This window comes from Anastrepha ludens, chromosome 5 (genome assembly GCF_028408465.1).
Source record: "Anastrepha ludens isolate Willacy chromosome 5, idAnaLude1.1, whole genome shotgun sequence".
Lineage (NCBI taxonomy): Eukaryota > Metazoa > Arthropoda > Insecta > Diptera > Tephritidae > Anastrepha > Anastrepha ludens.
In genome coordinates, this window is record NC_071501.1 from 57,922,766 (window position 1) to 58,186,514 (window position 263,749).

Below are 263,749 nucleotides of genomic sequence, written 5' to 3' on the forward strand. Positions count from 1 at the left end.
GTACGAGTACAACATTGTGGTTTGAACTAGTAACAAAAGGTTCCAATTTCGAAGTAGTACTACACGATACCGAGCGCCTCAATCCAAAAAACCAATGATTTCGAACAGTTTTACTCTATCACGAATTCTGCGATACGCGCCCCAACTAATATATTAAAATTTACATTATAAGAACTGCCTAGTTCTAATGAACAAAGTCTATAGCAAATAAAATGAACGAGAATTTTTCAACTTACATTAATTTTTAAGCTTATCGCATGAAAATAAAATATTTATTCAAATTAAAATATAAAAGTGGTCGAGCAACTCTATACAAATTCTCTCATCCAATATAAAAACTCCGTTCAATAATATTAACAAAATTTGTTTTTTGGAAATGTTTAGGTTTATTTACAATATATACATATAGCTGTTTAAATTTTAAAATTTCTAAAATACATATTTAGGTATGCAAAGCCTATTTATTTGTAATATAATAATAACTCATAAATAAATATGTATTATAATAGGTGATTAACAAACATACACTTAACTATTTGTTATATAAAACTTCTTTACACATTCAAGTAAAGTTTATAAATATGTAAATGGAACTATGAATAGTTAACGTTTTTCAAACATTTGAACTTGTAATAAATTATATATATGTATGTGTATATACAAAACTACTACTCTTAAATATTCCATTTCCCATCTTCAACATTATTCACTTCCCTCAGAAATCCACTTGCGAATGTTATACGTTTACTGAAATCACAGGTGGTAGTAATGTGTGGTAAATATACGTATGTATGTGTGCATATATGCATATATGTTGACATATTTACAAAGATATAAGTATGCATGTATATTTAACCATAAATATTATATTATTTTTTTCTAAACTAATATCTAAACATAAATAACATATACATAATTTGTGTTTAACAAGAACTAAAGTGTACTTGCCGTAAGCTATTTTATATACATATAATTTTTTTATAATAGTTTGTTGGTTTTTCTCAGAAATCAATTCAAATACATACATATTTTAAAATAGGCATCTTTTTGTTTTTCTTGTAATACATTGGTATTTATAATACAGATGCTGTAAACAAAAATATCAGGTGGCAAGCTATCCAGAAAACTATATATTTAGGCAATAAAAACCAGGGCTCTATGTATCTTATGGAGATCTTAGCGAAAAGAACTTAATCATTTGAGTTCAGTTTCCCACCAAAAACTATACATCGTCAAATAAAAAAATCACTTTTCAACATTCTTGCTTCATGCACATACAAAACATTAGTTGTTAGACGCAATCCTAGCTAGGTTTCATCTTTGAATTTAATTGCCTTTCAGAAGAAGTTACTATTACTCAAAATCATATAGTATTGATAAGCAATTATGATCACATTAAAGAGCGTCAGAAAATTAATATATTTTTTCGTTAAACAGACGCACAACGAAGAAAACGGCTGACATGATGTTTTGTAATGCCCGTTTACTTTCAGTAAATTTAAACTATTTTATTTATACAGCGCTATCCTTCATACACATTTATTATAACATACTTGTAGGTGCATGCACAAGTGGGTACTAGTATTAAATATACATACACCTATAAATGTCTATATCCCTATCAGAAGGGAATTGATTTCACTATTATGAGTTTTGACTTAATTGCCCATTAACGCGAAGTGTTGTTCAACTTCTTGTAAAATTTTCAATTTATTTTTCTTACAAAAGGTCACTGTTGCAATCAGCTTGAAACAAATCATTTGCTTCATAGGTATGCATTGTACACCAATTTTACCATACATACGCTTCACATTTCGCATAAGTTCCGTAAGTATTAGTGAGAAAATTGAGTTCAAATTAAATTCATTCTAAGTAGTATAAAAATAAATACTTGGTGCGTAATTATATTTAATAAAGATTGTTTAGATAAATTATTCACACTCGCATTTCTACCTAACGCAATCCACACAAATACATATTTAAAAGGTTATTGTGTCTCTGCTCTCTCTCCATTCATGTACAAACATTTATGTCTTACAGCGGCGTTCAAGATGATTATGGAGCTCCCATTCTACTCATCTCAAATTTTCAAATCTGCTGGTGTACTTATTTGGTCTACTGAAAGAATCATCATATTTTTAATATTTGCTACCTCCGATTCTAGCCGCGCCAAATGAGATTTAAGTATGTGTTCGCGTTCCGAGGGTGACACACCCACTATTGAAGTGCTGCCACAATTCGCTGTATCAACTTTTCGTTGAAATTGTGAAGTCCACTCAGTGCTGCCGATCGAGATACCAGAATCGCGTTCATCGCTCGAGTTGTCCCCGTTATCGACCCAAGCGGGAGGCGAAGCCCGATTACTCACCGGTTCCTGTTTGATATGCTGAAGTGCCAGCAAAGCTGTGGCAGCGGCGTCTTTGTCCCCTAAATGGGACTTGTGCCTTAACTTGAGCGGTAGACAATTATTGGAATCGGTACTGCTGGGACTGGTAGTACTAATGTTTACTACATTATTATGTTCTATATCTTCGGTGCCATCCGGTTCGTGTTCGTCGTCGCCAGAGACGACTCCCGACGAAGAGGCCGAGGACAGCGAGGATGATGTGGATGATAGTATATGTTCATATGCAGGTGAGCAGGCGCGACGTGATAAATTTAGAACGCTACTGCCACTGTTCGCGTTTCCATTGGTGACAGAGGATGAGGAAACGGCATCCACTGCACTTGAACTAACATGGTTGGCCTCAGTTGATTTTGCCTTAAAGCCGCTTTCCATATTTTGGCTGGATGCTGATACTTGCTCCTTTGTGCTATATGCATAGATACTGGTCGGATGTGGTGGCACATAGAGAGGTGCCGTTATCGGTGCATTATACAACGGAGGTTCAGTAGGTTCCGTTGTGACATTTGTATTTATAGCAGCGCCCACTACAGCCACAACTTTACGTAAATTGTCGAGATCATCGCAATTGACATTGCGATTAAGGGCTTGCAAAACATGTAAATTCTGCAAATTGGACGGTGGGGACTGCTGGGGCGGCTCTGATGTCGACATATGCCGAACATTCTCTAGATGTGATGTCGTGTTTGCACTTGGATTTATGTTATTTAGCATATTAGAGTTGTTTGGTCTAGACATTTCAGTATGTGGATAGTTGTTGTTAATTGGCAGGGGTGGTGGCTGATAGTGTTCAGCATTGAGATGTACTGGGGAGGTGGATAATTGCATGTGAGCCAGTGATGACATCGCATGTGGATGAGACAGTGTTGGAGATATATTTGGATGATTAACATTTTTGATGCTCTGTTGCAGCGACTGTTGGGTAGTTTTGCATATCAAACTACTGTCTCCATTCAGTGCATTGCTGGGATCATTGCTGGAAACCTGATTTAGGTTATTTGATTTCTGTGGTGTAAGTATTCCACTCGACGATGGGTTTTGTGCAATGGATGTGGAGGTCGGAGGACATCCTGAACCATTTGTGGATGTATGCGCAGGCACGCCATAAACAATAGATGTGGGTACGCCAGTTGTGGAAGCATTGAAACCGCTATTCATTGTCATCTTGGCGCGTTTGGTTATACTCAAGACTTGTTCACTTGTTGGCAACGAGGCCAATATTTGTTCAACGCTCACCAAATTTTCACCAGAGATGTTAAATTTGTCTTTGATGGCATCTAATTGTGCCTTTAATACGTGATTCTCCTTTGTTAACTCAACAACTCTTTGTTCCAAGACCATGTCATTATAGCGACGTTTTTCGCGACTACGTTTGGCCGCTTCGTTATTACGTCGGCGACGATCCCAATAGCTGTCATCCTTTTTGCTATCTGGCGTAAACTCACGCTGCTTTCGCTGCGTGAACAACTCTTTGTGCGATTGTGACTGTTGTGATGATTTGGACATGTTATGAGAGTCGAATGAACTATTTGAGCCGCTGAAGCTGTTGCGGTATTTTGTACCATTTACATGCGAAATGTTATCTGGTAAACTATGGCCACTATCACTGGACTGTGGGCTTATTGGGCCGTACATGGAGTAGGGGTGAACTGGAAAAACAAAAGAAAAAGAGGCAAATATAACCTATAGTTTATACATTTCCTTTACATGTAAATATATTATACATATGTACTTATATATTATATATGTATGCATGCATAGAGTGACTGGTAACTGAATCCGTTAGACTCACCATTATTTGCATCATTAGAACTGCCATTCAATGAAAGTGTTGGCGAAATGGACGGTAAGCGTACGTTGTGCATTGTGGATGTTTTTGTGGTCAAACCTGCTACTGAGGAACTATTGTTGTTGGCGCTCTTGTGATGATTATTGTTTAAAGCAGCAACGCTAAGGATCTCCGGCATATCAGCAACGAAATTTCCACTATTTAAGGCCTCAGTACTAGCTGAGGAGGCGGTATCATGGGGGAGCTGCTGTTGACGAGCGATCAGTTCCACAACGGAATTGCGTTTATTATATTGTTGTTGTAAGAGCTCTAATTGTTGCTGGTTTAGATTATTACTGCTATTGTTGTTATTGTAGATATCAGTAATTTTGTTCGCATCTAAAAAGAAGCGAATGAAAACATGTTAATATAAATATTCATATATGTATACATATACAAACATATGTTTATATTATAATCCCTGCAGTTAAATCTTCTAGTTATGTACTTTCTTACTACAATGCTAGCACCTGGAATCTTCCACTTGGCGTTATCCTACGAAATTGTCGACCTATGCATCAGCATTACACCATTTAACGAACTAGTAAGCCTATGCATCAGTGTTATGCCAGTTAAATGAAAATAGGCACATGCTTGATTTGCAATATTTACAATCCTCATTTTGTGCATCTTAACGATTAACGTATAAATAATTTTTATATTTTTATTTATATATTTTTGCTCACACCCTTAATAGGGCTCTTTGTAACTGGTACAATTCAGGTTACTTTGTAACTTGTATGAGTTCTTCTTTCAAGTACCACCCGTTCATGAACAGGAATATTTACTGAGAAATTTGACTTTTCAGAGGAGGGACAAAAATATAGAATATAAAATAAGCTCATTGTTATTTTTATACAAGACCTTGGTTTCAAAAGTATCTATGTTAAGTTCGAGCTCGTGGCAAAGACGTCTTCTTGCGCCCTTCAGCTCCAAAGTTGAAAATATTATATTGAAAAAAGAAATGGAGTAGCTTATAGGTATAAGATTCTAGCCGAGCTCCTCCTCGTATTTGTGGTGTGCGTCTTCACGTTGTTCCACAAATGGAGCGACCTACAGTTTAAATCCGGCTCCAAACGGGAAAATGGTTTTTTATGACAAGATAAGCAAGTAAATTTCAGACGCTTAGGACCAGGCTTTGACTTTTTAGTATAAATCTAACCCGACTTTCCTGCCTTACCTGCGTTACAACTGAGATGATTCAAACTCACGACTATCTTGCATTTTTTTGTATAGAACAATATATGGTTTATAGTTCTCAAAAACAATCAAAATAAAATGCTTTGATTTTCCCAATTAAGTCACGCAATAGGCGGGAAAAATGACGCCGTCATGGCTTATTTCATAAAAACCAACTGGCGTAGAACTTCTATATACTTATTAATTGTTTAAATACCCGCATAATGTAGAAGACATTTAAACAACTAGCCAATCTAAACAAAGTGCTACTTCAGCACTACCCTTTAAAAACACATGCATTTGCATGTATGTACCTAAGTATGTGTGTACTTGAAAATTGTTTCACTCTATATTTTCACTAACGTACTTTTATCCTTCATATAATTGTTATTGTTGTAACTTTTAAAAGCATTCACTGCTGCCCTGCTAGATGATGTTGCTGCAGTGGACTTTGTCACATTATTATTTTTCAAAACAAGCATATTTTTGGCAGCTGAGTTTTTGAATAAATTCACTTTTGGCTCCAAAGTGCAAACAATAGACATTTTTGAAATTTGAGCAACTTCACTTTATATTTGTTTTAAGTTTGTTTAGGAATTTTTTTATTTAATTTTTTTGCCAAAGTTTTATTTTTTTCTATTGCTCAGGAAATATTTTAAACATTCACGTTTACATAGCACAGCATTTTTATTTATCCGTTGAAATCGGCAAAATCCAATATTAGTAATATATTATTAAATTATTTTTATTTTAGAACTGTATTTATTTTTGATCGCCAAACACAATATAGCGCGCAACGCAGTTAAACAGTTACGTATACGTACATATGTACAAATATCACAAGCCAAGACGAATTCACTGCGCGCTCATTGTGTTATATTCATGACTTGATTTGGAGATTCTTTCAAATGCTATCGGTTTTATTTAGTGCGTTCCATTTATTAATTCAGCTGTTTAGCTAGGTACTGTTGTCTTTTCAGTCAGAATATTGCATTAGCGAAGCTGCAACTCGTACAACCGTTAACCACGACTGTTAAAACACAATTGAAATAGAAAAGCTTTCACAAGTAAACCTCTTTCACTGTTCGTAAATGACAAATGGCAAACCCGGCTACAGCAGCTGAGTTGGCTAGTGCTGGTTGTTATGATGTGCTGGATAATGGCATTTCGAGCAGGCTTCTCTGTGTTTTGCTATTGAAAATACGGTCACGTTGCAGCAACACACGTTAATTAAGTCTCGACTCAAACATGTTGCAACCCACATATTTCATAATGAAACTGGTATTGACAGCTGTGGCACATTACCTCTTCCATTGCCAATCCAACTGCTGCCACCGTCGCTACACTAGTGTTGTAGTTCTATGTTGCTTCTACCGCCTCTCTCTTGGGGTTTATTGGCAGTTGGTTATTTGTTCGTTGTCGAAGTGTGTAAAAGTGAAATTTCACCTCAAAACATGTTGCTCATCTAACTTAGCTTCAAGCCATTCTATGTACATAACCCACGGTTCGCATGCAGCGCCTTGTGAGTAGTGAGTTAACTAAGCGAGCTGGCAAACAGTAAACTGTCTGCTCGCCCTCTAGCTGGCAGATCATATTGCCCATGTTCGGTTGTATTAAGTAATAAAATAATCCAACTACATACAGTAGTGGTGATTGGGGTGGGGACGCGATGCTTGCTGTTCAAGCATAGTCACGCGTCATGGCCGCACTCTCACTCAGCATGGGTCCATTGCTTAATCGAAGCTGCGCGAAAGCAACGTGAGTGCATGATATACAGAATCAAAATCGAACCGTTATTTGTCTCTCAGCGAATTTGAAGGAATCAGGAAATAAGAGATATGACAGGGCTTTGTTTATAACAGAGGTCGGCAAGAACTGAGAGTTTTTTGTCCATATACATGAGAAAAAATCAACGCAGTCATTTCTCATCTTACTCCGTTGCTGTCGGAACAACGACTGTACGCATATGAAATGAAAGGGTACAATTGCACTGTCAAGTCCCCTATGACGTAGCAGCTAAAGTTACTTTCACAATTTTACTTCGGATGGTTTGAGTGCCATTAGCATTAGAGAGCAAAGAGATACAGACCTGGGATTCGAACGAAAACATGATGTGTGGTCAAGAATGATACAGTGTCGGTAATAATGACTTTGTGATCTTTCTGTGGAGGTCTGTGGAAATAAAAAACCTGAACATGGAAAAAGTGGTGAGGTATAATGATATGGAGCTGTTTTTTATTCCATGGTGTTTTATTATTGTATCAGATCGATGGCATAATGAATTGGACAGGAGGAGCCGATAATTTGGGGCTTTCAAAAGGATAATGATCTAATGCAGCAGCCGCGCTGCAACAAAAAAATGGCTGGGTGATGAGGGTATTCACGTGCCGGAGGACCCTCTTATTGCCCTCAAATCAAAAGCGGGAACTCTTAAAAATATCAAAACTCATTTTTTCGGCATTAAGTTGTGTTGCAACTGCTAAGCTCTATGTGGACGTGTATTTTTTCTTTGGACATCAAAATGTAAGTGATTTTCAACCACAAAAATATTCAATATAATTACGTACCTCTGGTTGTCAACGCAATGTTCTTAAGTATTTTTCAACGGCTGTACGTACAAGTGAATGAATATACGAACGTGTATATATAAGTACATATGTATGCATACTCGTACATGAATACTCACTCTAGTATGCAATTTGTAAGCCCGCGAGTCAAAGTAGCCGGCAATAAGAACATTCTAATATACCAGTTTAACGATTCTCAAAATGTACTGCCCCACTTAAGAAAAAAAGAGTGGGTTACACACATAGGCTTAATGGATGGTAACTACTTTTATTGCCAACTTCTTCTTTCTGCTGAGTAGCTTAATGGGAGAGTACTAAGCGGAGCTAACATTTCTAATGATAGTGCGATATTTTTTATTTGTACAGCCCTCAATAAATAAGAGCTAACAGTGGATTGTTAAAATAATAGAATGAATGTTCACATTTTTTCGAGTAAAAATGTATTACTGGGCCAAATGTGAATTGGTGATTATTCCTACATACATACATATGTACAAGTATATATGTACATATGTTACAAATCATATTTAGCCTTTTATTGAAGCTTTTGTATGCTTTATAGTAAAATTTAGCCTAATAGCCAATATATGTACCATACATAGGCACACATATATATATTCGAACCACCAATTTTTTCAAAACGCACTGCAACTTATTTGATCGCCATAGATCATACACTAGCTAAATAGAATGTTTCGTTAAAATTAATGTGCACATACTTTTGTAAGTAGCTTCTTGTGGCAAACGTAGTTAAATATAAGTATAATACTTCTATGAAGAGTTTATTTGGTCTAACTCAAAGTTATACTGGAGAAAAATTTTATGTTAGTAAATGTGCTATTAGTAAATGCTCCATGGATACGCAAAAGCAAAATTAAATATGTAGACCTAAATTAAAAAGAAACAAGTAAAATAGTTTAAAACTTGGCCGGTTATTTTACTATTTTAGTATTACTTAGCCAATGGCAGTTAAAGTTTATAACATCGGAAGCACGTACGGAAATTTAGTCTTAGCATAAAGAAAGTTGGTTCTTGTCTAATCTTAATAATATTTATGCCGGCATTTACTCGAAAGTGGTAAATTTCTTCTGTATTTCTTTTTTTGGCTTCATCATTTATACCAAATGTGAGTACATTTGCTATATTTATAATATATTATGGATCAGTTTTTTTTTTTAATTTTTTTCAAACTTTTCTTATACTGGAAGTGGCAGTGGTTATTGACCGATTTTCCCATTTTCAGTACTATATTGAGCGAAGAGTAATATGTGTACCAATTTCTGCTCGAGTTATCGTGCGCACGGATGGACGGACGGACATGACTTAATCGACTCTTATCATCATTCTGAGAATTATAGTATATATGTATACGTATACTTATGTCTATCCCGACTCTCTTAGGCTCTTACATACAACTGTAAAATGATATATCTCCTGACTTAGTGGTCCTGTATCCATACAAATGGATTCATAATTGTTGTTTAAAATACGTGGCAAGGAAGATTCGCTTGTTTCGACTCCCCTACGGTCTGATCCCTCTATACTACGGAACAACAACTGCAACTAGTAACTTTCCAGTAACAAGGACATATAAATGATGTTTTTTTGTAAACGTGGTTGTGGAACAAATATGGTGCTAGAGCTTTTAAATTTTACATTGAAAAATACATCGAACAGTCAGTGGGACAAGTTCTAAATTTCATTTCGAGTAGTGAATAAAACAAAAACATCTAACATTGCATCTTTGAAAGTATTTATTGTGATCAAAGAAACGTAAACGAGCTAAAATACATCTGACAATATTTTATAATATATATATATATATGACAATATTTTATAATATATATATATGTACACCCTTTTTTGGGTGTTTGGCCGAGCTCCTCCTCCTATTTGTGGCGTGCGTCTTGATGTTGTTCCACAAATGGATTGACCTACAGTTTTAAGGCGACTCCGAACATCAGATATTTTTTATGAGAAGCTTTTTCAAAAATACACTCACAGGTTTTGCCATTGCCTGCCGAGGGGTGACCGCTATTACAAAAAAATTTTTCTTCAATTTCCTCAGGTTCCAACCTACGTTCTCTCTGAACTCCGAATGGTACTCACGCACCAAATCATTCGGCTACGGCGGCCGCCGTATAATATACCAACTTACAATAAGTTGGAGAATACGCATAATTCGTAAAATATCGCCACTTGCACTTGAAAGCACTGGCCAAAGCATGTCGCTTGTGAGCTAAGCGGTTGAAAACAAATTTGCTTGCATATCGATAGACTTTTATTGCTTTCACATACAAATTTTTTGCCTGGCGAGCAGCAGAATTCTCTAGTGAGCAGAGAAGTGCGAAGTAGAGACTCGAAAGCAGCTACTAGGTGGCGTAATTTTTCGCCATCATATTTGACAGCTGCAGTATACAAACAGACCAACAATGGAGCGCGCAAAGGTCAATAGAGATTTCCGTCACTGAAAACCATTTTTTTATTTAGTAAGAAATTATTCAAAAACAAAATTGGATTATTAATTTTGCGCCACCTTGTACTTCTTAATTGAAAGTTAGTGAATCGATTCTTGTAGGCATTCGAACATCAAACATCAAACAATCATTATTAGCTAAACATTGAACCGCTGTGCTCTGAATATAAAAAGTTACAAACTTGTGTGAATTTAGTAATACCTACATAACTTCAAAGACGTTATACTATAATCTACTAATTTTCTTCAACTTTGCTTCGAACGCAGCAAATTATTTTATAGACACAATTGCAATAAAATATTTTTTTCTGTAGTATTCTCTCACGTTGCAAACTAGTTATATACAAGTACATACATAAGCTATATTAGTAAATATGTAACCATACACGTTGTTCATACAATTCTCCAACGTTTTGCTTGGCGAGCTGTTACGAAACACCTCTGCTTATAAAAACGTAATAGCAAAAACACATTCTTCTGCAGCTGTTGATATCATGTCGGCTGATGTGGTTGCTGTTGCTGTTGGCTTGGTTTTTGTTGTTGTTCCTGCTGTTATAAGTTAGAATCAGCGCTATTTATATATCAGAGCACGGGGCGGCAAGCTACGCTGCCACTGTCAGCCAACTAAGGAACAACGTGTGTCACGTGTAGGGAAATGTGCACTGCGTTGTTATGAACAATACCAGTGCAACGCTCCCTCAACTCACATGTTCTAGACACTCATTTCGCTGTTGCGGCGATCAGTAGTGCAATAGTAACAGAAATTGTGATAGCAACAAAAACACTGAAGCAAATAATAACATGCATACGTATTTTTCAATATAAATCGATGCTACAACAGTCGATAGTCAACTGCACTGCAGGGAGCTTGTGGGAGGCAGGAGAGCAATGTAAATGGGATCGAATTAAGTAGAAGTTAACGCGAATGTGATTGAATTGAATGCAGTGAATATATATTTGATGATAATACAGCGATTATGCAAAATGTTGTATTTAAATTAAAAGCAAATTTTGTTTTTTCTCCTTGTTATTTTTCATATTTGTTACGCAAAAGGAAAACAGCTTGCAAGTGAGAAATTCTACGGCATGCGAATTGCTGAGACGTTATTAAGAAAGTAAAGTTATTTAGTTTAATTTTGATGAATGACCTTATGCATGCATTTATTCTGTACCATGGTCGTGAAGTCGTAGTGCTGGTGTGAATTTTTGGGCTCAGAAGGGCAACAAGATCAATTTTTTTCAGGACGGTTAGAAGTTAAAGCCTGATAGTCTGAGGCAGTTTTTATAAGCGCGTAGCAAATGTCTTATAAACCTGATGGGAATTTTAGAAAGAGATAAACGAGAGTGGACATCATCTCAAAAAGATTGCATTGCAACAGATTGAATATCGACTAGACAGCTAAAATCTTTTTTATCATTTAATGAATTTTTAATTAGTAAAAATGAACTATCGAAAAGCATAAGCTAAATAAAAAACAAACATTTCTTTGAAAGTTATAACCAAAAATGAAATCTAAGTTTTTGGATTCCGGAGGATTTTAGAAAAAAAAAAATATTTTGAATAGAATTTCATAAAAATGATAGATAAATTATGCAACCCTATAACTTAAACTTTTGAAAAATAATTATAATTTATATGATCATAACCATTTACCACATTAATTAACGATTTGTTGCTAATTTCCTAAAAACTGTGGAGATCTGCACGCGAAAACATGCTCCCGTGGATTCGATTTAATAGCATTGTAAACATAGTATGCATTATATACCCATATTTCCATTATTATTAAAACTAGTTTCTTCTAAAAAACCTTATTCATACATAAGCATCTGCATATGGTATCCATGATATATTGTAGAAGGTGCTATACGTAAGCAGCTCAGGACATTAGAAGGAAAAGGTTAAAGTTCAGAAAAACTGTGAGAATTACTGTTTTAAACGGATTGATTTGTATATTTTTAAGACAATACACACCAGCAAGGTTTTCGATGGAATTTGATGTAACGGCAGCAAGCCAAATAATAAATAGTTATGCACAGCCTCGTGTTGGTTGCGGCGCCAATCGGCCACGTTGTTTCAAACATTCTCGGCAGCGACTTGATGAATGTCAATCACACGTGAGAGTGAATTGTGCAAATGCGCAAACGTGACTCAACGTGATGATGATAATCGCCTTCGCTCCCGACAGCACACCACACCACCCATGTAAATACATACATACATACACTTCATAATGGAAATATTATTGCAAATTAATTTCTATTTTTGCTGGTCGTGTTTTTATTACAAGTATGCATACATACATATGTAAGTACGAAGCTCGGTGCTGGGCTATACACGAGTAGTACGGTTTCTTTTTCAATGTAGATCCATGGAGAGTATTAAGAGGTATACTAAAAACTGCATTTACATGCATATATCTGTATTAGGCCGGGTCGATTTGTGGAGAGGCAAAAAAATCGCCCATTGCTCTGTGAAAATCATATTCTAGGGATCAAAATAAGAAACTTTGCCGAAGGAACCATACCCCTAAAACGAATTCTGATGTCCCCCAATTTGGGTCGAACTTTTTAGTTTCTTTTCTCTTGTAAAGGCCAAAAATGGTGATATTTTGAAATGATTGTATGGTGAACCCCCCAGGGGAGTTCCAGGGGGTGTGGCACTGGCATGGGTGGATCGGCCGTCCAAAGTTAGTGGGGGTCGGTCATACATTTGGACTCGATTGGAGCACTCTAAATGGGTCAAAGTGGGATTTTTCGTTCGACCCAAATTGGGGGACATCAGATTTCGTTTTAGAGGTATGGTTCCTTCGGCAAAGTTTCTTATTTTGATCCCTAGAATACGATTTTCACAGAGCAATGAGCGATTTTTAAATCGACCCGCCCTAATCTGTATCGAATATACAATTTTCTGAGTTGAATTAAACTTATCATAACTTGAGTCGATAAGAAGGTATGCAAACATGTTGAAACAGAAATAAACAAGTTGAGAAGTGGTAAGTTAGAGTTTATATATCCGCCCAAATCTTAATAAAATTTAATTTGGGATGATTAGATTAGGTTAGATTAGATTTGTGGGGGGTTGGACAAGTCCAAGCACTCAATCACGAAGACCATTGTACTACACCCGAATAGATTACACTGGAAGGAATAGAGAAACAGGATAGATACAGTATGGGTGGTAAGACGAGCAAATTGGTCACTCTTCCGCGAATCTCTTGGAAGAGTTTAAACTTTATCGATGCTCAGGACATCGCCCTCCAATAACCTAAGTCTGATTCTAGAGAACGCCGAACAGCTGCCGAGAAAGTGCTCTCTAGTGCCCTCGTTTTCACGGCAAGCCAGGCATATTGGGTCGTCGATGATTCCCATGGTAGCCATATGCTGACCACAGGCGTTGTGCCCTGTGATAACACCTACCAGTGCTTTCTGGTCCTTTCTGCTAAGTTTTAGGAGAAAGGTCGCTAATTTCCTGTTTGGTTCTTTCACAAAGCAGGGATAGCTATGTATTAATTTTTTGAATCAAATGAATAGCTTGTAAAATCAGACAGACGGGCGGATATTTGGTCATAGCATAAAAAAGTGGCTATGGTTTTTATCTAATCTCAATAATATTTATATCGAATCTTGCCATTGCGGGTTTCGAACGTGAGCACTGCCGAATGGTAGTCACGCACAAATCCAATCGGTTACGCTTATATCTTAGAAAAAAATTATTGAGATAAAGAATTGTAATCTTTATTTAATTTTTTCGTAATAGGTACCTTCGCTGACGTATATATGTATATAAACCATCAAGTTCTAGTAAAATTGAATTTATAAATACTTCTACAGAGTTTATGGAAGAGCTGTTAGATAATAGTCAAAAGGATTATTATTGGAGGAGATATCAATATCGATTGGTTGAAAAAAGGTGATTACTGTACTAGAACACTAAGAGCTCTAACACAACGGGTATGAAACAATTTATATCAAATGCTACTAAGGTGAACAAGGGAGTTTCACTGCCACTGATAAATCTTCTGGTAATAGAAATATGAAATGCTCAGTGCTTCATACTCCAAGGTTATTGCATCATTTAATAATTCACATTAAGTTTGGAGAGTTATCAAGCAGTACTTCAAGTGAAGGAGAAAAGTTTCTGATGAAGGGGATAGATAAATTACACGTGTTATTTGATTTCAACGTGTATATATATATATATATATATATGGCCGAGCTCCTCTTCCTGATTGTGGCGTGCGTCTTGATGTTGTTCCACAAATGGAAGGACCTACAGTTTTAAGCCGAAACTTATGAAAACAGTATATACAACTGAATCAAAACAAATTAAGCAGTAAATAGATTAAATCAGTTTTTTGACAGCAATATAGACTCTATAGTCGAAAATATATGTAACGCAAATGACTACCAAATGCACAGTAGTATTGAAAGTGGCTGTTCAAGCGAGTTTACTGAAGTAATTAAGTAGTAGGTTCTTGGAAGAATAGACAAAAATCTTATAAATACTAATGGCTCCGATGAGATGAGTTCTGAAATTCTAAAAAAAAATTGCCAAAGTTGGTGACGCAGAAATTGATATTGCAATTACAATCACTTGCACAAAGATTGATGCAAAATCCCTAAAAACGCCTGTAATTGTTCCTATGACTAAATTAAGATAAGTTATATGATCTTAGTTATTCTCTTTTTACATCCAACCTGCAAAAAAACACCAGCAAATTTTGCGAATTACGTTGAAAGTAATAACTCGTAATATTCATACAGATTGTTAGTTGTAGTTAAGATTTTCAAAGAACAATAGATAGCGAAGACAGGGCTATTAGCAGATTTTCTGGAGGACTACGAAAGAGCTTTTGGAACATTGAATATATAGCTGTTGTTAAAAAGACTAGGGGAAATGTAGGTATAGCATTATTGGTTTTGTTTATGAACCAGAAGACCTAGAGCCGTATATTACCGTTCTTTCACCTTCAATTTAAGCAGACCAAAACATAGGAAAATCTTATTTTTTACCCGCTTACAATTTATAAGCTTTATAAAGATGCAGTTATAAATTTGGGGCTTTTTCCTGGAAATTTTCGACTTACATATGTATAAGTAAGTATGAAAGTTAGAAATGTAACTGGGCTTAAACTTTTATGTAACGAATCAAATCTTCTTTGACTTTTGATTTTTTGTAAGTATGTACACTCGAAACAAGCAAAAGCGAAAAAAGTTATAAAAAATCATTGCTCCGCTGTCAGTTTGGTGAATAACTGTAAATAACACGAGATTTCATTTTACAGAATGAACGCAACTAAACTAAAGTGTTCTACATATAAATTCAAAAGAAATAAAATGAGACCAAAATGCTAATGAACTTTTGTAACAGCGACGAATGCGACGAAGCGGTGGGTGGCTACAGAGGTAAAATGCTTTATCGACAAACAAACAAGAGAAACAAATTGCGTGGACGCAAAACAATTCAGTAATAATAACTTTCACGCGTTGCCTTACGTGAGGTTGAACAATCACTGTATATGATAAGTAAAAACCACGCACACACATATTTACATATATTTATTAATTTCATTGCACATATTATATTTATCACATTTGCTACATATCTATAACGTTACTTATCTCATTACAATTAAAACACTTCTATGGAGCACATAGTGGCTGAACAGATATTAGGGTTAATTGGAGAAAATTACTGAATAATCGGAGTTTTGTATTTTTGAATTACGGCATCTTAGATGCTAAATACCAGTAAAACATCACTTCAGAGTTAATCTTCTAGCCAAGACATGCATTCATAAAATTACAAACCTTTTCTTCTCGAATAAAAGTTTTTCTCTCTTATCTCTCTCTCGTATTGCTTTTTTGACATTAGAGTCCATTACAAAAGAGCCGAACTGAGTTGTCAGTCACATCTTGTTTAATATACCTTGGTTGCGCTGGATTTCGCTTTATTTTGACAGCTGAGATGATATAAATCTTTAGGGCAATTTTAAAATTTTAGTGTGCGTTGAAATAAATAAGTAAAATTCGTTGGAGAACTGTAAATTCGAGTATAAATTTACAATTATTACAATTAATGTTTTTAAATTACATATTTTTTATTATAATTTATATTATTGTATTATTTTATTACAACGTTCAAGCGTTCAACAACGCAGTTAGAAATTCCGCTCCTCTCCTTCGGTGAACTAAGTATTACTTCAGGGGAGGAAACCTTTGCTTGTCAATGTGTGGTGTCTATTATGTACATCTAAAAGTTTTTAAAAACTCAGTTTATGTGATATGTATATCATATGAACACTTAAAATAAAAATAAACTCTTTTCCATAGAAAATGTAATACAATTTCGATGCAATCCTGTGTTCTGACCGAACTTTATACACCCGCACTCGTATATGGTGTTTTCTTTTCTCGCAGTGATGTCGCAATTTTTCTCTCTTTGCCAGAGCTCTCAGATATTCATTTTCGCAGCATATTCATAGGGTAGCGTTTTCTTTTCTCAAGTTGGTTTACTTGCACCAGGCGAATGGGTGGCATTTTTATGACATGTGAATAAAAATTAATATTTGTACGAAGTTTCATCGAAATATAATATATTAATTTTTCCTTGCGTTAACATGCGTACTGATAGACCGACGGATGAACAGAATGGCTAAATCGACTCCTCTCACCATTCTCAGCTTTTTGTGCTATTGTAGGCACATACAACCGTTATATGAACAAAATTACAATACCCTTATAAATTATATTACCCTTCACAACAATAAATTAAGACTCAGGTACATAATAGTTTATCGAAAACTGTTTGTGCATGTCAGCCTTAAAAATATTCTGTGCTTCCTGTATAATTTGCACTGTATGTATAAAAAACTTGCCAACGGAATATGTTAATGGGAATATTATCTCATACACAGCATCTATGCGGAATAATATGAGGATAATTTCCAGAAATTTGAGCCTTTTTTGTCACTTTCAGCAGACTACAACTAAGTGAACAATATAAAGCTATTAGTTATACAATTTCAGATCATACCTCTTTATGAACTTACAATATATACTCGTCTCACAATTTATCTATATAGTGTCACAATTTTGCTTCGGATAGCGAACCCTTTTAATCTATTAGGTGCGCAACTAAGTTCTCGCTATTTTTTTTTGATGAAAATACAACTTTATTCTGAAAAAATGGTTACAAGTGAATCATTGAAAGTATTGCCCATCACTGGCTACTACTTTTCCCATCTTTCTGGTAGATCTCGTATACCGTCGCGATAAAACTGTTCATATTTTAAGGCTATCCACGGATCAAACTATTTTTTGATGTCTTCATATGAATGGAACTGCTGGTCACCTAGACCATGCGCCATTGATCGGAATAGGTGATAATCGGACGGAGCAATATCTAGAGAATATGGCGGGTGGGGAAGGATTTCCCATTTCAGTGTTTCCAGGTAGGTTTTAACGGGTTTGGCAACGTGAGGCCGAGCGTTGTCATGCTGTAGAGACTCTTTTTCATGCCTCGCCGCGTATTGCGATACCGATCCCCAGTGATGGTTTCGCTTCATAGTTCATAATAAATAACACCAACATGGTCCCACCAAATACATAGCATAACCTTTGCAGCGTGAGTATTCGGCCGAGGCAACGACGTAGAAGTATGACCGGGCAGTCCCCATGACTTTCTTTTCTTTGGATTGCTGTAATGACTCCATTTTTCACGATGTCACGTGCGCCACGATGCGATGAAGAAAACTCTTCCTTTTTTGCCGCTGGAGCAGTTGTTCACAGACGAAAAAACAACGTTCAACATCCCTTGGTTTTAACTCATAAAGAACCTAAGTCCCCTGTTTCTGAATCATTCCCAAAGCATGCAATCGCTTGGTAATGGATTAGCGAGTAATTCCTAATACTGCAGCAAGCTCTTCTTGCGTTTGTCACTGATCCTCATTGAGCAATGCCTCCAATTCAGCGTCTTCGAAGGTTTTTGGCCTTCTTTCACGCGGACGGTCGACAACATTAAAATCACCGTCTTTGAAGCGACGGAACCAATCTCGATGCGTCTCAGCCGCCGCTTTTTTCGAATGAAAGAGGAAAATCAACACTTCCCGCAAATGACGATTATTCGGCACGAAATCAGACATTTTCACAAAATCAAAAGTATATAGTATATATAATACCAAAACAAAACCACTAATGTGTCGAAACAGTTTGTTTACCATATGCCTAAGCTTGTTTTATGACGTTTAGGTTATGTTAGAATGGACTAGCACTCACTGCTGGCGGCATCTATTGACACACAGCGAGAACTTAGTTGCGCACCTAATATCATTCTTGTTTATGCGTGAGGTTTGAAAATAGTAAATAAAACTACATGTTTATGGCTATAGTGTCCTAAATTTCACTACCTTATTTATATAATAGAAAAGCACGCAACATATTCATTGTTTTTCATTGTCGAGTAGGTTACCAGTTGCAACTAGTCGTTTTCCCTGCAGGGTATGTAAGTATGTATGTATGAATATAATTACGAAACTTTCTCGCTTGCAATTGTTTTTGTACATATGTATATTATTCTTTACAACCACCTTCCTAATTTTCTACGTCTGCACGCCACTGAAGTTTTACTTTTTCTTCTGTTAACGGGTATCTTTTTATCATAAACTCATATGTATAAGCATACATACATATTCACGACATGTAATCAATGTTAATATTCTTCCATACTCGTTTGCTTTCTTTCTTCACAGTTTTTAGCTTTATTTGTTGTTAGTTTTTTTCTTTTCAATTTAGAATTGGGTCACATAACGGATTTCTTGTTCGTTATATCAAACAAGCTCAGTTTAACAACAACAAAAACCTCAGCCATACCGTATGAAAATGTAATGAAGCTCAAACAGCAAGAGCAATAACAAAAATTTAATGTAAATGCAGGAGAAAAAGAAGCGGCAAATAAAAAACTTAAAAAGTTGCACACGAGAGCACATAATTGAAATTTAGAGTTCAGATTCAAACGAACCGGTTTACCTTCTGTTTGATCCACTAACATTTCGCCTCGAGATGCCACTACTTCGGCCAATAACACTCTCTCAAAGCTGATAAAAAGAAAATTTGCAGCTCTCAACTATTGAATAAAGAAAGGTACGAGAGCGAAAGAATTGAGAATAGTTAGAAAGTGTGGAGTAATATGCAAGGGGATCGGGTGGTGGGGGTGTTTTGGGCTGCTTGAGTGTTACATATGGTTGTGAATGTAAGCCCAAGTTCCACTTTTAAGTTTTTATTGAATGCTCGTTTATAAGCATCTCATTCATACTTAAATATACACATATGTATATATATAGGTGTATATATACACAACCCGCATTCTAGGTTTATGCCGTGAAAGTGGGACGGTCGTTCTTGAAAGTGGAACTGTTAGTGCCTTGCATGTACGAGTATAAGCGATCGTGCGGCGCGAATACTAAAAAAAAGGCAGCAGATAAACCGGCACAAGAAATAATTCAAAATGAATGTGGCAAGCAGTAAAACACCAGTGACACTTCCCCACAAAGATTGGAACCGTGAAACAAAAAGCGGCTCTCGAATGTACGGTTAGTAAGAGAAAGTGTTACGTTAAAGTTGCTTGACTGACTAGATGGCATGCGTACAGAATGGAATTGAATAAAAATACTTGAGCGGCTGCGTAAATGGCTAAGTGACGGCCTGCATATACATATACCCATACACATGTGTACAAGTATAAATATACATATAACCAACTTATCAAAAGTATGAAGTCGTTGTACCTTCAACGTTCGCTGTACTTTCAATGCACTGGATAAAGAGTATGTATGATATATAAATACATACATACAAAGTTGTCGTTGGCGATATCAAGTGCCAGTCCCGTACTGAGGCGCATTGGCATGCCGCGCTGCATCTGCGCATTGGTTGGCCATTAGATCGACATAAAAAGCTATTTGGAGAAATTGAATGTTATTATTCACACAAATACTTAAGAGCAGTACTTATTCGAGCATTAGTCTGTAGAATATTACTACTACTTATATTACTTTCGACGGTATTCCGTAAACAAGCGAAATAAGAAAAAAGAAATTTTTAAGCGCGATGACGTTAACTCTCGTATTATGTTGAAGTGAAAACAGATATAAAAATGTATTTATCATAAAAACGTATGAATATACATATGTATGTATGTGTGCATGCACATTATATCTATGTATTTCGATGCATCTCTGCGTAGGCATCATTTACTCTAAATTAATAACGTAAATCACTCTGTCAGTTCTTTCTGTGGAGGTCCGTGAGCACAAAAAACGGTGGAACACGGCGGTGGAAGAATAATGGTTTAGGCGTTGTTTTTCATACGATGGCATAATGAATTCCACAAATTACATCGATATTTAGAAACATTTCTTGTTACTTTATACTATAGAGGATTTTGGCGCTTGTAATAATGATCCTAAACAATTGGCTACTGCAAGAATACAAAAAAAAAAAACAATAATAGTTGCGTAATGAATGTGTTCACGTGCTGGAATGGTCTTCTAAGAGCTCAGATGTCAATTCTATTGACAATTTCTGGAGCTCTCTAAAACACCAATGTCTCCCAAAAAATAGGTTTATTGGCAATATATCTCGAAGGAGCGATGTGAACGACTGATGAAATCGATGACTCGAAATGCGTCGCTATTATTCAAGTCAAAATATTAACAATTATTATTTTTAATCTTTTTTTGATTAAATTGTCTTTATTTGAGCACTTTAAGTGTATTGATAGTGGTTTCTTTTATTTTTTTATCGGAAAGCTAAATGTTGTCTTGTTGCTGAGAACACGAGATCAGTACAAGAAAACCTGTACACAACACTTCCATACTGGGAATATGAAGGATTGAATGCTTTCAAAGGCTAAGAGTCTATTTTTTCTTTTGCCACCGGGGTGTATGTATACTTAAATATATATATGTGGTAGTGCCTCGATCAGAATGTTTTACACAAATCGCTTAGATAGAGTAATTGAATTACAAATCCTTAAAAAGAATAAATTTCTTTTAAAATCGAATACCGATATACAGAAAAACATCAGGCTCTGATCGTCATTCAGTTCATTTCTAGAGATTTTTTTGTGAAGCCATATTGCATTATTACTTCTATTGTGATAAAGCAATTTTAGAAAAAAATACAGCACCACTCCCATTTTTTGTAGCAATTAAAATTTCCGCACAACTATTTCGACGAACTTGTGTGCACAGATAATTTAAAATCAGCAGCACAACGCTACCCTCCACTGTATGTAGAGGGTAGAAAATGCTGCACTTTCAACTGTTCAGAGTGTAATAGTTGAGAAAAGACCGCGTAACCCTGTAAGTATGCTGAGAAAAGAATACTAAAATTTTACAGCCCTGGGGCAGGACAGAATAAATACAACATTATTAAGAGAAAATAAAGCCCCATTAGTTTGCTAATTAGTTTTGAAAGCGTGCATTATGGACAGCATGGGCAGGATGTTTTAATGTGACCATAAATCTTTTATAAATAAAACAACATAATTTGTCGAAAGGATTCTTTATATCAACCGATTTTTTAGTCTATGGCGTTAATGAATGAAGCACAATATCCGTTAAATAAGGATGCGCATAAAGGGTGTTTCATGTTGTGTAAAAGTGATGCCGAATCGTCAATGTATAAGTGTTATTATTTTATGGAAGAGCTTTAGAGCAAACCTGCCGACTAAAGATTCCTTTGTAAATAAAAGATTTTTATTCAGTTAGGGCAAATGATTGCCTTCCAACTATCAGGTTGAGACTGAGCTGCCTTCTGATAGAATGGCTTTATTTTTATACTTTCTTTTTGCCTTGTCATCAATAAAATATACATAATTACAATCAAAAATTGTTACAAGTAAAAATCAATAACAAAATTGTAAACACTTAAAAATACTATACAAATGAAATTGTGCTTAGGTTGACTTAAATTTTGTTCAGGTTAACTTACTTCACAGTGAGCTATGGCTTTGCTTTGGAGTGGGGTATCATATGACAAAAAAATGTATTTGGTGTGTGCCATGTGTTTACTTATGTTTCGGGTTTCAAAAAAAAGGAAAAGAACTTTTGTCATTGAAATTGAAATGAAAAGAATTATGTCATTAAAGTAGAGTAAGTTGAAATGAAAAGAATTATGCCATTGAAATTGAAGAGTAGAGTGAATCGAAATGGTTTACATAATTTGAGTTTGAGTATTAAAAATATATTTAAAGAATTCGAAAGAAGTTTGAAAGTGAAGTGGAGGTACTCTACAGTTGTTTTAGCGTACTTCGTACTGTATATCATTTATAATGCGTATGATCTCGTTCCTCAGCACTGGAATCGTCGCGGCCTTATTGGCATAGACGCTACTTTCACGTAGCCCAGATAAAGAAGTCTAATGGTGTCAAACCCCAAGTTCTCGCCGGCCGTTTGACTACGTCGTTTCGTGAGACAATGCGTACTGGGAGCTTCGTTTGCCATACGAAACCTGTTGAAATTACATATAGTCCAAGTCCACATCATCTAATTCAGGCCATAAAAAGCTTTTTCGCCATAACAGTGGTTTTGCTAGGACAAAAACCGCACCAATTAGTGGCTTGTTGCCGGTGCATAAGTTTTTCTTGAAAGACATGTGGATTTTCAGTACCCCCAAATGCGGTAGTTTTGCTCCCCATCTCATACGTTTCGGTAAAAAAGTGGTATATCGGTTATCATGCAGTGCGTGAAATGCACTTCTTACAGAACGACCATTTTCATTAAATGTTTGGATCACTTTTGCACGTTATCTGATTATGTATACTTCGCACAAGTTCGCATAAATTCTAAACAGACAAATAAAAATCTGTTTAATGCACCGTGACTAATTTTGCCAATTTAGTGCCAATTGTGCGAAAAAATATTAACGTATCATAAATAATCGCTGGCATAGATCTGCATCACCCTTGAGTCACCCTATACGTACACCTACGTGCATTAAAATATATCTGTGCATGTAAATAATTCCTGATAGCACAATTCTAAAAATGGAAGCTAAATTTCATTTGCTTGTATACATACATATAAGCAATATACATACTTATATATGTACATATATGCAAATACGCTTGCATAAGGAATACCGAGAATAAGAAAAATCACAGGGGGATGTAATATGTGTATTTAATTTTCGCTGATTACTCAAGAATATTATATAAGCCGGCGATTTCGCAATAACTCGACAATAACCGCTGCCTGCCAATGGGCTCGATCTGCATACATACACAGATACATCCAAATGAGAACGCCATTGCTCTGAGACGTAGTATAATTATGTATGTGTACATATGTACAGTTACAGAATATATGCATGAGCGTGTTGTGAAGTAGCTGTATAATTTAATGTTTTTTTTATTAAATTACACATATGTAGATATAAATAATATAAATAAATGTTAAGTCATTTAATATACATAAGTACATATATTACCTGCACATGCATACACAAACATATATGTAGATGGGTTATGTGTTCTATACATTACCACGGACAATATGCACATATTTAATATGTAATATGTATTTATCGATGACACACTGCGCTTATGAGTTACGATATCCCTTTTCAAGCAACTAAATTGCCTGTCGAGGAAAAGGGAGGTTGTCGAGAAGACGAGCAAGTTAACCCCTAGGCTCTACTACATACATATCATCTCCCATGCTTTCAAACAGTATTTATATATGTATGTATGCATAATATATTGTGCCTTGTAAAGCCACAGTCAAAGCAACTAGAATTAAAGGCTGAGAAAGAGGAAGGCTGTATGTGGTAAAATTCTTTCATAGTGCTAAATTTAGAACAGAGTCTATCATGTAGGTTGATTGGTCACCAATAAACAACAACTGTACCATCTCGCTGTTAAGCGTGGTGGGGAAGACGCGAAATCGCAAAAATTCTGCGCAATTGCTCAGCTTGTTTTAGTGCTACTGCGCTGCAGATTACATTCAATCTTTTAGCGCTTGCTCCTCTTCATTCCTGGCGTTGATTGTCCCCCCATCTCATACAAAAGAGGGAGAAAAAGCAAGTGGCAAAACGAGCACGTTACGATCGACTTCAGTGTGATACTGCTTTAACCGACAGTGTTTCGGTCTTACCGACTACAGGCACTTATAGTACATCTACCTATTTTTTATACCTATCTTGAGTAAAGGGTATTATAATTTTGCTTACATAACGGTTGCTTCACAAAAAAAAAAAAAAAAATGGAAATACCTGGTATAAATTAATCATATTTTTTTAGAAATAGTGAAGACAAAAAAGTAAATACGACGCAAACAAAATGCTCAAAAATAAGCGGAGCCAAACCAACTTTAGAGTAAGTCTAAGTATCTCGATAATGACTTAATACAACTCCCCCGAACTTGGTACACATATAGCTCCACACTTTAGTTAGATCTGACATGTGTAAATATAATTGAAATCGGTTCAAAATTGTTTCCACTTTTTAAATGTTAAGACTGAAACAACGATTTCTAAGATCGAATTGAGCCGTAACGAACTTCGGCAAATTCGGTCGAAGCCAAACTACATATATTAAATGTTTTCAAGGGCTTCACCCTACAAACGGAACATTGTATCTACTTATATATAGAGCCGACCTGCAGTACTGAATAATTGCTTAGTGAGCTCCACTCGATGGAGGAGCAGATAGATATTTCAAAGCAATTTTTCCCCACAGAAGATATGGGTTTTGGTATCAATATTAAAATACAAAAAGTGATGGTTTACAAAATGTTTGAAATGTTCGGCCAAAATTCACCTTTGTTTTGCCGCAGCTGAACTGAATTTTTGTGGCCAAAACTGACGCCGAAGGTTACTCCTTCTCTAGATATTTTTGCGAAACTTAGCAAGGACACTTCCCTTTATACGAGCAGAAGATGAGTTTATATTCAAAATGAGCGCAGCCAGTCAATAACCACACCCACCTCTATAAGCGATAATTTTTGGCCCAAGCTTAGACGGAATCAAACTTTATGTACCCATTCACATTTAAAATGTAATTTGAACTGGCTGTTAATTATGATAATCGCTGCAAATTAAGTTTTACCAAAATGTGTGGCGGTATAAAAAGTTCAGTCTGGACGGAACTCAGCATGTTCTGGCTTGCTGTATCTAATCTGCACTCCCTGACAAGATTTTGTCAACATTTTTCTAAATATTTAAACTGACTTTTTAGTTTTGGATTTGATTCAACCGTATGTATGTGTAACGTAGTATACATATAAATGTATACCCTGTACTCATATATGTAGTTGGTAGTTTTCACATATGTAAGGAGGTGTGACATAACCAAGTAACTCCGACTGACATATGGTCAGATATATATGTAATAAATTCTGTACTGATAACTTAAGGTTTTAATTTTCAATATGTGTTCTGAATAGTGTCTTACGTCGAAAGACTCTTCGAAGTTCTGATAATCCAATGGAAATCACTTATAAGTTTTGGAGTATATTCATGAAGTCGGTACAGAAATTTAGTAAGTCCCTAAACTCGTTGAGCAAAGATTGCAAGGCTTTTACATAAATACTGAATACCCAGTGTTGCGCAAAATATAAGCAATCTGTCTATGCATGATGCAAACGTAATCAAATCCATTTCTTTTTTCAAGCTTGAGAGTTTTAAACATATTGGCACATTTTTGCTTTGAATTTTTTAAAAGAAAGATTACGAGTATATAAAATCTTACTCCTCTATTTCAAAATTCAAGAATTGTAACTAACCGATGTCTAAAACTCGCGCTTTAATTTTTTAATAATTTTGTTTTTATTTGTTTTAATTTTAAAACAAATTTCTAACAAAAAAATTATTTGTATATGCATTTACTTTCGCTTGTAGAAAGTACCCCATACCAATAATCCCAATATTAATTATTAAAATGAAGGTAGAACTAATGTTTGGCTATAGAAAAACAGTTCCTTAATTATGCCGGTACGGTCGGTTCGATATGACAAAATATTAAATAAAATATCATTCGATCAAAGCTGTTCAAATATTACAAATCTCATCTTTGAATTTAGTCTTCGAAAATTCTTTATTAATGGACGTATTCATACATACATTTTTATGTGGTATATGAAGAAAAATGTTTCAAAACATTGGGTATTCACTTAAATTTCGTAAACTTTCAGTAAAATCCAAGTTGTTTCTTTGGAAACATTTTGAACATTATAATTTTTATCCGATTAATCATTATTATATCATGCGCTTATATTATTTGTGCTGTTTTCTACATATGGGTTGTTGATTATTCTTTTCATGTTTTTATTTTGTACATTTCTTAAGTCGCATTTCTCTAATCGTTTGCGATGCATGCTTTCTTTTGCAATAGCTTTCATTTGTTTATTTATACACGCATACATACGTAGGTTGGTATGCACATACATCTGTTTATTGGCTTTAGAGCCATTTGGTTTTGCTTTCGTTGGCTTCATTGTTTTGTGTTTGAATTTGTATTTACTCTTAGCGCATGGCAAATATTCTTGCTGTCTAACCACGGCAATGACCTTCTTTATTGCACTGTTGTTGTTATTCAGCTCTCCCCTTCTAGCCTTGGAATTTTATCTAAGGGCATTCCCTTTCCGATCCCTTACTCTGCTCACGGCTCGCGCTTATTTATGCTTACATTAAAGGCAGACCATTAGTACTGTCTCAAGCACACATACATATGTTACATATAAGTATGTCTACAAACTTCCCTTCGTGTAGAAAAGTGAATCGGCCAAATATTTATCGCCTCCCCACCCTCATATTTCGAGTGTTCAGTTGACTAAATAAGCCGTCTGACGAAGAGTTTGCTGCTTGCGGCGCAGCGCCACTACTCATGGAAGTTTAAGGAACTTTTGCAAACCCGTGCATCTCCACCTCCTCAACAACAGCTTTATACATTGCGTTGTACGGTCGATCCTCTTGCAATTGCGTACACTAGTGTCGAGAGGATAAAATGTACATATGAATGAACGAATGTTAGTGGCTGTATACATGTAAAAATTTTGCACGTTCGTGTTAATGTGCATATAAACAGGCATGTATGTACCTATATATACAGTGCACGCGCAGTAATGTGAACAGCGTATAATGAGGATGCTTTATTTTTCATTGACTACTCCAATGATTGAGCAGGGCTTAAAATATCTAAAAGATTTACAATATGTGATACATTTAAATGCATACTTACATATTGAAAATACATAATACATACATACATACATGCAATTTTCGAATTACTGAGTTTGGGAAATCCCATATCATTGCGAAATGTGCTTACTTTGCTCACAAACTCAGGCGCATTTAAGTCATACGAACTTAGTACGGGGATAGGACGGTTTGATTTTTGGTATGTGCTCCAAAAAGTTTTTGCGATTAAAAATAGACTCAAATATAAAGTGCCCATCCAAAAAATGATTGAGTCCTTTGAATAGGTGATTTTCATTCTTGTTAATGTAAGATGAATTTTAGTTTGAATGCGTTAATCTGTTTTAATAAGTACATTTCTTTATTTATATTCTATTATGTATAAATGCTGATATATTTTGGTTCAAGGTTTGACATTATTAAAAGTCAACAAATTAGCAAATATGAACCCGCTTGGTTTTAAATAGTTCAGATTATCAAGCGTGCACTGTTTTACAAAAAAATCGACTTGATTGTCGTTTTCTGTTGTCTCGTTCAGTTTTGGTGCCTTGCTTATTGCTGACGATGCGGTATGGTCACTATTTTTGCTGCTTTTGTAATACGGCTGTTGTGTTTTTTTATCATGGCTGTCTTTACTGCTCCGTCTGGTTTCATATAATGAGACAATAGTACCCTAAAGAATTGTTGCACCGCTGTAGTTATTGTTGCTCATTTTTCAGCAACGACTTAATACCGATAATGCCGGTCTTACTTATATAGTCATAAAAGCACGTACATATGTATGTAAACAACTACGCACGCATTTATACTAACCCCATCATTAACACTATTTAGCATCAGTGGCTCTGAGGTCTGAACAGAGCATAAAAGAACAAAGATTCGCACTTGCTCTAAAGAACCTGCTGCACTTGAAAATTGGGAATGTCGTGGGGCACAAAAACACCGAAATACAATACGTATGTATGTATGCATGTATATAGATAATAATTGAGAAACATTTGTTTTCATATTTGCTTTATTCTAAATTTACTCACTGTTGCAAAAAATGATCACATTCAATATGAGAACAAAAATAATTGCAAAAAACATGAAAATGCTTCAGCAACTGAGACCGAGACTGTCAACAAAACAAAGCCAACATCCAACCGCACGACAGCGAACGCAATGATGACGGCGAGGGCTGATTTGCTCAGCCTTGAACTTCTGTTAGAGTGCATTAACTTTAAACTGCACTACACTCGATTAGCGGCAGGGGCTTTACGTCATGCGAATGTATTCGTGATACCTCTGGCTTTGTGTGAACGCGAGCTTATGTGTGAGTCAAATAATACATGTATGCGCATATGTTTGTAGGTATGTATGCATGGCTGTATATATATAACAGAATGAAATCACTTCATCGAGGTTGGGTCGCTTTGTTATTGCAAGTGCAAATACATATGTATGTATTTTACATTCTATGGAATGTGTGTACGATAAAACTTTTGATTGCACATGGTATGCGTGACTTACGCATGTACATACATACATACGTACATATGTGCTGCAAGTGGATGGCGGTCGGTCGCTTGTCGGTCGATTGCTTAAATATAATTTTTTTTTTGCTACTGGTGCATTTATAGAGATTGCGTACATTATTGTACGATTAGCTTAGCAACGAGTCAGTCCACACCTCCTCTCAACTCTGCACGTAGCGTTTAAATACAAAAGTACAATATGGTGTATGCATAAAGAGAATATTATTTATATTGAATTTTTGTGTTTTAATCGGACATTTTCATTTATGAGAATTATAAAAACCGAAGAAATTGGTTAAAAACATAAATTTTGTAAGTGAAATTACGTTCAATCGACTGAACTATAAACCTTTCTAGCCGAAAAGAAAAAAGTGCAACACCGAACTATTTCCCACATACAAAAAAAAAATAGATCTGCACACTGGCTAGCACGTGGTCACTGTTAGAAATTCAGCGTGAGAGTAAGTGGGAGAGTGTTAATCACTCGCTTACTACAAAAAGTTCAAGAATAAATTGCTATATTTTGCAAAGAATGAAAGTGAAATTCCTTAAAGCGAAAAAGAGATGAGTCATTCATTCACTGCAAACATATGTATGTACCTACATACATACATATGAACTTGTGTATGCACAATATATGCGCAGAAAAGGTTACAAAGCAGACATTTTCCACAATTGTGGATGTATTGCCTTGCTAGTTACAAAGTAGACGCAAATTCCAGAACTTACCCATGGTGGAAGTGCAACTATTGCTGCTGCTGTAGAGTTTGATCAACATATAGCATTCTTTTATTTACACATAAATTTGTATAGTACCTTTGTATTTTCTCCTAGATTTTTTCTGATTCTTGATGGGGAGAATAACTCAAGTTCAATAACGAGCTGTTGATCAATCCTATTGATTCAAGGAATTTTGAATGGATATTTCCACTATTGCATCTATTGGCTTTAGGAGTGTGTGATGATATTTCATCTTGACCTAATTAAAAACTGTTGTTGCTTTGTATCTCCCATTCTCGCTATCTCTATGCTCTATGCGTAGCAGCAACTAAACTCTTTGATTTCAATTGTGACACAGTTGTTTGTTATTTGTTTTGCTCTTCTATACGCGTTCAAAGTTTTTTATACTCATATTCTCTTAAAGCTTGCAAGTTTGTCTGCAAGTGCCGCCACGCACAGCTAACGCAAATGTCGAAAGCCGAAAGCCGAATGAGTGAATGGCGCAATTTCTCTAACAATGCTTTTAGCCCGATTGAGGACCGTACTTTTCGAGTATTCTAATTGCGCGTCGTCGATTTACGTACTTGTTTTCTGCTGTGCTAACAATACATACCTTTGTGTTGTATTTTTCTTATAAATTATTTGTTTGTATTTACTTGATAAAGTCCAGTTTTGATTGGATTTTATTATTTTAGGTTTGTAATACATTCATACATATCAACACATACGCAAGTACTTACATATACGCATTTTTATACGTTATATATTGTTTATGTTCTTTATAAAAAACTCACCGAAACAGTAAATTTGTAACATTCGGTGGATATCCCTAAAATTCTTCGTTTCACTTTTAATATTGGCTTTAGAACATGGAATCGCCTGTCTTTTTGTTTTTAATTGCATACATATGTATGCACATATATTGTTCTTGAGATTGTTTTGATTGTTGCCTATTTAAGAATTAGGTATTGTAAGGCTAAATCCGAATCGCATTATACACTCCACAATTGTCTCTTCCAAATACAAAAACAAAACACAAGAGCCCGCACTTTTCTATTTTATTATTAATTTATAATAGTTATTAATATCTTGACACTTTCCGTGGCATAAATAATTGCTTGAAAATGCGATCAGATCATTTAAACTGAACGTATCTAATGTTTAATACAATGACATCTAGCTGTGTCTCTAGCTATGCTCCTCAACGTTTGCCGTAAGAATTATGACTGATTTGTTGTTTTGAATTGCATTGGCGTTCGTGCTGGCTGTTGCTGATGTTGCTCCGACTAATGTGGCCGTAATGGTATTTGTATGGATGTGTATATGTATGCATGCCAATGAGCTTTGGCTATGACTATGCGGCTGGCGCTGGCATGGTGTGCTTGTGTGGTTATACGCTGTCGCTCTTCTAAAAAAAGGCAGAAGAAACTAAAAACATTGAAATGCAGAGAGCGAAGATAATTTGTTTGGTTCTCGCCGATCAAAACAAAAGGAAAGAAATGGCTAACATAAAAGAGGGCATGGGTGGCTGCAAAAAAGTTGCATATACACTAGAACAGAATATCAGTGGCTAACGACCAAATTAACGGCGTCCAACGCCGATATTAATGATCTATCCTCCTCTCTCGACTGTTTGTCTTCCTACAGCAACGACTCCGTTCAAATTCTTTATTTACCTTACTTTAGCTTTCGTCGGCTTGTGGTGTTGCGCTTCAGTTATGTAAAAATGAGGCCAATCCCACGGAACTTGCAAGCCACTCTTTACGAGGATATATACATGTATTTAAGTTTGTATTATCAAGAACGGGGCGGAGGATGAAACTCCATTGGAATGCGAGTATAGAAATCGTTGGAAAAAATAGAACATGAGATCCGAGAGAGAATACAAAATAAATCCCGTTTAAGCTGGCTTTCGCTCAGTAAATGTATAATATGTATGCTCTCTTTGGCTGATATTAATAAATGTACTATACATACAAATGTATAGTTGATATGTGGGGCGTTGGTTAACCGCTAGTGGTTTCTTTTTCCAAACATATGCTTAGGATGATCCTTCAAAGTGAAAGTTTCTGTTAATGTAATCGCACACCTAATATTACTTAAGCGTGAGAGTAATCGCCGCTCTGACCTCATAAATTAAATAATTTTTAACAAATGCATACAAAAGAATCTATAAGCGTAATAAATCAAATATGAAAGTACATTTACGTATGAATCGGTGTATACGCATATACATGTATGCTTATCTGTTCGAATGTTAAAACCCACACGCAGGCGTTTATTTAGCCCTCAATGCACTTATGTAAAATATAGGATAAGTTTTGATCGCTTGTAAAACAGACTTCAAAGAACCTTATCAGACAGGGGATATATAGGCCACATTTAGATTAGAACAAAATTCGGGAGAGTAAAACTTCGTTTTTTTAACATGTGCATCAAATCAAAGATATTTAAGAAAACTTTAATCGCACTTAAAGGGATACAGGGTATATTAGAATTACACGAATCAATTGCACAGTTGCAGTGAAAGTTAAGGTACATATGTAAAATTTTGTTTAAATGACCGAAAGTGGCAAAGCAAAGTCTTTTTACATGGCAAGAAGAATATACTCGTATAAAATTTCATCTCATAGCTATCAACATATCTGCAAAACTACGCTTGTATTAAATTTCATTTAACTCAGTTGCTGTAATAGAAAAGCGTACAATCCAATCCAAATACAATAGGCCAGAAAGTGATTTATTTTAATAAGGAATTAATAATTTTAATAAGTAGATACTTTAGGTATAAAAAACTCATGTCATCCCATGTCTCATATCTTTATGAAATTTTGCCAGCGCTTCAAAGCCATATACTCGATCAGCTGCGAGTAGGAGAAAAAATGGCGCGAAATTTTGTGAGCTTGGAAATTGTTTAAGTGTGAACAATAAATGAAAGCTACTAATGGTAAATTAATGGAATGGAATAGAAATTAATGAAATTTTTTATGTTTTAAAAAGAATTTGTTGAAATTCGTTTATATATTTTCGTATTTACTGTTTCTTTAGTCCAAAATTCGAGAAAACTTGCGCAACGTGCCCGGGTATTGTGGAGTGAAAATTAACTTTCTGTGAATTTCCGCACACTACCGCAAAAGAGTAATTATGTAAAATTAATGTGGAAAGTATATATTTATTTATAATATAATATATAGTACATTTGTAGTTTTTGCATATTTTAGTTTGTAGGTAAGGTTGAGTTCTGTCATGCAACGCAGCTCAATATTTGGATTTATAACATTGTAATAACACTTCGACAATTATCATTCGGATTCCGAAATTGAAGATCAGACATAGAATTAGACATAGATAGTGATATTTAAGAGCTTATTGTATTTTAAGTAAGACCTTTTCAATATGGGTTTCTTTGAATTTTTTATATAAAATTAGTGAAAATGAGGGAAATATGAAGATAAGCATTTTCTTATAAAATAATAACGCTTTAAAATAATAACGCCATTAATAATGTATCAGTTGAAAAAACTAAACAAAATTTGAACCTTAGTGGGCGGTAGTATTGGGCTTAGTCGAACCAATCTAAAATGTATCTCAGTTCTTAAATATGTACATACGACATTATAATCAACTGTACCAAATTTCAGTCGAATTTATGCCAAACATTTCGCCTTCTGACCCATTGTGCAGTGACAAAATGTGTACTGCATTTACATTTTTTATTTTTTATCTTTTATTTGGTATATGCAAATGTATACCAGGTAGTATTTTAACTTGTTAAGTAATTATGTAAGCTCACTTTTTATATTAGAAATTAGGTGGCAACGCTTCTAAAAAATTCTTAATTAAAGTTGGACGAGTATATGATTTAGGATAAGAGACAACCTTATACCGATATTCTCAAGTGTAACACCTATTTAAAAACAAAAATATTAAACATTTATTTTATTCTGATTTTCAGCCCGATTATATAAACACAGTCAATAACTGTATTCTTTGCATCTGACTTGGATAAGAGCGCTCAGAATCTATTAAATTATATTTTACACCGATGTCATCTGTCAAAATATATGGTTCGTTTGTAAATTTTTTCAGAAATTTTTTATCTTTGGTAAATATATTTTTTTAAATCTAAATAAAATATTTGGTAAATATATTTATTATACTCTGAAACACAAATCATATTTCTATCGATATGTTTATAAACGAACTATGTAATTTATTTATGTTTCCAGCAGTTTGACGTTTCACTGAAGATTCCCAAGCACTTTCCAGGGGTCAATTTGTACAACAACAGTTGCAAAATGATTAAATCCCACCTGTAAGTATGCACTAAGCCTTCGTTTATCATTTAATTTGTTGAACACATCTCTCAAAGTGCTCATGAAATGGTAAATTTAGAGCATAAATTGCGTGCTACTAAATGCACGCATCAAGGCATCGCATAAAGAAGCTCTTCGCAGTAAGATCAACCCTTTCCAAGAGTCCCTCAAGCTACAAGGCTCAATACTTTATCAAAAGATATTTAACCGCACTACACTGGTGTGCGCCAACAAGCCTTACTATCTATCAAGTTCGAATAAATAAACAGTAAAGGAGATCACCCAAAAGCTCATGGAACACTCCTGCTGTTCTCGGTTCCCCCATGATTCATTTATTAGAGGTTTGCTCACTAGTGACATTCGATTTGCGAAACTCCCTTACAAAGGGTTGTATTTAAGAAGGTGAATAATGTGGAACAAATTAAATCATTTTTGGTAAAAAAGGTAGCAAAAAAGTACTTTCTTACTTAAATGGAAACAAACTCCGAACGGGTTAAAAAATTAATTTTTATTAATATTGGAATGTAAATAATGGTACAAATAGAAGTTATTAGCGGAAATTACTAAGTCTAATATTAAAGCAAGAAATTATTTCATTTAATCCAAGATTTTATTTTGTGAATTAATTATTAAATTTAAAACCGACCGCGATAATTGGCACGTACAATTCTGTTAGTTGTTTGGCCGAGATCCTCCTCTTATTTGTAGTGCGCGTCTTGATGTTGTTCCACAAATGGAAAGACCTAAAGTTTTAAGCCGATTCTGGCAGATGGTTTTTTATGAGGAGCTTTTTCATGCTGGTACTGTGCTTTGTTAAGCCTCCTCTGGACACTTCATTCATCCAGGGTAAGGTGGGCTCATTGGAAACAAATTCCGTCAGTCCCAACTTTTTTATAATGAGATATGCAATGCTATCGGTCGCGTCGGGACTATCCAATTATTCTCCTTGTCGTAACTCTTTGGGAAATGCTAGCTCTTTGCAAAGCATGAAATCGTTCTAAGTCAACACATCACAAGAAATAAAGCTTTGTAAATTCTCCACTCATAGATCTTGGATTACGGCAAATACTCTATCATGTCCTGACTTAAGAGGTGTGTATTCCACGCCATACTACCGTAGTCCTGAACATACCGATGAAAACTCTTGAGCGAGTTGTTGCTCGTAAGCAGACCATTTTGAAAATTGAATGTTTTGACTACAAATTTTAATTTTCCTCCACTTTTACTCAAAATTTCTAGAGCTAGCAACCCAGTGTCTTGCTAAGGAAGCCGATTTGTCAAAAGAGACACGTGGTTGCACCAACATGAATTTAGTGAGGAATGTTATGTACGGCGCTGTCTTCCCATTCTGCTGAATTATACCGTTTTTTCACTGCACATCTATTAAAAAAGGTCCATCTTCTTCTTATGAGGCTGGCAAGCATTTTTAAAGGAGGTTTTGATCTATTGACGTAGTCTAGTTTTGGAAAGTTATAAAGCGATGCTGACTACCACTAGTTCACGTTTTAGCTAAAATTTCATCACCATATACATATGTAAGTGTCACTCAGTTCATTCGGAATTTGAACTAAAATGAACTTGAAATAGGACTATTCAAAAGATCTTGATCGTACCCAATATATGATACCTATGTACATACATACAAATGATATACTTCTATATTTGCAGTAAGCTATATTATCAGCGAACAAAAATTCTCAAATCAAAGCTAGACAGTCCAGTACCGTTTTTACGTATGGATTGTGTACGGCATATTCTTATTTTGATTTGGTGTTGTCTGAACACAGAACGTCACCGCGATTCCACAATAAATACTCGTAATTAGTCTCTCTTAATCAATGAAATATGTAAACAATAATTTTTACAAGAATAAAGTTTGTTTTACAATATGTAAATATGTATAACATACATTCATATCTAGTCTTTTATAACACACGCAAGAAGCTCTCCACATTGCCTTCTTTTGCATATTCGTACATACATACATATGTAGATAACCATGTGTGAAAGTAGTAAACTTAAAAAGAAAATTCAATTTCAATTCTAAACCACTTATCGTAGAATTTTTTTTTTCATTACAGACTGTTTTATGTCACTTTTGAAATAATTATACTCGTATAAGCTGCCTCGCTCTAAAAACAATACAGTATTACATACTCGTATGTATGTATGATTAAAGTACATATGCTCTGAATGCAAGCCAAATCGGACCATAAATAAGATTTTTCGAAATATTTCGATGCCAGCCTCACAGGGAGAGTAGTATATATTTTCAGAATATCGATAAAAGTCGCGGCTTCCCTATTTCAAATAGACTGACTGAGGCTATGAAAATGGTCTCAAATGTACTGTTATACGTCCTACATCATCCATAATTATTTTTGTTTTTTTTTATTATAGTAAAATCTGTGCGAGTAAAATATAAATGGCTGTATCGTCCAATATAAGGGTTTAATTAATTCCACTGGTTCACAAAAAAGTTGCAATTTTTGTATTTACAATACAATGCTGAAATATTTATATTTAGAATGTAAAAAGGCAATCGCCGTATCGTATTTTTTATATTGTTTACTAAATAGGTGAGCATTCTAAATGAATTCACACCACTTTCATAATGATCAATTATCAAACAAAAAATTAATATATTTAAAGAGTATAAGCATGATATTAAAAGGAAGTTAAGGGATTTATTAATTTTTTTAAGCATAGTCACCATTTTCAAAGTTAACGGTCCATACATATGCCTAACATTTTCTGTTGTTTATGAGGTGAAATAAGTTCGTTATTGTTTTTACATGATCTTGGACGAAATTAAACCTTTAGTTGGCACCCCTCAGGTGAGAAGTCACTCGCTACTTTATATGAGAAATATTTTAAACCATATCATATAATATTATATTTTACTTGTTGTATGCATCTACAATCAAGCAATAATAACTAGCTCCACTTCTACAATTACTAATACAACAAGGCACCGACCTAACCTGTAACTGTATGTAGAAGTGGTTGACCTACTTTCTGTCGCTAAAGCGTTTTAATAAAGAAAAGAAAAATGTATTATTTTATTGTGTTATTTTCTTTGTTTGCTTTCTTATTACTCATGCTGGTGGTGCGTCGTGTTCTTATGCGAGTATGCGCGCGATCGCTTTCTCTTTTCTCAACCGTAATTCAGCGTTAACTTAACTGTGTGGTTCTGGGTAGACGCAACATGTTACCACCATTCATACATAAGATTTGTATGTGTGCATGTATAGCCAGAAATTATCTTATATGCTATCATTACATATCGCTCCAATGGGAGCTTATATACTATGTACATCTTAGATTTTTACAAGTATGCATCATATATACAGATTTTAAATTATTATTTTATGTTATAATTGTAATTACTACTACATAGAAAGTAGAATAAAAGAAAAAAATGTAAATGATATTTTCTATTTCAATTCAGCAACTCGTTTTAGTTCTCAAACAAACAGTCTTCTAAGGCCTCAAAGGTACAAACTTCATAGCAAATACATATGTACGTAAGCCTGAATACTATGTGTGAATACTTATTTCTTAATCTTCATACCTTGAGATTAAATGGGACTGACACATACCACAACCCAAAAATACAAAAATAACTAATTGTGCAGTTGTACCTCTTTGGAGTATTAGAAACGTACATTTGGAAATACTTTTTTAAAATTTGCTCACGGTTTATTCAGAAAATAAAATAGCCATCCAAACGGAAAAGTGTGCGAGAGTTGTAATAATTATATATTTTTCACATATATGATTTACACCGATTACTACAAGTAGGTATATTATCAATAGGCGAAATTGTGGGATGGCCAAAATAAGGGAATCTTCGATAAATATTTTGAATATATCTTAACTAAAGTATCATTTTTCATTGCGTTAAAATATCAAGCATCAAAAACAAAAAAACAAAAAACAAATTGAAATCTCTCACGAAAATGATGGTCATGTTTATATTTTTTATTACCCGGATGTGGGGCACTTCGAAAGAGTGAGGGAGAGTGAATAAGAAATTAACACCATGAAGCGTTTGCGCGAGTATATGAATTAAAAATTACCATATTTTTATTTTGATTTCCATTATAAATTACAATTTGTTAATATTAACCATTGGTGTTGGGGTTTGGAATTAAAATGCCCCGTCCCTTTGGAAGAGAAATTTATTATCTTTGGTGGTATTTAGTTACAATTTCACTAACACAACATAGTTTTCGGAGGATGGTTCCATGTGTAGAAGTCCACGCAAGTGGGGAAAGTTACTGATCGCCATTCACTTGGGAGTGGCCAGGACGATTCTTCTACATATGGTTCAAGCAGCTCACAACGTCCGGGATTAGCCCACGTATCCTCTGGTTAGCTTCCGAACACCCGTTCGGGAGTGAGCTAACGTGAGAAGGCGAAGCATCCCAGCATAGCTGGTTGTGCGCTGGGTTTGGGACCCGCCACTTAAAAAGCCCCCCCAATGAAAACAGCAACAAAGCCTCGGATGAGAACTTCCAACACTGATGACGACCCCTGCAAACGAAATAAGGAATACGATTTGAGAACATGCACCTGGAATGTCCGGTCCCTTAATGGGGAAGGTGCCTCTGCCCGGCTGGTTGATGTCCTCGTGAGAGTAAAGGCTGACATCACTGCCATCCAAGAGATGCGATGGACGGGGCAAGGTAAGAAAAACCTAGGACCTTGCGACGTCTACTACAGCTGCCATGTAAAGGAGCGCAAATTCGGTGTCGGATTTGTTGTGGGAGAGAGACTTCGTCGCCAAGTACTGTCGTTCACTCCGGTGGACGAGCGTCTCGCAATAATCCGCATCAAAGCGCGATTTTTTAACATCTCGCTAATTTGCGCCCACGCCCCGACGGAAGAGAAGGACGATGCGACCAAGGATTCCTTCTATGAGCGCTTGGAACGTTCCTATGAGCGCTGCCCCCGCCACGACATAAAAATCTTGCTTGGCGACTTCAACGCCAGGGTGGGCAAGGAGGGAATTTTTGGTCCCACAGTCGGAAAATTCAGCCTGCACAACGAAACATCCGGCAACGGACAGAGGCTGATCGACTTCGCCGGGGCCCGAAACATGGTAGTCTGCAGCACCAGATTCCAGCATAAAAAGATACACCAAGCTACCTGGCTGTCCCCTGATCGAAAAACGCGAAACCAGATCGATCATGTTGTGATAGATGGAAGACACGCTTCTAGTGTATTAGATGTACGTACGATCCGAGGAGCCAACATCGACTCGGATCATTACCTTGTTGCAGCCAAATTGCGCACACGCCTCTGTGCAGCAAAAAACGTACATCTACCTACGCAAAGAATGTTCGACATCGAAAAGCTGCAATCACAACAGACAGCCAGAAGATTCGCCACTCGACTCTCACTCCTGCTCTCGGAGAGCACTGCCCAACACACCGGCATGCGCGAGCAATGGAGCAACATTTCTCGTTCCCTACGTACCGCCGCCGAAGAAGAAATCGGATTCCGGCGAGCCCGAAAAAACAATTGGTACGACGAGGAATGTCATGCTGCCGCCGAAAGAAAAGATGCCGCCTATAGAGCCACGCTGCGATCGGGCGCAACGCGAGCCATGTGGGATCGCTACAGAGAGCTGAAAAAGGAAGAGAGACGTATTATCCGACAGAAGAAACGTGAGGCCGAAATACGTGAGTGCGAGGAGCTTGAGATGCTGGCCAATAGGAACAACGTCCGAAAATTCTACCAGAAAGTTCGGCGGCTTACAGAAGGTTTTAAGACCGGGGCGTTTTCCTGTAAGAACAAAGACGGTGATCTGGTGACTGACGTACAGAGCAATCTTAAATTATGGAGGGAACACTTCTCGAACCTGTTAAACAGTGACAGCTGCGCATGTCATAGAGAATGTGAAGATCCCGATACCCCAATCGTTGACGACGGAATTATCGTTCCGTTACCCGACCATGACGAGGTGAGAATAGCAATATCACGGCTAAAGAACAACAAAGCCGCGGGCGCCGACGGACTGCCGGCTGAGCTATTCAAACAAGGCGGCGAGGAGCTGGTAAGGTGCATGCATCAGCTCCTATGCAAAATATGGTCGGATGAAAGCATGCCTGCCGATTGGAATTTAAGTGTGCTCTGCCCAATCCATAAGAAGGGCGATCCTGCAATTTGTGCCAATTACCGCGGGATTAGTCTTCTAAATATCGCCTATAAGGTTCTAGCGAGCGTATTGTGTGAAAGGCTGAAGCCCACCGTCAACCAACTGATTGGACCTTATCAGTGTGGCTTCAGACCTGGAAAGTCTACCATCGACCAAATATTCACAATACGCCAAATCTTGGAAAAGACTTATGAAAGGAGAATCGACATACACCATCTTTTCGTCGACTTCAAAGCTGCATTCGACAGTACGGAAAGGAGTTACCTGTATGCCGCTATGTCTGAATTTGGTATCCCCGCAAAACTAATACGGCTATGTAAGATGACGTTGCTCAACACCAGCAGCGCCGTCAGAATTGGGAAGGACCTCTCCGAGCCGTTTGATACCAAACGAGGTTTCAGACAGGGTGACTCGCTGTCGTGTGACTTCTTTAACCTGATGTTGGAGAGCATCGTACGAGCCGCAGAACTTAATCGCTCAGGCACAATATTTTATAAGAGCGTACAATTGTTGGCGTATGCCGATGATATTGATATCATTGGCCTTAACAACCGCGCTGTTAGTTCTGCCTTCTCCAAACTGGATAAAGAGGCAAAGCGAATGGGTTTGGTGGTGAACGAGGACAAAACGAAGTACCTCCTGTCTTCAAACAAACAGTCGGCGCACTCGCGTATCGGCACTCACGTCACTATAGACAGTTATAATTTCGAGGTTGTAAAAGACTTCGTTTATTTAGGAACCAGCGTTAACACCGATAACAATGTCAGCCTTGAAATCCAACGTAGAATCTCTCTTGCCAACAAGTGCTACTTTGGACTAAGTAGGCAACTGAGCAGTAAAGTCCTCTCTCGACGAACAAAACTAACACTCTACAAGACTCTCATCATGCCCGTCCTAACGTATGGCGCAGAAGCGTGGACGATGACAACATCCGATGAAGCGACGCTTGGAGTGTTCGAGAGAAAGATTCTGCGTAAGATTTTTGGACCTTTGCACGTTGGCAACGGCGAATATCGCAGGCGATGGAACGATGAGCTGTATGAGCTTTACGGCGACATAGACATAGCGCAGCGAATAAAGATCCAGCGGCTTCGTTGGCTGGGTCATGTCGTCCGAATGGATACAAACGCTTCGGCTTTGAAAGTATTCGATGCGGTACCAGCTGGTGGTAGCAGAGGAAGAGGAAGGCCTCCTCTGCGTTGGAAAGATCAGGTGGAGAAGGACTTGGCTTCACTTGGTGTGTCCAACTGGCGCCGGTTAGCACGAGAAAGAAACGACTGGCGCGCTTTGTTAAGCTCGGCCAAAATCGCGTAAGCGGTTATCGCGCCAATTAAGAAGAAGAAGAACATAGTTTTCTATAATTTTATTTATATTACAGAACGAGCTAGATCTGTGGGTGCTTTACGCTTTAGTCTTCTTGGTTGAAGTTCCATTTTCGGTATCGGTCTCATTTCATAGTTTTTGTGCTCTAATAATCGCAAGATGTGCTTACTGCTGCTTCTTTTTACTGTTTTAGTGACGGTGTCTGTGCCGAGGTCGCGGTGAATATCGTCATTTCTTATGTACCAATTTGCATTTGTGATTGCCCTTAGCATCTTAGATTGTTTCTTTGTATAATTTGTAGGTTTGATTTACTGGCAGTCCCCCAAATTTCTAGTCCGTAGGTCCATGTCGGCCTAATTATTGATTTATATATCATTTGTTTATTAAATAAGCTTAGAGTTGATTGTTTTCCTGGTAGCCAGTACAGTTGTCGGAATTTGTTTTTCATCGCGTTTCTCTTGTTCAGTATGTATTGTTTCCATGTGAGTTTTGAGTCAATCGATATTTGTGGAAGAAATCCATTGTGATTAATCTATTAACCAATCTATTTAGTTAATTTATAATGATGTATATATTCATGTGTGTAATTGATCAAGGAATTTACGGGAATACCTCAATGAGCTATGAAAATTATAGGGTGGGCCATGTAAAATTTGCTTTTTGAATCGGCTATAAAAAAAAAAACTAATCAATATTTTTTCAAACTTTGTTTGTATTTTGAAGATTGAACAGTGCCATTTAGGAATGAAAAATAATATCGTTCAATTGACTGCCACGACTGGCTTTACAGTAGGCCATTCGATCAACCCAATTTTTAAGCACATTTTCGATTGTTTGGGCTCCAATTTCATGAATGGCAACTTCGATTTCGTGTTTTAAAGCATCAATCGTCTCTGGATGGTTCGCATAGCATTTGTCCTTAACAAAAAATAGTCCAACGGGCTTAAATCACAGCTCCGAGGCGGTCAATTGATATCGGAATTTCGGCTGATTATTCGGTTTTCAAAAACGGCAGCCAAAAGTTCGAGTGTAACTTTGGCAGTGTGACAAGTTGCACCGTCCTGTTGAAACCAAATGTCGTCCATGTCATCCTCTGCAATTTTTGGAAACAACTCGTTGAGCATGTCACGGTAACGCTCGCCATTTACTGTAACCGCGGCTCCTTGCTCATTTTCGAAAAAAATGGCCCGATGATGCCGCCAGACCAAAAACCGCACCAAACAGTGACTCGTTGTGGATGCATTTGCTTCTCTACAGTAACGTGTGGATTTTCTGAGCCCCAAATCCGACAATTTTGCTTATTGACGTAGCCACCGATGTGAAAATCAGAAAAGAAGAAGAAGACCCACCACTTTGGAAATAGGTTTTCAATATTTCCCAATTTTGTTTAAGTAAATTATGAACACATTTGACATGTCATTTGTGTTACCATTCTCAAAAAAATATGTGGTTCAAAAAGCAAACGCTATATGGCCCACCCTGTACATTACATGTATGTAAGTGCGTATGGTATCGCATGAAAATATAATGTGATATTTCACAAATGTATTTAAACATTATTGGGTTAATGGTACAATTGAAATTAAATAAACGTCTATTGTGTAACCAGAGGTGTCAGAATTATTTTATATGTACCTCATTCCTATATCGGGGCGTAGCCATTCCTAAAAGATCTTATCTTCTAGTATTTATCTAAGAGTGATCCTAACTTAGTTTTTCTATATTCATTGAACAGACAATACTAAACAAAATAATTTTTCCCATATTCAAGCAGGGTAATCCAAATTTGGACAGTAACTACAGAGGAGTATCACACGGAATATCACACTTACACCAAAAATGGAATTCGGAAAACATTGGAAAACAACGCAGCCAAGGCAAACATTAATTGCACCTGGAAAGGCTTTCTGCTAAATCGCTAAAAAATAGATGGCAACTTTTTCAAGCTGTGTGTAGATCCAGTTTTATGCTGCCCAAGTATGGGGTTATTCATTATCGGCAATCTATGCCAGTTTGCTGGAAACATCAGGTGAAGAAAACCACTTTTTTACATTGGGTCCTCACATGAAATATATTTTTTAAACTTTATCTATATATATATTATAAAAATGAAATTATGTTCGTTTGTACGCATTTTTTTGGGCCGATACGAGGCCAATTTCATTCGTTCTTTTTTCATGTTATAGGGATCCACTAGGGGAAGGTTTTCAGCAAAAAAAATTTTTTTTTAATATTTTCTTCATATAAAAAAACGAAAAAATGAAAATATTGTACAAATTATGTTTTTAGTGAAAATTCATTTTCTGCGTACAACTTTTTTTGAATAAATATACGAATTTTTCGTTATTGTGAAACGATTTGTGTCGTGTTGCTAAGTTGCAAATTTTTTTCGACGGAGAGTAAACATAAACACAGAGATTTGTACGCTCTTTATGAAGAGAAATGCTTCAGTACACATACACGAACGCCGAACTACTGATTTGTGTTTTGTGTGCAGTTCATTTGTAAGAGCAACATGTGTGTTGACCAAGGATAATAGATTTACCAAGGTTTGCCAGACAAGAAACAGTTATTCTGCTCTCAGAGAATTTGACAGAAGTTGTTTTTGGGTTTACGTCAAACGAGATATACATTTTGTAAGAACAAAGGAAGTGTTCAAACGGTTTGTTTCCGAATACCGCACACCAGAGCACACCACTTTATACCTTTCCCCATGTGATGTGGCAGAAAAAATTTGTTTTTTCAGTTTTCTTTGGGTATTCACATCGATAAGATTACAATAGAATACATTGTTCCCGGATTGGTACGAATTGAAAAAAATAACATTACATTTTCGGAATGGCAGATTTAAATAAAGTTGTGAATTTATTTACCGAAGAGGATGAACACATGAATACACAAAATTCAGATAACTCCAACGATATGAGCGTGTTTGAAGACATGGGAATTCAGATCGATGAGGACAATGTGATTGTTGTTTCAGATGAAAATTCAACGAACAACGAGTCAAAGACGGAAATTGTTCATCACGAAACGAAAACACAATCCAAAGTTCTCAATCGAGAACTGGAGCGTGAATACCATTATGATTGTAATGAACTAAACACATTTGTAACATCAAATATAAAGAAATTGAATGACCAACAGCAACATGTTTATGATACAATCATGAATAATGTTAGCCATGGAACTGGTGGATTGTTTTTCTTGGATGCTCCTGGGGGAACAGGAAAGACCTTTTTGATATCATTGATATTAACAACAATTCGATCAGATAATAACGTTGCATTGGCACTCGCTTCTTCCGGAATTGCGGCTACATTACTGGAAGGCGGTCCCACAGCACATTCTGCATTAAAGTTGCCTTTGAATATGCAGGTAAATGAAACACCAACATGTAATATTTCGAAAACATCTGGAATGGCAAAAGTTTTTAAAGTATGTAAGCTCATCGTATAGGGCGAGTGTACTATGGCACACAAGAAACCATTGGAAGCACTTGATAGAACTTTGAAAGATCTACGAGGAAGCCAAAAAGTCTTTGGAGGTGCCATGATTTTATTGGCTGGAGACTTCAGGCAAACATTCTAAACACACTTACACTTGCTACAAACGTACGTTTCAACTACAGAACGATCCGTCAGCAGCTGAATTTTCACTCCAATTACTGAAAATCGGAAATGGCCAAATGTCTGTCGATCCAACAGGAATGATTACATTGCCTAACAATTTATGCACTTTTGCACAGTCTAAAGAGGCATTGATGCAGAGTGTATTTCCAAACATAGTCCAACATTACAAAAACCATGATGGGCTCAGCGAAAGAGAATACCCAATTTTTTCTCATGGACAATTGTATGTAGCTTGCTCACGAGTAGGCAAACCATCGTCATTATTCACGCGAAAGATGAAAAAACCAAAAACGTTGTCTACCAAAAAGTGTTACAATAAACTTCGAATGAAATTGTATCAAAGAATTTGCTTTGTTTCGTATTAATTTTATTCTCTTTCAGCAAATCATTGAATTTATCGTCTAGCGAAGCGGGCGAGGGTACGCTAGTATGAGTATAAAGAAAACAGACTTCTGCATAAATTGTCGCAGCATGTGATACGAAAAAAAACATTTTATGGTATAAACATCTAAATAAAATGAGCTCGGAACTCGGATTAACTTTCGACAAATGCATCAATAGTAAGCAGTGGCACAGCCTTTGCATACAGTTGCTGACAGAACGAAAGACCCAACAGACTAGAGAACATAGCGAAAAGGTACTTGCAGGCGCATTACGCATATATTGTACAAATACTTAGACCAAACAAAGGTTCAACCCACAGACAAGAAGGCATGCGAAGAAGATATCTCAATGATTTTCAAAGCACGATGTGGCATTTTATTGGAAGATGTCCTGTACTAGCTAAGTTTTGAAATATTTATTTAGGAAAATCAGAATTAGCAGAAAAAGAAATTATAAGTGCATTATTAAATGGAGAAAAATTGTATGTTTTTATATTCTGCTTTACGCTATAGAAATTATTTGATAGCGAAGTTTCACTAATTGTTTATTTTATTTATATTTCTATGACCTTCCTTATGAACATATACATACATATTTATATTATATTATACTTTTTCTATCTCTATATTTGTCTCTATCTTGTTGTTTATCTTTGTTTGTTTTGCTTTGTTTGTATCTTTATCCCCACTTTATTCAATTCCGATTTTTCAACGAATTATCGCCTGTCGAAAAATTGTCTATCGCCGTATAAGAGCAACTTAAATCTAAATTTTAAAGCATTTAGGAGGCATATATACATACGAGTAGATACATACAGGATCAGGTATTCGAAGTGTAACTAACTTCAGACCGCTCGCGGTCTAAATGACAGTCCAGAGTATTGTTTATAAGCGCGCGGAAGCATTTTGCCAAGAGTAAATGCGAAAAAAGAAAATCTGTAAAGGATTTCAAGCGTAACAGTGTGATTACATTATATTTGGCTGGAAAATCACAACCAGCGATTGTTCGTGAGCTCGAGCACCTTAAAGTAAATAAAGTTTTTGTTTCACGCACCATTACTCGTTACAATGATACAGGTAGCATTGCGAAACGTCATGGAGGTGGTCATCAAAAGACTTCAACGTCACGTGAAATGGTCCAAAAAGTGAAGAAAGGACTTGAGCGAAATCCCCGACGAAGTACCAATCAAATGGCGAAAGAGCTGAAAATATCTGACCGTAGAATCCACCGCATACTGAAAAATGATCTCAAAGTCAAGCCTTACAAGACCCAAAAGGCGCATGATCTCACACCAAAGCTGCAACAAGTCAGACTGAGAGAGCGAAGGAGTTGCTTCGCTTGGCCGAAAGCGGTCAATTTCCAAACATTGTGGTTTCTGACGAGAAAATTTTTCGAATTGAGCTATTCGTAAGTTCCCAAAACGATACGGTTTATTTGACCGACCGTTCGGGAATTGGAATCATTGATTGGCCACCAGAAGGCAGCACTCCCAACAGGTATGGTTTGGGCCACTGTAACCGCAGATGGGCGCTGTTCCATGGTTTTCATCGAACCTAGCGTCAAGGTAAATGCGAAATATTATCGGGAAAGTATTCTGGAGGTTGCCTTGAATCAGTGAGCAGACAAAAATTTCGGTGGCAGACCATGGACGTTTCAAGAGGACTCGCCCCGTCTGTCGAAGCTCGAGTTAACCAAGAATGGTTAAAAAACAACGTTGCAAACTTCATAACGTCCACACAATAGCTCTTAAATTCACCAGACGTGAATCCGATGGATTATTCTTTTTGGGCAATTGGGCCATTTAGGATCGTCTCAAGGCTGCAGTCAAGGCAAGAAGTGGTCAAATCGAGCAAAAGTAGATTGATTCTTAATTTTGTATTATTTTCGCACATTTTTACTTTGAATTGAATAAAAGTAATTTTACAAACTAAATGTAAGGTCTTTTTAATTGGTTACACTTCGAGGCCTGTATAGCGGCATTTTCGAATTGATTTCTTCGCTGTTTATTTTGAAATTTGATTAATTTGCTTCCGCATCAAAATGCATTTCGAATGATAGCATATAATTTCTTATATTTATTTTTAAAATGTTTATAAGAGCTTGCTTATAGCAAATATATCCTCGAACTTATTGTAAAAACTTTCTGTCAGAAGTCGGGTAGCACTAATTGGCGTATTGTCAGAAATGAAAAAGATTATGTACACATGCACAAAGAAACTTCTTAGAATCTTTAATAAAGAAAGTATGAAATTAGCATAAACGGCACAAATCGCTAAAAATCTAATTGTGTATTAATATCTTCATTCCTTCATTTGTGGAACAACATCAAGAAGCACGCCACAAATAGGAGGAGGAATAAGCGCCAATTATATATTTATTTTTAAGAGATACATGCGAATATTTGGTCTGTTCATGTAAAAATTATCCCGTAACTTGCCGGTAACTTAATTTCCGGGAACTCGCCCTCAAAGAGAAAATATTGTATAAAAAAAAAATTCATGAACGCAAAAACCCACTTGCAAGTTTTACGAACAACTAATTAAATGGTTGGAGGGAAAAATAACGAAAAGTACACATTTTTTCAGTTAAGCTTCCTCGTATTAAATTTAAAAAAAATTAAGCAAATAAAATGCACAGTTTTTCAGTTAAGCTTCTTCGTATTAAATTAAAAAAAATTAAGCAAATAAAATGCACATTTTTTCAGTTAGCTTCCTCGTATTAAATTTTAAAAAATTAAGCAAATAAAATGCAAAATAACGAGATTTTATTTTTTCTACAATAAATCGATTCATTTCATCATCACTGTCAGATGAAGAGCATTCCATTAGCAATTGTATGTGTTTTGTTGTGACAATCACAGCTTTTCTCATATTCTCCTTGCTTCCGTCTATGCATATATGTATATATATATATAAGTAGTATATAGTAAATTAGGTAAAAACCAAAAAGTACAAGCACAAAGCACAAAAGATACCTTCAATATTTAATACCTATATAACTTCAAATAAACGTTTTAGGTTTTCTCTAAATTATTTACTTACTTACTTAAATATAAAAATCACCTTTTTTCATGGTACAACTTTGACTCAATTCGCAAATTTGAATTCGTGTTTGTTTTTACATTGCGATCAGCTGTTTTTCTCACTTGCAAAATCTTACAAGAAAAAATTCATCCCATAAAAACTTGCAACTTCCCCTCAAAATGAAATGTCATTTTGCTCTCTCACTTTCCCCTACTTTGCAAGTTTTTTGTGTACATGAACACCAAAACTTGATAGTTTGTAACAATTGTTACAAATTATTTGCTTCATGAACAGACCAATTGACACCTCGTATCTGTCTCGATTGTCATACGTTTGGACCACGTAATTGAAATTTAAAATATGTGACAGTGTTTTGACTTACAGTAATGTTTTAACCTACAACAATGTAGGCAGTTACAGGAGTATATGGAAATGTTTTATCATCGATATATTGTATGTATTATTGTGAGATTGCCAGTTGTTATCCTTTCTGATTAAGTTTATAATGAAGGTAATTTTTTCATTGAAAACACAACATAAATTTACAAAAAATACAGATTTCTTGTCTTTAGAGAATTTTGAAAATATAGAGTTTTGCCTGTTTAGAATTTGATTAACATTTTTCCCAGAATTTGTACCCAAAAAATATTGTAGTACAGGATTTAGGACCGCACCCTAAAAAGAGACCCTTCCCACTTCTGGCCAAGCGAATGGCATATAATGTAATTTTACATAGCTGTGAAAGATTTCACAGTATCAAACTAAAAATGTAGGTAATACGTTTTCTAGCAGTCTGAAGCAGCTTTGAAATAGACAAAGGGAGGGCGCGTGTTAATTACTTACTTTTTTCCATGATTTAGGTTTTATTAGATTTTGATTCCGTAATTTCCTATCTATGTTTTTATTTGTTGCTAATGCTATCGCTATGATTTTATTTTGATTATTTAATAATTGCTTTATGAAAATGTAATTCATTCTGAAAAAACAAAAAAATCAAATTTGCTAATGATAGAAAACTTATGAAACTCTGGGCCATTGTGTTCTTAACATAGGCTTAAAAATCAGTAATTAGTCTTTGGAAAGCTGTATCGGAACTTGAGTTTTATAAATAACTGTAATTTATATAAAATTCTACCAATATTTATTCATCAAAGAAACGACTTTAACAATATTGTAAAAGGAAGATGACAAAAAGAGCGTACACCAGTACGTGTACGAGTATAATTCTGAAAAAACTCATTTTGAATATCAGTTTCAATCAATAAATAACAGTATTTTAGACAAATACGCGCAACCAATTATTTTGATTTTACATAATTATAAACCGGCAAGTTTTCAATTTGTGGTGAAGTAAAATGCCAACCTTAACTGTTTGTTCAAAAAGTTTCAACCACATTTGAAGGAGTTGGGGGAAATGTCTATGACCGTAATGTCGGGTCATGCAGCTAATTAAGTTCGTCTGCACTCAGTCTCGCGACAAAAGCAAATCGAAATATTTGGCAAGATTACTAACATCAACATGTAGTACATAGTATGTATGTGCAATGCGTGTATTGGTCTTAAGGTTACCGCGTGGAAAAAACGACTGCATTGGCGAGCGCCAATCAAAAACACCATTGCAGAAAATCGGCAACATAGGCATATCGTAAGCGGTAGTAGTTATTTTATTTTTCCATGTAAACTATATTGGGGGTGTATATGTATGAGTAGAGCGATTATAATAACAGAATAAAAGAATCGCTTAATTTGAAAATATAGTTTATTTCAACATAATTTATTACACTAATAGTAATAATTGCAGTGAACGCGTGTGCGCCCTTTCACGCGCCATCTCAGAAGGAAGCCCATAAGTTTACTATAGCATTGCTTGACCTATAAACAACTAAATGTCGAGACTCGAAACCGGTAGATCTAACGGGGGTTTATTTTTACCGACAATGTGGTTGCTGGAAATACTGAGATAGACTTCGACTCCCTATGTTATAAAGTAGTGGCGGGCCTGCCAATCATCAATCTGAAGTCTAAGACTTGACTAAGAGCCCCGTAGAGAATACTACGGAGTAGTGCTACATAATGAGATTTCAAAATGAGTGGATGTTTAAAATTTTCAGTGTTTCTTTTTAGAAACCCAAACTTTAATTATTGCTCACATTTCCCCTGGACCTAACGGGAATTCCCTTTCATTGATGGAGAGTAATAGCTACAAGGTTATTGCATTTCTCTTGTACGGTTGTACGTAATAACATAAAGGAATCGAGAAAAATATAGACGTACACCTACAAGTTCTAAATATTGATAGGAGTCAATATAATCAAGTCTGTTCGTCCGTCCGTCGACAACTTCGTGCGCACTATTCGAGCAAAAAGTAATATATTTCAATTAGACTTGAATGTTACAAGCTCTAACTCTCATTGTATATGAGCTTGTTTGATTTAAAAAATTAATAGCCAGCTACATAAATGTGCCATACTAAAATATGCAATTCAGAATTCAAAGGATCTCGATTTGTTCTTTAATACATTTTTGTATTTCCTTTTTTCATCTATCAAGGCCGATTTGAATTTTACTTTAAAATCCACATTGGGCATTCACTCCGAATTTCAATATAACTTGTTTAATTTGTGGTTCAAAAGTGTCCATCTATGCAACGCGCCACGCGGCCTTGCGAAAAATTATCCCCATTTATCTTATTAAAAGTATTTATAATTTACAAATCCAATGTGGCGTGATTTATGTATGGTTGTACCATAAAATAATGACTCACTACAAATTTCGAGTCTATCTGGCAATGCCTCGTGCCTAAGCCCACTTTTATGTTATCCTACGGTAGAACCGGATTAGCGAATCGAGATTAAATCCTGGTTTCGCGATATCGTAACTCTTCTGAGTGTTTTATAATATTACCCAATTCCAAGCCGAGGCATATCTTCCTGATACTATGACGCTTTGAAGGAGGTGTCAATGTAATTCGAAAGATTTCTTCGTACACCCGGTCACTCTAACGAATATAGCACATGTATATACCCACACATACAGGCATATAAAGTTATGTACAAAGCTATGTATAAAAGAACAATGGCCTTTCACTTTCATTCAAAATGAAGAAGCAACAAAAAGTGTGTTGCAAGTGCACCAGGAAATATGTATATATTATATGTAGGTACATATGTATATATGTATACATGCTTACGTATTTACGAGTATAATGACATGACCAGCAGCGAGAAATGAAATTTGTCCCAGCTGAATTGTGTAGAATCAATTCAAAATAATAAAAAATCGTTCTATTTGACTCTCTCATGTACTGAACGAGATAAAACTTGCAGCATAAAATTTAGAAGTAGTTGCTTAAAGGCATTGGGTTCTCGCATCAATCTCCGTTATGAACCCTTATGTAAGCATTGTTGCATGTGACAAGAGGCATGCGCGAATTTGTGAAATTGTATTTTGAATGAACATGCCCTGTAGAGAAAGCGGCAAGTAGCCAAAATAGTATTAATAATAATAATAGTTATAATAATAATAATTGCTGAGCTCACATGTCGACCAAAAATTGTCGCACTTATGGCTTACCAACAGGTCGATATTTGCCGAAACGGAGGGTACCATTTTCGCCATACAAGATGGTGTGATTCCAACTAGAAATTACATTAAATATGTAATGCGATCTCCAAATGCCGCTGCAAGCAGATGTCGAAGATGCAATAGTTGGAGTGAGACATTAGACCACGTGCTAGCGGGATGCACCACACTGGCAAACTCTGTGTACCTGAAGAGACACAGTGACATCGCGAAATTAATCCATCTAAAACTGACGCAGATGTACAACTTCAATCCAAGCAAAGTTCCGTACTTCAGATACACCCCAGAACCTGTTCAAGAAGACTCGAACTAGCTTCTATATTATGACCGAGCAATTTTAACAAATGCTACAAGAGACCACAATAGGCCAGATATTTTCCTGATAAATCTCAAACGACTGGTTATATAGTTGATATTGCTGTTCCTCTAAAAAAACATGCAAAAAACATATGCGGAAAAAATATCTAAATATTCTTACATAGGCATTGATGTCAAACGCCAGTGGAAGCTAAGGAAAGTGGACATATTACTAATTATCATCTCAACCCACGGACTAGTGCATAAGAACTTAGCAGACAATGTGAAAACTCTTCAACTCCCAGAATATTTAATTTTCGACATGCAGAAAGCAGCTTTACTCAATTCTTGTCATATAGTCCGAAACTTTTTACAGTAAACGTTTTTCTTGTTTGTAAAATTGTTAACTATTTTATTTAATATTTATAGACATTTATTTAATTGTAATCTTTGTACCTGTTATGAATTATTGGCTTGCAGCAAAGCTGTCGCCAATTAATGTAAATCACTTCTTTCTAGGGATGCAATAGAAAAAAAAAATAATAATAATAATTGATGCTTACACACTTTGCTGGGTATTTGGTTGAGCTCCTCCTCCAATTTGTGGTGCGCGTCTTAATGTTTTTCCACAAATGGCAGATAGTTTTCTATGACGAAGTTTTTTTATTGCAGAAAAATACTCGGTGTCCTGGTTTGAAACCCCGCTACTAGAAAATACTGTTTCTTTTACTTGGTGTTTCATGCTCGGGGGTTTCATGCTATTCCGTAACCATTTATAGAGAGTTTCGTTCTATTTTATCTTAAAAGTATTTGCGGTCTGTACTAAATCTAGGAGCCGAGCTCTTTCTCCTATTTGTGGTGTGCGTTTTTATGGAGGGAGCTACAGTTTTAAGTCGATTCCGAACGGCAATATTCTTATGAGGAGCTTTTCATGACAGAAAAATGATAGCCACGCACCAACCCAATCGGCCACGCAGCCGTATACTTATATTTAAATATAAATATGTTGTATTAAACAAAAGAATAACAATATATTTTTGCATTTATATCATCGACCATCAAAAATAGGTTAAGCTTGATGTTAAAAAAAAGAGGTTGGCTGTAAACTCGGTTTACTGACGATAGTTTAACGTGACAACGTCATAAGAAAATACTAATGGAATGGTTGCATTTTTCAAAAGAAAATTTAATTTTAATGTTTGATAGATATTTTGTACGGATATAGAGAAGGAGGTAAATGGAATCGCAATGGAATTGATCAAGTTACATTTACACAAACGTGAAAAATTACGAAACATTTAACAAATTCATGAAAGATATGTTCAATTTCGATTGTACATCAGACGTTAATAAGTCAACAACACTCAGAGGCCCCATCATCGATTTGACTTCTTCAAGATACATTACACTCGAAACACTCCCTTTCATTTCCTACTTTTCCTATCAATCATCGTCCTATTCTCAACAGAGAAATGGTTCATTACCATGCACACAGAAAGAAGGCATATGCAAATACAAGTAAGTGAATTTATGCTCACTCAAGTAGGAGAGAGCCAGATGTCGAACGTTGCCGAACGCGGGGGCCGATTGTGCCCCTTTGTCGTTCATTCCGCGCTCTCGCTTCCAGTTCAAGCAAGGTACATTAGCTTACATTTGCTTGCGTACAGAATAGATTCCTACATTTGATATGTTCATATGATTTGTGTGCATCTTTACACATAGATTTGTTCTTTTTGTTTGAAAATTGCGCGAAATTGTATATATGCATGTTTATATTTATGTATTGGCATAGGTCATATTTATATTAGACTATGAAAATTGCACCAAAGTATATGTATGTATGTATTCATGTTTATATACATACATATATATTAGTTAATTAATAAAATTATTTTTCCCGCACCTGAAAGTTCACGTTTCAGTCCGATTCTTATGCAAGGTGACGCTAGCTTATTGGAGATTGGATATTTGACACATGTGAACTAGACAGCTGCAGTAAACAAACAGACAAACAATGCTGCGCGTAAAAGTCAAAGTAATTTTTTAGTTAATAAAAATGTTATTTAAAAACAAAACTTAATTTCGACAACGTCAAACGAAATCACAGACGTGAATAACCAAAAACATTGCGAACTATTTGGCTGGAGCGCTCGCCTTTAACGCGAACGTTAGCTCCATCTTCATATAAACTAAATATTGCCTTATAAAGGAACTGTCGCAATGTGTAAAATAAATCATTTATTTTTGACTGTATGGCATATATCTAAACGATCTTATAAAATTAGACTAAAGCAACCCAAATATCTCTCACATAGCACATCATTAACAGGATAAAAATGAGAAAAAATAAACAGGAAAAAATTTTAGTAATTTTCTTGATCGCCTTCGGCATTTTGACTTATTATTTTTGACAGTGAACAGCTGAGCAATACAAATTCCACAAACTTTCCTCGGATGTTTTCGTATAACAGTGTGCTTAAAATTTATTAAACTGTCTTTGATAAAATTAAATATAAATAAGGTATTAACCGATTTGGTATATACATTTAGCCGAATGGATCTCAATTCATCAGTAAACAATCTTTCGTTTACCGAAATATCATTAATTACGAATTGAAAGTATTTTAGTATAAGTTTTTCTCGCATGGTACTTAAGTATTACTCGTATGGTGAATTTTCTGAGCTGCAATGGGTAACATATGATTTTACAAAACTTATTTTTATTCTTCAAAATGCAATTAAGCGAATTGTTGCGCATTGGGCTCCATATATGTATGCATATTTTTTATATGAATACAAACAAACATACATTTTTGTTTTAGTTGTTGTACATACCAACATATGCAAGTGTGTGTGACTTCTTCTCCACAGGTTTCTGGTGCACTAAAACTGCCGAAAGCCAAAGTGGTAAGGACGAAAATTGAAAGTAGAATGAAGATGAGAAGGAAACGGGCCATGTGAACGAACTGTTAATGACATTGTGCGGCGCGTTAAGGTATGACGAACTCAACCTTGAAATTTAGAACCAAAACGTACATACGAAAGGACATCGACTCTGGCAAACACAGTCAACGTCTTCGTCATCATTAAATTTGATATCATTATTATGTTTACTGAATGTAGTGTTTGCTGAATGTGAGTATATATGTACGTGGATAAAGGCATTCAGTGGCTTAAGTGAATAATTTAGTGAGAAAAGTATAAGGGAAAACACTCTAAAGCTGATAGGAATTGGTAATTGCCATAGTTTTAAGTTCATAGTTTTAACCTCACGCCAGGAAACAGATACTTTATATTAGTTTGAATATGAAATAAATGTCTCCATGTTAAAAAATCCTTACCCAATTAGCATACATTAAATTTCTCGCGGTTCTGGAATATAATTCAAAATGATAGATATCACAATTTCGTGTATTTTAAAAAATTCAAAACAAAAATAGCGGGTATTTGATTTAAACAGAAAATACTATGTAGTTTTCGGTAGCTCAGCACATATGTATTTAACGTACATGGTGGCGCAAAATTAATCATCATTTTGCTTTCGAATGTCTTATTATTAAGTAAAAATAATAATTTTGAGTGATAAAAATCTTTATTTTGGCAAAGGTCAAAGCGCTCCACCGCTTGGCTGTTCTCAGCTGTCTAATTCGCAAGTGTCAAATATGATTGACGTACAGCGCCATTTGCAAAAATTATATTTTATGATAGGCTGATTAATTTTATGCCACCTTGTACAAATATGTACATAAGAGGATTCCATTGGCAAAGTCATTGCCATTACATTTTGGGTCATAACCTTTGCATATATAAGTACATACATTTATGGAATAGCAAAATGTTTAGACGCGAGCTGTCATATAGCTCTTGGGATGCATAAATAGGTGTGCTTACATATATAGCAGTTTTCAGTGGACCTTCATTGCCAAGGCCGAGTACGTTCATAAAGAAATGCGTGCAAGGGTATATATATATTAGGCCGGGTCGATTTGTGGGGAGGCAAAAAAATCGCCCATTGCTCTGTGAAAATCATATTCTAGGGATCAAAATAAGAAACTTTGCCGAAGGAACCATACCTCTAAAACGAATTCTGATGGCCGACCGCTATTAGAAAAATGTTTTTCTTAATTTTGGTGATTCACCGAGATTCGAACCTATGTTCTCTCTGTGAATTCCGAATGGTAGTCACGCACCAACCCATTGCTGATTTCATCCGTTCTGGTAACATGGACATCAAAGATAAATGCTATAGTGGGCCAACCGTATAAAGTATTGTGCCTGAGAACTGAAGATTAGCGAACAATTAATTAATGGCGCAAAACCTGGCAGCGAAATCCGCGAGGAGGTTAGAAGCTGCTGGAGTATTCACCTGCAGAAGGGTGGGTGAGAAGGTTTCGCACTACAATTAAAGAGGAGGGATGGCACAAAGGCATGAAGCCTGGCCATAGAACTTTTCACGTCTATACAGACGACTCTAAAACTTTAGACGGAGTGGAAGCGGGTATTTCCTGCTCAAAACTAGGGATAAGGCAGCTTACCAAGCTGCCAGACCACAGCAGTATTTTCCAAGCGGAAGTTTTTGCTCTGGGGAAAGCCGCGGAGCTAGCCTACACCAGAACAAGAAAGAACTGAACAATTAATATATACGTGGACAGTCAAGCAGCAATTAAAACAATAAGCTCATATTGTAGGGAGGCCATAGAAAGGCTAGTCGCAAACAGTAGGTTGCATCTCTACTGGGTACCTGGTCACCAAGGCATTATGGGGAACGAAATACTAGATGAGATAGCAAAAAGTGCTGTTAGACTTCCTTTTGAACAAGAGAACGACATACCAAAACCGCTAAATACAATATACAATGAAAAGGACGACTACATAACCTAACCTAATATATAAATAGGCTAATCCATTTAAATAATGCGAAAATACGGTGAGAACTTTTTACCAGGGATGGAAAGTAATAATATTTTTTCTTAATTTTAAACAAAAAATCAGCATGTCATAAAACAATTTAACTAAACTTAGAAATTTGTTTTCGTACGTCCTACTGTAATCTACAAGGATTTTTATTTTTCGAATTTTACCAATAAAAATTACAAATAATATTTAAAATTTGAATTTTGCTCAAGAGTAAATAGTAAAATTTGCTTTGTATATTGCCGCTCATTGAAATTGATTTCATTTCGATTTAATTTTTGTTTTCACTTAAGAATAATACGCAGCTTTTGCATTTGCAACATAAGTTGGAACCCCCCTAAATCTGAGGGTCTGCGCACGGGCCTGTTGACTACCATTCGGAATTGAAAGTACGTTGGTTCGAATCTCGGTGAAAGACAAAATGAAGAAAAAGGTTTTTCTAATAGCGCGTTTGTCAACCGTAGGTATGTTGTTATTTTTTACGGCTCGTACCTTGTAGATGTGCCTTGCTGTATTCATAAGTTCCCTCTTCGTTTACCTATAACGATAAAAGTAAAATTATTTAAGAATAAAAATATTTTTTTATTTATCAAGAATCAAATATCTTGACAGTCCGACAAAAAATATTTATGACGCACTATACCGAAATCCATTTGTGGAACAACATCAAGGCGCACGCTTTTCTTGCTGTTGTTGATTTGTCTACTGTCACTACTGTAGTTGGAGTTTAGTAAGCTGCTGTTGTTGTTATTGATTTTAATATTAAATAGTTGATATTTACCGTCTTTAGAACTCAGCTAGTTCTTGCCATTTGTGGCCTTTTCGGCGGCCTTGGTAACCTAACCACCGAAGGCATCCTTAAAGTTCACACTCTTGATGACACCGACAGTGACAGTCTGTCTCATATCACATTCAGCGAAACAACCCAATGGAGGGAATTCCTGAATTCTGCGCTCTGTGAAGAGTGTTCATCTTATTTGGGCTAAGAAGCAGCCCGAAGCCATTCAAGAATAGCTATTATATCCATTGAAAACAACCATTTGGTGCGGCCTATGGGCTGGACGAGTCATCGGTTAATATTTTTTTCAAATACGAGGCTGGCGCCAATGTAACAGTGAATGACGAAGGCTATCGCGCCATGATAAACAACTTTTTGATGCCGTTAATTGAAATCTGTGATCTCCACAACATTTGGTTCCACAAAGACGGTGATACTTGCCCCACAGCTCTTGAAACAATGGATTTACTGCGTCGTCGTTTCGGTGAGCAAATTCTCTCTCGGCTCGCAATGGGTTGGACCAAGATCATACCTTTCGACTTTTATTTGTGGTTGTATGTAAAGTCTAAATGCTCTGTGACATTGGAAGTCAACATTACTAAAGTTGTTCACGAGATACCAACCGAAGCCCTTCAGCGAGTCATTCAAAATTGGTGTTTACGGATGGCCGAATTACGCCACAGTTGCAGTCAATATTTGGAAGGGATTATCTTTAAAAAATAAATGTCATGAATGATTTCATCATACACAAAACTAATAAGTTGAATGTTTGTTGTTTTATTTCAGTTTAAAAACCGATAAATCTAAATTTATCAGACTTTACAATACAGTTTCTAGAATTATAAGAATTAAAACGGCATTAAATTTAGTATTTAACCAAAAATTCCTCAAACAAGGAATACCGTAATATTTAATATCACGGTGGAGAGAATACAAAAGGTGTGGCCAAAATAAAACTGTTAATTGGCTCTCAGCGATTTCGAAAGAATGAGCTGTTTTATTGTTGTAGGCCAACCCCCATTTCAAACCCATTTTGCTATTTAAAACCTACACACCTTCAGCTCCGATGCTTGGGATCGTTGTCTTCTTGTAAAATCCAAGGCACGCTAGTTCTTCCAAATATCTTCGCTGCTGACGGTAATAATGCGTTTTGGTAGATTTTTTTAATCCAAACAGCATTAAATTTGTAAAACAGCATGCACTTTTTAAATTTCTAATATAACAAAACTAACGTGTATTGCGAAAAGCACTTACTTTTTTTTTTTAGCGGAACTTTAAGTTTAAGTTTTGCCGTTACGCTTCTATTAGACAGGCATATGTACAAACATATGTATGTTATTTATATTCGTTTATGAAATAAGTGCCAATGTTTTTTGACATACTTTTCTAACAATGAAATATGGTATGAGTTTGTTTTTCTTTTAATTTGTTGTACTTTTAATAAATTAATAAAATGTGCTATCATCATCATCATTGTTGGCTGGACAACCCTGATCGGGTCTTCGCCTGCTGTAGCATATGCCTCCAATTGTCTCTGTTTCGTGCCTGTGCCCACCATGCGCCCGAAATCCCAATAAACCTGCGTCTTCTTCTACACCGTCAATCTAAGCATGGGGCGGCCACTTCTTCTCTGTTTGTGGCAAGAGTAGTTGTGCAGGTGGGTGCTCCGGGTTAGCCCGCAATATGTGACCTGCCCATCTCAATCTTTTGATCATGATTGTGGTTATCACAGATAGATGCACATATAGTTTTTCGAGATCATGATTGTAGCGTTTCCGCCACTCGCCTTTATCACATATCGAGCCAAGAATTTTTCGTAGAACTCTCCTTTCGAAAATCAGCAGCTTCTGTTTATCCGCATCTCCGAGTGTCAACGTTTCACTACCGTATAGCGAGATGGAAACAATAATTAAGCGATACAGTGAAATCTTTGTTTTTCTGTCTAGGAGGCGATTCTTTAGATGTTGACACAGCGAAAAAATTTGCTATAAATTTTAAAATTTCGTATTTTAATATTTGCATGCAAATCTATTACACTGTTTTGGAATCCACCACTATTTTTAAGGCTAGTCTAACACTAGAAAAATGTTTACTGTCCGCACATTGATTGGAGGACTGATTATATTCAGCTAACCTCACTTTGCATATTTTCTTTTCATTTCATTCGCCTCTCTCTCCCTGTCAAATTCCTTATGAAGCAACTCTCACAACTTTGCTTCGGATGGCCAAAACTTGTAGTCTGTCATTATTGGTTTAATATCGTGAAGTTAATTAACAATGTGGATTTAAATTTCCAATTAATTAATTTAATATAAAAATTAATGAAATTCCTAATAACACGACACGATAAACGAATATACTCCTTTAAGTACTCGTTTCCTAATTTTTACCAATTTTCAATTAAGTAACGCTAGTCGCGTTTTCGTACAATATGGGTCAAGCGAAAAACGCCTCTCTACTATTACAGGTCACATAATGCGCTTCATATTGGAAAACCAAATGGAAAATCTGGCATCTTATGCTATTGTTGCTCCTAAGATGTAATGCAACTTTCAACATCTACTGCAGCCACTTTCTATTATTGAAATGATCGCAACGCTATTGTTTCTCATTTTCGAAAGAGTTACTATACAAACTTACACATGTACATATATGCCTAGAAAGAGAGACATTTTTGCAACTGCAGTAACTTCTTCGCCCACCCCGCGGTTTTACATTTCCTAAACGGATATAACAATATTGCCTATTGTACGGGCACTCGTACTTTTGTAGGTATGCATGTGAACATAGCTAGGTTTCCATACGTATACGTGGGTAGCAAGCGGTCCATCCACTGTCTTAATGCTGCCTCCACCAGTCCACCCAAGCCACCTTTCCACTTTACCGTTCTGCCGCTCCCCCTCCTTGATGAATGTGGTTAAATGCAATTATTCAACCGCTTTTCCTATTTTCGTTTTTCAAGAGGAAAAGTTGGTCATGACAATCAAAGTTGAAATGGATGACGGAACGACGCGAGTCGTTGCAACTCGCGGTGCATGCAGCGGGAAAACAACAGCCATTGTCAAAGCGACTGAAATTCGTAGCCATATCGCTGGCAATGGCAGTGGCACAGTGGCAGTGGCATAGTGGCAGTGGCACACTAACAGTGTTAGTGATAGTTGCAGTGGTGGTAGTGGTAATAATTTGCTTTTCTGTTAGCGAAAATCACGATCGGTGTCACAGCGCAGTCGATAGTAGTTTAAAAGTGTGTAGCTGGTTTCCTAACGATCTCTCCGTGATGCGCTGCATTGCATTTGGGAAATGTGTGCGATAATACATATACACTGCTAGAAATGAAACGGCTTACTGTTGTGAAACACCTTAAATAAATTATTAATACTACCATTAAAATACGAGGATATCTAATTATGGTGTGCGCCTTGCTTCTGATATTTTCCTATGGATGGAAGCACCAAGAGTTGTATGTATGAGAAGATGGTTTTAGAAGAAATGCACTGCCTGTCTTAAGGCGGCCGCCAAACAAACTAGAATTCCACTATGCGTACTACAACGCCGCATTACTCCGCCCCTCTTTTAATACCATACAATTTTGTAAAATTTACCAAAATAATAAATATTTTTTATCAGCACAATAATTCAAAAAAAATATTTCATTCGCGAGCTTTTAAAGTACTTCCCCTATTAAGGGGTTATACGCAGTTATGAAGCAAATAAAAGACGAGTTGTCAAGGATTTATCCTGAAGAAACTTCAGAATATTTTAATTTGAAAATTTTTGGCGGTTATAAAAGCATCCTTCAAGAACGTATATTAACAAAATTTTTTATTTATGAAAATGTTAATTATAGAGCGCGCTGCAGGCGATTTCTGGAACCTCCTTTAAAAAAAGACGATTTACGGTGTACATCGTAACTCAGGATTGGATTATCTGAAATCAAAAAACCAAACAAATTTTGTTAATATATTAGATTATCTAGTAATTAATCGTTCGGCTAATCAAAATAGTGAATTTTCACAAAATGGCAGCTTTTAAAAGAAATGATTTCGATTTTTACGTTAAAATTTGGCCGTAAATTGATTATAAAATGGAAAATAAGTATCAGATTTACAAAAGGAACGATTAATTACTAGAAAATGTATCTTTAAAGATTGAGTTAAAACGGTTGACCGATCAAACAAGCCGTTTTCGAGATATCGTGTACACCGACTTGAAAAATGCCGTTTTGAAAAAAAACACGTTTAAAGTTTCAATACCGGTTGAACGTGCCTTAAAACGTGCCGAGGCATCTCTACATATTTAGGTATAACTCCGAAAGTATTGCTTAGATCTACTTCAAATTTCGTGCGTATACTTTTGAATATATGTACATTACAAAAATGCAATAAAAAAATCGATTTTTTTGAAAGTCATAACTGCGTATAACCCCTTAATTCTAATTGAGACGTTCATATTTAAAGGGTGATCAGTTTAGAGGCATCGGATTTTAAATGGAAATAAAACAACGAACCGTCAAATTGATTGGATAATCTTTATTATTTTTGTATAGAACTATTCATGATATTTATTTTTTAAAATTAGTCCCTTTCAAATGTTGGCCGCAACTACGCCGTAATTTGGCCATCTGCAAACACCAATTTTGAATGACTCACTGGAGGACTTCGGTCGGGATCTCGTTCAATGTCCACAAGACATTTGGACTTTGCATACTCCACAAATAACGTTGACGTGGCCATTAAGCCAAAAACATTAAGCGATGAACACTTCTCATAGAGCGTCGATTTTCGTAACAAAAATAAATAAATAACTGCCGCGTACACTTCTGTTAGATGTTTAGGCAAATTCCATGTTTCATGTACGGAGATTCGAACTTACGTACTCGTATTTTCGTAATACAATTGTACGATTTGTAAACATTGTTGAAACATGATGAAATCTCAATGAATACTGAATAGAATTATGTATTTACTTTGGCAGTAGTCATGCGTGATCAATACAAAAAAATCTTACTGGAAAAAGTAATCTTGAAGTAATCTGTAATTTGATCACCCCTTAGTGCATCTCGCTCATTTGCTGCAAGAGTGTGAAAATACAAAATCATGAAAAAAATAAATTAAAAAAGTATGCAGAAATGTCTATAAGCTGATGATGTGTAAAAAATGCATGGCGATATCAATTAACAGTACTTTATTTGATGAGAATATATATTTTTTTTTTACTTAGGGTGGCATAGGAAGTTTTAATTTTGAAGCCGTTTTTCTGGACATTTTGGGGTTTTATAATATTATGACGCTCTTGCGAAAAATGAGCGATATATTTTTATCAAAAATAAGTCAAAGTCAATTCGACTCTAATTTTTCTTCGAGTGTCTCTACAAAAAAGAAAGTTTGTGGGTTTTCAATGTTGCATGCAATTTTCTCTTTGCTATTTGTTATTGTGAATATTGTGAAATAAGTACAAATACAATACATATACATTTAGATATTGTGTAAAAGTTGCATTTGCAGTCGCAACCAACTTTCAAGTCGAAGTGCAAAATTGGGGTGGAGACGACGGAGCAATTGCGACGGCAGAAGCAGCGAAGCGTTTATTTTGACTGTTCGACTATGTTAAGGTATCTCGGTTACTGGATGCAATAATAATTGCATTTGTCCCACTTTACTTTCACTAGATCGAGAAAAAACCGGCGAATAGAGATTGTGTGATTTTACCAGTCCGATGCTATGTGTTACTATAGCTAATGTTGTTATTGCATTGCGCTGCATTATTTTTGCAATGTGCAATCAGCAATGTGGCGATTGCTTTCAACGTAGAGTTTTCATTTTTTCTTTTTTTCAGTTCGCTTACTTTTTTGCACTTTTCCACCATAGCAATGAAAATCAACTACGGACGGCATATTACGGGAAATTGGGTCAATCATAACACCATAATATCTGTTAGTAATTTCAGTTTTCTCTTTGTTCAATTAACTAGATTTAAGGCATTAAAGCATGCTTGATTACGATCACTTACATTTCTCTACATACATGCATGTGTATGCGCATGCGCACATAAACTGAAGAACTCAAGTTTCAGTAACCGATTATATTTACAATATTAATATTTATATAAAATAAAGGGCATTTGTTTTAAAGTAAATCATGTCAAAATTTAAGTGATTTCAAGTTCCACTATTTTTATTCAAAATACGGCTCTTAACAATTATATGTGAAAAATTGCATTATTTAAATGTCATGTATGCTTAACAATCTTTGAATTGTCGACTCATTCAAACCATTATTTCCACACCAAAAACGTCACGATATCGCACCCTAAATACAAAAGAGGCACAACTCAAAATTTTCCACACTCGAGCTTGACTTGTTTACAGTAGCACAGAAAACAAACTATGTGACATATCACGCTGAAATTTGCCATGTAAGCTTATAACAGTTCTACTAAAAAACAAAAAATTTATTTTTGCCATATGTCATCCGCGGACTGTTTTATTGATAACGTCTCGTTCATATTTGAGCAGAAGTACATTTTGAGTTGTGACCCTTTTGTATTTAGGGTGCGATATGTTGTTCTTAAAGTTCGACCATTTTCATAAGTTTCAGTAATTTTCACGCGTTGTTCTCTAATCTAAAATTGTAGTAGACATGGCAAATGTCAAAAACGACATAAAAAAATGTACCGTCTAGAAATTATGCACTACTGACATCTAGGCGTTACTTTTGAAAAACCCTTTATATACCTCATATTTTATCATGTCGAAATTTAACCGTCTCCTATTTTCTAAAAAGCTGAAGAGTTTATTATTATATTGTATTAACAATTTCAAATTTTTGTTATCCATGCAACATGCCCTGACAAAAGAGATGGACAACGACCATGAACCTCTTGGAAAGTGATATGATAATAACACCTTACTTGACTATGACAGCGTCAGTGTGGGCAGAGGTTAGTATTTGATCGAAAAGTCGATATTTGGCGGTAAAATTCTGTTGGTCTCCATTTTATATAAAAATATAAACGTATTAAATAAAACTTATCATAGCTTGAGAGTTCAAAACTCATGGAATTGTTACTCTGCATACCGCACTCATCGACCTCAGTGTCAATAAATTTAGTATTTAAATAGAAAACGGGGCAGTCGCGGAAAAAAATTTAAAGTGTACAATTGCGAACGGAACCTAACTTTGTATGTATACTATTATTATTAGCTTTTATTTATAAAACAAATATTACAGATAAGCTTATAACCGAGAAACTAACAACAAAGAGACCTGTTGTATACGAAATGTTGGATGAATATTATTATATAACAACTATAAACGCCCAGCACACGTTATCCTGCCTATATTTATCTATTAATCACCTTTGCATATGTATAAGGTGGGCTATGTAAAATTTGCTTTTTGAATCGGCTATAAAAAAAAACTAACCAATATTTTTTCAAACTTTTTTTTTTATTTTGAATATTGAACATTGTCATTTATGAATGAAAAATTATATCGGTCAAATGACTGCCTGGACTGGCTTTACAGTAGGGCATTCGATCAACCCAATTTTTAAGCACATTTTCGATTGTTTGGGCTCCAATTTCATGAATGGCAACTTCGATTTCGTGTTTTATAGCATCAATCGTCTCTGGATGGTTCGCATAGCATTTGTCCTTAACGGCTCCCCTCAAAAAATAGCCCAACGGGCTTAAATCACAGCTCCGAGGCTTCCAATTGATTTCGGCATTTCGGTTGATTATTCGGTTTTCAAAGTGTAACTTTGGCAGTGTGACAAGTTGCACCGTCCTGTTGAAACCAAATGTCGTCCATGTCATCCTCTTCAATTTTTGGAAACAACTCGTTGAGCATGTCACGGTAACGCTCGCCATTTACTGTAACCGCGGCTCCTCGCTCATTTTCGAAAAAAATGGCCCGATCATGCCGCCAGACCAAAAACCGCACCAAACAGTGACTCGTTGAGGATGTATTTGCTTCTCTACAGTAACGTGTGGATTTTCTAAGCCCCAAATCCGACAATTTTGGTTATTGACGTAGCCACCGATGTGAATATCAGAAAAGAAGAAGAAGACTCACCACTTTGGAAATAGGTTTTCAATATTTCCCAATTTTGTTCAAGCGTATAGCGTCCCATTTCGTAAATGTCAAACCTTTAAGTAAATTATTTTTGACATTTGACATGTCATTTATGTTACCATTCTCAAAAAAATAGGTGGTTCAAAAAGCAAACGCTATATGGCTCACCCTGTATGTAGTCAAAATGATATACTTGCTTTCTATAAATCCATTTCTTTAATTAATGCGACAAAGATGGCGACCGCCATTCGGAAGTAACCGGCTAACATGAAAGACCAAGTTATAGAAAAGACTTTTTCCAGCAACGGCTGCCCCTCGCCAGGCAAAGGCAAACTTTCGAGTATATTTCTGCCATGAAAAAGCTCCTCAAAAAAAAAAAAACATCTCACACAAATACCCAATAAAGGCAAAAAAATACCCAAAGGAAAAGCAAAGAAAAATACTTAATTTAACACATGTTCTGAAAAATCCCGGGCCTAATAGAGAAAAAACGTTTTTTTTTTAATTTGCTTTATTCATCAACGTAATTTGCATCAAGAACAACGCAATTCCAGCGCTGCGAACAGCCAGTAGTCACTGGGAGCCAAATTTGGCGAATACGTTAAAGAAAATGTCGATAATAACGAAAGTGTCGGTAAAATCTCAGAAATATTCGAAACTGACCGGCATGTTAGTAGTCGTAGCATCGCCCTGAAGCTCAAGATCGATCATAAAGCAGTGATAAACAAGAAAAGTGATGCATTGTTCAGCAAACCAACTCAAAGTGCGACGCATTACCTTGCTGAAAAACAAGATTTTCGCCAGAATGCACATTGAGAAATGGCAGCAATTAGTCCGAAAGTAAGCCTATGTACATACACATATATATAATTGGCGCTTACACCCTTTTTTGGATATTTTGCCGAGCTTAATTTTTTCACAAATGGAGAGCCTACAGTTTTAAGCCGACCCCGAATAGCAGTTTGGAGGTGGCTTCGTTTTAGAGAACTTAGTACTGAATACTGTCTGTTTTCATTATCTATTTATTTGCAGCTCCATAATTTTCTTCATTTCTTTAATTTCGCAATGACTCTTTTTCGGAAGCAAAAGCTAAAATTTTACCTATTTCCATTTCTATTAGTTTTGTATCACGTGAAATTTTTATGTATTATAAAATGGCAAATCACCTTCAAATTTCCACAATTCTTAATAATATTATAATTTTGCAACAGAGCTATTTGTATAATACAAATGACGTTGCTTTTGTTGTTCGTTATGTGAACTTTTTATTCTTAACACACTTGTGCAAACAGTGCATGTAGAAATATTTTCTCTAAAACACAATAAGAAAATATGAGTGAAATTATTGTGCGCTTGTTATTATGCAATGGAGCTGACATTTCTGCACTAAAGGAAATTATTTACTTAGAATCGGTGCATTGAAATCGGGCGAACGGTATATTTAAAAAAGGGGTTTTAATATTTTAGTGTGGCATATTTAATAATGTTAACATTACGGTCTTGTTATCTGTCTACCCATTATCGTCTCGATCTATAAACCTGCCGATTGTAAATTTGCGAATCACCGCGCATTCCAAAAGATTATCCCTGCTGTTACAGTTCATTTCATACCTGCTGGACAACTCACAGAAATCAGTTCAAAGTCAGCAGAAGTGGCCGTTGTAGCAGACGAGCGTGACTGCCTTGCTGTTGTAGCAGCTTAAACATTCCCCATTTATGTACAAGGAATGCTGCTGAAGTGACAGTCCTTGGCCGGTTATAAACCCGAGTCGATCCGGTTACATAGAACCGACTGTCGTGGGATTCTCGTATAAGGGATATCAATTTGGAGATTCGGCAACTGAAAGCAGACAAAATGGATAGAACATCTGAATACCTGTATCTTCCCCTGCGGTGTAAGTAGGCTCTGATCACCGTAAGGTCTTTGCCCAACCAGACAAATCACAGTGAAAGGATGACAATCACATTCGGTGATTATGTGTTACGAGATGGTTGCACAACCTGCCAAATAACTTTGCAGCACTTGCTTTCACCAGCTATGAGGGCCAGGTGGTCATCAGGAGGCAATAATTTCATCATGTTGATATCGAAAAACATAGGTACAACGTGACTAGTGTACATCAAAATGGTAGTCAACCTTCTTTCCCTATCTTTAATAATCATCTAGCCCCAGCTAAATATCAAAATTGCTCCCGTAAAGCACATAGCACCTCCAAAGTACTTAATGCCATGAACACGAGGGTAAATCGCAGGCAGTACTAGTAGCGTTCGATCTGTCTACGGCATTCGCCTCAGTCACGCTACGTCACTAGCTAGCATCGAACAATCTGCTCTCCCACAGGGGCTAGTGAGATAGTCTGGAAATTACCTTTGTAGTCGATACGATACTCGTCAACAACTCTTCGAAATCAAATATCTAAACGGAGACTGGCAAAGTAAAGTAAATCGAAGCTTCCTCAACCGTTAGGAAGCATAGTACTACAATATGTTCAGCAAGTAGCTTCTGCTGGGGTGTTACCCTAGACAATTCAAGGGTATCTGCATGACTTGACTGGACCACAATCGACAACCACTGGACCTCTTAGCATACAAACAGGCCATTAACATCAATAATCGAGAGTGTCATCACCATCTCTATGAACTCCAGCTCCCCGAATGTTGTAATCGGAGTCCAAGATAATGCGTGTTGCTGTTGTTGTTATTGTAACAGCATAAACATACATGTACGAGAAATGCTGCTGGAGTGACAGTCCTTAGCCGGATATATTATAAATCCGAGTCGTACCGGCAACGTGGAACCGACTGCCGTGGGAATGATAGGGTCTCGCGAGACAGTTGAAGTTCTTCGCCTAGTGCCAGCGGTGATTGGACGCCGGTAACGGCATTCGGGGAAGGAGAGTTCATAAAGGTAGGGAGGTACTCCTAGTGAATGCCGTTGATAACCTGCCTGTACTTATGTATCATAAGAGCCAGTGGTTTTTGTGCATACATCCTGAATTCACGTGGCAGCCGATCAAGTGCTGCCGCCTCAGTAAATTAACTTTATTTAATGCAGTGTATTGATTGCTGCTATTTCAGTCGATGTAACCGTTTTTAAAAATTTAACTTTAATTTTTTTTTATTTCTTATTTAGATTTTTCTCATACAGTGGGTTATACTAGTATGGTGGCCGTCTTTAGATAAGTTCCATATTAAATAAATCATGGTACATGTACAAAGAATGGCCAGTCTTTGCATCTGCGGTGCCCTTAGGACTACACCCATAGATGCACTAAATATTATGCTGATAAAGCAGCTCTCAGATTAAGAGAAATCGGTCTATTCAGACACTCTTCAATTTTAGAAAAATTCCCCTGCATTCCTAGTACAACGAATTTCTGTAATTCCAAGAATATCAACTTAAATAAATTCTTCGGCACAGTATTTCATTCCAAAAAGGAATGAGATAACGGGCTTATTGTTAAGAAAAATACATCTATACAGATGGTTCAAAACTAGACAACAGAGTAGGTGGAGGGGTTTACTCCGATAAACTCGGAGTCAGCAAATCATTTCACCTAGCTGATCTCTTGATGTTGTTTCACAAATGGGGAGACCTACAGTTTCAAGCCGACGGCAGATATTTTTTTATGAGGAGCTTTTTTCATGGCAGAAATACACTCGGAGGTTTGCCATTGCCTGCCGAGTGACGACTCTATTCTTTGCGTTCGAGCGCTGGGAGAGGTATAGTTACGTATTCAAACTTTAGACGCGAGGAAACAGTCAGACACCTTTTATGTGAGTGTGATACGGCATTTTTAACTGATGTAGCGGACATAGCGCATCTAAAACTAACGAAGCTTTGCTCGTTTATTAAAGCTACCTAATGGTTTGAAAAGGAACCCTGTTGGCACCTTTATAGTTACATTATGCACTTATCTCATCTACCTTCCAAATGGGGATAAGAACTGAAACTCATCAAAGAGATATTAATTTTATCCGACAACTTTTACGATTATTGGCTCTTAAAAGACAATTTTCCAAAATGTTTCATGATCATGGATGATTCCGCAGGCCTCACAATTTAGATTGGTACATCAAAACCCCCGAAGCACTCCGCTATGTCAACCTTAAACCGTAAATATCAAGATATCTTCTTCTTCTTTTATATATAAAAATGAATGTTTGTCTGTATGTGCTCGATTACTACTGGACCGATTATTATAAAAATTGATATATATATGTATATTTCCACGGAGAAGGTTTGTAGAATATGCTCATTGTTACCACTCGCCACCAGGTGGCGCTGCAGAGTAGCATTCTGCCCCGTCCAACCGATTTTTTTCGAAATAATCAAAATCAATAAAATGGTTTAGAATTAATTGAATATTTGTGTACTGATTTTTCTTTAAAGTTATTTTACATTTAATTTAGTTGTTGGCGTAGCAACGCGCGCCGGGTACAGCTAGTTGGTTATAAAACATTCTCTATCTAATTTTTTGTGAGTTCTGTCGAAGTCATTAACTTTGACCTGATATAAAGCCAGACCCTCCCAATAACGCAGAACCGACTGTCTTCGTTCCATTTAATAAAGCGTTATATTTGAATGTCGAAAAAATTGCAACCAATTTATTTAATTTTCATTTATACTCGTATATTTTACGTAATTTTCTTTCTCAATCCAATTACTTCTTGAAATCAGTATTTTACATTTACCGTTTTATATACAGAATATTGTAATTTCATGGTTTATTATACACATATATTTATTTTAACTGCTTACATCTTTTTTCAAAACCTTATCCGATTTTCTATTCGCAAAGTTGCCAGCATTTGTATGCAGAAAATTATTATTTGCAAACAAAATATATGTAAGAGCTTGTGGCTATTCAACAATTACGGTACAGTAACCAGGACATTGACCAAAGCGATGATTTCAACATATTAAGCTAAGGCATAGAAGACCTTTACTGGCAGTACACTTATTTTTTAGCGGATTTAATAATAAAATGACTTAAAACAAAAAAAAAATGAAATAAACTGCAAACTATTATTAATGCATAAAACTAAATTTTCTTTATGTTACCAATTGCAAACCAACTAAATCAAAAATTCTCAAATGTTTTCCACTCAGGACAAAGTTCGAGCATCAGCGAGCTAATACAAAGTTAAAATAAATGTAAATAATAGTTAAGTGGAAGGTAACGATTGTTTGCAATTGCCTTATATTTAAATATATCCCCATGGTTATCGCCGATGCAAAATATTAGATAGCGTTCGTATTTGACTCTGCAATTCTGAATCCATGCGTGCCGCTTCCTGATCAAAGGTGTGACGCATTTCATTTAAATCTGGCAATTTTGTGCTTTTAATGTTAAGCATGTCATTAAAGAACTTTGCCCAAACATGCTTCTTCAGATAACGCGGTAACTTCTGCTTAATGTCCCATACACTGGAGCGCTTTTGCAGTTGCATGTATTCGCCCAATAACATAACATGTACTGTGCCAGCAATGCAAAAAAGGTCTGTTTCGTATGACCATGGACGGCCCTCCTGCATTTCTATGCATGTGAAACCATCTGTTTGAATAACTTTACGGAACTTCGTCTTATCCGGTTCAGGGAAGAGCGTCATATCGATCGCGCAACCAAAATCTATTAAACGTAGTGATGGATAATGGTAGTCGGTACTAGGTATACGCATTAGTAAGAAGTTATCAGGTTTTATATCTGCATGGATTATTTTATTCATGTGAAGGTGGTTTATAATGTTGCATATCTGCGCGGAGAAATGCATTACCAAAGACTCGTGCATCACTTTTGTAGTAGCTTGGCGAATTTTATTATTTATGTCAAGCAGAGAACCGAACGGCGAGAATTCTGTGGCGATAATGCTAGCATTCGGAGCAATTACTGCAACGGAAATATCCATGAGCCCGGGCAGAATATTTGTCGTCTTGATTCGTTTTAGGACCTACAAATTTAAAAAAGCGCGGTAGTAAAGATAAGAAATAAAGTCATGAATATGTGTTTAACATACTTGATCGCAAATATATATTTCCCAGGTGTTTGGAGGCTTCTGAAATTTCAACGCCACCACGTTACCACTGTTAGAATCTGTAGCCTTGTACACTGAACCATATGAACCACGTCCTACTTCTTTATCAATATTGAATTGCACACCATCGGGTAAGTTTAGTGTACGCGTATTCGCTATTTTTGGCAATGGGGTTTGTACGATTTTATAGTTGGTACAACTATCGTCCGAGCCTGGGAAGTCTAGTTTTGTAAGGAATGCTCGGCAGAGTTCACTGCTAAAAGGATCAATTGCTTCCTTATCCAAGTGATGCTCAATGATTTCATGAGCTTTTCGCAGGCGAAGCTCTTTTGCTTCTGTATCGTGTTGAGTCGCGAAATATGAATTTTCTTGGTAAGTAGAAATATCTGCAACAGTGCTTGTATTATATGCTGAAGTCGAATCCCGAAAATTGAGCCTGCCAACGGCGGATGTCAATGAGCAGTGAGAGTTCTCCAGAGCCACTGCGCTTGAAAACGAATAATTTGCATTATCATTAAATGTAGCATTCTGTAACACTTCGTCTCCATTTTTAATAGATTTTATGTGTTCAATAGCGATTGCGTTGCTATTTCCATTAGTAGTTCCACCATTTTCAGCTGAGGAGGAGTTGCTACTACTACCAGTTCCTATTGGAATTTTGTTTATTCTTTTTAATTTTGCTTTATAGCGCTTTGAGCTGGATTTTGGCGTTGATGTATTATCTATGCTATAAGGGTGAAAACTATGACCATTTTTAACTCTTCCATATTCAGGTGTTGACGGCGTCACCGCGGAAACCTAAAATAGCCACGTAACGAAAGATAAAGTGTTCACATATATTCGAGGTTTGCATAAACATACATATATTTTTGTGAAAATATTTAGAAAGTAGACTTAAGGGGTTAGGGGTAGTCAGAATTTTCAAAAAATCGAGTTTTTTTTTTTGCATTTTCTTAAAGTATAATGTTTTAAAAATATGGTGTAAAAATTTGAAGTGAATCCGACAAATACTTTTCAAGTTATTCAACAATTAACAAAGGGCGCTCGGCCGCTCCGGAGCCGATAGCAAAACTTTAAATGCGTTTTTCTCAAAACTATGTTTTTCAAACTGGTGAACACTGTAACTTAAAAACCGCTACGTAGATTTCAATAAAATTTATACAGCTTTTGAAAAACATAAAAAACTTGTGCCTGATCGAAGGATTTTTTTTTTTTTCAAAAATTTCGATTTTTTTTTAACAATTAACTGTTGGTTTTTTCCCGAAAATCTGAAAAATATTTCCTGAGTCCGCCATTTTGTTCATTTTGAAAAAAAAAAAAAGCTTCGATCCGGCTCGAGATTATCTATCAATAAAAATAATTTTTCTCATCCGATTGGTTTTAGATGAATCTGCAAGGACTTGTGATGTTCACCGCAAAGGACTTCTGGAGAAACGGGCTTCACACAAACAGCGATAACTTTTGCAATTATTAATTTTTTTTTTTTGAAATTTTGGTGAAGTCAAGTTAAAACATGATGTTTTTATGCTATGTTTTTATTTTTGTTAAATAAATTAATTAAGTAGCAAAAAAAAATTCGTGAAAATCATCATTTTTTCGGGCCTCTGACTACCCCTAACCCCTTAATACATGCGGAAATAAAATTAGTAGAAAAAAGAACTGTACTGCCAACACAAATTACGGTATATCTCACCTCTTGTTGATAGATTCCTTCAATCACATAATTGTTTCCTTTTAACGTATGCCCATGTTGCTGGGGCTCTTTTTTAAATTTAATTTTAATAGTTTTGTTTTCGCCCAAACGAATCGTGGAGGCTTCAATTTGATCTTCTAAGTCATCCAAAGTATTTCCGATTTCGTTCATTTCTTTTTGACCTTCATGAAGCATTTGTTGTGGGTTCTCATTTTGATGATTGCTCTGAATGTGACGTTCGAGATGATTATGCTGTTGAATGCGCGGCTGTGTGTAGATAATTGTGTTATGGAAATTGTGGCCGATTGGTTCAACACCATTCACCCCAATGTGCTCATTTGTACATACTCGATGTTTATGGCTAAGAGTGTGCTGTCTTTCGACATTAGAAACACTTGCATCCCTGTCCTGATGCTGTTGTTGCTTTTGTACAGCACCAATTTCTTGTAACTCTTGCGGTATATGATCCCCTTCAGCTTTAGCTTTCTCTTCTGTATTGATCTGAGCTGCCACTTGTTTTATATTATTTACTACAGGTGCACGAGTAATGTACATTTTAGCTCGCAACTCCTCGGGACTATATTCCACACCTGTTCCAGGGTAGACTAATTGCTTGGCATAGTGACAACGACGATTTGGATCTTCAGGTTCTTCTAGAAACAAAGCTGGTTTCCAAGTCTCATAATTGTTATGACAATAAGCAGCAAATTTTCGCGGCAATTTACAAGCGCCTACGGGTGTGAGAGCTGGAGCCATCGCCTTTTTATTTAAAGCTGCCGCTTTTACCTCTGCTTCTTCCATTTGAGTTGAAGAACGTGTCGCTTTTTCATACTCTATGCACCCATATCCTTTGGCAGGCCGATCTTCTGCCGTTTCAGATGCATTTTCTAAATTACTATGGTACACGGTGATCGTGGATCCATTAAACTGTAAAATAATATATTTTTTAGAAAAACTATGATTACAAAAAAGGTATAAAAACAAACCTGGTTTGCAATAGCCGGTGGATCAGTTTCATTTCGGTAATTTGCTGCATCATTTTGATAAACTTGCTGTTGATACAATTGTTCCTGCTGTACTTGTATGTTGTTTTGCGCATGGGGCTGATAATAGGAATTGGAGGCTGCCGCAGTAGATGTTTGTTGCCTATGGTAGTTTTCCAGTTGCGGTGAATGTAACTGCGAATGCATTTGTGGAGATTGTTGTGGTTCCGCTTGAGGCTGTTGTTGCATTGGCGGCTGTGAATGTTGCGAAAGATTTTGTGATTGACATTGTCCTGCCTGCTGATAATGCATTTGTTGGGATTGGTGATGTTGTGTTAACTGTTGCCCAGTTAAATGCGGCTGATGCTGTTGTTGTTGATGATGTAGCGCCATTTGTGCAGCAGCAGTCTGCATGTATAAGAACTTATTATGCGCATGGTGAAGTTCTTCACAGGACTGTGCCTTTTCCTGAAATGCCAGGTTATACACCGATTCTGCTTCTTTAATTGCGTTAATGGACTGATAGTAACCTGCCCAACCTATATAGAATGCCGCTACTTGTCTACCAACGCCCCGTTGATATAAAACTTGATAGAAATGGAGCGGATGTGTTTGCATTTCAATATATTTTAACCATAGGCGTACCATTCGCAAATCTTGCTTATAGAATTCACTGTGCTCAAAAAGCGCAAGACAACGCTCGAGTGTTTCGCGGAATTTATTCTCTAGATCTCCTCTCAAATGATTTTCATACCAGCAAATATAATTGTACCAATGATCCAATGGATCAGGTCCTTGATACATGGAGATAGCATTCTCCCAGGCTTGTTTGTCTCTTAGGAAGCCGTGCATTAAGTCCGTGGGTAAAAGCACTGGCAAACAAGAATTCATCATTGTCAGTTACACCACAAGTGAGGCAATATCCCACACCTTTCACAAATAGTGATATTCAATTTCCGCAAATTTTAACAACTTTTATCTCTGCTTTTACTATGAAATAAGTAACAATAAAAAACTGATTCAACTTTGATGCAAACTTCGGCAGCAGAAGGTGCAAGAATTCACCTTGACGTATATCTCAGGGTTGCTTTAACATTTTAATTGTGTATCGACAATAAACTACGAAATATTTAGGAAACTTTATTTAAAATTTTCACCACAAATAAAAAAATTAAAATTTTTTCCTTTACCCTGCCTTTATACAGTTTGTTTGTCTATCGAAGAGATGCGAAAATTTCCAAAATAATACATTTGGATGTTTGAAACCAATTCAACCCTGAAAACTTACCACCACTTGAAAATGGCTGACACAGGGTTACTTTTATCGTATTACTAAAAAACAAAAATGGGGGAACCGAAAGTTTGAAAATATGTGTTGCAATCACGCGCTCAAGATCATTACTTAAATTTTTCACCCATGAAAATAATTATACATGATCCTGAACAAATATATAAAGAGATCACCCAAAACAAGGACCAACAACTACTGTACTAAAAGCGGTGGCATGTTAAAATCAATTGACTCTTTTAACCTAACCTTTTTGAACCTATTGGTTTTAAGCGTTGTGAATGTCGTTCGCCAGTTTTAATACTAAAGTACCACCTCCTATACTCTGAGTGACATCAGAGCATAAAATAAACTAAACTTTGTATGCAAATGTAAGCAGGACAGATATATGTGTACAATATTTATTCTATATTATTGGCTTTCCGCTCACTTTCGCTTATTCTTCTTCTTCATTTTGTTGTTTTACTTTCCGTACTGACGTCATGGCACTCGAGCGGGCGTAATTATTCTTGAAATTTGCTTAAGACTTCTCCATAGCTATATAATATATATATATAATTGGCACGTACACCCTTTTTGGCTGCGAGATCCTTCTGGCCACGGGTAGATCGGGGACCCTCGAGGGAACTCCTAAGGCTAACAAAGCCACAGCTCTCGAATTTAGTGGTTATCCTTGCCGGACATTGTCCGTTAGATGTTCATGCGGTGAGACTTGGGATAGCCTCAAGTCCGTTCTGCAGAAGCTGTCTTGAGGACGAGGTGAAATCATCTCAACACCTTCTTCTCAGCTGCCTTGCTCTCGTCTGGCAAAGATTTAGACATCTGAGCTCTAATTTTTTCGCTACGCCTGCGGATATAGCTGGTCTAAATATTACAAATTTGGTGAAGTTCATCAATAGCTTGTTGCGGCTAATTACGAACGCAAATCAGCCACCGTCGGCGTCTTCGTAAAATGCATGGTCATCTTCGTCTCTAATCCCAAGGCTCCTTCTTCCTTCCCTTCTCCTTTCTCCTCTCCCCTGCATGTTATCACAAGGGACGAATTTTCAATATTTGTCAAAGTGTGCCCTAAGCCAGGGCTTTGAGGCCATAGCCTCAATGTCATCTAGTTTGCTTCGGAATTCTTCGATATTATCGCTGGGCGTTAGATAGCAACTGATAAGTGTGGTTTGATGAATGCGCGCCCACACAAAGCCGTTTCCACTTCCGTTTTCTGTTGTGTTTACCACACTTCTTGGCGGGAGCCAGTGTCGCAGTAGCACTTTTCCTCTATCGAAGTTTTCTCTCGTAATATTCAGCAGCGCTATCGGGTCAAGCATCACTTCCATCGCGGCTGTAGGGGAGGTCCGCATCGCCCCCGTGATGCACACGCATGCTAAGCGCTGCCCGCGCTATCGAGAGAGTGACTCTCGATGCCTAAACGACCGCTCCATATGTTGGCCTTATTATCATGATGTAGATTTATCTAATATTTTCCTGCTAGACGTTTGCAGATCATGAGAACCTTTGTTGCTTTGGACAAGGTTGCGTCAGCATGCCTATTCCAGCTAAGCTTGGCATCCAGAGCAGAGTAAAGGCACTCTGGATTTCCATGAACGGATACAGCGCAGTGTCCGTAGACCTTCTTGCGTCAAGAATGACGTCTACAGGACAGAAGTCCCAAATGGATCTGCTAATGGCAAACTTCAGATTTGTGTCCAAGTATGCTTAAACAAATCGAGCGTTTGCACTGGTAGTGTGGTACTGAGCGTCAGAAGATAACCAAAGTGCAAAGTGCTTCTAGAATTCACAGATTGTAGTGTTAAATTCAATTCAAGTAAATTCGATTCTACATGTAACGGAGTGTGGGGAGAAAAATAGCAAATACGACATTTAACAGAGGGCAAACATTTGTTAACAAAATGAGACTTACTTAACGAATTAAGACGCAATTTTTTGTTTCGCACAATTGATCTCCTGGCAATAACATCAAGAGTTCTAAATTTTTAGCAATGAGTTAGGGTATGTACTCCTGCACTCTGCGTTACGCAGACCGTAAAACGGCTCACCGCGAATTAAAATAATCAGCTGATTGCCTGACATAACCGGGGTCATGCCAGCGATTTGTTTACGAAAAACTGAGAATGTAGGCCTCTTCTTTTCGCCATTTTTCCGCTCGCTATCTCTGTTTTAGCTTGATGAAAAATTTGTATGCGAAAGCAACAACAAATCGAGTAAGATTCGCCGCTAACAAGTAGGGCTATAGCCAAGGCGAATTTATTACAGGTGACAGCAAACACATATAAGTAAAACCCTACATGTATTTGTTGTTGCGTTTGGTGCAAGCATCATGTCAAAATCAGCAAGCAAATGTAAACATACGAATGTAAACATACCAATACATACAAACAAAGCATATCATTTTGACGTAAGCCATACCTACGGCGAAAAATTCAGCTGGGTGAATGCTGTCACCTTATTAAATCCACCTTGGCTATAGCTCATTAGACTGGTATAGCGCACTGCTTTACCAGCACATGTAATTTAAGACAAATCTCTTCCTCCTGCGTTGCCAACATATCTTCATGTATACAAGTCAGAGAACGTTAAATATAGAGAATTCTCACGAGCTAGGAATAGTGTGAATTGTCAAAAATGAAGTCTAACCGCCGCCGGGGTGTGGTGAAACTTTTAACAGAGATGTTTTACAGCGATTTCTCCTTTAGCATATTGGCCCTGCACAGTTTTTGGCCTCTGTAGGAAATCAAATTGACGAATAGCCGACGGCATTTTGCAAAGTATTTGCTTGTGCATTTTTATGTTCCCTTGATAAACGAAAATTTATTCAATTTGTATTTTCAGACAAAGGTGATGAAGAAAAAATGATTGAATATTTATTATATGCGCCAACATTTCAAATCAAAGTAACTTTAATATTTTGATTTAATTTAAAAAAAAATACATTATAAAACGACCTCTCACATTTTGGTATGTGCGTTTTAGTAAATTTAAAACTAAGCAAATTTGATGAAAATTTTTACTAATAATTTGAGTCGAAATTAATTCATAGCATACAAGTGTTTTGGTATATCGACATATGTATTTACATTTGAATATGCATTTATTTGTTCCTTTGGCAAACCAAAGTTTTTTCAATTTACATTTTTTTACAGGGAATAATAATATACATACATTTGTATGTATGCATTTTGTAGATAGTATGAAACTTTAAAATAAATAAAGGAAAACTTCAATGAAACGTATTTGCATATATGGGACAACTAAGTTCAATTGCATCTTTATTAAATATAGTGTTGCACGCATATGTGTGCACTGAAGCAACATGACCTACCTCACGAGCATCGCTTTATATTTCATGTAAATAACCTAATGATCAAATTCCTGCCTCACAAATGCTAAAACAAATTTCTTTTGAATATTCATGTACATATTTGTATGTGCGTATGTACACTTGGTGCCCATATCCCTTCAAACCAATCAAAAAATTCTGTATACAAAACGCTTCACAGAGAATGTTAGGTGGTTACACCCGCGCATTACGCGAAGTTAAGGCCGTGTGTGTTAAATGCGCCTGATGGCGGGAGCAACATGTGGCCGCAAACCACTCCTATGTGTCTTAAGGCTCGAGCAGCTCTTAAGATTGCCCCAACTGTTGCACTAATTACATCTAATCGAAGTGGAGTTTGGGAGAGCCATCTTTAGCAAGCGTGATAGAAATAAACTTCGGGTCCCGATTTAGGCTTAATACCAGCTCTAAGGAGAAGTATTGGCAGCAGTCTTGCTGCATGGAGTTGTTCTAGTGATAATAGACGAAGGGTGAGGATCAGCGCACTAGGCAGGGCTAGCTTACAGGGGCGGGGACTATTTGTCGGGAAAAAGCCGAGTCGTATGTAGAACTGTGGCGTCTTCCCAAAACAGTTTACAAGTCTGTCGCCAGTCTCCTTTCTAATACAAAACAGACAAAATGAAGGAAACTTGCATGCTTGTAAAATTCAGTGAAGTGTATGGTGATATTCTGATGCAGTTTTTTTACGTTTTTATGTTTTTTCTTTTGTTTGTTTATTTATGGAGCCTGACGAATTTACAGCGAATTCGGAAGGCGTAACTTTATATTCTATCATCCTTGTATTGCATTGTATAAACAATACCCAATTAATACTTCTTTTGGTCTGACATAACTGACCAAAGTCATAAAAACAATTCACATTTTGACACCACTCGCAGGAAAAAAGATTTTCGCTAAGAATACTATAAACTTTACTGTCTTGTTAGAATATATTTCCAACCGGATACTTTCTCTATTTAGTTTTTCACCAACACAGCACCAACATATATATTACAGCTGGCAATACCACATTTGCTTCCCATAAGTGCAAAATACTAGTGAAAAGAAATTTTTTATTAATTTTCGTTTTTAGTTTTTACGTACGACAAATTTACGACTTTTAAAAAAATCGTATATGCAAGTGATGCAATGGAGCTTTCTTCAGATCCTTATGAACTAAAATTGTATCAGATGTTCCAAAGTTGTGACAAAGAGCAATGTGGTTTGCTGAATGAAGAATCATTGTATCGTTTGTGTGGCCTCCTGGAACTTCAGGATAAAGGCGCTGTTCTTATTGCAGCTTTATCTGGCAATGGTCGTGTTTCTTTTGATCGTTTTAAAGAAGCATTGTTGAGTTTTCTCGGCGCAGAGCTTGGGTTGGATACCGAAGAACAACATTCACATTCGGAAGCACATATACGCAGTAGCAATGTGATCTCAGCAGCGACGATCATTAATACTAGTAATAGTAGTGGCTGTTTGGATGATACTAAAGGTAAATATATAACCATCACCATGGCACATTATAGCGGCCTTTTGTAAAAGCCATCTGGTGATTAAGGGAGCACTTTTAAAGGCTTGCTAAACGCAGTTGTTTTTCACCGACACTGTGAAATCTGGTATAGTACATAAGCTGAAAATCTTTGAAGTACATAAACTGACCACTTTAAGTAATATTTGAAATAAGCGAATCTCATTATTATAGGCAATCAAGAGTTTTATATATTTATGTATATGTGTATGTATGTTGTAATTTTCGCCTTTCGCAGGTAGCGATAGGATATTCTTTTCTTTCATAAATATGTTGTTCGCATGACCTTGGTTAAAGATTATGTCGTGGACAGCGGTAAAGACATGTGCAAAAATGGCCTTCGAAATTATTCGTTTATCTTGTACTGCATCTTATCTCTTGTATGCATTAATAGGAGTGTTTCTTGAAATTTCAGAATAGTTTTCGGATTGTAGTCTACTGCTCAACTAAATGCAGGCAATATACATGCATACATAAGAAAACTTACCTGTAGGTAGCTAGACTGAGTAGTTATAAATATCTCAATGCTTTTCGGAATTATTCAGTTAGTGCCTGTAATTCGTCAAAACTACAAGTATATTTATAATTTAAGACTGGAAGTGATCTTATAATAGCTAGGAAAGGAAGTGATCTTGTAATAGCTAGGAAAGGAAGTGTAATCTATATGTACCATGGGAACAAATTTCTTTTACAAGCAAAAAATATATTTCGACCAATCCAGTGTCGAAGCTCTAGCAACCGTTTTAGGTAGAATCTGTTTTTAAATTGAAGAACAAATATGTATGTTGTGTACATGAGTAATAATTATTTTTCCTTAATAGAGCGAACTCTAGTTATATGTGATGAAACTGCAGGAAGTAAATCGTTAGATAGTGATCATACCACGTCAGACCGGGAAGTCTCACCAAAACTTGTGATGGGATCTAAAAAATATGGTAGACGTTCCCGACCAGCAGTACAAAATGAAAATAACGTACCGCTGACAGATTCCGATGATGATGTTAATGAACACAATCATAGACTATGCGATATGAATTTACACCACAGCATATCTTCAGTAAGTATATACAACAACTTGCAAATATGCATTTTTTCTACAAGGTATTTTTTTAATTTACAGGTGCAGCGCTCGTCTTCGCAAACTGACATTCCCAATAAAGGAAGGCGTCGCTTGCCTACAGCAAATGATGGTGGCAAACTTAAACGTTGTTCTTCTTTGCCTACACATCGAAACTTGCTACACAAAATGGCTCCTAAATCACTTACTTCAAATGTGCAAAAACCACAAATTGAAAAGGATGTGAAACTGTCATCGATTTGGAATAAGCATCAACAAAAACAGGCACTGAATAGTAGTGTGGAATCATTAGGTAAAATAATGAATATATGTAATATAATACATATTCGCTAATTGCTTATTTTCCATAACATTTAATTTAGATTCACCAACATTAGCTGAGCCTGAAATACTGCCTGTACATAGAATATTAGATATATTCGAGCGGGCACATCTCGCAAATGGTAAGGGAATTTTGCTCGCTCTCGGATTTGATGATGAAGAAGTTAACGTAGGCCAGTTGAACAAAGTTTTGGAAGAGGAATTACGTAGTTTTGAAGATGATACGCAGCTAGCACTAGTTCGTGCTTACATGGCTTTGCAGATGGCAGAACTAACAACCTTACGCCAAACAGTTCGCCAATTATACGGTGAAAATAAAAAACTGCATGCCAGCAATAAAGACGCAAATCAGCGGTTGTCATTACTAGCAGCTGAGATTGATGAACGGCACGCATCTTTGGAAGATTCTTCAAAAAAAGAGGTAGCATTTATATAAAATCATATTGTATTCTATTACCTCATTTATGCCCGTATTTTTTTAAGATACGTATGCTGGAGCAACGACATGCTACTTTGGTACGTGAGTTGTCAACAAGGATGGCAAACGATCGTGAAAATTGGAGCAGTTTTACATCTCGTCTTGAAGCAAAAGTCAAGCAACTTGAGCAGGAAGAAATCAAGTTTAAAACGGAGTTGGAACTTGTTCGAAGAGAAAATTGCGATTTAGAAAATGAGCAACACAAAATGCAGAAACAAGTCACTGATTTACTTGAAAAAAATGTCCAACTAAATCTGCAGTTAGCAGACTTAAATAAGGACGCTACTAATGATATACGGGATAATAAAAATGGCAAGAGAATAGATGAAGACGAAAATGTAGCAGGATTGGTAGACAAAATATCCGAATTGAAAATAGAAAATAAAAATTTACGAGATAAGACTGATGAGCTAGTAGCTGAAATAGAGCGTTTGAATTTGGAGCTATTGCGTATAAAATCGAAGAATAAAAAAATTCCGCCGTCAATCAACACTAACACAACCACAGAATTAGATGCACCCATTGCTGTTTTGGATGATTCCGAATTAGGAGTCAATTTAACTGCCACGAAGCGTCGGGGTGACTCGCCCAGTAAATCTCATATAACAGAAGAAAGTCCCCGGTTGGGTAAACTACGGAAATGCACAGATGGGACAGGTAGTGAGACCAGTGACACCAGCGGGGAGTGGATGGCTCTCAACTCGGAGTTACGTGAGTCAGAGTCAGATCGAAATATAGCAACAGATTGTGCTCAAGAATACTTGGAGCAAATTTCCTGCCTTAAGCAGAAAATAGCTGAACTAGAAACACCTAAAAGTAATTCTGCTACTAGTGAAGGTGTTTATACTGATGAACGTTGTAAAGAATTAGAAGCCAGTTTGGAACAAATGCAACGTGCTTACGAAGACTGCGAAGATTATTGGCAATCTAAATTAGCTGAAGAACGGCAATTATTTGAAAAGGAACGGCAAATCTACGAAGAAGAACAACAAGAGAGTGATAAAAAATTTACTGAGCTGATGGAAAAAGTGCGCGAATATGAAGAACAATTCAGTCGAGATGGCAGACTATCACCCATAGAAGAGAAAGATGCGCTGGAGCAGCAATATGCTGATCTAGAAGCGGAGGCTAACGAATTACGAGAGACGGCAAGAAAAATGTTCGACGAAAAGTGCAACGAAATCGAAAGCTTACAACGAGAAATAGAGGATTTGCGTACGAGGTTAGGCGAAAGTGTGGAAATACTTACCGGTGCATGCGAGTTGAATAATGAAGCTCTGGCAGTGAGTGCTTTACACATTAATCCAGATAAGCAGAGTCCGGCTAGTTCTCCGATTAGTTATCTATGGCATCAGAGTACCATACAAGAACCAGTTAAAAACTACAATACAACATTCCCTGAGTCACCTTCTCGACATCCTAATCGGTAAGTTGTTTTCTTTGCTCTAGATATTTAAGTCAGTATATTGTCCACGGAAACTTTTTTATGTTAAACAAAGTTTATTATTTGCCTCTACATTTATCCTTTTTAGCAGATTTTCCTTTCTAGTGCCCATGGAATATAAAGGCCTAGACCTACACGAATCGATTAAATAAAATGATATACACTAGCACACATACTTATACTTCTATACTAATTATATAATTTGAAGTCGCATTTTTAGTAATAGGGTAAAGGACAAACGGACTTTTTAAAGTGCTATAGACACACTTATGGTCATCTAACACACGCTCATTTAAAGGAATTAGTCAAACGAAACACAAATATATAAAACCACTTTCCTTGCTGTGAGGTCTGTTTTTGTTTCTAATTCATTCAGATTCGCACACACACAAGCATTGCTTAGATATAAACATATTCATAAGAGCGCCTTCCTCTCTTTGCTGTAGTGGTATTTCTTTTACTTCGGAATTTATATTTGTAATTCTTGCGTTCACAAGGCACAGCACAAGCACAATGAAATAATAATAAAACATTGTAGTGTTCGGTTTTCAAAATCAAATATAAATGGAACCTCAATTCCACTGTAATTTGTTACTCCTCGATCTGCTCGATGTGCTCTTTAGATGCATTAATAATAAAGCTTTTCTCTTCATGCGTCAAATTTTTTTCGTTTTGGTTATTTGTAAATATGTATATGTATATATATAGTATATATATAATTGGCGCGTACATGTATATACCGGGTGTTTTTTAGCTGCATGAGAACAATCGATAGCGATAACTATGGTTTGACAGGTTGATGGTAATCAAAGGTTTAGCAAGTCTTCATGAATCGTTTAACACCAGAACAACGATTCCAAATTGTGGAGATTTACTTTGAAAAAAAAAAAAATAAATAAATCGGTTCACGAATCTCATAGAGCACTTGCGACATCATCGGCCCGTATCTCTGTCGAAATGAGGTCCTTCCTTTACAACAATGAATAGCAACGCTGACTGAATTTTCGTTTCCTAAAATTAATCAGCTAAACATCGACGCCATTTGGTTCCAATAAGACGGCGCATCTTAACAATTTATTGCAGTATTCAAACCAGCATTGGCGCTGTACGGCCAGATTTATTGAAAAAAAAAAACTGTCGAAAATTGGACTGACCCAATGGACCATGCACTGGTAGCTGTATCGGATATATGCCGGATATCATATTTAAAAAAATGCAATGCAACTTTCTACCAGATTATAATAAAAAAATCAATTCAATAATATTTCTGTTATGTATTATCATTTTAAGTTCTCAAGCTCTTAAGAAACACCCGATATTTCAAACTAAACCTATGTAAAACTACTTAATAGGATTTCTTATTCCATGCAAGCCAAATCCTGCCAAGTACAGTAGATTCTGTTTTTATGCGGTATATACGTTCCGCAAGAAACAGCATAAAAAAACACAGCATAAAAAAAGCTACCAGCTCTATAGTAAAACTATAGATACGTTTCAAAAGTGCTAAGAACCGCATAAATCTGAAATAGTGTAATAAAATCGCATAAAAAAGGGTACTAGTCCCATATTATAACTATAGGTACGTTCCATAGTCCGCATGAATCTGAAATAATTAAATAAAATCGCATAAGCAAAAAATTGTATTTTTGAAAATTATATCTTTATTTAAGAAACGTCAGAGTCGAAAAATAAATTTACATCGTCAGAAATAGAATCAGACAATACCCGCATGTTGCGCATTCTGAGGAAATGTACACGTCTGATCTGGATGGTGATACAGGCGGTTCCATACTTGTAGGATTAGCATATTTGATATAATCTGTGATGAGTTTTTGCTTAGCTGGTTTAGAATCTTGTTTATATGTACAATTCCCGATAGGTCGACATGCATTTTTTATTTAAAAAAAAACCGCACTATTTCAAAACCGCATAAAAACAGAATATACTGTATTACCATATTTTGCACAAATTTTTTGTTTTTTGTTTTTTGGTTTGTTCTAATATTTTCTTGCATTCTTGGATCGCACCCATTATACTAGACAACACTCGGAAATACAAGACTTTATTTCAAATAATCAATGACGAATAACGAATGAAATAGTTGAAAGAAATTGTATATATCGCACCCTAAATACAAAAGGGTCACAACTCAAAATTTTCCACACTCGAGCTTGACTTGTTTACAGTAGCACAGAAAACAAACTATGTGACATATCACGCTGAAATTTGCCACGTAAGCTTATAACAGTCCTACCAAAAAACAAAAAAATTATTTTTGCCATATGTCATCCGCGGACTGTTTTTTTTTGATAACGTCTCGTTCATATTTGAGCAGAAGATACATTTTGAGTTGTGACCCTTTTGTATTTAGGGTGCGATATATATATATGATTGGCGCGTCACCCTGTTTGGGTGTTTCGCCGAGCTCCTCCTCCTATTTGTGGTGTGCGTCTTGATGTTGTTCCACAAATCGAGGGTCCTACAGTTTCAAGCCGACTTTTTTTTTATTAGGAGCTTTTTCATGGCAGAAATACACTCGGAGGTTTGCCATTGTCTGCCGAGGGGCGACCGCTATTAGAAGAAACTTTCCAAGGCTGAAATTGCCAAATATGTTGCAAATTGAAACATCAGAAAGGTTAAATTTTGAGTTTCAAACACAGTTTAAGAAACAACGTTTTAAATGCAACTGATTATATACCCTGATCCCTCCAACCCATATTGATGTTGTTGTTGTTGTAGCAGTAACCCTATTATCGGTCGTTTTCGTCTAGTTCATCTAACGGCAATCCCAGGAAACTTGCTGTTTCGACAGGTTAGGTCCAGAGGTCCAGGAAACTAGAGCTGTCTAGGGCACCGTAGCTTACCCATAATGATCATATCGGACGGTATAAGATTTCTGCGGTTTAATTAAATACTATTAGGCGACAGCAACAAAAATGCTTAAAACCTTGAGCATAAGGTTATACTTCCTTCGATATTTACTAGATCATCTAAATGTATGCACGCAAGAAAAAACTCAATGCTATGATTTATGTGCAAATTGCGGTCGAGCGGACTAGCAAACCGACTGGCGTGAAATTAAAAAAAAATTATAACGAGCTTTTTGATGAGCAACAGTTTTACGATCGTCATGTAATTGCAAGAGTTTTTCGTCTTAAAATGAAAAGACTTAGGCGCATAATTATAAAAAAAAAACACTTTTGGATTTTTGGATATTCTTCGCTGAATAACAGACAAAGTTCAACCCCAACCACACTAAAATTATCAGTTGGTCTACCAAAAACAGGGCTTGTCAAAAATCAAGAAGATTATAAGACAAAACCAAAATGTATTTCTCGAAGTACTCTGAAATACATATCTAATAAAAAAGTATATTTTGTTTTATCTGTGCAAGAAATATAGATAATTTTTTTCAATAATGCATACTTTAAAGGAAATGCGCACAGTGTCGCTTACGGGCACGCTATTTATAAGGCACTGTATGTAATAAGTAAGACAGACAACACCCTACGCTATTGGTATTTCACTACTTAATAAAAGAAAAGGTTGACAATGATTCAATGGTAACAAATTGTCTAATTTTTTACTCCATGCTCTTCTAAGTATATGTTTGTTGCTGCAGGAATATGGGCACTAATTAAAAACCTTGTAGCTTTTAGTAACCTTTTAGCTTTCGTTAAATTAATATTGCATATATTCCTTTAACATCTTCCGCGTCTTCCCGCTTATGTTGGTTATGTTATGCCCGGTAAACGAAAAAGTAACTAGCCGATTGAGTTTCAAGTCACAGGATAAGTTTGGTTTCAAGCTTAGTTTGTTTAAGCGCACAGAGGAAATGTTTCCAGATTTCCGATGCAATAACATTGACCGAACAAATAATTAGTTTAAACCAAAACAATGTACCCAAATAATGTCGCCGATATTAAAAAAAGTATTTAATATTAAGGATTTATTCAAAAGTGACTAGTGCTACTGTAAGTGTAAACCAAAATTGCTCAAGTCCATTCCGGCAAACCGTGTTGCGTTTTGCTACTGCACACTTATCTAATAGGATTATCGGCCATAAAATAAAGATAGCAAATGAGTATTAAAAGATATCACAAAACAAGAAGCACATGTGAAATTGTTAGTATTTTCGTATTCACAATCAATAGCTAACAAGTCCGCTCATCTTGTTGTTTATGACTTGGTAGTCACCACAAGGTCTACATTACATTTAAGTGCAAAATAATAACAACGCCCAAGAAATAATTGACACCTATTTTCATGCCGCTATTATATCGCAAGTTATAAACAAACAAACAAAAAAAAACTATGATAGTTTGTTTTCCTACGTTTTACGGAGTTCAGTACTCCGCATTACACCAGGTCGAATGTTAATGAACTGAATGGAAACTTGTACATTTGCCGATAATAATAACACATGTCGTGAAAGGTATAGTGAGTGCATGTATGGTACGATGCCTGATTTTTGTTTTAAATGTGAAGTCCGTACTTAGTGTCAAATCCAATGCTATAGGTCTGGACGGTATTCATCCTCAATTCGTTGAATACATACTACTAGAAATTCAACCGGATGTTACTTATGCCTTAAATACCATTTTGACCACGTCTATCTTTTCCATTTTTTCCCAATGGAGATTATAGACCTTTCGCAATTTTTACCTTTTCTGTCAAAAGTGCTCAAGCGGATAACATTCTCAGATAAACGATCTAAAAGGAGCTGCACTACAGCGCTTATTAACATTGATAACAACCTCGTAATTTTTTTAACGCTTCTGGACTATTCGTAAGCTTTCGACACTATTGATCACGGACACTTGACGTGAAACTTGAAGTCAACTTCAACTTTTCAGCGCCAGCATTGAGTTTAATAAAACTCGCACGCAAGCCCTATGAGCCAATCACAGCTTATCCAGCTATTTGCCTATAACTAAGAGTGTTCCCCAGTGTTCGATTCTTGGCCCTCTTTTAAATGTGGCCCGCATATGAAGTGACACTACAAAGAAACTAGGAATAACTTTGAATAGAAATCTGACTTGGAATAACCACATCTATAGTGCAATAGGCAAAGTTTATGGTATGGTACGGTCATTATGGAATACTCAACACTTTACCCTAATGAAAATTCGACTGCTCACAAAAACGTTCTTGATGCCAACGTTACATTGTGGGTGTGAACTGTATGCCGATTGTGATAGTCTATGTCGTAGTTAGCTAAATGTCCTTTACAACAATATTGTGAGATACGTTTATTGTATAAAACGCGACGAGCACATATCCGCTTTCTATAAAGTAATATTTTCCATACGATTTAATGACTTGCTAAAGTTAAAATGTTTAACACTGAATAACTTTGCTAGCTGCATATATTATACATACATTACCTTTATGTGTACTTACACATATTGTTATGTACTATTATTATTATATATGTATTATTATGTATTCATAAGTTTAAACACTGCAAAATTGGTTGATAAACAAAGAAATAAATGAATAAATAAATGAAGCAAATCGCTGGAATATTTATCAAAACCGGTGTACAGGCAGCTAAAAAGCGCAGCGGGAACAGAAGGCTGAGAAAATTGTAAACGGTTTTTTACAGGAAGAAATTTTAAGTATTGTCTAGTTTTGGGTTTTCTTGGCATTTGCAATAATTTTAATATATTAATAGTTGTGTTCGATTAGAAAATCAGCCATCAGCAGTCATCAATCAGAATCAGGAGCGTAAGCGTTCCCACGACAATCGGTTCTATATTACATTACCAGAACGACCCGGATTTATATCCGGCCAAGTACTGTTTATGCTGCCAAGGAATGTTTATGCTGCTACAACAACAACAGGAGCGTAAGCGAAAATCCTCTCTGAAAGAGAAGAGAGAGTTCACGAACCGAAAATTTTGCAATCATCTGCAAAAATCGGTAGAAGATGTAAAAGTTCAAGTTGCTTAAATTTTTGCTATCTCCAACCAAATTACAAAAACTATACTTTACATACATACAAACGTTTTTCGTTGATACAAATTCGCAAATTTTATTTCGTGTTTATTTTTACTCTGCTTAGAGAAGCACTTGATATACTGGTGAAAATTCTACGAATGGGTATTCATTCTCTTTACAAATTAGGTGGTGAGGATGAGATATAATTCTACTCTCATGAGAACTATTCTCGTCGTTTACAAGATCAAAACAAATTGACACTTTTTGAATGGGGTATATGTAGATTTTTCTGTTGATCGAAACTCGCTCCTACAAATGAATAATTTGTTAGACTTTGCTTTTGTTCACTAAGATAGACTTATACAGTAGAATCCGTTTATTATGACTCCGCTTATATTGACCAACCGCCTATTATGACGTAACTACACTACGAACTTTTGTTTTCCTATAAAATTCTTTATAAAAAAAGTCGGTTATAATGACTTCTCTTGTAGTGACATGTCGCTTATTATGACCCATTTTTAATAAAGTATGTCCGGTTATAATGACATACATAGTACTTTACATTGCAAAGTACATATCATGTTTACACCTTCGGCAATGTTCGTTGATTCCTGACGACGTTCGGCACGTGGCTCGTTTTTGTTTTGAATCTCAGTGAGTATTTGACGCTTGAAAGTCACGCATTATTTTTCGTTTGTCGTTTGTGTTAATACTGTGAAAAGAGTGTCATTTCAACGCCGTAAAGCATTTACGATTGAGGGGAAAGGTGCAATAATATGCAGATTAGAAAATGGAGAATCGAACTCATCCCTCGCAAAGGAATTTGGCGTTGGTCATTCGATAATCTCAATGATTTTTTAAAACAAGAACCGCATTAAGCAATCGTTCAATTCAAATGTTTTGAAACCGAAGAGGTTTCAAAAATCGCGACAAGAAAATGTTGATGAAGCATTAATTCAGTGGTTTAAAACCATGAGAAACAAAAGAATACCTATCAGCGGCCCTATGCTACAAGAAAAGGCAAACGTTTTTGTCGCGCGTTTTGGTATTCTCGATTTCAATTGTTCTGCTAGCTGGATCAGTCGTTTTAAAGTTCGACATAACATTGTGACGGGAAAAATTGTCGGCGAATCTTCGTCTGTTGATCAAAGTTCAACAACAAACTGGTTAACAACTGTGTGGCCTAATCATGGAGGACAGTTTTCTGATGATGGGATATTTAATGCTGATGAAACTGGACTGTTTTACAAATTAATGCCGGACAAAACATTAAAATTTAAAGGTGAGAATTGTAGAGGAGGCAAATAATATGAGTGGCACAAAAAAAAAGAAATTGCTCATTATTGGAAAGTCACAAAAACGCAGATGGTTTAAAGGGATTTAATCATTACCTGTCGATTATGCTAAGAATCGTAAAGCTTGGATGAAATCAGAACTTTTTGAAAAACGGCTTCGAGATTGGGATCGTGATCTGATGAGAAGAAGAAAAATAGTTTATTGCTGATTGATAATTGCCCGGCACATCCAAATGTTAGATACTGATTTAAAGTCTATAACATTGCTTTCCTTCCGCCGAATACAACATCACTACTACAGTCTATGGATCAGGGAATAATACGAGCACTCAAAAAGAATTTTAGAAAAAAACTTGTGCTCAAAATGATTAATAGTCTTGCTGCTAATGACAACAACCCTTCTACAAAAATAACGATGCTAGATGCAATTCTGATGGTTAATGATCCCTGCAATAAAACGTCACAAAGTACCATTCACAACTGTTTCAGACATGCAGGATTCATTGAAGGACACGAAGGTTTACCTAATCAAATATCAGAACATGAATTTGATGAATGATATGATAATGATGATGTCCCTTTATCTTTGTGGTCACGAAATCTAAATTCAGATTCTTTAGCAGCACCAGCAATGTGGAAAGATTATGTTGACATCGATAGCGCTCTCCTCACATCCGAAGAACCCACCGATAACAATATCGTACAGAACATTAATGCTAAGGAACAACTTGAAAGTGACGGCGAAGAGGAAGTCGAGGAAGAACCATTACCTACCGCAGAAGAGGCATTAAAAGCTGCAGAATTATTATTCCGATTTGTTAACAGCAATATTGAAAACGATAATTTGACTATGGCGATGTCTTCTATACACAATAGTATTAGATACTATTTTTACAGTAAAATGAAAAACCAAAAGCAGAAAAAAATTAAAGATTATATTCACTATTGATGTGTATAATGTGTACGTAATAAACGTGCAATTTTGATTTCATTAATTACATACTATATTTTTTCTATTAAAATACATACACACATGTTTATGCAAAAATGTTTTTTTTTTCACGAAATGCTTTGTATGACGTCCGCTTATTATGACGTGATTGTCGATTGACCTTCGATGTCATTATAAACGGATTCCACTGTATTTCTTTTTATTTCCCTTTTCTTTGAAGCAAGGCCATTCAACCTCTGGCATTCAATAGGTTGCTTTAAAAATTGTTTGCTTGCAATGTTACATTTTTCACATCCAGCCTATTTGCATTTTTGGGCACAATGAAAGCCAATATGGAAATATGTATTGAAAATATCTGGTGTCTTTTTTGTGTCGTATTTCGTAATACCTTTACTTTTTGAAATTTCTATTTTACACACACCTTTCTATAGGGACCAGAACAGATTCCTTTGCAAACAAAAACAAGTGAGGGGCCAATTGTTATTTAAAAATAAGAAAAATCCAATTTTTACGAATATTTTATATGAAACTAATTATATTACCTCTATTGGAAAAAGCTCCATAATATACAACTAATATATAGAACTAAGGATACCACATAAGTATGTAATAAATTAATATTGTGTAAAAAATGTGTAAAGTTTTATTAAATTTTGTTCAAAATAAAACGTAATTAGTTTTACTCTCAAATTGTCCTCGAATGCCGGATCCCGTATATTAAACAAGTGAAAATATTAGTTGTATGATATATTTAATACAAAACTTAAAATAAATTTACCATTATTTCTTCTGTTTCCTCATCTATTAAATTTTTTCTCGCAAGTGACCAAGTAATTCTCCTTGACAAGTAACTCGTTTTTGTTTTTAATAATTTTGTTTGTTTTGATTATTTACATTTTTTTATCGAAAGACCGTTTAACCAAAGATACAACGCGGCTGGCGCTGTGACGAATTTTCCGAAATAAAACGTGGTTCAGCGAAGCACCTTCAAGTTGCACGGGCAAAGTTTGTGTAATTTCCGAACTTTTGTTTTCTCTTTACCAGTACAATTTCTGAAACTTACTGGCGGCCAGCACGTTGTGGATACTTGCAATTTCAGTGTACACCAAAGGAATCGCATTTCTTTCCAAATATTGTATATTTTGCCAAGCTCATTATTCTTCGACTTTTACTCATTTTGTTTGGAATGGTTGCTGCAGATTCTCATATTTTTAACTACATACTTCGTTGGGCATCGCGCCACACGCGTGCATCCAATGTTTACAAATGGTTCTCACTTTTGCAAATCTATGCAAAACAAATCCGTTAAAGATGGTTCTGATAGAAATGCATCCATAACCAAACACTTACGCATGTAAATCTGTGTTATACTTCTCTTCTCTCTACTCTACTCTTCTTTTTTCGCATAAAAAGCATCTGTAATTATTTTGAAAATTCCATAAAATATTTCATAATTAAAAATTTTCTATAATTTTAACGTACCGCCACTGCGATTTGTTTTGAATTCATATGCCATTTCATATGTCACACTCGGTTTTCTTTTCTGTTTTTATATACAGGTATCCCTCGTATAACGCGTTATGTAATTCCGCGTTATCTAAAACATAGTTTTCATATAAATTTGGGGGTTATTTTTTAAATAAAATACATACAAACTAACAGATGCACATATATTTCAACTCAATACTAAAGATCAGACTTTCTTATACAATTAAAAACACAAGATATGAATAATAATACATATGTACATACATACATATTTCAAAATTCAAAAAACAAAATTTAAATAATTATGTGCACATTAAAAAATTTAAAAACAAACTAAAACAAATTAAAGGTTTATTAAACATTTTATTGTTATTCTTCAAACTTCTTATGGTAATTAATCTGTTTCATTGTCTTCAAAGATCTTTGCACGTGGGCGTTTTGGGGGAGCAATAGCTTCATCAGAAGATATTTCTTCCACATAGTTTTCGCTATTGGATAAGAAACTAGTTGTGGGACCTTGTGGTTCTTCTACTGGTTTTATAATTGCAAAATCTTTTATCAGTTTTTGGTGGGTGGTTTTTTTAAGCTCCTTTTCTGGTATACTCACACATGTTGTCAAGGCAAAAAAGGGTAATTCCCGGTTTACATTAAAAATACATTACATATTATATATATGTGGTACGCAAATTAGTGTTACCAGATTTTATAATTATGTATTTTCCCCTTCGCGTTATATAAGCCTAAATTTCGCGTTGTACTGAAACCTACATTTTCCAAATCGCGTTATATCGAAACCGCGTTGTATAAGACCGCGTTATACAAGGTATACCTGTATATGTAAAGTTTGCTGACTTCGCTTGTCGATATTTGTATGTAATTACTAGTTTTAATTTAAATTGTTATGAAAGACACTGGGAATAGAAGAAACAATATCAATTTAACTTTACTTTTTTAAATTGTCCACTTTACACACAACCCATATTCGTTTTTATAGTTTGCAATATACTTTAATGAACTACACTAAAATGCTTTAATAAAGTAAAATAAAACAAAGAAATAAAATGCTTGCTGTCTTTTTTGCCTTTACTTTTTTAACTCTTTTTATTAGCATGTTTCGTTATGATGCATTTGTAAAAATGGATGAATTTTCTGTGTTGTGTGCTCATTCATTGGGTCTACATTTTTTTCAAGTATGACAGGAAAGTTAGAAATTAAGTTGAACAGTTGTCTGAAAGTACATATGAGAAAGAATAAATATTAGCGTCACGACCTACGGGAAGGCACAAACTTGTATTATTGTATACCATTCTTGACCAATACAAATGTATTACATATACAGGTATGGAACTTTATTGTTTCTCCCAAGAAAAGTGTCAGCTTTGCTTTCTTCTTCTTTGATATTGTTGTTAAAGCGAACTGGAGTGTGCTGTTATGAATTAATACTTTATTGAATACAAAGTGGTGCAAAATTAATCACCCCACCGGAAGATTTATAATTTTTGCATATGGAGTGGTACGTCAACCATATTGGAAACTTGCGTACTAGACAGTTGCGCGTAAAGATCAAAATAAAGATTCCCATCACTCAAAATAATTTTTGTATTTAGCAAAACAGCTCTTTAAATTTTATAATTAATTTTGCGCCATCTTATATGTTCGTTTATTGTTGATTCCAACGTGAAATATAGGATAGTTAATCTTGGGCGCGATAGGTGGCGCTGTTATCGTGAATTTTTATTTTTTTTGACAAAAGTTTTTGTGTGCTACTTTCTTTAGATTCCCTATCTAAAACTACACGCATAATAGACTTTTATGCCAGATATGTAACGCCATTGTCGAGATCTAATTCAATTGAAACGAAATTTTGTTTCGCTAATTTTTTAAAACTGCCTAGCCGATTCCAACGGAATTTTGTTGGTTACTTCTTGAAAGATAGAATAGTTTTAGATCCGATTGGTGATGTTGTTGTTCCCGGGATTTCAAAAGATTGTGGCAGGCGAAGAATGATAGATCTACGAGCGAAATCCGACAGACTTGTTTCACACACGAAGTAGTTCGAACCAAGTGGTTGCTTGTTTTTCGCAATAATTTGATATGTGGAAATTGTGTACCAGAAATGTTTGCCAGAAGTGTTCCTAACGATTTTTTATTCCTGCAAATATAATATGTTTATACTTTTTACAGAAAAATCTGTCGTTTAGATAACTTAGTTATTGTTATTATGTTTGTCACTTTATAGAATAGCTCTGCATTATTTTATATTTTTAGTTTGAACGCTTATAATGCCCTCTCTATGTTTTATATTACTTTTTTTAGCAACAATCTGACAACATCTGAAACTACGATATTCAGTACCACTCCAGTCGACACTATTGCGCCTATTCAAAAGCCAGTAGGATCGAAGCAGTCTGAGTCGGAAACTGATGATGTTTCTTCCACAGCCTCGGGCAAAAGTTCTGAGGGTCACAGTCCTGCGTCCACAAATAGCGCAAGTCAATCACAAACACAGCAACAAATAAAAACGTCGCCCAGTACCGAAAATAGCATATCTAGTCTAAGTATGAAGGAAGAGTTGAAGCGGTTGAAATTCTTCGAGATATCATTACGGGAGCAAGTAAAGAATTTGTCTTTACAAAGAGATGGGCTAGTTATGGAACTGCAACAGTTGCAAGAGGCACGTCCTGTGCTTGAAAAGGCCTATGCTGTAAGAAAATAGTATGGCTACTTTTTAGCCATTCAATTAACTTAGTATTTCTTTCAGCGCACCCTACATCCGAATATTATACAGCGTGTTAACCAACTGGAATTGCGAAATCGTCATTTGCAAAACGCTATCAAGCAACAGCAACAACAAACGGAATCCTTAATGCAGCGTTAGTACACTGGTGCACTTCAATAGAAAATAGAATAATTCTAAGTCTAAAAAATCTAAATTTTTACAGGCTCGTGGCAGCAACACCAAATAGAGCTTGCCGAGTTGCATAATAGAATCGAAACACAAGGATCGTTGATTGCAGAACAAGTACAGCGCTTGCAAAATGGCGATTTGCTGGTCAAAGATTTGTACGTCGAGAATGCTCATTTAGCCGCCACTGTACAGCGGTTGGAGCAGCATCGTGTACGCATGAACATGATGCATCAACAACGACAGGGCTTAAATGGATTGCCTGGAATGCCTTAAACATTTTATTATGCCATGTTACCCAAAGATTTGGATATAATTGCATTAGTAGATGTTTTCTTTGTTTTACCGAGTAGTTAATATTAATTGTTCACAAGCCTTTATGTCCACAAGAAGATGTTGTTAACACAAAGAATCAAATTTCGCACAAGAACTCGTGTTTGGCACCTCAAACTAACACTAAATATTATCAATAGGAATAGTATTCATATTGGGAGAAGCATGATGTATTACGATATTAGAAGATAGGTAGAAAAATGTGAGGGACTTGCATATCCATGGGACATGTTGATCAAGATTAGTATTTTTAGGAACATATGCTCTTATATATTTGTAATATAATACGAGTATTAAATATTGTCCTCATTTTTACTTTTACTCAAAAACCAAATCAACTGACTGTACCTTTCGAGGAATTTTGTTAATTCAATCTTACGTACACATTTTTATTTTTTCATTACTGTGAAAAAATATAATCGTTTTGTATACAGTTTATGTTATGTGCGTTTAAAAGCTAAATTTTTAAGGATATAAAGTTTCTACATAAATCCTAAATATGTAGATTGGTGTTAAATATACAATTTCGTTTGGATTAAAATTTTAATTGTCTGCATATATTAAGTGAAGAAAAAAGTTCTGATCATCTGATCTCATTAGATGTTTTTATTGAGCCATATACTAATATGGTGATTGGAAGGTAACATTACGCTTCAAAAAAAGGTCTTTGGCAGTTTTTTGATTAGTCTTTCCGCAATAGAGGTTAAAAGTCGCAGCAAACAAATTTGTTCTGTTTATGGACCCAAACACAGTATCGAATGCAATGGCAAAGAGTGTGCTTTTGTGATTTCGCGCTGATAATATGTGCGTCGAAAATGGGGTGCGCTCTAACACCGATTTAAACCAGTTGCATAAGGCTGGTCCTAAAAAAAGCTTAATATATGGATGGCAGAAAATGTTACACAAAAATGTTGGACGCATTGACGCCTGCCCTTGTTTGCCGAAATATACAGGCACAATCGAGGCATTTTTGAAGCGGATGGTAACTATCGAACTGGCGTTGAAGAATGGGTTACATATCCCATGATTCCATCAGGCCAAGTAATCAATTCAGGCCTCTATTAGGAACAACTGACCAGATTGATGGAGGCGAATGATCAGAAGCGGTCAGAATTTGTCAATAAGCCAAACCACACAGATCTTCAACGACGCTCCAGATGCTTGGAGAGCTTGTATGGAAGATTCTATCGCATTCCCCTCTTTGAAACATTTGTATAATTTTCTTAATGGAGTTATCAAATTGTTATAATATAATCCTAATTATGTTAATATCATCGAAATTCTCAGAACTTTTTACTTGACCTAATTTACACTTTTGTGATTAATATTAGTTTGTCAAACTGATTTAAATCTTTAAAGTCGAAATATGTCTACCAAACTTTACTAACTGTTGACCTAGCGAATAAAGTTTTAATTTCGTTCCCTAGCGTATTTACTTACATTAATTCCTATATGCCATATGCCTAAGACCACAAAGAAATACACCGAAATTTGTTGTTGTTTGTTAAAAGGAAAAACTGCGTATTTGAAGTTTTTTTTTAGAAAATTTTGCGATCTAAGACAGTTGGTGTAAGTTAATAAAATCATGTCACAGTTTTAAATTATAAAAGTCGGTTAAAATGTTAAATTTATATAAATTTTATTTAATTACTATTTTTAAGTTGAACTGTTTATTACAAAAGACACAAGGAGTAGAAGAAACGAGATCAATTTTACTCGCTTTCTTTTTAAATTATCCACTTTATACAAAACTCCATATGTATTCGTTTTTATAGTTTGCAATATACTTTGATGAACTACACTAAAATGTTGAAATAAAACAAAGAAATATAATAAAATGCTTGGTGTCTCTTTGTCTTTACTTTTTTTGCTCTTTTATTATAATGTTTCGTTTACATGCTTTTTTAAAAATGGATGAATTTTCTGTGCTCATTCATGGCGGGCATCCTTTTCAAGTATGAAAGGAAAGTTAGAAATGATGTTGAACAGTTTTTTTCTGGAAATACATATAAAGAAAGAACAAGCGTGAGTAAGTAAAATGGCTATTCAATTCTGAAGGAGTTTTTTTGATGTATGTACATATGTATGTGCATAAAGATACTTATCGTACGAATTCAAGTTAATTATCATGTGGAGACGACTTGTTTACATTTTTCACTGAAACCTGTTTCTGGCTACCGGGTATAAGTCGATTCTTGACGAAGCGATAGCTGATTTTGAAATGTTGTTAGACGTTGTTGCTTACCATTTCAAAAAAGCATCCATTCCTGCGCAACTACCATATAATTGGTGGAGCAGTTGATACTCGTCGTTCGGGTTCAAATCATGATGCAAGGGTTCAAAAGGTGATACAAATTACAAAATTTTTGCTGTCCCATACATAATATTTGGAAACATTATAAAGTATAAGAGTTTGTTGAAGCTGACTATAGAGGATAAAAGAAATGGCAAGCGGAACTTCTAATCTTGATAGAGAGGCTATATTGATAAGTGAGTATAGCGCAAAGCAACTCCACTCAAATTCATTAGAAATTAATCCAAGTAATAAAAATTTAATTAATTACTGTAATAAAAAGAGGAATTCTTTTAATTTTAGAATAAAAAAAAAAGCAAATTCTCTTAAATTTTGAGGGTCCGGCACTAGAAGTGTAACCAATTAAAAAGGCCATATATTTAGTTAGGAAAATTACTTTTATTCAATTCATAGTAAAAAATGTGTGAAAATAATACAAAATTAAGAATCAATTTACTTTTGCTCGATATGACCACCTTTTGCCTTGACTATGGCCTTCAGACGGTCCAGAAACGAATCGCAAGCTGCCCGAATATGACTTGCAGATATTTTTGCCAACTCGCGGACAATGGCTTTTTTCAGCGCCTCGAGACTGGTGAATCTTTTAGTTCGGACCTTGCTATCCAAAATGGCCCAAAGATAATAATCCATCAGATTCGCGGAATTTTAGAACTATTGTGTGGACGTTATGAAGTTCGGAACGTTGTTTTTAACCATTCTTGGTTCCCTCGAGTTTTGTGAGACGTGGCCGAGTCCTCTTGAAACGACCATGGTCTGCTACCGAAATGTTCGTCTGCCCACGGCTTCAAGGCAACTTCCAGAATACTTTCCCGATAATATTTCGCATTTACCTTGACGCAAGGTTCGATGAAAACGATTGGAGAGCGCCCATCCGTGGTTACAGTGGCCCAAACCATTACCTGTGGCGGGTGCTGCCTCCTGGTGGTCAATCGATGACTCGAATTCTCGTATGAACGGTTGGTCAAATAAACCCTATCGTTTTGGGAGTTAACGAATTGCTCAATTTCAAAATTTTTCTCGTCAGAAAACACAATGTTCGGAAGTTGACCATTTTCGGCCAAGCCAACAACTCCTTCGCTCTCTCAAGTCTGACTTGTTGCTGCTTTGGTGTGAGATTATGCGCCTTTTGGATCTTCTATGGCTTGACTTTGAGATTATTCTTTCAGTATGTGGCTACGGTCAGATATTTTCAGTTCTTTCGCCATTTGATTGGTACTTCGTCGGGTATTTCGCTCAATTCACTTCTTCACTTTTTGAACCATTTCACGGGACGTTGCAGTCTTTTGATTACCACGTCCTTGACGTTTCGCGATGCTACCTGTATCATTGTAACGAGTAAAAAACTTTATTTACTTTAAGGTGTTTTTCATAATTTTTTTTTTGATGTTCCACCGAGATTCGAACCAACGTTCTCTCTGTGAATTCCGAATAGTAGTAACGCACCAACCCATTCGGCTACGGTGGCTTTATTTACTCCGGTTTATTTTTCGCGTGAATAAGGTCCAAAACAATATTTCTTCTACACCGTTCTGTAGACCTATCAAACTTAATTTCACAAAGGAGACTACGAAGCTATCAAAACAAGAGGTCAACTGGACACAACGTATACAACTTTTATGTCGAAATTTATATAAATAAGTTTTTCACTATGAAAAAGTTTCGCATAAAAAATCATCTACGGATGGGAAGCGCCATAAAACTGTAGATCTCTCCATTTGTGGAACAATCTAAAGACGCACACAACAAATTGGAAAAGGACCCCGGTCAAACACCCAACAACGAATGTATGTACATAATAGGACTATGAATAAGTTCGTGCGGTTTTTTTTCGAAATTTGAAACTTTATTGACGTAAAATGGTTACAAATTTAATATTCAAAATATTGTCCATCGCTTACTACTACTTTTTCCCATCTTTCTGGCAATTCACGGATTCCCTTTGTGAAAAATTCGGTCGGTTTTGCCGCAATCCACGAATCGATCCATTTTTTGACTTCATCGTAATTACGGAAGTGCTGGTCAGCCAGGCCATGTTGCATCGATCGGAAGAGATAGTAATAGGATGGCGCAAGGTCTGGACTATACGGCGGGTGGGGTAGGACATCCCATTTGAGCGTTTCTAAGTATGTTTTGACCACTTGTGCAACATGTGGCCGAGCATTGTCATGTTGCAAAATAACTTTGTCGTGTCTATCGGCGTATTGCGGCCGTTTTTCTCGCAGTGCTCGGCTCAAACGCATCAATTGTCGTCGGTAGACATCCCCCGTAATCGTTTCATTCGGTTTCAGTAGCTCATAATACACAACACCCAGCTGGTCCCACCAGATACACAGCATAACCTTCAGGCCATGAATATTCTGCGCCGACGTCGATGTTGAAGCATGGCCAGGGTATCCATACGTTGCCCGACGTTTTGGATTGTCGTAATGGACCCACTTTTCATCGCCAGTCACAATTCGATGCAAAAAACCCTTTCTTTTGTGCCGTTGAAGCAGTTGTTCGCATGCCATAAAACGGCGTTCAACGTCTCTTGGCTTCAATTCATACGGCACCCAATGGCCTACCTTTCGGATCATTCCCATGGCTTTTAAACGTTTGGAAATGGTTGATTGATCAACTCCCAAAGTTTTTGCAACCTCTTCTTGCGTTTGAGCCGGATCTTGATCGAGCAATTCCTCCAATTCGGTATCCATGAACTTTGGCGGCGAACCCTCGCGTTCTTCGTCTTCCAAGCCAAAATCACCACTTTTAAAGCGTGCAAACCACTTCTGGCACGTTCGCTCAGATAGAGCATGCTCACCATAAACTTCCACCAAGATACGATGACTTTCGGCTGCTTTTTTCTTTCTGAAGAAGAATTCCCCGCAAAAACACATTATTTGGCACGAAATTCGACATTTTCAAGTGTGGTAAAAATATTGTTGTTTACGCTTCAAATAAAAAACTTATACTGACGTTTGTGCCTTACGACAGTAGCTCTCCAATGAATGTTTGGAAATGTGGATCGATGGAATAATAATCAAGTTACGCCATCTGTTGTAAAACCGCACGAACTTATTCATAGTCCTATTACATATTCTCGCATGCTTCACATTTCCCAAAGGTTTGGCATACAAGTTTGGCCAGCTAGAGGGTTGCAAAATAATATATAGTCCAGACCGTGACAATGCAAATTAAAAGTGAGTACAAAAAGAGAAGGGGTTTATGTGTGTAGCCGCCTAATCAGCAGGCCGGAAATACTAATGACGGCAGACGCTAGACGTTTTTTCTAAAATCTGATATAACCGAAGCTAATTCGGAACTGATACACTGAAGTCATATAAGTTTAGAAACGCCTTTAACCGGGTTTATAAATGATTCGATTACTTTCGATATTTATGCATGAGATACAAGGGAACTGCATCTTAAAGAATATTACTGCCACAGTTGTATCATATATCGCGCGTTGATACCAACATAAGATATCTAAATGGACGGTAAAAACGATCTGACTCCTCATAGCAACTTTAAGTTGTCGTCCGAGAGGAAATAAAATTCAAAAAGAGTCCGCAATCTTTACCATACTGCCCTTGCCCACAACAACGAAATAGTATAAATTTGAATTTATTTTACGCATTACCTCTTAGCTAAATAACTAAAATAAACTACGATGCATATATTGTGGTATACTATAGGAATAATAATTATTTCAAACCAATTCATGAGTTCCATACCAGAAGGATTAAATGCCTGGAGATTGTGAATGTTTTACAAGATACGGCATCCCGATTATGCAGCTGGTATTATTGTAGTACTACTCAAAGTTAAAGTGTTTCTAGCGAAACACCATACAAGTGGCAATTTTGACCGAAACTGCAGCAGACGGGCGAATTTTTATACTCGTACCTTGACTGCCGCTCATTTCTTATTGTTTATCTTCGTGTTTTCATAAGTAATTTAACCGTAGTTTACGGCAATAACCAGACTTTATTTCAGAAAAACGTGATATCTTAATTTAACTTTCAACTCAATTCATGACTGGACTTAAATTAATTAAAAATTCTAAACTTCTAACTGCAGTTCTGAATTACTGAACCACTGAATTGGCCTGATGATGATCTATACGAGTGTATTTATATAACGGCAGTCTCATACGAAATGCAATTTTGATTTATTCCATTTGTTCACAAGGACGTGAACGATTTTCATTTACAATGTACAAACTTTGAAAACACAAACTTCCCTGCACTGTTTCATTTTTATTAAAGTGGTGAACATTTTAAATGCAAGCAAGAAATTCTGCGCTATTATCCAACAAAAATGCTTAACCTTAGCACACACTAAGTCAATATAATGGCAAAATCAACCGAGCACCCATATATGAGCATACATACATAGCAAGGACACGAGTGGTTTTATCCAAAGGCTAATAAGCGCCGAGGCAGTCTTGGAGCTTGACCACATCAAAAGCATTAAAATACTTACAAAAACGACGCTGATCGTTTGTTGCGACAATTTCCTGTTAAATCTAGGTACTGATTTGTTCGGCATTGTCGAAAGTGGTGTTTGGTTGGCTTCTTATTTTGCTGCATCCTAAATTTGAACACTCCGGATTCATTGTAGTGTAACAATTTTGTTGGAAAAACTGTTATACCAGTTTTGTCTTCACTTCTCTGAATTTTCTGCTTTTCATGATGTACTAATCCTGGTGGTGAGGAAAGGATTGCAATTAATGTTGGTGATGCTGTTGCTGGCGACATTATTTTGGAATTCAGTTTCATTTCACCGGCCGGCATAAATTTGGGAGCAGGCATGTATTCGGATCGGGGTTCAAGCAAAATTTGAGTTGGTTTGTGCGATGAGAGTGGATTCGCGTACATGTTGGTAGTTTCTTGTATTGTAATCTCCTCTGCTCCTTCTGATGTTTGAGTACTAGACAAGATATTAATATTGTGCATTGGTTGGACCGTGGTTGTTGCCATTGGTGTTGGCCGCGGTTGTGAGAGCTCTGGTGAGACTGTTGGCTTTGATGTTGCTTGGATTGGCGTTGATATTAAAGGTTGCAAGAATGTTGGAAAAGGCGTTGTGAGCTTCAATGGTTTAACCGTCAAATCATCTTCATCATAATAATAATCTTCCTCGCTAGAATCTTCCTGCATATTACAGTTAAAAATATAATATATCTTCTATTAATAGAAGTGTACGTAAATAAATAATTTTATTTGATATTTGAATACTTGCCTCACCAAAGCCATTGTTATCCATTTCTATAATAGCCACATCCTTAATATTGATACGTATATTGTATTTACCACTTTGCCGCTGATCATAAATCATTTTGGAGTCATCATTGTTTACTGGCTCATCATTAACCGGTTGCCCACTGATTATAGTTAGCAGTAACAACAAAGCTAAACAAAATCGTCCAGCAACTAGCCGCTGAACCAGTTCTGAAATTTTCATTTCGTTTGTACATTTGTAGTACATTTTTTAGTATTTTAGACACAGGTGATGCCGCCAATGTCTAATGTGTACGTCGTTGGCGTTTGCCGGCTGAAGACTGAATATCAGAATTCAAAAGGAGTTGAGTGCTCGCCTAAAAAGGTTTTGGTTTCGAAAGAGCGCGTATCACTAACTAGCGCATAAAGAACTAAATGCAGAAAGATACTTCTGAACTTCGCCTATTACAGTCTTTTGTTTTTAATAGTAATGGGTGGTAGACGCTCTTTCAGTATTTTTGTACAGCTATGGAGAAGAAAGTAGCACTCTTATAATCAATACACTAAACCGCAGTATGTTTCACATTTTTACAACAATAAATGGTAGAAATGGAAGAAAGTAGCACTCTTATAATCAATACACTAAACCGCAGTATGTTTCACATTTTTACAACAATAAATGGTAGTTTAGTTGATAATCGTCGTGGAATGAAGCTCGGATTTTTAAATAGTTTTATTGTTAAGTTCGGATATTGTTATTTCCCCCTCAAATATCCGTATTCTATGGCATGAATGTATAGGCTGAAAATTGTGTTAAATGAAAGAAAATAAGACCAACAAGTAATTAGCGATTTCAACGAGGCAAGCACTGATTTGAAGGAAATAACTTTCTTTAGTGCAGAAATGTTAGCCGTGATATATAGGGGGTGTGGCATCTGACAAATATTATATACCAAAATGTGGAAACGAATATATTATATATCTAAAACTAATTAAGCTAGGCGAAAATTGGCACGAATGCACAAATTGAATATATCGTTAGTTACGATGACAAAAGGTAGGTATGGCGAAATACATAAAATAAAATAAAAATCTTAGTTAAATCTTGCATCTTCGAACTGTACACTTTTATACCCGCGCGCACTTATAAACTATCATCCTTACATTTGAAGTACACATTACCCAAGAAGGATAGGATGAAAGAATGCTATTTTATGCGTGGAATTATCGTAAAATAAAACCTAAATGTTCCTGTTTTTATTAAATGTTACATATTTATATAAAAGTAAAAACTATTTCATTTGTAATACCACAGGTTTATAAAGTAATGATAATCTTCTATACTATAAAGGTGAATGTCTGTGCGTTGTCCGCGCATCACTACGAAACGACAACACCAAATGACGTAAACATTTTTATACATTCATAGGTATTTTCACCCAATGAAGGTTATAGGCATGCTTTTATGATGGAACTCCCTTCCCATAGCCCCCAGGCCGCGCCACCACTCTCATTCGTCACTAATAATCGAATATTTGCTTAAATTTAATCTAAAAAATCTCAGTTTTTCCTATTTCCCACTATTTATAGCACACTCTAGACTTCATAATCCGCATAAGCTGTTCAACTATGACCCAAATGCAAAGTTCAAAAACGGTTTGAGATAGAAAATTAATAAAATTAATTTTACTTGATATTTTTCTGATTGGTTGTTTTGATTTTATTCAACGAGACATAGCAACGGATGCCGGGTATTGTAATGTTATGGTTATTAATAAAAAAATATTTTCTATGAAATTATTGTTTGTAATTCTTTTATATACATTTCCTAAATCCCTCAAAACTACTCCTACGCGAGCGCGGCCGCGGGTTAAAGCTAGTATTTGATAAAAATGTAAAAATAAAAGCTTTAAGTACACGATAAGACAAACAAACAAACAAACGGACGACGCTGATCAAATTGGAATTTAGTACAGAAAATCTTAACGGGCGAGGTCGCTCATTTTCATTCAAGAGGTTAGTAAAAGCGAAATGGTTTTGCGTGTTTTCTTTCCATTTTTGATGACACTGTCAAACTTAAACTTAAAAGATAGCAAAAAGTTAAAGGCGTTGACTTACCAAAACACTACTCGCACAAGATTTATTTATATGTAGATAGAGTGTATACTGTAAAAGTGTTCAATAATTAGAGTGGATGATAGGAAGATCCAAACAAAAAAAAAGGAGGTGGAGGGTGAAAAAGGGTGAATATAAACCGTTGGCAAGTTACGGTTGGATAAAATAATTTTCAGTACTTTTAGAAACAAAACATCTCTCTTAAACGTTAAGTTCTTGTAAAAAATTTTTTAATAAGCTTTTAAAGGCAAGAAACCGTTAAAATGTTTTCTCAAACTACATGTTTAAATTGGTTTGCCTTGAACCGCCTCTCACGCTCTTAAAGTATTGCAAACTGTTACCGCACAGCCTTTGTTTTATATTTCGGATTTAGATTATTATTTGTTTGAAATTAGATATTTCGAATACAAAATTCATAGTCCGCGAAGATAATTTAGAAGCTACTAAATTCCCAAATATTTCGCTAATGAATGCCAAAGAAAGTGCTGCCAAAAAACCAAAACTATAATTGGAAAATTATTCTAGAGACGAAATAATTTTGGTCAAAAATAGTTTTTTGAATCTTAACAGCAAAATAAGAAAAACGTTGATTGAAATCTATAGAAAAAAAGAATCGGAAATGGATTGAAGGGACCTCTCTTGCGATTATTTCGGAACTTGGTCTTTCTGTATTTATTAATCGAGTTGAAGTTGATACCGATTTTTCGAAACCTTTTGACTTTTAAGGTCTAAACTAGCTGATCTTGGCTTTCATTTTAGCTTTTCGGCGAAAGTGCGTTTCGTTGTTGTTATGGGTTGTAGTTGCTCACGATCTTTTACTATGTCATCGGATGTTCTGCGAGGTAGCGTCTTCAGACTCTTTTGTTTGTCATTTTTATTACTGACATATAACATTGCTTGGATATTCTAATTTTGTGATGACTTACACATGTACAAAACCGTCACGGGTCTTTCTAATTCTATCAAACTTCAAACGGATTTTGATAATGTAACAGCTTTGTATATGGTAAAAATCGTTTGAATCTAAATATTAAAAAATGCTTTAGATTAGCATTTTCTAAATATTGATCTCCAATCCATACTAGGTATTATATTGGTGACTATTTGCTGAGTTCGGTTCACGAGATATCCGGTTTTGGAATAGTTGTTGATGCCATTATTCGCATCAGCTCGCACAGAGTATGGAATACATAGGAAAACTTTTCACTTCCTTCCAACAAGTCTCAAGTCATCCGAGTGGGAAATCGGGTTTGATCATGGTGCAAGGGTGGCGAAGCTCAACAAATGGTCGCAAAGCCATCCCAGTTTATTTAGGGATTTAATAATTCCTCACGGAAGGGCGTCATTAAAACCCTCTTGGATCTCGACAAAAATGCCCAATACGAAACCGTACAGCGTTGGAGACTCCTTTATATGCGTATATGAACTTACATGTCGCAATAAGTAGGTTTTCGCATATGTGCTGATTAATAAAGAAATGATTTTTTAACAATTTTGCAGCTAAGGCTATAACCAAATGTAAACCAAAGCTTCGGGAAGTTTATTAAATGCCCAGGTGGGCATATTTGTGAACATTCAAGTTATTTAAATTATGTTGACAGCTTAGGCATTAGTGAAAAGCAAGTAATGGGTTATTCAATAGGTGCGCTTCAACTTTTTTCCGAAAGGGAGGGCGAACGACGCAATATTTTTTATTTTTCGCTTGTCATTTGTAAACTTCATTAGTATACATTTCATCATGGAACGCTACACACTTGAGCAACGATTGCAAATCGTGCAAATTTTTTATGAAAATAATCGTTCTGTTGCTGCTACTTTAAGAGCATTACGGCCATTTTACGGTCCATTTAACAAGCCGTCCCGTTTTGGGGTTATGTGAAGTCATTGGTCTACAGTAACAAGCCGGCGACGATTTGTGAGCTCAGAGCCAATATTGAAAGCGAAATTGCTGGAATTTCGGCCGATTTATGCAAAAGAGTGGTCGAAAATTGGGTTCAACGATTGGACTTCGTAAAACGTGCACGCGGTGGTCATGCAAAAGAAATCGAATTTCATACTTAAATGTATATGTTCAAACTCGATAATAAAAAAAAATTAGTTAAAAAAGTCTAACCGTTTGTGTTTTATTCAAAAAAGTTCAAAAGTTGAAGCGCTCTTACTGAAAAACCCTATAGATACAATTTTGTCCCATAAAAACAAAAACAAATTAGTCTATAACTATGTTTAATTGCATATTTATTTCATTTTTATGGTGGAATTCTATAAGCGTTGAATTTTATAGAGGTTGTAAGCACAAGTTTAGAAATGGTTTCAATTGTTTGGTGGTTATATATTTTGGAAACAGCTTCCACCTATGTATATTGCAGAATATCGTGACCAAATTGAAAGCTACGCGCGGCCCAATTAAATATTAAATGACAACTCGACTCAATAAAGTAGACGCCCCTTATGTCTGATTTGTGCACGCTTTGAATTCTGGCATCTGCTCATCGCTATATGTGCTGACAAAATGGCCGATTGACACTAATTACTTCATATTTGCCAGAACTAAATATGCATATTAAGAAGAATAATGCTAGATTCACTTGCAAGTTTGAAAGCAGAGCAATGTTTGAATAAATAAAAATTAAAACAAAAACAACCACATACATAGGATAACAATTCGGTGCCGATGTGAGTGTGAATGGAGAAACGAGAAAGAAATTTTATTTTTATTTTGGCATACAAAAAAATTTGTTTTCATTCTTTTAATTGCTATTATATTAATTTCCGACCTACCACAAGTTTTAATGAATTGAAGGTATAGAGTAATACTTTGATGAGTCTGTATGTTAATGGAGCACACTAAAAATAGTCTCTAAAAAGAGAGCAAGTGCCATTAAATATTTCCGAGACTGAATCGTGATAAAAATACGTTTCGTTAGTGTGCTGCTAATTTTAGATTTCGTAACGAAGTTGTATATGTAAATAGAAAAAAATGCCGTGACACAAATATATTTTCATCAGCAGTGTTGCACTTTATTTTGACAACGAAATAAGAAAACTATTTTTTCAGTTTGGTAAAGAAGAACTTTTAAACTACAACATGCGTGTTTATAAGATAGTCCTCCACAAGTGTAGATGTGAGTGAAGTGATTAGACGAAACTGGACTTTATACATTTTATTTTATTTCATTATTACAGTAAATATAATAAACAACAGTTGTTACTTTTCATCTCACTTTTATTAACAGCTGGAATTGAATTCTAGACTCAAAAAGTTCCGATGGAAAACGACCTTGTACAGTTTTTAAAATTAAAGAAAATTAAAATTAGTCACGCAAATGTTTTCACTTTGGTAGAATAAGTCAGCGTACTGACTAGCCGAAAGAGGTTTACGGATTTTGTAGCTTTAAATATTCAGAGATCTTACAAACTAAAGGCTTAAATATTAAAAGAAAGGAAGCATTACAAATCAGATGTTTAATTTTCATAGCTACCAAAAAACCTTCACTAATTGGTAACCTCCTGTGAAGGAAAAATCGATTGCGACTCCACTCTAGAATCTAACAGTTTTTGGAAATTATCAATTTTAGAGATTCTATTCCAAATTTGAATACCTACATACTATATTTCAACGATGGCAACAAAATATGTACCAATAGTAGTCATATCAATACCATGTAGCGATTGTTTTCTCACTCTTGGCTTATTGCAAATGGGACAGTTGACTCGCCTTTACTCTTAGAGCGCATTCATTTTCACGTACGTCGAAAAAACTTCAGAGTAATGATTTATTCTTCCTAGAGCGTGTTAGAACTGTTTATGCTTCGAAAGCACCTATGATTAGAATATTGAATGAGTTCAACGATATTTCAAGTTCTTTGGCTTTTGATTTATCGCTATCTACATTTAAGTTTAAATTATCACTTAGTGATTTCTTTAAATAGTATCGAAGCATGTATGTACATGTACCTATATAATTCTTACAAATACCCTTAGTTCTATGTAGTCTGTAAGAAACCTTGACTTACTAAATGAATAAATGAATAAAAATCGACGACGAAGTAGAATAGCTCCTGAATATTTGAATATAGTCTGCCACAGGAAGTTTTAGTTCTCGTAATATTTTTATTCATTTGAATATATCCAAGGTGCCGCAAAATTAATGATCAATTTACTTGTTAAATTGTTACAATTAATAATTTAATTAACAATTTACAGTTAAAAAATGATTTTGAGTAACGGAAATATTTATTCTGACTTTTACGCGGTCAATTGCTGCCTGTTTTTATACAGCAGTTTTCTAGTTTAAGTGTCAAATATGATTGACGTACGATGCCATTTGCAAAAATTATAAAAAAAGTTGTAAAAAAGGAAATCAAAGGAAAAAAATAAAAATACATTGAACATAAATTTTTGCCCTTTATTTTTAAGGTATAATTTTCACTAACAATTTTAATTTCTAACCTGATTCTAACCGATTGTTTTTTGCAAACGAAAATTAGTGAAGAAGCATAAACACACTAATACCAAACATCTTCTTCTTAATTGGCGCGATAACCGCTTACGCGATTTTGGCCGAGTTTAACAAAGCGCGCCAGTCGTTTCTTTCTCGTGCTAACCGGCGCCAATTGGACACACCAAGTGAAGCCAAGTCCTTATCCACCTGATCTTTCCAACGCAGAGGAGGCCTTCCCCTTCCTCCGCTACCATTAGCTGGTACCGCATCGAATACTTTCAAAGCCGGAGCGTTTGTATCCATTCGGACGACATATCCCAGCCAACGTAACCGCTAGATCTTTATTCGCTGCCATATGTCTACAGGGTTTCATTGAAAAGTAATCAGCCTTCCCGCACGGAGCGTCTGCCAAGCGATTAACCGAATCGGCTGGAGGGGGAAAATGATCGTTGGACCTTCCCCTTCCACTAGGAACCGGTGCCAGTTCGCTGGCAACAGCGGTGCAGTCAACATCGCTCCGCGTGTGGAAGCTGTTTTAAAAGTGTGTTAGGATTTTGCAGTGGCGAAAATGGAGCGATCGTTGGAGCAACGTTACTCGATCAAATTTTGCGTAAAGCTAAATAAAACGAGTACCGAAACCATTGGGCTACTCAAGGAAGCTTACGGGGACCAATCTCTGTCCAGTGCCCAGGTAAAACGGTGGCACAAGTCGGAGTGGCACGCGAGCCAGTCACCACGACCCAACAAGGCGCACATGTCGAAATCCAAGGTTAAATCAATATTTTTAACACTAAGGGCCTCTTCTTTTCGCCAAGAGTTAGCAAGTGGCGAATAGATGAAGCATCTGGTAGAAATGAACATATGTTGGCAACGTGGTTAGTACGCTGGCATTAATGAAATATACATAGTAGCTGGATTATGAGTTCTACAAATAACTTCTAAGATATGTTAACGTTAAATCGCCAGTTAATTACAAGGAGAGTAGATTAGCGCGGGACTAGTGACGAACTACGAACGTTAGTGAAATCGCTAGTTCCGAACTATCTACGTTTACTGCAGGGTAGAAACATACATATATACGTGTGCATGTATGCAGCTAAGCATCCGAACTGGTGTATCTACTCTGAAATGTACACTGATATTTGTATAGTAAGAAGTAGAAGTTGAAAAATAAAAGTGTAAGAACGGTACATGTGTAATTATGTGTAACCAAATGTTGGATTTAGTTTTTTGTGGCGGTGCTTGGAATTTAATATAATTTTCAGTTCATAATTTTCGAGTAATTCAAACTCGCATTCCTATAAAGAACTTGTAATTGTTTTTAAGTAAATAAACAAACATAGTATGTTAACATACATGTGTGCTTATGCATACAATAACATATGTTATTTATGCATGTATTTCATTCTCACATTTGAAGAGCAATACTCAGCCGCGAGAAGTTTGCGTACCTATAACATGGTTTGTTGACGATGCACTGCGCAAGGTGTTTTTTTTACAGTGCAACGAGCTGAAGTCACTTTGCTTTGTTGGTTTTGTATGCTATTTTTGTTTTTGTTTATGTTTTGGTTTTAAGCAATCGTGACTCTCTTATTGCCTGTAGAAGGTGTGTATTGCCGCACACATACATATGTATGTTGCTAAAGTGCAAATTTGGATGGGCTTAGAGAGGTATGTTTATAGTGATTTCACTAAAAATCCGTAAGTCTTTCGAATTCTCCCATAACCAACTATAAGTTCTTCATATGTTGTATTAAAAGCAATATACATATTGTACATATATAGTAATTTGAGCAAACTGACGAATACATAGAACCGGCCGTCGTGGGATCGAAGTCTAGATCTGAACATTATTGGAAATCTATGGTATGATACAATAGGAAAATGATATAATTCGAAGACAAAAATGCTTCAATTCGAATCAATAAAACGGCCTGGACTGAAATTTCATAATGCTATCTGGAGAATTTGTACAAATCCATTCATCAACACATTCACGAAGTAATATATGTATTAGAAAGGTTGCAGCACAAACTATTGAGTTTTAAATAATAAATGTAAAAAAAAAATTAAATGTATTTATTATTATTTTTTCTTGTTCGGTTAATGCCTCTATTCAAGTGAACCAATAATTCAAGCACAATAATACAACCGCTGACGTTTTACTGCTGCAAAATACCGTTATATTTCGATGAATGTTTATTTTCTTTAAATATCTTTCCCCGTTCATTAGTGCTATAGAATTGTATAGTTCCATAAGTAAAAACACTATCAGCTGGTTGTCAACAAATTCGAACAGCTCACATTAACTGATTTTAAAAGCTCCTTGCTATTACATGGTAGCATTAAAAAAAAGTCGTACAAATTTAAACATTTCTCAATAAAAAAATTATTATAAGTGAGAAAATATCTATTATTGGGAACTTTGGGTTGAGTAAGAAAGTACAACATTCTGTATTACAAATTCTGGGTGTGAATAATACTTTATGAAATTCTTTATTGCGAAATGAAGAATTTATATAAACATTTTTCTTTGTAAAATTCTGTAGAGAAGTTTATATTAAGACAATATTATTAAAATAACTAGGGCTAATCTCAGAAACGGATTAAATTGCTAAAAATTTCATTGATTGTTAATCTATCTTGTATCTTATAACTACATTTGTTCATGTACCTACATATCAATATTCAAACATTGACCCTCGTATCTACCTCGATTGCCATACATTAGCACAGCATAATTACAATATAAAATACATGTATATGTACATATATGTTTTAACATCAAGTTGAGTTACCGGTTCTTTTTAATTATTTTTGAGTTAAAAAAAAATTATTTTTTGATCGAAAAGGCAACATACTCGTACAAGTGTTTGTTCTGTGGTTAAGAAAAGAAACTCTTCTTACCAAAAATAAATTTGAAAAGTTTTCACTGATTAATGCATATGTACATAAATACATACTTACATATATATATATTACTTATATATATAATTCGCGCTAATTAAGTTTTTTCATGGCAGAAATACACTTGGAGTATTTGTTATGTACGTAATTGAATTTGTTATTTATTATTATAGTTATGAAACAACTCGCGTTTTAGTTAAAATGCCAAAACAAATTACTAAAACAGTAAAAATTTAAAAATATTGTAATATCACACGCCTGTTAGAAAATGTGGTAATAAGAGTTGCATACGTTAGTTATAGAGCTGTGCAAGAATAATCGAATACAAGATTTCGCCATCTCAGGTACGAGAGGTCAGCACTGAGAATAAATAAATGAAAAGTAGAAGAATAAGCGAAAGTAAGTGGAAAGCCTATAATGACGGAATACATTGTCGTGGAAAGTAAGAAAAAATCTGCTTTTCGAAATTTCATATTCATTTATGCTTTAACAATTCCACACGAGCCACTCCATTGTCATTATTTTGTTTAATTTAAAAATCAAAATATCCACAAACAAGCAACTTTTCACTCAAACGTTAAATTCGACAAGAATAAAGTATCGGCTTGGGCATGGCACCACCTTTATATTCTCTACATCGCGGAGTTGTACTGTGTCCAATAGCAACCACCGCATTGATTGCGCTTACAAATGTTGCTAAGTGAGAATGATTCATTGCAGGCATGGCAACATTTGTAACACATTCTCTGTGCAGCTCGCGCGCATGATTTGTGTTCGTGATGTTGCGAAAGCGTGTTGCTAACGTGTTGCCGATGCTCACCGTCGACTTTTGTTGACTGCACTGCCGAATGGTGGTTTTGTTCAAATCAGAATCAGTTATTACTGCGGCATAAAACCTTTCGTGTGTTTTCGTTTTGTGAGCGGATTGTAAGAGTAGTGTAAATTATTACAACAGTGTTTCTGTTATTTCTTATTGAAGTTTTTATATTTATTTTTTATGTACATACATTTAAAAAGTTACACTAAACAGTACACTAACCGAGAAGCAAACGGATGCTTTGACGGCGCGCCCTCAGCGGCATGTGTATGTAAATAAATGCAAATACATATGCGTATCTGTCCTTATTTTTTTTTGCAAGCTGATGGTAAACATAGTGGTTGAGCAAACACAACAATTTATAAATTTTTGTGAATGAAATTTGGCACAAAGCGCATCGGAAAGAAGGCATCTCCATCTTCACGGCTGTTCGTGGGCATAGCTTGATCTTATCGCAGCGCCCACGAAAAATCAAATTTTAATACAGCTCAACAAATTGTTTTAGCTTAAATAAGCAATAAATGCAAAGGTGTTGTGCTAGTATGATAAGTTTGGCAAAGGTGAGACTTTCTGTCTATTTTGCTGCGGTCTGTCTCGCCTACTCGCCCAGGAAGATGGTGTAGTGACGATTGCGGTTGCAAAGTGAAGTCAGAACAACCACAGAGCATACAACCATCGATAGTGTTTAGTTTTTTGTCTACGATTTTCTTAATGTTGATGCAGTCCATGATTCACGAATACATTGAAATAAAAGTGAAGGCTTCAAATATAGTTGTGAATTACAATAAGTGAAATAATAACCAAGGTATGTACTTGAGTACACCCTTATTGTGTAAACATATGTATGTATTTAAGTATTTATATGAAAAACCTACGCACATATTGCATTTATTTGTAAGTGCGTACAAATGTGCATATGTACATATGCATGTATGAGTAAATCTGTATGTATATACATATATTACTTATAGAGTGAAGTGCTTGGTGTGTTTGATTTTTTTTAAATCACCAGATTAACAGGGAGTTGGAGAAGAAATATCCTAACCAATAAATATGCAAAAATAAAGCTACAAAAATCTGAAAAGCCAAGAATATACGTAAAGTAGATAAATTGGCAATATATCAAAAAAGTTATTAATTTAGCGATGGTGTGGTACGATATATAAATATTGTTATTGTAATATTTTTATTGGAGAACAGCAACAATAGAAAAAAAGCAAATAATGTACCATACGACAAAGCTGTGCTGCTGCGCGGAGCTGCAATAACAGTAATATACAACAACTAAAAACCAAAACAATAAGAAAAACAATAATCCACATTAGCAATAAATAGCAGCGGCGGGCAATAGAAATATCTAAGTTTTCCACAACTATAAAAGCGCATTTTGCCAATATGGCGCGCAATAACGTCACCGTGAAAAACATCACAGGCATCTACACAGTTCAACGATGGTTTGAGTATTGCCGCATCCTAGCACTATTTGTAGCGCTGCACTGCAATGCTTCACTGCCATTAGTAGTCTCTGCTGTTGGCAACCGCGTTGACAGCAGCACTGAGACTGTTGCTGAAGGTGTTGGCTTACCCGCAGTCGGTGGTGTTAATGGCATTCCTGAGAGGTCTGCGTATATTTTACCGCCGTCTCATGTATTCCGGCATCAGGAGCATTATTCGCAGCGTACTGAACAGAACGTGAATGACTTCAAGCGAGCGCAATTGTACAAGCAACTTAGTGAAAATTATAGTAACTCTATCCCTAAAACAGTCAATAGCAGCGACAATAGCGGCAACAAGTATATTCATTTACTGTCGCAATCGGAGCCTCAGATATCAGAACATTTGCACCGTCACAGTCACAGACATTCATCGAGCCCGGCCTCCGTATGGGAACGTTATGTTCTCCCACCTCTTCGACATCAACGACATCAGCAACTACAACAACACCACCATCGTCAGGAAGCCGCAGCAGCCAAGCCAGTAGTGGTAACATCTTCACCATCAATACACCTGATAGTGCCCACAGCAACAGAGGCAGCTGTCGGAGGAGTTGTCGTCGCTACAACTAATGAGGACGTCAAAATAGCATCATCTATTATTTCCACAACCAACAGCAGCAGCGAAGCACAGCATATGAAACCACATCGTTACTTTGATCGCGATGGGCTCTACCAATCGCCTTATCTGTGGACAACAAAAGGCCCAAAAGTGCGTGGTGATAAAAATGGTTGGTTAGAAAAAGATTTCGCCGGCATGCGCTTTTACAATAGAAGGCAAACTGACAGCCAAAGAATTTCGCTAAATTTAAACGCCGGCTCGGATGACGGATCACCCACACGAAAAGATAGTGCTTATAAAAAAGTAGAGGATACCGATTCCAGTGAAACAAAGAGTAACGCCAATACGGGGACATTTGTTGGCGAAAACTACGGCAGTCAAGTAGCTGAGGATGAAGTAGATAATAGCAGTGAATATGATGATTATTCGTACGGTGATTCAGTAGAGGAAAGTGTGAGTGCGAACGAGTTTCCCGATGCTAGCGACATGCAAGACGGGGAACATCGAGCAACCGTCAAACGTTTTACGAATCCATTTAAAGACTTTCGTGTGCCACAAAAGGAACGCGACTATCCACACTCATATTCTGCAATGCGCCGGCGCATAGCCAGAGATCGAGACGGTGATGATAGCAAAACAAACTCTAACTTTGGTGCCGATTCTGATAATAATAGTGATGCAGACTTTTCTAGCGAAAAGTGGCAACGCATCGAGCAAGAGCACCATCGCAAACAACAAGAACACCAGCAAAAAATGTTGGCGTTGCGTTCACGTCACGACGACTATTACAGATTCACAGAGGCAGCTGCGACAACAGAGTCAGCGACTGTGTCTGTCGCGGCAGCAGCACCCAAGGAACAGCGTTATATTGATGATGTAAGTGCAGTTTTTTTAAATTAAATTTATTGTATTTTGCGATATTATTGATGCTCTTTACAACTATTTACTTAGATACACGCACATGCATATAGGTATATGTAAATATACAAAAAAACATATACACATTACGTTCTAGGCCGCTGGACTGATAACCCTAAAGCGAATTTGGTTTGCCTGATTTCAGCGGCTATCAGCTGCTGTAATTATGCCAATATGATGTAAATATAATATGTCTGTAGATTTCAGGGGATGGGTGATTGGTGTAATAGGACTATGAATAAGTTCGTGCGGTTTTTTTTCGAAATTTGAAACTTTATTGACGTAAAATGGTTACAAATTTAATATTCAAAATATTGTCCATCGCTTACTACTACTTTTTCCCATCTTTCTGGCAATTCACGGATTCCCTTTGTGAAAAATTCGGTCGGTTTTGCCGCAATCCACGAATCGATCCATTTTTTGACTTCATCGTAATTACGGAAGTGCTGGTCAGCCAGGCCATGTTGCATCGATCGGAAGAGATAGTAATCGGATGGCGCAAGGTCTGGACTATACGGCGGGTGGGGTAGGACATCCCATTTGAGCGTTTCTAAGTATGTTTTGACCACTTGTGCAACATGTGGCCGAGCATTGTCATGTTGCAAAATAACTTTGTCGTGTCTATCGGCGTATTGCGGCCGTTTTTCTCGCAGTGCTCGGCTCAAACGCATCAATTGTCGTCGGTAGACATCCCCCGTAATCGTTTCATTCGGTTTCAGTAGCTCATAATACACAACACCCAGCTGGTCCCACCAGATACACAGCATAACCTTCAGGCCATGAATATTCTGCGCCGACGTCGATGTTGAAGCATGGCCAGGGTATCCATACGTTGCCCGACGTTTTGGATTGTCGTAATGGACCCACTTTTCATCGCCAGTCACAATTCGATGCAAAAAACCCTTTCTTTTGTGCCGTTGAAGCAGTTGTTCGCATGCCATAAAACGGCGTTCAACGTCTCTTGGCTTCAATTCATACGGCACCCAATGGCCTACCTTTCGGATCATTCCCATGGCTTTTAAACGTTTGGAAATGGTTGATTGATCAACTCCCAAAGTTTTTGCAACCTCTTCTTGCGTTTGAGCCGGATCTTGATCGAGCAATTCCTCCAATTCGGTATCCATGAACTTTGGCGGCGCACCCTCGCGTTCTTCGTCTTCCAAGCCAAAATCACCACTTTTAAAGCGTGCAAACCACTTCTGGCACGTTCGCTCAGATAGAGCATGCTCACCATAAACTTCCACCAAGATACGATGACTTTCGGCTGCTTTTTTCTTCATATTAAAATAATGAAGAAGAATTCCCCGCAAAAACACATTATTTGGCACGAAATTCGACATTTTCAAGTGTGGTAAAAATATTGTTGTTTACGCTTCAAATAAAAAACTTATACTGACGTTTGTGCCTTACGACAGTAGCTCTCCAATGAATGTTTGGAAATGTGGATCGATGGAATAATAATCAAGTTACGCCATCTGTTGTAAAACCGCACGAACTTATTCATAGTCCTATTATAATATACTGCTGCGTTAATGAATAATTAGCATTGACCGCTTTTTAGACACAGTAAAGACACTTTAGTTCTTTCAATGACTCATTGCCATCAACTGCGTATTGCATTATTCTAAAGACAATTGGAAATTAATAGGAAACACATGCCAATAAATTAGTGAACCCAGAAATATAATTAAATATGTATTTTAAGAAGAAAGAAAAAAATGAATAAACAACTAGCAAAGTATGATAAAAAAATGTAAGTCATCGTTAACTATTGTTTTGAGATTGGAATTATATAAGATCCTCATAATAATTGCGAGCGGAGAAAAATTTATGTGATGAAAAGCTCTTATTTTGAATTATAAAAGCCTTTTTAAAATAATTATGAGAGAGATACATTTTTTACGTCTTCAAATACTTATTTTGCGACAAAAAGTCTTTAGATAATAATTGTAAGTATAAAAAAGTCCAAGTGTTCGATAACTATTATTTTTAGGCTCAAGGGTTAAATTGGAGTAGCCACACCATAACGCGATAACCATAACCGTGGCCTTAACCGTAACGATACTTACTGTCTTCCCTTAATGGTCACATAACCGTAAACAGCTGATATTTACATACATTCGTAGCCATTTAATTGCTCCTTTCAAAACGCAGAAAGTAAAGAAAACCTACTAACATGAGCGTTAAATGCCAAAAGGCGGAAATTGAAGCGCAGAAGACGATCGCGTGCCAATCCCATTAAAATGGATTGGCTTGTCATACACACACGAGCAGCTTCGCAACAAGTCATATCTAAAAATGTTCGAAATAAATAAAAACCATGAACATGAAAGGAAGCGCGGGTGAAAATTGCAAATTAAAACTCACCGAAAAAGTGAAGTGAACGCGAAAAGTAAAATCACAATAAATGCAACGAATCGGCTGTTTATGGATATGGCGAAAATCCAAAATTAAAGTGATATCTATAGTTCCGGTTATAGTTATGGCATTGTGGTATGGAACCACTACGATCATTAAACAATTCTCAACCTTCATTCAATGGGATTTACTGAAAAATTGGGAGCCTGATTGCCTCACAAGCTCAACTAAATATACAAAGAAAGTCGCCTTCAAATTGCTTCTCAGCATCTCGCCCGCCATCGACCAACACGCGGTCATAAACAGCGATTTTTGTACCGAATCGTCCCGAGAGATGAGAAACGGTGCCTATATGTACATCAATATAAAGCAAAGAAAGGAGTGCGTGGCTCCAGGAGATACGCCAAGCCGAGAGTCAAGCCGGATCTTCATCCAAAGAAGATCATGATATGTGCTTGGTGGGAGTGGAAGGACATGGTGCACTGAGAGATGCTCGAATAGAATGCCACGGTCAACAAGGAGCTCTACATTGCCTGGCTACATCACGTGAGTGAGGCTATTCGACTGAAGAGACCTGATCAAACCATACTCCGTCATGACAACGCCAGGTCCCATGTTGCACAAGTCGTCAAATCCGTACTCCGCCGTATTCTCCGGATCTACCAAATCATATGAAGGGCGTTACCTTCGATAAAAAAGAGGTCCTTAAAAACTGGTCCAAATTGGTAGAGAGGTGAGAAGAGGTTGTGAACACCGGCGAATATATATTTGATTAACTTATTATATAATTATTGTTTTTTTGTTTTAATAAAAGTCTTCGGTAAAAATCTCTGACCTTAAATTATACAAATTATTTACCAAAACTCAAAAATTGTTTGCATTTTACTGTATTATGTTGTTTAAAAATTTGATTCAAAGTCTAAAATGACTTAAGTCATCGAAGTCAGCTTTCGTATGCCCCAACTACTTCCTTATTCTGAAAAACATCAAGTGATTACTTTTTAGAAAATTCAAAATGCTTCATATCAGTTTGTGGCTTGGCGTTATCCCACTTAGCATAAATCCAACTGTAAAAACGATAAATATGGATCTCAATTAAAATTTGTCTGGACTTAAATAATGCTATGTCGATAACTTCCCATAAAAGAACAATTTGGATAAAATCAATTATGACATCTAAAAATTTCCGACGTAGTACGTACGCTACTAAAATAGCAAACAGTGTTGATAATTCAAATATTATTGTTAGGAAAATTTTGTATGTTTATGATTTTTGCCTTCAGTCTTTTTGGTAGTTAACCATGTGCTACCTTCCGCTCTCAAGCATCTGCATAGCACAGTAGCATAAATTATCTGAACCGAAAATGCACTTACAAAGTATTAAACACAGGCAGTGTGATTTTTTTATTTTTCATTTTTCGTTTCAAAATAGCAACTTGTAATTGCTGCACTTAAAATGCGATTAATAATGCATTAGACAACATTTGCTAATTTGCTAAGTGCGAACTCGGTGTGTACTGCATATGAATGCTTCTGGCACCGGACGCATGTACAGAATCACAAATCGTAAACACCAAGTAAAGTTGGCAATCAAAACCGCAGCGAAAATGCACGCAGAAGGAAAATGAAGTTAACTTTTTCAAGTCATTAGAATATAATAGAATGGAACAGTAGTACCATCTAGGTGAGCAAACCTATAAATATGCAATTCCCATGCACATAACATATGCACATAAATGTATGTTATCTAAGGTGGTCAGCATACGAACAATTAAGCATGGTGATTTGTGTAGCATTTTAAAGCATAGCATATTGGATTAACTGTATACAGGGTGATCCATAAATGAATGTTTTACGCTTCAACAACTTTGGGAAATATCGCGCAATTATTTTGAAAGTGAATATTGAGTAGCTCACACTTATTGAAAATGAGTGAAAATCAACTCAGCGGCTATGTTGACCAACAAAACATCCATGTGTTCGTCGGGAAGTCTATTCATCCTCAGAGACTGGCGACTTATGGCTGAAGGTGGCAACGTCATTTTGGTCAACGGCGAGCACTATAGAGGCGTAAACGTTTTTTGGTGGTTGGAGCTAAGTTCAGTGATCAGAGCTATCAACCAGCTTGGCAATGTCAATTGACCTCCTCGGAGCGATGTGACGTATTCAGACTTTTTGTGGGGCACTGTGAACGATCGACGTTGTGAAACAATTCAGTAACGATTCATACCCTTAAGGTGAATATCGAGCAAGCCACTCATAAGATTGGGCCAGAAGCCGTTAATTTTTTTTTTTGGTTTGGAAAACTGGGTTAAAAAGTTGCGCTACTGCCAGCCGGGGCAGCCACCTGAATGAAATCGTGCTATATAAATGATAGGAAAGCTTGCTCCTTCAAACAGGTAAATTATATACTGACACTGAATATTTTTTAATACTTTTTTTTAATTGTTAATGGTAGCCACTATATGTACCACCCTGTATATATACCCACATTTACCAATCCATCCCTGTAGGAATTCCGCTTGTTCTGTTACTATGCACTTTTGTCAAACTTTGTGTTCTAAATACAGGTTTTTGAATGATGCTATTTTGACACTAACAGCTTCTCGTTCATCAGTTTATGTGACAGAAAATGTCATGAATAACTTCGCATTTGAACATCCAAAACCTTGCTTCTTTTCATCTGTATGGTATCATAGCGGACGAATTTGATTTTTTATTCAAGTGACAAGTGGCTCTTGCACGGGCAGCCATTTAACCTAACATGAGAAATATTACGCCATCCCAAAGGCCGCGACGTCAGTACAGAAAATAAACAAATGACAAGACGAAGAAGAGTGAGCAAAAGGCCAAGCATGATTTTGTATTCTCTACATAGTGGCATTTGGATATTCGAAAACTATTATTCTTATGATTAGATCTTGAAGTCGCAGCATCATTGACATAGCTTTAAACACCATTTAGGTTACGGTGTCATGATTACCAATTTTTGGTGGCTGGAATTGAAGATATGAACTTGGACGATTTTCGATTTTAGTAGTAATGAGTTCGATCAACAGCTGGAAGCTTGGGCTGATAGGACAGCCAAATAAATAAAGACGGGTTTCAATAATAGTGTGAATGTTTATTCCTTTTAATGAATCAATAAAATATTGAAAGAAAATGATATGATGAAAAATAATTTTGTTCAATTTATAAAAATATACTTATATTTGGATGAACCTGTCTGCTCTGCATCGAAACTTTGTTGCTTGTTTATTTCACGAAGGTGTGTATATTTAAAATGCAAGATTGATCAAAAGATAAAATGATTAGCCTTACAGATATGGGTCCTTGAAGTCTATGTCTATATATAAACAAATATAAGAATTGTTATTTCTGTGCATTCAAAGTAACATAGGCCTACTTAGCAAACTTTATAGTAGAATGGTTTAAACTATTATTAATCAATTGTTATTATATTAAATGCCTGCAATATCGTTTATTATCGATTTAGAACCTCAATAAAAATACAATTTTTTTGTCTATATAGTCCGTTGTGGTCAAAAATATATATGGCGTCCCTTAATAGTAGAAATAAAAAATACATTTTAGGCTATAATTGAATGCGTCAACTACTGGTTGCTACTAGCAAAGTGGTTCGCATTTGACGAACTACTTGTGGTATTGAACCAGAAATTGGTTTCATTAGTTTAGGATTTTCCTACAGGGTATACACAACGTTAAGGAATTACAATTCAGAGCACAATACGCATCAATTGATGCAAATTCATTGCACAGTATAATTGCTGGAAGTTAGTAGAAATTAACTGTATGCACAAATACTAAAGGTAATGCTTGGCAACAAATACATATTAGTTTAGCTTCGAAATGAACACCAGTACCAAGCAGTACGCCGGTTAAAAATAGCAAAGTTGGTTATTTATTTTTCTTCACAGGCATCTTAGTTATTTGGTCACTACATTTCTAGAATGGTCCCTTTTGGCGAAACTTCACAAAAATGCATAGTTGGAATGGTTTGACTAAATTATAAAATTGGACATTTTCATTTCACACTTTGGCAACATCTTTGTACTGGGAATTGCATCGTATGTATTGCCAACACTACAAATTTCGTATCGAATGGTTGGCAGAAGTGAATTGGCAGGGTGAATTAACACAAGATGACTTCAGAAGGGCAACTACAAAATTGATATGCATTTTGTTTTTGCAAAATTGTGACGTGAAAATTTCGATGAGAATGTGAACAAACAAACAAGGCAAAAACAAGGAAGCAAAAGCACTTTAACATTCGAAGTACCAATTTGCAAGAAAACAAAAAACCAGCTGCTATACCGATGGGAACTCACTTTGTGAATGGCAATTACTTCTGCATCTGTGAAAATAAATGGCCGCAGAGTTTTTGGAGAAAATATTTCGACATGCCAAAGAACGAAGAATAGCTTGTGGTGATTTCTGCATACGCATCTCACAAATTTTAATTACTTGCGTAATAATGTTGAGTCTCAAAGTTTACCATAAAACCTAAATGGGCGCTAGTCTCAATTTCTACAATTCAAAATAGAACACTTATATATATATATAATTGGCGCGTACACTCTTTTTGGGTGTTTGGCCGAGCTCCTCCTCCTATTTGTGGCGTGCGTCTTGATGTTGTTCCATGAGAGCCCTACAGTTTCAAGCCAACTCCGAATGGTAGATATTTTTATGAGGAGCTTTTTCATGGCAGAAATACACTCGGAGGTTTGCCATTGCGTGCCGAGGGGCGACCGCTATTAGAAAAATGTTTTTCTTAATTTTGGTGTTTCACCGAGACTCGAACCTACGTTCTCTCTGTGAATACCGAATGGTAGTCACGCACCAACCCATTCGCCTACGGCGGCCGCCGCACACTTAACTATTTTAAATAAGTTCAAAAATGCTGGATTAAACACAAAATTTTATTTAAGACATAAGAGAATTGAAATAATTATTTAAAATATTGCATCTTCAATAATTCTTCATAAACGTTACAAAAATGGAGGGAACTGCATGATGGCGTATTCCTATATTCCATATAACATTATGAATAAAAAATATTAATAAAAATATAATCACAAAATAATAAATTTAATACTAAATTTGACATTAAATCTTAATTTTCATTACTGGTTCGTTTCCATTCCTGAAACTGTTAAGGCTGCGATAAATAGGGTCAACTACGGAAAGGTAGTACATAATTATTGCATGATGGATGTGATTTCAATTAAAGTGTTCTCTTTTACCTATTTTTGTTCCTTTTCCTTCATATTTATCTTCGTTTTTTCTTTGTTTTTTGTTTAGTTTTGTACTAAACCTAATTTCATTCCTGTTAATATCTATTACAATAATTAGTTTTAATTTTAAAATTAGCTATTTCGATTTAAATTTACCGTAACTATTTGTTTTACGTTAGATATGAGAACTTGATTTTTAATTTGATGATGTAATATACCACAAAAGACTGAATCCTACAGATACAACCATATTTATCAAAAATAAAAAGCAAAAACAAAATGTTCGTATCTACATATATGCATATATGTGCGTTAATACCCGTACTTACTCTGCGAGTGGAAAAGTGGGATGCATCACCGAAAGATCTGAATTAAATTAAAAAACCTAGATTTATCAGTTTAGATCATCCGTTCCCCATAAAACCTATGCGCGATTCAGAAACTAAAATTATTGACACAAAAGAAAAGTGTTTGACATACGGAAATAAGTTCACAGCATTTGCCTTTAATTTAATTTCAACTGCCCTAGTTAGTCAAATCGCCTTTGTTTTGAGAGAATATTAGCGAACACTTTTATACTAAATTCAAAGTTCTTCGTTCCTCGATTGTGGATAAGGTTATTTACAAAGAAATCACAGCATTGAATCTTCAAAATGTATCAGAAATTGACTTTCGGCAATTCAATCCAAACAAGTCAAGGTTGTAGGCATAATCCAATGATTTTATAAATCAGAAAGCAAAAATGTATTTTTCGTCTCAGCTTTGCCTGCTCAATGCCGCTTAGTGGAGTTTTAAAAAATATTCGTTTTGCTTCAAAAATTTTAGTAGGTATTTAATTATTTCTAAGGCATTGTTGCAAAAAACTGCACTTCAATCGGTTGAGTAATTTTTGATTAGATGTGATTTTTGATAACGCTTAAAGTTTGGAAAAATTATACACACACATAGATATGATGTTAATAAATTCATGTTGTTCATGGAACATTTTCTCCCGATTGCACACACTTAGCATGAATCAAAGTACAGCCTTGCATAAATACATACATATGTACATACATATGTGATTTGTATGTATATCCAAAGTACATGCATGCTGATTTTGATTGATATTCGCAACTTTTAGGTATCAAACAAGTGCACGAAGAAACCAATATGTAAACTATCGTTCTCCTATCTCATTTCGAATCATATATCTTGACTGTGAATTACTTCATTGGGCTGTATTCGTTCCTCTGGGGCTCCATGCGCCTATATGCCGGGCTCATCACCACGTTTGAGCTCATTTCTCATGTATGAACTATTTTTGATATCCCGCCTACAATACATTTGTAAATGCATACACACACATACATATGTATGTAGGCTTGTACTATGCAAACAGTACTGCTATTCAATCGACCGATCAGTGTGTATACTTTATTAAACATGAGCAATGCTACTGCTGCAATCGTTATAATGTAATGAGGGGAGGAAAGTTGGCGGCAAAAGGGTGAAGCATATGGCAGTGCAAAGTTTTTAGTGAGTTTTTGTTCTACGCTTTGCATCTGTGTGACTTTTATTTACTTTCGCTCACTTCATTTGTTCACCAAATGGGTAAATAGCTGCCAATTTGAGCCCGCCCCCTTAGAGCCCGAGTCGTGCAAGAGATGTTGTCACTCTACCAAGTTTTTGTACTTTTGGATTTGACTTTTGCCTTTAACAGCAATTATTCCTTAATTAAAATGAATCGGGGAGAAAACTAGTTCTGCATTTGGCTTCGTCCAAACAAGAATTTGGCGTCTAACTTTAAACATAAAAATTACTAATGTTAAAATTATTAATTATATTACAATACTATTTGAAGCTTTTCAACAGATGTTGGAACGAGCTATTTTAATTTCCCGCACTTGCTCCGCATTTAAAATTTAGCACCGCTTTGTCGTAATTAATATAAAATGCGTGTGCATCATTTTGATTGAGACTACGAGCTAGCTTTTGTTACGTATACTTTTTTTTTCTAAAATACATAAATATATGAAATTAGCAATATTTAAACTTAATTCATCCATAAATTATTGCTGCATCATTTTGGCTGTGAGCTACTGTATACATACTTATGTATATATATGTATGTGCCATTAGGAAATTGTTGTCATTTTATGGGAATCTTTTCTTTAAACGGGTGCTTTTTCTAAGGTCTGGCAACTGTAATGTATCAGAATAGTTGCCATATTAGGTGGAAAAGTGGTTCATTTTTTAAGTGTATTAATTAATGTACTTAAAATTTTATTCTAAATATGGAAATATTTGAACTTATATATACATATGTACATATAATCATATTTATGTAAGGAAGTGCAGAGAAAATTCAATTACTTCTATAAAACTTAGAAACATAATTCCATTTATTACATAAGAGAGAACTAAAAAGTTGTGGGTTATTAAAGCGTCACATAAATGTTGTTTTTTTATTTTGGTTTCCAAAATGTTCTCCCATTCTGGTCACACACACATTAAATTCGCTCAAAATTTCTGTTCCTACCCCCGGAAAAATTATCTTCCTCATCTAGCATATTTTGTCTGCATTGTAAGGCAAATTTAAAGGGAAATATGTATTATATAATATAAGCTATGAATATCTTTTATTTGGCAACGTAAAAAACAAAACATTTTAAATAAAAGTTATGAGCAACCACGATGAACTATTCCTAGGAGAATTTTGCTTCACTTCAAATTTCGTGCTCCCTTATTTTCATTGTGACACAGCTCAGTGTTGTCTTTTTTACTTTAAGTTTTTCTTTGCTTACAGGACTCGTTTTATTTGGATTAAAATTTTGAACTTAAGGGTTTTTTGCGCTTGATATATGTGAATGTGCGATTTTTAAAGTTTTAAAATGCAAATGTACACAAACAAATGCATTGCATACAAAGATGAATTTAATGTTAATACCACGTATGTATATGTATGCATGTACCACGTTCCAAAAAAATAAAATAAAATAAAAAAAAATTATGAAGACAAGTGATGACCAATTTTGCGAAACAGCCAAAGTGCTTCAACTTCATTTTGACAAACTGTATTTTGCAGAGTTAAATCCAGTGCGGAAGCGTTTAGTCCGGGAGTCAGGGGTCATTTTGACCTCATCTTTAATGCCGACTGGTTTTAGTACTGAAGGCAGACGCCATCCAATGAATGACGAAACCAACCGTCAGCTGGTCCAGTAGCGGTGGGTACGTGCGTCGGATGCTGCGAAACGTGTCGAAAAAATTTTTTAACAACTCATTTAATACCGGCTGAAAGCAAGAATGTATCATTGCGTTCATACATTTCGGCGGCGCGCGGAATTTTCAAAGCTTCGGCTGACGGTCTTCCCACCGCTATAAACGCAGCTGACCATCATTATTATTATAAATTCATATGTGTCCAAAATTTTGTAAAAAAATTTCAATCGGCATAAAGTAGATTTACTTTTTAATTTATTTTACAAGTTCAGCTGACGTGTTTTCCCTCTCTTCCGCGCAGCTGCTACTTTTTTTTATTCTACTAAATGTCAACAATACATGAAAAAAATTTCAGCCGGTATAAAATGAGTTGGTAGAAATTTTTTTTCGACACGTTTCGTACCCTCCCACAATCACACCCGCCGCGGGTGCGCCAGCTGACTATGGTCAAGAATTTAACGGTATAAAAACGCCGCCCAAAATCGACCCCTGGCTCCCGGACTATATGCGGTTTATGGATATTCTGATATTGGTTATGAGGCCACCGAAACTCAGTATGTAATATCGAGTCGAGTTCAGTGTAATGCCGCATGAGCAATTTTAGGCAAAGTATAGTGATTTATTCAGTGACTGTTTTATGGTCGATTTTTAACTCTTGGGCGATGGTACTACTACTACACAATTATTTCTGTGATTCTATCGATATTTTCTTTAACAATAAAAATGCCAGAAAGGAATCGACGAAATCAAAATTGCATGTAATTAGCTGTTACAGTATCGGTATCATAAACACCGTTCAATATTTCAGCGGTCTGGCTTGCATTTTTGCCTTTATCAAAGAATAAACGTAAAATGTACCCAATTTTCTCTTTGCTAACTTCCATTGTTAACACCCCATTTTTAAGTTTGGTGTATGTTTTTTTTCAAAGCTATGTAAGCAAATGTAAGTTAAAAAAACTTTATTGATTCTTATAAAATTTGATATTTTGAAAGTGCAAATTTAATTTTTTGTTCCTTTTAAGGTTATGCAAGAATATTAAATCTTCTTCTCTCAACTCTTCTTAAGATTGAAAACCTTTTCACAGATTTTAAAAAGCGTTTGAATTTATTGAATGCGAATTAAAACCGTAGAGGTGTAATCGTTTCTTCCGGTCATCAATCCTTAGTGGGACATAGGGCATTAAGAGGTGTATTCATAGTAAAAATAAGCAAAAAAATACCAGAAAATACTGAAAAAACCATAATGACATTTTTACAAAAAGAGTATCCTATCTAGTACATAACCTCAAAAATAGCAAAAAAGTCGTTCCATTAAGAAAAGAACAAAAAAATCTCAGAAAGTAAATTGCACATAACCATAGCACATTTATTTAAAAAAACGCACATTTTAAAGACAATTTGTCACGCATACAAAGCACTTTAAGTAATTCAATAAAAAGTTGGTGTTTTATTTTCTTTAAATGGGCATTTTAGTGCGTTTTTATATCCAAAGCTAGGCAACACTGCAGTAGCGAGAGAGATTTGACTGAAAGCAGAAGAACACCAATAACAACTGCAATCGCGGGCAATGCTATCAGATGTTAAAAAGGGTAAAGCTAAATAGATCTGAGTGAATTATTGAACTAATTTTAAAAAAATGTATATTTTAGAAAATATAAACGACAAACGACGGTAGTTTGAAAAGTTCTTAGATAGTCAGAGAGATGGCACTACTGGCGCGTATCGAGGTTATGCTTAGTTAGTAGCATCTCTTGGATGAACACATACCAAGTTTCAGCCAAATCGGTATATTTCTTTGTGTTGGGCATTCATTAGAATCGAGGAGGTCGAGTGATTTTCCTTTTCCATCACGACAACGCATCAGCTCACGCCGAGAAGAAATGGCGAGCGAAAAAAATTTGTATTCAACCGAGGAACTCATTGCAGAAACTAATGGCTATTTTCCAGACTTGGACATGTCCTATTAATCGGAAGGGATCAACAAACTAGAACAGTGTTGGACGAAGGCTTACCCCAAACATTTAAGTAGTTTTTATTTTTGCTCGGACTTTTCAAACAACTCTCGTATTTTCGAATCCAATATGTATATTAGTTTAGAGAAAAATAAATACATTATTTTCTCAGTAAAGTATCTAGATGATCCATTTTACTTAAAAATAAATTTTACTTTAAGAAAAATTTTGAACCGCTTTTAATGACAATTTGGATAGTGGTGCCAATGAGGGAATGAGGGCTGGATTTGTCAAGACATGGCATGGGTAAATGTGTGTATTTTGTTTGTGTATTGCGAATAATTGGCATTACCATTTACAATGCAATGGAACCTGACCGCTTGTGCTGCTATTATTTTTGAGGTTTAGTTTAGAAAAGCTTTTATATTTTTCATTATTTTTTTTAAATTCCTTTTCTAAAAGATATGTACAACTGTATGAAGTATTTACGAGTGACTATACACGTATGTATGTGTACTATATACATGAATACATACATATGTATGTATGTATATGCATGTACACATCTGCATTTAAATTCACAATGTAAGTTTTAAGTATTTTTGTATGTTTTGTTGCTGTAGATAATTCGATAGCGTTGCGTTCGCACTCGGACTTTTGCTCAGTTTACTTAAAAGTCAAAAAGTTTTGTTTGTTTTGGCCTTTATGCAGCCTTAAGGAGACCAAAATTCCAATTGCCTTGATCAGAATTTTGTTAAATGTAAACAAAAACTTCTTACGACAGCGCTTCTGGTAAAACAATATTTACTTGGGTGCATATCTCTACATCCAATGCATTTGTTGCTTTTGTACACTTGTTTTTGTGGTTCTTGGGAGGAGTTGTATAGTAATTGTTACGATTCGCAGCAGCGGCTCCCTCTCAAAAAATGTGAAAAACGAAAATAAATCTTCGCAACAAAGCCTTTATGCCTCGGAAGCAAATGCACATCCCAGTCAACATTCTAAAGAATGTTCGGTGATAAATGACTGTGTGGGTAATTCTTGTTCTTCAAAATGGTCAAGATAAAGTATCGGTAGTATAAGAAGAAGACCAAATTAAATAGTTAAAGAAGCAATTGAGGTTTTCATAAGCAGCCAGTAATTTGTATTTAAAATGGGTGGATTCTATGAGTCAAATGAGTTACAAAATGGCAGGAAATGCCCTATGTTCCACACTGGAACTCTAGGAATTTATCTAGAAATACCAAATCCTAAAGTAAAATATGCAATAGTATGAGAACACCAATTAGAATTGTAGGGAATCTTAAAAGAAAGAACAACAATACACAGCTAGCACATAGTCGTAACTGTCTGCCCACACTTCGTTGGTGAAAATTTCATGGATCGGGTATAGCAATGTTTTTTGCAGGTATAGGGAATATATTCTTGCACGTGTTTTCCATTTCATTCGCTTATACTTGAAAGTTCTGGCTAGGTTTAGTACAGATGGATAATACGAGTATGCAGGTGCAAGAGTGTGTGCATGTATGAACATCTCCTGCATGCTCCAGAGTTTAGAGGGATTTTCTAATTTCCAGTCTAGTTGTTTACATATTTTGTAAACTTATAGTATTATGAGCACTGGGGAAAGGGCTTAAAAGTACCAACAATCTTTTATCTCTGTGGCACAAAGCCATTTTCATATGCCTACAACACTTTAAAATTTCTTTTGGTTTTCTATTTTCGTTGCCACTATAAAAGGCAAATTATGATTAATGTATTTGCCGGCCACTAATTTATACCTCACACCCTTCAAAGTGTCTGAAGTTTTTATATTTAACTGTTTGTTAAATAATATCCCACCAATAACAATTATTTGAATTTTTCTTTCGATTTGGTAAGCACTCGCCTTCAGCACTTCATACGAAAGCTTTATTTATAGGAGGCTCCCATTTGCCATTCGGTAATAAGTTTTTAATTTTTGTACATTACCCTTTTTCTACAACAAATTTTCGACGCTATCAGTATGCAGTGCGGGGTTTTTTGGCATTGCGAAATGTGCTCAAACAAAAACGTCTAAAATAAAATTTTCAATGAGTAATAAAATAATCTATGAATACTAGAATTTTTTTTTAAGACAAGCCATTTTTGTTTGAATTTTAGGAACTTCCCTGGTATCCTATAATATCAGGGCTTTTAAGAAATATACAGGGTGGCAGATGCCGAAACCAGCAAACATAAACTAATAGGTAAAGCGATTGAAATTCCACCGTATGGAATCCGTCTCCGATACTAAAAGCAACTCTTCTCGCAAAGCGCCCGTTTGCCGATTTTCGTTGTCTTTAGAAAATGTTCCTAGTATGCCACAGAATCACACCCACAAGAAAATCCGAGGAAGTGTTCATATTTCTCGTTCAATTCTCTTATGAAATACGTAAAATGTTCAAAGGGCGTTTGGTAATATTTTCGCGATGTCGGCATACAATGAGGTGACATTTATTTTGAGAAAAGAAAACACCCCCTTTAAAACACATCCTTATAAAACGTGTTTAGCGTTTTTCGGTAAAATGCCTGCCTAAACGATAAACATTTTACAGCAAGCCTGAATGTAGACTTGAATGCATTCAACGGAAATTTCTTCGTTTTGAACTCAGATCTTTGAACCTCACTGATCCGATTTCTTCATATAATACAAGGTGCGCACTACTAAATTTAAAATCGTTACAAAGTAGAAGAAGCATATTTTCACTCTGCTTTGTTTTCGATATTATAAATGGAACAGTTGACTTGCCTTTATTCTTGGAGCGCTTTCATTTTTACCTCACCTCACCTCACTTCAAAAGAGTCTAATTTGACATATTCTTCTCAGAGCCGGTTAGAACTGTTTATGCCTCGAAAGCACCTTTGATTAGAACGTTCAATGAGTTTAACCAGATTTCAAGTTCTTTGGCTTTTGATTTATCTCTAACTAAATATAAGTTTATATTATCACTTAATGATTTTTTTAAATAGTAACGAAACAAGTAGATACATATAAATAATTCTTATGTATTCTGTAAGAAACATGACATTTCTAGATTTACGAAATGAATAAATAAATGAATATCTGTGAACATAGAGAATTTGTGTTTCTTCTGTCAAGGACGTCAGTTTTTGTGCTCGATTTTCGACATTTGAGAAGAGGTTTGATTTTTTGTTTTCGTTCGAAGAAAACTGCGACTGACGCTCATTATGAGTACTCGTATCTCGTATATCGGGTTTATTTCCTAGTCAATCGATGGTGTTTTCCACGTTTTATGGAAGACATTCTTTTTTTTTGTACTTGTCGGACATTGTTGGCATACGTAAGATTTTGGATTGTTGTCGTTGAATTTTGTTTACGTGAGTTTCCCACACCTGAAGTGCGTGCGTCCCAATTGGCTTAATGACCGCCTTATTTAGTCTTATTTAGGAATAGCTTGCTGGAAATGCAGAGCTTCGAATTTCTGCCTACTAGCCAATGCAATTGGCGAAATTTTTCCTTCATTTGTTTTATTTTCTGTTTGATGTTATACTTCGAAGATAATTTTTAGTCCCGATGGATTTCCAAATATTTATAAAGATTCATATAAAATAGTGTCGTCTGCAAATGTTGGTATATTTGAGTTAGTTTCGTCTGGGAGTGGTACGCCACAGGTAAATAAGACTTATAGCATTAATGCAGTGGTCCTAGAACTCTGTCTTGAGGAACTGCTGCTGCTATTGGATGTAGATGTGAATATTTACCATTGTATTTATTTAATGTAGAAGCAACGATCAGTAATGTAGTTCTTGATAATTAAATAATATTTCAGTGGTAATATTGTCCTGAATTTATGTAAGAGACCTTTGTGACAAACTTTGTCAAATGCTATCCGTTTATTTTCCATATCTGAAGTTATTTTTTTCTATAACTCTATGTATTTGTTGGATAGTTGAACATTTTCGAAAACCGAAGTGATGATGTTGAGACTGTAATTAGTGAAAAAATGTGTCTTAAGTGGTATGAAAATTTCAAAACCGTGAATTCAAAGATCGGGATAGTTTATGCTTTTTGTTTGATAGGACCACCTCAATGTGATATATTAGAAAATACTAAAACAAGTGCCGTCATTAAAGGTGCGCGTTATCGAAAGTAATTAATGCGCTTGAGTCGAGCAATGAGAGGTAAACGGTTACAATATCAAGATAGACATGACAAAGCTATCCTCCAGCACAATAGCGCACCGCAATATATCGCAAAAGCAATATACTTAGAAACACTGAAATCGGAGCGTATTTTACCCGCTGTGGTCTCCTGACGTTGCTCCATCAGACTATCATTTGTTTCGAGCGATGGCTATGCTCTGGCTGTTCAGCACTTCAGCACTCAAAAATGTATCATAGATCGTCTCAAAAGTAGTGGAGTTCTTCTGGTTTGTAATTTGTGCGTTACTCGAAAAATACATAAAAGTAGTGGTAAACGGCGGATAATACTTCGAGATGCAAATATGTAATAATTTTTTAAAAATAACTCCTTAAATCTAGAGGGAAAACAGCTGCAGTAAAGTTGTACCTATCAAAAAACCAGTTAAAGCTGAATTAAAATTGCAAACATTATATTTTTCCTGAAGGTCACACTTTATTGGACGATACAAAATAAGCATATACAACATAACTCATTTAATTTTATTTCAGAATTAGAAACAAATTCTCGTACATAATACTTATACAAACGACTGGTCTCAATTTAAAATTTTCCACATGTAAAACACCAAGTAACTGGGTGCTTATACAGTATGCTCGTATAATTTTTTAACTATTCGTGACAGAAATTTATGAAGGCATCGCAGTAAAGCTTGAATAAAAATATGAATATTATAACTTACATATAAGTATACCTTCCATAGGTGCACGTTAATACCGTTATTTGAAAATTAGGTTTTTAGTACTAAGATTATGTGGTCAGTCCAAATTGTTTAGGCAAAATAAGTAACATAATTATAAATAACGCTTGAAATAAAAGATTAAACTGAAATTACCTGCAGAATGAAGCAGTTAAACACTGCCAAAACTACAATAATTTCTCCATAGAGGCTCAGAATTTTGCGAACATTTTGTGAAATCAAACAAACATTGATATCAATTATCACGAGTTATCTCTGGCATACATACATACATGCATATATGTAATTTCACACCCCAACGTTTAAGGATATATGAATAGGCCTTTCTCTTCGAGTACCATTCCTTGCATTTTTAATAAAGTCCAGCTAGCTGCTTTGCTGCACAATAGCACTTGCTATCAATATTTTTTGTTTAGAAATTCAAAATTTTCTGCCATAACTACTATTTGAGAGTTCGTGAAGGAAAACCTACATATGTACAGTAAATCATCATCCGATAAAAGCGTTCAAATATTGGAATGGCTTGTTTAAGGGAATCCATAATTTATATAGACGAATAGTTAGAAAAAATAAATTATTGATTATAACCCATCTCAACAATTATTTTTTTAAAATGTTCCTTGAAGTCCAAGGATGTTTTCTACGGCGAGAAAAAATCGAATAATTTCCGGAAACTCCCTAAAACAGCCCTTTTCTTTTTCCCATACAAATATTGCGCGTTCGTGTGTGTGCGTGTTTGCGTTGGATGATCTAATGCGTTCACACAAAAGTGATAATATCGTGAACCCGACCAAATTGAAAAGTCAAAAAATGTAAGAGTTATAGATTTTATTGGCCTCGCAATATTTTTTCTTTTGTTTTAGTTTCAGAACGAGTTAAGGGGGGGGGGGTAGGGTTAATTTCACTAAAAATATGCACTTATTTATGAATTTTTTTTGGAAAGATGATTCATGTAAATTTATTTATCCAATTAGTATACTGTAAACTCATATTTAAAAAATATTTTCAAACATTTTTACAAGAAAATATACAAAATTGAGCCGTTGACAGCAGATCTACGCAGACGTCTCGAAAAAAAGGCAATTTGCCGTGGACAGTTTTTCTCAGCATTGGATCATCTGAAATCAAAAAATCAAAGAGCTTTCATTAGGTAATCAGTTGTCCGAGGTAACCCTGTCGAGTTTTTATTAAAAAAAATTTTTTTTTCAATTTTTTTTAACATTTGAAGTAGAAGTGCGATTTTTAGACGATAAATCGCATAATATTTTTTATTGTAAAATAAATAAAAATTGAAAAAAAAAACAAAAAGCTCCCAGGGTTACCTCGGTAATTATGTAGAGAAAGTGTGTACAAAATTTCAGGAAGATCGGTCGAGTAGATTCAGAGAAAAAGTGTCCACCGACTTGAAAAACGTCGTTTTCCAGAAAATCGATTTAAAGTTCGACCATAGCAGGTAGCCGAGTCGGAGCGGCCAACGGTTATAATGCTCTAACTTTGTGAGTTTTGCACCGATTGACTTAAAATTTGGACACAACATTCTTGAGATTATGTACATTCATTTTCTCACATAAACCAAAATCGATTTTTTTTTACCCTAAAAACCCTACCCCCCCTTAAGGAATGATTTCATTCACAAATAATAAATAAAAATAGTTAAGTAAATTCTAAGAATAATCATGCAGGGCTGAACATCTAAACATATTTTAAGAATACCAAAAGATAAACATTATTAATTAATCTAGAAAACCCATGTTTCTCACACGGTCAATTGTATGTTGCCTGTTCCAGTGTTGGAAAACCATCAGATGTGTTTGTATATTCACCAGGTAATCAAACAAAAAACATTGTATATCATAAAGCACTACAATAAAAATACAACAGATTTTTGTTAATAATTATGATTCATTTGATTTACAATAAAGCGATTACTGAAAATACTTATATACGTTTTATTTCATTATTCTTTATTATATCGGTTATTAACCCTATGTTAATAATAATAATAATAAATAATTAATTATTTCTAGGTTTTGTCATTGAAACACCCACTTTGTAAATATTTGTAACCTTTAGGTTCCCACTATCCCTTTAGAATATTTTTTAATCAGGTTTGAACCTTAAGTTCACCTCTTAGCTTGAAGCCCTCTGGCAAACATCCCAGTCGGGGTTTTTAGTGGGTCCCAAAAGAGTGGCTAAAGTCGTGGAAGCGAAGATACTTAGGTCACCCGAGCTGACCCTTTTTTTTAATTTCCTGAACAGACCCGTCTCCATGATTATAGGGCGGTGTGTCAGGGTCAGCAGAGTAAAAACGTCTTAAGGTTGAAATATAAACTGCCACATTCAAAATCTACGAAGTCTGTCGGGTCAGCTAGTTAATAATAATAATTAGGCAATACAAAAATTAAATATTCCCTTACCAGTTGTCGTTACCAGCTGGTGGTCAAATACTCATATTAGTATCAAGGGTAAGAACCCAAAATACTGGCGAATTCCATTTGCTCAGCATTTCCTTATGTAAGCTTGAAGCGTCGAAATGCACACTATTATAAAGCTTCTAGGTGGGAGAAACTCTGAAATATAAATCTTAAAAATCTTAGGCACTAAGGTAAATTAATTTTTAAATGCTCTGCCATTTAGTAACCGCATTCGGTTTATTATGCTTTCTCCAAGAGGCAGCTTGTTGGAATATGCACTTATTTCATATTCGATGCGCAACTAACTGAAAACGTTATTCGTTGGCTTCCAATCTTTCAACTGAACTATTTTGCAATTTCGCTTCGAGGCTCAGTCTGGTATATGGCATTAGGGGGAAACAGTATTATTGCTTTGCTCACTGATTCCACTTCGTTTGTGAGAACAATAATGAATAAAGTTAATCCATTTCCGAGTAACTGCAATATACTAGTCAACACCACGTAGATGGAGGTGCATTCAACCGTAATTGCCGTGGTATGTATATACATACAAACATATGTAAGCACACATGTCAATTCACACATTTATAAGATTGCAGTTGCTGCTCGCATGCACATCCAATAAAATATGAAAGAAATGTGCGTTGTGTGCTTTTATTCTAACTGTTCTGTAGCAGCGGTAATAGCATCTGTGATACTGTATGTTGCTCCACGCATTTATAACTTTACACATTTAATTCCCCCCAATAGCATTCCAGGCGCTCACGCTTGGCGCTCTGTGTGTTCATGTATGTATGCATGCATATGTTCTTTCATTTTCAGTCGGTATGTAGGAGTGATGCGTCTATATAACAGCTACCATACCCCTCATTTTTACTCTTTACCACACATATGCATGCACTAATGGTGCGTTTTTTTTTGTATACATGTACGTATGGGTGGAATATACATGCTATATGTGCCTACATACATACATATGTATCTTGCGAATAGATTCAAAGCCTGGCCGACAAACCGAATTAGCCAATATCATTCTGTAATGCTCGCCCAACATTTGGCTTCAATTACCGGCAATACAGCATTACCGCTGATGGTACTTATATGGTACATTCCTCCTAGAAATGTACAATACTCACATATATGGGGTAAATAGAGCAGTTAAAAAGATAAGTACACATGATTTACAATTGCTGAGCTACATTAAAGAATTGATGCCAGAAGTGCCATCACCAGGGGTGTTAAGTATTTTAAATGCGAGTATTTACACATATCATAAAGGGTATTTATGCTTTGCATTTGAAAACACTTCTTGTATTCTTCACTTATTTTTTTGCTATACTAATTAATAAACCCTATTGCGTCATTTCGTACCTCAATCATACATGCAAAGTTTATATTCAATAACGGCAGCACAAAAATGTAATAGGGTGCAATATTTTGTATTTCAATACATGACCGTGAAAAGGATAAGATAAAATATAAAAAAGAGTTTTTAAAAACAAAGGAATGGCTTAAAGACAAAGAATGACCCCAGCGACAAGTACTCAATATTGATGCAAGTCAGTGCATCAACAATAGTTTGAAGCTGCATTTCCAGGAATAGTGTTAATCCGTCAATATACATACACGGTATTAGTATTTCTCCATCTTGCAACAAAATTTGGCAGCTGTAGTTGGAAAAATGGGTATCGGAAAACGCGCATGTGCTCGTCGGGAAGCCAATGCATCTTCATTGTCCCATTTTCCTTAAAAAATGCTACTGGAAACGCCATTTCGAGATATTTTGCTGTCGGAAATTGACAATATGGACCTGAACAATCCTTACTTTTAGCAATCTTTAGCCCGTGTCGCAAACGATATTTCGCTCACCAAGTACGGTAATCGTGTTCTCCACCGCCTTGGGGAGATCTGAAATGGCCTCCACAATCAATATTTGAACGCCAATTTTTTGTTTTCGCTATTCGTCTTTGGAACAGTCTCCCACACAAGTTGTGTGTTTGATTGATAACTAATTGAAACTTTGTGGAGCCACATAAAGTTACAGCTTTCTAAGTATCAGAGTTCGTCCAATGGAGTGAACGAGTTGTGCGCCCGAAGGGTGTGTGGAAGACTTTGTGCAGAAACTATACTAGATTTGTATTACTAATCACTGAAAATCGAAACTCTAAGAGGTGAAAGGGTTGTGGGCATTAATAATTAATAATTATTTTTATTGTGGTGAAAAATGTTAAAACATCAATAAAAATACGCAAGACTTGCTCCGTTATTTTGCCAAAACCGGCTATATTTTACATTTACTTGCAGTTGCTCCATTTTGTTACATTTTATTTGTGTATACAGCAGTTGGATGTTTCGTTTTATTCAAGGTGAATCTGTGCAAGGTGATACTATAGTACGACAAAAAAAAGTGTAAGCTTTCTTTGTTCCACGTACTTTATTTTTGCAATTCGGTTATTCCACTCCTATCACAAGGGCGATAGAATACAGGGTTGCGCCTTCCGTATTCGCTGTTTTTTCAGCCTCCATGAATAAACAAACAAAGCGAAGCAGTAGAAATTACCAAACATAAGAAATTATACATATACGCACACATTCTTGCCACGGTGTCATCCGCATAAAGACGCAACAAACTGCATCTAGAGACTTTATATTCATTTGTGCTTTCATAATTTAACACATGGCCCTTTGTTTTCATTGGTTTAATTAGTTTAAATCTCACAAATCACAATATTACCAAGCCATTTGCTGAATACAGTCCAATCGTGATAGTCCGACACATACGGGACCGACTCGTTGTCGGATTATCAAATATTCCGGACTACCGAAGGTTCCACTCCGTAGATCCCACTTAGGTGAAGAGGTGTTTCACCACGCTCGTATCGCTGAATTATGGCCCATTTATCATTCAGCGTAAGTGTTGTATGTTTACGTTTGTTTGACGTCGATGCCATCACTAAGTAAAACCAAATCAGAAAATAACGACACGAAAAGACAGAAAAAAATCACATCAACACCGTCAGAATTCGCGAGAGAACCGGCGTCGTTCAAATTTAATGACAAATACGTTGTGGCCGGGAAACAAAACACAATTCCCCTCTGCTGCTCTGCTACGACTGATCAAAATAAAATAATGCCAATTGCATCCATAGACGTTATAAGGTTGTCGGATTACGTGTCGGATTAAGAAATGTCGGACTATCACGATTGTACTGTATTCATAAACGTGTCTCCTCCTTTTGTTTGTTTTGCTCGTTTGCTTTGTATTGGAATGAAGCCTGACGTCAGACTAATCAAAATCGCGAAAAATAAAGTCACTTTTTTGGGAAGATGCCACCTTTAGTATTCAAATTGCATTGTGCGTCTCCAACAGTTTGACGTTTAGCTGGAATTTCTGAAGTAATTTCTAGGGGCCCATTCACAATAGTCTCATTTGTTTACTTTACAATACTATTAATCAGGTCGCATATAATTATGCAATTCAACCCGGTTGTATCAACTCAAATAGGATATTTTGTGTTGTTGCTGCCCACGTAATTCGTAAAATTTTCTAGTGTTCAATTACAGGTCGGATGAAAATTAATATATTGATTCTACTGTAACATGTGTCATATGTACGTACGAGTACGTATAAAAATTGATGTCACTGGGATTTTTAATTTTTAGATTAAAACCAAATCATTTTTGTTTATTCATTTTGTTTATTTGAATTAAAGGAATTAAAAGAAAGTTACAATATTCATCTGGATGCAGATTCTATAGTAACAGAAAAAGCCAAATGCCTGAAATGTGTTAATGTCATTAAGTGGAGCTGTATTCTTTTTTGTATCAATGCTCGCAAAGAGTCGAAATAAAATTTTTCTTTTTTTTAAGAGACTAAATGTCTTGACTCGTTCTGTGGTGATTTAGATGTGGTTTATTTTCATTAAAAAATATTTTTTTTTAGAACATTGAACGTGCTTTTTACTTCCTGTTATGTGCTATGTACCGGCATTCCTTTGGTAATTTCGCTTACTGAAACTCAACTCACACGATTAGCCCCAATCATTCGGCGTTAGCGATAGAAATAAATCTATCTTTATGAAGTACTACAGGGAAAATTTCGCCTTATGACTTGGCTGTATTCAATAGCATATCCAATAGTTTCGGCTTATCCACGTAGTTGCAAATACATTACATGAAATAGTTAATGAATATTCTTATCCATTTCATACGAAAGAATGAGTAATAGAGTTTTAATGCACTGTTTTGAAATTATTTTCGGGAAATACGTTAATATAAAATTTCGTAAAAACTGAACGTTATTTAAATTATTTTAAAAGTAGTGGAAATCAGTAGAATTAAATCTTCTGAACATCGAAAATTTCATATATTTTCAAAGTGTTGAGCGATTGCCAAGGCAATTTATTAAAAAATGTACAGGTGTTGCATATTTCTTATTGCTTTATAAATCAAATATAATAAAAACAGCGAGGCTTATTTTCGGGTCCTTATACGAGTAAAAGTTACATTTCAACTTCACCTCAGCGTAAAACTCCATGTATATCTCTATTGTATTTTACCACAGCATTAATCTAATGCGGAAGATGCGGATGATCGTTCTATTGTGAAAAAAGGTGTTAAAATAAGCGTTTCGAGATTTCAGGCTTCAATAAATACCACATCACCACTTAATTACAACATTCACTTAGCTGTAAGTATGCAACGTTTCTTATATTTTGCACAACAAAACTTTTGTGAGTAGGGGAATGGTAAATGCAAGTTGCTGGCGTGAAAGTAAGTTTCATCTCTGCGTTGCCGGGCACTGCAGCTTAAACGTAATGCTTTGCATAGTACGTTATTGTCATCTATGGCACCGAAACAGGGTGTTTCAAGACGAGCTCAATAAACAAAAGTTGTTCGCGTAGGAAGCACTTCAAATGATCGCCTATTTTTTTGTTAAAATTTGGTCATGTTGCAACTGTACCGCTAGAAAAACTTAAAACAGTCCATCCTTCAGCAAGAGAATGCGAGCTCTCACATGTCGGCGAACACAAGAAAGTTGTTGAGCACGCAAAAGATCGAATTAATGGACATCCGCCTTACAGCTCTGATTTGATATCTAATTATTTCGTTTTGTTCCCGAATGTAAAAAATGAAATGCGACGTCAACGTTTGTGAACGATTGAAGAAGCTGTTGTTTTTATACAGTTCGTTTCAGAGGTATCAAATTCGGAGTGGCAAAGGTGTACCTCATTATACCTCTAAAACCTCATGCAATGATTTGATGATGTTCTGATTGTCATCTTCCTGTAAAAAAATAGGGTGTTTTACTTATGAGTCATATCAAAATTTTTAATGTTCTTCAGCTAATTTTTTGTGTATTGTGTTTAAGTTTTTTTATTTTATTGTATAAAAATATCAAATAAATCCACATTCCAAACTTTGTATAAAAATTATAGCGGTTAAATTGGGCAGTGTGTTCAAAAAGTATCACGAATTTGGAATTTTCGCAGGTTACGTATATTCGAATTCCGATTTTTTTGTGGCGATATGTTGGTACTCATGTCTCTCACTCATGCCAACGAGTTCGGCCATTTAGAATGTTCAGTTAAATGTTGACAGCTGCTTTGCTTGCACGTGTTTCGGCTCGTCTTCGATTTTTACCTATTCAAAAAGATGGATCACCTGTATAAAATTTAGTGTGAATAATGAAATTAAGTGCTCGGATGCATTCCGAATGTTGACTGTGTCATACGGAGAAGCTATTTTGAACCAAAGCAACGTTTATCGGTTGTACAAAAGGAGGCCGAGAAGATGTGAACGACGAAAAGCGTGCCGGACGCCCGAGCACTTCAACAACACTTCAACAGACGAAAAAATTGATGAAGTGAAGAAAATGGTATTGTTACTGAGGACCTAGACATAGCGATTGGCTCGTCCCATTCGATTTTTTCAATGATTTGGGCATAAGACGGGTCGCCGCAAAATTCGTACCAAAACTGCTCAATTTCTACCAAAAGCAGCATCGCATGAACATTGCTAATGAGATGTTAGACTTTGTCCGCAACAACCCAAATTTGCTCCAATGGGTCATAACTGGTGAAAAATCCTGGGTTTATGGTTATGACGTGAAAACCAAAGCTCGATCATCTCAATGGAAGTTGCCGCACGAACCAAAACCGAAAAAAGCGCGCCAAGTTCGGTCGAATGTAAAAGTTTTGCTAACCGGTTTCTTCGATTGTAGGGGCATTGTGCATCATGAGTTCTTGGCACAGGGTAAAACGGTCAATAAGGAATATTACCTGCAAGTTATGCGCAATTTGCGCGAAGCAATCCGACAGAAACGCCCGGATTTGTGTAAGAAAAAAAAATTGGCTCTTTCATCACGATAACGCCCCTGCTCACACATCGTTGCTTGTGCGCGACTTTTTGGACAAAAACAATACACTAATGATGCCACAGCCACCGTATTCCCCAAATCTCGCCCCGTGTGACTTTTTCTTGTTTCCGAAACTGAAGAGGCCCATGAAAGGATGACGCTACGCTCCGATTGACGAGATAAAGACGGGACAGAAGGAGGAGCTGAACAAGATAAAAAAAAAATGATTTTTTGAAGTGCTTCGAAGATTGGAAAAAACGTTGGCACAAGTGCATAATATTTCATGGGAATTACTTTGAAAGGGACAAAATAGATATTAATGAATAAATAAATAATTGTTGAAAAAACACAAAAATCGCGATACTTTTTGAACACACCTCGTATATCCAACTGGCACTTTATTATATCAGAACTAAATAGGCTAGAAAACTCCATACCCAAAAATTTTCGAAAAATTATATATAATAAAAAGTGTGAAATTAGATGAAAATTGGGTGAATGTTTACAAATTTTGCTGTCTGTCCGTCCGTGCGCAGGCTAACTTGAGAAGAAATTAATATAATTCAATGAAACTTTGTGCACATATTAGTCTGTGTCTAAACTAGTTTGGTATTGAAAATTGCCGAAATTGGTCAAGAACCACGTTCAACTCCCATATAACGGTCATTTTCAAAAATAAACAAAAACTTGAAACATCTCCTATAAATAAAGCAAAATGACTCATATTTGGTGCAAATGATGACGCAAAAAAAAAATGAGTCCCGACCCAAGTACATTTCTGAAAAATGGGTAATGTGTGTATCTACAACGGCTTAATAAAACTCGACCAGATTTGGGACAAGTACTGTTTTCAGCCTCTTTTAGAGAATATAAATATTAAAGAGATCGGATGAAACCACGATCAGTTTTTATATGTTGAAAGCAAATTTTCGTCCGTCCGGTTGTGAGTTGCGTGCGTATGAAAAGTTCGGTCTGTACCCAATTTAGCACTTCGTTACTTTTAAAAGCATATTTTTTAATTTTCAGTGCATTTTTTGTATACATATATTTTTTATTTTTGAGTGCATATATTTCCACGCCCTATTTCCCAACTCTCATTGGAAAACTCAACTCTTACTTAAGACAACGATGCTGCTCTCTCTATTTTCGTCTTTTCCTCTTAAAAATGTTCCGCTAACCATTTGAAGTTTTCTTTCTGAAAACTTTATAAAAAATATAAATAGTCTCCTTTTTCTCATAAGAGAGGAATATAAAGTTTATATGAAAACAAACGATAACATATTTTTTAAAGAATAAATCAGCAAAACAAAATTTCCGGCACCCCAACCACATCGAAGTATAAGTGTTTTTAAGAATTCGCTGGTTTTCAATCACACCTTTTTTAAGCCAATGCTGTTTTTCTAGTTTCTATTAATCAACAAAAAACATTAGATTTAATTTTTAATTTTTACTCACTTCGAAGCTTGTTTAACCCTTTCAATACTAACGGGACACATACGTCCCAATGAGTGTTTTCGTTTTCTAAATGCCAAATATTTCTTTGCATCGCTGTGTATTTTCTTCCCATCAGTTTTTTACGAGATATACCATCAATTATTCTCCGTATGGCCCGTTATACTTTGTATTTTTCTCTACACATGTTTTGCAGTTGTAGTTAAATCGTAGCACGTGCTAGGTCAGTAAGTGGAAAAACGACAATTATAGATCTACTGAGTGTTCATTACGGGTGGGACAATGTTTTCCCAGGACATTTTCTCAATTCCTAGAAATAATTTCTTTATTTATACAAGAGGACATACTATTTAGATCACTAGTAATAACTTTTCATGGTTCAATATTTTTTCCCCTTAAAAAAATCCGTATTGAAAGGGTTAAACTGCTCTTTTGTATACATGGCTCAATATGTACAAAAAAAGGCATTCTTTGTTTTCAACGACCCTAAACGCTGCAAGGAAAGTGTCTTTTCTATCACATTTACGCTCTAAAATTGTTGGCACCGATAAATCAAATATATTTCGAGCATTCAAAAATATGAAGCGATTTATTATTCGGAACGGAATCGGAATTAAAAGTGAAAGCTTCACGTAAATACATATTTATGCACAGCCACTGCCGATTTTTACGACTCAAAGTCGATAGTTTGGTGAAATCTTATAAAAAAACACAGCATGAATACACCTATGGTAAAAACAATCGACAATTGTAGTTGTCATATTTGGCTGAAGCGTAAGTAGAGGTAAAACCAAATATACAAATTAGAATGCAAAAACTCATAAAAGCTCTTACTAAGCGAAAACTACCGTTGCGATTACCAACGCCTTTGCTGTAACCTTGGGTGGGGCACCTGTAAGTGTACCTTCTATATAAAAAATTGAAATTTGTATGTTCGAGAAAGAAGTTTAGCTGCTATCAGACTTGCTGATTAACAGCGACAAATAGGGCCAACAATTGCTAGTCGTTTGCATGACAGAATTACACGCGACTTAACAAAGAGCAGAATGCATAAAAATCGTACGGTACACATGCAACGAAAATCAAATATAAATACCATATGAGTATGTGTGTAATATGTACGTATGAATGTATGACAGAACGTGGTGGAATTCTCTCAGTATATGCACTAAGGGCAGGTAGTTTCGATATGGCACATCAAAATTTAAAATAATATTTATAGTTAATCGACGGAGGCCCTTTTATACTCAGATATGTACATACAAATGTACGAGGTGCTAACATATGTACAAAATTTTAGGTGTGTTACGAGTGACGCCATTACTCAAAATTTTGGTGCCAAAAGCAAGCATTTTAATACCAAATAAATCATGCAATAAATGTATGTATGTATGTATGCTATTAGTAGGTGTAAACATGCACATAAATATGCATTTAATACAGGGTGGGACATATAGCGCTTGCTTTTTGAACCACTTATTTTTTTTACAGCGGCCGCTGTAGCCGAATGGGTTGGTGCGTGATTACCATTCGGAATTCAGAGAGAGAATCTCGGTCGGTCGTCGGTTCGAATCTCGGTGAAACACCAAAATTAAGAAAAACATTTTTCTAACAGCGGTCGCCACTCGGCAGGCAATGGCAAACCTCCGAGTGTATTTCTGCCATGAAAAATCTTCTCATAAAAGTATCTGCCGTTCGGAGTCGGCTTGAAACTGTAGGTCCCTCCATTTGTGGAACAACATTAAGACGCACACCACAAATAGGAGGAGGAGCTCGGCCAAATATCCAAAAAAGGGTGTACGCGCCAATTATATATATAATATAAATGGCATGTCAAATGTGTTCAAAATTTACTTAAAGGTTCGACATTTACGAAATGGGACGCTATACGCTTGAACAAAATTGGGAAATATTGAAAACCTATTTCCAAAGTTGTGAGTCTTCTTCTTCTTTTCTACTGAGGCTCATTTTCACATCGGTGGCTACGTCAATAAGCAAAATTGTCGGGGCTCAGAAAATCCACACGTTACTGTAGAGAAGCAAATGCATCCACAACGAGTCACTGTTTGGTGCGGTTTTTGGTCTGTCCGCATCATTGGGCCAGTAAATGGCGTTACCGTGACATGCTCAACGAGTTGTTTCCAAAAATTAAAGATGATGACATGGACGACATTTGGATTCAACAGGACGGTGCAACTTGTCACACTGCCAAAGTTACACTCGAACTTTTGGCTATCGGTTTTGAAAACCGAATAATCAGTCGAAATTCCGATATCAATTGGCAGCCTCGGAGCTGTGATTTAAGCCCGTTGGACTATTTTTTGTGGGGAGCCGTTAAGGACAAATGCTATGCGAACCATCCAGAGACGATTGTTGCTTTAAAACACGAAATCGTGGTTGCCATTCATGAAATTGGAGCCCAAACAATCGAAAATGTGCTTAAAAATTGGGTTGATCGAATGGCCTACAGTCGTGGCAGTCATTTGATCGATATTATTCTTCATTCATTAATGACAATGTTCAATCTTCAGAATACAAAAAAGTTTGAAAAAATATTGATTAGTTTTTTTTATAGCCGATTCAAAAATCAAATTTTACATGGCCCACCCAGTAGTAATGTTAGATTTTAATTTAGATGCATATGTGCAAATTAATGATTTAAAGTATTTTGATGCCTTTAACAGATTGTAATGTAAAGTACAGACCGCGATAGAAATATAGCACCTCCATTTTTTTTACCAGTTTTAACTATTTTTGTTCTTTTTTCATGTTTCCTTTTTTTTAAGTAAAGCCCATTGTCTAACAAAAAACCATATAAATCCAAAATTCAAAATTACAAAAATTAGAAAAACTGGACAGTCTTACACGTACAGTGGTATAGAGCTCTCTTTTTGCACGAAAAAATTCGTATATACCATGAACTGTGACCGATTATTCCCAATAGAAACCCGATAATTTGCATCAGAAGGAACTTATTTCAAACTATGTTTTGTTTTGATACCTCTACTAGTAGTGTAATTATAGCCTCAGGTACTTGCTAGAATTAAGAGCATTATTACGTTATTTCTATACTTTTTTCAATAAAGCTTCTTTTTCTTTTCAGAAAAAAAGTGTTTAGTTTACAAACAAGAAATTAGATACGCTTATTCTCTTCTCATTAGGAAAGTATACAAATTTTTCGGAAGTTTTATAGCTTAACGTGTTAGCGTATAGTGTTGGCTTAACGCGTTTGAAAGTTTTTAACTATTTTGAACTTTAGTGTAGTATGGAGTAAATGAGATAGCTTATAATTCTTATATTTTTAAGGATTTAAGGCTCTAAACACATCAGCTTTAGATTCTGTTGGAGGGCTCAGAAAAAAAAGTAAGGAGCATAGAAGTAAAAAGAGTTCAGAGCACCTAGTATCGCTTTTCGACCTACTTCTTAATGTGATGAAGTACTTTACTCAATTAGACTCAGAAACAATTTTTTTTAAGTTGTCTAGTTGTTTTTATTGTCCATTATCCCTGCACCATACACCAACATGGGCTACATGAGCGAAATTTCCTTAAATTAGGGTAAATAATTAATTTATTTCGCGTTAATCCATTTATAAGTTTTTAAACTGATGCTTTCAGAAATCGGTGAATCTAGAAGACTCTGGTTATATTTAAATTTCATCTTTTAATCACCTGCTTCTTCAATTCTGGGCATGAAACGTATTTTTTTTTCGTCTACTTGCTTTTATTATTTTTTTTCTTTTTTCTTAAAGTAAAAATGTTCCGTTTATCTAATTTGTGAGTTTTTAACCAATAATCAAGATATCCAATTCTCATGCAAAATCGGCACTAAATCCGGAAACCCAAATCTTTTTCTGTTATGTACTTATAGCATTCGAGTTACCGCTAAATAACGGTTTAGGACTAACGAAAAAAGTAGGTCATACAAAATTCTAATATACAGTAGGTTCTGTTTTTATGCGGTAGATACGTTCCGCAAGAAACAGCATAAAAAAAACAGCATACAAAAAGATACTAGTTCTATAGTAAAACTATAGATACGTTTCAAATGCTAAAACCGCATAAATCTGAAATAATGTAATAAAATCGCATAAAAAAGGGTACTAGTCCCATATTATAACTATAGATACGTTCCATAGACCGCATGAATCTGAAATAATTAAATAAAATCGCATACACAAAATATTGTATTTTTGAAAATTATATCTTTATTTAAGAAACGTCAGAATCGAAAAACAAATTTAAGTCAGAAATAGAATCAGACAATACCCACATGTTGCGCATTCGTTTACACGGTTTGCTTTTTTGGTTTTAAATGGACGAAAATTGTACCTCAAATTTTTTTGTTGATTATAATAAAGTATGAAATTTGATGAATTTTCAGCCCAAAAAAAAGAAATTCTTAGAGCGCTTTTTGAAAAAAGTGAAAAAAAACGAAAAAATCGAATAATATAAAATATCCATATAATTAACGTTACATAAAATAAAAATATTGTATTGTGAAAATATTGACTATATTTTTTCATGTAATAATTGATAATATTTTAATATCTATTGAAAATATTGACAATTATATGCAAAAGAAAATATATATCTACGAAAAACAATAATTAAAAGATTGTTTAACTGATCATCTTTCAAAACTTTATACATCTTGCTTATGATTTAGAACTTAATACTTATTCCTAATAACTTTCCTAATAACTTATTCTTATCCTAAAGATTTAAAAAGTTTATATATAAGACATCATGCTCTTTGTTTACTTTCAAAATTCTGCATATGATTGTGATGCGCGTGGAAGCAAAACAATGCAATGCGCTGTTGACACCCGGTCGGTATCTTTAATGTTGTTGAGTGAACCTTCCTTGCATAAGATATTTTATTCTTTTAAGCAGTAAAATTTTATTTTGTTTTTTGCTATGGTGAAAAATACATGTCCTTTAAGTTTTGCAATATTCTTCGTTTGTTAAAAAAGTTGACATTCTTTATTTTATAATGGCGCGGTTATCGTATAAGAAGGCTGGAACTCACGAACAAAATCGTTATAGATTATGTTTAATTTGTTTGAAAAAGGCTCAAGTACTTATTGAAGTTAAAGGAGTGCTAAAAACAAAAATGCGAATGTCGTTTATGTGAATTAGTGAGAATGCCAACAATTGTCGCAAATTTTCACAAAAATAATACTCTAAAAACAATAAAATCGACAAATAATAACAAAAAATGTGAAAACTGCCTAGGTTATTTACGATCAGGACATAAGTGTACTCCTAGTATTTTAATCGCTAATGTCAAAGAGAAAATTGAAAATAATTGTAATGTAACAGAAAAAGAACAGTTAATTAGTTCATTGTTGAAGAGTGTTATAAATGAGAAAAATACCAGCACTAAAAAGAAGACGGAAGATAAAAATCTGGTTGTATTGTCACAAACTCGCGGTAAGCCGTTAATTTTGGATGTTAAACCAAAAATGACAAAAAATTCAAAAATTTCTAATGATGAGCTATATAAATTACAGAGTGATTTAAATTGCAGCAATAATACGATCTATAAGATAGCAAAAGCAGTTCGTAAAGGATCAAACAGTAATCGAATTATTGAACCACATTTGAGAAACAAAATTGTCGAAAAGAATCACAAACTAGATTCATTCTTTGAAGAACGCGATTTTCCATTTATACGTGAGAAGGCTAAAAATGTAACTCTGGAACCAGAGCGAGTTATAATTTGTAAAGATACAAAAGGTTTCATAAATTTCGTATGTGGAGAGCGTGAGCAAAACGCAGATGAACTACATTTTAAATTTGGCATCGATGGAGGAGGTGGATTCTTAAAAATATGTGTCTCATTACAGATTAAAGAAGAATCAAAAACAATGAAAATTCAAAATTCTACGAAAAAATTTAAATCTTCTGGTGTCAAAAAAGTTTTACTTCTATGTGCTGCACCTAACGTCCAAAGAATTTTACAAATGATAAACTCATTTGGTCAGTTTTGGACATAAATGATCTTCTCGGCACCGTTGCAACTGATCTTAAATTAGCAAACATCATCACTGGATTAATGACTCATACTAGTACACATCCATGCACATGGTGCGACGCTCAGAGTGGTAAATTAAATCTTTGTGGTAACTCTAGAAGTATTGGAAACTGTGTAAGAAATTATGAATGCTGGATTCACGAAGGTAAAAACTATAAAAAAGCCAAAAATTACAAAAATTGTGTTAATCTTCCAGTTTTTTCATCGCTTGATTCACGAAAAGAAATTTTAGACATTATTCCGCCTCCCGAGTTGCATTTGATGATTGGAGCAGTAAACACTATATTCAATGACATGATGATAAAATTTGAAGAAGTAAGTTTACTGTGGGCCAAAAATTGTCACGTTGAAAGGTCGCTAACTTACGGTTCTCCTGCCTTTGAAGGTAATCAATACAAAAAACTTTTGGATAGTGTCGATAAACTAAGAGCTATATGTAATTTGGAGTGCCTTAAATTTGTAAAAGCTTTTGAAAATTTAAAGAAAGTTGTTGACAGTTGCTTTTCTTCAGTATTAAAGGACACGTATCAAAATGATATCGACGAATTCCAGAAAAGCTTCCTGGATCTTGGTACTTCAGTAACTCTAAAAATTCACGCTTTGTTTCATCATGTGCCACAATTTTGTTTGAAAAACAAATGCGGATTAGGGTTTTACAGTGAACAAGCTGTAGAATCTTTGCATCATGACTTTAGTGCAAGTTGGAACAATTATAAGGTATTAAAAAGTCATCCAAATTATTCTAAGCATTTGCAACGTGCTGTTTGTGAATACAATTGTCATCATATTTGAATTGGTTATGATCAAAAGTTCGTAAAAAAATAATAAAATATCAAATATATTTTATGTTCATGTAAAAATTCATAATAAAAATATCTACAATAACACATTTTTACTTTATTTCATGTTAATTACTTGCTTATTTTATACTATTCCATTATCTTTCGTTTTTTTCACTTTTTACAAAAAGCGCTCTAAGAATTTCTTTTTTTTTGGGCTGAAAATTCATCAAATTTCATACTTTATTATAATCAACAAAAAAATGTGAGGTACAATTTTCGTCCATTTAAAACCAAAAAAGCAAACCGTGTTTAGGATTTGGCGTAAAATCACTTTCGTCACTTGAGGAAATGTACACGTTTGATCTAGATAGTTATGCAGGCGGTTCCATACTTGTAGGGTTAGCGTTTCTGATGTAATCTGTGATGAGTTTTTGCTTAGCTGGTTTAGAATCTTGTTTATATGTACAATTCCCGATAGGTCGACATGCATTTTGTAATTTAAAAAAAAACCGCACTATTTCAAAACCGCATAAAAAAAAGCCGCATAAAAACAGAACCTACTGTAATTCAAAATTTTTTTTTATATTAAATTACGAGGATTTTCCAATAAGAGGTGTTATTTTTATAAAAAAAATGCCATATTTTAATATAAATGATCGGATTTTTATTTCATTATAAAGAGGAAGGTAAGCTGTTAATAGTGGGAAATAAAATCAGGCAAATGACCACCGCGACCACGTTTACAGGAAAATATCCTTTTCATGGAATTTTCCATAACCGAATTGCAAAGTCGCTGCTCTATGTCCTCGATAGCCTCAAGAATTCCATTTTTGAGGTCTTGATTCGACACTGGGCTGTTGGCGTAGACCTTCTCTTTCACGTGGCTCCAAAGAAAAAAGTCAGAAGGTGTTAAATCACAAGATCTCGGTGGCCAATTGTGAACACCTCTTCGAGAGATAACACGGTCCGGAAACTTTTCTCGTAAAAGATCACTGGTTTCGTTGCTTGTGTGGCACCTAGCGCCGTCTTGTTGAAAATAAACGTTGTCCAGATCAATACCATCCAATTCCGACCATAAAAAATTGTTAATTATCTCTCGATAGCGCCTGTTAACACTTGTTATTGGAAAACCCTTTATAATCTTTATTTTTAATTTAAAAAATAAAGGTTTTCAAGATATTACAACAAAAAAAATTAAAGTTTTCGATAAAAAAGTATTTTTACTCATTTCAAAAAAATTGCGTACTAAAAAGATTTAAGATACTTGTATAAATGAAAAAAACAGGAAATAAATATAAAACTATGACTATGGGTTGGCGCGTAACTGCCATTCGGAAGTGCCCAGGTTCGAGTCCCCGGGTAGAAAGCATTTTTTCCTCGGCAGATAACCAAAGCCTCCATGCCGTTTTCATAAAACCATCTGCCGTTCGGAGTGGGCGTAAAACCACAAATAGGAGAAGGAGCCCGGTCAAACACTATACTATAAATACTAATTTTTGCACTGACCATACTTAAGTGAAGTTTAAAAAGTGGCCAATACAGAATCAATTTTTGTGATATCATAGTTGGTTTTCTAACAACAAATTACTTAGGGTAATAAATTTCAATTAATATCAATTAAAGTTAGATTTTTATTGCATATTTTTCCTTGCCCTAGTAATAACCTTCCATTAATAAAGTACTTCTTGTAATGGTAAATTCAATTGTCAGGCACGGAAGTGTCTTAAAAAAATAAGAATAGAAATATTACATAGAAATAATGCATTAATAAGTATCTTGAAGTAATTTGGCTGAATAGAAATAAATGAAATGAAATAAATATTCCGTATATATGTGTGTGCATTTGTGTAAGTGAGTGTACACATTTCAGTGACCACATAACCAATCAAAAATCTATTGACCTCAGTTCTTCCTCAATGATTATTAAAGTTAGTCTTCTTTTAAAATCAAGTTGCATCTCTAATTCCTATTTAATTGATAAATATGTGGGCGGAAAAATTAAAATAAAGATAATTTGCGTTAAGCAATGAATATAATTTTCTACCTTCCAATTAAATTTTACAGAAAATGGTCAGTTTGTTTTCTTTTTCATTTTACTACTATTCAAAGTACATATGTATGTATGTATGTACATACATTTCTGTTCATGTTTAATGAGCTGCTCGAAAAACATTTATGTCCTACTTTAATTAATTTTACATACGAGTACGCATAATTTCGTACGTACGCTTGTATGTATGAAGATATGAATGTCTATTATCATTTTATTTTATTACAGGTAAATGATAATTTTAGGCTAAATATCATCGACGTTTTAAAATCAAGATTTATTATTCCTATTAGAATTACATTGGTAGCCAAATACGAGTATCAAATAAACGCGTTAAGCCGTGACATCACAAATTAGTATAGCAATAAACCGGATCGTCTTCTCTGGCACAACATTTATCTTTTACCAATAACCGAATTACGTTTACTTAAAAATTTGCATAACTAACTTGCGCCCAGAGTTGTTAAAAATACTTATAAAATATATTTACTTAAATACAAAATACAAGAATTGTATTTGTGCCATAGAAGTGCAAATTCAAATACAGTCTTGGGAGTATACATTTTTTTCAGTTTTTATTCATTTTGAGTTATTATTATGAAAATTGATTTCGATAGTTATACACAAAACAAAATAGGCACCACAGCCATCCCTATTAGAAAACCCTATACATCTTTTTCCGTTTGATGTGCGCAATAACCGATTATGCGATTTTAGTCAAATTTAACTTGACCTGATCTTTGCAATATAGAGGAGGCCTCACTCTTCCTTTCGTACCGCCAGCAGATACCACATCGAATAATTTCAGAGCTGGAGCATAGGTATCGTTTCGGGCGACACGACCTGTCAGCCGAATCGCTGTTTTTTGTTTTTTTGTCTATATCGCCGTATCGTTCATAAAAACTTCTTATTTCATCCTCTATAATATTTGCTATCATCAATGCGCAAAGATCCAACAATCTTCCGCAGAATCTTTCTTTCGAATTCTCTATGGGCCGCCTAATCGGATGTTTTAATTGCCAAACTCTGCGCCATACAATAGATCGGACATGACGAGTTGACTACTATGGAATTTAGTTTAAGACTTGACGTTGCCACGCACATCTCCAAAACTTTGAGGGCTTCTTGCCTGGCAGAGAAAATAAAGACTACCATAATTTTTTTATCGAATTATATTATAATTATTTTTTTATTCACGTTCTTTATTACTTTTTCTTTCTTAGACATTTTTAGAAGTGTTGTACAACTGCAACTATGATACATCGTATAAATAAAGTCATACTAATAAGCAATTTTAGTTAATAATTTAACTTGTTTTAACAAAGCGTTTACAATATAATCGCAACCCGCTCTCCATAACGCCTGCTACCATTGTGCGTTTTAATCGGTTTGGAGAAGAATTCAACCGAAGTAAGCTGTATGCTGCATCATTGACATGATTTCTTAGTCGCTGTTTGTGAGCTATGGCAAATGCTTCGTTACTTCAGCCCACAGTTGGTATGCCAAGATCACGAAGAAGGTCGCCATTCCTTATATAGTATGGCGCGCTTACTATGCTCGCATGATTTTGTTTTGTAGACGTTGGATAGAGGTGATGTACTAGAACTGTATACCGTAAATTCAAACTAGCCTTAGAATTTGTTTGTAAATAAGCAATTTATCGTCGATTGATAAGCTTGAGTGCGTACCAATGCGATAGTACAGCTTATTGATTTTCAAGCCAGGCCCTTGTCGTTTTTTCTTAATGTGAGCTTTCCAGTGCAGTTTGACATAAAGTGTAATGCCCAGATATTTAGATATATGGGATTATCTCCATTTGTTAGCCCATGTAGCAATAAGGTTAACAGCTTCTTGTTGCGTTTTCCATTGTGTGATCGACTGCAAGATTTGCCGATGGTGGGTCGTGGGTATACATGAGATATAGCAGATGACCCAAAAGGCTTCCCTGGGGAACGCCTTTGTTTATATTTTTTAGAGATTTCCTTGTTTTACGCAAAAGTACCTATCATTAAAATATGACGCGTGTACCTCGCAATATTGTGTTGACAGCATGGGCTTGAGCTTTTAGAGCAGCCCTTCGGGCCATATTTTGTCGAAAGCTTTTCTATAAGAAAAACGGCTGAACACACTTCTTTCTTTACCATGGCGTTTTCTATGGTGCTTACGACTCTGTATATTTGATCGAGCGTTGGATGATTTTTCTGCAACCAAATTGGTGAATGGGAATCAGACGTTTATTTTAAAGATAATTTAAAAGTAATTTTTCAAAAAGTTTCGACATTACTCGTAACAGAGATTTTGGCCTGTAAGAGGGCACTTCGGTATCATGATAACTTCGCCGAATTTCCAATACATAGGTACGTACCTAACCCTCAGGCACTTGCTAAATAAACTGGGCATACAAACAATGCAATTTTTTGGCAGATTAAATCAAATCCAGCGGACTTTTTAAGCTTAAGTTTGTTTATTTCGTATTCTATGTTGAAATAAATAGTTAAGAGGGGACTAGTTTACTTTTGACCAAAATTTGGTAGTGTGGGACCACAAATTTGCTTCATCAGTTTCGGGTTTATCCGCAATGTGAGTAGGCATGCCCGTGTATGTCATATTAACATTGGCCAGTTGATGGTCTCTTACACACCACAGCTCAATGAAGTCTGTTTATCTTCAACTTGTGTTCATATGTACAAATATAATACAATAAATGTATGCATAAATGCATACATATATAGATATGTAATAAGCACACGCATACAGCTGTAGCTAGCTAAGTAAGGAAGATGAGAAAAAATATACAGAGATACTGGGAGTAATAAATCTTAATCTGGTTTTCAGCAACTAAGAAAGGTATCCCTCATAAAGAAGCCAATATTTTTTTTGTATTGACTATGATTTGGCTTGCTCGGTGCCAGTAACCTTATTTTGACACATAAAAATAAAAGTGTGAGTTTTATTTTTCAACAAACATGTTTTTGAAAATTTTCGAGACACTTAATTTTCAGAGAGCGCTGTCAAATAATTTTAAAATTTTCCTTTTTAATCAGAGCAAAAGTAGGCGTCATACGAGTCTGGCGAGACTTTCTTATACACTTTGGACTCAACGTTGTGGAAAAGTGTTTCTTATTATTTTTTTTTTTCTAATTTCAATATGTTTTCAATTCATATCTAGTATTTCTTATTCAGTATTTGTTTAGCAGATTATTTAATTCTTTTAACTTCCACTAGGACTCTGCGGCTGGGCTGGTAAGTTCTTTCTACATAGTCGGGTTTCACATTTTGACATTTGGTGCATTATTTTTGCTTTCACTGTTTACTCTTGACATCAGATACTTTTGCAAGTATTTTGTAAAGATTTTCACCTTAATTATTTTATAGTATTTTCTTTACTTGTCATAATGTTGCATTTATTCCGCCCTACGTCAAGGTTATCAAGCTTTCTTGTTCTTTTCTCATCTGCCATCAGGCATATATAAGAATAATGGAATGTTTTTAACTAAAAAGCATGCAGTTGTGTTTAAGCTTCCAGAAATCATTCAATTAACAAATTAAAATATTTTTAGAGACTTGTAACACAAAAAAAGTTTCGTATTTCAATCCACATCGTTCCTAATTAGCTGGCATCAGCTGTATGTTGGCATGCACGCTCACGCAGTTTTCTCAAAAGGCAGCCAAACACACAACCAAGTGCAGCTTCAGCTCAAATCATCCACAATTGCCACAACGAAATCGTGTTCATAATATTTGTGAATAACATTAATGATTTAAACACTTTCTGAAAATGGTTAAATTACGTGGTTGATTTGGATACTGTTGCCGGTTCCAATTAAAAGCCAATTAAATTGGGGTAATGCAATACGAGCTTATGATTGCAGCATCTGCACAGTGAGCTGTTTACTCACTTACAAAATAATTAATAAATTAAAAAAAATAGTTTTTGTGTATATGTATGTTTTTTAGCTCCTGAGACGGTGCAATGCGATTCTTTCCCCCGATTGTTCCATTTACTTGCCTTCTTCAAGGAAAGACATACTTAAATTCATTTATAAAATACCGTATCTGAATCAAAACCACTCGTTTAAATTTAAAAAAGTATATATCTTTTATATATAATTTGTATATATATATTATATATATTTTTTACCAATTTTCCTTCAATGTTTTGTAGTATCAAAAGTCTAAAACTTTCCACGTTGTATTAGTAAATTTTCATACATATATCTTCAGCAATTTCATGCCATTGTATTATATTTTAATATTCGTACCACCTACCCACACAGCACACAGTTAACTGCTGAGACGGTGGCAGCGACAATGCGTGAACATTGGATTTTGCCTACCCTTGAGATTTGGCTTCTCGAAACTGGTAAAGGTTTTGTTTATTACTAATACTTACTTGGGAAACAGGCGCAACCGGATAATGGAATACAATTTATTTGCAACTTGTGTTATCTTTTGTTAAATTTATTATAAGCTTTATTTCCATTTCAAGCCATTTGTTTTATTGCCCATTCTTGGTGTATGAGCCACGAAACTGAAAAAACCTTATTGTTCTGCTGCTTTCAATTACACGCAGTTGGTATATCATATTAGGTATTAGTTTATTGGTATTAGTGGGTAATTGTTAGTTCACAACTAATAATAAAAGCCCACAATTCATGCAGAAGATCAATTTTTCTTCTTCCATTGAACTCCCATAATTAAACTTTTAACATTGGTGGTCTCAATTGCCATGTTGTAATTGTAAGAATTAAGTTTATTTTTATATGCATCCACACATATCTTCAGTTTTGTTGCTGCGTTATGAATAATAAATGTGCATATGCTTAAATTTAAGTACTCGCACATATAACAGTGAAAAAATGCCGATAAAGTGACATATGAGGCGCGAAACATATTCAATCATTAATGAAATTGAGCGTACTAATTTGCATGTTGACACTAAGCACCGCTATTACCGCCACGGTTCAACCGCAACCACCGCCAGTGATGGAAGCGCAGAAACTTCAAGTGACTGTGTTGTGCCATGTGTTGGACCATCGAGCAGAGAAGCCAAAGTTTTGTGGTGTATGAGGGTACGATGAGCGCATGAATCGCCACATGAACACTTCACGCACCAATAAAATATTAAGTGGAGTAATTGGAGAAAATATTTCAATTATGCGTCATAACTGTTACAATAGATTAAAAAATGCTGGAGTTTGGGTGGAAGCATATTTTATACCCATTCCCAACATTTGGTAAAATTGAAATCGGAGAAGCACATAATTGTACATAACGATTTATGTAAATATATTTCCTAGCACAGATGATTAACGAATGCACAATTAAGATGTTTTTGCTAATAAAATAGTAAAAAGTAAAAATAGTAAAAAGAATACCGTAGAAGCGAAGAATACTGCCACTTTACAAATAAGGAGTCACTCTTTCCAAGTTTGCAAAATGGCATTAAAATTTAACAAAAGTGTCCTAAAAGGTGTATGAAGAATTTAACAGGCCCCCTCCGACTCTGCGCTGGTGCATAGAGCGAATACAGGGTGGGCCATATAGCGTTTGCTCTTTGAACCACCTATTTTTTTGAGAATGGTAACACAAATGACATGTCAAATGTGTTCATAATTTACTTAAAGGTTTGACATTTACGAAATGGGACGCTATACGCTCGAACAAAATTGGGAAATATTGAAAACCTATTTCCAAAGTGGTGAGTCTTCTTCTTCTTCTGCGGTTACAGTAAATGGCGAGCGTTACCGTGACATGCTCAACGAGCTTGTCACACTGCCAAAGTTACACTCGAACTTTTGGCTACCGTTTTTGAATTCCGATATCAATTGGCCGCCTCGGAGCTGTGATTTAAGCCCGTTGGTCTATTTTCTGTGAGGAGCCGTTAAGGACAAATGCTATGCGAACCATACAGAGACGATTGATGGTTTAAAACACGAAATCGAAGTTGACATTCATGAAATTGGAGCCCAAGCAATCGAAAATGTGCTGAAAAATTGGGTTGATCGAATGGATTACAGTAAAGTGGCAGTCATTTGAACGATATTATTTTTCATTCATAAATGACAATGTCCAATCTTCAAAATAAAAAAAAAAGTTTGAAAAAATGTTAATTAGTTTTTTTTTATACCGATTCAAAAAGCAAATTTTACATGGCCTACCCTATATAACCTAAAAGTGATTACAGCATAATTCTCCAGCTGCTGAAGTTTGGTCCAGGGGCAGTGCAGATTTAAATCTTCTCGAATACAATTTATGGGCGGAGTTTCAGATATGGCCTGAAAAGTTCGCTACCGTAAGTTGGGTTCAGAAAATAAAAGTTCGTGAATGACCTATTCGGTGGTTCCGGGATCGAAGCCCAATGTAGGCATGATAAATAAAATTATAGAAAAAATTGTTTCTAATAGCGCTCGCCCGTCAGCAGGTAATATCAAACCTCCAGTATATTTCTGTCACGAAAAATTTTTTTATTAAAAACCATCGTCCGTTCAGAGCCAGGACGTCATCTTGACATCTGCAGGAGCAAATAAAGGCGTACACCACAAATTGGAGGAAATCGGTGAAATGCTTAATAAACTAAATAACTGCTGTTACTGCAGATGGACTCGTTTGCTTGAGCAGCAAAGGTCTTTCTTGATTTTCATCTTTACCGTTCAATTCGATGGCACAGACGCTTGGATGATGACATAATTTGTTGATCTAACTTTGGTTTTGTTACGGCAAACATCGCAGACGATTATCTTTGCAAACGCTCAAATCTTTAAAATATTCGTTGCGGTGCATGCTGAGAGTGGCAGGAGAATGCTTCATTTGCGCTTCGATTCACATGACGAATATAAAAAACTAAATTTTTTAAACAATTCTTCTGATTGCAAATGACCCTCGGGGCATGGTCAACAGCCAAATGTATTCCTGTAATGAAAATGCTTTTCATAAAACGAGTTCGTAGTGGATATGAAACTGTAGGCCTCTTCATATACCATATGTATGAGGCAACCTCAAATTGCATATAATAAAAATTGGCGCTTAAATTCTTTATTGGGAGTTTGGCCGAGATTCTCCTTTTATTTGTGGTGTGCATCATGATGTTTTCTGCCAAACAGAGATACCTACAGTTTTATGCCGCCTCCGAACGACAGATGGATTTTTATAATAAACTTTTTCAATGCGGAAATGCACTCGGATGTATGTCATTAAGGGCGACTGCTTTTAGAAAAAATTGTTTCTATCATTTGATGTTTCATTCCCGGGTTCAAAACTTGGGGACTACCGAATGGTAGTCACGCACCAATCCATTCGGCAACGGCGGCGGTGGCATTTGCGTATAAAACTCAAAAATGCAATGTTAATTTGCTACATTTTTTAATGAATTTTATGGATGTTCGAGGAAAGTAATGTGATAATTATTTATAATGAGCATAAATTTGTTTGGAGAAAAAGAAATCCATTATTTTCTCGGTAAATAGCAGTAGCGATCGATATCTCGTAAAGTATAGATCAAACAATTTAAAGTTTATATTCTTTGTCAAGGTGACATTTCACACTACAAAAATTCTATTGCTGTTTTTTATTTGTTCCATTCAGTTGTGAGTTACAGGGTGTTAACAATGGGAAAATTCAGGACATTTTACAGTTTTTCTTTGATAAAGGTGAAATAGCAAGCTAGGCCGCTTAAATTATGAATGGTGTTTATGCTACCGATACTGTATAAGCTAATTACGTGCAATTTTGGTTTCGTCGATTCCTCGATAACATCACAGAAATAATCAAAGTTGACGGGCATGTTCGTAGTCGTGGCATCGCCTAGGAGCTAAAGATCGACCATAAAACAGTTTTAAACCATTTGCGCAAAAAGTGTACGCAAAAATAAAGGACTTCTTATACATACATAAATAAATAAATAAATTTATTTATTTTTACATACCTAATGAGATATTAAAATGCGTATATTTGTAGAGAGAGATGGTAGACCAACCACAAAGAAATCATTAATGGTATTTCATTATTCATTATATGGGACTCTTATTACAAATTATGTAATAATGGTCCCGCTAACAATGATCAAACAACAGTCAATCCTTTCTACTTGTAAAAAACATTGCAGTGCATAAACCGCACGCAGCTTATAATTAGTTTGTGCGCCGCCCATATAAGATTGATAATGGTTTTCTTTCATTTGGCGTCTGTACTGGGATACATGCATACTTGTTCTTCAATGCATCAATTGCCTTTGATTTTTTGTTCGCGCGCTACTTGTGCTACCCTAACTTTTTCAGTATTATCGGTATTATAGGCAGCAAGATGCGAGTTCAATCAATATGCCATTCAATCAGTCATGCGCATTTGACGTTTTCTTCGGTAAACTAGAATTTTTTTTGTAGATATAACAATACAACAGTGCATCAACACCACTTTTAATTTCCTTCTTTTCGACCTGAAGAATTCCTGCAAAAAGGAAACCTTACAGTTTGATCGAGCATCTTGTGACTGAAAAAATCAGACTTCGCAGGTAATAGCACACCTACGGTGATAAAACTAAATAGTTCAAGCTCTGAAAGACGAACAGTACTGCAATACCTTAAACCGTTTGTAAGCAAATTATCACCAAAGCGCAAAGGTGTTCCATATTGAAAGCAAACAAAAACTTTAAACCTTCAGAGAACTCTTACTGGAAAATTAGTTAAGAAGAGATGTGCATATTATTGATTGATTGAGTCGCGCGAACTTGTGCGCAAGGTTCTATAACTTTGAGTGCACATAACGGTTGCATTTAACAGTATAAAGAAATCGAGATAGATGAAGATTCCAAAAGGCTAAGAGAGGAGTGGAAATCTAAATTACTCACAAATGACGAACTCAAAAACTGAAATTTTTCAAAAATGGCTGGTGACACACCCATATATATTTCTCGATAGCGAGTAGAAAAATTTCAGCCAAACTTAGTGCATGTCTGGATCTTACCATTTAAACCCGACAAAAATATTATTGAGTTCGCATAAAAACCGCGTCCACGTTTTTTGTTTTCAGACTAAATTACCGTCCGTCCGTCTGATGGTACAAGCTATAACTTTCCTAGTCTATGAGTTTGTTTGATTCCAAAAATGGTATTTAAAGGTAGATCTGGATCGAATTTAACACTTCCTCACTTTTTTAAATATGAAATCCTGTGACGGGAATGAAAAGTTGACAAATATTATGAAAGTGATGTCATTTATTTTTTTACTTCCGCACAACGGGACATGCTTTGAAAGAGCGTTTTCTGCCATACATTGAATTAAAACTAAACGATATTTCATAAAAACCATTCAAAGAAATATCAGGATTACGCAAGCTTAGAAATATAAAAAGAACTAGCGGAGTACCGTCAGTGGTATTTTATTTCCCACTTAAGCGCGATAACCGCTTACGCGATTTTGGCCGAGTTTAACAAAACGCGTCAGTCGTTTCACTCTCGTGCTTACTGGCGCCAAATGGACACACCATGTGAAGCCAAGTCCTGCTCCACCTGATCTTTCCTTTACATATACATATATGTATATATTATATTTATGATCGCAACGCTCCGGCATTTCTTTAAACCGTACATATTGCCACCGATTTTTAAATTTTCGTTAATTTTTAAGGCAAACATATATCAGCACCACAAACGCGAGTTTTACACGTATTTTTGCTCCGAACTACTCACTGCACACTTCATGCTCGCTTCGAATTTTTAAACGTGATTTTTTGCCAATTGTGGATCGTTATTTCCCTAATTTTTTCATATTTTATAAATAAGAAAATATTTCTAGACAAATTTCCAACGTAATCGAATTTATGTGACTGCAATTAATTGACCGTTTGCTTTTTCGAGAAATTCTAATTTACCACATCACGAAAATCGAACTTTGTTGGAAATTTGTGAATTCGTTTTGATCTGCCGACCTCCCACAAAAATAGGTTGCACACAAAATTTCAAAGTTTGATTTTTTGGTTAAATTTATTGTAAGAATTCCATCACTTGTGCTATATGTGAAGTTTAAGTAGATCAAAGTAGTTTGCCCGACTGGGAACTGAATATATAAGTAGATGTTTTTATACTTATAAATACGTTTAAATCGGCTTTCTTATAGCACTTTACTATATGTAAGTATGTATGAGCGAAAATAATTTGGTATGTATTTATCTGAGGCCCTTTTGAATTCAGAAGTGCCTAAAATAAATTTTATTTCCAGTTGTGCCAGTGCTCGCAATTTATTCAAATCTCAAAATTAGGCTATCAATTTCATCATCCAAATAGTAAGTTATCACTGCAATGGCTTCCTCATTAAAATGAACTTCAAAGATCACTGACTGCTGCGAATATAATCTCTGCCTCTTTGCGAACCACTTCTAATTAAGTTCTTATGTTCAAATGCAAAATAAAAATTCTTCATGAATTTCCGCAATTAACGTAAATGCAAACATATGTATGTATGTATGTGCAAGTAGGATGTATTAACGATGACCGACAAAGTACACATTCAGTCGGGTCGGCCCTTTGGCATGAGCGAAGTTAATTTGTTCTGCGGTTTCATTGGCCAATTTGTGGAAGTACTTTTTAAAAAGCTTGCGATTTTTTTTAATGAATTTAATTATTATATTACTAGATTATTTCGCTTTGCAATTTGATGTGCAAAAGTAGGTACATATGCACTTGTATGTATGTATGTTGCCTCGAAGTAGCAACACCATTAATCGTGAACATTTTTTTTACATAAATAGGTACATATGTATATACTATGATGACTATATTTTTAAAACCTTTAAACAAAATACAGGGTGCGTACGATATTTGAGGACAACTTGAGAGTAAAACTAATTAGGCTTTACTTCGAACAAAATTTAATAAAACTTCACGAATATTTTACACAATATTAACTTACTAAATATCTATAAAATCATTCTAAATTTCTATTAGCTACAATGAGCTCCTCGATCCGGGTCCGAAAACGTTTGCATACCCGATTCAAATGCTCCTTATTCCTATTGACCATAACGGTATTAATTGCAGCCTTCAGAGAAGAAATGGTGTTCTGAGGATGCTCATTGGTTTAACGATCAACTGACTTATGGCCGCCTAAGTTCGGCTTTTTTTAGGCGCTTCAAGGTGTTTAATTTTATTTACTGGGCGGTGTTTTGATGGGATAACTCGCCGTCCTCGTGTTTGCTTCGACATAAAACGCATAACGTAGGATTTATATCGGGGATCTTCATTGGCAAATGGACGGACAAGATCCTCAGAAACATTAAGTCCCTCAGTAGGGCCCTCATTGATTTCGAAGGGTCCTCCCCAGTGACTGCTCGCATTTACTGAATAAATTCTGCAAATCGGACAGTGACAGAACGTTCCTCAAGTTTTTTGCGTTTTGTAACAGATTCTGCAACGTCGTGATGATAACTGCATGTTTCCTTATTTCTTCAGTTAAGTTGTAGTCCTCCATGTCTTATCGCAAAAAGAGCAAAAAGAAAAATAATGGTTTTGAGACGTTATAGCCGCATATATGTATGCCCTCAAATACCGAACGCACCCTGTATAACCGACTTTTTAATTAACGGTTTTTATGTTTTGAAAGTTAAATTATTTAAATGTATATGTATGAACTTGTATGTGTACTTTACTGGTCTGAATTACATTCAGAATATCCTGTTCATACGATATGAAAACAACAAAAAAAGATGTTTTAGCTAAGTTGAGCAAATTGATTTTCAGCTCGAGCGAAGCTTAGATAAGTCCTATTACCCGCGAGAGATCAAAGGGCCACAACAAGTTTCCTCCATTTACTTCCGTCAATCGTGAACATCTTGATTTCGTTCCAGCCAGGGCCGTAGAGAGCATATCCGGGTCCCGGGGGAAAATTGCAAATGCGGGCCCTTTCCAATTATGTGTAATTCATATAAATACGTATAATCTCGAGTCCGGGCCCCTCTGAGAAAAAGTCCCCATCACCCCCCCCCCCCCCCCCCCTTCACGTCGGGTCTGGTTCCAGCGTTTATCTGTTCTTGTCGTGTTTGCTTCCACGTTCCTCCTCCATGTTTTCGCGGTCTTCCCCTTTGCCACTGCCCTGCAGATTTCAGTCGAATACACTACGAGTACTAGTAATGTCATTAGCTGATATTCTCAAAATATGGCCAAGTCAGCACCACTTGGTTGGTATTAGTAGAGTGGGTTTGACGTTTGAGTTGAATATTTTTGGAGTTTGCTTCCATTTTAATATTAGTTTGCATTTTTAGCGAAACATGGCATCGAAAAAATTTGGTTGGCGAAAATTTAGATATACATACAGGGTGAACGATATGAAGTGTTACCTATTCAAAACACCATAACCTTTTTGTGTGAAATTAATTTTTATTGATTACAAAGACAAAATTGTTCAAAAATGATTAGAATTTTAACATATATTCACTTTAGCTCGATATGACCACCTTTTGCCTTGACTATAGCCTTCAAACGGTCAAAAAATGAGTTGCATGCTGCACGAATGTGCTCTTGAGGTATTTTGGCCCATTCTGGTATAATACCGAGTCCTGTTGGAATGTCCATGGTCTACGACCGAAATGTTTGCGTGTCCACGGCTCTAAAGCAGCTTCTAAAACATTTTCCCGATAATAAGTCGCATTAACTTTGACACCAGGCTCGATAAAAACGATTGGAGAGCGTCCATTAGCGGTCACTGCGGCCCAAACCATTACTTGCGATGGGAAATTGCTTCTAGTGGCCATACGTAGGCTCAAATTCTCGTATGAGCGTTCGGTCAAGTAAACACGATCGTTTTGAGTGTTTATGAACTGCTCAATTGGGACATTTTTTTCATCAGAAAACACAATGTTAGAAAATTCGCCACGTTCGTGCAAGCGGAACAACTCCTTTGCTCTTTCGCACCGAACTTGTTTTTGGTGGGGTGAAAGATCGTGTGCGTTTTGGAACTTGTAAGCCTTGACCTTGAGCTCATTTTTTAATATGCGTCAAATGCTGTCTTGCGATATTTTCAGTTCTTTGGCCATTTTTCTTCCACTTCGACGTGGATTTCGTTCAAGTCGAGCCTTCACTTTCCAAACGATTTCTGGCGTTGTTGCGGTTTTTTTGGTCCAACTCCGTAGCGTTTTGCAATGCTACCAGTATCATTGTAACGTTTTATAGTGCGATACACAAACATTTTATTCACTTTGAGGTGACTGAGCTCACGAACAATGGCTGGTTGTGATTTTCCAGCCAAATATAACGCAATCACACTATTACGTTTGAATTCCATCCCAGAAAAAAAATACAACAAAACTGAGACAGAAATGCTTTTGATGGCTTATAAACAATATATTGAACTGTCATTAGAACAATTTTGACGTTGATGTCATGAACTGTTTTACAGATAAAAGCAGTGTGAAGTTGGTAACACATCATATCGTTGACTTTGTATATGTAGTCATACACAATTTCCATCAAACACGAAGTGGAAAGAGTTGAATATTTTCTGAAAGCCGCCATTTTGGAAAACTCAGCTTTGGTGGAAGCTTATTATAAATGGGTAGTGATAAATGTCTGCCTTTTTAGGTTGAAAATCATCTCGGGATGTTTTACAAATCTATTAGCCTTTTCTTTTGGCCTTTCAGCCCAAATTCTATTCTCTCCTCTTAGTGGAATTAGAAATAGAAGTTGTCGATCTGACCACAGGTTTTTCTTTTTGAGCAGTTGATCTAAGCGGCTGATCTAAACAGACTGTTTGCAATATTAATATTATTACAGATGTCTTCTTCATTCTTTCTTGCAATGTCTGTTTGCATAATTTATTAAGCCACAGTTACTGCACTTCTTTGAGGATAAAAGTTATTACATATAAAATGTTATTACATACACATTATATGTATATATAGTTATTTTTATAAGATTAATGAAGTCCACCGCAAGCTACGCATACAGGGTGTAGACTATAGGTTGATCTACACGGAAGGAAGCTCAAGTTCAACTTTAAACATAGAGTACGGTACTTTATGTTTATAAATTATATTTACGATTGATTTAACCGCGAACGCTTGCTGCGCGAGTGCTTCTTTAATTTCGTTGGAATTTACTGAGGCTTCAATTCCTTTAATTACTACTATTAGATCTTTAGAGCCATTTTAATTGATATGAATAATAGAATTTGTTGTAATATTTTAGTTGTTGCTTACGGCGTAATTCGCTGAATTTTCTTGTGTTTTTTTATAGGCCGGATTTAAAAAGACAGTTACTAATGAAGTATGATATTTGTTCCATTTACGTTGCAATAATGACTGCGCTCCCTTTGTAGAGTCTGCTGATGACTCATGTTTTTACTGTTACATGTTTTATTTTTTTTATAATTTGAATGCATGCACGTGTATTTGTATATATGTACAGATGTATGTATGTATCTTTCCCTTTTTGTTTATTCATCCAATTCTTTACATTTATGTAGGTAGACAAACAGATTCATACTCTTTGTGTTTAGCGTCCTTTCGCCTTTTTTATTTTGCTTGGTTATTATTAGAATTAAACTTTTTATTTTTTATTACGCCATTAGGACTAGAAGAAAGCTAGCTTTTATACTCATTATACCACACATCACGTACTCTGAGCTCGTGCATAATAAGCTTGACTCTATTTCATTTCACAAATTTGATTTCACACGTTACGTCTATGATCCCTAAAGATATGGCCACATTTCTTTGTGGAAAATCAAGATTCTAGAATACAGAATTTTTGATTATCTGCCGGCTAGAAAAAGTATATTTATGCATCGATATCGATAACAATGGTTTGACGTCTGTTTAGCGCCAGAACAGCACTTTTAAATTGTGGAAATTTACTTTGAGAAAAAATAAAAGTAAAAATAAAAAAATCGAGAAGTTCATCGAGCGAAATGTTGAAGAAGACGCTGAAATGTCGATTCGTCGTCACTACCAACTTGCTGGGCTCTTTCTTTCGAAAAATTGTGAAACATTTAAGTAAGGATCTTGGCTTATGTGCCTATAAAACGCAGCAAGTGAAAGAATTGAACCCAAATGGCCATTGTTTGCGTCGTATTTTTGTTGATTGGGTTCATTTAGATTTCTTATTCAAATTTATTGGACAAAGTAATCAAAATTGGATAAATCGAATGGACCATGTAAAGCGGTCGCCCCTCGGCAGGCAATGGCAAACCTCCGAGTGTATTTCCGTCAGAAAAAAGATCCTCATAAAAAAAGATTTGCCGTTCGGAATCGGCTTAAAACTGTAGGCCCCTCCATTTGTGAAACGACGTCAAGCCGCACGCCGCAAATAGGAGGAGGAGGTCGGTCAAACACCCAAAAATTGTGTAAATGCGAATTATCTATACGAGGGCGATTCAATAAGTACCCGTGTTTGATGGCAGAGGACTTTCCTGAGGAAAGTTGGTGTTAGCATCATGCGCGACGGCAAAACAAATCTCAGACTGATTGATAGGTTGGAGTTTCGTAATTTTCGCTAAGATGGAAAAAGAGCATTAACGTTCGGTAATTCGTTTTTTTGTTTTTGGATGGGAAAAAATCCGAGGAGTTAAAAGAAAAGTTGGATGGTGTCTATTGGGACGCTTCGCCATCTAATGACCACAGTTAGATAATGGTTCAACGAAGTTAAACGTGGTCGAACATCCATGCGGAGCGACCACGACGGCCGGCAGACGTGGATACCAAAGAAATCATTCAAAAAGTCCACGACATGATTCTCGTTGATCAACGAACGAAAGTGCGTGAAGTTACAGAGGCCATAAGTGTCAACCGGAACGGCAATTAATAATATGATAATTGTCAGTGTTTGAACCAATTTAAGCGAGTTTCGAAGGAATTTTGGCTTCGAGTTGTCACCGTTGATGAAACCTGGATTCATCGTTACACACCAAAAACTAAGCAACTAAGAGTTAGACAAATCCTACTTTTTGAAGGGGTTAAAAAAATGGCCGGAGCGTTGGGAGAAGTGTATCACTGTCTTCATTTGTAACACGGAGGCTTATTGAACCCCCCTCGTATGTATTGTATATTACCATTTTAATTTCTTAAGCTCTTAAAAACACTCGATTTTAGCTAATTGAATTCAAAATTACCAAATATCTTTACGAGAAATCAATGAGATCTAATACGCATCAAACTCTGATTGCCCACAAATATTCTTACTTGTCCTCATAAAGCCTTTTCTTCATTAATGGTGTGAGGCTCCATTCCATTGAGTTCCATTCCAGAATCAATCAAAACTATGTAAAGTCAATGTGATTGCGATTAAACGTTCTACTTATTTATTTTTTCATTGCTTTTATATTGAATAACATTACTCATCTCAACTTCCATTCTGTCGATGTATTAAAAAAGACCTTAAGTCTTACATATAGTACATACATTCGTATACTTAAGATGTATATTTTTTACAAATTTCGAATATTGAAAAATATATTACTCTTTCTATTACATATTTCTTGCATTAGAATCAAATTCAGTTCAGTCTTCAAACCTTTTCGGTTACCTAATATAAGACCATATTTGTTTTTTTTTTTTATAAAATGGTAAAGTAAAACCTCTCCCAAGTGTATGCGTAATTTGATATTTTCAAAACGCGTAAAAATAAGCATGTTTTACAAACTTTGATGACGCAAAAATCGTCTCAATCTCCCGAATGGCGTTCTCGATATTTTCCTTAAGGGCTTCCATAGTTACTGGATTGTTCGCATAACGAATTTTTTAAATAAAGCGAGCTCCTCCTACTATTTGTGGTGTGCGTTTGATGTTGTCCCATAAATGGAGGGACCTACAGTTTCAAGCCGACTCCGAATGGCAGATATTTTTTATGAGGAGCTTTTTCATGGCAGAAATACACTCGGAGGTTTGCCTTTGTCAGCCAAGGGGCGACCGCTATTGGAAAAAACTTTTTCTTCATTTTGTTGTTTCACCGATATTCGAACCTACATTCTTTCAGAATTCCGAATGGTAATCACGCACTAACTCATTCGGCTACGGCGGCTGGTACTTTATCTTTTTAACACTTATAAAAGTGGATGTTATAATATTTGTTATATCATAATAAATGAATAAACAATTGTAAGTGTTTCTCCTCAATCATTTTAATCCCTTTGAGGTGGTTTCTATTGATCCGGATTATCGAAGTTTTACTGTATGTAGTATAATAATTTCCATCACAAATGCTTTTGAAGAGCGCTTTTATTGCATCGAGCGCAATTAAAATTTAATACCTAACTGAATTTTCGACGGTAAATATCTTTACGGCAGTGTAACAATTATTTTTAATACTTGATTTTTTTTGTAATTTGCTTATGCAATTAATGGAAACATAATATTTTTCTGTTCTTACAATGTCAAAGACAAAAAAAAATTCGAATTAATGGAGCGTACACAAATCTTTTTGTTCATGCATCGAATTGTACTGGCTCTGTCTGTCGTATTTTTCACATCTATTCGGTTGTGTAGTTTAAAAAATTCCCTCTGAGTTATGTGTGAACCTGAAACCTATGCAAGCTTCGATGATGGATTATTTAAGCTGCTGTGTGTAACTCCACTTACAGTAGTACCATGGGCAAAAACAAGACCAACTGTGCCACACCAAAACTACGGCTAAAGTTATGCTGCTTGCATTTGTTGCACATTCCAATTCGGATTACTTCAGCGATGCCAATTGCAATGTCAACTTTGCGAGGTTGGCTCTTACAGAAAACACACATTTCACATTTTTCTTATTTTTTAATGAATAATTTATTTATGCAGCAATTTGTTGAAATATTCCGCGTGAAAGTTTGCACAACTTCAACCACGACTTTGTTGCATTTACATTGGCTGGCTAGTCACTCAATCGCTTATATTTTGATTTCTTCGGAGTTAACTTTTACTTAAAAGCGATTGCCGCGCCTGGATATTATTGTGCGTGACTACCATTCGTCTGGGCGAATTTTTCTAATAGCGGTCGCCCCTCTGCCGACAATAACAAACTTCCTGGTGTATTTCGGCCATTAAATAGCTGCTTATGAAAAACATACAATTGCCCACAACTAAACACAGCATCAAGATGCGCACCGCAAGTTGGAGGAAAAGTCCGGCCAAACACCCAACAAAGGATGTACGCGCCATTTATATTTTATTTTTAATTAAGGGGAATTGTTTTGTAAAGAAGTAAGTGTAGCATTTTTTACTCCCTTAGCTTGTGGCTAATTGCAACGAAAAACTCTTCAGTTCCAAGCACATTGCGCTTTTTCATTTCTTTCATTAAAATCCGCATCTTTGTGTGTTCGCTAGGAATTTGCAATTCGCAAAGACATTATGGACAACTGAGCGAAGGAAGTCTCATAGAATATGTTGTATGATATAAAAAGAGCATTCAAAGGGGAGTAGATAGATAAAGATTTAGAATGGCAGAGGAAAGGTGCGAAAATTTATTTAATTCCGATGAAGGATGTTTCTCGTTCCAATTAGCGAATTATGTAACTCATAGAGATTAAACTCAGTAAATGTGTCAAGTATCTCACATTGGCTCTCGTTTGTTGCTTCAAAAATTGGTTGACGTCATCATCAAAACGTCATTCAACGTTTGGCAAATTGAAGTCACACAATATTAAAATGTTTTGATTGTCATTAAGACTATTCCATATTAACCAATGTTTTTATGTGTTTTATACAATTGAATTGGCGGTATATAACTTACAGAAATGAATAATTCATGCTATTTATCTTGTGCTAATATATCGACAACTTCTTACTGATGGGTTGAACTTAGAAGATAGTAGAACTGGAGCGGGAATCAATGGATCTAAATTCAAAACATCGATTCCAATTGGTTTGCCTCTGTGTGAGGGAGTGTCTCAGAAGAAATATGAGAGCAGGGTTGGGCATAATGTACTACAAAATAAAAGCCATACGCGTTTCACTGCCACTACTTCTTCTGTGGTAGTTCAAATACGAATTTCATTATCACTGAATATTTAGTGATAGTGAAAAAAAATTAAATGCTACTAAACTTTTACTGACAGTGAAACCAAAATTGTATTCCAACTAAACCTTTAGTGATAGTGAAAAAAATTGCACTACCACTAAATATCAGGTGACAGTGAAAATCTTGAGTCATAATTAAGATTTTTAAGTGATATAACACTGCTTCTTGAAGAATAAAAGTAAGACTATACGAGCTGAAGCAGTGTAAGGAAATGTTTTGACAACAAATCATAATTTTGAGTAGAAGCTTCACCGCAAACTATCACCTATAAGTTTTATCGTTCTTCAAGTACAAAATCACTTCGGTTGCTATAGTTCCGCCATGGGAGTCTATAAGTATATAATAATTTTCATCTAAACAAGGAAGTTATTCACAAAAATTTAACAGGTTGGTTTATTTTATTTTATCGAATCGATGAGGAGTTAAACAAATTCGAGAAACGATGTATTTGGGCTGCAATTACTTTTTTCTTCTATCGGTTGTTTTTTGAACTTTAGGGGGTATTCTTCATCTTTATCTTGGACATCCTCTAGAGTATATGACTCATCACTTTCTAGCAAGACTTTTCAAAATTTTAATTTGATATCGGGAATGATGCATTGCGTACCACGAACGAAAATATTTTTCAAACCATTCCAGTAACATACTTTATTCTCTTTAAAGGAAGTCAAGAGCTTCCCAGATAGGTTCCATTACTCCTTCATATTTTTCCAAATATTCAATTTCTTCCTCATTAAGGGGGTATTCTGGTCTAGACGCTTTAATTTTGGTATTTTTAAAACTAAGATAAAAAAAAAAATTAAAAACATTTTTACCATCCATTTTTTATGGTGTTTATTAATATTGGAAAAGTATTAAAAAAAATTAATGGGCCGGTGGAGTGGGGGCATGATATCAACCCTTGTAGTGATCTAAAACAAACAAATTAAAAAAATCCTTCATTAGTTAGTGTCGCTATCGGATTACGCCAAATTAAAGAAAAAAAAAATCACAGAATGGCGCCAACTTGAAAAAAAAATTTTTTTTCCCTCTTTTTTTACCTTTTAAAATTTTTTAAAAATACTTCAAACTTAAATTTTTCAAAATCCGAGGCAGGCGCGATAGACAGATGTATAATAAAAAATTCTTACCAAACTTCAAAGCGATCAGTCAAGTAGAGCTTGAGATATCATGACGACCATCTCAAAAAAAGTAGTTTTGAGAAAATCCCATTCGGCCGGCTTAGACGCCACGTCACAAAATCCTCTATATCTCCGAAAATAATTCGAATTTTGAAAAGTCCGTTGAAAGACATATTTTGGAAGGTCTAAACCTTGAAAATATGCAAAAAATCACTAAAAAAACTTATGCAGTCAAATTCGCTAATAACAAAGTGGCTTTTTGCGAATAGTTTCATCTTTGCATTCTCCACATCGTAGTTGTTTAACAGCAACACCTAAAATGTGCATAGTCTACATAGAATATCGAAAAGTCGGCATTCATGCAGTCGTGCCAGTTTGTCCGCCAATCACAGCATGAGACTACGGCGCACAGTGTGACGCCGCCGTAAAGGCTGGAGCCAAAAATAATAAACTAGCTCGGACTTCGATAAAACTTATGCTTTACTTTAACTTAAGGAGGAGGAAATATGGAATACGCCTCTACTGAAACTCTGCAAATGGTGTCGTTTTGGTTATTTTGTCTTGAATGGTAATATATTATAAAAAACAGCTTGTAATCAATTAAACAGATCTCATTTTTGAAGATCTTGTTGATTTTATATCCTTAACTTTAAAGACATTAAAATGTAATGTAATTAAAATTACCAAAATTTTTTTTGAATTGGTAATTTTTTCTTTGAAATTCAAGCATCAACTCCTTTCTATTTGACCGCACTCGCAACACTGTGCAACGTGTGATTCATCCATTTCACAACAAATATGGTGCGTAAAAAAGAATTCCATTACACCGTTTTATGATCGTCGGAAAAAGCTTCATAAAAAAAGAATGTTGCATCTATCAAAAAGAATTACGTGGTAAAATGTTGGTGATTGTTTTAACGAAGGTGTTTGTGGTAGCTTAGGTTTTATATTTGTATATACATACACATGTGGTATCTACATAAAATTGTTTGTTAACGACTCTCAACCACAGTTTATGCCCAACTACAACCAAGCTCGGATCTAACGACTAAATGGCATTTCGCAGCGAAGTGTGTGGCTTAAAGAGTGTGCAACATTTGCAGCGTAACCACTCTTCGTGCTGAAGAAATAATTTGGCCTTCATTGCCGTTACGCCTACGTCACTTGAATTTTACACTGCTGCAAAAATACGCTGTTTTGATTTAAAATCTAAGACATTTATTTTTAACTTTTTGTGCATGTACATGAAATTTAAATGTCATTTAAAAGTTTATAAAAAAGGATTGAATTGAATTTATTGAATTTTGAATTTATTTATTACTAGTATAATAATACATTATAATTTACAATAAACTGTAAGTCCTACAGAGACTATTAAAAGTCTGTTCGTAGGCTAGTAGCATTTATAATGACAATCTTACAAACTAAATATAACATTTAACAAAATAAGTTTTGTATGTAACATACGTAACATACATTTGACTTACTAACTAACTAACAACAAACTTACTTATATCTAGCGGTTCTATGAAGAACATAAGGAAATATTTATTTTTTCCGTGAAACAATGCAAACTAATTATCGATAAGTTTCACTAACACTAGAATTTGCAAATGTATACAAGTTCAACACAGGTAAAAATTCGTGGTGTTTTGCAATATAAACCCAAATCATTGATTTCAATGACCCATAAGCAATATTCAAGTACCCTGTAGCTCTGGCGGTTATTTCGCGGTTACTGATCAACTTTTTTCATTGATGTTCATGTTGATGTTTTCCTTCATTTTTCGATGTTGACGGCCTGCCACTACGACTCTGCACTATTTTCGCTATTGATTCTTTCAAATAACACAAACTATAATAAAATAATATTTTATTCACATGAAAGGAACATACAAATATTTTTATCAAAAAAAAAAAAAAAAAAAAAAATGTTAAAACAAGTAAGGGAAATATATAATCAAACATATGAGAAACCTATTAAGTATAAAAACCTTCTTAAAAAAAAGAGGTTGTCTGTAAAGTCGGTTTACTGACGATAGTTTAGCGTGACAATGTCATAAGAAAATATTGATGGAATGGTTGCAATTTTCAAAACAAAATTTCAATTTTATTTGTTTGATAGATATTTAGGTCAAGTTACATTTACACAAACGTGAAAAATGACGCAACATTTATCAAATTCATGAAAGATATCTTCAATTTCGATTGTGCATCAGACGTTAATAAGTCAACAACACTTAGAGGCAACATCATCGATTTGACTTTCTCAAGACACATTACACTTGAAACACTCCCTTTCATTTCCTATTTTTCCTATCATCGTTTATTCTCAACAGAGAATTGGTTCATTACCATGCACACAGGAAGAAGGCATATGCAAATACAAGTACATATGTGAATTTATATACCTACATATGCGCATATACATACATATATATGCTCACTCAAGTAGAACAGAGCCAGATGTCGAACGTTGCCGAACGCGGGGGCCGATTGTGCTCTTTGTCGTTCGTTCCGCGCTCTCGCTTGCAGTTCAAGCACATTAGCTTACATTTGCTTGCATACGGAATAGATTCGTGTATTTGATATGTCCATATGACTTGTATGCATCTTTACATATAGATTTGTTCTTTTTGAAAATTGCGCGAAATTGTATATGTATATGCATGTTTATATACATATATTAGTTTACAACATATCTTATAAGGTATGTGGTAAATATTACCAGCAAGATGTCGAACGTTGCCTTTCGTTTGCTTTGTTTGCTTTGTCGTTCGTTCCGCGCTTTCGCTTGCAGTTCATTGAAGGTAACGACAATAAGCAAGGTAACGACAAATGAGCAAGGTAACGGCAATGAGCAAGGTAACGACACATTTTTTCGTGCGTGCAGCCTGTTAAATCGAATTATAAGACGTTATCACGTCAATAAATTCTAGTAGCATTCGACTTAATAATAGGTATGAGGCTGTTGAATTGATTTTGCTAAATTTTCAGTTACTGCTAGTATTAGTTTATGTTTACGTATTTCACGCTTTAAATGTTCTCACTAATGTTCTATTGGTTTTGTATCCGGTGATGGGGGCGTTTTCTTCAGCCGTTTTCGCACATTGTTTAAAATACATTCTTGTACAATACAATTTTATATGTATTCTTGGGCATTATCTTGCTGCAGTACGAATGTGCCGAGTTGTCATCATGCTTAACAGTGCCGCCCACATTGTTCGATTTCACTCTGCGTTAAATTTGCATTCATTTGAAAATATGACGTTGTTCCAAAACGTTTGGTCATACTTTTCATGACCTTTGCGAATGGGATCCTGTTATGCCGATTGTCATTAACAAAAGGCTTCTTTCTAATATTACGACAACCAAAAAATAACATTCGGAAAATAGTTTGAGTACAACATTACTTTATAATCTCATTTCCCATTTTAGATTTCAATTTGGGGGCACTTATCTTGGGATGTGTTCTTATTTTGCGCACGATTACGCCATTTTCCCTCTCACTGAAGAAACGTGGGTGTCCGGAGCGCAACTTATTAGAAGTTTATACTGATTTACAATTTTTTGAATTATGCAAAACCTTTATCCAAAAAAGATGATTTTTTCTCTTTGTTATATGTATTTTATTACTAAATTTTTCAATTACCATAAGTTCTTTTCCCATTAGCGTAATCGCTTAAAGTTATGTAAACAAATTAGAAATATTTTTATTTCTTTAAATGTTAGTACTCATTTTGGATTTTTTGCTCAAATTATAATACTTACTCTTTTCTAAATCAAAATGAAAAAATATGCCCGCTGTATGTACACTAATTTTGTGATATCAACTTCGATCACATCAAAGGCTTGGCGAAGCGTGCCTAACGGGATTTAAAATGTACGGATAAGTTTTTGTACATTTGAAGCTGGGAGACCTGTTAACTTTAATCTTTTCAAAGGCAAAGCTGGTTTATACTTACTTAAGTAACTAACTGTATATAAATTCGTTTCAAGGTGCGCCATGTGGTTTTTAGTTTTTGAGAGTAAGAAAATACCACAAGCTCGAGCACCAAAGAACAAAATTGATCTTTAAGTCGTAGCAAATAGTTTTCTGTTTTTCGAAAGGTTCCATTGATTGCCACCTTCGACACTAGCAAATTATACTTCTGCCAAAAAGTATCCTTAATAAATCAGAAATATAGCAAAAAAAAAAAAAGATAAAATAAAAGAATAAAAATGGATGGGTATCATCGTTCTGAGAGTTTACGTCAAAATTTTATTTTAGTGTGGTCATTTGCACATTCTTATGGTAAATTGACATAGAAAACTATTTGAAATTTTAGAATTAAAATTTGAATAGGAATATAGAAATATGTTTGTGAAGCTTGTTCACCCTCTACTATAACTCTTCAATAGGTGGGTATTTTTTTTCTCTTTTGAGCTTTGGTGTATTAAGAGACTTATAATACCATTTTTTGAGAAATGTTTTTGTGGTACATTTTAGAGCCCTCTGATATGAGACCACCCCCACATTAAAATTTACAAGTTGTAACTCTGTTTGTCTATAAGTTTATTTGATTCCAAAAATAATAGCCAGCCCGTATAAAGGGCACATACAGCTTTTTGAAAAGGCGAATATATTGATTGATAAAAAAAAAATTCCACAAAAACACACTAGTTGTTTGTATTTGTAAATAATCAGATTTTTTTTTAGTATACTTTGTTTAAAATAAAGACAACTCATCCTGTACTTAATCCCTTTCCTTTATCCTTTTAACCTTTCGAAGGCATGTAAATTTACGATTATTTACGTCACTTCTCTCTGAGCAATTTTCATTAAAACTCTTCTGATTTGCATTGCTGCTTACTCCACCCCTAATAACAACGAACGTAATTACATATTTATTTATTTTTTAGCGAATGAATACAATAAAAATGCTTACAGACTATGTAGAAGACAATTTAAAATTAATAATAATAAGAGTGAACAAAAAAACGTATAAAATATAATATTTCAAAGAATTCGTAAAGCGAAAATGAAAAATCAATATCAACCTTAATTCTAGTGAGCTCAATTAAGGCTCTAGCAATGGGAGCATTTGGTGGATACAGTCTTATACATACAGATGTACCTCTTTACTGAGTAATTAATGCACCAGCACTCTTGACTTGCTTTCAATCGCCGACAATTGTTTTATCGTTTCACTTTGTTCTAAGAAAAATCATTAACATGAAGATTCCTGCAGGCTTAAAAAATAGTTTCAAAATAATGGTTGTGTACGTATGTATGTATGTATGTACATAGAAACTATAAAGTATTTACTAATGTACGAACGTACTCCGTTGCGATTGGAAATGCGTTGTAATGCTTAAAACAACATAAATGAGAATCCACGACGCCGGGAAAAGAACTGGTCGCGTTGCGGAATACGTGATGATAACGCTACAAATACAGATGCGCCGACTACTACTCGTAGTACAGAATATGTCGACGCTGTTTGGAGTTAGTGTGTGTTTGTGTAGCGTGTAGTAATTAGAGTTGTCGGAAATTAATTAAAGGTGCAGCTGGCAACAGGTCAGAAAATAACGCAAATGAAAGCAACACCAATTTTGTTGGTGTATTCTTTGGTACTGCTCCCGACGGGCACCAACTTGAAGCGCTTTTATGTGTTTATCCTTTTGGAGATTTCATAATAAATTTTAAAATGCTCTGATAAACACGGCGAAAAACTAATTTTTGCTTAATGTGTGGTATGGTATTTTCCTCTTACATGTATACACCATAGCAATACATACGTACATATTGTTAGTTGTTCACGTTAGTTAACGGGTAAACGATGATCACACCGATTTCAGTGTGGCATACACGAGGAACATTGTTTGAAACCTAAGTTACAAACCCGCAATGTTACCGGTGGGGGCGTGTTTGAAACAATGTTGAAGTTACGGTTGAAGTTATTAAAATTTTTGGATTTTGAGGCATGTTGGAAACAATGCTACTGTTATTACTGTTACTGACAATGGACATTTTTTGAATAAAAACTTAACATCAGTTATTTTGTATATGCAGAAGAGTACACTTGGCATCAATCGTGCAAACAGAGGATTGGAGAATTTTTTTTTGACACCTGAAACAAGCTTCCAGAGTTTCGGATGTTTAAAATTGACCAATCAAATTAAAAAAGAGGCTTTTGAAAAACTTAAATTGAAAAAAAAAAAATAAAAGGAGCGAGGTTTTTCAAAAACTTCTTAAAATTTATAAACAAATAGATCCAAAAGATTTTTTACTTCCGCAGTCTCAGTTCCTTTAGTAAATCAATATACGAAAATTCATCTCTTTTCAAGTAAAAATCCTGACACCATATTGTCTTTCTTTTTAGTTGAATATGTATATTCCCCCTCGGTGTTTTTCGTTTCATTAATTATTATTAATGATATGAAGAAAATACAAGGCGAAGGAATAGGTAATTCAGTTGCGCAATTGGCTGCTAATAATAAACAGTTGAAAGAAATCCGTATGCGACGTTTACTGAGGTTGCAAAAAATTATGGCAGTAATAAGCATTCGAAATTCGATATTACATTTGATAGTAATTAACAAGAGGACAAAACGTTTATGGATATACACTTTTTCTGTAAAATGACTCCCTATTAATAATATTTAACAAAAATTTTGTTAGAATTATGTTTAAAGACCGTTTTTCTTTGCCGGCATCCATTTCATTTAGTTTTTATTTTGATGTTTCTCCTTACATTCGTAATAATAATTATCAATAACACAGAAAACACAAAGTTGTGTGTCAATAAGTATCGTTATTATCTCGGTTTATTTTATAACCTCAGATTTTGGGAGAGAAATTTTGTATGGGAATATTCCTCGTGTATGCCCAGTATGTGTACAGTAAAAACACGACGGGCAACACCAAAAGATGATGCTAATAATATGTTTCTACCAACGACAAACTCTCGGTTTGCAGGGTTTGGATTTGAATGAATTGTTAACTGTTTCCACTGCGAGTTTGATGGAAATTGTGTTTAAAGTGTAATGCTTTTCTTAACGGTTCTTATTGAGAATTTGAATGATTTTGTAATTTTATTTTAAAATAATAGATATCTACTGAGGTGACGACATACTACTGTGGGCAAAAAGTAAGGTGAATTTGGTTGTAAAATGAAAAATCTTTATTTATTCTTGTAAATAAATTTCATCCCCTTCAAAATAATCCCCTCTCGATGAAATACACTTATGCCAACGATTTTTCCAATCCCCGAAACATGCCAAATAGTCCATTTCCGGTATAGCCATCAGCAGTTGGTACTTTTTCCCCCGGGCCCGGAGTTTCCAGAGGGGCCCGGACTCGAGACTCACTATAACATAATACGCATTTTGATAAATAAAAAAAATTTGAAGGGTCCCGCATCTCAAGTTTCCCCCGAGGCCCGAATACTCTCTCCACGGCCCTGTATATTACTGATAATGACATTCACATGAAAGTTGGCCCAGATGTTATTAACAGTGCTACCAACTCATGAAAAAAATAACTAGAGCGAAATTTTAATCCCGCGAACTTTGACAAATAAATTCACCTTACTTTTTGATAGGAGGATACGCGAAAATAAATTGCTTTATCTGTATTCATCATGGTGTCTAGAATATATGTATGTACATAGGTATGAATATACTTACATATGCGTGCATATGTATATATACGTATGTATGTATATGCATTCTACCATTGTTGTGTGGGTATGTATGTATATCTAAATTTTAGACACAGGTAGGCAATTAAATTGTCTCGATATTGACAAGCTGCAAAACATTGTTGCCGTTTTTCGATAAGAATGCAATAACAAAGAAGAAAAAAATACGTAAATGAACACTTTTGCCACCAGTCAATATTAAAATGCATGCAAACCTAATACAAACACGCTCTGAAAGATGGGCTTGGGTTACATATTTTTATTGGATTTGACTAGTATCATATTTTGCACATTTGAGGAGAAGGTGTATTGGAGTCTCCGGGGATTAGTCGCAAAAACGACAAGAGCCAGTGGACCATATCCCAGTCCTGTGCAGATGACTGCGCAATCTGAATGGCCTGTGAGAATGGCCGAGAGCATTCTCAGTTTAACCTTAGGGAAGGTTATGAGTAGAGATCGGATTTTTATGCAAATTGAATATTTTATTATGATGAGTTTCTACCTAGGTGCGAACTACATGTGATGTTAAACAAAATATGCACTTGCATAAGAATCCGATTTCTAGTTATGAGTTTCTTAAACCTCTTTTGAACACATAAAATTGGAGCGATTCTGAGACTTTCCGCAGAGTGAATAAATACAAGTTAAAGTAAACATATTGGGAGCTGAGACAAGCCTTCATTGCATTGCGCTATGGGCAAGGTATTCGAAGAAATCGGGAAATCGGTGACGTACAGATAAAAGGGTGTCCTAAAGAAAAAAAGAACGACCAGTAAGAGGTTCTACAGTCTGGCTCATTTGGTATTTTTCTAAATCATATGTTGTTATGACAGTTGCAGCTCTTTCTTATTAGAAATCTTGACAGAAAGTCAGTGTCATATCTCCGCTATGCTTCCACTCATTTTATTTTTTTTTAATAGATCCCTCGAGGTAAGAGAAATCATTACCGCCCGGAAGGCCATTTTCATAAATTCTATTTTTTCAAATAGAAATATTGCCGGTACTTAGCAGGTTACAAAAATAAAAATATGGAAGAAGTGATGGTTGCATTTTATTTGCTTTAAAATAAACTCGAAAATGAAACGAGGTAATGTTTTCTTGAATGCAATGTTTAATAAAAAGAAACTTGTTTATCTTTTCAAAATGCCGATAAGAAAATTCTGGCCACTTTACGAAACATGCAAGACCCATTTTGACTGGAAAAAAATACTTTCAGGAGGTGATTTTCGATTTTCGAAATTATTGTGCTGGGGCTTTATCCAAGAATTAAAACCGCATGATAACTATGCTCGGTAATCAAGAATTCCATTTGAACTTCGAGAAATAAGGTTTCGAGAAATATTACCTATAAGAGTCGTAACGTGTGGGGGTAGCCAAGACTTAGATTTAACTTAGTTTTCATATCCACTTAAAGATTGTTACTCAACAAGTCATCACGATAGCACCAGCCATACAAGTTTTTCATACACTTAAAATTTATTTGTTAACAAAAATTTAAAACTGCCTAGGTCATGCTGTGCAATGTATAAACTAATGAGGACGTACATTTTTTCCATGCCACTTCCCAAGTTCAACACATTCTAGGGTATGAAAGTTTAATTTTTAATTTTTTCCATTTTTGTTTAATGGTAAAATAATTTCTGGCACTACCAACTTCTGCGAGATTATTATTCGACATCCGACTTTAAAATAAATATAAATAAACTATTTTTCAAGTGCAAAATGCATTTCTCACAAAGTATTTAAGTAAACGCTTAAAGAACAATAGACCATATCTTGCGTTCGGCTCAATCACGTTATTGTCGCTCTTAATTTGAGTTTCATGCACTTAATTCCATTGCTTCATGAAAGTATCAAGATTTTTTATGTATTCGGTGAGTCCATAAGCATCCATAATCCGTTTTACTAAATTCACCATGTTGATGGGTAGTTTTTACCTACAGCCTTTAGAGTGGTTTGAACACTTAATTTGATCTTTTATCTAGTTTGCAGGATATGGATACTCCCAACTCTGAGTGGTCTTCGCACGCAAAAGTTCTCGTTATCTGCGTTCGCAGTTGCTCCTCTTTGTGTGAATTAATTTACATTGGCACAAATATTCCATGGATTTATAATAGAATATCACATTACTTTTAATAGTGTGAAACTTTATAGTTGAGTTTCTAGAAATTATTTTTTATAACATATCCTGTAAAGTCTTTTAAGCCCTTTTGATGTTGTTATTGTTTGTTTTTCAGTACTAAATACAAGCGTAATCCACAAAATTGGTTAGCTCATATCTAATTTCAAAAACCCCCCCAAACAAAAAATTGTTATGTATGCCTATTTTTCATAGGGGAGAATATACCCAAAAGCAATTTTGAATCATATTATTAATAAATAAGGAGAAACATTTTTTTCACCCGTTTTGTAAAGCCTAAGAGCAAAAAGGGTGCGCTTTTAATAAGACAATGTCATGTCTTTTGTACTGATTTTATTGCTTCACCTGTATAATTGCACCATGCATTTTTACAGAGGTTTGCTTTGTTTGTTTGTTTAATATGTCTTTATATTCGGCAGTTCGCCTTAACACGTTGCCATATGCTTTATATTTGTATGAAAAATGGCCTATTGGATGACTATTATTCAAAATAGATGAAAAGTGATACGGCAGCATAATTCTCTCGCGGCTTTCTTTGCATTTAGAAACTTTACCTACAACTCTTTATGTTTTCTAAGTTGAGTTTTGGTTAACGAGAAACATGCGTTGTTGGCATGATAGGTTGGCCCAGTTGTGTAATATTATATCTAAAGTAGGATACAGACGACGAACATACTCGCTGTCATTTGCCACAGACGGTGAGCGGCTCACACGTGAGGTAGCAGGTGGCAATTCATAATAAGATCGAATATATTTCAATGAAACTTAATAGAAATGAGTAATAATGAAGCATATTACTCTCTATCCAAGCTAGGTGGGTATTGAAAACAGGCGAAAACCATTAATAACCACGCCCACCTCCCTTAAAACGGTATTTAAAAAAAAATGTATCTTTGTTAAAAGCGAGTAAGTCATAATTGGAACAAAAGATAAAGTAAAATTTTGTTAAATGGGCGGTACCACGTCCACATTTGAGTAAATGCGTGTATCTCGATAACGACTTAATAAAACTGGTCGGAAATATTATTGAGCTCGTATAAAGATTGCGTCCTTTTCTATATGCTACGACTAAATTTTCGTCCGTTCCGCTGATACTCGTATTGCAAGCTATGTTATAACTATTATTGTCTATGAATTTATTTGATTCCCAAAATTAACAGCTATCCCAAATTAAATTTTACGAAAATGTGCGCGGGAACATAAAGTTCGGTCCAGACCAGATTTAGCATTCCTTACTTGTTGTAGAGATATCTCGACCAAAGCGCTACTTATTGGAAAATCCTGTAATTTTCTTCCGATTGGCTTAAAGATAAACTTAGCCTAACAATCGGCTAGCTATTTTTGTAGTTTCCGGCCATAAGCGTACGCGACTAAATGGCGAAATTTTGATGTATGACTTCCCACCGTATACGAAAAACTTTTAAATTAAATACGTTTCACTCGTGAACTCAAAGACCACATTGCTTAAATTAAAAAGGCACTTGACTCATACCTATAGCCAAGCACATTTATATGACAAGTAGTGGCGTTGTTTTCTGGGGGTAAGTAAGGGACGGGTGGGATGGGTAGCTCCAGATGTTCACGGTGCAGTCATAAATCGATGTCAATGTGGCTTGCTCTACAGTGTCATTCATTTGCCAGACAAAGGCTGACAAATTCTTTCTTATTTTGCGAAATATTTATTATATTTTAAAAAATCAAACATTTCTTTGTAGAATGAGACACTCATGTACATATGTTTGTTTGTGTATGTACGTTCTGTATATGTTTGTATGTACATATACATATATTTGTTTTCATAATGCATAGAATAAAGAATACTTATTATAATCTACGATGTTATTTTTTATTGTAATACAAAAATAGAATTTTACGACAAAGAAATACTCATTTGAGTTGTATTGTCATTATCTGCAGAATTGAATTTAAGTTTCTATACATAAGTTATACATTAGGGTGCTCTGTCTTTTTAATAAGAAATTTTATAGCCTGTTTCCAACCAATCCTGACTGCAGTTAACACTTAAAAACAGGTCGCGATCTAAGGTACGTGGCCATGCCTCAATATCTCGTTACGGACATCAGTAACTGCGTGACTCATTGTTTCATTGATAACACTCCTTTTTTATTTGGTTCACAGTTAGCCCTAGGACAAGCAACAGAAATACAATTCCAACGAAAACTGAAAGTTTTCGCAATTTAGAGCACTGCGCTATGAAGTAATTTGCCAAAAAGGAAATAAGTAGAAAGATATGTTTTTTTTTTCACATACAGCATACATTTTAATAAACTATCTGCCAATTGAGCATTTCGAAACACTGTATGCACACAGTGCATATCTATGTTACTTGAAATGGCTCATTTGTGCACCAGCTTAGCAAATAATGTCCTGCAATAGAAAATGTCACCTGCGGGAAATCAACAGTTCTCTCTTAGCGCTCTTATGACGCGTATAGCAATGGAACTTTGCACAAATTCAACATTAATGCGGCTCTGGTGCCGAAAAGTAGCAAATTCATACGCATGCATACATACATACATATATAGTATGTTTGTTCATACGCTATTTGAAATTTCACAAGCATTCCTTTGGAATTCTAATGAAATCCTGGCTCCGTAGTGTGCTTTAATTATTCATTTTTATGGTCGCTTGGGTGTGTGAGTGTGCGTTTGCGATTCTGTATGCGTGTGCACGAAAGAATACACGATTATGTTTTGGCGGGCTTCCGTGGGTGTATAACGAAATTAAATTCGCAAAGGACTAACTTTTGCTTGAATTAATACCATATGAAATACGCTTCATTACGAGCATTGCTGTTGTCCCTACCTCTGCATTGTAACTTTTTTTTCATCTATTACATAGTATTACAGTCAACAGTAAAACTCTGCGGACAGATACAAATAATAATTTAAGTAATCTATGAAAAATAATGTGATTTAAAATTATCAGGCGAAAAGTTGAAATAAAAATTCTTTAAATGCTTAATGTGCATATAAATGTGTTTTCTGAAAGTCTTAATTTTTCGGGTAAAAATCAAAATCATTAAAAAGCTTCACTAATTTCTTACCTATTCTGAGACAATTCTTGTGTTTGCAATTCAAAGATGATTGAGTCCCCTTCCTCATTCGAAATCAGTCAATTCTTCACTACTTTGTCCAATAAATCTGGACGTAGGGCGTCAATGGTGGTTGAATATTGCAATGATTCGATTGATGCGTATAGCAAGTTGGAACCAAATCATCGATGCTTAGTTCATTTATTTTTGGACACAAAATGAAAAATTCAGTCAACGCGGGCTTTTTTTCTCATTTCGAAAGAAATAAGGACTAATGATGCTGCCAGCGTGTAAACCGTACTTAGTGCTCTATGAACTTCCTGAATACAGTTCTGGCGTTAAATGATTCAGGATGGCTTGCCAAACTTCACTAAACAAAAATGCCTACACAATTTGACATTCTCAGCTGTCAAACCATAGTTATCGATATCAATAGTTATCCTACAGCTAAAAAATCTTATTAGTCCATGTTTATTTCTCAGCGGTCGAAATGATGCATTCGCATGGTATCTGCTAATTTATGTGCTTCGCTAACCCTAATCATTCGGCGTTTTGCTGTTTAGTGAAAAAGTACCGCATACGAGTAGATATGTTATGTTTAGCACGCGTTGGTGTGAAACTAGTTATGGTACCAAATTCACAACAAGCTGACCACTAGGAAGCAGCATTCTTTGGTACAGGTTATATGGTATGGCGACAAGGGAATTGTTAATAATTACTGATTACGAAATTGCCTGACGTTTTGACAAATTGCGTTCTTGACACACAGAGCAGTATCACCTGCTACTAAGTATTAGTCACACAAGTGCGCGGGTAAATGGGTATACCTATAGTATGTATGTACAGTATGTGTCTATAAGTACATTGGTATGTATGGATTTCTATTTTTGTGTGTATGCACATTAGGGCGTACCATTTTTTTTTCGAAATTAGTGTATGACATATTCGAGTTCTGAACAAACCATATTCCAGAAATGATGTTTAAAGTCCTAACAAGCAGTGAATTATAATTTTTTTTAGTTTTTCTTCACAAAATTTTGTCTAAGAAAAACTACAAATATTTAGAAAATAGAAAATTGTATGTATATGCAGTCTATGACATCAAATAATTTTTAGTTTCTGGACGGGGGATTGTTTTCCTTACCGTCACCGCCATAATATCTTCCCTTTTTCTAAACAACAACACTAATTAAAATCTGAACATAAGTTCATGTGTAGAGGAAGGTGGCACGTCAGTTCGGGCGCCATGTTAACTACCTGATAATCAACTGTTTGAGTCCCGAACAGCGTATGTTCAGAGGTTAGGGGTAGTAAGAATTTTCAAAAAATTGAATTTTTTTTACCTTTTCTTAAATATTGTATGAACATTTGAAGTGAATCCGACAAATACTTTTCGAGTCTTCCAACAATTAGCAAAGGGCGGTCGGGCGCTCCGGAATCGATAGCAAAACTTTAAATGCACTTTTCTCAAAACCATGTTTTTTGAACTGGTGATCACTGTAACTTAAAAACCGCTTGGTAGATTTCAATAACATGTATACTGCTTTTGAAAAACATAAAAAACTCGTGCCTGATCGACGGATTGTTTTTGTTTTTCAAGATTTCGATTTTTTTTAAACATGCTTCGATCAGCCACAAGATTATCTATTAGTAAAACTAATTTCCCTTGTCCGATTGATTTTAGATGAATCTCCAAGGACTTGTGATGATCACCGGGCTCCACATAAACAGCGATAACTTTTACAATTATTCATTTTTGTTTATTGAAATTTTGTCAAAGTCAAGTCGAAATATGATGCATTAATGCTATGTTTTTATTTTTTGTAACATAAAGCAACTGACTAACAACAAAAACAAAAACAAAAATGATTGAAAATCACCATTTTTTCGGGCCTCTGACTACCCCTAACCCCTTAAGGTTGGTTTTATGCGATTTGAATTTAAATTGGTATTGGTACTTTTCGATATAAAATAAAAAAGTGCTATCGCGTACTCATTTAGAGTAGTGCCGTTTGGTATTCTTCGACAGTGATTTTTCAATACCTCCTGGGACTCAAACGAATTGTGACATTTTATGAAACCATACCCAATTCCCAAAAATAATTTCATTTTGGACGTACAAAATAAAAATTAAATAACATATATTATTTGTAAAATATTCTTAGTGGAAGCGTGTTAATTTATTTGTGTGTGTGCGTGTTTGTTTCGCAAATCTTTGGCTTATGTTAGAGAATTTGATAAGTTGCTGACATGCTTAATACTCATCATATGTACATACATATATATGTACATGTGTATATCTACATTTTTTAGGCTGAAAGGATAAATTTTAACATACAGATGCTCAGAAACAAATGTTGAGCAGGCAGATGAAACGTTGACCCACAATATTATTGCATTACAGAAAATAAACAAACCTTTGTGTGCAATGTAGAATGTACGTGCAGATATACATATGTGTGTATGTACATACAGTTTGTCAATAAAATGTTTTGACATATTAAAGTATTCAAGTCATTTTCTTTCTAAATTAAAATCTTTGCTCTCTGTACAGCATATTGAAAAGCGGTTATCTTTTTCTAGAACATATCTGCCTCAACCATAGCTACTACGATGAAGTGAAATTTTACGATGAGGTTAAAATCATGCTGTATTACATCGTTGCGTATAGTGTAGCCATTAAAAGTACTAGAAAGGCGGAATATTATACCGGCAGTGATATATAGCGAACTTTCAGTTCTGATGTGGGGATGCATATCCAGCAAGGGAATGGGTGATTTGGTGTTTATGTATATAAGAAAAGATCGATGCACGATCCAAAACATAAAGCTCATGGTCAGAATGCAACTTCTTTTTATTGCAGTGAAGTATTGGATACACGAAAGCTAAAATCACAGATATTAATCCACTAGAAAACTATTGGGCATATTTAAAGAAAAAGTTGCTAAAATCTCTCAAAAGGTTGGCAAGATCTCAAAAAAGTTATTTTCTAGGAATGGTGCTCAAAAATTGATTCATGTTATGAGGAGCACACTAAAGGATGTTAATGCTCGGGGTAGTCATAGAAAGTACTGATTTACATTTAATTTTTTTATAAAACTTTAAAGCTATTAACTACTAACATAAAAAGACTTTCTTGATAGCTGTGTTTGAAGTGTACCTATATTGTGTTTTGTGTTATTTTTAAACGGAGTAACTGTATTTTCTACTATTGGATTAGTGGATGTTAAAACACTTTCTTGACAAACTGTATGTATACACGATTTATATAGGGTGATCAGATTAGAGGTACTTTTTACAATCGGGGGTTTTCACAGATAACGCGAGTTACATATACAAACATACACACATACATTAAGAATGATCTGATTGACGGATTTATAGCAAAAATAGAGAAAAGATAATATTTTGAATGCTATTTATCGGCCGCAATTCCAAGATGTCAACCGTTTTAAAAATTAACTTTAAGAAGAATAAAGAAAATAATAAATTTGAACTAATATTGTCAAATTCGCATTTATTCCATTTCCGTTCCCATTACGAAAATGCAATGTTGAGTGACCCTATAAAAGCACAAAATGTAAATAGTTTTAAGTCAGTCTTGTTTCTCCGGTCAAATCCAATTTAATAAATAAATAAAAGAAAAACCTTAAATTTTGTTTTTTTATCGCAAAATAAGGAAACGACAACTTAAGTCGCGTGACTTCTACCAAACTAACTACGTAATTTTTTTCAGTATTCATTCATTCAATATTCATTTCATCATGGAAGAAATTACACCTACAAAGTTTACAAATCGTACAATTGAATTACAGAAATCAACGCTCTGTGAAAAGTGTTCATCGCGCGCTCAGGCCAAACATTTTGTTTAGCGATGAGGCCCATTTTTGGCTTCATGGCTACGTCAATAAGCAAAATTGCTGTATTTGGACTGGCACATACCGTTCCATTCCTTGTTACGACATTGATTTGCAGGATCTGGCAACAGTAGTTCTTCACCGCAGAGTTCCAAAAGTTCTAATAAATGATTACACGAAATGTCACGTACTAGTGGCCGCTAGATGCATTTTTGTTTTGAAATTCCGTATATCTATTGCTTACTTCTCTTATTGCTCCATTTAAGTTAAACTTCTAAACACTGAACTAAGAGTTGAGATTGTTACGAGCTTTGAAATAAACTCGTTGTGCGAGTTTAAAATAATTACGAATTTCTATTCGAGCGGCAGGTTAATCACCTACCCTGTCAGAAAGTAGAATAGAATAACGAAACGAACGCAAGACTGAGTCTTATCGAGGGCCTATGCTCCCGAGGGAAGTGAACAAGGAAACAAAAATTCAAGATGAGAAACGGCGCAGTTTTTGTTCGGGGTGGTTTCTCGTTTGACTTAGGTTACGCGGAACCATGACATAAAATTCATGATATGAGATATTATAAGTTAAAGCGAGCTGAGGTCAGCGTGGCGCTCTGAGTATTTCGATCTGCCACAAACAAAAAAAATAATATTAAAAAAAATTTAATTTTTAAAAGCAAAAAAAAAAAAATGCTCATGAATTTAATTTTATTTTCGATCAAAAAAATATATTTAAATAATAAAAGTTATTATTTAGAATAATAAATAAATATTAAATTTATTTAGCAAAGTGCTCCTTCACTGCTTATATATGTATGTATGTATATATAATTGGGGCGTACACCCGTTCTGGGTATTTGGACGAGCTCCTCCTCCTATTTGTGGCGTGCGTCTTGATGTTTGTTGAACAAATGTAGGGACCTACAGTTTCAAGCCGACTCCGAACGGCAGATATTTTTTATGAGGGCAGAAATACACTCGGAGGTTTGCCATTGCCTGCCGAGGAGCGACCGCTATTAGAAAAAACTTTTTCTTCATTTTGGTGTTTCACCGAGATTCGAACCTACGTTCTCTCTGAACTCCGAATGTCTCAAAATTTGATATCCTAGAATAAAAGTTAAAGCTGTGTATAAGAAAATCATTTACATTTTCTTTTAAGTTGGCGGGAAATTATGTAATTGAAGCCTTTTCTCCTTTTATGTAGTTCTCCTGTTATTGTGCCCATGTATATCCTTCAATATCACATAACTCAGTTAATTCTAATCTGGAATATGCGTCTTTGATTTAGAATTCAATTTATGCTTCTCATTTAAATACAATTGAAAGGATTCAACGAAATTTTATTCGATTCGCTGTGCATGCTAATAAATCTGGGGTACCTTGCCAACAGAAGTACCCTACAGTACTTGATGTTGGTTTGTGATGTTATTTGTGGTTCTTTGATTGTCCCGAAGTTCTTGAAATATTGTTCAAAAAACTGTACGTATTTACTATCCATTTAACGTCAAAACGGTCAAATCAAACTACTGTACTATTACGAGGGCTCTTAATGAGTTAATTAATATCTACAGACTACTCGACCTAGATTTTGCTATCCCAAAATTTTTTCCATTCGAGGATTGCGTTCCACTTTTCATACTAGTACTTCTTTGTTCTAGCTTGTAAGAATTACTCATAAGCAATTATGTATATAGTCTGTAAGATTCTTGTAATCATAGATTTAAGTAAAATGAAAGATCCATACTAAATTGTGTTAAATCATTATAAAAGTGGCAAAAGTCAACGAAAAACTGCTGAAATGGTTAAATTAAGTTCAACACGGTTCAACACATTATTGAGCATTATGAACGCAAACACTGTGTACAAAGTAACGCTAACACTGCGCGTAAGCCCATGGAAGGGATCCTAGTTGGATCTTGCAAAGAGTATTAAAAATCAACATGAACAACAGTTTAAAAATATATTGGGAAAATGTGTCCTCCTGAAACTGCCCGCAGGGTCCTAAAATAAGCTGATGTCGTTATGGCTAGATTGAAGTTTGCAAGAGGCCATATAACTAAGGATGAAAGTTTCTGGAAGACCATAATTTTTGCTGAGCAAAGCAAGTTTAACATGTCCAGATCAGACTGCAAAAGTCTTGTTTGGAGAAAAACAAATGCAGTGCCACAACCGAAAATTTTGTGCGCATAATTTTACTTACTTACTTAGGTGGCCACTCTAGCTCTCTCCAGGCGCATCTGCTCCGCGCGCGCCTTCTCCAATTCTGTACACCAAGCGAGCATAGGGTTTCCTCCACCTGGTCTTTCCACCGGAGCAATGGTCTTCCTCTGCGTCGGCTCCCTTGGACTTCGCCCTCGAACACCTTCTTTGCTGGAGCTTCTTCGTCCATACGCACGACATGCCCTAGCCAACGCAGGCGTTGGATAGCGATGCGTTGAACTACGTCAATGTCGGCGTAGAGCTCATACAGCTCGTGGTTCATTCTTGAACGGTAGTCTTCGCCAACGCGCACAGGACAGAAGATCTTACGAAGAACTTTTCTCTCGAACACCCCAAGAGCGGCTGCATCGCTTTGTGACACTACCCATGCCTCTGCGCCATAAAGCAACACGGGTATGATGAGCGTCTTGTAAAGTGTCAGTTTGGTCATGCGAGAGAGGGCTCGACTACTCAATTGCTTACTTAGCTCATAGTAACACCTATTAGCAAGAGTGATTCTCCGTTTGATCTCCAGGCTGATATCGTTGTTGCTGTTAACGGCGGTGCCAAGATACATAAATTCTGGCGCAACTTCGAAAGTATAGTTGCCTGCAATGATGTGCGTTCCTACAAGCCGTGTGCTCCGCGTTGTAGACAGCATATAATGTCAATGTCAACGGCGTACGCAAGGAGCTGGACACATCTGTAGAAAATAGTGCCATAATCAAACACTGTTAAAATTATTATGGATTGGGATAAATATTAGGATATTGAAAGGATGGCTTTTAAATGGTGACTGATTTATTCATCATTATTCAAATTTACATGTCAGATATGAATTAATATGTACATGTGTAGATAAATGAGAAATTGAGTAAAATAAGATAATAAATTAGCTACATCGCAGGGATGTATTATTGGATTTATGTCATTGGATTTATGACCTTACAATTTCTTAAAGAAAAATTTGTTACAAAGTGCCACAAAAACATTCAGGACAATTTTCACTTCTAAAAGGACAACGACCCGAAGTATAAATCGGTGATTGTACAGAATTAGCTCATTTGGAATTACCCGCACATTGTTCAAACACCAGCGCAATTACCAGGTTTGAATGGTTATTGAGAAGTTTAAAGAGGAATGACTAACATTTTCTTCTGAATATCCTACGATGTAGGGGTCATCGGTGCCAAAGAGCCTCCAAGCTGTTATTGACAGAAGGAATACTCTGAAAATAATTAAATCTTTTATTACTACGTATAATAGTTCTAAGCAATATTTTTTAGGGCCGCCCCATTTTAGTTGTGAGTTGCCTTTTTGCTTGTGTTATTCTCTATCCAATATATTGTGAATATTCCAACTTATTTTTTTCTGTATATTTTAAATAAAAACATGCCGCATTACCGACTGGTATATAGTATACATACATAAATTTAGTCAGTTTTGGGATTAAAAATTTGACTGCACCATTTTCGCTATGGGCCACTGTAGATATTAGTGCAAATAAGAATTTCTCCACACATGACTCAAAAAACGAGCCAAACGCAATATGCGCGCAGATTGCATCTAAAGGAGTGAACTAATTTTCCATGCTTAATTTTTTTTACCATTTGTGGGGCAATGCATCCAGTAAATCCAAAAACACATTTTAGCTTCAGTTAGAATTGTATATATATTGAAGTATTTTTAAAAAGGCACACATACTAAGTACTAATTCATAATTACCAGGCATTTGGCGAAATTCGTACGAATCGGAATCATAAAGTTTGCTTTATAAAAGAAGTGATATAAAAATAAAATCCACTCTGTATAGAAAACGGCAAATGTGCATGCAAAGTTGGAAAAACCAACAAGTTTGTAAATCTTTTGATACAATAGTATATTTGTGATTTAAAATGGATTATGTAAAATTAAAATTCTTCAGTAAAGCTCTAGTAAAAATATAGGAGGGGTGTTTATATCAATGTTGTAATGCACTTTGTTAAATTTACCATACACGATGCAAAAGGCATATACAATATATGTAAGTAGGAATCTTGCGTAAACATCAACATCGTTTTGGTCGCGCAAATACCCCGGCCGTCTCATATGCGGAACAAAACCTTGCGCAAATATGCAATTGGTGCAAAAAACTTCTGTCGTGTATTTGGGGTATAATCATAAACATTTTCAGAAATACATAAATAGTATGAAAATTCCATATAACGTAATTTTCCATTGGAATTTTTTGCCGTACGAAACAGTTATAGCGCCAGTTATTGTTTCTAAAAGAATTGAGTGCGATTCTACTTCTATATACTTTATTTTAACAGGTTTAACATTATAAACACAGTCTTATTAAAAAACAGTAAAAGCTTAGTTTATTAAAAATGTACTATATTGAACAGGGATATTTCAATAATAAGTGGGGAATAGCAGGTAACGGAAAAGGAGCGCGGAAAAGTGCTTGCTTATCATGAAAATGGATTGTCCGCACGCACAGTAGCTGAGAAAATAAATTTACATACAAATGCAGTGCTTTATTATATAAAATTAGGCTACAATTATGAAAAAAAGAAAATTTATAGCAGAAAACCAATACTTTCAGTTGGAAATGCCGTGTTTTCGTTTCATTTTCCGAAATGACCGTCGAAAATTCGGCGCTCACTCAAATCTCATAGTTAAATTTTAAAAGCAGACGTTAATCGCACTCCTAAGCCAATGCTGCACATGCGCCGTAAAGAAGCGAGCCTTAAATAAAAAAATATCAGTTTTGGGATGAAGAGCGGCAAAATGTAATACTTTCTGACGAGAAGAAGTTTTGCCTTGATGATCCCGACAATTATAGAAAATATTATCAGGACAAGCGAAAAGTTAAAAAGTCTCGGCGGTTCGCTAACAATTTGCGTTATTTCTACAAAAATGAATGCCGAAAAATACATAGAACTGTTAGATGAGATTATTCATTTCGGAGTTGTAGTAAGTGATCCCGAATGGATATTTCAACAGGATAACGCAGCAGTTCACAGCGCGAAAACAACTAAGGAATTTTTTAAGTCCCGTGGTATCTCATAGTTATAATGGTCCGCTTGTAGTCCACACAAATACATCTGATCCAACTGATATATGCAAATTTAATTATAAGATTTTTTAACAAAAACTTAGCCACCTTTTTAATATGTTTCAGGAAGACGCTGACAATATTAATTCCCAACACTATGTTCCTGGTACGTTGACTCAACAAAAACAGGAGGAACTGGGAACGCTCGCTGCTGTACAGGAATCTCGTCGCTCGCACGTTAATAAACACAAGCACGAAAAAGGTACGCACAGATATAAACTCTAATAAACTACATATGTACACATATAATAGCACACATAATAGCCTTCATTTGTCCCATATGTACATACGAGTATATAAAGGGTTTTTCAATTGGCGCGGGTCGATTTTGGCGCCCTGTGGCAGCCATTTTGTTTTGGTGACATCTGTCAAATCTTTTGTTTATTATTCAGTTGTTTATGCCAAATCATCATGACAAGTTACACGATTGAAGAGCACGTTCAAATGATAAAACTTTATTATCAAAATGAGTGTTCATTAACGCAAACGTTGCGCGCATTCGCCCATTTTTCGGTAGACGTGGTGGCCCTTCCAATTTCTTATGGCCCATATTGAACCATATGGACCTAGACGACATGTGGTTCCAGTAGGACGACGCTACGTGCCACACAGCAAACGCCATTTCAACATCTACCCGCCCTTATTGAAAAACCCCTTAGTAAGGTTTCAATGTAATCCCCTCGAAGTGAAATACACTTCACATCGTGAATATAACACTTGTATGCCACGCAGAAAATATTCTTTAGATTTCTCTCGAAAATTGTTTTTTATAGCCTCCTTCACATCACTGTCATCTGAACAACTTCATTACTATAATCCCTTCTTTAAATTTGGAAAAAGGTTACGGATCTAGGTCCAGACTGGGTGGTAAAATTTAAGGCACGCTGTTTTGCAGGAACACCACTGCGCGCGCTATTTTAACGACCACCTTGCTACCCAAGAAAACTGTAGACTTCATCTTTGAAGGCGACTTTTCTACTCTGAACTTCTTTAGTGGCTATTCTTTCCTTTTCTTTATGCACTACATCGACTCTTGCTTGGATTCCAAATCATACTAACGATTGCCGGTTTCACAACTCCCACAATGCTGTTGCAAATTTTGTCCGAATCACTCTAACGCAACTCGGAAAAATTTTGTTCTTTGCTAATCTTCTTCTGTACTCTGCTATGTATAAGTATTTCGTCCCTTGCTAGGGCTTGCCGAATTGAAAAGGCCTTTTAGTGGACTATGTTATAATGAGTACAGTACATTGAAGGGCATGACATGAACGTACATTATAAGGTTTGTTAAAAACATACGAGGTTTGTTATAAAATAAGGTAAATTTTTCGAGGACTACGTACATTCGACTTTCGATAATTATTATTTTTTATGTTGGTACACCCGATATGCTCACGGTTTTAGCAATATAGCATGTTTGGTTTGTTTGTGAGAGCTGTGGGGGAGCTGTGAGGCCCATTCATGAGATAGAGCCGAAAACCGTCACCAATGTGTTGGAAAACAGGGTGCGTTACTTTTTTAATTTTGAAAAAGTAAGCGTTATATGGACCACCCCTTAAGTGCTTTCGTAACTTTGTTATGAACAAATGCAAAATGAACTGAGCATTTATGCGGCAAGACGTGCAGGTAGATGTTGATATTGATATATCTACTCGTATCCCTTTTTAATGGTAATGGTAATACTCGTATGTCGCATTCAAGATCATTCGATATGCGAGTACTCGTATATCAATGTTTTGTAAATTTGTATATTTTCTAAAAAACTTTGGTAATGTAGTTATATATGAAGGTTAAATCATTTTTATTTATCGAGCATGTTCCTCGAGTGCTATTGGTTCCTGCGCTTCTTTGTTCGACATCATCCACCCTTTGGCGCAATATAAAAGTTATTTACTTCGAAGTTATATTTGATTGCCAACTGCGATTATTGTTGCAATACGCGTGAATTCGTTTCCAGCTCGTAAGAAATAATATGTTTTGGTCTCGCTCCCTGGCAAACGCATCCCTCTTGGCTCCGATGCCGCTCGTTTGCGATCTGGCAGCCATCGCATCACAGCAAGAATTATAGAATACACGGTGTACAGAATGCGGCAAGTGGTGCCTTCTGAAAACCGTTGTTTTATTCTTCACGATTTTGACACCGGATGACGTCATCTCTGCGGATAACCAAAAAAACTGAAGAGAAGTTACTTGTTTGAAAATATTTATTTAATGGCTTAGCAATATTGTGATTTTAAGATGTATAATTTTATGATTTTTCAATTGAACAAACTAATGCAAATGAAGTTATTTTTGAATAGAATACAGGATTGCGCTTTCCTAATTCGCTGTGATATCATCTCTTTATATCTTATAAAAAAACAAATTTAATTTAATGATTACAAATCTAAAAATCACAATCCACCCATAGCTCGCTTAATGGCTTAGATAGGTTTCGAAAATCGTGGGAAAAACTCAATTGTTTATACACAGACCCATTCAACTGTGGCAACTCATATCTACACGCTATTATGGTGAATATTAATGCTATTTTGATCAGGCCGATTTAAAGTTATTCCTAAGATTTAAAAACTAATAAATATTAGGTTTTTGAACCAGCGACTGACTCCAATGTTGTTTTTTTTGTGTCACTTCTCTTTTTTTCGATTGAGTATAAATAATGTTGTTTCTAAGTTGTATGACTTCTAATAGATTTTAATGTTTTTGCAGCTTTGGCCAGCGAGCACGTTAAGCAAATCTTAAACGAAGCAGCATGCCGTGTTCCGCAACGACACGTTGAACGCATACAGCGTGATCCCTCAAAAATGTACATGCCTCACTGTACAGTTCTGCACCGTTGTACCGACGAGACTGGTTGTTGCCGAAGTGAGCGTCAAACATGTGCACCAAAACGCACAAAAAATGTGGAATTGTATTTCTATGTAAGTATAAAAACAAAAAAAAAAAAATATTTTAAATATTTTCGTGCTGTCGCGGGCGCCGATTCGTCACCAGATTGGCGTACGGTGCCGCCAAAAGTCGTGACGCAGCACTGCATTCTTTATGCATATGTACATTTAATGCAGCCATGCAGACTGGAAGCCAAACCGCCATCAAGATAATGAGGTCACTTGCCAGGCGATTGATTAATTGCCAATGCGTTCCCAATCGCTTCATTGGTGGCGCTTTAGCACAGTACGAGTCAAACTGTTATTATTGTTAAGATAATGGTACTAAAAAGCGTATATGGGTGCGCTATTGTGAGATTGAATAAACTCGCCTTTTGTGTAAAAATCCAGTACTGTATTAAAGGTTTTAGTGTAGTTGGCTCCTAATCCAAGAAGTAACAAACTGCGAGTTGCTACAGTTTTTTATTTAAAAAAGTATTTTCGTGTATAACGCACACTTAAAAAATCGGATAGTATGCATAAATTCCAAAGAGAATTAAATTACACGGTTTAACCGACTTGCGCTGTTTGCTTGCGATGTGAAATTTACCTATTAGATGGTTTCTTAAGTATTGATATCATTCGCATTGATTGTAGTATTCCAAATAAACTTGGTCGTACTTTAGACTTTATATTGCATTTTGAAGAAAAATGTGTATCCCAACAAACTTCACTCATCCCTTACTTGAAAAGCAGTTTTCTTAATATATTATATTATATACATATATGTATATTAGGTCGGGTCGATTTAAAAATCGCTCATTGCTCTGTGAAAATCGTATTCTAGGGATCAAAATAAGAAACTTTGCCGAAGGAACCATACCTCTAAAACGAATTCTGATGTCCCCCAATTTAAAAATATCACTTTTTTTGGCCTTTACATAAAAAAATCAGCTAAATGGCTATGTTTTTTCTTTATTTTTTTATTTATATATAATATTTATTATTTAATTATAATAATATCTATTTTTTCTCTTAAGAAATTTATTTAGTCAGAACATATGTAAATGAAAAAATTAATTTAAGTGAGTTATAAAACAGAAACTAAAAAGTTCGACCCAAATTGGGGGACATCATAATTCGTTTTAGAGGTATCGTTCCTTCGGCAAAGTTTCTTATTTTGATCCCTAGAATATGATTTTCACAGAGCAATGGGCGATTTTTTTCCTCTCCACAAATCGACCCGGCCTAATACACATACATATTAGTGTAGTAATGTAGAAACTGCAAAGTTCCAATTTTTGTTTAATAAATTCCCAATCAATGTTTTTTCCGGTGTGGCATTACTGGCTAAAGTTATAAAAAACGCACATTATTACGGTGAGTTCACCGCAGAGTTTCACATCTTGTCATCTACGCTATGCAGCTGCTGCAATTTATCCATTGTTCTTTCGCTGACACGAACTAGGAGCAAAAATAATGAAGTTTTTGGGGAATGTTATCAGCAAATAATGCCTGTGCTTGTTGTGTGGAGTCTGCCGAAGTATCATTTTTTCATTGCTACTATTTTCGAGTATATTGGCGCTTGTACCCTTTGTTGGGTATTCAACTGAGCTTCTCATCCTATATGTGGAGGAGAAAATGGACGGACCTACAATTTTATGCCACCTCCGAATGGTAGATGGTTTTTTATAAGGACCTTTTTTCATGGTAAAAATTTACTCGCAGGTTTTTAATTGTCTGTCGAGGGGCGACCGATATTAGAAAGAATTTGTTTCTATCATTTGGTGTTTCATGAATGAAGTTTTGAACACGGACACTATCCTAGTGCTATGCGAAAATCTTCAATTATCCTTTCAGATTTCTTAACACAAAGGAACCAACGAATATCGGGCTTTAAAGCCGAACCAGATAAGTTGGTCCGTGACTACCATTCGGAAGCACGTAGGTTCGAATCACCGTGCGTTAAGCAGCAAATGATATATAAAGTTTTTTCTTATAGCGGTCGCCCCTCGGCAGGCAATGGCAAATCTCCGAGTTTATTTCTGCCATGAAAACGCTCCTCATAAAAACAATTTTGAGTCGGTTTAAAACTCTAAGTTCCTCTATTTCTGGAACAACTTCACGACGTACGCCACAAATAGGAGGAGGAACTCGTCCCAACACCTGACAGAAGTGTACGCGCCAATTGTTATAAAAACTAACAGAACGCTCTCAATGAAGGAAATATAATTTAAAGCAAATTTTGTCAGAAAATGTAGGGTTTGCTACCAGCGTGCATAATTTCTTGGCAGAGATTCACTAAGATAAGCTTCCAAACCATGCAAATCATATCGCTATTGTGTAAATCTCAAAGGCTGTTTTGAATTTTTTTCTGAAGAAATGGTAATTGATATTTCGGTTTTTTTTCCGAAGCCGTTCTTTACTTAACACAATGTGCAATAGTGTTTCCGTGAGAGTGGCGATAACTAAATTATACGACGGTTACATGCCCCTAATAGGTCATGCCATTTAAAAATTAACGGCAGTTAAATGAAACTAGCAGGCCAAGCTAATTTTAAGGAACGGCATATTGGAGACTTACAATTGACTGATTATATCGGAAGGCAAAACTCATCTCTATTCACCGGCAAGTGCAGTGTTTACATTTTTTTTTTCAAAAATATGAGTATGTAAGTCCTTTTAAAGTGTTGGTAATGACATACAATGAAGTAATACAACATATTATCACAGAAATTAATAGGCTTGCAAAACAGAAATTACGTATTAGCCAACAAGGTAGAAAAAAATTGCGAAGAAAATGTTTCAATTGCTACGCAAGAATAAACAAAGAGCTTAAGGCTAACTTCTAACTTCACAGCCATCCAATTTCGTCAGCAACCAACATTTGGCTTGATAAAATAATAAAGCACCAAAATTGTTTTGTGTTCTTTTCCACTAAATAAAACTTCTCAGAAGAAATTTGAATTTTGTGGCATAAATTTTATTTTCAGTAGCAGTAAAATGTTTGCAGACTTGCCAAACCCAATCAAAATCTTATAATAACCTAATCAGATGCTGTGCTCTCAAATTGCAATTACTTTTTTTTCTTAATGTCATTAATTTTTAAAAAACATAGGTTTACAGTCGAATATAAAAGTGTTTTCTTTTGAATTGAAAATTCAATAATGAATATAATAAAATACATACATACATACATACTCCGCAAAATTACATTAAAGGCATTGGCATTTAAAGTTTGTTTCATGTGCAACGGTACCTTTCATTTGCTCTCGAAATTTTGAGTTTTAATTTTTTTCATACTTTGCTGGAAATATGCAAGTACCGTTAGTTCTTCCTTCGTAGTTATTTAATTTTTTTGTTTTTTAGTTAGGTTTAATGCGAAATTCAATTAGAGGCAGTCAAATGAGTAAGTTGGGCACAAAATCACTTGAATTAACGAGTAACCTTTGAAGTTTTAATTTTATGTAGCTATTAAATATTTCAGTACGCTATAAATTCTAATAAAAAGTCATTATGGGGGGAAAAAATCGAAGTTCGAAGAAATCAGTTCCATTTCTACGCGGTGACTGGTATGACTAAAATCAATTTACGATTAAATTGAATCGCTCGGCCTCAGAAATCGATAATGTGGAAAAACTTATAAAATTAAGACAAAACAAACTTAGACTTAAACGTGAAACTAGAATTTCCAAAACAGCTCATGGCATAGACCGATGAGTGGGAAAGTACGAAAAATATTCAATCTCGATGATCCTGATTGTTTTAATTCCTACTGGTATGATTTGAAGGGAAAAATTCCAGAAGAGGTGTCGACCTTATCTTGGAGCATTTAAACGATATGGATAATGTTGAGGATATCGTTTTTTAAGCCCCCATTTGCAATCAAAGCTGAGTGTTTTACGTGAGCAAAATACGGATTGAAGATGAATATTACGAAAACCAAATCTATGGCCACCACCGTAGCCGAATGGGTTTGGTGCATGACTACAATTCGGAATTCGGGGTACGTTGGTTCGAATCTTCCTGAAACACCATAATAAAGAAAACGTTTTTTCTAATAGCGTTTTAATTATTAAATAATGGTCTCGAATCCCACTTTCGGAATTTCAAAATGCCGTTGCTTCGGTGCCAAACCAGATTTTGGAACTGGTATCTAGATAGATTTGGAGGTTGAACTCATTATTAATTTTTATTACACACATTTGTCATGAGTTTTCCGAATAATTTTTTGTTTGTTTAAGAAGTAGTGCCTTTGATTGAATTTCGCATTGAAGCGAGGTTCTTTTTCCAAAAGTTAGTATTACAATTTTGTATTGCGTTTAAATGAAAAACGTTTTATTTGTCAGACTATTTGTAGTAACAATGTAAACAAAGTATGAGTTTTTGAGTTTTTATTCAAAAGGAAATAAGGAAAATAAGGTGAATGAATATAATAATACTGAGCGATTTACCATTTCCTTTGTAACAAATCCGTCGGTCTATCCATGTTCAAGAAAACGTATCAATAACTACGCCCCCGTATAACGGTATTTAAAAAAATTAAAAAAAAAAACATAATATCTATTTGTTAAAAACTAAGAAAATACATTCTAATTTGATATCAATGATGAACCCAGAAAAATTAATACGATGCTAGCAAATTTTTGGAAAATATGTAGTACCGCGATTGCGTAAATGCGTGCATCTCAATAACGACTTAATAAAACTTGCCCAAACTTGGTACATCTATTGATTCCAGCCTCATTTAAATCCGTCATAAATATAAATCCACGTCCTCTTTTTATATTTTAAGAATAAATTTCCGTCTGTCTGTCTTGAGCTATAAACAATAAAATAATAGAGTTATGTATATGAGTCTATGAGTTTGTTTGATTCCAAAAATAAACAGCCAGCGGAATTATATTTAACCAAAATATGCGCGGGTATATTAAGTTCGCTCCAATTTAGCTGGCCCTTACTATTTTTTTTTTTGCAAGTTATAAAGCATTACCAAAATAGGCTTATATTCGATTAAGAAATGACTATCCATCCGTGTGAACGAAAGCTTGAGTAAAAATTTAAACACATCCCAAAGAATCTTGGCGGACTTATTAATTTACTTCTACTTGTAGATTGGTAGATATTGAAATCGCTCGGTAGTTACAATGGCCGCACTTAGCTGTCCTATAACGATAGTTCTGAAATACGCAAAATAAAAACTTATTTACTATGCTTTATGAAAGGAATGGTATACATATTTATTTATAAATTTTGGAAATAAGAGAACCAAGTAAACCACCTCGTCAGACTCTACTTCTGCAGAGGAATTGGTTTTAACTACTAATTACCGAGTGGGCTCGTGCGTTTCTACCATTCGTAGGTTTTTTGTGTAGACGAAATTTCGAGGAACAGAACTTCTATACATTTAAACTCTCTTTCAGATGAGATACACCTATGTATGCATATTTGGTTTCTACAAAAAATTAATCATCCAATTTTATTTTTGAATAACTTTTTTATTAAATAAAAAATGATTTTGTGTGATAGAAATCTTTATTTTGACCTTAACGCGCTCAATTCCTTGCCTGTTTGTATACTGAAGTTGTCTACTTTACGAGAGTCCAACATGATTGACGTACGACGCCGTTTGAAAAAAATATAAATCTTTCGATAGGGTAATTATGGTGATTAATACTCATATGAGTATAAAAATCAAAGAAAATTAGGAGATCGCATAAATCATTGAAAAACTAACCACTAATAAAACTGAGTTGTATATTATAAAAGTTATTACACATACTCGTACGGTGTGTGAAGTGCCAAAAATTGTAAGCCTCAGTAAACAGAGCATAATTATCCATTATTGTAGTTGTATCGGGTGTTTTGTTAGTTTCATGAGAATATAGATGTCTGCATAAGAACTATCGATGTAGATAACTATGGTTTGACAGCTGAGAATGGCAAAGTATGTTGCCATTTCTGTGCCGTAAGGTTTGGCAAGCCATTATGAACCGTTGAACGCCAGAACAACGATTCGAAATTGTGGAAATTTGCTCTAAAAAAAAAGAAAAAATAATAATAAATCCGTTTGTGAAGTTCACAGAGCACTGGCGGTGAATGGCGAGCGTTATCGAGCCATGATAACTGAATTTTTGTTTTTAAAAGTTAATCAGCTAAACATCGGCGACATTTCGTTCAAACAAGATGGCGCAACTTTCCATACAGCGCATTTAATAATCTATTTATTGGAAACATTCAAGACACCTTTACGCCATACGGCCAGATTATGGGGAAAAAGTGGTCAAAAATTGGACTGATCGAATGGGCCATGTAACTGGTGGACACAGCCGACATATGCAGAGTATCGTATTCAAAAATAAATGCCACGAAATTATATACCGAATTATAATAAAAGCAATTCATTCCGGAAATATGTCTGTTTTATGACATCATTTTAACTTTTCAAACTCTTAAAAAACACCCGTTATAAAATCTCAGTGAACAAAGGCTCAAAGTTCAGTATGAATTAAAACTTAATTGGCTTGCAAGGTGTCGTTAAATAAATGCTTAGAGAGCTTTAAACTACAACCATTTTTTGAGCTGTGTGAAAATTCATAATTTCACTTTTGCGGTGCTTGGGAACATCCTAAGTAAGTTTTTTCCGTTCACAGTTCATGGTATACAACATTCGACATTCTTGTGAATACCCCAAATGCAATAAATTGGCCTTTAATACACGATTTGTACATCTCATGTATGAGAAATGCATACTTAATTCTTAGCACACAAGTCCATACATATGTATGTATGTACGTGTGTAATTCAGTGCAGTTCATAAATTTGCGTTGGTAATATAGTTATCATCACTTGTACGGTAATTTCCGTTGTCGACGTCATTTTTGTTCCGCTTATCAGTCAAATCTTTCGTAATAGGAACAGAAAAATGATACCGCCTTAGCTCTACTGCCCACCTCGTTCACTCGTATGTTCATGCTCGTATGCATGTGAAATCATAATCTGGTCATTACCAGCCAAACAGGCTGGGCGACGCACTATGGGGCAGACACCCCTCAAAAGTGGCGAAAATTGACCAAAATTAAGTACTGAAATTGGTTAAATGGAAGGTTAATTTAACATAAGTTGAAGAAGGCTTTGAGAGGCATGGCAATATGGGAAAATATAGTAAAAAATCATCAATTGTTGATGTTACATCAAAAATGAACCAATAGATTGAAATATTTTTTCTTTGTAATATAGTTAAACTTTAAATGTTTAGTTCCGTTCTTCTTCTTCTTCTTCTTAATTGGCGCGATAACCGCTTACGCGATTTTGGCCGAGTTTAAGAAAGCGCACCAGTCGTTTCTTTCTCGTGCTAACCGGCGCCAATTAGACACAACAAAGGGAAACCAAGTCCTTCTCTACATGATCTTTCCAACGCAAAGGAGGCCTTCCTCTTCCTCTGCTACCACCAGCTGGTACTAATAGGTATATTTATAAGTTCGTGCGGTTTTACAACAGATGGCGTAACTTGATTATTATTCCATCGATCCACATTTCCAAACATTCATTGGAGAGCTACTGTCGTAAGGCACAAACGTCAGTATAAGTTTTTTATTTGAAGCGTAAACAACAATATTTTTACCACACTTGAAAATGTCGAATTTCGTGCCAAATAATGTGTTTTTGCGGGGAATTCTTCTTCATTATTTTAATATGAAGAAAAAAGCAGCCGAAAGTCATCGTATCTTGGTGGAAGTTTATGGTGAGCATGCTCTATCTGATCGAACGTGCCAGAAGTGGTTTGCACGCTTTAAAAGTGGTGATTTTGGCTTGGAAGACGAAGAACGCGAGGGTGCGCCGCCAAAGTTCATGGATACCGAATTGGAGGAATTGCTCGATCAAGATCCGGCTCAAACGCAAGAAGAGGTTGCAAAAACTTTGGGAGTTGATCAATCAACCATTTCCAAACGTTTAAAAGCCATGGGAATGATCCGAAAGGTAGGCCATTGGGTGCCGTATGAATTGAAGCCAAGAGACGTTGAACGCCGTTTTATGGCATGCGAACAACTGCTTCAACGGCACAAAAGAAAGGGTTTTTTGCATCGAATTGTGACTGGCGATGAAAAGTGGGTCCATTACGACAATCCAAAACGTCGGGCAACGTATGGATACCCTGGCCATGCTTCAACATCGACGTCGGCGCAGAATATTCATGGCCTGAAGGTTATGCTGTGTATCTGGTGGGACCAGCTGGGTGTTGTGTATTATGAGCTACTGAAACCGAATGAAACGATTACGGGGGATGTCTACCGACGACAATTGATGCGTTTGAGCCGAGCACTGCGAGAAAAACGGCCGCAATACGCCGATAGACACGACAAAGTTATTTTGCAACATGACAATGCTCGGCCACATGTTGCACAAGTGGTCAAAACATACTTAGAAACGCTCAAATGGGATGTCCTACCCCACCCGCCGTATAGTCCAGACCTTGCGCCATCCGATTACTATCTCTTCCGATCGATGCAACATGGCCTGGCTGACCAGCACTTCCGTAATTACGATGAAGTCAAAAAATGGATCGATTCGTGGATTGCGGCAAAACCGACCGAATTTTTCACAAAGGGAATCCGTGAATTGCCAGAAAGATGGGAAAAAGTAGTAGTAAGCGATGGACAATATTTTGAATATTAAATTTGTAACCATTTTACGTCAATAAAGTTTCAAATTTCGAAAAAAAACCGCACGAACTTATTCATAGTCCTATTATATCGAATACTTTCAGAGCCGGAGCGTTTGTATCCATTCGGACGACATGACTCAGCCAATGTAGCCGCTGGATCTTTATTCGCTGCGCTATGTCTATGACGTCGTAAAGCTCATACAGCTCATCGTTCCATCGCCTGCGATATTCGCCGTTGTCAACGTGCAAAGGTCCAAAATTCTTCAATAGAATCTTTCTCTCAAACACTTCAAGCGTCGCTTCATCGGATGTTGTCATCGCCCACGCTTCTGCGCCATACGCTAGGACGGGCGTGATAAGAGTCTTGTAGAGTATTAGTTTTGTTCGTCGATAGATTCTACGTTGGATTTCAAGGCTGACATTATTATAGACGGTTAATGCTGGTTCTTAAATATACGAAGTGCGCCGACTGTTTGTTTGAAGACAGCACCAGACCCATTCGCTTTGCCTCTTTATCCAGTTTGGAGAAGGCAGAACTAACAGCGCGGTTGTTAAGGCCGATGATGTCAACATAATTATGTTCTGCGGTTCGTACGATCCTCTGCAACATCAGGTTAAAGAAGTCACACGACAGCGAGTCCCCCTGTCTGAAACCTCGTTTGGTATCAAACGGCTCGGAGAGGTCCTTCCCAATTCTGATGGTGCTGCTGGTATTGAGCAACGTCATCTTGCATAGGCGTACTTGTTTTGCGGGGATACCAAATTAGACATCGCGGCATACAAGTAACTCCTTTTCGTACAGTCGAATGTTGCTTTGAAATCGACTAAAAGATGGTGTGTGTCGATTCTCTTTTCGTGGGTATTTTCCAAGATTTGGCGTATTGTGAATATTTGGTTGATGGTTGACTTTCTCGGTCTAAAGCGAAACTGATAAGGTCCAATCAGTTGGTTGACGGTGAGCATCAGCCTTTCACACAATTCGCTCGCTAGAACCTTATAGGCGATATTTAGAAGACTAATCCCGCGGTAATTGGCTCAAATTGCAGGATCACCCTTCTTATGGATTGGGCAGAGCACACTTAAATTTCAATCGGCAGGCACGCTTTCATCCAACCATATTTTGCATAGGAGCTGATGCATGCACCTTACCAGCTCTTCGCCGCCATGTTTGAATAGCTCAGCCGGCAGTCCGTCGGCGCCCGCTGCTTTGTTGTTCTCTAGCCGTGATATTGCTATTCTCACCTCGTCATGGTCGGGTAACGGAACTACAATTCCGTCGTCATCGATTGGGGTATCGGGATCTTCACTTTCTCGGTGACATGCGCAGCTATCACTATCACATTACTTCCGTTCTGCATCAATAAAATTAGATAATGTTTTATAGGTATTACCAAAATTTTTGGAGCAGAACTGACACTTTTTACAAAAAATGCTGTTAATGTGTGTGTATTAAGAGTTTTTGTAACATTACTATGTAATCTCAATGCGATTATCCGATAATACCCACGAAACTTCCATTTTGAGTATCTCCATTTCCCAGTCAAATTATATTTTGCAGTGACAACAAATTAAGCTCAAGGACAAACTCTTAAGGTGTCCGGTTTGGGCCTCCGATCTCAATGTATTTCACATGAATAATTATTTGTGACTCTATCCGATGTGATAAAAAAGAAACTTTATATGTTTTGGCTCTTGATAAAAAAGATGGAAATATTGCGTACACTGAAATTTTATTAAAAAATTTAATAAAAAGTAACTTTACACCTACATATGTGTGTATGTATGGTATAACCACTTATTGGAGTTCATTCTGCATTCTGTTCATTCGGTTAAAAATTATTTTTTTTGTTATATTTAATGTTTTATTTATAACTCTAAATTTATGGTAAACCTGTGTGAAATAGAGGCACATTAGGTACAAGTTTCAAGTAAATTTATATAATGTTTCACTGGTGTCATATACTCATACTTTGGAAATCTAGTTCCGTTGTTTTTTTAACAATTATGATATTATTTGATTTACAAAGATAATATTAAGCCTTATGTCCACTCTTGTTTTTCAAGAGTTGGCAAATATTTAAAATCCAACAGATTTCAATCTTGAACTAGTTCCTATGATGACATGAAGTTATGTGAAACTTATAATTCTTAAAAAATAAATATAATATATAACCATTAACCCCTATTAACCACGATATGGAAATGAATGAGTTCGGAATGACTTTTTGGTAATGTTGTGCTTATACGCTTTAAGGAATTTACATCACTTTTTCCAAATTTTTAGATTCACATTAAAAATTTTGTCTTTGTCGCGTCTACTAGTAGACTCGGTCAACTTTGTCTTGTAAGGCCTTGAGTTCACCTACAAAAAAAGTAATTTACAGTGTCCACATCGGGGAGGTTGGAACCCCTTTTTCGATTTACTTTTATTTTTTGTTTAAACTAAATTCTGATTCGCAATCAGTGATCCCAAAATCTCCCTATATGAAGCTTCATTAAAATCGACCAAAACTTTATATTTTCACCCCTTTTGAGGAATTCCTGGCCCATAGTGCGACGGTTGGTCCAGACAATTTTCTCATCTAGTCGCACTGATCGGCAGTAGCGTGGTCTGCTTGGGAGTGAATGTTTCTCTTTAGCCGATAATGTGAATGGGTAAATTAATTAAATAGCTTAGTAGCATGACGAAGATCTGCAGACAGTGCCAATGGGCATAAATCAAATGTGTGTGTATGTATGTATGATAGTTTGCTTTGAGTTTGGAGGTGAAGATGGTGGCGTTTTTGCTCTCTGTGGTAATATTTGTTGCCATGGGGGCTATGGTGTCTTTGGCTATGGCACCAACTGTTCGGAGAAATGGTATGATTAGTTGCTATGGTCGACGAACTGGCGACGAAGCATGCTTAAGGATGCCGGGCAAAATGTGAATGAGTGATTTCGAAGTAGTAAGGTTGCGCGTGGGTGGCTCAAGCTAATTTATTTATGTAGAAGAAAGTAAATAAGCTGTTTGGTTGCCACTTGTTTGCATGACTTTAGCAAAGCTCAGAGGACCAGTTCGTTACCATAGGTGGCCAGCTGCGAAGGTTGTTTGTAAAACGACACATACAGTATTTGTACGTAGGTATAGATATTTTGGCCGGTTCGAGATGATTGTTTGTTTCTCGTTAACGGATAATGTTCATTCCAATTTATTATGCAATTTCTTATTTTACTTATACTTACACATACTTGCATGTGTACATACAAAGTATTTATATTATACTTTCAAACGCTAGTTTGGGTTTTCTTTAGCTTGTTCAGCAATGCTTGTCATTTTTCGGCTAAAACAGTTTGTGGGCCTTCCAATTTAATTGCATTCGATTTATGACCGGATCAATATGAAGCCCCTCCGCCCCACTATGTTCAGAGGCGAGGTGAAAATTTGGATAGCTAACTAACCAAATTAACAGTAACTAGGCAGTGTGCCTATGTGAGTTCAAATTATGCTTTTGAAATCAAGCTCATATCGCGTGTAAAAGCTAAAGAGTTACGCAATTTTTGTGGAAAAAAACGCATATGTATCCTACCTAGAGAATTGGATCTGAGCAGAAGCTCACGTTTTATGCATTAAAAAAACGACTTCATCTAATAGGGCTTTAGAAAATTTGAATAATGCGATATTTTTCCTCGTTCTGTCAATCAACTGGTTTCCAAATCTCAGTTCGGTATTATTTTCAATTACCTTTGAAGCACCATTGTAATGTAACCATTTCCTCGAAGTCATTCCATTGTGATTCCAAATATTATTTATAAAGTTTCAGGTTATTTGTATGCCTGAAGCATGGAAATGTGAAAACTAATTGGAAAGAAAAGCAAGTTTCTTAGCCTTTTAGGGATGCCATTCTTACCGATTAATGCCGTTTCTAAGATGTTATTTATTTATTTATATTTAATTGGCGCTTACACGCTTTTTGGGTGTTTGGCCGAGCTCCTCCTCCTATTTGTGGCGTGCGTCTTGATGTTGTTTCACAAATGGAGGGATCTACAGTTTTAAGCCGGTTTCGATTGGCAGGTATTTTTATGAGGAACTTTTTCATGGCAGAAATACACTCGGAGGTTTGCCATTGCCTGTGGAGGGGCGACCGCTATTAGAAAAAACTTTTTCTTCATTTTGATTGTTTCACGGAGATTCGAACCTATTCCTGCCTACTCCGAGTTTCTTTATTTAGTTATTTAGTCTATGAAAAATATATTTTTACAGACTGTGAGCAAGTAAAAATGTAGTAATGATTCTGAGGGAAAAATTGGGATTAATAGAGTTTTAGACTCATTTCAAATAATTATGAGCTCTGGAGAGAATTTCGAGCAGTATGAAATGTACAAGAAACCAGGAAAATTCTTTGCGGAATATTAAAATTAAAAGGTTATAAAAGGTAAGTAATCAACGGTTTCCTGAATAATGTCAAACCCTAAGGCCAAGGAAAATATTTACCTTCTCTTTTCTAAGATTTAGGATTAAGTAGAATTTAGGATGAATAAGAAGTGATAAAGCATTTTTGGGAGAACAAAGGCCAGAGAAACATAAAGAGCGCTAAGCGAATTTAAGGAAAGCCTTATGAATGTGGTCAATACTAATTAGCTATTTTAAGTTGATGGAACGGACGCCACATAAATGCAGCATACTCCAAATGGGAGCGCACGAAAGAAGTTAAAGCAATTTTAACTTATAAGGATTTGAAGTGCAACGCCCATTTATGCTGTACTTTTAATACCTACTTTTTCAGAATAAGTCAATAAAACTTTAAACGGGCTTTATTGCAAAAAAAAAAAACAATTTATATATAAGTACCACCATTGCCCAACGTAGCTTACAAGGAACTTGCTCTACCACCGGATGGGCGTGGCGACTTGAAATCTGGCCAGATACCCTTTCAATGAATGCAACAAATGCGGAGTCGAAAGGGTTAATTAAAGCTATTAATTTCAGCTGGGAGCATTATTGTGTAATTTTTTAATTCAACTTTGGTATTATTTCTCAGAAGCGAAAGTATTACATATTAAGCTTTTTTAATGGAGAATTGCGCCAAGATATTTTATACGGCTTATTATTAACTATGGGAACATTAGCAGAACAAATGCCAAACAAAACTGTATTAAAGATGATAAAACAAGTAAAAGCATTGAAGTCGAGCAGCAAAGCAAATCTGCCCAGCTCAAGTCTAACAATCACAACGTGCGCAATTGAATGAAATATTATTACTACTATTTACAGTAATAGGCGAGAATGAAAAAAATTAAATGTATATGAATATATATAAAGGGTCTTTCAAAAGTGACACCTAATTTTCAGTAGTGAATAATTCCTGAACGGTACTTTTTTATATCATCCTTGACATTTGTCAATTAGATAGATATACAATTTGACACGATGGAACAACGCATTAAAATTAGAGACACTTATTATGAAAATGGTCGATCTTTAAGAAAAACATATCTTAAAACTCCTGATTTTTTCGGTGGAAATAATCGTCTAAATGAGTCGAAAATTCAAAGGTCGGTGAAAGATTTCATGAGTCGACTATATAACATTTAAATTATGCAATTTTTCATACATAATTATTAAGAGCCGTATTTCCAGTTAAATTAGAAAAACCTGAAAGAATCTAAATATATACATGTTTTATTTTAAAACAACATCTAGGTGCGTCTTTTGAGTGACACTTTATAAATGTGCATGAGGCAAGCCAGAGCGAGGAATAGGGGCAAGACACCTATCAATATCAATATAATATAATTTAACCCTTCACCTAAAAAAATTAGGTCCAAAATTCTATCGAGTTCATTTCCAATGTTTTTAATTTGCCATAAGTTAAGACTAATGTATAAATAATGTATATATATGTATATATAGGGTTGTTCAATAGGTGCGCTTCAACTTTTTTCCGATAGGGAGGGCGAACGACGCAATATTTTTTATTTTTCGCTTGCCATTTGTAAATTTCATTAGTATACATTTCATCATGGATCGCTACACACTTGAGCAACGATTGCAAATCGTGCAAATTTTTTATGAAAATAATCGTTCTGTTGCTGCTACTTTAAGAGCATTACGGTCCATTTAAAAAGCCGTCCTGTTTTGGGGTTATGTGAAGTCATTGGTCTACAATAACAAGCCGGCGACGATTTGTGAGCTCAGAGCCAATATTGAACGCGAAATTGCTGGAATTTCGGCCGATTTATGCAAAAGAGTGGTCGAAAATTGGGTTCAACGATTGGACTTCGTAAAACGTGCACGCGGTGGTCATGCAAAAGAAATCGAATTTCATACTTAAATGTATATGTTCAAACTCGATAATAAAAAAAAAATTAGTTAAAAAAGTCAAACCGTTTGTGTTTTATTCAAAAAAGTTCAAAAGTTGAAGCGCTCTTACTGAAAACCCCTATATAATTGGCGCTTACAACCTTGTTGGGTATTCGACCGAGCTCCTCCTCCTATATGTGGTGTGCGTCTTGATATTCCACAAATGGAGGGACCTATAGTTTTAAGCCGATTCCGAACGGCAGATATTTTTATGAGGAACTTTTTCATGGCAGAAATTCACTCGGAGGTTTGCCATTGCCTGCCGGGGAGCGACCGCTATTAGAAAAAACTTTTTCTTCGTTTTGGTGTTTCACCAAGATTCGAATATACGTTCTCTCCGTATTCCGAATGATAGTCATGCACCCATCCATTCGGCTACGGCGACCGAAATTATCGACATTACTATGATTAAAATCACCCAATACATAAATATCATTGTGACCTAGGGTATTGTGGGTAAATGGTGTAATGGTGTCAGCATAAGCTCTCATGAGGCAAAAAGAAAATGTGAGCCTAATATAGACTGACCAGCAACACAAACACACAGATGACCGAGTGTATTTCTGCCATTAAAATGCTCTTCATAAAAAAACTATCTGCTATTCGGAAGCGGCCAAACACCCAATTATACACATATTCTTTGTCCTGCCATAAGTTCTGTTACAAGTTAAGTTCGTTATAGATATGAAATTATAATACTTTTTTTAATGAAATTAGTTTTACTTAACCATGTAAATATTAAATATTAATTTTCATTTGAAATGGTCATCATTTGCTTTTACACAAGCCTTCAAACGATTAGGTCAGTCAGCTGTATTTGTATTAATATTGTAGTTCGCACAGTTTCCTTGGATATTGATGTCACTGCTCGAAATAAAGATTGTTTGAGACTCTCCAAATTTGTGTGAGGCCTTCGACAGGCCATGTTCTCCAATTTTGACCACAAACTGTAATGCAATAGATTCAGATCTGGACTTCCCGGCGGCCAATATTCTGCGAATATGTACCCAGGAATATTGTTTTTAGCCACTGTTGGGTGGTTCTTGCCTTATGGGCTGGATCGGAATCCTGCTGGAAGATTCAACGCTCTCCATTGAAGAAAGTACAGCTCAACTGCTTCACCACGCCTTCTAAGACATCCTCCTGGCACACTTTGCTACACTATCTGGTCTTAACCCCTTTTTCGCCAAAATGGAGATATGTAATGCCTTTACAAGACACTCCGCACCAAACCATTACGGAGGCTGTATGGTAGCCACACTGAACCCTTGAAACAACATTTTTTGCGACTGTAGAAGTTTTAGCACAGATTTTGTCGTTCTGCTTATTCAAAATTTCTCTTTTGTGAAAATCACATTTTCATGGCCGTTGAGTCTAATTTTCTTCAAGCGCGTTTTCAAATGATGACCAGTTGAGACGGGGATTTCTGAGAAATCTTTCTCGAACGGCTTTTATGACTGCACTAGCTCGAACCATGCGAGGACGACCATTTCTTTTTCTGCCTGCCACTTCAGACATTTGGGAAAATGATTGATTGTGCGCTAATTAAACATTCTTGAAATTTAAGTTTTTTCAGCAATTCGTAAATCTCACTTGCGCTTTTACCACATTTACGGGTATGTATTGCGATCACTGCAATTCGATTTTCCCCACTCCATTGTTAACAAGCGAAATTCGCCAAGAAACTGAAAATAATTTATGAGTGGACAATCCATAGGAGCAAAAGCAAAAACAATGGAACTTTTTTCTGCGAATTGTGTTTTTTCGCCGTATGTGTTTTAAAATTTGTCACAGAATTTGTTTCAAGACTAAGTAGGTATAACATATTGTTATTATTATTATTATCCCACACAACTCTCGCGCTGCAAACCCATTTTCACAGCACGTACCGGCAGTTTCGGACTGCAAATCGTGTCGGCACTATTGTTTTTTTTTGTATTATGTTTTGTATTATTTTATTGATATTTATCTCAGTGTTTTCTCAACAATGTTCCATGTTTTGAAAGTTACTGCTTCTTTTACCTGTATCTTGTGGGTTGGTTCGATGTTGAGGTCTTTTAAACTTGTAATAAATGTTTTGTGGAGTAATCCAGTTGCTGAAATCACAAATGTGATTGTTTTTACAGTATTTTGTTTCCTTTTAGTTTTATTTCTTGAGTTCATTATATGTTTCAAATTTTTCTAGATGTTTTCTGTGTGTGTTTTTTATCATGTGGTGTGCTGATTTCTAAAGGGTGATTTTTTAGCTATTAGTTTTTTAAACAGTTCGTTTAAACAGTTGACGCACGTTTCGTGTTTTGTTTCACTGTCAAACATCTTCAGTTTGGTCTATAATTTAATCATGAATCGTCTTACAAACGAACAACGCTTCCAAATCATTGAATTTTATTATAAAAATGCGTGTTCTGTTAAGAAAGTTTATCGCGCGCTTCTTCCATTTTATGCTCAGCTTCATCGACCCACTGAAGCGACTATTCGAGCTATTGTGACTAAATTTAGAACCAAATTTACATTATTGGACATCAAAGCACCAATACGCTTACGTAGAGTGCGAACTGAAGAAAATATCGCAGCTGTATCGGCCAGTGTTAATGATGACCATCAATTATCGATTCGCGCCGTTCGCAGCAATTGGGTCTATGTTACTCAACAACGTGGAAAATTTTGCGAAAGGATTTAGGTGTGAAGCCTTTCAAAATACAGCTGGTGCAAGAATTGAAGCCGAATGACCTACCGCAACGCAGAGTTTTTGGTGAATGGGCTCTTGGAAAGTTGGCCGAAGATCCACTTTTTTATCGAAAAGTTGTATCCAGAAAGGTTACAGTTTGGTGCGGCTTATGGGCTGGATGTATCATTGGACCGTACTTTTTCAAAGATGCTGCGAATCGTAACGTAACTGAGAAGGGTGAGCGCTACCGTGAAATGATATCCAACTTTTTTTTGCCCAAAATGCAAGAGCTTGGCTTGCATGACATGTGGTTTCAGCAAGACGGTGCCACATACCACACAGCACTCGTAACAATGGATTTGTTGAGAGGCAAGTTCGGTGAACATTTTATTTCACCTTCGGGATCTGTCAATTAGCCACCCAGATCGTGCGATATAACGCCTTTAGAGATAGATAGAGTATGTCAAAATTGGACTAAGCGGATGGACCATTTGAAGCGCAGTCGCGCAAACATTAAATTATATGGACTGTACTATCGATTTAAATAAAAATTTCATGCATTTTTTTTTAATTTTACGTGTGTTTTTTTGAAAAACTTTACTATAGCTCTTATAAAATCACACTTTATAAAGTATTATTAAAGTAATATTTGGTCTATTGTAATATCTGGTAGTGTCCCATTTGAACGGGTATATTTGTAATATGGATCATTCTTTTCTTTTAAATGTTTTAAATGTTGTTGTAATATACCATTGGCTGATATTATAAAGGGAATTGTTCGAACTCTTTTTCGTTTCCATATGCGTTTTTTTTTCTTGGTTTCTATTATTATTATTCTTATTATTATTATTATGAAAACATTTTCAATATATTTATAATTTTGTGAGTTTATGCATTTTTCGACAGAAAAACTTGTATGAAACGCTAAAATCACTTCACTGAACTTCACCGCCATTTGGATCGAAAAACAGTTTTGACATGATTACTTTTTACAGACCGAATGTATAGAGTTGCTAATAATATCTTAATATCTTTACCTGCAGGTTCGTAGTATCAACGAAAAACGCGGCACGGTCGAACGTCTGACATTTATTAACCACACAGAATGTCATTGTGTAGAAAGGTCCAGGCAACAAGTAGATGAGTATCATAATCTGCCATTGTACGGCATATCGTATGGTGGACAGTCTCTCCGACGAGCTACCATTCTCAACTGCAATTGCCCCAAATTGTACGAGAAAATATTGCAAGAGGATGGTTTTTGCCGGTGTGATTGCTCTTCCGGCAACACTGGATGTGACTGGCTCAAGAGAGGCATGGAGCATTTTTCGATGATTGATCGCAAGTGAGTTGATTAATTTCTTAATTTATTTTGCTCTTACTTTACCTCTAAATCCATAACCTAAACCGGTATTTTACAGATGCATATCCGAAGGTCGTTGTAAGCCACCTACTTGCGAGCATGGTCCCTATATCAAAAAGTATGGACGATGCCCAAGACGGGAGGAACAGTTGTCGGCCGCTGTGACCGGCCCAGTAATGTTGGCGACGAATGCGTTGCCGGGCAATGGTTACCATTGAAACGAATTATTGATACACATTCATTTGGTGCAACTAAAATTAAGTATTAATAACTTTTAATAACAGTAATTTATTCGATAAAAGTACAGCGAAAATTGAAATCGAGCGCATAGACTTAAATTAAATAATCAAAATTAATTTTATACATTAACGTTTAAATGTGATTTTAAATTTTAAAGTTAATATCATCTAAGCCAAGTACCTTTTCTACTATCATTCAATTTCATATACTACATATATACACATACGTTTGTATGTGTACTTTTTAACCAAAGTGTTACACAATGGTGCATTTAACGCGTTCTTAACTCTTATCGAATATATAATAAATTACTCTCCAAATGTAATTTACATTACTTGATTGAAAATAACACAAACATATGATTTGAGAAGACTTTTCACAGTGAAACTAATTAATGTAGTCAAATTTAATACTTGTATACAAGTATATTACATACATATTTCTTAAGGATAAAATATTTTATTAATCAAAATCGTGTTACGAGTACATAGAATTTATCTAAAATTTACTGTTAATCTTTATGAATCTTATATGATAGTATTAATCTAAATAGACGCATACATTTAAAATATTATAGTATCCCTGCAGTAAAATAGTGGGTCAGTCTCTTCAAACGCGGAACCCGTGAATATCTCCAAACTAGTGCTAAACTTCTGTAGAGGGAAGTAGTTAACATAGCAGCGAGACGACACAATTTTCGTGTTCTTCTCTTAGAATGTTGTTCTATCACCAGGCAAAAGTGAAACACATTCTACCATATAAAAAAGTGAGAGCGAGCGTTATCTAGCTGTCAAAAAATATAGTTGCGGAAAACTTTAACTGCTATAAAAAATGGTAGTAAACCGTTCAGTTGTATTATTTTCAATATATAATTTGCTCTTTACTCATACGAAATGTGCAATATTCTCGTACTGCGTATGGCAAGAATGTAATTTCGTAATGTTGCCGAACATAATGTTGTTACTTTCCACCATTACTACTACAATTATTTTTAGTTTTAAACATTAAAGTTTACTGATATTTCTGTACTTTTAATCGGATTAGAAGCGGCGGTGCATTGCATACGCGCATGTAGCCATTGACGTTATGTACAGGTAGTACCCCAGCTCTTCATTAGCATCCTGATTCTGGTTTGTTACCAACGGCATAAGTATGTATAGGGTTTTTCAGTAAGAGCGCTTCAACTTTTGAACTTTTTTGGATAAAACACAAACGGTTTGACTTTTTTAACTAATTTTTTTTTTATTATCGAGTTTGAACATATACATTTAAGTATGAAATTCGATTTCTTTTGCATGACCACCGCGTGCACGTTTTACAAAGTCCAATCGTTGAACCCAATTTTCGACCACTCTTTTGCATAAATCGGCTGAGATTCCAGCAATTTCGCGTTCAATATTGGCTCTGAGCTCACAAATCGTCGCCGGCTTGTTAATGTAGACCAATGACTTCACATAATCCCAAAACGGGACGGCTTGTTAAATGGACCGTAAAATGGCCGTAATGCTCTTAAAGTAGCAGCAACAGAACGATTACTTTCATAAAAAATTTGCACGATTTGCAATCGTTGCTCAAGTGTGTAGCGTTCCATGATGAAATGTATCCTAATGAAGTTTACAAATGACAAGCGAAAAATAAAAAATATTGCGTCGTTCGCCCTCCCTATCGGAAAAAAGTTGAAGCGCACCTATTGAATAACCCTATATATTCATCGTACTATTTTTAAAATTGATGCTGCTATTCATGAAGGCAGCATTACGTAGTTTTTCGAATTCAATAAATACAAATTGTTATTTCGCACTTAAAGTCAATTAGACATTTAAGTAATACTAGTACATTGCGATTTATTAAATTTAAGTAATAAATTTCGAATCGAAAGAGTAATATTGAATCTATGTCGAGTGCTTGCTAAGTTAAATTTTTCCCATAGAATTCTATGTAGTGAAGTTCCCAATACGCAGCAAGTTATTATGATTCTGAGCGAGTTTTAACTGGTTGTAGATTAACAAGATTTCCTTTACTGCAGGGATATTTTATACAATTATGTGCATTTGTTAAGTGAAAGTAGGGTAAAGTGAGGAACTAAGGAAAAACAATTCCATTGATATTTTGACTGCGTTAATTTTTAATAACTAATGTTAAACCTATTTAGCCTTTTATTAACGTTAGTCGAATTATAAGTAGTTGAACGTAGGGCACATAAAAAATGTGTTTTTGTATATTTTTATACCATTTATGTTAATAATTTACACCCCATTTGTAAGTAGTCAGAGAAAATACACGTATGTATGTGTGTATGTATGAAGCAATATATAATTTAAGTTACGTGCACTTTTATGTTACAAAAATGTACATACATATCTATTTTAGCACAAACATACAAGTAGATTATTTTATTTGTTTTGTCTAGTCAATTTTCTTATTGATTTCGTATTCACCTAATATATATATACATATAACCATCATTATTATAAGACTTTAAACAGCAAAATATGTAATATGAACATTTGCTTAAACACATACACATATAAATTAACACACACATATGTACACTGTTGGAAAATATAATAGAAACGGTCTACCTAAATTTTTCGAATCGAATTTATTCGCAAATTATTTTTGCTAAGATTTCTTGCATTATGTGATCAATGGTTAACGGTTTTTTGTATTACATTTCATTTTCTATTTTGCCTCGTTCTTATTTCGGACACACTTGAGTAAGCAAGTCGGATTTGCGCCTGGAAAAAAGAATTGAAACGGTAATTGGTTGGCGATAGCAACAAATTTTAAGCGGTATAAATTTCGCTCAGTTGCACTTAAAGAAAAAAATAATTGACTAAATTTTAAGAATAGGTAAATTAGTATTGAGGAGGATTCTAAGGATTCTACGGAGGAAGAAGCCGGATTAAAGAACAATTTAAGAAAACAAAGAAAAACGATGATCAAATAGCAGATACAGCCTTTGATCGCAGATATACGAAAAAACCGAAAGCTCGGTGGCGGATCAATAATGGTGTGGAGATGATAGATAAAATGTGTGCGGATGGACTACGTGAGAATATTGGATATGGTTACACTTCTCTATGCAAGAAAAGAAATACACCTATGATCCTAAGATGGGTGTTTATGTGCGATGACGATGACAAGCATTTCTCAAAATTAGCAAAGGAGTGGTTTAAAAGAGAAAAAGTGAATGTTTTCCAATGGCCGCCGAATTATAATGGCTTCATGAGTTAAACCCGATAAACATCTTTGGGCAGAACTGAAACGATAATCAGGGCTTTCAAATCCACAAATAGGGAAGAAATGTGGAACCAACTTCAAAAGTTTTGGCACTCTATTTCGCGGGATAAATGAGCAAATTTAGTAAATTCAATGCAGCGAAGGTGTGAAGAAGTCATAAAACATTCGGGAGGTGCTACGAAATGCAAAATTAATTCTCCATTTTCTTCGAAACACTGATTTTTAATGGCAAAACTCTTTGGTTCCATTTTTTCCAGGATTCGTTTCTTAAACTCGAAAAAATTTCATTATGTTGTAAATTATTTGTAAAAGTGTCTTTTTATATCTTAATTTGCCTTAATTGTTCGAACTTGTAAGCCACAAAACATCCGGAGTATTCCAAAATAAAAAAATTGTCAAACACTGCATGAAAATATTGATTTCTGTTATATTTTTCAACCATTTATATGCAGATATATACATATATACGCATGTATATGAACAATATTAATTAAATCCACTGCCCTAAACTCAGTTTTTTTATTAAGTTCAGTGCACCAGAGAAATTGTTTCTATGTATGTAATTACACATATATTAAAAAAATTAAGCAATATGAAAATTCCAGAACTAAGTTGTTTATAGAAGATGGCAAGTTTAAAATGTCAAAAGCTTTTAATAAATAAAAAGAAAAAATTATTTCGAACTATACACAGAAGTAAATTTAAAATGAGGTACATTTATTTAGATCGTACGAATTGTAAACTGTTGAGACTTGAAGCTCAATTCAAATACCAATACCAGCGCGCACCCGTGGACAACGATTATGCGTAACAGCATAAAGGAATCGAGATCGATTTGGACATACAATATTATATTTACACCCAAATGCTCTGAATGTTGAGAGTAGTTGATCTAGCCATCGTTATCCGTTCGTCCGTCCGTTTGTGTGTATAACAAAAAAAATTCATTCCAACAATATTACTGTAACTTCATTTTGCGGTACCTTCATTTCAACTCTTAATCTAATCGGTATTACAATATTATTGTGGCAATTCGAAAAAAATTGATAATGATAAGATTCGAAAGTCTGTAGCAAACTTCATCAAAAAGTGAAGTGAAAGCTTGAATCGTCACGCAAATATTTTGCACAATACCTGCTACTGTAGCTAGTGCCTAAATTCCCTTCAGTATTCTTGCCAGAGTAATGAACTTTCCTCGCTTGTGTTCTAAACAAGAGGGCTAGCAACTTTTTGCAAAGAAGCACCTCAAACAAAGCAATTACATTTTGATGGTTTATAAAACACTTTGTCGCCCAGAAATTGGGAAGAAGTACAAATGGGTCACAACTTACATACAAAGCTATAATTCCCTTAACTGATTTTGGGTTGTACCAGCTTGTGTTATATATAGTATTTCTAAAAGTTTCCTGTTTCTCCCATCGGAGCATAGGGTCACAAAAGTTTAATTATAATAAATAAGTTCATTATAGAAATAAGCATTTATCTACATTTTTGTTCAAAACGGCTCTGAAAGTATTGGCTTTCATTACAAAATTATAATATATTCCGACTTACATACGCTATCTGTTTCTGTAGTAAAAAAAAAGCATGTTCTTCTTAGACAAAAAGCCTGATACAGATTGAAAACATTTCAAAGTTATAAAATTAAATCTAATATGCAAAACATTTAAGTGATTATATTGGAAAAAGCCTCAAATGGACAGAACTGGGTATCGTTCTTTAGTTTTTTTCAATGGCTCTTCAAGACTGAAATAACGGCATTGTGCTTTTGAAAATCGGATAATATACATAGTCCGACACTCGAAGTGTAACCAATTAAAAAGGCTATAAATTTAGTTAGGAAAATTACTTTTATTCAATTTAAAGTAAAAAATGTGTGAAAATAATGCAAAATTAAAAATTAATTTACTTTTGTTCGATATGACCACCTTTTGCCTTGACTATGGCCTTGAGACGGTCCAGAAACGAATCGCAAGCTGCCCGAATGCGACTTGCAGGTATTTTGGCCAACTCGCGGACAATTGCTTTTTTCAGCGCCTCGAGACTAGTGAATCTCTTAGTTCGGACCTTGCTATCCAAAATGGCCCAAAGAGAATAATCCATTGGATTCGGGTCTGTTGAATTTGAGAGCGATTGCGTGGACGTTATAAAGTTCGGAACGTTGTTTTTTAGCCTTTCTTGGTTCACTCGAGCTTTGTGAGACGGTGCCGAGTCCTCTTGAAACGTCCATGGTCTGCCACCGAAATGTTTGTCTATCCACGGCTTCAAAGCAACCTCCAGAATACTTTTCCGATAATGTTTCGCATTTACCTTGACGCCAGGCTTGATGAAAACGACTGGAGAGCGCCCATCTGCGGTTACAGCGGCCCAAACCATTACCTGTGGCGGGTGCTGCCTGAAATTCTCGTATGAACGGTTGGTCCAATAAACCCTATCGTTTAGAGAGTTCACGGATTGCTCAATTTGAAAAAAAAAAATTCTCGTCAGAAAACACAATGTTCGTAAATTCACCGCATTCGGCCAAGCGAAACAACTCCTTCGCTCTCTCAAGTCTGACTTGTTGCAGCTTTGGTGTGAGATCATGCGCCTTATAGATCTTGTAAGGCTTGTCTTTGAGATAATTTTTCAGTATGCGGTGGATGCTACGGTCAGATATTTTCAGTTCTTTCGCCATTTGATTGGTACTTCGTCGGGGATTTCGCTCAAGTTGCTTCTTCACTTTTTGAACCATTTCACGTGACGTTGCAGTCTTTTGATGATCACTTCCATGACGTTTCGCGATGCTACCAGTATCATTGTAACGAGTGATGCTACGATAAACAAAAACTTTATTTACTTTAAGTTGCTCGAGCTCACGAACAATCGCTGGTTGTGATTTTCCGGCCAAATATAATGCAATAACACTATCACGTTTGAAATCCATTATTGATTTTCTTTTTTCGCGTTTACTCTCGGCAAAATGCTTCCGCCCGCTTGTAAACAATACTCTGGACTGTCATTTAGCTAACTAACAGACAACTGATGTCCGTGCATCATCTGCGCCAGCGGTCTGAAGTTGGTTACACTTCGAGTGCTTGACCCTATATAAACAAGCTGAAGAAAACCATTTCGGTGGTTTTTAGAAAGATAACAAAAATTGTTTATAGTGCCGAAATCTACTCCACGTAAACTTTAAATACAGAAGAGGGCTGTCGCAACTTTTTTTCAACCTAGTGTAAAAACTTGTGCTGCAGTACTTTAATTTTGTGAAGCACTGCACTTAAACGTACAGATAGCAATTACCATGTACGGTTGCTAATGGTAAGAGGAATAACGATATTAACTATGACATTGGCAAATGCTTTAAACCTTTCGTTTTAGACCAATACGCCATATTTTTTGTAACAAGGTCAAGGCACTGTATGTATTGCACCTGCGGAAAAATACATGTTGGTATATATATATATATACCTATAATTATAATTGGCGCGTACACCATTTTTGTGTGTTTGGCCGAGCTCCTCCTCCTATTTGTGGTGTGCGTCTTGATGTTGTTCCACAAATGGAGGGACCTACAGTTTCAAGTCGACTCCGAACGGCAGATATTTTTATGAGAAGCTTTTTCATGCGGAAATACACTCGGAGATTTGCCATTGCCTGCCGAGGGGCGACCGCTATTAGAAACATGTGTTTCACCGAGGTTCTCTCTGTGAATTCCGAATGGTAGTGACGCAACAAGGCATTCTGCTACGGCGGCCGCCTATGTTGGTATACCAAACACAATTTAATGATTTTTTTAATGTTCTTTATTATGATAATAATATTTGCTATAATTAAAATCTAAAAAATCGTATTTAGCTAAATGTAACTACAAAGAATTTTGCGACATCATGGCGCCAATTAACCAAACAGTACGCATGCAATCTCGGCTCGGATGTTATTGACAGCGGGTTAAGATAAATGTTACGAAGGGCAAACGACGTAGACATTTTGCAATAAAGAAGTATTTGTTCGCTTAACGCAAGCGAAGTTAGGAGTTAAATTATGGGCATAGTTCTCACTATCGCACTAGCAATCGTATTCGTAACATTTCCCACAAGACATGAAGCGGTCCAAAGCGGTCAATATGCATTTACATACATTAGTTAAGTGATGGGGCTCTCCTATGTGAGCGAATTTGCCCCGTGCAAATATTTCAAAACAATACTTTCCAGTTAGCCAAAAACAGATACTTCCATTATGTAGACAGTTGGCGTCAGAAAAAATCTATTTTATTCATCATTTCTATTCAAAACTACATTTTGAATTGAAAATCTAAATATTTTATTATTTCATATACTTTATCGTTAATCGGATTTACCAGATCTTATACCCATCTGTAGACATTTTTCATTATTTTAATGACTACCTTGACAGCGGAAAAACATCTTACAAGATCTAATATTTCTGTAATTCGCCGTCTACTGCAACATGCAATAACATTGTGCTCTTAATGCACATACATATGTATGTATGTATACCATTTATTGCATATGTATGTACATGTACATTCAGGCAACCAGATATGGACATTAAAGATTTTCATATAAATAAGTGCATGAAGGGAGCAGTACACCAACTTTAGGTAAAAACGAGCTAAGTCGACTTTTCACTGAAAATTACATTTTGGTGTTGTGTGAAATGAAAAGAAATAATGGCCCGGAAAACGACCTGTGCCCTGATTTACTTAACTTTGAGGGTATGACAATTCGTATAAAAGCGACATACCCACCATTTTTTATCTCCTACCTGAACTCAGTAGTTTGAGGACGTAGAAGTTTTCATTATATAATGATTATATGGAGCTGATACCTATTTGCCTTAAGCTATCATCACCATTGCGTATCTTTACCGCGAGTGTAAACTCCGATAAGAATCAGAAAATGTTGAGTACTTTTAAAACTCAACGAACTCGAATTGCATCAACTGACAGAGAACAAGAATTATCTGTCTCATCAATTGTAGACTCCCAGTTGCTGTCAGGTACTTGATTACACTGTCATTTGCGTTATAATTCTCTGTGTGTCACTGCGTGCACTCTCCGGAATAGATTTATATTTGCTGTATAATTTAAGATTCCATTGTATACTATGAAGCAAAAGTTAATATTAAGAATCAATTTTACAGGTGTTATATACGAAAAATTGTCTTATATTTTGATAGAAACCATCGAGTTATAAGTATTGCCATTGCTTGTGTAACGCAAATCAGTTAATCAACAACAACAGGAAAATTCGTTGTAAACAGCATTTCAATTTACCTAAGGAAGACTGTGGAGTTCACTTTTGCATTCAGTGAAACTTATTGCACTTGAAAAAAACGATTTCATCGTAAAATCCGGTGATTTTTACTCAAGGTTGATAAATTACCAGGTTTGACTTTTAGCTATAATGAAAAACGAAATTGAGCGAATGACTTCGGCTGCCACGTCTTTGATTTTTTTCATATATCACTAAAACATTCTCAGTTTTTTCGTACAGCTACGTCAGCCAATTCGCTGAAAGCTGGTTAACAGAAAAAGAAAGATTTAGCTACTCAACAATGTAGAAATTGTTCGGAAAAGTGAAAACACTGACAGGCAGAAGGAGCTCGTTTACGCTCAGATTACTTAAAATATTTCTGATCGAAAACCGGAAAAACAGTACAGATCTATCAGGTGATCAGTGAGACTCAGTGGAGAGTGTGATTTGGGGGTGTTTTTGTGAATTCGATGTTAGTCCGTGGCTTTTAGCTATAGGCTTAATGAAATGTACCTCAGTGTATAATACGAAAACTTTCTTTATTTTATTTTTACAGTAGAATGGTTCAAACCACTCATCAAAACAGGTGCAAAATTGGCTCTAAATAGGAATATTTTCTGCGAATATTTGAGCAGCAAATAACCTAGACCCAAATCAAATAGAAAATGCATGGTTTTTATGAAACGACGACTGAGAAATTATGAAACACCCGCAAACAGCAATGAATACCTTTTACGAAAGAGCATATGACATTTGGGCCTATATATTCTTCGAAACATGCCAAAATCTAATTGAAAGCATGCCAAAATATGACACATTAAGGCAGTTTTAAAGCTTCAATAATTGTAACGCTTGGTCCAGCATACGAAATTGTGCATTTGACTACTTCACAATTATCAAAGATGACAACAAAAAGGAACAGTTTAGGAACTATTCACCACTCACATTAAATTTCACTCGAACCCATGGTTGCGGCTTTAAATGTTTGCTCCACAGTGTAACTGTGTTGGCCCTGTCGAATTTCCAAACTGCTTGTGACAGGATTATTGATCTTTCTCTCAAGTACTTGTTCTTCTTTAAATCCGCACGCACTTGTAAACAAGGAAATTATAATTTTGTCACATAATATCATAAAGGAATCGATATATACATATAATGTCAGCTTCAAAAGAAAGAGTTACTACATATTGACGATTGTTGACTATTTACTTATTCATTTTTTAATTTGAATAATTTTTTTATGAAACTATAGTTTATATTATACTATTCGGCGAATTTTCAATAAAACTTCAGTTTTTTAATCAGAATTTTTAGGAAAAGTTTCGAGTATACAGCCCAAAGTGTAAGTTTCAAGTGGCTCAAAAATTACAATACTTTAATTTTTGACAATTTTTTCTGCTGACGGGTTTGGGTGTTTTCCTGCATGTAACGAATGCTCCAAATTTTTTTTGATAAAGGTTGTGTACAAATTTCCTGGAATTACCTTAATGTGGCCGAGAGTGAGCAACTCAGTTCAGGAGTAGCTCAAGATGCAATTGCAACTCAACCGGTGTGTTGAGAAACCAAATTTCCGAATAAGGAATCGCAAAACACGCTAATAATTGCCTGCAGGCAAGTGACCTTTTGGTGTTTACTTCAGAATGATTTTTTTTAATGGTATCATACTATCAGTAATGGTAATATGCCTCCTTGAATCAGTGATTCGGTTAAATATAAGGAGATCGATATTAAAATAAATCCAGTGAACAACCATCCAGAAACAATTTAAACTCTTCACTCATTATAAGTTTAATTTACTTTTGATTGAATTGTTTAAAATTAAACTGGTTTAAGGATGCCATAAAAATTATGTGGATACCAGGTCACGCCGGTATTCGCGGGAACGAGAAAGCTGACGAACTTGCCAAAGAAGCTTCCAGACAACCGTTACATCTATCCGAACACTTCATCGATAAAGACATTAAGAAGCTCGTAAAAAAATATATTATATTCAGAAATGTTTCGCTAGCGATTGGTGTAGCTATCATCACTGCTACAAAAATTACAACCCTAATGGGGAAACTCCGATATATCCATCTAATGTATCATGCGGCAAACTCAAAATATTTGTTCGCCTTAAAATTGGACACACACTCACCACACATGCACACCTTTTAAAAGGCTCCACAAAACAAACCTGCTCCTTTTGCGGCTCTACCGACAACACCGTTCTTCACCTTCTGGACGAATGTGCTGGACTCAAACAAATAAGAACCTCCATTTTTAACAATACCAAACCATCATCCTACCTAAAACTTCGCGATATCGATAGTATTAACATCATTTACAATATAAAATGATTTATCTGTGTAAGATACCTACTTAACCATTATTTTTTCTTGTATATATCATATTACTTTTAATATATTGTTGGACATGGTACAAATGTTCGTTAGTGAATATACGGGCGTACATCTATGCGCTTAATCGTACGTACGATGAGCGTATATATGTTACACACACATGTTAGTACGAATGAACATGAGTACCATCAGTCATGCATTTGCCAATAACTTGAAATATTTTTAAATCCAATTAGACTATTTTTTCCTTTTAGCAATAAGCCGAAGGCCCTGGTAGCCAGCGCTGTAATATTACAAGTGTAATAATTATTAATTAGTTGTTACTCTTTCAAATAAATAAATAAATAAACTGGTTTACGTAGTTTGTGGGAAATACTGCACATTTAGATTATTAAATAAATAAATAAATAAAGGATTTTCCTAATAGTTTTAATAGATATAAGTAATTCCTATATGCTTGCACCAAAATGTTCAGAAGAATGAAAGGAATCTATTATGTCTGTATATTTAAGAGACTTAGTTCTTAACTTGGTATGAGGAACGTTGTTTTTAAGTTTTTACCGGCCTTTGCAAAGTGCGTGTCTCTCAAAAACCAGTTTATCAAATTTAAATTTATGAAATTCGACCTCATCTAATCACGAGTTGAAAAATATTGTATTCGAACAACAACATTTAACCACTCTATTTGTTTTGCAGACATGATAATCGAATTTTTGTGGAGAAAATCTGTTTATAAAACATGAAGACCCGTTTGTAAACCTGAACGAAGCAATAGAATATGCTTATAAACCGTAATTTTTGGCTTTTAATTACCTTATTCTTTTTTGTGATACGCTTAATATCATTGTTTTTAAGTTCCGATAAGTTGTATGTTTTTATTTTCAAACATATTTCTCAATTTTAAATTACAGCAAAAAATACTGCAATTTTACAATCAGTCCTCCACTGAACATATCTGCATACGAACTTCGTTTTTATTTCAGGTGTATGGCAACACCAACTTTTCGCAAAATTACAGAACTTTAACATTAAATTACTTAACAACTATAAGCCTCCGAAGGGTGCAGTTTTCAGATGTGGATACACCCCTCTACCCCCCTTTTAACCTTTTTTTCAGAGCAATAGACATTATACTAAATATTTCCCTCATCATCTTCTTTATCTATCGTACAATACAGATATTAAGTGACGATCGGCAGCTACTAGTCAGTTCTTCGTGGTTTTTTAAAATAACGCTGCACATCAAGAGTTCTCTTGTACGCTCTCGGCGAGCTATCGCAGCTCATATACTCACGGTGTTATTGAGAGTATTCTTGTGGAGAGTACAAAACCGAAACTGCAATCTTTTGGGTATCGAGTTTTTGGTTAGATATTATTGGTTTTATTTATTGGTCATTGATGTTTCTGGACTGATACTTCAAATGAGTATCATCGATACTTTACGTTCGATACCATGCCATGTATTTACAAAAAAACTGAATCTGAAGGACAAAATGCCAACTGTGGGGTCATTTGGCAAGGGTTAAAAATAGCCGGCATCGTATTGCAATAGATGTGTTCAAAAATCATTTTCAATAAATCAAAAATGTAAGGATGGAGGAGATTGTCTCACATTATTACAAACTTGTTAATGACACATTTCTGAATGAAAGGCCGGAAAATTTATTAATTTTTGCCCTACTGATTAATTGCTCCTACGACAAGTTATGCCACCCCGTGCTGTCAGGCGATAGTTGTTGGTTACAGGAAATAAAAGTATATCGTCTAAAAAGAAAAAAATTTAGCCGACATGAACTTTTTACGCAAATAGTTAGTTAACTGATTTTTAGACTACGAGAACTGTCCCTGCAGGAAAACACACTACTCGTTCTATAGAGTGAATTTAGAGTCATGACTAACTAGTTCGGGTTTCTTTAATTTTATGTAAAATATAAGCTACTGGGGAAAATTGTCCTTCACTATACCTTTTCCCATACTATACCGCATTTCCTTGGAACTAGGAATAGATTTAGTAATTTGTATACTCTATGTGAGTACATCTAAATTTGGTAAAGAACAACACTACGAGTATAACCTAATTCAGGCTAATGCCATAGTTCATATTGGTAATGACTCTACGTTTAATGTCTCACTGCGGAGATGCGGGTGTAAGTGTAGCTCTTATCAGGACTAAGTATATGCCCTAATATTTATACCAAAAAATTGTTTCTCAAATAAATACTACTTGTCATTCAGAGGCCCATTTGTAGAAAAGCAGTTTTTACTGCATCAGATCCTTAGTCGTGAGTAATAGGATTTTTAGAGAAACATAAATGGCTCAGGGTTTCCCTGCAGGGTGCATAATCAACCATAGTTATCTCGCGATCGCTTCGACAGGTACTTGTATAACATGTTTGTATTAGGAAAGGTGGTAACCACATGAACTACTTCACTAAAATAAACAATGACTAAAGCAACTATAAGAACAAATAATAAACGAAGGCACATATAGAATACATATGTAGGTATGTATGTATGTCGATGGCCGTCGGGTAAATGGCCGCCGCAGCCAAATGGTTGGTATGTGATGACCATTCGGCAGAGCCCGAGTTCGTAACCAACTGTGGAATGAAACAGCAAATGATTAAAAAGGTATTTCTAATAGCGGTAACCCTTTGGCAAGCAATGGCAAGTCTTCGACTGAATTTCTGCCCTGAAAAGGCTGCTCATAAAAAACAATCTGCAGTTCGGGAGCGGCGTAAAACTCAAGATCCCTCTATTTTTGAAAAAAATATCAAGACGCACTCCATAAATAGGAGGAGTAGTTCGGCCAAACATCCAATAAGGAATGTAAGCTCCAATATCCAATCCACACCTCCCGATACATGATTCATATGTATGTAAGTACAATTGAAGAGCAATGACCAAGATTGTGTATTAAAGTCATTGTTGATATGATGGTAGCTGTGTTTCAGTGGTCAATAATCGGGACCCGGATAGGCATTTCGACGCACATGCATTCATAAGGATGTGATCTTGTGAATTTATGATCAGTTCTGTTCGTTTTGTTTTTTATCGTTAGTTTAGCAGCACAGTCTTTTGTAATTAATAACACTGATATATACATACATAAACAACAAATAAATAAAAAAAGCTTTAATTTTATGATGAACGTGATTTTATGCAGAAAATTGTATATTTTTGTATTTATTTATTATTCAACAAACAGGATTCTTATAGACCATAAAACAGATAGTTACAAACAAGGACCTTATGACAAAAGTTTTATGAGTAACTTCTTAAAAGTAGACTTAGAGTAGGAAAATTCAAAGTCTAAGGAAGAAGAATAAACATTTAATTGAGCTAGCATTCATTCCATAAACAGTTTTAGAAATAACCACAAAAAACAATTCATTACAACGGAAAATGCGATACGGACAATCTATTGAACAAAATCAAAGACAAAACACATCGGCAACAGTACACGCCTAGGCTCTAAGAACGTGAGATTTATTAGCAAGCAACGAGAGCGATAGGACGGATTGGGATCAACGAATTTCATCTAGCGCAAAGCAAAGCGCACAAAAGCTCCCTGAGCAGACTCTAATCTATACACCTTGTATAGATACGCCTTGGTTTATACAGTGAGCCTAGTAGGCAAGACAAAAAATTTATATCGTACATGTTTATTTGACAATTCGTTTCCATTAAAAATCTTTATTACTGAAACCAGTAACAACAGTTTGAGAGCAATGGGATCAGAAAACGACGAACTTTGGTATTTCGACGAATAAAGGTCAATATTGTGACCCATTTAGAAACAATATAGTTTATGTGAGTGGTGAAGTTGAGTTTGGAGTCGTCTATTTTGACGATCTTTTAATCCACTAATTGTCTTTAACGGCGAGCTTGAGATGTAGTAAGATGTTGGAAAATTCGCATAAGAAGTATGCTGCCATTTACTTAAGTAACGTTAAGGAATAAAGGATTACGTACACACCAACCATGTATCAGTATATAAGTTATTCAACTGACGTTGGAGAATGGATGAATCTTCTGGACATTTAATTTATAATTTCTTATTTTAATGCTAGTTATAAACTATTACGGCAAATTGATTGGTTTTAATATATATTGGACAAATGCTACAGCCAGAACAACAACAACAACGGAAACTTGATAACATTAGCTCTTGAAAAACTATGTATGTATATTACGCCGGTTTTTAATTGAAAAATCGTTCTCTTGAAAAGGTGTATTATTTACTCTTGCGTCTTCTATTAATGTTTTATCTTCAATGTTGTCATGTTTCAAACAGCAAATGTTGTGAAGAATATAGCCACATACATATAATTATATTTATTACTAGCTTTAACCCGCAGCCCCGCTCGCGTAGGAGTAGTTTTGAGGGATTTAGGAAATGTATGTAAAAGAATTGCAAACAATAATTTCACAGAAAATTATTTTTTATTAATAACCGTAATATTACAATACCCGGCATCCGTTGCTATGCCTCGTTGAATAAAATCAAAACCACCAATCAGAAAAATATCAAGCAAAATAATTTTTTTAATTTTCTATCTCAAACCGTTTTGAACAGCTTATGCGGATTATGAAGTCTAGATGGTGCTATAAATAGTGGGAAATAGGAAAAACTAAGATTTTTTAGATTAAATTTAAGCAAATATTCGATTATTAGTGACGAATGAGAGTGGTGGCGCGGCCTGGGGGCCGTTGCCAACACCCAGAAAATGGATCCGGATCCTTCTCTTGTAAATTGATCGCCATACTGAGCAGGATAACCCAAAAACATGCTAAGTATGATTGTATTACGTTTCAATACTTTTCCACCAAAGACTCTGGTTTTGCAGTTTTTTGGTTTGGAGAATTGCTAACTAAAGGGTGCTTAAATTTCAAGGGCCGATGTTGAATGTGAACCACACCTAAACGTCAAATTGTTTTCTGCATTTCATTTAAAATTTTTCTATTTCAGACTATATCAATTTGATCCGTGGAAAGATACACAATCGAGCAACGCGTTAAAGTTATTCAGGTTTATTATGAAAACGGGCGTTCACATCAAAATGCATATCGCGCACTTCGTGATTTCAGTGCTTAGGCACATCTTCACCTCAGTGCATTCGTCAATAAGCAGAATTGCCGTATTTGGGCGAATGATAATCCAAGAGTGAAGGCCGAAAAACCAATGCACCCACAAAAAGTGACTGTTAGGTGCGGTTTATGGGCCGGCGGCATCATTGGGCCGTATTTTTTCCAAAATGAGGCCGGTCAGGCAGTTACTGTGAATAGTGTTCGCTATCGTGAGATGATAACGAACTTTTTATGGCCCGAATTGAAAGACATGGATGTGGACGATATGTGGTTTCAACAGGACGGTGCCACTTGTCACACAGCTAACGAAACAATGGCTCTTTGACGCGAAAAATTTGATGGCCGAATAATCTCACGTCTCGGCGATGTCAATTGGCCGCCAAGATCATGAGATTTGACATCGGTTTGACCGGACTTCTTTCTTTGGGGTTAATTGAAAGAAAAGGTGTATGTCGATAAGCCAGCAACAATTCAAGAGCTAAAGGATGAGATAATTCGGCACATTAACGGCATAGAACCTCAATTATGCCTCAGCGTCATCGAAAATTTGGACCATCGGATGGAGGTGTGCCGCCGAGGCCGCGGCGGTCATTTGGCCGATATTTTGTTCCATACGTAATTGAGCCACACCAATATCATATAATCATAATACAGAGAAATGACAAAAATTTCCTAAAAACATTGTATTTTATTCAAAATCAACAGCGGCCCTTGCAACTTAACCACCCTTTATTTTCACTGCATGCTTGATGGAAATCCGGCTTCAACTGTAATTCGTTTAATTCATTCTTGTGTATGTATACGAGTATCTACATTTTAGACGACGGCAGCCAATCAAAATCTATCGAAAACAATATAAAAGAAAAAAGAAAAAATTACGTAAATGAACACTATAGCCACCACTTATCCGATATCAAAATGCATGTAAACTCCATTTCCGATATTTTTATTTTTTGTGTTTTTGTTGGTGTTTGCGTTTAAACAATTTGCTACTGAAATTTAAAAATTTAAAATAATAAATTAGAAAAGCTTTACAACAATAGATTCTTGAAAATTTGGATCGATATTGTATATATATACAATATATAAATATTGTATATATAAAAATTGTATTACGAAAAGTAGCTTTATTTGAAAAATCTGATATTTGAAAATCTGCTTGCCGTGGATTTTTGGAAAATATCATTTATCATTCACTAAGTATAGACTCTCTTACACATATAGTATATAAATAAACAAAAAATTAAATCCTAAAAAAAATATTATCAGGGGAAAGGTTTTGAGAATGTTTCGCTTTAGTTTCACGCTGGAGTCAAACATACCTAGGATTATCTGACTTGGATAGGCATTTCATGAGTCCACGCTTTAAGAAGTCGTCGTTCATACTGGTAAAAAGCTAAACTAACGCATTAATAAGAAAATAATATAAATGCTTGAGTAAATAATAATCGTTTGGTGCCAGGTCTGGATTATATAACAGATGTTCTCGGAGTTTCATGTGACGGTCATGAAAGATATTCTGCTCGATCATTTGCTTCAGTAAATAATCGCAGACGTAAACTCAGTCCTTTACGTCAACCAATACATCGGGTTTGTTCGTGGTACCAACCTAAATGGAAACAGTTATTTGGTAAATCTTTAACTTCTGGATACTGAGATTAGCTCTCGCACGCCCGTCCAACTAATAACTTGGCCTAATAAAAACATTCATACTTTAAAAACATTCAATGTCCCACCGACTATAAGAGCTCGAAATCCGCCTGGATTACGTCGGCTATTTTCAGGCAATGGTTTCATGAGTCATTTGTGCCACAGGTGAATATTCCTTTCAAGTTTTGCCCGATTTTTAAGGTTCACTGGTTGTTTTTTAAGGTTACATCGTTTTTGAAGGAGAAAGCCTTACGAATTGAAGCTCTCCTCCTAATCGATAATGCTCCTTCTCACCCAACTGAAGTTGAACTGACAACGGATAATGGGCAAATTTCGGCAATGTAACGTTTGTAACGGAGTAACGTTTTTCCCCTCATTCAACCGATGGATCAGAATGCAATAAAAATTACTAAGTTGCATTACAGAAACAGCCTTCTAGTTTCAATAGCAGCGACAAAGTCTGATTTGCCAGAGTCGTTGAAAAAAATTAACTTAAAAACAGCTATAAATCTTTTGGATGCGGCTTGATTTCGTGTTGGTGAAGCAACATTAGCTAAGTGCTGGAACGGTATTTTAAATTTTGCGGTAAGCAGTGATAATCCTGAAGATAATGGGAAGCTGAACTTCGCACCTTGATGAGCAACATCGTCGATCTCCTTAGTAGTTTAAATCCTGAGGTTCGTTCGTGTTCGCAGATATGCTCAAAGATATGTACATATGTGGGTTATTGAAAAACCTTTTTTATTAAAAATTTCAGATTGAATTCACGTTACCAGCCATTAATGAATGGAACGAAGATATCGAGGAGGGCAATGTAGATGACGATCATCAACAAGAAGACGAATCCGATGATGACAGCGTATCAGAGCAACTGGAGAAAATTAAGCCGACTGAAGCAGTTGAAATTTTCAACAAGGCGTTAATAAGGGCTGTTCATGAAGACGTCAATCAAAATGATATGAGTGTGCTAAGACGGTTAAGGGAGAAAGCTGTGCTTCAAGTTTTAGAAAAACAGAAGATACAAAAAAAGATGACTGATTTTTTTAAATAAAACCATCGTATGACTTAATTTTCAATTAACATGTAACGAAAACAAGAATAAAATGTGAATTTAAATGAGAAAAAATATATTTACTTAGTCTTTTTGGGCATTCCAAAACGTGAACACTTTTGTTAACGTGAACTGCCTTGGTTTGAATTAGTTCACGTTATCGAGCGTGCGCTGTATACTGTAAGGTCTCGTTTTATTTGGACTATTATTTCTATGCGATTTTAAAGTTGTGCGGTTTGTATTTCATCCAAAAATTTCTTAGACAAACATCACAAAGTTTAATTACTGTTACATTGTCAGAAAAGAAAGACCTACACCAAACGAGAATGAAATTTGTGAAAATTCATCACCTTTACCGCAAATATCTATTGCAGAGACAGTCTTTTCTGATGATGAAAGTGATCTGGACCTCTTTTCAAAGGGTGAAAACCATTATCAGATAGGGATAATAATTAAAAAATGTAAAACTGTATCACTTTTTAATAAAATAAAATGAATTAAGTTTGACTACAAGTTTATTTTAAGCTTTTAGATGAATTTCTTTCAGACGTTCGAAATAATTTATTAAGTAGCCTATATCTTTTAATTTCTGCAAACCTTTTTATGTGGTTTTACGTTAATTTTAACTCGTTGTTTTGGTTTGATGCGACTTTACAAAATTACGAAGCGTACTCGTATCTCTACTTTTTCGAGACAAGTAAAGTCTTGTTTAATGGAAATTTTTTATATGCGTTTTGTAGAACGTATCCATCGCATAAAACGAGAGTACATACATACATATCTCGTTCTAAAGTTAAGTTTTTCTCCATTTTATGCACATCTAATTTTTTGCTAAAATAATCAAAACACTTTGAGCTATCAAATACTAATTGTGTATTTGGTGTGAACACCAAGCAAATTACTCGATTTAAAGTCAAATTGCCTCAGCTAATTGATCTGTACGAGCTTTCAATCAACTATGAAAAACTACACGGCATTCGTAATTGAGTCGGTGTACTTTCTGCTTCCTGAGTTTGTTTACATTTTGCTTCAAAAATTACTCTTCCATCATTAATATTGCTTTTCTCCTCATGAGGTTTTTTACTTTCAATGGTAAGATTTTTCTTATGAAAGTATTTGATTTGCTATTAATTATCACTTAGTTTATGTAAAAATCCTTCTTTTCCATAGAGGAACGTTTTTTGTGTAGGCACCACTGATATTTTCAAAATAGGGCAGATCTCTGGGAAGACAATACTTGGCACGTGAGTTTAAACGAAATTCATGATTGGTGCATTAATTAATGACTATTCATCTGGTGAATGCCCACAAGATTCTACTGATTATTTGTGACTGACTTTTATGAAAATTTCTTTTTATTTATAGTTATACAAAATTTGGTTGCAATAATTAAAAATTAAAGTTTATTACATAATTACTAGTGCTTCTCAACAGGCCATTGCAGCGTCAAAAGTAGTGCGACGGTAAACAACTTACTATAGTTACCTGATCTAAAGTCACTGTGCCAGTATGTAGTTCAATGTTTTTAAAAGCTGCTGCTGAGGCGGAAGTACAGTGTACACAAAAGATAAGGATGCATGAGTTCAATACACCAAGCATTAAACTATAATGTATTCCTATGCGTATGCGTAAATAATGAGTTTAACTAAGGTGTATCAAATAAAGAGTGATTGACAACTCTGTGCGGCTCTCTTGAAAGCGACTATAAATGCGATGTATCCGACTTAAAAAAGAACACCCGGCCATATTTTACATTTACTAAAAACTCCTCGATTTCGTTTTGATTTATTAGAGTATTCGTTTTATTCAAGGAGAAATTATACAAGGTGATAGCAAAAGTGAAAATTAAATTTTTAAAATCAAAATTTTAATTTTTTGCACGAATTTGTTTTCTGCAATTTGGCGGTTTGAATGTCAAAATTTGTATCAGACAAACAAGGCAACAATAAGGAAGCAAGGCATTTTGATACGTTAATACGTTATTCTACATTATTCTGTTGCTATCACCTTGTTCGGATGCGCCTTGGTTTTATTTGTGTATCCAGCAAGACGCCTTCTCAAGGGCCGTGACGTCAGTATATATAATAAGCAAACAAACAGAGAAAAAGGAAGTATAAACTGTCAAGTAGAAGAAATTAGAAATATGTGTGCAATGAGCAGAAAGAATTCTGCTGACGAGTACCCGGTGGCGGGGCAGAAGCAGTTACTCCCACAACCTTGCTTCGGATGGCCAAACCTGGTAACCACTTATATATAAAAAATTGTTTCTGAAACTGCATTAGTACATATCTAAGTTATTCCAATTTTTTTACTTAAATTAAATTGGCATTTAATAGTTTGTAAAGTTTTTTTTTTTTAAATTATAAACCGCTAGTTAATTTATGGAATAATAGACCTTTCTTTACCATTTATTTTATAAATCCTCGGGGCAAAATTTCCCGATAGTTCAGTACAAATCGCATACAACTTTGTCAAACACATACTTCGAGTTTAAATGAAAAAATCTTGACTCCCTCGCCCATATACAATTATATAAACAGACCTACGAATGAACTCCCATCGCGAAGGGAGTTCCCATCAGGAATTCGGGAAAAATGGTATTAGTAATTCCACGGTTTTTATGGTTACACTGATCAAAGCATTTGGATATTTAGAAATGCATACACATTCATTGTGGAATATTTATAAAATAAATAAAATATTGACTGCTCCAAAAACTGGGTCATATTAATAACAAAATCCTTAAATCCTATGCTTGACATACATCAATCAATTGTTCTTTTAAGTACTACCATTATTTTTCATTAAAAAATATAGTCCATTTTTCCATTGACATGAACCTCGTATAGATTTCTACTAAATTCTAAGTTTTGCAAGAGTAATGTTTTCATTGTATGCTTTCTGCAGCATTTTTGCATTTACTCGATGATCGCTTAATATTAGCCGCATATTTTCTCAGCATATTCGCTCTATTATCAGACGATCGTCCATCTACAAATTCAAATCTTCTTCAATCTGTGCACGTGCGTGCACACTCATAACAGGCTGTCCGTTGCGGCAACGCATTTTATTGACGTGACATCTAAAACGTACCGTGCTAGCTACATTTTATCTTCATCAAGTATTGCTGCATGAAAAAAAAAATTAAATAAAAAAAAAACGGACGTTCGTGTCGCGAAAGCAAATATAATATTTCGTTATAAAATTAAAAAGCGGTAATAAAAGTAGAAACTATTGAAATAATAATAATACAAACTTTAATGCTTTTTTAAACGGAGGAGATAATAATTTAGTTGACGGATTCTCTCCTTAGTTTGGCAAAAAATGTTCGGCTCTTGCTTATCCACTTCTGCCAATGTTTAATAAATCGTTAGTTTCTCGACAATTCATACATAAACAATTAAAGTTCAGAACTTAGGGGCGATAGATCAATCTGATCGCAGTAGAGTAACTGCGGGTATTGTGGTATACCCATTTTATTTTCGTCTATAAAATCGTTAAATTTTATTTGATTTGAATGAAAATTTATCAATAATATGCTACCGTTATTAAGTTCAAATAAACCTAGCTTCAAAAGCCTTAGAGCCGCGAGTTTCAGAAATATTTAAGAAAGTACTGCAAAAGACGGAAACAAGCCCTTGAAAAAATTGGCGGGTAATGTGGTATACCTTATTCTGGTAATGTGGTATAGTATACCACATTACCCGCATATGATGCCTTTAATAATAAGTCAGTTACTTTTGATTGATAACTAAAATTTTATTGCGAACCATTTAAAAAAGGAATATGAACTGAATTAAAACATATTGAACAAAAATATTTTAAGCTTCAATTGGCAAAAAACGCAACAATAAAATTCATAGCACTTGTAAGAGTATTACTTACAATATTATATTACTTACAAGAATCGCAAAGAAAAATAGCACTTCGATTGGGAATACACTTTTCGTGGGCCCAAATTTGTTCGCATTGCAGACAAGAGGTCCAAGGCTTCATTATTATATCCTGCCAAAAATTTTGCCACAGTAGTTGCAAGACGATTCTTTTGTTGGTGGAACATCTGGAAACTCCTCTTCACTGTCACTTGAATGCGAGTCAACAAACGATTTGGTATAAATATTTTTTTTATTAGAGGGTTTTGGGGATGGATTAATGTTAATGCTTTCAATGCTCTGTAACAAATTACACTTATAAGGCGAAGTTGTTAAAACAGTTGCCTTTGTTTTCCGGCATTTCCGATTAGGTGGTGGATCTCGTAGCTTTGGTGGTGGAGATATTTCCCAGGGAGTAACGAGTATTCGGCTTGTGCTTGCTTCTATAAACAAATTAAATAGCGTTCCTAAAATTTCCATAGATTTTATTTCGAAACTTACGAATTTCAGGCTCAATTTCCATGGCTGATGCGCTTGTGGTTTCTTCTGTCGTTGAATTTATAGTTTCAACTGGATCCTCTGAGAAGACAATATATCTAGCAAGATTTTTTATATTTAAAACTGAATTGTACCTGATGATGATGAGTTCCCAGCTATAAAATCTGCATCTGTGAAAATATGTTTATCAAACGGACAAATTCCCGTGGCTTTAAAACCATTTATTGCAATTTGTCCAGTTTGAACCCTCAAATAAGCCTTAGTAAATAGTCCTGCGATATCAAAATGTGTAACTTTTCTGCCCTGTTCACGCATAAATCGTCTTATTTCGTCATTATAGTACTTCTTAAAAGGTCCTATAAAAGCCTGAGCCAACGGTTGAAGTTTGTGTGTTGAATGGGGCACAAAGAAAGTATAGTCACATTGCTTTCGCGAGCTAGATCAATAACTTCTATATTGCGTGTGTGGCTATAATGCCCATCTAATATAAGAAGCAGAGGTTCAGACGGAGATGGTTTCGTTACGCTTAAAAAATGCCTGAACCATTTCGTGAAGATGGGAATCTGAACCCATCCAGACAAATGGCACGCCGAGCTTGAGCCAGGGGGAGCGTCTTTCATTAGAAGAGGGTTATGGTTTTTTCGTGGAAAGATGAAAAATGGTGGTACGAAACCACCTCCTGCGCTCATGCAAGATATGACTGTAACAAGCGATCCTCGCTCAGCTGAAGTCATTGTTCCAATCTGTTTTTTTCCTTTCCGAGCGATTATTTGTGCCTGTTGCGAAGGAACTACTGATACGACGTTCCAGATACGAGAAGGCGGAAAATTATGTTTTGCGGTTTCTTATTCCAGCAATTTGAAAAATATATCAACATTTTCTCGAGAAAAACCACGTGCACGGTCGACGCTTGTTCCAGTTGGCTTTCGAAAACTCAGAACATTTCGGTGTCGGTTACAGAAGCCTTTTAGCCAATCCTTGCCAGTGCACTCTTTAATAACGGAGAACTTATTGGGAATGTTGTTTTTTGGGCAATTTGATAACACAATGACCGCACGTCTGCGCGTGTTAGTCCCCAGTACCTTGACTCCATTTCTAGTAAATATTTAACTAAGTCATTCTCAATTTCCGCTGTTAAAATCGGAGCCCGGCCAAGTTTAGTTGTCAACAGCTCCTCGATGGATTTCTCGCTTCTTTCCATGCGCTGCAGAGTGGTATGGGGGACACTAAATGTCTTGGAAGCCCATTTCACCTTTTCTAACCGCTTGGATAGCTTTTTTCATATCCTCTGCTTTCCATTTTGGTATTTCACCTTTCTTCGGCATTTTTTTGATCGAGAGGGTATATGGTACACTATACCACTTTAGCCGCCTTTACCTATCCCACAATAGCCGCATTAGAGTTTGAACAAATTAATTTTGAATAATTAAATATCGACCAAATATACAAAAATATTGCTTATATGCTTCACTAGTATTAAACTCACTTATTACTTCCCGATGGATAAATGCAGTTTAAAGCACAGGATTTTAATTTGCCAGAAATTTTCCACTGACCACAAAAAAATGTTAACCACACGACCACGCGATTTTTTTACAACTGACTCATTGTATGCCTTGCAAAACACAAATCAAATCACGCGTTCTTAAGATTCTGAGAATGCCGAAATATCTAACTTGGTCCCGTTATTTCCACGACTTTAGTTTTCGAATAAAGCTGCTATACCACATTACCCGCCTATACCACAATACCCGCAGTTACCCTACATAAAAGCCTTGGCCTAAGCCGTATAACCATTGCCATTACCATTACCATCACAAAAACCATATCTCGAACTACGGGCCTATTCCTAAACTTTCAACGATTTAAAAGCTTTGAGTATTCTAAAGGGTTTTTCAATAAGGGCGGGTAGATGTTGAAATAGAATAAAACAAGCTGTGTGTGAGTTATTGACAAAATTATTTTTTTATTTGAAAGGCGCATATATTTCATTAAGTGTGAAATATGACATCATTCAAATGCCCGCCTCGGCTACTTACGGTGGAACGGATCCGAGTGGTCAAATTTTTAATGACTCTTCCGCATAGATCCGGCTGAATTTGAGCGATGGCCTGTGTTATGTTCACCTTTAGAGCATCGGTCGATTGTGGTTTATTTGCATTGACCTGAGACTTCAAGAAACCCCACAGGAAAAAGTCTAGCGGGATCAAATCGCATGACCTTGGTGGCCAATTCACATCACCCCTGCGAGAGATAACCTTACCCTCAAATCGTTCATGCAGAATGCCAATCATGGCGTTTGCTGTGTGGCACGTAGCGCCGTCCTACTGGAACCACATGTCGTCTTGGTCCATATGGTTCAATATGGGCCATAAGAAATTGGTTATCATCGTTTTGCAGCGCTCGCTGTTTACGGTGACCGCCTCACCAACGTCGTTTTCAAAATAGTACGGACCAATGACGCCGCCGGCCCAAAATCCACACCAAACGGTAACTTTTTGAGGATGCATTATCACCTTGTGAACCTCGTGTGGATTGGTGTCGTCCCATATACGGCAATTTTGTTTGTTAACACAGCCATTCATCCAAAAATGCGCCTCGTTACTAAAGATGATTTTTCGCCCAAAACTGGGGTTCTCTTCCAAACGATTCGAAGCCTAGTCAGCGAACAAACGGCGAGGAATAGACTGCCTCGGGTTCTGCTGTACACTTTCACGGACCGTGGCAATGTTCTCGGCTGATCTTGCGTTCCTTGAATGTACGGGTGTTGGCTGATTGTTTACTGACCCGGTCGTCTCAAATTTGGCCACCAAACGTTGAAGAGTCGACTTTGAAGGGCCACTACGTCTACCGAAAAATGGGCGCAATGCGCGCAACGTTTGCGTTAATGAACACTCATTTTGATAATAAAGTTTTATCATTTGAACGTGCTGTTCGATCGTGTAACTTGCCATGATGATTTCTCATAAACAACTGAATAATAAACAAAAGATTTGACAGATGTCACCAAAATAAAATGGCTGCCACAGGGCGCCAAAATCGACCCGCGCCAATTGAAAAACCCTTTAATATACATATAAAACAGAAATTATACTTTGCTGACTTAATAAACCTAATATTTCTATTAATCATAATGATTTTATGGCCGGTAGGTCAAGGTCACTAATCTTACTGTTTTTTCAGATTTTAGTACGCCAGCTTTTAAAGGTTTACGATAAAGTCGGCCACCCAAACTTAATCTCTAAGTTAATAGGTTTTGTATTTTACTCTATTTTCTAATTTTATAAATTAAATATATATCTGAATGCTTCCATTTTTCTGAGTTTCTTTTATCTGCAGATAACTTAAACAATTTTGAAATTGTATTAAACCTGTCTGATCCATACAATTTTCAATCAGACCTAAAAAACCTAGTTGCATGGTGTGATAGGAATCTACTTCAATGAAGAAATGTTTTCTTTAATCGTTACCTCATATATTACAAAGAACTCGTGTCTAAATATTTTTAATGATATTACTGATTTGGGAGTAATTGAGTAATTTTTGATTTTACTTTTCAGTTTCTAAGTCAACTAAAAATATGCTCGCCGGTATAAAATTTCACTCGAATGAAGAGATTATCGCTGAAACTGAGGCCTATTTTGAGGCAACAGATAAATCGTTCTACAAAAGTGTTATTGAAATGTTAGAGCGGCGCTGAAATGATTGCGTTTAATTTTGAACAAAAATACGTGTTTTCTTTGTTACGCCTGGAACTTTTCATCCCTCGTGTTATACTTTCACACTGCTTTGTTTCCGATATTATAAATGGGGCAGTTGACTCGCTTTTACTCTTAGAGCGCTCATTCATTTTCAACTCACCTCACTTCAAAGGAGTCTTCGAAGTAATGATTTAACATATTCTTCTCAGAGCCGATGAGAACTGTTTATGCCTCGAAAACACCTTTGATTAAAACATTGAGTGAATTTGACCAGATTTCAAGTTCTTTGGCTTTTGATTTATAGCTGTCTAAAGATACACGTCGTTTCAAATTATCACTTAATGAATTTTTTAAATAGTTGCGGAATACATATGTGCATATAATTGTTAGTGTTATTTCAATGTAGTCTGCAAGGAACCTTGTATTTCTATTGTATGATTTACAAAATGAATAAATTTTTATTTTATTTAGTTGATTGATATTATTAAAAACGGCACCGATGAAAATTTGTGCGACACAAAAGTTTTCTTACTTTAATTGTCGGACTTGCCGTACGGCAAAGGTAGAAAGTTGCCAGCCTTTGTAAATTTCGGCACGACGTACGGTACAGATAATCTATCTATCTAGCAGTCAGTCAAATTCGGCGCCGCAACGGACCCATTGTGACGGGCCTATAATTGTTACTACTTGCTTTTCATCTGTCAATGCGCCCCAACGTCTGTGCCTTAATATTTATTCATTTAAATTACGTAGTACGTTTGCGAAACATTTTCGTTTGCTTATTTACTCTTATTAGCAAACATTCTGGCACTTGGCGACTCATACATTTTTCCTTACATTTGCATATCTGCTTCACGTTCCAACATTAAAAATAGCAAGTCACATAAATCGTGTAACCTTATACATATCTAAATTCATTGTACAACATTCATAGGCATACGCACACAGGCATACATACATATATGAATTCACGTTTGTGTAAGTGTACGCGAAGGCAGTCGGCATAATTCTAAAAGAAGTAATATGAACTCAGAAACAAAAGAGCATTTAAAAACAAAAACTAAATTTAGGCATAAAACTGTCGAACCTGTATGGTAAAAGTGTCACTGTGGAATGCCACAAATCCGATTATACGAGTATGTATGTTTGTCTTAACCAATTAGAGTAATAAAAGGAAATACCAATAAATAAATTAGACATATTGTGGTTCGATTTTTAAAATTCGTATTTCAGTAATGCGTTCACTTTCACCAACTGGCTTCAGGTTTTATTTTCTATTCAGATGTACTTACATACATACCTGCAACTTACATACATATGTATACCCCGCAGTGAAAATCTTAGCTACTGGAAATAAATTCTACCTGCACAATGAATCTGATTTCCGCAAATTTAAACTAGTCTGCTAATAATTAAATTAACACCTCATACATATGTACATCGAGTATAAAGTAAAGGTCAAATTTACTCCGAGACAAATTGGCATATTTAATAAGTTCGTATCTTATAATTATATACAGTCATACGAAAAATAATAGGACACTATTTCAAACAGGAGAAATATTTCAAAACCTAACTCTGCTTCAATTCTTATAAACTGGCGAAAATTAATTATTTAATTTCTTGCTGGTATGTCATTGCGGCCGCCGTAGCTGCGTGACTACCATGCGGAGTTCAGAGAGAACGTTCGAATCTCGGTGAAACACCAAAATTAAGAAAAAGTTTTTTCTAACAGCGGTCGCCCCTCAATGGCAAACCTCCGAGTGTATTTCTGCCATGAAAAAGCTGCCGTTCGGAGTCGGCTTGAAACTGTAGGTCCCTCCATTTGTGGAACAACATCAAGACGCACGCCACAAAGAGGAGGATGAGCTCGGCCAAACACCCAAATAGGGTGTACGCGCCAATTTATATATTGTATATATGTATATGTCATTGAACCGTTATCAAAGAACAAATATAATATTCTACGTCGTTTCATAACTGTTGATCATTTTGTAAAGCGAATTCTATTTAGCGTGTGCGAATTAATGGGGTCACAAAATTACATTATTATGTAGCGGATTTTAAAGAATCGAATTATATTTAAGAAAAGACATGAAGATATCTTTACCATGCAATAAATTTTAGTCAATCACAATGGGCAGACCACATATTTATAGTTTCCAGCAAAAAGTCCTTCGAAAAAAGGATTTTCATACCGAAAAATAGCCAAAACGTTGAATTGTCCTAAAAGAACAAAAATCAAAAATATAGTCTTGTAAAAAATATTATATAATGATATTTGTGAAAAGGAACCCGCTCGTATATTCAATAATGCATTTTTTGTTTAATGTTGACGCTTCTATCATTCGCGAAAGGCGTCTGTTTTTTTTTTTTGCTAGCGATAACTTTAACTGGAAAAATGGAGGTTCAATTTTAATATGTCTTATTCCGACTGCGGTACCCAACACTTTCGCACACACTTTCGCCACAAAATGAGGCTTCCCGAGGCCTTTTATATGGCATAAACACTTAGAGAGATTTGCCTGTCAAGGAGCGACGGCTATTTTTTTACACGGTAGAGACGTTCCTTAGAAAAACGTGCGACAAAAATCGTGTCAAAAATAGACTTATGGTAAATTTGGGAATATGCTCCACAACTTTAAAAAATCGTGTATTTTCCCAAAAAACCAAAGAAGTAGTAATGTAATCCATATTACATAATAAGTATTTATAAAATAAAAACAATTCATTTTTATTACAAAAAAATTAAAATTAGTATATAGTGAAAATTCAATTTGCAACTATTTATCGCTACTTGATAATAAGCTCGCACATTTAATATGGACTGGACCAAAATGCTTCATCAGTAGATATGTCAGATACTGATGTGGGATATGTCCAGCCCATCTGTAAGGTTTTATTCAAAGTATTAACGGCTTCTGTTTGTTCGTTGTAACAAAGTCTGTTATTAGCGATGTGTTTTGCTCACTCGAGTTGTGTAAACAAGGTGGCGTAAAATTAGTCACCTTATCACTAGTCATATTTGACACTTTTGAGCTAAACAACTGCAGTTTACAGACAGACAAGCAATGGAGTATGTTAAGGTCAAACAAAGATTTCGATCACTCAAAATGATTCTTTTTATTCAGTAAAATGATTCAAAAACAAAATTGTGTGATTAATTTTGTGCCATCTTGTACAATACTTGCTATCCAGCTAGACGCGACCTAGAGATTACGTTGAAATTAGAAGCACAGTTGAACTTGGTTAGTTCAAAAATGTACTTATTGCTCTTACAATTTTTACTGAATAAGACATTTTTAGAAATTATGTTTTGCTTAGAAACACAGTTTTTGTTTTGAGATTCGTCCAAGAACGAAAATTTCGTGTAAAAAAGTTTTTTAGTGAACCGTGTAATAAAGAGAGTTGGGTGTATATAAAAATGAATATTTGTTTGTTCGTACGTATTTTAAAAAACTGCCGAACCAATCATCGGATTGCAACAAAACTTCGTCAACTTATTTTTTGCAATTGCCGAAAGGATATAGGCATGTTAAAATTAAATTAAAATAAGGGGGCTTGTCACCTCCCATATTAATGCCTTCACAGCTCAAAAAAGCGGGAAACATTGGCAGTCCCCACATAAACCAATTTTTCTATTATTGTACAGTTTCGATACCATCCATGGTATAGGACTATGATTGCGCAGAGATGTATAATATATCAATACCTTAATAACGCCAAAAATTTGACGACAGTGATTGGATGATTTCGAAACCATTTAATATCAATGTCTTGATCTTGCCGCAAAGTGATCGGCAATTGGTAAAGGGAGCACAACAAACAAAAATTAAGTACTAAAAAAATATTACCCAGTTAGTTTAGTTTCGACCTGCACGCTAATATCACGAGTTTTCCAATTTTCATGAGATGTAATATTACGTTTGCGTAATAAGAGGAAAAGAGAAACAGATACACTTACATCTTCGCCACAACCCGCAAGTACCGGAGGAACATAGTCATTTTCATAAAAGCATTGTGTCTTCTATTGCAAATTTTTCAGCGAATTTTATTAAAAAAAGTTCTTTTAAAGTGAAAACAGGCGTTCATTTATTTACAGATTATATGAAAATATTATATAAAAATTATTTATTTATTCACTAATATCTATTTTGTCCCCTTCAAAGTAACTCCATGAGATATTATGCACTTGTGCCAACGTTGTTTCCAATCTTCGAAGCACTTCAAAAAATCTTTTTTTTTTGTATCTTGTTCAGCTCCTCCTGCGATGCCGTCTTCATCTTGTCAATCATAGCGTAGCGTCGCCCTTTCATGGGTCTTTTCAGTTTCGGGAAGAAGAAAAAGTCACAGGGGGCCATATCTGGGGAATACGATGGCTGTGGCATCATTAGTGTGTTGTTTTTGTCCAAAAAGTCGCGCACAAGCAACGATTTGTGAGCAGGGGCGTTATCGTGATGTAAGAGCCAATTTTTGTTCTTCCACAAATCCGGGCGTTTCTGGCGGAATGCTTCGCGCAAATTGCGCATAACTTGCAGATAATATTCCTTATTGACCATTTTACCCTGTGGCAAGAACTCATGATGCACAACGCCCCTGCAATCGAAGAAAACGGTAAGCAAAGCTTTTACATTCGGTCGGACTTTTTCGCGCTTTTTTCGGTCTTGGTTCGTGCGGCAACTTCCATTGAGATGATCGAGCTTTGGTTGCCACGTCATAATCATAAACCCATGATTCGTCACCAGTTATGACCCTCTGGAGCAAATTTGGGTTGTCGCGGACAGAGTCCAACATCTCATTAGCAATGTTCATGCGATGCTGCTTTTGGTCGAAATTGAGCAGTTTTGGTACGAATTTTGCGACGATCCGTCTCATGCCCAAATCATTGAAAAAAGTCGATTGGGACGAGCCAAGCGATATGTCTAAGTCCTCAGCAACTTCTCTAACGGTGATTCGACGATTGGCCAATACCATTTTCTTCACTTCATCAATTTGTTCATCTGTTGAAGTGTTGTTGAAGTGCTCGGGCTTCCGGCACGCTTTTCGTCGTTCACATCTTCTTGGCCTCCTTTTGTACAACCGATAAACGTTGCTTTGATCCAAAGTAGCATCTCCGTACGACACAGTCAACATTTGGAAAGCATCCGCGCACTTAATTCCGTTATTCACACTAAATTTGATACAGGTGATCCATCTTTTTGAATAGGTAAAAATCGAAGACGAGCCGAAATACGTGCAAGCAAAGTAGCTGTCAACAATTAACTGAACATTCAAAATTGCCGAACTCGTCGGCATGTGTGAGATAATTGAGTACCAACATGTCGCCACAAAAATATCGAAATTCGAATATACGTAACCTTCGAAAATTCAAAATTCGCGATACACACCTCGTATAATATGTTTTAACGAAAGAAAAAAACTCTTTTAATAACATTAAAATTCTGAGGCGGCGACGCATATTTAGTTTGATATAAAAGGCATATTGCAGTTAAATTAAAACAAATTTAAAGCAAATTATTGTGCCATGAGGGTACTCATAACGGAAGTCCGGTCTCTTAAGAAAGCTCACCTGCTCGTTGTTTCTTGTCACCGTCTAAACAAAAACAATAAATGTATGTATATATGTATTGTACTAGTCGTCTGGTAGTCGTCTTATCTCAATTGGTATCCAGACAATGTTCTCCATCAATTGTAACTTCGCCTCGAAAAGGACTAACAGTCCATCTTGTGACAAAGAAAAAGTCTATGTTAACAAGGTCCAATCGGATTGAGTTTTCCAAATATCGGCAGCTGCCTTAAGGTAGAAAAAACTTAAGTCATAGCTATTTTATTTTCTACACGACTCGCAGAGGAACACTCCAACTCCGTTAACTTTGTTCTAGCAGCACCGATATTAGCTGTTAATGGTTCACAAAAATAAAAAAAACAGGAAACAAGGCAAAAAAAAAAAAACAGAAACTTGTAGAAAACTTAGTCAATACGTAAATTTGTACATCCATATGTATACATATAATCCAAATTAATAAATTAATGGTGAAATGAAATCCGACGAAGTCTCTCTCCCACAACGAATCCGACATCGAATTTTCGCTCCTTTACATGGCAGCTGTAGTAGACGTCGCAAAGTCCTATGTTTTTCTTGCCTTGCCCCGTCCATTGCATCTCTTGAATGGCAGTGATGTCAGCCTTTACTCTCACGAGGACATCAACCAACCGGGCAGAGGCACCTTCCTCATTAAGGGACCGGACATTCCAAATGCATGCCCTCAAATCGTAGGCCTTAGTTCGTTTGCAGGGGTCGTCCACAGAGGAAGTGGAATGCCTCCTCTGCGTTGGAAAGTTTAGGTGGAGAAGAACATGTCTTCAATTGGCGCCGGTTAGCATGAGAAAGAAACGACTGGCGCGCTTTGTTAAACTCGGCCAAAATCGCGTAAGCGATTATCGATCCAATTAAAAAGAAGAAATAAAACTGGATTTTTACAAAATGGTATTTTTTTAATTTATTAAATAATTAATATTAAATTAATATTTATGTGTTAATTATTAATAATAAGTAAATATTTAATATAATCTGTTTTATTTTTTTTTTGTTTTAAATTTGAATAAAAGTGGTAAAAAGTGCTAAACATAAGAAGTAATTCGTCGTATTTAACACTAAATGCTTATTAGTACTGGAAATTACCGAGAAGTGCACACCGCCAAGAAAGTTCAAGAACTTACAGTTTTTGTGTTCGTGTTTTAATGTTAAGATCGCCTGATAATTTTTAAAATTAAAAATGGATTAGGTGTGCCATCGTATAATGAATTATTTGGCTTTATAAATAATTTAATGGAGCTGCCATAGTTTAAGGCAATCAAAAATATTAGGCTTTGCAAGGTTATGTTAAGTTATGTTATGAAACTGATTCTAGTTATGTATGTTTGGTCTGCCAAGGATATGTAGTTTAAACGCTTTATGAATCTAGAGACTGGAAATAAGTAACATTTACTTTTGTTTCTATGTACTTTTTATATATACACATGGTCCATTTTGATTTATTTTGAGCCCGAATTATTATTTTCAAACGGCGTCCGTGGATATGAATCTGTACAATTATTGTTATCCTTTTGCTGCAAAAAGGTGGACACCCCTCGTTCCAAGCAGACTAATTTTTTATTTAAGTATTTTTAAAATATATCTTATTGTTATTGCTTAGTTCATATTGTAGACGGAAAATATTTTGACTTCTCAAGGGAAAATTTCCATGATCATGCCATAATAAATCCTAATAGTGCCATAATGGAGCCCCAAGCTAGAATCAACTTGAATAACATACCACTTTGATCAAAAAGTTCCCGGAACAACCGCCAGGTGACGCTCGAATTTGTATTAAATTTTGCGTTAAAAATGGATTCATTAGTGCGAAAACCTTAGAAATGTTGGAAAACTGCGGGTAATGATACTCTAAAGAAAACAGTCATTTACGAATGACGTGAACACTTCAGTAGAGGTCATGAGTCCATCGAAGATGACTAACGTAGTAACAGGCCGTCGACATCGGACTTGAAGGCGATTATATCACTTTCGAGCAATAATCTTGTATTTTGATTTTTCAGAATATATTCCGGGATCTTTTTGATCAAGGTGGTACCTACCTATACATGTTGTGATGTTGATTTTCATATAAGTCGAATTTATTACCTTGTCAAAATCAATTTCGTGGGTATGGAAACTATTATTCAAAACATCAACGTTCATAAATGTAAAATTAGCTCCTGTTTAAATCTGACACCACTCATATATTTATATTATGATTTTACTTAGATATTTATGTATGCATGTCAAAGCAATTATTGTCAAATTCGAAACTAGGCCAACACATCGAAGACAATTCACTCAACAGTTTAGTTGATTTCACTATGGGGTATACTTGTACATAAGTATGTACATATGTACTCGTATTTATATCGATGTGGACTACGTGCTTCTAGTTATAAAACCAAATACTTTAGATACATTTTTCAAAGCTGATGACATGGTTTATGTGCCAAGCGGAAGGCCTAACTAATTACGGAAATGCTCTGTCTGATCAATATATCAGTGTATTGTAATATTGATTAATATTAGTGCCCGAACGAATACTCGTATGTATGTATTTTCGAGTTTTCTTTTAGTAAGTATTTCGGCTTAAACAGACGCATACGCTGAAGATATATACATAAGTGCCTACTTATACAAACTTTATACCGCCATAAGCTCTGTTACAGATTATGTAAGGAGTAGGCTTTCAAATTCGAAATTGAATTTACATGTTATGCCATTTTTTGCTACAATGTTTTATTCCAAAATAAATTAAATTAAGTTTCACATATTTAGCATGAGGTGGAGTGAAGAGTATCGTTTTGCGGTGATTGTCACGTTGTCAAAGAAACTCAGTATATACAGAATGTTTTTTCACCGATTGTTAGAACCATCTTAACCAAAGAACAGGGTCGGAGCCGAACGTGCGAACGTTGCTCGTAAGTGTAAATCCATAACCACTGTCTTAAGAAAGTAGAAAGTCAACGCTAGAGAGCAAGCCATGTCTTCCAAATCCATGCGTCTACATTTTTCCACTAACTTCAAATTTTAACAGCCAAGTGTTAACGTAAATAGATGGAAAGACGTTGAAGCAAGTATCGGTGAAAGTTTATTAACTGGAACTGATATCACAGGCCGACAAAATTTAACCAACATTCAGACCCAGAAACCAGACTATATATTTCCGAAGGTTTATGATGCGCTGAATCCAAATCTGGCCTCAGAATTGCTCTATCAGCTCTGGTTTTCGAGATATCCTAACCTAAAAGTGCAAAAAACACCATTTTTGCCCATATTTGAGGTTATGTAGCCTTGCAGATGTTTTCTTTCACCAAAATTAAAGGATGACATCTTTAAATACAATCCTTCTTTTTTCAAATGGCGTTTTGTTTGCTCAAATATCATTTTTTTTCGCAGAGATATCGCATTTTGAAATTTTCATGTTTCGAAATTTTCCTACACCTGAAAACCGATTAAGATAAAGACATGATATAGTCGCTTACTAATTTTCTTGGGCTTGAGGGCCTGAAATATATGGATTAATAGTATGTAAATTTGGAGTTTGTGGGAAAGCCTGCTTGCGGTATGATAGGGGTGGTTTCTAGGGGTTAGGGCTGTGTGTGACTCGGTACCCAAAGGTTAGATAGTGTAGGGATGTGGTGAGTCAGCACACTTATGGTGTGAGACAAAATTTTAAGAAAAATAAGACTCAATTCAAGAAAATTAGTAATCGAATATATCATGTCTATGTTATCTTAATCGATTTTCAGGTGTAGGAAAATTTCGAAACATGAAAATTTCAAAATGCGATATCTCTGCGAAAAAAATGATATTTGAGCAAACAAAACGCCATTTGAAAAAAGAAGGATTGTATTTAAAGATGCCATCCTTTAATTTTGGTGAAAGAAAACATCTGCAAGGCTACATAACCTCAAATATGGGCAAAAATGGTGTTTTTTGCACTTTTAGGTTAGGATATCTCGAAAACTCAAACTAATAAATTAATTTTAGTTATCAATCCGAATTTTGCATGGACAGAGAAGCAGATATTAGTTTAAATTATTTCGGATACTTTTCCTTGTAGACTAGTGTATTTCTTGTCAATATTCTTATTCTTGTACAATACTCGTATTAGACCACAAATAAACCGGTCTTTCAGGTATAACGGATTTCAATTTATTTATTAAAAAAAATGTGAGACCAATAAATATATTAAGACAAGAAGGTGCATGAAGTTCCGCTCTCTAAACTACGAAACTTATTTGACCACGCAAAAAGCAGTTGGGTACGATTTGGAATTTTTTTATTTTTGATTGAAACGTATAGTTTTACATTTCATAGTATTACACCCAGCGAAGCTAACTACGATTTGATACCTAATTACTTTTGCAACTTCTATGAATGAAACGTTCTCTGTTGCATCTGCCGTCCAAGAAACTGCATTCTCGTCGTTTTTTTAAAGAGTGGTCAAGACAGCAAACTGCAGTTTGCCTCTTATTTTTATACGTTTTAAAGTCTCACTTCGGACATCAACTTAGAGGATAAAGAGGTATAAGGAACTTGCATTGATAATAAGATTATATTCTGAATAATGAATTCAGTTCATAATCTTATTCATGAGGTTTCTTGGAAATAGTAATGTGGCAACGCTATAATAATCCAAAAAAGATATCTCTAGTCTATTAATGCTACCCTTAAATCGAGAACAAGAAGTGGAGAATTGTAAAAATCAAGGTGAAGAAAAACTATCAGGTTTGCCTTTGAAACAAGTCTTTACATGAAAGTGTTATGCAATTTTTTTCTAGTACGATATGAAAATAAAAGTGCTGCTCAAATGAAGACATTAAAAAGAGTGTTGTAACGTTAATATACATGAATTACATATATAATATTCGTCGTCTACGTCGATAACCAAGAAACATATTTGCGTAATGAAAACTCAATGACGTAAATATCTTTATTCGTAATCAAATTTCTTTGATCGGGTTCGAAAACATCCCCTCCGTAAATCCGCTTCTGATGCATTAAATTCAATTAATAAAGCTATTAAACATTTTCTTATTACGATCTGCTTTTATACCCGCACGGGCATATGCTCAAGGGTATTATAATTTTGTGTGCCTAACTGTTGCATGTAGGTAACAGCATGAAGGAGTCGAGATAGATACAGACATATGAATACCAAAAAGCCCGGAAGGATGAGAAGCGTCGATCCACCCATTTCTGCGTCCGCTCACCTGCTCTTGCGTTCGATAACTTGAGTAAAAATTACAATGAAAATTGGTTCCATACATACTATTTTTGTCCAAGGTAATTTGGTATTGAAAATGGGCGAAATCGGCCAATAACCACGCCCAACTCCCATATAACGTAAATAAAAAAAAAACACCAGATATCACATTTATAAATGGAGCAAAAAATTTTCAAACTTGGTACGAATGATAAACCCAAAAAAAAAAAATACGAGGCAAGTAAAGTAAAATTTTGAAATATGTTGTGTGTATTTCTCGATAATGACTTAATAAAATTCACTTAAACTTGGCCCACGTATTGCTCCAAACTTATTTGGTCGAGGGTCGTTTGAAAAGTCCATGCAAAGTCAGGGAGAGGTTATGTTTAGTTAGTAGCATCTCTTGGGAAAGCACACATCAAGTTTCAGCCGGATCAGTCTATATCTTTGTGTTTGGCATTTGTTTGAATCGAGAAAGTCAGTGATTTTCCTTTTCTGTCGAAAAATTAATGGGAATATGGTTCCACCAAATTCTTCAGACTAGGCCCGTTCGGACCACTATTTGTTCCCCAATTTTAAGAAATAGTTGGCGAGAACAGGATTTTATTCAAAAGAAGAGGTGATTGCAGAAATGAATGACTATTTTTCAGAAACAGAACAAATCCTATTATTCGAAAGGGATCTACAAACTAAAATAGGGTTGGACGAAGTGTATAAGCCAAAAAGCAGACTATGCCGAAAAGCAAAAGAGGTTTACCCCAAACAATTAAGTAGTTTTTATTTTTGCACGTATTTTTCACGCAACCCTCGCAATGTTGAAATCGCACAAAAATCACGTTCTCTTCTTATATGCTAATACTGAAATTTCATTCGTTCGTCTAATGTTATAAGCTATAACTCTGCTTGTCTATGAGTTTGTTTGATTCCAAAAATTAACAGCCAACCAACTGATAGAAAAGTGTTTTCTAATAGCTGTTGCTCCTCGGCAAACAATAGCAAACCTGCGAGAGTATTTTTGCCATGAAAGAGCTCCTCATAACAAACAATTTGCCATTCGGAAGAAGCACAACACTCCATTTGTGGAAAATTAACAAGTCTCTCACTAAATAAGAGGGGAACTCACAAACATCCAACAAAGGGAGTAAGCGCCAATCGTATACGCGCTGTGTTAAAAAATTTAGGCTAATTTTCAAATTTCGCGGGCTTCGTACAACCGACTTTCGATTATTTTTTTTTATGTTGGTGTACTCGCCTCGAAGATATGTTCACGGTTTTAGCAATATGCTAACATGTTCAGTTTGTTTGGGAAAGGCATAAATAAGACATTTGTTTTGCGTGTTCAGCGATTTTCTGCTATCAAAAAAAAAACAAAATGGATCAAAGAAGTTGCATCACATTTTGTGTAAAAAATGGAATTTAGAAATATTGACAGTGGCACACGATGAGGGTAGTCTGAGTCAAAAAAATGTTTACATTGTCCAAGCTTTTCACAGAAGGTCGAGAAGATGTGAATGGCGCTCGCTCTGGACGCCCCAGCACATCAACAACCGATGAAAATGTTGAGAAAGTGGAGAAAATTGTTATGGAGAATCGTCGAATCACAATTAGAGAAATTGCTGAGGATTTCGGCATATCGGTTGGCTCATGCCATGCAATCTTTTCGGAAATTTTGGGCAGCGAAACTCGTTCCAAAATTGTTGAATTTTTACCAAAAACAACGTCCCATGAGCATCGCTCAGGAATTGTTGAATGACATCAACGATGATCCAGATTTGCTTAAAAGGGACATAACTGGTGACGAATCATGGGCATATGGTTATGACATCGAAACCAAAGCCCAATCCCTCCAATGAAAGAGTCCAGGAGAGCCAAGACCAAGAAAAGCACGCTAAGTTTGATCAAATGTCAAGGTTTTGCTCACTGTTTTCTTCGATTACGATGGCGTTGTGCATGAGCAGTTCTTACCACAAGGCCGTACGGTAAATAAGGAGTATTACCTTGAAGGTGTGCGCCGTTTGCGTGAAGCAATACGATAAAAACGTCCGGAATCGTGGAAAAAATGCATGGCTTTTGCATCGTGATAATGTACCTGTTGACTCATCTTTGATTGTGAGAGATTATTTGGCCGAAAACAACAACAACAACAACAACAACAACAACAACAACACCGTTATCATGCCTCAGCCACGGTATTCATCAGATTTGGGCACCCTGCCAAGATTGAAGAGACCCATGAAAGGACGGCGTTTTGAGATGACTGAGGAGATAAAAACCAAATCGCTGAGAGAGCTCAAGTACATTACAAAACGTGCATATCAGAACTGCTTCGAAGATTTGAAAAAACACTGACACAAGTGTATTATATCTAAGGGGGACTACTTTGAAGAAGATAAAATAGAAATTGATGAATAAATAAATATTTTTTGGGAAAAACGACTATTCACCTTATTTTTTGAACACACCTCATATGTAAACCATGCGCGGATATTTAAAGTTTGGTTCGAACCGAATTTCGTCTGCCTTACTTGTATATTTTATTTTTTGAACATACTCAAACTGCTCAGTTTCGGTTTCGTTTTTAATTGGAAAAACATTTTTGATTGATGCTAGTAAGTAAGAAAGGTCGCACTTGGCTGATTTCTATCGTTTGTCACCATATAAAAGCAGCTTTCGCTTCAGCGATCAATCTTCAATTACTTACCACATATTCAGACCTTTTTTAATTTATTTGTACGTATAATATTTTTTGTCTTTAGAACTTCTGTCGATGCCTGGTTAGAAAATCACATCAAAAATAATAAAAAATAATACATATTTCTGTAATCGTATTGTTACGTGACAGAATGTTGGTAATATTTTGGAAGAATACGCCCTTGATGCTCACCGTTCAATTGCTAAGAAGCCGCCGATATGTATGATCACGAAAGCCACTACCAACATGATGAATGACACGTCGCGGTGTATCACGACACCGTCAAGCCACGCTACTAGAATGGCCATAGCACTTCAATCAATGCCCGATTGCATCTTTTTACACGCATTCATTGAATACATGTTTACAGGCATAAATAGGGGCCATTCACTGTGTCCATGCAACTAGGTACATGTGTACATATGTACATACATAGTACATATAAACAGTCTTAGTTTGGAATGCGTCCAAAGAGTTCGGTTGACTGCAAATCTGCATATGATTATGAATAATATTATATGTTTAACAGCAAAGGGTGCATTGGCAAGTGACAGTGACAGTGGATGTGACTGTGTCGATCGGCATTGTTGTATGGCGTGACGGGACAAACAAATATGTCGCAGAAACTGTGGTACAACGTATATATGTATTTTTGTATGCAGCAATATTGACCACCAGCAATAATATCAACAACATCATCAGTATTGTCACTACCGCCATCAGTGCTAATAGCTAATTGGTTGTGTTTGTCTGTACATACATATGTATGTTGCATATACTACATTGCACATATTACACATATTAATTTAGCTTTCAAGTGGCATATTCTCAACGATACAGTGCTGTGGGGCATGCAATTTTGACTAAGTTGTTGCAGGCGACGCAATGAAAATTAATGATAGAGTCTTTATTGTCTGGTAGTTGTTTGATTGTGTACACGCTCGGTCCACATATTTCTACTTGGTGTGTCTATTTTTGCAGACGTTGGCGGACAGAGACAAATTCTTCGACTTTACATTCCTAACACCAACAACTGTCATCCACATATGCATTTGTATGTATGTTTACGTACGCAAACTCATTGGTACATTACAGTATTCTTGCGGTGTGAGCTTCTACGTTATGGAAGCGTGAATTTGTTTAGTAAGTTTATGCAGGAACTCACATGACACTTGGCTGCCACTAGGGCGACAGCGTCCCATAAAACTTATTCATTTCTCCCACGTCTGCTAAAGCCAGCCAAGTTCTTTTTCTTGCGGCAATGCTCCACATGACGCGTACTCTATTGCCCTTCAGTGCAAGTGAGCATGCCTGACACATCAGTGACACCCACAATGCAACAAGCTGTTGATTGCTGCAACAAATTGGGCAACATTAACAATTGACAAGTACAGAGAAATGGAATGGAATTTTCGCATACATATTGTACATAACGAAAACTAGAACAGGAGAAAACGCGTCTCAATTAGGGCAACAAAAGTTTGATATATGCAAAAGTACATAGTATACAAGTTAATATTTCCTCCATGATCTTCAATTCATGTACTGGCTATTCATTTATAGTTTTTACACTTGTGATTAGTTTGATCCAGCCAAAGCAAATATGTATAATATCTTAATGAGAGCGTATGGAATATGTCGACAGCCACGTATCTAAAATATCATAAAAATCGGACCAACAATACAAATTTCTTACTTCTTTCTAAATCTGTTTTAAATGTTCTCAGTGTGAAGAAAATATGTCGTCATTAATTTGGTGGTCAAGTTTATTAAGTCGTGATTGTACTATATGATTTTTTACACGCTTTTCGCTATTGGCTCATGTTCTGGTACATCTGTTTGTACAATTTTACTTTTGAGTAAATGAATTGCCACTTTAGGGGGGCTTTCATGCTTATGACCATTTTACCTGAATCTAGGATCAAGAATGATGAACTTAGAATCTGCAATAAACTACTTTCATTATTTTTAAAACCTTATTTTACATACTTTGTTTTAGTGATTCCTGCAGTAATACCTGTTTTTCACTTTGTGCTGATATGTTTCGGAACGATTTTTGAAGTATAACTTCTGATAAGGGACGAACTGGAAAGAATACATATTATAGGTATATCTTATGGGTTATTATGGTTTATCAGTTTTTAAAATTGTATATATAAAATAGTATAATCGATTCTTTTAATTGCAAATATTTGTAACACTTAAAATAATGCTGAAAAATGATGTTTAATGTATGCAATAGGAAAAGAAGTAATAAGGTGGTTCATTTTTAGGAAAACTTCAAGGATAAATTGATAAAAAGGTCGGGCTAACTTAGTTAAAATTGTCCATACGGCTACTGTTGGCACCCAAAAACATGCAAGTTTCAATAAAGGTATTTTATAAAGTTATTTAACTATTTAAAAAAAAAAAATGATTTTATTTAAATGAGCTATTTCGCAAAGTTCCCTATTTGAGAATGAATGGTGAATGATTTAATACCAACTAACATTAGATCCAGGACGGACCAAACCGATGTTACTTGTCATGCCCGACCGACCGTCGCAGATCCTCCTGTCGTTAAGCAGAAGGGACTGTAGGAAGCTGGTTGGATCGAAGACGGGTCACTTTCTATGGGCGAAGCACATGTAAAAGGTAGGCATCTCAGCCAGTGCACTCTGCTCAGCACGTGGAGAGGAGGATTAGACGGCGGACCATTTTCTGCGCGTCTGCCCGACCTTCGTTCGAATCAGGCTTGAGGTCTTTAGCATTGATGTGTAAGAATCGACCACCTGGGCTCGGACATAGGGTAGATTTAAGAAAATTAAAAAGGGAACTCGAGGGCAGTATAATGAACTTAATGTTGTCTGAGTGCTGTACTTGCTAGTTGTCCCGACAAAAACACATTAGGTCCATTACTGTACTTAAACTAAATATGGTTGACTACATCAAAGCATATACATAGACACATATGTACATACATATATGCATATGAAACAGAATTCAATAAAAGTCTGATCGAAGGCAAATCAAATCTGATGAGCTCTGTTATTTAATGTTAAAATCTCTGCAACTACAGACGTATGTGCATGTACATACCTACATATGTAGGTAAACTAAGTTATTAATAATAATAACACAGTGTTCATAATTATTGAATTCCAAATACATATTCCATGTCATGACAGGCTTCCAGAGATTTAATTAATCAATTCTTAGAAATCAATCCAAAAAATAAGTATGTACATATGTACAAATAAATAAATATGCCTAAATGTATATAGCGGCTGTCGTATCTGAATAGGCTTGTGCGTGACAACCATTTGGTAGTCTCGCTCTCTCGGCAGGCAATGGCAAATACTTAAAAAATGATGTACACCGCATTAATCTACACATATGTATATACTTATAAATATAATTACACTGACTTACGTAATTAAGTAACTATATTCTCTTCCAATATTATCAATATCTTTGATGCCAAATGTTCTTCGTTAATTTTTTTTTAAAACATAGTTCATTGCATAACAAAACCCCTATAAATCACATTTCGAAGTTTTGTACAAACTCACTACAATTAGCATATTTCAATTCATCAAATCAAATTGTAAACTTTTGAATCAGAATCTTTTAGGAACTTCTGGATATATACATGAAATGTTTCCGAAAATGTGCTTTATATGGAGGAAAATTATGCAAAAGAAAACAGCACAAGAAAACACTAAACAATCAACTGATGTTTTTGAGCAATTTACAGAGAGCTACTGTTATATAATGAGCCATGCTTTTATAAAAAATTAACGAAAAAAAAGTTGGCTCAAAAATATGCGAATATTAAAAAAAGGAGTACAAATTTACATATGTATGTAAATTGTATATTTAATTCCGTTATTTGTGCATATCAATTTTTCGTTTCGGAAGCACATATAAAGGGTTTTCCAATAGCAAGTGTTATTTTGAATAGCCCGCTATTTCGGTAGATGCCACTTTTGAAGCTGTCATTTTGATACTTGACAAGTAGAAACTACACTATTAATAAAAATGGAACGATACACGTTTAAACAACCCATTGCAATTTTTAAAATTCACTATAAAAATGGTGAAAATATGGCAAAGGCTGTTCATAAAACTCGAACATTTTTGGGTTATCGTGAAGCACCTTGTCGGACCGTAATACATAAATTGGTGAAAAAACTCGAGCTGTTGGGACAAGTTAGTGATGTGAAGAATAAAACCCGTGCACGTCGCTCAAGAACAACCGAAAATATTGCTGTTGTAGCCGAAAGTGTTGAAGAAAACCCAGGTTTGTCCTATCCTTGTCGTT

At 35.5% G+C, this 263,749-nt stretch overlaps 5 protein-coding genes across 9 annotated transcripts; 2 read left to right on the forward strand and 3 right to left on the reverse strand.

The window, feature by feature from the left end:
* Positions 1 to 388: 388 nt before the first annotated feature.
* LOC128865434 (probable serine/threonine-protein kinase tsuA) lies at positions 389 to 31,125 on the reverse strand. 3 transcript variants are annotated; one of them, XM_054105813.1, is made up of 3 exons: positions 5,779 to 6,529; positions 4,197 to 4,571; positions 389 to 4,053 (listed from the first exon to the last, which is right to left on the reverse strand). In XM_054105813.1, exons 1-3 carry the CDS (start codon positions 5,954 to 5,956, stop codon positions 2,081 to 2,083), a joined length of 2,526 nt encoding a protein of 841 aa, XP_053961788.1. In that variant the 5' UTR covers positions 5,957 to 6,529; the 3' UTR covers positions 389 to 2,080. The 3 variants fall into 3 exon arrangements, with proteins under 3 accessions (XP_053961788.1, XP_053961789.1, XP_053961790.1); XM_054105814.1 differs by lacking the exon at positions 5,779 to 6,529 and adding an exon at positions 30,685 to 31,125 and having other exon boundaries at positions 390 to 4,053; XM_054105815.1 differs by lacking the exon at positions 5,779 to 6,529 and adding an exon at positions 16,269 to 16,456 and having other exon boundaries at positions 390 to 4,053.
* Positions 31,126 to 70,983: 39,858 nt separating this feature from the next.
* LOC128863504 (mitotic checkpoint serine/threonine-protein kinase BUB1) lies at positions 70,984 to 76,391 on the reverse strand. 2 transcript variants are annotated; one of them, XM_054102702.1, is made up of 5 exons: positions 76,283 to 76,391; positions 75,096 to 76,211; positions 74,110 to 75,036; positions 72,399 to 73,214; positions 70,984 to 72,332 (listed from the first exon to the last, which is right to left on the reverse strand). In XM_054102702.1, exons 2-5 carry the CDS (start codon positions 75,984 to 75,986, stop codon positions 71,607 to 71,609), a joined length of 3,360 nt encoding a protein of 1,119 aa, XP_053958677.1. In that variant the 5' UTR covers positions 75,987 to 76,211; positions 76,283 to 76,391; the 3' UTR covers positions 70,984 to 71,606. The 2 variants fall into 2 exon arrangements, with proteins under 2 accessions (XP_053958677.1, XP_053958676.1); XM_054102701.1 differs by having other exon boundaries at positions 75,096 to 76,391.
* A 4,325-nt stretch (positions 76,392 to 80,716) lies between these two features.
* LOC128862693 (blastoderm-specific protein 25D) lies at positions 80,717 to 98,451 on the forward strand. Of its 2 annotated transcripts, none has more exons than XM_054101353.1 (8): positions 80,717 to 81,200; positions 82,058 to 82,293; positions 82,357 to 82,606; positions 82,677 to 83,056; positions 83,119 to 84,539; positions 96,555 to 96,942; positions 97,000 to 97,111; positions 97,181 to 98,451. In XM_054101353.1, exons 1-8 carry the CDS (start codon positions 80,855 to 80,857, stop codon positions 97,417 to 97,419), a joined length of 3,372 nt encoding a protein of 1,123 aa, XP_053957328.1. In that variant the 5' UTR covers positions 80,717 to 80,854; the 3' UTR covers positions 97,420 to 98,451. The 2 variants fall into 2 exon arrangements, with proteins under 2 accessions (XP_053957328.1, XP_053957329.1); XM_054101354.1 differs by lacking the exon at positions 80,717 to 81,200 and adding an exon at positions 81,777 to 81,983.
* Positions 98,452 to 99,405: 954 nt separating this feature from the next.
* On the reverse strand, positions 99,406 to 105,135 carry LOC128862695 (uncharacterized). Its single transcript, XM_054101355.1, has 3 exons — positions 105,011 to 105,135; positions 104,255 to 104,922; positions 99,406 to 99,472 (listed from the first exon to the last, which is right to left on the reverse strand). The coding sequence occupies exons 1-3, from the start codon at positions 105,104 to 105,106 to the stop codon at positions 99,406 to 99,408; spliced, it is 831 nt and encodes a 276-aa protein (XP_053957330.1). The 5' UTR covers positions 105,107 to 105,135.
* Positions 105,136 to 116,148: 11,013 nt separating this feature from the next.
* LOC128863483 (uncharacterized) lies at positions 116,149 to 223,241 on the forward strand. The gene is made up of 5 exons (XM_054102669.1): positions 116,149 to 118,199; positions 197,182 to 197,317; positions 199,825 to 200,036; positions 218,699 to 219,000; positions 219,077 to 223,241. The coding sequence occupies exons 1-5, from the start codon at positions 116,664 to 116,666 to the stop codon at positions 219,234 to 219,236; spliced, it is 2,346 nt and encodes a 781-aa protein (XP_053958644.1). The 5' UTR covers positions 116,149 to 116,663; the 3' UTR covers positions 219,237 to 223,241.
* Positions 223,242 to 263,749: the final 40,508 nt, after the last annotated feature.

Coding starts and splice junctions, on each gene's coding strand:
- LOC128865434 (XM_054105813.1), bottom strand. CDS start 5,956: ATGTCTATTGTTTGCACTTTGGAGCCAAAAGTGAATTTATTCAAAAAC. Junction 4,572..5,778: donor CAATTATATGAAGGATAAAA/GTACGTTAGTGA, acceptor GCTTCTTTTTAG/ATGCGAACAAAATTACTGAT. Junction 4,054..4,196: donor TTCTAATGATGCAAATAATG/GTGAGTCTAACG, acceptor TTGTTTTTCCAG/TTCACCCCTACTCCATGTAC.
- LOC128863504 (XM_054102702.1), bottom strand. CDS start 75,986: ATGATGAATTCTTGTTTGCCAGTGCTTTTACCCACGGACTTAATGCAC. Junction 73,215..74,109: donor AAGGAATCTATCAACAAGAG/GTGAGATATACC, acceptor TGGCTATTTTAG/GTTTCCGCGGTGACGCCGTC. Junction 72,333..72,398: donor AAATATATATTTGCGATCAA/GTATGTTAAACA, acceptor TTAAATTTGTAG/GTCCTAAAACGAATCAAGAC.
- LOC128862693 (XM_054101353.1), top strand. CDS start 80,855: ATGGAGCTTTCTTCAGATCCTTATGAACTAAAATTGTATCAGATGTTC. Junction 81,201..82,057: donor CTGTTTGGATGATACTAAAG/GTAAATATATAA, acceptor TTTCCTTAATAG/AGCGAACTCTAGTTATATGT. Junction 96,943..96,999: donor TGCTTGAAAAGGCCTATGCT/GTAAGAAAATAG, acceptor TATTTCTTTCAG/CGCACCCTACATCCGAATAT.
- LOC128862695 (XM_054101355.1), bottom strand. CDS start 105,106: ATGATTTATGATCAGCGGCAAAGTGGTAAATACAATATACGTATCAAT. Junction 104,923..105,010: donor ATAACAATGGCTTTGGTGAG/GCAAGTATTCAA, acceptor TGTAATATGCAG/GAAGATTCTAGCGAGGAAGA. Junction 99,473..104,254: donor AAACGATCAGCGTCGTTTTT/GTAAGTATTTTA, acceptor ATGTATTTCCAG/AAAAAAACTGTTCAACATCA.
- LOC128863483 (XM_054102669.1), top strand. CDS start 116,664: ATGGCGCGCAATAACGTCACCGTGAAAAACATCACAGGCATCTACACA. Junction 118,200..197,181: donor AACAGCGTTATATTGATGAT/GTAAGTGCAGTT, acceptor AATATGTTTCAG/GAAGACGCTGACAATATTAA. Junction 200,037..218,698: donor ATGTGGAATTGTATTTCTAT/GTAAGTATAAAA, acceptor CTTTACCTGCAG/GTTCGTAGTATCAACGAAAA.